This window comes from Teleopsis dalmanni, chromosome 2 (assembly GCF_002237135.1).
Source record: "Teleopsis dalmanni isolate 2A chromosome 2, ASM223713v2, whole genome shotgun sequence".
NCBI classification, from domain to species: Eukaryota; Metazoa; Arthropoda; class Insecta; order Diptera; family Diopsidae; genus Teleopsis; species Teleopsis dalmanni.
Genome location: NC_051847.1, coordinates 79,500,479 through 79,788,836, shown reverse-complemented (window position 1 = coordinate 79,788,836; position 288,358 = coordinate 79,500,479). Strand labels below are relative to the sequence as shown.

At 28.4% G+C, this 288,358-nt stretch overlaps 15 protein-coding genes across 26 annotated transcripts in view; 9 read left to right on the top strand and 6 right to left on the bottom strand.

Moving 5' to 3' along the window:
• Nucleotides 1-1,514, top strand: part of LOC119674910 — a 319,348-nt gene extending 317,834 nt beyond the window's left edge. The window contains exon 3 of the mRNA XM_038086067.1: nt 1,062-1,514. Within this exon, the coding sequence (XP_037941995.1) occupies nt 1,062-1,312 (251 nt within the window). The 3' untranslated portion in view covers nt 1,313-1,514. The remainder of the gene's footprint in view (nt 1-1,061) is intronic.
• Nucleotides 1,515-7,793: 6,279 nt separating this feature from the next.
• Nucleotides 7,794-8,108, top strand: LOC119674909. The gene has a single exon (XM_038086066.1). The coding sequence runs from the start codon at nt 7,794-7,796 to the stop codon at nt 8,088-8,090; it is 297 nt and encodes a 98-aa protein (XP_037941994.1). The 3' UTR covers nt 8,091-8,108.
• LOC119677976 (ribonuclease 3) lies at nt 8,047-22,351 on the bottom strand. 3 transcript variants are annotated; one of them, XM_038089577.1, is made up of 7 exons: nt 22,236-22,351; nt 17,931-18,469; nt 16,967-17,865; nt 16,137-16,878; nt 15,462-16,072; nt 14,448-15,395; nt 13,729-14,367 (listed from the first exon to the last, which is right to left on the bottom strand). In XM_038089577.1, exons 2-7 carry the CDS (start codon nt 18,290-18,292, stop codon nt 13,919-13,921), a joined length of 4,011 nt encoding a protein of 1,336 aa, XP_037945505.1. In that variant the 5' UTR covers nt 18,293-18,469; nt 22,236-22,351; the 3' UTR covers nt 13,729-13,918. The 3 variants fall into 3 exon arrangements, with proteins under 3 accessions (XP_037945503.1, XP_037945505.1, XP_037945502.1); XM_038089575.1 differs by lacking the exons at nt 13,729-14,367; nt 22,236-22,351 and adding an exon at nt 8,047-8,134 and having other exon boundaries at nt 17,931-18,543; XM_038089574.1 differs by lacking the exon at nt 22,236-22,351 and having other exon boundaries at nt 13,730-14,367; nt 17,931-18,543.
• On the top strand, nt 9,907-12,291 carry LOC119677978 (mitochondrial-processing peptidase subunit alpha). The gene is made up of 6 exons (XM_038089579.1): nt 9,907-10,293; nt 10,356-10,758; nt 10,818-11,234; nt 11,301-11,441; nt 11,498-12,002; nt 12,069-12,291. Exons 1-6 carry the CDS (start codon nt 10,250-10,252, stop codon nt 12,236-12,238), a joined length of 1,680 nt encoding a protein of 559 aa, XP_037945507.1. The 5' UTR covers nt 9,907-10,249; the 3' UTR covers nt 12,239-12,291.
• Nucleotides 20,190-21,889, top strand: LOC119677979 (ribonuclease H1). Of its 2 annotated transcripts, none has more exons than XM_038089580.1 (5): nt 20,190-20,374; nt 20,426-20,684; nt 20,745-21,037; nt 21,098-21,368; nt 21,428-21,889. In XM_038089580.1, exons 1-5 carry the CDS (start codon nt 20,268-20,270, stop codon nt 21,527-21,529), a joined length of 1,032 nt encoding a protein of 343 aa, XP_037945508.1. In that variant the 5' UTR covers nt 20,190-20,267; the 3' UTR covers nt 21,530-21,889. The 2 variants fall into 2 exon arrangements, with proteins under 2 accessions (XP_037945508.1, XP_037945509.1); XM_038089581.1 differs by having other exon boundaries at nt 20,191-20,374; nt 20,440-20,684.
• Nucleotides 22,352-22,633: 282 nt separating the features above from the next.
• LOC119680367 (phosphatidylinositol-glycan biosynthesis class X protein) lies at nt 22,634-23,996 on the top strand. Its single transcript, XM_038093146.1, has 4 exons — nt 22,634-22,840; nt 22,896-23,028; nt 23,090-23,238; nt 23,297-23,996. The coding sequence occupies exons 1-4, from the start codon at nt 22,725-22,727 to the stop codon at nt 23,691-23,693; spliced, it is 795 nt and encodes a 264-aa protein (XP_037949074.1). The 5' UTR covers nt 22,634-22,724; the 3' UTR covers nt 23,694-23,996.
• Nucleotides 23,997-26,968: 2,972 nt separating this feature from the next.
• On the bottom strand, nt 26,969-39,026 carry LOC119685894 (putative inorganic phosphate cotransporter). The gene is made up of 4 exons (XM_038100295.1): nt 38,706-39,026; nt 27,901-28,571; nt 27,307-27,834; nt 26,969-27,234 (listed from the first exon to the last, which is right to left on the bottom strand). The coding sequence occupies exons 1-4, from the start codon at nt 38,758-38,760 to the stop codon at nt 27,019-27,021; spliced, it is 1,470 nt and encodes a 489-aa protein (XP_037956223.1). The 5' UTR covers nt 38,761-39,026; the 3' UTR covers nt 26,969-27,018.
• Nucleotides 39,027-47,238: 8,212 nt separating this feature from the next.
• Nucleotides 47,239-55,428, top strand: LOC119679193 (probable lysine-specific demethylase 4A). 2 transcript variants are annotated; one of them, XM_038091403.1, is made up of 4 exons: nt 47,239-47,562; nt 50,311-51,169; nt 51,225-51,366; nt 55,196-55,428. In XM_038091403.1, exons 1-4 carry the CDS (start codon nt 47,328-47,330, stop codon nt 55,289-55,291), a joined length of 1,332 nt encoding a protein of 443 aa, XP_037947331.1. In that variant the 5' UTR covers nt 47,239-47,327; the 3' UTR covers nt 55,292-55,428. The 2 variants fall into 2 exon arrangements, with proteins under 2 accessions (XP_037947331.1, XP_037947330.1); XM_038091402.1 differs by lacking the exon at nt 55,196-55,428 and having other exon boundaries at nt 51,225-51,708.
• LOC119679194 (ribosome biogenesis protein NSA2 homolog) lies at nt 47,790-48,858 on the bottom strand. Its single transcript, XM_038091404.1, has 2 exons — nt 48,715-48,858; nt 47,790-48,653 (listed from the first exon to the last, which is right to left on the bottom strand). Exon 2 carries the CDS (start codon nt 48,627-48,629, stop codon nt 47,850-47,852), a length of 780 nt encoding a protein of 259 aa, XP_037947332.1. The 5' UTR covers nt 48,630-48,653; nt 48,715-48,858; the 3' UTR covers nt 47,790-47,849.
• A 6,628-nt stretch (nt 55,429-62,056) lies between the features above and the next one.
• On the top strand, nt 62,057-64,548 carry LOC119684598 (probable cytochrome P450 28d1). Its single transcript, XM_038098670.1, has 8 exons — nt 62,057-62,359; nt 62,429-62,567; nt 62,636-62,743; nt 63,019-63,123; nt 63,187-63,600; nt 63,662-63,770; nt 63,847-64,116; nt 64,181-64,548. Exons 1-8 carry the CDS (start codon nt 62,166-62,168, stop codon nt 64,345-64,347), a joined length of 1,506 nt encoding a protein of 501 aa, XP_037954598.1. The 5' UTR covers nt 62,057-62,165; the 3' UTR covers nt 64,348-64,548.
• A 7,136-nt stretch (nt 64,549-71,684) lies between these two features.
• On the bottom strand, nt 71,685-79,095 carry LOC119677498 (cullin homolog 1). Of its 7 annotated transcripts, none has more exons than XM_038088861.1 (5): nt 77,859-77,961; nt 75,241-75,782; nt 73,340-74,360; nt 72,202-73,239; nt 71,685-72,120 (listed from the first exon to the last, which is right to left on the bottom strand). In XM_038088861.1, the coding sequence occupies exons 2-5, from the start codon at nt 75,288-75,290 to the stop codon at nt 71,719-71,721; spliced, it is 2,511 nt and encodes an 836-aa protein (XP_037944789.1). In that variant the 5' UTR covers nt 75,291-75,782; nt 77,859-77,961; the 3' UTR covers nt 71,685-71,718. The 7 variants fall into 7 exon arrangements, with proteins under 7 accessions (XP_037944789.1, XP_037944792.1, XP_037944791.1 ...); XM_038088864.1 differs by having other exon boundaries at nt 75,241-75,710; nt 77,859-77,949; XM_038088863.1 differs by having other exon boundaries at nt 77,880-77,947.
• Nucleotides 79,096-83,835: 4,740 nt separating this feature from the next.
• LOC119680452 lies at nt 83,836-84,959 on the bottom strand. Its single transcript, XM_038093271.1, has 2 exons — nt 84,375-84,959; nt 83,836-84,243 (listed from the first exon to the last, which is right to left on the bottom strand). Exons 1-2 carry the CDS (start codon nt 84,806-84,808, stop codon nt 84,093-84,095), a joined length of 585 nt encoding a protein of 194 aa, XP_037949199.1. The 5' UTR covers nt 84,809-84,959; the 3' UTR covers nt 83,836-84,092.
• Nucleotides 84,960-87,015: 2,056 nt separating this feature from the next.
• Nucleotides 87,016-173,959, top strand: LOC119679806 (cullin homolog 1-like). 2 transcript variants are annotated; one of them, XM_038092355.1, is made up of 4 exons: nt 87,016-87,083; nt 172,535-173,413; nt 173,473-173,533; nt 173,594-173,959. In XM_038092355.1, exons 2-4 carry the CDS (start codon nt 172,571-172,573, stop codon nt 173,932-173,934), a joined length of 1,245 nt encoding a protein of 414 aa, XP_037948283.1. In that variant the 5' UTR covers nt 87,016-87,083; nt 172,535-172,570; the 3' UTR covers nt 173,935-173,959. The 2 variants fall into 2 exon arrangements, with proteins under 2 accessions (XP_037948283.1, XP_037948282.1); XM_038092354.1 differs by having other exon boundaries at nt 87,017-87,083; nt 173,473-173,959.
• LOC119679805 lies at nt 91,624-228,603 on the bottom strand. The gene is made up of 5 exons (XM_038092353.1): nt 228,545-228,603; nt 176,151-176,173; nt 161,234-161,959; nt 145,264-147,511; nt 91,624-92,000 (listed from the first exon to the last, which is right to left on the bottom strand). The coding sequence occupies exons 3-5, from the start codon at nt 161,854-161,856 to the stop codon at nt 91,797-91,799; spliced, it is 3,075 nt and encodes a 1,024-aa protein (XP_037948281.1). The 5' UTR covers nt 161,857-161,959; nt 176,151-176,173; nt 228,545-228,603; the 3' UTR covers nt 91,624-91,796.
• LOC119679807 lies at nt 222,869-228,795 on the top strand. Its single transcript, XM_038092356.1, has 3 exons — nt 222,869-223,286; nt 223,355-223,484; nt 228,737-228,795. Exons 1-2 carry the CDS (start codon nt 223,006-223,008, stop codon nt 223,377-223,379), a joined length of 306 nt encoding a protein of 101 aa, XP_037948284.1. The 5' UTR covers nt 222,869-223,005; the 3' UTR covers nt 223,380-223,484; nt 228,737-228,795.
• The last annotated feature ends 59,563 nt before the right edge of the window (nt 228,796-288,358 follow it).

Genomic DNA, 288,358 nt, shown 5'->3' with positions numbered 1-288,358 from the left:
ATTCACAATTTGACCCACTGGATAATGTCTTTTTAATTAATTTTTTATTTTTTGGTATCCATATACATTTATATTAGAAATTTAAAATTTCTTCATGCTTACTTTGATTTGTTTAAAAAGTTTAAAATCTCTAAAATGAATCGTAAAACTGCCATTGCATAGCTTAAGTGCATTTAAGATTAATGGAATAAGATTAGTAATTAAAAGAATTATGGGGAACTTAATTGAATCAACAATATTAAGTGGAAAATTCAGAGGAGAAAATATATTGCTTCCATGCATACCAATTATACCAACCGATGTTCCAATTCATTTCAAACGATTGCAATTTTCAATTCGTTTACCATTTGCGATCAGGTCAAACATTAAAAGTATGTGGACTGAATTTGGAAAATCTGTTTTTCGCATGGGCAACTATATGTTGCATGTTACCGTGTTGGAAACCTTCTGATCTATATGTATACGCTTAAAATGGCCTAACAAAAAATATTGTTCATGAATTAGCTTTAAGTTAACATTTTAGCCCATAATAAAACTGTTAATATAATATTAAAAAAACCTTTTTTAATTTAAAATGTAGTGCTTATAAGGATTTGAAGTAACATGAAAATATTTGTAACATAAGTAATGCATGTGGACTTTTTGTAGATCAAAAGAAAAAATCAATTTAAAATAATTTTCGCATTAAAATGCTAAAGGTTAAGTTGAATAACAACAAATATTATAACTCAGCTGAGCCAGGAAAATTAATTGCAAGGGGAAACAAAGTTCGCCGGGTCAGCTAGTATAGATATATATATATATAAGGTATATATTTATTTATATATATATATATATAAGGTATATATATATTTATATCTATATATAATGTTTTATATGCCGTTTGCCTTACATGTGTTCTACAAAAATTTGGAAAGATTTTCTATAGGATATAGAAAAGCCACAGAACTATTTTTTAAATTCAAAAAATTTTTTTAAATATTTTTAATTTATGCCATGTGCAATTTAAATAATTATGAAGATATATGTTTCTAACTATATTATTATTTTTATATTTTTAGGTGCGCAATCAAATGGCTGCAAATACAATAAAAAGCCACAATATCGTTATTCTGGTTGTCACGGTTATGACACATCAGCCTTTAATATAGTTCTGGGCTTAACATGGCATCTGGACGACACAAAATACTCTATGCCAAGTGATATGTATGATATATTTTATAAAGAAACTCTCGAACAAGCTACGAAAATATTGGAAAATCGTCGACGTAATAGCAGCGAAACTTCAGAGCATCCATTTACGGAACCATAAAATCAAAACGCATACTACATATGGACTCGAAACCACTATAGAAGTGCAAAATCGAAAATATATCATTATTACACATATTATTACAATACATGCCTACTACGTACATAACGATCACATTAATTAGTAACAAATTTTAGTATAGATTCGTTAGTGCAGATTCGTTAATATTAGAAATAAAGCTTATATATCATATATGTATATTTAAATTAATATATATACAATATATAGACAGAACAAAGCGTTTAAGTTTAATAATTAAACAATTAAATGCGACAAATAGTGAAAAGTTGAAAAAAATTAAATAAATTTTTTAGAATATCTCAAAACGTTGCGTATAAGACTAAAATAGTATTAAATAATTGATTTTTGTGACTTTAAGTTTTGTTTAATTTAAATAAATTTCTTTATAAGTAACTAATTATTTATGTATTTTCTAAACCCTTACTTTAATGTACATTTTTGTGTATATGTATGTATATTTTTATAGTTTAATTTAGTTGAAATTCATTGCTATAAGAATATGTTTAAGACAATTTTGTGATTAATATTAAAAATTAAATTACTTAAAAATTCAAAGCCAAACTAATAAGCTTAATAAATAAAACTGAAACGTAAAGTATAATTAAAAAATAATTTTTTTCAATTAAATTTATTTAAATTAAAGAATGACGAAAGATTATTTTAAGACAAAAACGGGTAAAAGTATTAATGAAATCCAATAATAAAAATTTTACTTATTTTATTTAATTTTTGAGTTTAATGTATTCTTTTGCTATTATTAGTGATCTCTGAAAATAATTTGGGAATTGAATTGTTCGAATAACAATCTTAGACTGGAAAAAACAAAGGTTAAACTTGAATCCTGCCAAACATGAAACACTGATTCGCGTTTCAGACACCAGAGATAATGCTGTACTCAACTTCTGTTATTGAAATCTATTTTTTGGTTTAAAAAATTAGTTAAATAAAGACGTATATTATTTTAATAGTCTCTAGATATCCATAGGAGTATGGCAATACCTTGAAAACAGTAATATAGAAAGAATTGATTAATTGAATGAGCGAACTAATTAGTTGAAAGTAATGAAATAACCAAACTGAGTAACACGGCACTAAACAAAGTATTAACAAATTTATTTTCAACTTCAGAAAAAAGAAATAAATATATAAAAAACAATTGAGAGAGAAAGAGAAAGAGATACAAAAGTAAACATCAAAAATAAGAACATGCATAAAATGACAAACTACGAATGTATTTTCAAATTAAATAGTGAAGTCTAATAAATTCCGATTTTAAAATATTTACAGGATACTAATTCAACAATATTAGGTTGGGTTATACCAGCTTTTCCAAGAGATCCACTTAGGCCTATAGGCTCATTGTGTTACCGTATAATTAAAAACTCAGAGGTTATAACCATTTAGTACGTTTAACAAAACCTATAATACTTTTTAAAGAGAGGTCTTGCAGTTCGCCAAGATCCTCAAAAAAGAAGGTCCCCAAAGTGGTAAATGACGCCACGCATATGTTGGACAGAAACACAGCAGATGGGAAGCACTATAGTCTATTGTGTTACTGTATTTTAAAAAACTCATACGTTAGGACCACTTAGAATCTTTGACACAGCTTATAATGCTATTTAAGGATAGGTCTTGCAGTTCGCCAAGATCCTCAAAAAAGAAGGTCCCCAAAGTGGTAAGTGGCGCCACGCATATGCTGGACAGAAACACAGCAGATGGAAAGCACTTTCATCGTCCTCTCCACAATTGCAGATATGATTAAAATGAAGATTTAATCTTCTAGCATCGTTACCTAAAATGCAGTGACCTGTAAGCAAGGCTAATAAACAAGTGAAAAAGTGTATTTGGTCCCAGGTAGTAATTACTACTGTTTTATTAAATATAGAAAATCGAATCAACATTAACGGTATATTTTACGATCAAATAAGTAAAAAAGCTGTTAATGTAAATATAAATTATTCGATTTTCATGAAGAAGATGTATTGATAAAACAGCAGTGCCAACAATTTCGTTCCAGCGAACTTGAGATACTCAGAACCTATTAGTTGAAGCTTATAAATACAAAATAACTCGTCATATCGCCGAGGGATTGAATTTATAAGATTACATTGTTCCGCATATTCTTACAGAAAAAAAAATTGCCTCGTAGGGCAAGAAAATATTTACTTTAGAAGCGACACAATATAACGGAATGTGAGAATAATGGAATGAAAAATAAAATCATGGGAAAAAATATAATTTATCATAAAAAGGTTTTTGTTAAGACGGATTTTAAAGAAATCGTGTTTTTAAATACAATATAGTAATACCACGATCAGTTCTGAAATATACTGTCATCTACTGGGAATATTGAATTATTCATTTCAATGAAAAAAAGAGGAAAATATATCAAATGAAAAGATATAGTGTTGCAACAAAAACACTATATTCATATGATACTTCATCAAAAGAGTTGGTAACATGTAATGAATGTTCCCTTATATATATATGGTGGGACGTTGGGACAGCGCACTGTCCAACAAGTGGGCCCACTGAAGTGAAGGATTAGTCGAAGTAGACCACGAAACGACTTGGGTCCTTTTCGTCCTTCGATTCTCGGATATTGTTATTCAGTTAAAGCTGGAGTGGCTTCCGTTCGCATAACTACATCTTTTGTTAATGCAAGCATCTCATTTAGCTTGAGGTTTCCTGCCAAGTCGTCACCAACCCAATGGTGTCCCAAGACAGTCTTCCTCCTACTTGCCAGTGCTGGTCATTGGCACAATATATGCACCGCTGTCTCCTTTTCTTCTAGACATAGTCTGCAAGTGTCTTCCTCAGCAAGAGTTATCTTTTTGAGGTGATACTTGAAGTGAGGTCAGCCAGCTTAGAGTGCTCCGCGAATAGCTAAGCACTTTTATCGCTTCTCTGGCCCACGGTTTAGGTAACATGAGTTTGGTCTGTCTACAAGTGCTCAACTCTCTCCATCTATTAAGATGAAGTGAGATTATCCGTATTCTGGGCTTCGGCCCACAGAAATTATGGCTTGATCCTTGCTTTGCAAGTTCATCTGCCTTCTCGTTTTGCTCAATACCGATGTGTCCTTTAACCCACATGATCGTCATCTCATTTCCATGAGCACATTCCATGAGCTTCGTTACACATTCTTGTACCAAGCTGTTACTTATGTATGTCTTTTGCATGCTTTTGATAACTGCTTGGTTGTCCAGCGCTATCAGAATCTTTTTCTGATATACCTGACAATCCAATAGGTGATCCAGAGCATGTGAGACCGCCATAAGTTCCGCTTGATAGACGGAAACATATATTCCTAGATGTAGAATGCACGTTAGATTTAGCTCTTTCGAGTAAACCCCAGCACCAGCTCTGCCATCCATTAAGGAGCCATCGGTAAAAATGCAAATGTCATTCCTTCCACATTCATTATGTAGAAGGCCGTCTACTATCAGTGTTCTGTAGGACACTTCTGTCCCATAAACCCTCCTCATAGTCTCCAATGGCATCTGCGTTTCCTTGACCGCGGCCTGGACGAGATCAAGAATCTTACGATGGCCCACTAATTTTCCGAAGTTGTTCCACGTGGAGCTCCGGTTCATGCGAATTGCTGCCAGTGCCGCCGTTTTCTTTATATGTAAATCCAACGGAAGCAAGCCTAGCATCGCCTCTAATGCCGGTGTTGGTGTAGTTCGCATAGCGCCTGTTATTCCAACACAGGCTAGTCGCTGGACTCTATCTAACTTCGTCTTTATTGTCTTTTGGGTGACTTTACACCACCAGACAACTGACGCATATGTTATAATAGGTCTGACCATCATAGTATAGATCCAGTGCATCGATTTTGGGGATATCCCCCATCGTCTTCCGCACACTCTCTTACATTGAAATAGAGCTCTCTTCGCTTTCCTGATCTTTTTATCCACATGTTCATTCCAAGTCAATTTATTATCTAGGACAACACCTAGATACTTCACCGACTTTGATATGCGAATGTTATTATCAAAAAGTTGTAAAGGCTCCATTGACAGACTTCTCTTCCTCGTGAAGAGGATAGTATCTGATTTCGTGACATTGATGGCCAGGCCTTGTTCCCTACACCATTTTTCGACGCATTTGAGAGCACCTCTCATCACGTTTCTAATGGTGTCTGGGAACTTGCCATTCACCATCAGTGCTATATCGTCCGAATGTTCCCTTAAGACAATAGACTATACAAAATTTTATCAAAATAAACCATTTATTGAGTTCTATCAGGATAATGCTGAACTTCATACAAATTAAGAAACTTAAGAAAAAATTTTACAGTAAGATAGGATATACTACCACATCCACCATAATTCTTCAGCTCTGGTACCTACGTATTTGCGCTTGTTCTTGTCTATTCAAAATTCTTAGACCGCAAAAACATGACTTCAAATGAGAAATGATTAAACCAGCTTTTTGCCAACACAGTAGAAGATCATGAAAACTATTTATAAGAAAATCAGACATGGATATACGAAGTGAAATTGATATACGAAAAATTAGCAAGAATAAATTGGGTGAGATTTCAAAAAAAAAAATAAGGATTCCCACGAAAATAATCGTATAGGCTTCTACTTTAAACCATTATAATTTCCGAACTTATTGAACGTATTAAGGACTTAGTAAGCATCAAATTATAAGAATAATGATTTATTCCGTGGAAATGTTCAACATTCTTAAGAAAAATTAAGTTTTAACCACCATAATTTTCGAACGATTAAGACATAAGTCATAAAATTAATGGACTACTTGATATACAACTATATGAATAAACTTTTTTGAGATATTGAGAGTCTTTTTATGAAATGTTTTTAATGAAATGATTATTTTTCACATACCAAACATTTAAAACATCACACTATAAAACGGAACGCCTGTTAAATAAATGTTTTTAGTAAGATACGTTTTCTTGAGATATATGTAAAGATGTAAAGAGATAAAGAGACTTTAACGACACTAGTTATATATAGTAATAATAGAGCAAATAGTGATTTCAGGAGCGAACGGACTATTACCTAGTACCTGATTACCTAGTACTACTCGCAACTCAGATCAATGATTTTTTTTTAACAAGGAAGTTAAGTCTTTTAAAATATTTATAAAAAAATAAATATACCTTAACGACAATGTAGTAATATATAATAAAAATGGGACAAATGGTGAGATATTGGTAAAGAGACTTTAACGTCACTGTAGTTATATATAGTAATAATAGAACAAATAGTGATTTCAGGAGCAACCGAGTCGTCACCTGATTACTTAGTACTATTCACAACTCAGATCAAAGATCCATTTTAACAAGAAAGTTAAGTCTTTTAAAATATTTGTAAAAAAATAAATACATCTTAACGACAATATAGTAATATATAATAAAAATAGTGATTTTAGGAGCGACCGGGACTATATCCCGAAATCAGTCGTCACCTGATTAGCTAATATGGCTCGCAACTCCGTTCAAAGATTCATTTTAGCAAGAAAGTTAAGTCTTTTAAAATATTTGTAAAGAGATGAAGAGACTTTAACGACAATGTAGTAATATATAATAAAAATGGGACAAATAGTGATTTTAGGAGCGACTCAGACTATATCCCGAAATCAATTGGTACCTGATTACCTAATATTACTCGCAACTCAGATCAAAGATTCATTTTAACAAGAAAAGCGAATACTATAGTCTACAAAAATAAAAGAACACTATGTGAACTTTGAAAGCAACAGCCGATGCAGTTACAAATATATTCATTTATCAGTTTATACTTTTTTGCCTATTACTAGACAAATTAGTCTGCAAATTCTTGAGCTGATCTAATACGACAGGAAGTTTTGTATGTCCAGGCGTATCATGTTTACCACATGTAAACATATGGCATATGTAGTAATGGAGCACAATATGTCACGCACTTCCTTTTATGTATATAAACATATATTCAAATAAATTCATAAACAGAGAGTACAATAAATAATTGATTTAGAATCTACAGAACCTTCGAAAACACAAAAGCCATGTTTTGATAGCCGCGGATAAGGCTTGCCAGTTATGTATATTTAGCAAGCTTGTGTCTCAAGTCTTTTTTATGTTTTCATTTTCAAAGCAAAGTGACAACAAACACCAACCACAACAACAACCAAATCAAGGTAAAAAAGTATAGCTCAACCAGCAAAGTTAGGTTTACTATGAGCCAATGGAAGGTGAGCAGTGAGCCAACTTGCAAACAGAAAAAAATTGTCTGTAAGCCGTCTGAGTCGAAGTGGAGCTGTCGTGCGCGCTGCATTACGTAAAAGGCGAACTTTCGGAATTGTAACAGAAAGTATACATTAAAATTAATAATAATTAATTCAGTTCAAAAATAGTATATAAAAATAATTGTTAATTAAAAAAATTATAAAAACGTAAATCAAATATAAATTTATAAATAAAAATTAATAAAAATATATAAAAATGTTAACTTCATGCAAATTACCTCTGTGCATTGCTTTTCTCATTTTTGTGCTCTCCGTGCGTTTCTCTTACTGTTACGATCCAAATGACACGAAAATCTTGTCAGTCCTTCCGCCGGAAGGTATGTTCGAAGCCTTTTATCCACGCGAAATGGATGGTGTGCCCAACAGTGCTTCTCGCCCACCGCATGGTCACGGCAGCTTCTTCAAGCATCGAAATCCAGCTTTGGTGGATACAAAGAATGCAGCAGCTTATGGCTTTCGCTTTGACGGGAAAAGGCGCTTCAATTTTGATTAGATTTTAAACCTTTTTTTTTTGTTGATTTGTTGACAAAATGATTTCTTAGAGAATAGAAAAAAATTGATTATAAATATGGATTTGGATAAATAAAAAGAAAATGAATTTTGGATCAAAATTAATTAATTGTTTTCCTAAAAGCTTCTTTAATGTTACGAAATGTAACTCAAGATATCGAGGTTATTGACTAAAATGTTGAGGTTAAAGTATATCTTGGATCTAAAGTAAGGATTTTTGAGTACACATCGAAAATGTAACTGATACCGGTAATATTATTTATACTATTTTCTTCGAGCATGAAAAAAACAGAATCTATAAGACAATTCAGAGATCATATATAAGTCTATATTTGTAAGGGCTAATAAGTAATAGATCCGAAATAAGTGTCACTGATATTTTTTATATAGTTTATTACTATAATATGTAAGAGAAATAAAATACAATTTTGTATAACTAATTTACGTGAATACGTGAATAACTATAAAAATACTTTCATTCATCCAGCGATGGATAACAAGTCTTTTTATTTTCAACTCTTCGATCATGAGTAAGTAAAGATCCCTTTATTATTTTTACTTGATTATACAAAAAAATGTTTAGAAGACATAGCTAAGAAACTATGAATTTAAAACTTAACTTTTAATTAAATTAAAAGATTATATTATATTTTTATTATTATTAATAAACTAGACAATTGATATTGGCGGGAATTACATTATTTAGGATGTATAAGGGTATTTATAGTAATTTATAGTAATTATCGCTGTTGGTTAGTATATTTAAACGTAAATTCAAAATTGATGCCATGATTGATTTCATGATCTTGGTTTGGTTGCGAGAACAGAATAGTTCTCCAAACATTATATGTTTAGTTAAAGTGTGCTATTTTATAATCACTTAGCAACCGTGAAATATGTTAAAATTATGAGAACTTACTACAAAAATGATGATTCTTTTATTAAAACATTTTGCAATGCATTTTCTTCAACAACCAACAATTAAGACACAGTTGAAAAAAGATAAAAAGTCGTCTTCAACAATTACATTTGGGTTTTTTTTCGTCCAGTGCCTCTTTCACAACTATATAATCTTTATACTATCAAATTTTTCTTTAAATATTTTCAGTTAACTATTAAAAGTTAATGAGGATTGAATATTTGTAAAACATTACATCCACAAAAAGTTACTGTATAGTGTAGGATGTGTGAGAAGTGATAGACCCGTTCTTTTTTTGAAAAAGAGGAAGATGTGACACAAACCATTTTTAACACTACCGCTGTATGATTACGAATATTTTTTAGAATGAAATTGATGATTTTTTAGAGTGAAATTGACGTTACGTATATGAAGCATAGGCATATGAAGGGTACGTAGTTTCAACAGGACGGTTCTACAAGCGAAACAATTATCCTTTTTAGAGTTTGCTGCGCAACAACTTTTCCGCATTTCTAATTTCAGATTTTAATGATGTGAATTAGTCAACAAAACCATGCGATTTGTTGTCACTGGATTTTTTTTGTGGTGTTATGCAAATACGGTTTAACTTCGAACTCTTAAACTCTTTGAAAACTAGAGTCCCTCACGTTATATCCAAAATATTGCCAACTATGCCCGGCAAGTTACCGAAAACGACATTAAAAGAAAACAGTATTGATGTTTTATAAGACGACATTTAAATAGGCATATTCATATATAAACTATGATCGAAATCTATACAGTTTCTTATTTTTTTAGGCATACTTTTTTTCATTGCACAAATACTCAAATTACAATTAAAAAGTATTGTTCATATGTGGAATAATTTTCAAATCCTACAGTTTATTATTTAAATTGTCAAACTCATAGAATTGTCAAAATGAAATGTAACACAAATTTTGGTATCCTTACATTTTGACGACTTTACCCTGAAAGTGCAAAATTTTTTACAGTGTATACGTGTCTGACAGCAGCTGTCATTCTGCACATGTAGCAAATGTCAAAATCAAAATAGAAACGAAATTTTTTACCCAACATTGACAACCAAAATCAACTGTTCGCCAAAGGCTCATTTTTCGTAATAATACCAAGCAATGTTTAAGTAAATATATATTTCGGTCAAAAAATTAAAATTAAGCAAGTAAAACACAAATTGCAGTGCATTTGAACTCACATAAAATAAAATGAGTCAAAGAATACTAAGCCAAATACGAAATTCTTACAAGAGGTGAATTGTGAAATATTTATTGTTATGTGTTAATAACCTATACCAATAATAAAAAATTTTAGTTTTCTACGATATTCAAGTTACTGGCAACATTTTCAAAGATTTGCTACAAAAGTTTCAGTACCAGAAAATGAAATTGGCAGCGGGACCGGCATTGGCAAAATAACCGGAAGATCACGTAATGACCATGGAATTTTTCAAGTAAATAAACCTTCCACAAAAGTTGTAACGTTTTTACCACCACTAACGGATGAAGTCCAAGAGTTACCAGACGTAGAGTATGCAAAACCATTAGCAGACAGCAGTACTACACAAGTAACTAAACTGGAAAATGGTTTAAGAATAGCATCAGAACCACGTTTCGGACAATTTTGCACTGTTGGCTTAGTTATCGATTCAGGCCCACGTTATGAGGTTACATATCCAAGTGGAGTTTCACATTTTCTTGAAAAACTAGCATTTAATGTAAGTTTATTAAAATTATTTGAAAAACAAAAAATTATAGAATATAAATATATCGCTAGTCCAGCAAAAACTTTCCCAATAAAGATGCAATACTACAAGAATTGGAAAAAAATGGTGGTATATGTGATTGTCAAAGTTCGCGAGATACACTTATTTACGCAGCCAGTATTGATAATCGCGCGGTACAATCGGTCACACGCTTATTGGCTGATGTAACGCTTAGGCCAACATTGCTTGACGAAGAAGTAAGTTTGGCACGCAAAGCCGTACAGTTTGAACTCGAAAACTTAGGCATGCGACCGGAACAGGAACCTATTCTAATGGATATGATACATGCTGCTGCATTTCGGGAAAATACGCTAGGGTTACCAAAACTGTGTCCACCTCAAAATCTAGATCTTATAAATAGAAATGTATTAATGAATTACTTGAAATTCCACCATTCCCCAGAGCGCATGGTAATAGCTGGCGTTGGTGTAAGTATTCAGACGAGTTTCTGCATTAGAAAATACATTAACGAAAAATATAATATACAATCTCAGGTTAATCACGGCGAACTGGTAGAATATGTTCAGAAATACTTTGTTGATACTCCCGCTATATGGGAAACAGAGAAAATAGCTGCCACAGGTGCTACTGCAGTTGATACATCAATAGCACAATACACAGGTGGCTTACGAAAGGTAACTTTTTTGAAGCAAATATCAAATAACTTTTATAAGAAAATTTAATTATTAAGGAACAATGTGAAATACCAATTTATGCAGCAGCCGGTTTACCTGAATTGGCGCATATTGTTATCGGTCTAGAAGGTTGTTCTCATCAAGATAATGACTTTGTAGCGCTTTGTGTGTTAAACATAATGATGGGTGGCGGTGGGTCATTCTCAGCTGGTGGCCCAGGCAAAGGCATGTATTCCCGACTTTATACCAATGTGCTAAATCGTTATCATTGGATGTACAGCGCTACTGCATACAATCACGCTTATGCTGACACTGGTCTGTTTTGTATACACGCAAGTGCGCCACCAAGTAATGTGCGTGATATGGTAGAAGTAGTGGTAAAAGAATTGGTTAATATGGCAACTGAACCAACTGCAGATGAATTGAATCGTTCTAAAATACAATTGCAATCGATGTTATTGATGAACTTGGAATCACGACCTGTGGTTTTCGAAGATGTAGGACGTCAAGTTTTAGCCACTGGCGGAAGAAAAAGACCCGAGCATTTTATAAATGAAATTGGTAATAATAAATTATAAATTTTCTAAAATCAAATTTCATATCTTCACAATTTCACATTTCTTTTAGACAAAATCAATTCCGACGATATACAACGTGTAGCAAGAAGAATTCTTGAAAGTCCAGCAGCAGTAGCAGCACGCGGAGATATTGGAAACTTACCAGAAATGAAAGATATACAATCCGCTCTAAACAATGGCGGTCGTTTAAGTACTCGAAGACTCTCATTTTTTAAGTAAACCACTAAAATGTGTTCCGATTGCTTAATAAATTGTCAAACAATACACAAAAATCGAACCCAGTTTTTATTGCAGTAAATATTTAAATTTTTAGTTATAAAGTATGTTTATTATTTAAGATTGGAAATAAGAAAAAATACCAAATAAAAAATATATTTGTGAAATGATGGAAAAAATAAAAATATTAAAGAAAATAAAAACAAATGGAAGGTATTTTTAGGATTTATGCATTCATCTGGATGTAAGCAGAAATTAAAAAAGAAAATTGGCAAAACAAATAAAAAAACTCATTACTTTTAAATATTTTAATTCCTTAGCTACCTAATTGCTTCAAGGAGCGAGAACTTTTGAATAATTTTATATAAATAATGCATAATATTAATATTGAAAACGATTGAATATCGATCTTTAAATCTTTTCGTGTGCTATATGTTATTTCCTGACTTTGTTTGAAGGGGCCAGCGGTAGTTTATCTTCTGTAAGAGAGAGGACAGGTAGTTCCAGAATAGAGACTCAATCGTTTTTGGAGGCCGGAGGGGCTTTAGCTCATCAGTTTCCCACTGACTTTGTCAAATTGTAAGATAGGAAGTGAGAAGTAAGGACTTAGTAAAAACAAAAAGTGCAGCACCCTTTACTATCGATCTACAAGACACAATCAATATATGTATATATGTTAAAACGTTTTTAATAGCAGTAATTTAGGAGACATGAGTAAGGATTAGACGTTTGAGTTATTGTCCAAAATGTATTGTTTTAGACAACAACAAAATAATATATATCCGGCAACAAATCAGTCTTTTTTTGATTAGCTTATACTATCAACTTATCAACTTCCCCCAACGTTTGGTAGCAACTAAAAATGCAAATATAGCGATCAGTGTTGGTACAACAAAACTTAAAGAGATAAATATCGAACTAGTTAGGTAAAATAACCAACACTTTTCCACCTGAAAGTATGAGTTGTTCGAAGACGTAAACCCAACTGGTCCTGGAATACATAATATACAATGAAATTTGCGTCTTCACAGTGTTAAACAGTTTAGCGGTAGGCCATATACTGCTTTACAATCATGAAATCATAAATGTTTAATATCATATCAAATGGTTCCAAGAACAGCCGGGTCTGCGTCCCAGAGACACTCGCCAATCCAGACGATTAAGTGCCATTAAACATCCCCAAAGGGATCACACAAGCAGATCCCGACGAGTTACAACATCATATCAAATAAAAATCAAAAAAATTTTATATAACGAATTTAGTACTACCAATAAGGACTTTAGATAATATATTTGAAATGTGTAAAAATATCTTATAATTGGTATATGGAATTAACACATACAAAACTCTATTCGTTATTTTACATTAACGACTGAAAGTCTTTTAGGGAACACTATTTTTCAAGCGTAGAGTCAAATAATTTTTTAAATAAATTAAATATATAACTCTAATTATAGTAAAAATAGTCTAGATTCCTGATATTTTCCTTTAAATTTTTAAAAATAAAAAAGATTACAACAGTCAATGCTTGAAGTGAAGTTAGTTTAAAAAAAAAATACACAGAAAGGAAGACAGTCCTGAGCCTCAAATTTATATCTAAGTCAAATATTAATTAAAAAATGAAAATTAAATATTAAGAAAAATGCTACTATGATAGCTACAAATTTAATGTTTAATGTTTATTAATTACTTAGTTCTCCAGGCTCTAAATCTGAATCGGACGAGACATCCTCAACCAAATCTTTTAGATCAGTTAAAATATCTTGCGCTCCACAAGATAAAACATTTTTATTTTTTATTTCTTGGTTACTCTTGGTTATTTCTTGGTTATGCTTCGTTATTTCTTGGTTAGCCTTAGTTATTTCTTGGCTAAACGGACATGATTTTTTAGCATCGTTATTTAATACTTCATCGAAGCATTCGTCGCTACTAACATCTTCACAGATTTTATCTTGGCTCGTATTATATATATAAGTCGATTCTCTGACAGAAGTCATACTAACAGACGTAGTCAAATGACTGTTAAATGAATGACTTGACTTTTCATAATTAATTCTTGGACGTTTACTAACGTTTGAATATGTAAAAGAAGCAGAATTGTTATCAGAATTCGAGGCTGAAGATGAGGAATCTATATATTTAAATATAATATATATTATATTTGTTCATTGTTGATATTATGGTTATATGTAAAAGATTTAATGAACTTACCATCAGTTTCATTGTCTTCTTCGTCATCTTCTGGTAACTCATCACTTGAAATATCCTCACGCACACGATACTGTTTTGGTAAATGTGACTCATCCTCCATTAATGGCATTGGGGTTGATTTTTTCTGACATTTGAAAGAGTTTTCGAGTTCTAAATCAATTTCGCCGCCAGTTTGTTTTTTGATACTCTTAGCTATAACACGCTTTTGATGATCTAGTTGTGGGAACAGCCCACGTGAAACTTCTAAAGCTCTTTTAGCTGCATTCATTTCGGCTTGTTGTATAGACGAACCAGTCGCAGTAGCTAAACGTTTTGAACGAAAATACACAGCAACTGTGTAAATACGCGTGTTTGTCGGTCCAATTGATTCAATGACTTTATAAATTGGTATATCAGGTTCGCCACCATCCATTGTGCGTAAAGTCAAACAGCACTGCTGTAGTTTTGATTTTGGATCATTCCAATCTTGATTCATGATAAATACTTGCAAGCGTGGAAATAAGCAAACATGACAGAATTGTTCGCAGAACAATAAACCTTTATCGACGTACAAAGCACCTAGAAAAGCTTCCAACAAATCTGCGCGATCTTTTGTTTTAAGCTCAGCTTTGGGATTCGAGTAAACAGCATATTTTGTCATACCAAGATCATCGCATACAACAGCTTGTGTACGATTGTTTACCAATGAGGAACGTAAAAGTGATAAATGACCTTCGTGATGTTCAGGAAAATGGCGATAAAGATATTCAGAACAAATCAGCTGCAACACAGTATCACCTAGAAATTCCAGTCTTTGGTTAGAACCAAGCGTAAGATGTGTAAATCCAATCGAACGATCAGTAAAAGCGCGTGCTAATAGTCTTATGTGTTTAAATTCAATTCCAATGGATGCTTCAAATTTGGTCAGTTCTTGCAACACCGGATAAGTACTAATACGTGAGCGATCACCTATATTTTAACACAATAAGCAATAATTATTTAGTGAATTTGCATGTTGGTCACAATAATATTTACCTAAGGGTTCCTGTTCTTGCAAAGGATGCTCTGGTAAATTTTTCCAAACTTCTCTTAGTTGATCGTTTTCCATGAATAAAGCATTCATAAATACATTGTCAGCTACATGTATACCACCGTCTAATAGTAAAGCTCCCATTAATGCTTCAAAGCAATTTGCCATGGCATGTCTTAACTCCAACTCATGACACAGATCTGAACCATGAGCATATAACATATACTCCTCCAAATGAAATTTTTTTGCAAGTAAAGCTAAATGCTGATTTTGTACAATCGCAGCACGATATGTTGCCAAACCACCTTCCTCTAATTCAGGAAACATAAAGAATAAATGAATTGAACTAAGAAATTCTACCACAGCGTCACCAAGGAACTCCAAGCGCTCATTGTGGGCTATATTTGAATCTGTTTCGTATTCTTTACCAAAACGGGACATAATATTAATTAAAGTATTTATGCCACGTTTACGCGAGTTTAAGAAATGTATTTTACGATCACCATATTCTGGTTGCCGAATGCCGCAGTTAGTAAGTGAATTTCGTGCATGGTCAGGGTTTGTACCGTAATTCTCCTTGTAAGAAGGATGTGTCAACGCAAGTTGGAGTAAGTATCTGTCATCAATATAATTTTATTAAAGAAATAAATAAATAAAAATTATCTAAAAGGAATATTTACCTATTTTTAAATTTGTAGTCAATTGTCTCCTCTAAATAGTCAAGAGATTTGTGAAATCTCAGATGTACTGTTAGCACTGGTATTAACATAGCATGTTGTACGATATCACACATTATACCAGTACGATAATAACCTGCGGAGTTTACAGCTACAGTAACATTACGCTTCATGCGCCCTTGTATACGCATTTCCTGCAAACGTGCCTCCTTTTCTTCTAATTTACGTTTATCTTTGAAAGAAGGTTTAGACATATTTGCTATCAAATGCCGATATTTAACATATTCTCGCCATGCTTTTTGATATTCTGGGTTGCCAGCATAGCTCAACTGTGGCGGTCGTATACCAAAGTGTACAATAGCTGGATGAGTTACGCCCTTTTCCTTGTCGAGGCATTCGGGCAAATCAACTACATTACGATCAAGTTGATCGACACGTAACGAGCACGGTTTGTAACCAGGTTTAGTAACTAACATACCTTTTATAAAATCTATATAATCTTGCCAGTCGTATTGATTTATATCATCAAGACAACTTAAATGCTCTTCATCAACTAACGGTGCAGCACTGTCCAAGAGATATTTAAGTACTTCACACATTGCAAGCACTTCTTTGCCATTGTCAGGCAAATCACGCACAAAACGTGGTAAGAAGTGGAATGCAGGACAAGAATTTTCATTTGAAACGTCAAATGGCAGTAATGTAAAATCGACCAATTCCAATAGCTCGTGAAAGAGATATTTTGCTAAATAGAAAAAAATAAAACTTTAATTTTACCAACGAATTTCAAAAAAAAAATGATTCAAAAAAATGACTTAAGTTATAGCACTTACTAAACAAATCCACTTCTCTAATCGTAAAATTTTCCGGCATTTTTTCCTCGACATACAATATAGCATATTCTATATTAAATCGTATTACCTTGCAGGTTGGCAAATCTCCAAGTGGTGTATGTGTCAGCAAAGAAAATCCCTCGAATATAAATTCGTGTTTATCATGTTTAATAATAGTTGGAGTTTTAGTTAGAAAATTAGTTGGTGGCGAAATTGTAATACGATAATGATGCAACTTTGTTGCGTTGTTCGAATTAGGATTACATTTTGGGTAAACAATTTCGCCGGGATAAATACCATGACGTATACCAATACGCCGGGATTTAACCGAACAACGACAAAGTGGACCATCATTCATTTCGCCAGTGTCGTTATGCCATAAGTCGGAATGTATGCGGTAGGGATGTTGTAGTTTACGCGAAAACTCTTCCATGCAATTGTCTTGTTCGATCTTGAAGTCATCATCAGAATCATCGGACGAAGATGAGCAAGCATCTGATTTATGTTTACACATGTGCCGTCTAGGTTTTCGTGGTGGTGGAGTGTATGGTGGTAATGTATCACGTACACGTTCTGCACGTTGTATTAATTGTTCATCAAATAACATACACAGTGCTTCTAAACGAGGAGTGGATAATACTTCATTTACATTATTTGTACGACGATAGTAAAGATCAGCAGGCGAGGAACGTATCCATGTATGTGATTCCTCATCTAATTCAGATAATTCTGCTAATTTCTTTGAAATTTCTTCAGAAGTTTCACAATAATTCGAGCGCCAGCTTTTAAGTAAACGATCCCTCTCTGTTTCTGGTTTGGGCAGAGGACGTTCCTCATAACTTTTACGCTCTCTATCACGTTCACGATAAGAGCGAGTAAAATTCTTTGCTGGCAATGGTCTGAATACAAGTAAATATATTAATAAAATAACTTTAATATAATCATTTACTGCGCAAATAATTACCTTGCATCTTCTGCTGACTCTGCAGGATTACTATAAAATCGTGTACTTGCTTTTCTAGCAGATTCCGTGTATGAGTTACTTTCATAATATTCGTGATGGGTACGAGGTTGCCATTTCTGTGGTTCTGTTGAAGTATGGTAAGCTTCGGTGGTTTCACAACCATAGTAAGAACTGTACCCACTATATGAATGATAATTGTAACCGCTATAATTATATTGTGGTACAAAAGGTGCTGCTTGAGGATGTGGTAGCGGAGGAGGAGCATAAGTATAGTTGTAAGTTGGAACTGGCGCGTTAGTTCCAGTTTGTACCGGAATTTGAACGGGTGCATTATAATACTGAGGTGAAGTTGTTGGCAACATAGTTGGTGGCGGAAAAGGATAAAAAGTTGCAGCTGGTGTGTGAACACCGGCTGTTGGAATCACATTTGTTTGTAAGTAACTACCACATTCTGATTCAATTTTCTTTGGTATTTGCGGTGGTGGAACCAATATATTTGGTATTGAAGGAGGTGTTGAATAGTCAATAATTTTATTTGGCTGCGGAAAACTCATTTTCACAAACGCACTATAACTTTTTAATGAAACTATACAATATGTTTTAGTAAAGTAAATATTGTGCTAGGGCTTCCGTGTAGAAAAATTTAAAAAGTAGTATGGGTAGTATGAATTCGAGTAAATTGAAATTTCCTAGGGATTTTTTGTATTACACTTATGTAAATAATTCTTTATTTATTAATTGCACTTATTTATTATTTTTAGTCAAATTTTTCAAATTTATTTATATATTTATTAAAAACAACTTATAAAATTTTTTACAATGGTAACACCTTATTTACCTAATTTTTATATAATTTACTCTACTTGAAATCCTGGTATATACAGACTTATTTACTATTTCTCTCAATTTACCATCAATTTACTAGAACTCGCACAAAGCCTATATACGTGTACATGTAAAAATGTATTTCATTATTAAGAACATTTATTAAAATAAACAACAACTTTACCTAAGGACATCATATAAAGTACATATTATTTATTAGAAATAATTTTAACATTTAAAAAAATCGTATATGTACCAGAATTCAGCTAATAATAACAAAGCATCAAATTGTTGTTATTCCAAAATTTCGGTTTAATTTTTAGTAAATGATAATTTTTAATAAATAACTTTAAATAAGTTAACAAATTTTTTATATTTTGTTGATGTTTTAGTATATTCAATATAATACCAATATTATATGTCATATTTATTAATAAAGGACGTGTGCAAGTTAGGCTAAGTTGCGTTCTTAATGAGGGAAATTCTAAGTTGTGCCGATAAATGGCTAAATGTCTGCAGTGCAAAAAATACCAAAAAATCTCCGATTTGGTTTAGCATCAACTTAGCCTAACTCGCACACGTCCTAAGTGTATTCCTATTAACTCTACTTTTTAAATAAAATAATTTATTCGTATTACTTAATCCTTATACCAAACATAACAGCAAGTGCTAACCACTTGCATGAAATTGCCTGCTTTTATTACTAGTCTTGTATTTTTGTGTGAAAGAAATTTTAAGTGCAACATGATCTGAATCTGATATGTCTTATAATGAACGTTAAGAACACAATCAATACAAAACAAAAAAATTTAGGTAAGATTTTCTGAAACAGTCAATTGAAAACAAGAGTATTTATAGTTTTTTGTTTTCCACCCACTAATGCTAAAAACTATATATCTCACGTCTCGCCTAATAGCACATCTACACTGTCTCATTTAGCCATTTGGCGGCTCATTATAGAATGATTTACCATATAAAAATCGTTTATATAAATAAGTTAATTACTGACGAAGTTTGGCACTGACGAAATAAGTATTTAAAAAAATCTTAGTTTTTATTAATTTAATATGTAAATGATACATACAATGTATATAAATTATTTAATATATGAATTATATATTTAATTTATTTGTGTGATATATTATTAACAGCTACATAAATGAGTTCATTAAAATGTGAACGTTCACTCATTAATATAAATTAGCAAGTACCTAAATGAGACAGTGTGTGTACTATAAGCTATATCAGTTCGCCAAATGGCGATTTGATACTATGTATCTTAACGCATTCAAGTTAAGCTGCACGCATTCAAGTATAAAACTGTAATTATATATAAATATTCCATCTTATATATTATTAACAAGTTTTTATTATCATATATATGTTATCAAGTGTGTTTTGATTTTCACTTTAAATACTACATATGTTTTTATAATGTTTAAATGCAACTCTGAATAAAGTACTTTTTAAAATTCTTGTTATTCGCCGACTGTTTACAAATTGCAATCACAGATGTTGCTGCTGCAACATGTAATGCGAAATCAAACCATTAATATTTTCAGGAATATGGCGTATTATGCTGTAGCCAATGGACGTCAAATAGGTATATTTGACTCCTGGTAAGTTTGTTTAACAAATCGCATATTAATAATTACAGAAATTGTATGTAGGTCAAAATGTGAAGCTCAGGTAAAAGGATTTAAGGGAGCCAAATACAAAAAATTTCCGACGCGGACACAAGCTGAAAAATTTCTTAAAAATGCTATTGATGGTGTAGCACACAATAGCTATGATCCTATGAATGATGCTGTTCCTTTAAATAAAAATTCTATAGTACAAGTGTCACAAAGTGAATCTGAAGAAATCGAAAAAGATTTTTGGCCAGAGGGTGAGGAAGATGAAAACGTTGATGAGATAGAATTAGAATTGGTAGAGATAAAAAAGTTGTACATGAATTGTTAATTATTAATATCAAATACATTTCTTTAGACTGCTGCATTAGCGGAGGTAGAAGGAATACATAGAGAATTTGTGCCCCTTGCATCTAGCAGTGCAGGATTGAAACGAAAATATGTAGAAGAAACTAAAGGAACTTCAACAAAGATTCGTAAGCATGTGTCAAAAGTTTGGGAAGCAACAGCAATAAAACGTTTTGGTAGCTTCGATTTTGAGATCGATGAACAAGGATATGTTATTGTTTACACAGATGGTTCATGTTTTGGCAATGGCACAGATAAAGCATGTGCAGGTTTTGGAGTGTATTTCGGTGAAGATCATCCATTGTAAATAAATATAAATTTAATTTTCTATTGTATAGACATTTAATATGTAGTCCTTAATAGAAATACTGCTAAACCTGTGATTGGTCGGGTAACCAACAATGTTGGCGAAATTCAGGCTGCTATATATGCAATAAAAGTTGCTCATGATATAGCGATACCAAAGCTTTGTATAAGTACTGATTCACAATTTCTGATCAATGCTATAACATTATGGGTACGCGGCTGGAAACGTAATAATTGGCAGTTGAAAAGTGGTGGACCTGTAAAAAATGTGACTGATTTTAGGGAGCTAGATGAACTGATTCAGAAAGGTCTGACAACTGTAAAATGGGTGAGAAAATTAAAAGTTATGAAGTCACAAAAATGTTTAACCGATCATTTAATTTTTAGAACTATGTAAATGCACATAAGGGCATCAAAGGCAACGAAATGGCAGATAAATTAGCACGTGAGGGTTCGATATTATACAAAGAAAATCATTCCAAAAAATGATATCAAAATTGTGCTCTTTATATTTGTTTATATTATGTATATTTTTATATTCAGATTGTATTTATATAAGAGTTATCAAAGATTACTAAATAATAATAATGAATATTATAAGCAAATAGAATGAAATAAAATGAAGTATGCGTACTTAACTGAAAAGAAAATGTATTTCAGAATTGATAAAATTTTAAACGTTTTGCTGTTCTACACAGGAAAGTCACGCTTTGTTGTTGTTGTAGCCCAAACATATTGCTTATTAATTAACTCTACTTTATTTAAATTTTTTTATCATCTTACTGTAAATTCGATTATTTTTGAATATATTTTGAGTCTTACTGTTGACTTACAAATTTGTTATTAAATAACTTTCTCTTTTTTTTAGTTCTCATAATATTTATTTCTTAATTTCCATTCTTTATCCATTATATTTATTTTCCAAATTTCATCCTTTTTAATCATATGCTGAGCTATCACATTTATTGTTATTTTCAAGTTAATAAATAAATAAATAAAGAATAAATCATATTCTTTTGGGTTTAACTATCTATTTGCATTTTAAATGTTCCTTGTTTGCTTTTAGAACTATTCATTTTTTATAATAACTTTTTGTTGTGATTTAATATTCTTATTCACTTCGTCGTTAAACTCAAATTATGTTGAATTTTTACTTCTAATTTTATCGGTGTACTACTTTATTCGTTATATTTACATTTATTGTAGAAGCAACAAAATGCTTTCTTCTATTTCTCCTTAAACGTTTCAAACGAGTGTCTTTCACTTTGGATTCACAGTTGGCGTCTTTTTGGTTCAATTCTTCTGTTTCCCGCTATTTTAAAATTGTTACCTACTTCAGCATCAATATATGCTGTAGTCCACATGTTTTTCTAAATATTTTTTTTTGTGCAATAATAAATAGTCTCACTTATATTAATAAATATTGCAACTTAAAATTAAATAAACAGTTACGTTAAGCGTTATATATAGCCATCTTAGTTTACGTTATATTAAACGTAGTAACAACAGCTGATCAAAACGTAGTACATCAAATAAAATACTTGCTGCAAAAGCAACCCTGTGTTGTAGAGATAAGAAAACAGCTGGCAGCAGTTGTGCGTTTGTTTTCATATTTTCGAATACATAAATCAGAAATATATGTGAAATAATAATAAGATTTATTTTTTGAAATTGTTATTTAAAAATGACGGTATATTTAGTAATAAGTACATTGCTTCTTTTATATGCTGGATGGCATCAATGTGTTGCAGAAATAACACCAACAATCTCCATCAACATGAATGAAGCTGGCTTCCATCGGTATTATTTACTAATAAAATTTATATGTTATTTATTTGAATTGTACCACATTTAGCAATCTGAAATATAATATACAATTCGAGCAACCACTAGCTGATGAAGCGTGTGAGTATATGCTCCAACAATTTTTGCCCGCTGCAGTTTATGTTAGCAAAGATCAATTGGATGATTTACAGCGTTTAAACAAAGTAAATATTTTTATACAATTAATTTTTAATCATTATATATATATTTTTTTTATAATTTCAGTTAAGTGCTGTATACCCCAATTTTGTTGATATTGAATTGTCAACTGAAAAGGCAGAACCATTTACAGTACTACTGAAGGGCGTCACCAAAACAACTGGCGCAATTAATTTACCCATACATTTTCGATATCATGCTCCTAGTGATAAGCGGTAAAATCATAACAATATTTGTATAATACATTTAAAAAACTATATTTATTATTTACAGTTTTGTGTCTGTTGATATTGAACCACCAAAAATGTTTATAAGATGTGTTAATAACATGGAAAATTTAATTGATCATGAAGTTCAATTAACACCAGGTGTTTTATATTGTCAAAACGAAACAACTTTTATGACGGCAAGAAATAATACAGATCTGTCAACAAATGTTAACAATTGTAATTGGTTACTCATAAAAGTTAATTATAAAATTAAACATGTGCTAAGAGCTAAAATCCCCGTTGGTAATGAAAAGTCCTTTCCACCTATACTGTATGCAACAATTATTCTTAGCTGGGTAGTTTCAATATGGACAGTAATGCGTACACAACATGTACCACGTTATATAAATTCGAAGTTGGAACAACAGAGGAGTTTTGAAAATAAAACTAAAACAAAATAAATTTTCAAATTAACGTTTTTTAGCGAAGAAAAAGAAGTATTTAATACAAAGTAATTAGAGCCAAATGTAAAGCGGGTAGTGACTTATAAAGTGTACTCAATTTAAATTAGTTCAAACCTATAGTGTAGCTGATAATTTTGATTTGCTGTGCGAACAAATTTCAAACACAAACTATATGTATTTATATTAAAATTATTATAAAACTATAACAAGATAATTTCTCCACATAGCGTTATCTTACTATTGTTACTTAAGATAACATTTATTGTAAAAATAGTTGATTAAGTTTATATATAAAATCAGAAATTGTAAACACAGATAAATAAAACTTTTTAAAATATTTAAGAACTTAAAATATAATTTGTGCACTTCTTAAATAATTGTTATTGTCACTTGTTTATTACATTTCTATAAAAACTTTAATTTTTAATTATTCGCGTATTTTTATGTTGTTTAAATTGCTGTTTTCTAAATTTAAAGTATTTTACATGACGCTTGTGAATGTTTTACACATGTACAGATTTTGTTGACAAAAGTTTTATTATCCAAGACACATACTAAATATCATAATGATTAGATATGCAAATAATTATTGTTTAACAATTGTCTGTCAAAATGAATATTATAAAAAAATATATCATATTTTAAAAGATAATTTTATAATAGTTTAATAGCTTTCAAGTAGTTTTCAAACAAATGAAATTCCATTTTATTTTAATTTCTTTGCTTATACGTAAATTTGTACCTTTTTCTATTTATTTATAAATTAAGGTTAATATAATAAATATATTCATTACATATATAAATTATTATAACTTAAATAAAAGCACTTTATCTTAAGTAAAAAACACCGAAGTTTAACCGAGTATATATAAAGTATTAGCAGGTCCAAAGAAATTAATATACCATAAGTAGAGGATATTTTCTAATCATACTGATGATTATTATCTCTATCAACATTTGAAAGTATCAAGTAGTATTAATAAGATTATGTGCTATTACAATATTCAACACATTTAATAAATGACAAGTATATAAAATATTATATGAAAATAAACTTTAACTTTTAATAGTATATATTAGAGTAGAGTTGAGTAAGAGCAGAAAGGTCCCAAAAAATTTAAATGACCTAAATTAATTGTTATTTATAGTTTCATTTGTAAGTATTGGAAGTAATCATTTATATATATGATATTTAAAGACTGATTCTAATTTATATGTAGTTCTTCTGAAATATGATTATTAATGATAATAATATTGTTACTTCCAAAGAGCAATCTTTCAAAGATTTTTGTGTGGGGCAGGATAAGCCCCCCCAGCCTCAAAAGAGTAAAAGTGCGCAATATCACTAACTCAAACCTCAACAACAACAACAACAACAACATATTGAATTTCTCATAATCCCATTTTTAGATAGAGTTATGTCAATTTCCTTAGCGATTAGAGGCAGATGTCGGTGAATAACAAACCGCAACGAGAATAGATGTAAGCCATTTTCATTGACAGCCAAGCGACATTTAAAATCTTTAAGTATTTTACAATTAAATTAAAGTAAGTGAACATCAAAACAAACATGTAACTACTGGTATAGGGAATTCTATGACTAACAGTTACACTTATCCTAACCCCTGCATTCGTATTTGTAATTCTTTTATTTAAATATATATTATTTACCATATAGATATCCACTGATTATCGCAACAAATAGCAAATAGCATATAGTTTAACCGGCTTTGGCGGTTTAATAGTTGTATCTAGTGGACTGTTAGAAAAGACATTTTGCTTCACTTTTGCGAGTAGCTAATAAAAGGCGAAAGTCTCTCAGAATATGTGGTTATCTCTAGAAGAGCGTTAAGAAAGGCATCTAGCTTCACTTTGGCGGCTTGCTAATAAAAGGTTGAAGTCACTCAGAACATGTGAAACATTTCGGTCGACATATAGAAAAACCACGTCCTTGAACTTTCTTTTAGGCTGCTGGTGTATGGTAATTCACACAGAGAAACTGCGGTTTCTGTTCGACACTTATTCTAAAAGTTGGATAACAAAAGATAAAGTCATACTTTCTCAGAAGGTACAGAGATTTTTTGGGAAGTACTTTCTTAATAATCTGTCAATTCATCAGTAAGAATAAAAGATTTCTTTATAAACTCAACTGAGTGGACCTACTTTATTTAAAGGGATTTCAAACAAAGATTAAAACAACGAAAAATTTGAATTTAAGAAACGGAATGATATCTGTCAACCAACCGTCCATATATTTAACTATTTTAATTTTTTTGGACAACGAACATCCAAAATCATTACATACATACATCATCTATTGCACTTTTTGGACAAAAACCAAACTTAAATTTATTCTAAAGCTTTTAGTATTGATATATGTGACTATTTCTAATTTGTTCTCGAGGAAAGTGCCAAGTCGATCAGTTAATATTTGCATAAACTCTAATAGATATAGTGTTATAAACTTTTCTGTTCTGTTTCCAAATTTTGAAGTAGTAAAAGTCACACATCTTTACTTTTTGGGAATGATAAACCTTCTGGAAAATATAAACATTTTTGACTTTTGTTCATTTTGTTCTTATTTCTTTAGAAGTGTTAGATTGGTTTCCAGTCTATATATACGTTTACATTTAATACAATATATAAATGATTTGACAGGAACTTTTTATTTTAGATAACATAAATTTATTCATAGTCCAGTTTTATTACTAGAAGTTCCTTAGAAGTTTTTAACCGAACCATTCAACTTGAGCGTATTGTCATATCTTCTAGGTAAGAATTTCCTGCTGGGTAATATTCATGCACCATTGCATTATATTGTAAAATTCATTTTTTAAATCAATAAAATAAAATTTTCTCATATAGATTAAGAAATCAACTGTCATTAAATAAAACTTAGGCAGACATCGTCTTATCAGTTTTGAAGTTCAAACACTATGGAAAAAAATTCCGCTACTTCTTAACATGCTCTGTCACTTTGAAGGATGATTTGGAACAATTGAGTGAATGTCAATTAACTGTGAAAATAATAAACATTTAAGTTTAACTAAAAAAATAATAAACATTTAAATTTAACTCAATAAAACCAAATAGAAATGTTTTTAAAATATTCAAATTTAATATGAAAATCAAAACGTCATAGTTTGTTAGTCTTACAGCTTATGGGGCATGGGTCTTTATTAAAATATTAATTTCCATACTTAATTAGTAGCTTATAAAATTTTGCTTAGCTTAACTATAGCACTAATAACTAATATATTAATTTTTTTCTTAAAATTATCTTATTCTACATATCACACATTAAACATCGTTAGTAAAACTCTCAAGCAACCTTTGAATCAATTGTCCAAGCTGAAGATGTAGGGGTATTATCTAACTCTTCATCTGATTTTTTTTGTAATGACCTTGTGCTACTTGTCACAGTTTGATCATTCCAGGGCTGTACTGTTGCCTTACCAAATATAAGGAAGAGAGAATTACATAGTAAATATACACCTGCTGTGATAAAGAACACAATACGCCATTCATTAGGATCCTCCTGTAAAGATAGTATAAGTTAATTATTTACACATATTCCATTTTATTTGAATTGTTTTTTTGATAAACAAACCTCATTTTCAACAATAGCACCCACAACTAAAGGTGCACAAATCGACATTAAATTTGAAAATCCATTTGTCACGCCCATCATAGGACCAGCAAAATTTGGTGAAAGATCCATGTGATTAACTAAATAGCCACAAAATGAAGCAGCATTAAAGCCGACACCTATTGTTAGTAAAGCAATGGCAAGAGTTTTTTCTTCTTCCGTCATGTAAGCTACACCTATTAGACACAACATAGGCACCCATTGGCCGATAGTGTTAAACAATTTTCGTGCTACAGTAATATTTAATATATTCCGATTTATTAACCAATCTGATGTGGGGCTGACAATCAAACATAACACCCACATAACAAAATATGGTAACGCTGAAAGTAGCGCATTGGCTTTAACATCCAAATGTAGCACACTGCTCATATAGGTAGGCATTTCAGTGAGCAATGTATAGAATCCCCAAGTGAAACCACAATGTGCGGCTATTAGACCATAGAACGGCAGAGAAGTAAATAAGGATTTCCATGGCACAGCTAAGACCTGAAAAAATTTTATATTTTACTTAAAAAAGACCTTTTGTTTTTATTTGGGCATAATTGGACTTACTTGACTATCTGTACCACTGCCAGTAAGACTCTCAATATATTCTCTTTCCGCTATACTGATAGATTTGGATGCTGCCGGTGTATCAGCACCAAAATATAAAAACAACACTGACCAGGCTAAAGCTATGCCACCGGATATATAAAAGATACCTGGCCAACCTAATGCTTCCGAATCAAATATAACACCACTGGTCGCTAATATAATAGCTGTACCGAATTGTGCACCCGAATATACTGATGTAGTTAGAAAACCACGCTCTGTACGTGGCGCCCATTTTGCAAGCAAAGTATGTAGACAAGGATAGACGACGCCCTGTGTCAGACCTACAAACACACGCAAAGTACACAAAAGCTGCCAATCACCATTGTTGACTGCTAAAGGATGAAATATTGTGATAATAGCTGCAATACCAGTAGCAATGGCTAGCACTATTTTAGCACCGAAACGTTTTGCTAATAGTCCTGATGGTAATTGCGCGACAACATAGCCCCAGAAGAAACTACTCAGAATGAGCGATTTTGTTGAAGGGTCCCAGTCGTAGTATGGTGCACCAGCCGTCGGCTGTGTCATTGGCACAATCGCAGCAGACATATTAACGCGCAGAAAATAACCGAAAACTATACCCAGGAACATCAGCAACGCCTGTAGGTGACGGACACCAATTGCATTTGCTGAAAGTAAACAAAATAGAAATATAAATTGAAGAAGTCACTAGAAATTAAATAATTTTTAACTTTATTATTTACAATTAAAGTTATACTTTAGATATCCTGTTAAGAGTGGCACTCTTTCAGGATTCAAGACATAAACCATTTTCGAATACTTTGTAGTTAATTAAATTTATTAAAAATGCGACTCCCTTAACGCCATGCAACTGAGCTGCTTGGAAGTGTATTGCTAGCTGATAGAGTTAAACATATTCTGATTGCACTTTCAGTCCGACTGGACAGTCAAGGTTTAATTTGTTTGTAGATCGATTGATCAATCGGTGGGATTTGCGAAATAGTTTTCGTATTGAAGAAAAGTTTTGCATGAGTAACACATTTTGTGATATTGAAAAGATTATTCTGATTTATTGTTGTGAATGTGTGACTTATGTTTATTATCATGTAATATATTTAATAATAATAAAATATAACAATTAATTTTAATTATTTTTAATAGAAAAAAAATTTTCATTTTTGACCTTTCCTCACATGACTTGGAAACAGATTACAAAAAAAAAACAATATAGTTATTAAGTATAAAAAAAGTTATATGATTGCTTATATCTGATCTTTATCAGGCGTTAATTATTGCCTTTAGGAAAAAAGTACCCTATTCTCTTTCAAAATTTAATTAAATTTTATGTGGTGACCTATTTAAGTATAATAATCTGAAACCAGTAAATATGAAATTTATTTTGAAAATAGAGCTTTAAGGTGATGTTCATAGGATTTGTTAACGATAAGTAATAATAAAAAAAAATTATTTAATTCTTTATATTAAAATAAACATTACTAAATTACAAAAAATAAGATTCTATTACTAATTAATTACAAAGTTAATTAGTTACAAAGTAATTAATTAGTTTTATGGATTAATATAGAACTGTGACTAGAAGAAGCAAACCGTAGACCCAGGCAAACGTCTACGGTTCGATCTTAAACTATGAGTAATAACAAACTACATAAAGAAGAAGAGTATAAAATGCTAAGTAATATATATAAAAACTAGTTAATGACTTCAAATGTAAAGCAATAATCTATGAGTTATTAATTTTAAACAAAAAAACTGTAAAGCTTAACAAGTTCTACGCAAAATTTTATTCTTAAGAACAGATTTTTCGAATATTACTTATAAATAACTAAATTATAAATTTATATTAATACATATTAGATATATAGAAGCTGCATCACAGCTTCGCCGTATTATTTGTGCTAGAAACGTGTTGAAGAGGTTAGATTTTCTTCCATAAAGGCTAAGCTGATTTAAAATCTCATGGGAATATATGAACCGAAGGTAATATATTATAAATTCTTGTCAATGCATATTAGATATATGTAGATACATTACAGGTTCTCAGCTTTACTTCACTCAGAGAGCGAGTTGATAACGTAAGATTCATTCTGAGCGGTAGAAATTGTTTAAAAACTGTTACGAATATATAGACCCAAAGACCCACAAACTTTAAATTTAATGACGAGACAAGATCTAAAATAGAACTGGGACTTAAATTACAGTACATAACCTACTGGCTACTCAAGGTAGAAAGTTGAGAACTTTTTAACAGTTTATTATCATGTCATACTTTGTTATAAGAGATTAGAATTTTTTATATTATTATAATTACTAGAAGTTTAAAATGATTTCAAATCTTGGAAAATACCAGGTATAAGTAACACTTCAATTGGATGTTTGAAAGCAGAAGCTGATTCCTCATACATAAAAATGATGTATCTTAACATGGATTCCCTTTTTAAAAGAATGGATCAATTATTGTTTAATTTATTTTAAAAGCAAGTAAATAATATTATTATTGTGGTGCGTTTTATTTTTTCTCTCTCAAAGTACAAACTGTAAATAGTTTATAAAATAATTATTCATTAAATAATTATTAAAATTATTCATTTCACGTTTAAAAGTATGTGGTAAATTTTTTTAAAAATCACAAAAATTTTATTTTACAATTTAAAGTCATACATGTAATCGGAAGATATTCGTGCTGATTATCATGTCTGATAGTTTAAATATGGAAATTATAATTATTAAATTATTTTTAATAAATAACTTTTCTAAATAATTATTATTTTCAGCTTGACAATATTGGTATGCAGAGGCGTTTCGACGAACTTAATTGTATGAAATAAAACATAGTTTATATCTCTTGTATTATTTTCTCTATAAAGAAGGGAGTTAAGTTCCATATACCATATATAGCGAACCCATTTTTCACAAATATTAAATGTAAATAAAATTATGAAATTATAAAAATAAAATTATAAAAATAAAATTATAAAAGATCAAACACTTTAATGATCTATTTTGTTATATATTATATTATATTTTTAAAAGGAGTACATTTGTATTTCATTTAAAAGTAAAACTAATTATAAACCAAACTGAAGACATTTTTAATGTTCTATATATTCTATATCTCCAATGTGTTATTAAAATATTTTAAATAATATGTGAAATTTTTTATTTGTTTATCCATAATTATAAATTTTAATTTTATTGGGCATTTTTAATAATTCAATACCAATACTATATATTTTGATTCTATTGGTAGTTCCAATACAATTACCAATATTTCTATTATTATATTATTTTTATTCTATTTTTATTTTTGTAGGTCTATTTTTATTTCTATTTTTTAATATACTTTTGTAAGCATACGAATAATAAATCATATATTTTTTATATTTTTTCTTCCATAGCTTCTAATAATTTTCTTGAAAATAAATTGAGATTTAATTATGAATAGAAATTTTATGAACGCCGCTGTTTATAAGTGAAAAATTTTATTTTATAATTAAATGCAAAATAAAACAATGTTTAACTAAAATGACTGGAAATTTTGTCAATTATAAGTATAGGGTTGTGAGTGGTTTTTTAAATTATGCAGTAACTATCTGTAAACGCTATTACCATTGTATTTCTAATATAAAGACAATACTTAATTCTATGCGCTATATATATTTATTTCAAAATAAGAAAATAAGCTCTTCTAATTAAAATAATATGTACCATAGTTAATAAAAGCCACTCATAAAAATAAAGAAGAATCAGAATAAAAAGAATTACTGGGATAATATACCAGAATTAACGCAATCCGAATCACTTATTGGTACCTATAATAATAAAAGATACTGGGATTGCATAAACCTATTAAAAGAAGAATTTAGAATCATCGCAGGAATCCTAACAGGGTACTGTAAAGTTACTCTAAACCCAAAAGGGGACACAATAGATTCGACAGTCGTAGTGACCCCTCACAATAATAATAATAATAATAGTTAATAAAAATCCTGCTGTATAATGAATTTTTTCTTGTATAAATAAGTCCCAATTAAGTTAATGCATCTCCTAATATTTATGGAAAAACTTTTACAAAATTAAGCCTCAAATATAACGCTAAATCGTTTTTATTTATTAATGTTACAGAAGTCAACGAAAAACCTGGATTTAACGTAACAATTGAAGTCTCACCTATCTTGGTCTCAACGCTTCCAAAACCTCAACTCTAATGTTCAATTAGATTTCTATCTGTGATCAAGGAATCATAATTTGTATTAATGCTATTAAAAAAATATTAGAAACTATTTTTTATATGAATGATTATTTCTACAAAATGAAATACTTTCAGGATGTAATTCCTTTGTCAAAGAACCTCAACTCTAAAATTCAATTAGAATCGTGTCTGGGACCAACAAATCATAATCTGTGTTTATGCTATTAAAAGAATTCTCTTTATGAATGATTATTTCTGCATAATGAAATACATTCAAGATGTAATTTTTTGATCCAAGAACCTCAACTCTTAAGTTCAATTAGATTCGTGTCTGGGACCTAGAAATCATAATCTGTATTTATGCTATTAAAAGATATTCTCTATATGAATAATTATGAAAAAAAGAAATGAAAAAATCTTAAGTTGATGCAATTCCATTTTCAATATTATTTTAACTAAAATATAGAATTATGACACTTTTTATATATCAATAAATGTTCAATAACTCAGTAACCTCAATAACTGAACAACGATTTTGTTACTCATATGCACTTGTGTTTCCTTTAAACTATCAGATGTATGTAAAAGTCAATTTAAAGAGATATATATTGAGAATAGTAACTTTAAGAGGTATATAGAAAAAAAAATGACACATTGCTAATACAAAATTTTTGAACTGGTGAACGGGTCTCAAATAATTATTTACGAATAATTAAATACAAGAATTATTTCCAAGACCACCGTTGATGGGTATTTGGCAATACTCGAAACAGCCAAAAATTCAATTAATTAAAATAATATAAAATAAATTTTTGTTGTTATAGTTCACCACTGTTCCAAAAATCTCTTAATAATTATTAAGTAAAAATTTTTTAATGGATCAAAAACTGTTACTAACCGATTTTACAGATAATGATTTTGTGTGATCGATTTTGTGAATAGAGATTTTTGGTGCACCCTGTATAATAATTAATATTGTTGGTAGATCCTTGCTGTATAAATTTTTGTTTCGTTGGAAAATAGAATTTCTCGCAGAGTTTATATATTTAGAGTAAAAACACCCTGTTTACATATATAGGTCATTTATTTATTATTTTGTTTTTTAGCTCAACATACAAATACTCATAATACTGAATTACTTTCCATTCTATGAACATTTCAATTTTATTGTTGCACTTAAAACGATTTAAATTTACGATTAAATAAATATTTTTAAACAAAATTGTTTTTAAATTTTTATCTTCTATCAACAATTACATGAAATATTGCGATAGCAACGGAGTGCATATTCAGGACCTGGGTTAACTCTTATCAGAGAGACAAAAGACAAAAGTGAATTCGGAAAGAGGAGCTGTAAATCACTTATGACACTGCCATATAAATTACAAACAATATAAACGTGATATAAGTCAGACAGCACTTTTAAATATTAATAATTAAATATATTTATATATTGATATATGTGTGTGTAATTTTTGAATTAATTAATACGAAATTACTCAAAATTTACTCGATAATTATCACTATGATTCACGATTATAATTAATAAATTGCATTAGCGTACTTCATTGTACGAGTAATGTCATGTGAAGTAAAGTAATGCGTATTGTTAACGAAAATATCAGTTTGACGATTATTCCATATATTCAATTTCTTAATAGATTATACAATAGTCTATGAATCACTTTTATTTAGAAAGAAATAATATTTATATATTTTTAATTTTATTTGCATTTTTAATAGAATTCAATAAACTATTTGCCTTACTAAAATCTAATTTATCATCATAGTTTTATTTTTTAATTTCAAATTTCTTCACACATAAAAGATAATATATAATTATAATGTTTAACTGTATATCCCTAAAATGATATAAGAATACGATAAAATATGAAATATAATTATATAAATATAATTATATAAATTATAATTATAAACGTTTAAATACGACATTTTTAAATGAATATTAACGAAAATAAGTCTGTCCTACTATAAGCTTTATTAGATATACTCCATATTTAAAATTAAACAAAACAGGCTGAACTATTTCCTTTAAATAAATAAGAATAAAATAAAATAAAATATTACACATAAATTATAATTTTCATTTACTTTCAAGTGCTTTAGATAATACGCGAATAACACAAAAACAGAAGTTCAAATTTTACATTATAATAATAATACACTAAAATGAATGAAATGCATATATAAATTATAATTCTCATCTAGTTTGTTGCATCATATTTATAAAATGATCTAAATTTCTTATACTAACATGTTATGATTTTGATATAATATTTGAGCTGATTATTAAATTCATTATTCTATCCGGTGTTAAGCATTTGTGAACTAATTTTTTTTTATTAAAAGTTAATTATTTATATGAATAACTCCAATCTTACAAAATTAAATGATTTCAGAGCCAGGCAAAGATCGGGAAAGGACACTTGCCTGGCTTATGTTCTAGATTCTATTTCTAACTACAACCTTAAGGTTTTTTTTTAAGACAAATAATAAATGTTGTCATAAAACACAAATCACAAGTGTCTCCTTCTTTTATTATATTAATTTTTTATAACGAACCCTGGTATACTCACTAAGTTATACCCCAGCTATAGAGAAAACCGGAAAGGTCGTTACAAGTGGCGCCCGAGTATAAAAAGATTTAATTTTAAAGTTTGATAGGAATTATTAACAAAAGAATGGTTGTGTGTGCATATAAGGATTTTATAAAATGTACTTCACATATAAAATGTAAAAAAAATCAGACTTAATAGTTTCCTTTAATGAAATAAGAATAAGAAGATAAACTTAGCTATGTATTGACATTCTGTCGCCTAAAAACATAGGTATAATAAATAGTTAGATATATGGCAGAGTAATGTGAATAAAAGAGAAGTAGAAGTAAAATGATGTTTTTCATCTAATAGATTGTTAATATCTAATAATATACATAGAAAGTAGTAAATGAAGTTAAAGATTTTTTAATTAATTTTAGATTAAATTTTATTTATAATATTTTTTAAATAATATTAGTTTTCGAACTCTTATTTATTGCTAATGAAATCAATAATGAAAATCTCTTAGTTCATCACTTTTGTTAATTTTAATATATTATAATTTGTTTATTAATAATTTATTGTTAATTTCCGCATTTTTTAAATTATTAAATATTTAAATTAATAATTAAAATTATTCTTTAAATTATATTAAGGATTTAGTTTTTTTTTAATCATAACCGATTAAAAATTCTCTAATTGTCGAATATTGATTAAAAGATATTTATTTAAAAAAAAAGAATAATTATACAATTAATTATTAATACGAATAATTTCCTTTTTTTGTTTTTAGTTTAAAAACAATAAAAGCATTTTGATTTTTTTTAATATTTATGAACGGATTTTTTTTAATGTGTCAACACGAAGTCAATCAAATATTCCACAAATAATATATATTAGTTTTAATTTTGGTTAAAAAACAATATATTATTATAACAATTTTATATAGTAATATATATTATAAGATTATAATTTGAAAATATTTTAATTATTATTTAAAATTGGTTCTAGATCAGTTTTATTTTTATTACTTTAGTCAGTATCAATTCCACTATTCTGTACCACATCTGATATTTATAGATAATTTATATTTATAATCTATACTTAATTATTAAAGAATATATATAAATATATATAAATAATATTATATATTATTTTAATATCTTAAAATAGTTATATTTTTTTAACATTCATATATTAATGTTGTTGTTGTGATTTGAGTTAGTGCTATTTCTCACTTTTACTCTTTTCTGGCTGGGGGCTTATCCCTGCCCCACACTAAGCTTTAACTATACTAGAATTATTATCATTTATTTATCGTTTAACTGATGACGAACCGTAGATCAGCATATGTAATATTTTTGATATGTCAAATAAAACTCAACCTCTTAACGTCAGAATAAATTTAAAATTTAATTTAAAAAGTAAAAAATAAACAAATTTAATTTATATTTAAAATTTAATATATGTTATAATATATATTTTATGAAACTAGCATTAATAAAAAATGAAAAACTAACTAATTATACACAAAATATTATAGTAAGGTGAACTCATTTATAATAATAAAAACTAAATTAATTTTTTTAAATTAATTTTATTAGAATAATTATATATAAATATTATGAAATTTTATTGAGATTAGTTTTTAGATTAACTTATATATTCGGTATCGCCACCTTACTCTTATAAAATTTTTTATACATTATTTATTAGTTAAATAGCATAGCTGATTAAACCAAAATCATTTTAAATCAATAATTGTTAACAATTCCTTTAATAAATTTTTTTAATGTTATAATTAATTTTAAATTAAAGACTTACTAACTTTCATGTAAAATATTTGTAATGCTTTATTTTTTTAATCATTTACATAAATGATTTAATTTAATTAAATTACGTACATTTAGTTTTATTGATTACTTATAAAATTTATTTTCACCAATTTTTCTTTAATTAATATAAAATATGTTTTATTTAAATAATTTTTAATTAAAATGCTTATTGAAAACCTGACACTTTTAATTGAAAAATATTAAAATATGAACGTTTCGTTAAAAAAGAAAATATTTTTAAATTCACTTTATTTAAATGATATACCAATTTTAATTATTGATACAAAATAATTTTATTTTTATTTATTATTATTAAAATTATTTCAATTTAAAAATTAATAACTTTTAAAATATGCTAATAGAAATAGAAGTTAATGATAGATACAGAACTACTATTATTATTTATTATTAATAAAATTATTTTAATTTTAAAATTAATTATTACAATATATGCTAATAGAAATTTCAAAAATTTGAATTCAGTTTATAAATTAAATATTGCAATTTTTGTGTAACATATTGAAAAAATTTATTAAAATTTTTTAACAAGGTAATTTTATTGAAATAAAATAAAATAAATAATGGAAGTAAATAACATTTATTTGTATCAAATAGTAATTGTAGTATTTAAATTATAATTGATTTCCCAGAGTAATTATATTTATTTTTTTTTTTAATTAATTAAACAGTTTATATATTTTTTTTATAAAATTATATATGTTTGATAAATCACTTCAAATAATACTTTATTATAAAACAAATTTTAAAAATTATTTATATAAAGAGGTTTTCGAACAGAAGTGAAACAACAACAAAAATTTATTTTTTAAATAATTTTAATTAATTGAATTTTTGGCTGACTATACAGCTGTTTCGAGTATTGCCAAATACCCTTCATCAGTGGTTTTGGAAATAATTCTTATATTTAATTATTCGTAAATAATTATTTTTGAGACTGCAAGTACCAGGAATCAAACTCGGGTCCTGCCAAATATGAATCTCAGAATCAGCGCACCTTAACCAACTGATCCAAAGCCGTACTTGTGACTTTTTTTTTTTTATGTTCGCATATTTTGCTGGAGTATTGTTACTTTTGCTATGAAAGTTTTTTATTATAACATATTTTACTTGCTGTATTTATATATTAGAACGAAATCATAAACCAGCTGTAGAATAATTGAATTAATTAATTAATTATATTTTTTATTTTTAATTGTTAAATTTCAAAACTATTCTATTCATAAAAATTATTTATTTTTTTAAATATTTTAAAGAGCACATTATATTAAAATTTATTGCTAATTTCACAATTTTATAATTGGTTATTATTTTGAATATTATAAAGTTATAATAATAATATTTTTTATAATAATTTTCTCTTTAAAACGGGTTAATTGGTCTATAGTTAAATAACACACTTTATAAAAAATTCAAAATTAATTAAAAAATTTAAAATTAATTCGGTCCTTTTAAAAACCAAATTATTATTAACAAATTATTATAACATTAAAACAATAAATTATAATTTTTATTTAATTATTATTTTTTATAATTAATTGTTATAATTATAATTAAGAAATAATAATTAATTTTTAATATACATATTTGTCGATCTCTTTCTTTGTTTTTTAGTCCACTATTTTTAATACTTTATTTATTATGTGTATGAACTTATATAACTTATAAAAAAGTTGAATATAACTATTTATTATTTTTTATTGTATATATATTACCGATGTTTTAAGGTTTTTGACACTTTCTCAAGGTAATATAAATCCATTAAAAGATAACAAAAAGGTACAAGTTCATGTTTTAATTTCTTATTTTGTGAATTATTTACATAAATAATTATTATTTCTACTGTATTATTTTTTATTTATTTATATCCTTATTATTTAAGTTAAATTGTAATTATTAAATAGTAGTTACATAAATTTTTTTTATTTAATTAATTTATAATTTACATTATAATAATATTAAATTTTTATAAATTATTTAAAATTTAATTTTAATTAGTAACAAATATATATTATTTTTATTTTTTATATATTGAGGATGGAAAGGTAAGTGGATTAATGTCCTCAGAGTTTCTTGTTAAGCAAGTATAAGTAACACCAAAATGTATTTATATATTTTTAATATTGTTTTAATATTTTTTTTTTATTGTAATATAATAATTTTACATTAAAAAATACTAACGTTTATTTAATTCCGCCATTGTCGTTTGCATTTCCACAGATTTCTTAAAACCCATTTTGTAATGACCGTATTTTGAATTTTATTTAAAAGGTGTTAATATTTTAGTTCAAGTTCATCAGTATTTTTTATCACTAAAATTGCTAATATATAACTTAGACTATAAATACTTCTGTTAAGTATTTAGCACATTCCACTTATATTGTCTCCGTTAACTTTTTTTGATGACTGAAGACGTTTTCAACGTCAAGAACAAATGCCAACTGAACTTAAGTTGGGTTGCGGAAAGCACTTATAACGTGTTTCTCTGGTTTGAGCTGATACTTTCAGCTGATTCGTTAACTTTTCTTATAAAATAAATTATAAACAAAATCGAAAAGCTCCACAGAAAACCGTTCGCTTGACTGGCGAGAGTTGGGGCTTATCGGCGTTCATACCTGGAACTAAAACCACTATCAACACAATGCTTTATCTATCAAAATTTTTAGCATTTGTTGTTAATAATCTGTTGAAATTTTTTTATTGGTCAATCGCCAGATCGTAAAATAATAATTCAACAATTAAGCAATAAATGTTAAGTTTTCATTTACTTTTAATGAAATTTATTTATTGTATTAAACAATTTTTGATTTATGAGCAAGCATTGTATGTACACATTAACGACAGTTTAAAGTATCTCACAGTAATTAATTAAGTGGCATATATGCATAATTACAATCTAAACAAACTTAATAAATATATTTAATCTTTTAAAACCACTGCTGATATTAAATTTAATTCTTTTAAATTCATAAAAATATTTAATTGTTTGCAAAACAAAAAATCTGTGCAATTTCATGAGAAAATTTTTTCAACTCTTGAAAAATATTTGCACTTGCTACTTAAATAAACAAATGATTAATTAAAAAACGGTAAAAACCGTTTAATACATACACTACTCATTTAGTTAATAATAAGGTTTAATTGATAATAATATTACAATGCATTTCCACTACATTTGAATTTTTCAAAACAATAAGAACATTATTTTTTATTTGAAGATCTATATCATCATCATTATTCGTGACTATACAGTCTATGTAGGACCTAAGCCTATTTAACAACATCCTTCTATTCTTCACTGTTTTTTGCTTTGTTTTACAAATTCTAATGTTTATTTCTTCTAAATTTCATCGTTTTCTTGGTCACCCTTCCAATAATATCATTAACATTACGTTAAACGTAAATAACTCATCTACCAGTACTCATTATCATAATATGCGTTCAGAGTTCTTAAGTGATTATGAATCAAGTTTATATATAATTCATATTTTTTATTTATGTTGAAACTATTTGAGCCAGTACACTTGATCACTTTTACTCTTTCTTAACTCGAGGTATTTTCAAAACCCGTCTTTACGCCTTGACTGGATTATTGTTTATCACTTCATCAGACTAAGCAACTATTGACCTCACATTTGTATACCTCCCCGAGGAGCTGTAACCATTCTGAGATTTGATTATTTATATATGATTTTAAATCTATAAAATTGTGTAATAAATATATATATTCAAATATATCAAATATTGAAAAAGTCTTTCTTAAAAAAGTTTTAAACGTACTTTTACCAAGATATACTTAAAACATTTTATTTTAGTAAATATTATATATAGAATCTCAAGTGACAATTTTGAAATATGAATTATTAAAAATTTATACGCTATGTCGATTTAGGTCCAAAATTTAGAGTTCTCATTTAAACAAAAAAAGTATATAACTAAATTTTTAATAAAAAAAATCCATAACTGAAACCTATGTTGTAATTGTTTTATTATTTATTTAAGTCATTAAATCAAAATTTTTATTAAAAATATAAAAAATTAAAAAACTGAAAAATTTTAGTTTGTCGATTATAATATTACAAATGAATTGTTGCTATACGTTTAAATATTTTTTTACTACCATCACAATTATTAGCGATACAATTCTGTATACGTCTATGTCTACTATAGTTATTATCTTCATTCATCACAAGCTCTCCAGCTGAAACATCTAAATAACTGTAGGCTAAGCTAAGATTAATAGATGAATGGCTATTAAAATGAAAATAATCTGCAATCTCTTCCGCCCAAAAGGAAGTAATTTGTCTTTTCGAGAGCAAACTCCTTCACGATTGCATCAATTACAAGCGCATGCCTGATGACAAGCAGTTTTCCAACACCGTTCTTTATGGCTCAGCCAAAATTTCTCATATCGGCGAATACTTTTTTCTCACTCGCTCGAAGGCATCTCACCCGGCTACAAAAGTTTGCGCTAGACATCTCCAACCTCGCGGGCGTCACGCAAGCCTTGTGCCATAAACCTTCTCAGTATCTCTCCCTTTATCTCGATGAATGTGGCTTTGATCTCTCCATCATCCCTCTCTTTAACCGCGGCTTTCGTAGCCCTAGTCACAAAGTCTTACCCTCACATTTCCGCTCTAAGTCGAACAGCTTCACGAATTTCAAGTCTACCTTATTCATGCCTTATTCATGCTTTCTGACTTAGATTAATCTAGAACAGTAGGTATTAAGCTTCTTGCTCTCATCTTTCTCCCTTGATTACTGGAATGAAGTTTCCACATTGCTGTAAAAATCTTCTCCATTCATTCTTAAGAGATGATTTTAGTAGGTTCAAGTCTCACAAAAAAACATAAATTAACAAAATATTAGTCATATTATTAATTTACTTAATTTAATTTAATTTTATTTTTTTTTTTTGACATGTTTAAATTGTGAGAAATTGTTGATATTATTTTGGAGACAATATTATTGTATAAAATTTTTTTATTAAATTTATTTTTCGACCTGATAGAACAAAGAGGATGGCTTATCGTAATTCTGATAGTGACTCTCAAGAAGAGTCGAAATATAGAGTATAATAAAAATACATTAAACCTTTCATTATTTAACAAGAAGGGACCTATAGCCAGATTAAAAATATATAAAAAACCATGATAATAAAATTGTATAAACTAATCTGAAATCCCCTTTAAAAAATAAGTACTAATAAAGATTAAATTAATTAATAAAATATTTATAAAAATCTTTAAATAAAAGTATTTTTACATACATAATTTCAGTCTGAAAACCGATATATAAAAATAGACATTTAACTCATATTACCGAAATCGCAATTATTTTATAATTATAAGCGGCTATTATTTTGGTGATTTATTTATTAAGTGTTTATATTGTTTAAACTATTTACTGAGGAAGAAATATACAGTGCACCAACCACCAATAAAATTTTATTTTTGTGCAGTAATTGGTTATTGTTTAAAGTAGAAGAAATTTTGATAAGTGGTGCAAAATACATATTTCTAGATACGGTTAACTCTGTTATCATATTAACTATATGTATATGCATACAATTATATGATTATTTTATAAATGCTCTACTATAAAAATAATAAATTGTGTATTTATTACAAAATTTTATCTTAAATATTTACCAATATATGTTGTTAAATATATATTTATACGTATACTTCAAATACGTTATTATGTTTTTAAAAAATTGCCAATTATGTACATATATTTTTTAGAATTAATAATAAATTATTTTTATAATATTTTTTACAAAATATATTCTTTAAATTATGACATTAATCCATCATCTATATATCATAATTTTTTAGTAATAATAATATAATTATTTTTAAATGTATTCTAGACTATTGCTGCTTCAAAATTAGTTCTTAAATAGAATAATATCTATATATGTATTAAAATTGTTTAGTACTAATAATATAATTAAAAAAAAAATATAATTAAGTCATTGTTATTTTAAATAAGCAGACTCATTTATCTATCATCCGCATTGAAAATAATTGTCCTCAACTCCAAGCAATTAGAGATAGCTCGGTAAAAACTTCCTCTTTACTTCTTACCGCAACCATACAAAAACCATTCATAAAATTTATAAATATATTTCTGTAATTATTATTATTTACATTTATAGTAGTTTAGAATATAATTTTTAATTGAAATACATTTAATGAGTTAAGGTTTTTATTGTTATTACTTCTTATTAATAATCGTAGTAAAATTCTAAGCCTTTCACTTATATCCTATACGGAATTATAAGTTCAAGAAATATTTCCACAAGGAGCACTGGTGATAAGTATTTGTTAATACCCAAAACAGCTGTGTGCTATTTAAAAATCCTTCTAAATGCAAATTACCCTTTATTAAAAAAACTATATTAATAAAAATATGAGACAACTACTGGTTTACGGGTTCAGTCTTCGTCTAATAAAGAGAAAACCCCAGACGAGTAATTAGAAAGTAATAATTTTTTGTTATAAAAAGTTTTTTTTTAAAAAAGTAAAAAAAATTGTACGGTAGATTCTCGGAGTAACAAAAATATTTTCATTATTTTGGATATATTTCCTTTGGAGCGTTAGTTAGAGAGAACATTTTTGGTATGATTCCTTTTTGCAAGCATTTGATCGGTTGTTATAGGAGGTTTTTTATGCATTTTTAATCTATAGAATAATAGACTTTCTAAACAATTTAATTTAAATAATCATTATCATAGTAAAAATAATAATAATAATACACATATTGTATAACAATAATATTAATTACAATATACCGGCCTACCTAACCTACCGGCCTTAGAAAAAAGTTAAATAAACTTAAAAATGTTATTAAAATTTTAATAAAAATGAATAGTTTTTAAATTTATTGAAAAAAAAAAACTTATAAAACAAATATTAAAATAATAACACAACGAAATATCTTAAATAAGTCAACAAAGAAGATGATGGAGGGGTGTATTGCAAACCTGTAGCAGTACTAGAGAGGTGGTATAAATTCATAAAACGAAGTAGCGTTTGTTAAAGTCGGAATTATATAAAATAAAAAAACCCATTTGTGCTATATGGGTGCTGAATACTGTTTCAATAAACATGTATACGTCTTATTTAATATCTTTTAAGTACAATAATATAAGTAGAATAGTAATAAGTTAACACAAAGTTAAGATAGTACTATTCATATCCAATAAAGGATGTTTTAAAAAAAAAATTGTACTATGGTGTTGTTGAAAATCCCTTTTTTATAAACTAAACTTAGTGGCATTGAGTAGGATTTTTCATATATATCTATCCTAAATTCTACACAACACTTATAAAGTGGGGGTATTTATTTTTTTTATATCTCTATTGCATATACAATTTTTGAATAGTCTTAACATAGATTAATATTTAATATAATATTATGCAGTATATACATATACTTTTCTTCACAATCTACTTGTGTTACCTTAAGAATCTATTAAGTAATAAACTTTAACGAACTGAAGTGTTCCACTTCAAATAAAAAAAATATTGTAATGATTTTACATTTTCATACATAAATATTTCTTAAATACTTTACTTTATAATCTAATACTACAATGTGTCTGGAAAACAAAGAGGCATTTATAATGATAATGATATAAATAAACTTTCATATATTATATATACATGTATGCATATAGTATGTATATAAATTAATTTTATACGCTCATTTTTTGTTTGAATATATTTTTTTTTATATATAACTATTGATATATTCAATAAATCTTTCAACTTAAATATTGTTTGTATTTTGTAAAATAATTTATATTTTCTAAGTATGGTGGAACTCTTTTATCTAACAACGTGTCACAATATTAGAGAACGCTGTATAAAAAGAGAAGAATTATTAGAGAATTAAAAACAATTATTAGAAAGAACTACTTATTTTATATAAATAGTAATAGAACTTGTAATAAAAGTTAACACCATACTTCACGTAATTATTATATTACATTAACGTTTAAATGGGGGAAGTCAGGAACCATGATAATTTCCAGAGGCCCAACTAACAACAAGGTTTTCATCAAAACTTACCAGATAAATAAATTAACAGAGCAAGTTTTGTCTTATGCAAAAAAAATTTATAATCAAAAATAATATTAATAATTTTTAATCAATCTAGTAATTTAGTTACACTAATTGCACATGATTTTTGGTAAATACACTTGCCCAAACCCGCGTCAACGATTAATCACATTTAGTGGAGGGCGTTTCTCCATGGGTGATCTGTTCAATATTATTTCAGACAAAGTTTAATGTTAACTTTTTCTATAAATTATCTAACTTTCTATGTTATTTAGAGTATAAAACTTCCAGTATGTTTAACGTTAATGAATAAAAACTTTCTAATATTGCATTCTCATCTCATTGTTCATTGCTAAAAAAGAGAGATATATATTTATATTAATTTTTTCTTATTTTGCTTTTAACCTATTAGATGGGAGTTTATTTTTTAACTTCCTAAATCTGCGCTAAGATATGTATTCTATAGCAATTTGAGTTGTGCTGCATAGTTTTAATTATTATATTAATTATTATAGCTTATATAGATGATATGTGTTTAATATTTTACAGCTTCTCTCAGACTCTGAAATTAAATTAAATTTTAAATTCAAGTAAAGACTAAAGAACTGTTAATCAAAACGGTAGCAATCAAAGCAGTATTCAAAACAGACAAAAAAGCTAATTCTCTAAAATCTTTACTTAAATGTGGAAATCTTCAAAGTATTCTAACCAAAAACCTTACCAAACACAGAGTAATGGTTCAAGACTAGACAAACGACAATTTCCAAGGAAATAATGTTTTTAAAATATAAGTTGCTTCAACACATTATACTTAGACGTACAGAAGGCATCACTAAAATAATTCTTAATTATAACTTCCAAGACAACAGACCACAGTAGAGACTGCTTAAACAACACAATGAGAGAGCTGGAGTGTAAGCATCACTAAAATAATTCTTAATTATAACTTCCAAGAGAGCATACTGCAGTAAGAGACTATTTATTTTTGTTATTTATTTTTTATTTAGTAACCGAAAAATTTTTCGGTATTAAATCCCAAAGGATTTTCTTTTAGTAAAAATATGTGTTTTGCATGGCATACGTGTATTAAAATGAAGGCCGAGGGATTTTGCAATGTTTGATTGCGGAATTATTATATTATTAAGTTTAATTTCGGGGCAGGTATATCCTCTCGTTGTTGACATAAAAGAGTCTTTTCAATAGATACGATTTTATGAACGTAAATTGGTTTAGTGGCAGAACATTTTTTGATCAAATGTATGGCCCTTGGTGCCATACAAGATCAAATGCTTGAGATATGTCCACAAATGCCGCTGAGCAGTATTCTTTTCGCTCGAAAGTGGTCTGTACTTTTTCAACAATTCTATGAATATACTCAATCGTTGAATGTTTTCTTTTGAATCCACACTGGTGATTCGGAATTATTCGTTTTGACTCAATTATCGGCATTAGACATTTTAAGAATAGTATCTCAAGTACTTTCAAGATGTAACGTTTTTAGCTATTTTTCCTGGTTTTAGTATCATTTTTACTTCGGAAACTTTCATCGAGCTGGGATGCAGTTTTTTATCAAGGATGCATTTAAAAGATGTGTAATCAATATTAAATTGATATCTGGAAGTTTTTAAAGGATTTCAGTGGTTATTTTAGAAAATTTTGTTATTAAATAAATACATTAACTATGCTTTCTAAAAGAATGAATAAGGGTCATGTTATGTTGTAGAATGTTTTGGGCACGGCAGGAGTAAAATTGTTTTTGTTTTCAATGCAAATTATGAAATAGAGATTGAGAGAAAAAGCAAGATGTCGGTTCAAATTCCGGCATATTTGTGCCTCAGCACAAAGTAGTGTTGTTTAGTAATAAATTTCGCATTTTAGGAGCAAATTACTCCAATTTTAGTGCATTTTGAAGAAAAAATGGCAGTAACCAACACAGCCTATTTTATAAATCGCTAATAATCCAATTATTACACTTTCTGATTTTTAAGGAATTTTAAGGAAAGGAGTATAGTTTTTTAAGTACAGTTAACAATTATTATAGGATAATATAACAATATTATTATGAGTTTTTTCTTGCTGGTTATTTTTCGTGGCAAATTGAAAGTGAGCATATTTACATTTCCTTTTAAATTTAGGCACAACCATAAAGTACCAAAAAGGACTAAAAATACGAAATTGGCAATACTGATGTGACAGTCTACATAACATGCTTTTACGGCATAGCCCGAAAGAGCCAATTTTGTCGTGCCCGAGACGCTCTACATACTATGGCCTTAACTTGCATTTTCGTCATTAGTATTTTAATTATTCCCCATTCCCCAGTGCATACAAAAAAAAAATGCATGCAAAATATTGATATGAAAAAATATTAAAATATCGGTTCTGTTCCGAACCGAAAAAACCTATATTATTGCCGGAGCGAAGACCGGAACCGAACCGATATATATTTTTTTTCTAGAACCGGATCGAAAACCGAAACGGAATAAATTACGGTTCGAAGCCCTAATAAAATGAATTGATTAAAAGAAAAACCATTTAAAATTTAATTTTAGTGAATGTTTACTTGTATTTGTTTCGTTTGGTTTTGCCATAAAATTGTTTTTCATGTGTCAACGCCACCCTGCGTTTTGACATTTGACGAGAAAAACAGTTTGTTTTAGCGCTGCCGTTTAGTAAAAAGTATTTAGTTTCTATATAAATGTTTTGCAATATTTAAAGTGAATGCAAGGACGAAATGGAGGACATATTTGAGAATTCGAAAAGTAATCCGAGAATTATGACTTTCTATCCTACTTATGAGCAGTTCAAAAACTTTTCAAAATTCATCACTTACATAGAATCTAAGGGGGCTCATTTGGCAGGACTCGCCAAAGTTGTGCCTCCTCGCGAATGGGTACCACGTAAATCTGGTTACGACATTGATCATATTAATATGTTAATACCAAATCCGATACTGCAATTAGTTTCAGGTAACTTTAAAGATATTTTATAATTTATAATAAACGGGCTAATTGATCGATCAGTAGTTAAATACTATTAAAAAAAAATTTTTTTTAAACCAGTCGAGGCTTACAGAAGGTTTATGAAGAAACCTCGCAGTTAGTAGAGAGTAAAAGAGCTCAAGTGCACTGACTCAACTAGCCTCAAAATAATTAAAAATATTTGATGATTAAAACAATTAATTATTAAAATGAATTTTATTTATAAATTCTGAGTTAAATAAACACAAAAAAAGTCTTAGTCTATCCCATATGATTTACACAAGTAAAATTGCATTAATAACACCGTCGTTCTCCGGATTATTTGTTACTTGCGCATACTTGCCCCAAACAACCTTGCCAGTCTGTGTAACTAAACCAAGTTCAGAAATGTTAACTTCTATGACGGTACCTTTTGTTATTACGCCTAACGATGTGAACATTGGCGAACTAGGATTCTTCTTTACTCCAATAATGGGCAAGTAAAAAGTTGCTTTTAGTTCTGGATGTGTAACATGTGCCTTTTTCATGCGTAACGCCATGGGACGTATGAAGCGTTCAAATTTCGGTGGTTTACGTGTGAAATTATCTCCAACAAACGTCACCTTTGTAACCATACGTTTCCAAGCTTTACGTTTTGTTTTACCAGTTTTCAATACTTTGAAAACTTCTGCGTCGGATTGTGCACGCACTTTTGGGATTGGCACGTCCCATTTACCAGCTTTCTCTTTACGCTTCTGTTTAATCATATTTGATAGTACTTTAGCGCTAGACTGAGCACCTCGGTCCAACAAATAATGTGGTATAGCTCCATCTTCCACTTGTTGCTCCTGCTTCTTGACTTTCTTCTCTTCGTGCGCTTGGATTTTCTTTTTCATTTGTATTTTCTCATTCCGGCGCTCCTTATTGAAAAGTTTAGCCTTAATACCACGTAATTTGCGCGCTTTGCGTGCTCTTTCCTTTGGTAAACGCGCTTCCTTCTTACGTTTGCGTTCCTCATAATCAAGACGGCGACCGTAGAGTTTACGGTGCCTTTCCATATATTCATTTTGCGGCATTGTGGTTGTGTTATATTAAGATCACTGAAAAATATATTTTTATTTAAATTATAAAAGAATTAACTTAATATTTTTATTTACTAACAAATTTCACAACGCAATACAATCCCACACGTGAAGAAAAGGTTTTGTTTCAGCTATTTTGACGTTAAATACCTTGTAGAAAATTTATGAACTGCCGCAGTCAATAATAATGTGTACAACTCAAATTTTATGTTGCCTTGTTTTTCTGAATATTAATTGTTATAATATTTAAAGACCATATGTTGACTTATAATAGTTTTATTAAATTTAATAAATTTTTATAAACGTTTTCTTGTCAATATATGCCATTAAATTTTAATAACATTAAATTTAAACGCAGATGGTACCATTAACTATTAGGTACAAAATGTGTTTTTACTTTGTGCAGTAGTGTTGCCAACATATGAAAATAAAATTTATAATTTAACATTATGAAATATATACTGTATTTAATTTGCATTTAGTTCATCAAATATTTTACGTAAAAAAAACAATAATGTTAAGATAAGGTATCTTACATTCCTTTTTATATAATAAATTATATAATGTATACATATCTCTTTAAACATCGAATATATTTTAAGTGCAAAATTGTAATATATGGCATTTTTAATAGAGCAAACGAAAGTAGAGATTTACATGACGTTTATACCTCAAATGACTGATTTGGGTTAAAAATCAGAAATGAAAAGTAAATGGCTTCCGTTTTTGATATATTTACAAAAAAAAAAGGTAAACAAATATTTATTGGTTGTATTTCGTTGAAAACGATGGACCTCTTTTTGAAACTTCTACTTTTCAGAAAGTACTTAATCGTAGCTAAAAATAAATTTTATATATTTGAAGGTACATTTTACCTTCGTCGAAAAAGGTAAAATTTTGGCACAGGACTAAAATTAAGTCAACAGGCACGATGACAAATCAGCTGTTTGAAATGAGAACAAATAAATAACAATTAAAGTAAACTCTTTCAAATAACTGATTTGATATGAATCATTTACGACCAATGTAAATGCTGTATTATTATAGATTTACTGCATTATTGCTATTGATTACCAATTCTAAGTAATTTACATGTCCTTTTCTTGGTGATTTGAAAAGGAAAATTTTTATGGCCAAAAAATATATTTGTTTAAAAATCTTGTCTTGAATTTAAATGAAAATAATAATTAATAATAAGTTTAAGATTAATAAATAATCTGGTAAAAATAGAAATCTTTTTAAAATGTTTTTATTATTATTATTGTATATAACTGACACAATGTTACACGTGTGGGAAACAGTAAATACAGCCTGTTAAAATATGTATTATAGATACAAACTTATGGATCGAGAGTAAATCTAGAGTTTATATTTACCAATGAATAGCGCGTTAGGCTCCTATAATATTCGTTTTTTATAATGTTTAATATTTTTTGAAATATGTTAGATTTTGTATTAAATTGATAACAAATGTAAAATACTTGATTAATTAATTAAAATACTCATTTGAAGTGAATTTAAAAAGACGAAAAACATATGTGATTATTGTAATGTACAAGAATTAAAAATACGATGTATTTACAAAAATACAGTAACATAAATCAAATTTGCATTTTATTTGTGTTTTTAATGTATTAATAATTGTATGTATAATAATTTATTTTTATTGAAATAGGTAAACAAGGACAGTATCAAGTCATAAATATGCAAAAGCGATCGATGACCCTAAAGGACTTTAAAGCAGAAGCAGAATCACAGAAATACAGAACACCGGTTCATTTTGATCATGACGAATTAGAGCGTAAATATTGGAAAAACATAGCTTATGTTTCTCCACTCTATGCCGCTGATGTGAAGGGGTCATTAAGTGATAGCGATCTTGACGTATGGAATATTAGCCGTTTAGGAACAATATTAGATTTTGTCAATACCGATTATGGTATCGAAATCGAAGGTGTTAATACGGCTTATTTATATTTTGGTATGTGGAAGAGCTCTTTTGCTTGGCATACTGAAGATATGGATTTATATTCAATAAATTATTTACATTTTGGTGAACCAAAAACATGGTATGCCATTCCACCGGCATATGGTAAACGTTTTGAAAAAGTAGCCGCTCAAATGTTTAAAGAGCATTACGATGATTGTAATGCACATTTACGTCATAAGATGACAATGATTAGTCCAAAAGTTTTGTCTCATTACAATATACCAGTCAACAAAATTACACAAATGGCAGGAGAAATAATGATTACGTTCCCATTTGGATATCATGCGGGTTTCAATCATGGTTACAATGGTGCAGAGTCCACTAATTTCGCTTCGCCGCGCTGGATTGAATATGGTAAACGTGCAAGAATTTGCCATTGTAATCGAGATACTGTCAAAATTTCAATGGAGACTTTTGTTAGACGTTTTCAAGCAGAACGATACGAAAACTGGTTAAACGGTGTTGATTATGGTTACCATCCTGAAGATCCCGGCAATATATGTCGAGCCCCACCACCAACACTAAATGTTTATGAATATAAAAGGTATATTAAATAAATTTCATAAAAAGTAAATTATTATTTTTATATTCCATCGTAGTTCCGAATCTTCAGGTGATTATAAGCAAAGCAGAAAAAGAAAGGCTTTCCAAAAAGTTAATCTGCAAAATAACACAAATGTCAGTCTTGCTGAATTTTCAAAGGAAGCAATTGTACGCGTACGAAAACTGTCATATAACCCGGTAAATACAGTAGATTATAATGCAATTTTTAATGATCAAATTGAAAGGTTATGGAACCAGTTGCCTAGTGAAACTGTTGGTAGAAATTTATTAACAAATGGCATTATTAAAAACACAAATCGTATGCGTTTTCATACAAAAACTATTATATTGAGCGATGATGAGTGAAATCCCAAAATTTCATTTAACATTGTATCTCCCGTTAAAAAGGGACTATGTAGTGTTTAGCACAGAATAGTTTTGCTTTTGTTTTAAAATTTATTACAAATAATTACAGGCTATTTAGCCTAAGTAAACTTCTTTCGCTATACCAAAGATCTCTGTTTTAAACGTATATTTATGACCACGAACAAATTTGTTTAAGTAAATAAAAATGTTTATATCAATTAAAGCATAAGAATACATTTACATATAAAAATTAAAAAACAATACAATTTTTAAATAATAAAAAAAAATATTTATTAAGCTTAACTCACATCAAATCTAATTATAAGAAAATTATAATTATCTAAATTATACTCTTTCCTAAGAAAGCATTTCGATATTACGATAAGTAGTGTTTCTCTGGAATTTCTTATTAAAGTTCATAAACTTAATGAATTTGCTAAAGATAAATATTTAAATTAAATAATTATGAAATAATAATTTTATATTACGATATATTGTAATAACCAAAGAAATAAAAAATAAGTTTCGAAGTTTATATTTTTTGTTGTGTTATGAATTTTTGTTTATTAAAATTTGTTTTACGGTTCATTTTTAGACTATAAGCAGAAAAGTATTAAACAAACATTTGTGTATAGCCTTATATAAATAAGTTACATTTTACAACTATAGTAACAAATTATTTTTCAAATCTATTATTTATAGCTTATTTTTTTCCATTCTTTCATATAGCAAAACACAAATATTTAAGAATATTTTACTATTTTTTCAAGCCGACTTACTGCCTTTACAAATCCTTATACTTCAACAATGGACCCCTGAATTCTTCTTTTATGAACTTTTGTTTTGTTAAACCTTCAAAGGGGTATCCATTCACGAGTCTGATTTTTACATTTTTTATTTGCTATTATAGAGACAGTTCTAATAGCATATTAAGATATCATTGCCACCTAATAATAGTTTGATATTTGTGTAATAGTTTGTCCTCAGAAACCTACCAAACTATTATTATTAAAATATAATCCCTAGATTTACAATTTGGCATTGGAGAGATAATTACTAAGTTGTATATGCAACTGTTAGATTCTATTAAGCAGCAATGACATAAATATTAGTAATGAACTCGTTAAGTTCTATTAAATAAAAAAAGTAATAACTACCACAGAAATTAGAACTTTTCAGTTTACTTACTTATCAATGATATCTGTAATGATATAAAAGCATAGATTATTGCTTTTGATAAATCCTAGAATACAGTTTGGTTCTTTAGTCAATGACAAGACAAAAGATTTCTAGTTCTTTACAATATTTGAGACATTTATATATTATTAAAAAATATTTGATCCTTTAAATTTTTTGAGAATACATATCGGTGTCTTTAATGTCATTATATTATTTCTTATTTTTAATCTTTTAGTATGGCAATATACTTCTTAATTATACTTAATTTATCATTATAATTATAATGAATATTATATATAATTATAGTTATTTTTCTTTCAAACTGTTATTTAATCTACATTTCAGTAAGTAACTTAAGTGTTGTTTTCATCTCCTAACTCCAATTAATATCTTATTTAACTATCATCTATTAGTTTCTACCATCTATATTATAACAAGATTATAAAGTCGATTGATTATCATTTTAAAAGTTTTTAAACCATTATAACTGTTATAGTCAGTTTTTTTTTATTTTATTATAATCATCATCATTAATAAGTGTTACAGTTCTGGATCATCTTTAACCCTGGGAACTATATTTTTCTATCTGTTTACGCACTGCGCTCTATGCTTAATCTTATGACAACTTTTTTTTTTAAATCAGTGATGACGCGATCAATACACTGCATTATTACAAGACTTTTTCTTGTATTTACCTCATTATGATCCGAAATAACCTGTAAAGTATGATTCGGCTGTAATAAGTAATAAGTTATTGTCATGTTAATAGAAGTTTCCATCATTATCTTTAATTACTATCAAATATTTTTCGTAAGATTTTTGTTTCATAAAGTATAAGGCATTGTTTATCTACATTTGTTAGTGTTCATTCCTTTGCTTTTCCAATATGTTCTAATGTGTGTAATAGAGTTACCGATAGTGTTTCGCTCATTTCGCCTCATTATTATGTTACAATCTATTTGAGCCCTTTACCTTCACTGAATACTTTTATTTGGCTAGCTGCCCTTCACTTCTAAACTTTGTTCTTTAAGAACACTTTTTTTAAAATTAATTTTTATATTTTATATATGTGAATTATAAGGACGTCCACCTAATACAACATCAACGATAGTGAGAACAGATTCGACAAATAAATATGTTTTAAAACTTATTGATACTTTGATTATTCTAAATTATCTTCAATGTATGTATCATATACATTCTGTTGAGTTGAGTCTGTTCCCCATACCGGAGCTACTTCTTATTAATGACAGTTAGTCAATTTTTCAAAATAGAATCATCTGCCATTTTTAAGGCTGTTGAAAAGGGGATTACAAATACATGCTTGTATTATTTCTTCATTCTTTTATTTAAACGTATACTTCATTAATACCATTCATAGCCATGAAAAGTTCAAACAAGTTTTCAACATGTGTTCAATTCATCTAGTGTGGCCGCAAGAAAACATTAATTCAGCAAGTTTAATTCTTAAAAAGCAATCAAGTGTATTGTTAGCGAATACTTTTATTGTTTTATACTTTTATGATACAATAATATTATATATTATTATTATAATTATATATAAAATAAATATTATTGAAGAAAAACTCAATTTCAAATTTGAAAGATACGTCGATATTCTGTATATTCTGTATTGCAATAACCTGTCTTCTTCTGCTGTCCTTATAAAAATTAAAACCTCAATGAGCGAACCGCTTCGAATGTCGGCAGTACAGCTTCTGGAACGTAGTTTTTACCTCATTTCATAATTCGTTACTAACCACAGACTTTCAAAACTTTTTGTACTGCTATTATACAAGTCGCAGTAATTATAATATTTAGTAACTTAAATATTTTTATATATATATAATTTTAATAGATTTAAGTAAATTTAATAAATTGCATGTATATTTTTTATTAGGTACATTATTTACATTATTATTTAAATTATTATTTTAGGTACATTATTTTTAAATTGTTGTTTTTTGTTTTGAAATAAATTTAAATTTGATGTGGGTTAAAATATAATATCAATATATATTTAATACTCTTAACAAATGCATTGCTACCGAAATTATAAAATTAAAATGCATAATAACTTTATTTTCTATGTAAAAGACTTAAAAAGTTTTGATTAATATATGAGCAGTTCACTGAACAAATCGACTAATTTAATTAAGTAAAACGAAAAGAAATGCGATGAAATAATGTGTTTGCCTTCTATCGATTAAAATTATAAATCTTTATTCGATTTAAATGCTTTGATTCTTAATTTTAAGATAAATTAGAAAAGTGGAGTTAGTCGGTTTGCGCACTGAACGGTTCATATATTGATCAATAATTTCAAGAGATAAAATCGAAGGCACTCCTCATCGCTATTTTTTTCAAAGTAGAAAAAGTTAAAAAAGTCCATAATACCATACCTTCTTCTTATCTTTATTTAAATAAAAAAATAAAATCAAAATATACCAATTTACTTGATAGATATATCTATATTTTGCAGGGGCGTTCAAGAAAGGAACAAGTAAAGAACTTGAGTGTAAAAGTCAAAAGATTAACTGATCAAGAAATTAATTCTTATATACACAAATTGTTATAGTAAGACTTTTTTATTATTTAAAATTGTCTTTTACTTAAATCAATAATTGCGAAAATCTTTTGGCAAATGACTGATAAAAACTGTATTATAAAACTGTATGGACAGCTTAAGAAACTAATCAATTACATTATAAGATTATAATTAAAATGAAATATTTGTTGAAAATATCTATAAGTCATTCTATATCTATAAATCATTAATTTAATTCTTATCATATTAATGCAATCCATTGTATATAATATGAAAATTTATCGCATATTTTATGTATGGTAAAAACTAGTACAGAAATTATGTTTATAATTAAAACAAAAATAATATTAATAAGTAAAATTTTACTACTGTTAATTAATACCCATCTCTATGTGTAAGAATATATTCTACAAATACCAGATATTAAGTTATGTTAAACGATTCGTGGTTGTTATTTAATTTAATTTAAAAAACAGTTCAAAATGTATTGTATATGTCATTCTGTGAAAAAAAAAATATTTATATTTATAATATATTTATATAATTAATTTCATTTTATTCATATAAATACTTGATGATAAATTATGTCCATCAAAGTTTCTACTTAATGTATACATTTCTAAATAAATTAAATAATAGTCCCAACAATATGTGTTATACCTTATATTCTTAAAATATTATGTTCACATATCGATATAATTTCTAACTTAATAGTACTTTAAGAATATTAAGATTTGCAAAAATGAAACTTAATAATTAGTCCTTTCATAGTTAAAATTTTTGAAGTAATAGAATTTTTAGTTTCCATGACAAATCGCAAAAATAACCACCAAATGAATTACGAAGTTATTTTTGTATAAATTTTCAAATCATTCTGAATTGTCTTCTATAAACCATCTTAATTTTAATGAATATACATCCAGCTCAAAAAGTACCCGGATTTTGTAAATAAAACACACAAATTTAAATTTTATTCCAAATTTATTTTCTCTCCTTCAAAATATGCTCTTTCTGAAGCGATACACATATCGTTAAGCCAACGCTTAACCCAATCTTCCACACACTTTTCGTAGGCCCTTGAAGGTATGCCTTTTAGTTCCTTCAGCGAATTCTCTTTTACCGATTCAATCGTCTCAAAACGCTTACCACGAAGGGGCAATTTGAGTTTCGGGAACAGGAAAAAGTCGCACGGATCCAGATCTAGCGAGCGATGACAGTGCTGCCGTGTTTGATCAAAAAAATCGCGTACAACAAGAATTTAAGGCACTTGAGGTAGTCTCACATTAACAGCTGCTGTAAACAAACTAATTGACAGATGGCGCTTAAATTTGTATCATATGTCCAGAAAGGGTGTACCAACATAAGATTTTGAAAAAGGTCTATTACTTAAGGAGTAGTTAACAAACAACAAAATCCGGATACTTTTTGAGCATAAGGTAGTCATACATTCTTCAGTAAACTATTCTTAACCATATTATATATAAGAATAATATAAGAATAAGTTAAGAATAGTTTTGAACTTTAACAATTAGAAATAAATAGATTTAATTAATTCAATTATTCTACAACTGGCTTATAACTTCGTTCTAATATAACACAGTAAGTGAATTTGTTAATGAACTTTTACATCAAATTAACAAAACTCTAAAGAGTGAAAATACAAGTCAAGTACGGCTTTGGGTCAGTTGGCTAATGAACACTGACTGTGAGCTTCAAATTTGGCAGAGTACGAGTTCAACCCTTAGTACTTGCAGTCCTTAGTATTTAGTATTAGTCGTTAGTACTTAAATTAATATAAAAAGATATTGTAGTTCATTACTTTTCGAAACCTCTCTACCATATTATATTATATAATATATTATATTTTATAACCTTATATTATATATAATAACTATATGATATAATTATATGATTAAAGTAATCATTATTATTATTATTAGAAGTAATGTATTATACTGTTGAAGAAACCTAATCGGTTCTAAAAAACCGGAACCATACAAACGTACAGAACGCGATGTGGCTCTTTAAAAATAATCACAACGCGAAACTGGTGTTATGTCACGAATCTTGTTATTGCATTTGTGGAAACTTCCTGGACGCTTTATGGTAATTGAGAAATGTCACAGCATATTTTTGATAGTATCGAATGTAATAATAAAGCATTTAACATATTGTTATCATAGTTACCTCAAGGAAAAGATTTATATTAATAGAATAGTGCCATTTATGAATTTATGAATGAAGCATGTACTACGTAATGTTACAATAAATAAATAAATTGAAATAAATACACATTAAATATGAAAATAATTAATTTATTGAATTCTACTAGGTTCAAAGTATGTCTTTAACACCACACTATTTTTGTAAGATCTTAATATAAATTTTTTAATATCAGAGAAAGACTAATTATCGTCTAAATTCTGCGTCCCTTATGGTTACATTAGATACTACACGCAATGCGTTGGGACCTTTCTCAATTAACACAGAGCGTTCTGCTGTTTTTTTTTTCTCAGTGAGCTTTTTCGTTTTTTGAGTCTGAACATTTATATTGTAAAGTAATAATTATCAGTATTAGAGGGGACAATAAATAATTATAGATATTATACTTACTTACTTACTTATGTGGCCATAACAACCCGTTACCGAGTTTCGGCCTGACGCAGCATGTCTCCTCAGGCGCCTCTGCTGCGTGCGCGCCTTCTCCAGTCTCGTATATCAAGTCCAGTTAGTGCTCCCTCAACTTGATCATTCCACCGGAGACACGGTCTACCTCTACGTCTTCTTCCGCCAACTACTGCTTCAAACACCTTTTTCGCCGGAGCGTCTTCATCCATTCTCACGACATGACCAAGCCAGCGAAGCCGCTGGATGTTGATGCGCTGAATTACGTCAATGTCGTGATAAAGCTCGTACAGCTCGTGGTTCATTCTAATGCGGTAGTCGTCGCCAACTCGTAGAGGACCAAAGATCTTACGAATAACTTTTCTCTCGAACACTCCCAGTGCTGCTTCATCATTCTGTGATAACGTCCATGCTTCTGCGCCATACAGAAGCACAGGGCGGATGAGCGACCTATAGAGCATAAGTTTAGTTTGTCGAGAGAGAGCTCTACATCCCAATTGCCTACTGAGCCCATAGTAGCACCTATTAGCAATGATGATTCTTCGTCTGATCTCCAGACTGACATCATTTGTATTCGTTCATCATTTGTATTATAGATATTATATTATAAAATAATAATTATAAGAAGAGACAATAATAGAGCGCAAAGTAAACCGATTACCAATTTAAATAATTTTATATGGTAAAATATATCATATATAAATACATATTATATATCAATATATTTTAATTACATATATTATAAATTAATATCATATATAAATATTGTAAGATAAGGTAATATTTATTATTATCTAAAGAGACAATGAAACATTCCCACCTGAAAGATCTATTGTGTTATCTCCGAAGTAAATATAGCACGGACACAGTTATTGATAAACTTTACAATAGCCATATGGACATATATTATTGTTACTAGACTACTCAAATGTTTAGTAAAGCTGGAGTTTTAAAACTAACTTCTTGATACATTTTTAAGCTTAAAAAAAAAATTTGAACTCTAAAAAGAAGTCCAGAACCGATCAACCAAACATATACAATGCGTGCTGTAGAAAATCCTGTTTTTTTATTCACTTATCTTCATAAAGTTTTGTGAAAGATAGAATTATCCCAGGCTGCTGTTTTTAAATTCTAGAGATGTCCCCTTAGTTCGGCTTGTAGAAAAGGATGTTTGAAAGTTGAAGGAAAGTATTCCTCATTATTACAGACATGTTGATAGCAGAAGTACTTTTATGGTAATTCTTGAACATATTTGCTTAAACTAAAATATGAACCAACCATTTAGATAAATAAGTCAATTAAGAAAAGCATTTTCAATGTCAAAAATGAGTCATATTCATACGTAAACGTTCTATAAATTTCAGATATGACAATTTTTCATCTGAAGATGTTTGGTTCGAATATAGAAAATAATTAGGTGTCTGATAGCATAGAGAAAGTGTGTGGTACTAAAAGAGAGGGCTGATGCAAGTAGTGGTATATCTATATACAAGAGATTTAAATTGTGATGTTTAAATTTAAGGATATTGGTGATTTTTTTTGCAAACTTAAAAATACAAAATATTGACTGGTTAAAATTTGCGGTCAGTGTTCAGAATGTTTGATTTTACGTATAGAAAGCATGGAGAAAGTGTGTAGTACTAAGAAAGAATGGGTGTGAAAGAGTAAAACTGGTGCGATCTGTACACCGCAGATGGACCGTTAAAACAATGCCGTTTAAACTGGATATCGAAAAAAGTATATAACTTATAATCATACATTTTAAGTTAATAAGTATAGAAAAAAGTATAATTAATAGAAAATGTTTTGTATAAATTAATCAAATAAAATAAATGAAATTTTAAATTGTGAAAATAATCATCTTCTAAGTTATCTAACATACCTTAATAACTAAAATTTTTAAATTCTCATACATTTCATTCTAAATAATTTATTTTAAATTAATTAATTAATAATTTTATTAAATTGATTTATACCATGTTTCCACTATCTTATTTAGACAGTTTTACTCATAAAGTTTGCTAATGAGGATAATTTACAATACAGAGCTTTTATCCAAATGAACTTATTATAAATAACTGATTCAAAGCAAATAATTTCAATAGCAACCATTAAAAATAAATTTTAATAAGAACAATTACTAAAATTTTAAATATTTGTTATATATTTTATATGAAAAATATAAATAAACGAGCTATTTCACATGCATAAATTAGCTTATGTCAATGGAAACGACTAAATCTGAATTTTATAAACATAAGTAGTTTTAGCTGCAGTGGAAACATGATATTAGTATGACTACATATTTTCTTTTTTTAAAACTCAATATAACACGAGTTTAATGATGAGTTAATGTTTAGTAAAATAAAAACCTACAAGAAAGGTTTCATAAGAATTATCAAATAAAAATATTACGATTCTTAAAAAAAACAAATTTATAGATTTTTGTACGGACCCAGAAAAATATTTTTAAGTACGACCTAGCGTTTATCAGACATATCATATCAGATGAAAAAAAATCTTATTGTATAGATATATCTCTTGCTGTTTCTCCTACCTACAGAAACTACAAAGCCACAAACAGAATGGATTGCTACAATATTGTAGAGGATGTCAAAATCTATTCCGCATTCTGAGAAAAATGAGAGAAAAAATGTTAGGAAAAGGATTTTACGGTTTTGTATATGATCTTAGGAAAATATTTTTGTGCAAAGCTTTGCACATTCCAGACACAAAAGTTGATCAAAACTTGACGTCTTTTTGATTACTTCGGTGAAGACATGAAACCGCTTAGTAAGAGAAACTGGTAAGATGAAGATATCTGTGCAACATGATGTGCATTCAACTCACAGATGATAACAATGATAACCAAGTCTTATTGATTGTTTTGATGAAGACATGGAAGCACTTAGTAAGAGAAACTGATAATACGTAGATATCAGTATAAGATGATCGAGCTTATTCAACACACAGATGATTACCAAAAACACGTCTTATTGATTGTTTCGTTAGAGAAATGAAAGGTCTTAGTAAGATAAATTAATAAGCACAAGGATATTGGCACAAAATGAAGTAGACAAATCGCATTTTTGTTTTCAATCAATAATAATCATGATGTTGATTATCAATGATGATAAACATGAAGTTTTGTCAATTTAAGACCAGTTCAGAATGTTAAGTTATTCCCTCCCGCTTCTGACTTAGTTAATTCTTGAATATTAGTTCTGGTTTCCATAAGAGGTGAGTATATTATTTTGTGTAATCCAATCTTCAAGATATTTTCTTTTGATCACGTTTCAATATTGCTGTCAATCTCTGATTCTTAATCTTTCTTTCAATCGCTTTTTCGTAATCATTAACTGTAATGATTTAAGAGGCGTGGAAAGTGTTTAGGTTTAGGAAATCGATAAAAGTCATACATGTCTGGATTATAAGATACTATTCACATAGCATTTAATCACATGATTGTAGAGAGTTTGGTCCACCAGATATGACATCATAAAAATCACAAAACGCAGATTTGTGAGATTTGCGCAGAAAGATCTAGATTATTTTCAAGTTTCCGGCAAACTAACTTACAAAACGGATTACTTTAAGAATTTGCGTATAAACAGTTAATAGAGCTATCAGTATGGAAAAGTTTTGCATAGGTACATCTCAAGTAGTTGTTATTCAATGTGCAAATTACGGTTACTTTTTGAACATAAACAATGTGTACTTAGTACGATATTCTAGAACTCTTTCTTTTCGCTCCAAATAAAATTTAATATACTATTTTCACAAAAGTGTGTAGGGTGTAATAGAGCAATCAAAACTGAAAAATAACTACGACAAACTGAAAATTATACTGATATTCGAGTTAAGAGACGCACTGTGTACTGAGTACTTCAGTGATGTACTGCAAAATGATAAGTTTAGAAGAGGGGTTTGTCGATAAGAGTGATCGAAAATATTTTTTTAAATTTTTCTTTTTTAATTATAAATATTTTGTTATCTAACCTTGAGCACCCATATGCCACTTAAGAACCGGCAAAAAAAAACAATAATAAATGATCAAAGCACAATTTATTTAAATGTCTGCTCTATGGTTTTAGACAGTGCGGGACTTCGGCTGCTCAATTAATAAATAATAAAGCGAATGGAAATGTTTATGTTGCATTGATTTCAATTAGTCTAGATAGAGCCTACAAGTAGCAAAAGTGCTCTCGAATTCGAAACTTTTGTGTTTAGTTGAGTTTAGTATCGGACAAAGAAAGGAGGACGCAAGTCATATATAGAAATGTGTCCGTTTTTTACTACTTTTGTGCTTCTAGCACTGGTCGCTGGTTTATTTTATAAGTTTCTAGTATGGAACTTTGGTTATTGGAAAAAATTGGGTGTCAAAGAGGGAAAGTCATACCCATTTGTAGGTAGTTTTCCCAGTCAATTTACGCAGAAACGTCATGTTGTATACGATGTGAATGATTTATATCAGTACGTTCGTAATAATGTTATATTAAATAATTGTTTAATTATTTTCAATACTAATTTTATCAATAATAGAAAATACAAACAAGATGAGAATTTTGTTGGAGTATACAATGCTCGCACACCTCAGTTACTAATAGTGAACCCCGAATACGCACATAAGATATTCGTCAACGATTTCAGAAATTTTCACGACAATGAGTTTGCTAATTTTGTAAGTTAATTTTGTAATTAATTAATTATATTAGCATATTTATATATTTGCTTTATTTTTATTGTAAGGTGGATAAAAATAACGATGTTATACTCGCCAATAATATTTTCTTCCTCACTGGCGAGGAATGGAAGGAAAGACGTGCTGAAATAACACCGGGTCTGACAGCGAATCGTGTAAGTAAAAAAACTAGAATAAAATTCAAATATATTTAAGTTTCAAATTTAATACTTACAATAATTAATTGCCTATTTCTTTATTTAATTGATAATTAAAAATGACCCAGAATTAAAATTCCTTTATATGATACAGAAAAGGTTATCAAACAAATATTGTACTCATGCTCTCATGTATAGAGAGCAGCGAGCACTTTGGCTTTTCAATAAAACTAATTTAATTTTTTATTATTTCTTTAATTTATGCGATTATCATTTAAATAACTGCAAAATAGGTGAGTGCTGTTTACCCAGTTACATTAAAAGTTTGCAACACGTTGTCAGATTATATCAGAAATCAAATAAAAATGGCATCAAGAGATGGATTGGAAACCAAACAGGTATGACGCAGAGTGATTATTTAAAATTATTTAAATTCAATTTAAAAATCTATTATCATACAGTTATGTTTACGCTATACTACTGAGGTCGTTTCGGACTGTGTACTTGGAATAAAAGCCAACAGCTTCTCAAACAATCCTACTCCGATTTTCGATATGACATTGAAAGTCTTTAAACAATCCACCTTTTTTATTTTGTATACTGTAATTGCGAATCTAATACCGCAAATACGTAAAATCTACACAGCAAGATTTTTCACCAAGGATGTTGAAAACTTCTTCTTCGATTTAATGAGTACCTCCATCGACATTAAACGCAAAGCTAGAGATACTACACGCTTGGATTATCTGAACTATGTGCTTCAATTGCAAGAGAAGAAAAATTTAACGAACATAGAACTTATATCTCACACGATGACGTTTTTGACTGATGGATTCGAGACCACCTCTGCAGTGTTGGCACATACTTTACTTTTGGTATTTTCATATATAATATTTCATATTTAAAAAATTAATTGAATTGCTTTAATTATTTAAGCTTGCACGTGAACCAAGAACTCAAGAGAAGCTACGGACTGAGATCGGTAATGAAGAACTCAGTTTTGAAAAATTAAGTGAATTACCTTATCTGGATGCCTGCGTACATGGTTCGTAATTATGAAGTTATCGTACTAAAGAAGTATTCGAAATTTTATTTAATTTGTTAATATTTTTTATCCATAGAGGCTTTACGCTTATTCCCACCACAATTAGTTGCACGTAAACTGTGCACAGAAACATATGAATTCGTCAATAAAAATGGCAACACCGTCAAGGTTCATCCAGGTGAAGTCATTCTAGTGCCTATACACGCTATACATCATGATGCTGAATACTATGAGGATCCAGAAGAAATTAAACCAGAACGATTTTTAGAGGAAAATGGTGGTGTAAAGAAATATCGTGAAATGGGTGTTTATCTCGGATTTGGAGATGGTCCCAGAGTATGCCCCGGTAACTATAACTATTTTATTTTAATTTATGATATTACTTATATATTTATTTACAAATTATGTAGGCATGCGTTTTGCACTCACTCAAATGAAAGCTGCAATTGTTGAAATTGTACGTAATTTCAATATAAAGCTTAATCCGAAGACACGCAAAGATAATTATTTGGATGAAATATATTTCATGGCATATCTAAACGGTGGCATATGGCTAGATTTTGAAGAGCGGAAATGATTTTTATGCACTTCTTATTAAAGCTTTAGTTTGAAATTAAATGAATTATAAAATAATTACTTACCATTATTTTAATGGTTATCAATAAACTCACAAATATTTCCAATCTTTTAGCAGTTAGTAGTAAATACAACAACAGCAAAAGTTCGACCTCCTGACCCTCAGAGAGGCAAGCAGATAAATAAATGTGCAGATAAATAACATGTCACACTTAATTCTATTTCTCGAGTTCTTTTTAGTTCATTTAAGGCTACTGAGCTCAAATTTGCTATCCGCCTTTCTTTGACAATGACCGGTAAAAGTTTAAATACTGAAGCTCCAAAGGATTAATAACAATTTTTTTTTCAAAAGAGTTTCATGTGTTCAGGAAAATTTCCATAAATAAATAATAAACTGATTTAATACCCAGTTTTTCAAATTATTGACATCTTCAAAGCTATTTCAAGACAGCGTCTGCTTCACTAAACATTTACACAAACAAAGTATACTATGGATATAGTTCACTGAGACTAAAAATAATACAACAAAGAGCAATACTACTACGCCACCCCATTTATACATGAGCACCAACCCTGTGGAGGACATGACAACATCTAGATTTCAAGATACGTACATAAAATGTAATTAAAGACATATACTCCTTTATCCAAAAATATCTTTAGCGATCTTCGATCGATACGTTTTCAGGTATGTCTTCACGTCTTTAAGATTTCTTTGATTAGGAATCCTTTCATTGTCAACCGGATACATAAAAAAAATAAATGTTACTACATTTAGTTATGCTATATATCTTCAGAAATTTAGTTATACTTACATCAAATAGCTTCTTGTGTACTATATCTACTATAATTTGGAATGGTATTTCAAGCATTATATTTTCTTAACGGGAACTTATATAATATTTAAACTGATTATACAAATTAGCTTGTGATAGCTATCTCTTAAAAGCAATACAGAATATCGATGAGTAGATGTAATATCATGTAGATTGTGCCTATAAATGCTTTTCTTCCATAAGTGTGAGATTGATTCTTAAAGGATACAACTATTTGGTTAATAGCAAAATGAATCCTAAGTAAACCGGAGATATGGGCAATTTTTTTGGAAGTATGACTTTTAATAGAATCCAACTGTCTTGGATTTAAGATGACTTAAAGAGTGTTTTTTCAAGAAAAGTAGAACTGAAATTAAAATATAACAAATTAAAGAAATGAGATAATTTTTTATATTAATATTATTACATTCTTAATGAAAAGGTCATTGCGGGACTGTTTAACAAAGTATATCATGCAGATTCAGTTTTTAACTACTTTTTCAATGATTTGAAGTGGTATCAAACGGATAGGGCACTTTCATCGTCCTCTCCATAACTGCGGCAGGTATTGTTAAAATGGAAATTTACCTAAAATATAATGATCTGTAAGTAAACTTACTATAAGACTGATTTCTTTACGAGGCATCTCAATTAGAGAGTTTAATTTTCATTTATTGGAGCGTGGCCAAATTGTATACAGATGCTTGTATATCATCGCATTTTTTGTCCAGATGTGTTCTAAGTTCTAAGTAGTTCTAACCTTTGAGTTTCTCATTATATGGTAACAGTCGATCCCTTAGGATATAACAAGTGATATGATTGTATTGGAAACAAAGACCTTCTAAGTTCTAAGTAGTTCTAACCTTTGAGTTTCTTATTATATGATAACTCAATAGGCTTAAGTCGATCTCTTGGGATATAACAAGTGATATGATTGTTTTGGAAACAAAGACCTTCCAGATTAAGTTCATAAACTTTAGGAAATTAAAAATAGCTTAATCTAATGTCAATCTTTAACATCACTAAGTCGATTTATATTTTGAAGCAAATAAAGTGTGTAGTGTGATGGTATATAACCTCAATTATACTTGATTAGCGTCAAATATGCAGTAAAGTATCTACGTTTCAATGTCTATAATAAAACGTTAGAAATAAAATCTAATTTATAATAGTTTTTTATTACCTCTATTAGCAGATGAAAAGAAAATAACATATCTTATATGTAAATTTATAAAAAGTAAAAAATTGTTCTTAAATAGATTAACTACACAATATAGCAGTATGAACTTAAAATAGAAGAATACCCTATATACTAAATACCCTATATATAGAATAAACTATATATTATTTATAAATATTAAATTTTACTTATCAACATTTGATTTTAAATTAAGTTAATTAATAAAGTTAATTTATATTTTATTATCTTAAATTAAATATTTGTTTAAAGTAAATGTTAGAAATATTACTTTTATTACTACTTGGTGATTGCAGATAAAAATGTCTGAACTCATTCTGCTATCTGTGTTTACCCACATATTAATAAGTAACCGCACCAAAATATTATCTTTAATAAACAATATTTACAAACCTTACAGATAAACATAATCTTTACACCTGTGCTCACACAAATCCGGCTAACCATAATCGTTCTTATGGATTTTTATAATTTAATAGATACTTAAAATACGCTCTGTTGTTCTCTTTGCCAATAATCAGATGATGCATTCTGTTACTATATTTTTTGGTAATCAGTGGCGGAGGTAGACCAATTCTAGACGTCGACGACATCAGAATTACGAGGAACCTTTAAGAAGACAAACCATATATGAAAGTTTTATTCTTAATCAAATTCCTAAATTCCAAAAATCCTATTTTTACACCCACTGAGTTTTCTTAAAATTATGCTATAATTCACACCAGCTGTTATTTCAACTGATATAATTCCTAATACAGATTGTCTCGCTCACTTTTAATCAATTTTAACTTTAAGAAGCTTATTTCAGCAGGAGCTTTAGTGACTGAAACTGTGAGTATGATTCTGGATACTATATAGACATTCAAATACACTTCCTCTAAATTATATACTTTAATATACCGGATAAGTTACTTTATACCGTCGATTAGATACCATTTATCGATAAGAGACACACAAAATCATTTTTTTTAAGTATCTGGTAAGTGTAGTTAAGGCTTTAAGATATATGTTCCTAAAGTTCCTAACACCTAACACCGCAACTGTCGGTAATAAATGATTTTTTTTTATCAATAATTATAGTACAATAAAAAAGATTTAAAGTATTTTTAAAATATATAAGTAATTAAAAATATACTACGGTCAACACACAGTAATAACAATTTTTGCGAAAAGTTTATCCAAGAAGATGACAATAGATTTTATTAATTTGATTTATCATCGCCGATTTCAGAGATAGTTTGTAGTAACATTATTTATAAATTTAGCTGGTTTGTTTAAAAATGAGTCAAAGTTATATCACTTTATATAATTCAAGCTCTTAAACACAGTGTTTAAGTATTCCAAAGTACCAATAAATTATGTATGTAAAAGATGAGTATACATTAAAACACGATTTCTCTCTCTGGGGTGCCCCGATTTGTCTAGGAATTAAAATAAAATCGCTTCTTTCAAGTAATTTTTTTACTACTCCATATGACAATATAGCTTAGTTCTTCAAATAGACACGCCAAATAGTTCGTTTATGTTATCAATATAAAAATTGTATATATACAATTGGTATATATACCAATTTGCGTTAAGTTCTTCAGATATCAAGGTTTATTTGTGGGAATGAACACATAAAAACCATCAACATTCCATATAGTTTGTATTTTGATGTAAAAATTGCATATACCAATTTAAGACATCGACTTAGTTGAAAAAATTGCTAACATTAGGTGTCTATATTAGAATTTCGTGATAAATCAGGGTGTCCCAGAAATATAATAATTATTGTGCTTTAAGCAACGTTAATAACTCATGAGGGTAGTAAGACAAGTAATAAGTAATATCTATAGTTATAGATAGCTTGAGTTCGTTCTTCGCACAGAACACTGTTTCTTGCAATGGACTGAAAATGTGTACCAGCGCGCTGAAAAAGTTTGCATACTGCTCCTGGAACACATCAATTAATGACGGTTTAAATCACTTCGGTATGGACACCACAGTTCTACAAGATGTACTGAAATAAACTGCAGTCTTGACAAAACATATTTACACACAGCAGATGGCGTAGCAAGTAATAACTTTACCAGCCTAATGCGGAGTCCAAAAAGTATAAGAAAGTATTTCCAAAAGATTTTGTTTTCTCGTGTAACACAAATGGACATTCGAATGCCATTATAGTTACTTCTAATATTGTCGAGGACTTTTTTTACTTCATACCAAGGAAATATATTCCAAACGTTCACTACAGTATTTTCTACAGGTCTTTGTCTAAAATCTTTTCGGACAGTTACCTGTCACGCATATATATGGCGGTGCACACTATGTGCTTTAACCGAAGATCTTCTACGCATGACTTCGCTCATCTGTTTTGATACCAACATGTCATACAAATTATATTATTGCTTAGTCTGATGAAGTGATAAACAATAATCTAGTCAAGGCGCAAAGAGGGATTTTGAAGAAACCTCGCAGAGAAACCTAACAGAGACTAAAAGTGCTTAGGTGCACTGACTCAACTAGCCTCAACATAATAATACTGATATAATCTTATAACACTATATTCAAATATATTGAAAACATGTTTATAAATTTTTTTTGGAACAAGTTTTTTATAATTAAACTGAATAATGCATTGAATGTAGATATGCACTTTTTGTCTTTAGTTTGTAAACCCTGACTAAAGTTTTAATAGATTTTATAAACATTACATAAAACCATATTTAAATCAGATTTTAATGGGTTCAATGGTTATAAACAGAATATATAAATAGAAATATATTTATAATGAATCATATATGTATGTAGTATAATTTAAATGTTTAATGAAGATATTGTTTATATATTAAAAGTCATTCCCGACTACCATTTTCGTTTAGATGAAATTCAGAATAGACCAAATAATTAGGAAGTATATAAGAGTTGTAGATACTTGATAAACTCTAGAAACTCTAATCGGTGAAGCTATGTTCTTCTTTCATAGTGAAATAAATGGCATTGAGTAGTGAAGAGTAATATTTTTAAAATATCATTATATCTGCACTAATAAACATTTCTAAAGCTATTGACATCTATAGTTCTCAACCGGAGAAACGCAGGAAAAGTGTTTAGGTAAATTACATGCCTCAATTAATAGCTTTATTTATTGGTTATATTACACAGATTTTCTGGCTTCTATGCTGAGAAGATAGAATCTTTGTATTCCATAGATTTATGTAACTATGGAATCGGGCATGCAAATGATTCGGTCCATTTGTATATTTAAAAATTTTTTTCAGAGTTCGAAACCAAAAAAAAAGTAAACAATATGTCTAGCAATAAATTCAGCTTATTAGTACTCAGATTATATATTACGTCCATTTGTTAGTATCACACACAAAAATTAATTGAAAGAATATATTCATTATAAATGTATCATGACTTGTAAATAAGATAAAAAATATACTGAAATTTTCTAAAAACCTATCACGAAGTGAATTCTGAGTCATAGTCCCAACTAGTATCCTATACGATGATTGAAAAAGATGTATCGCTTCTTAAGTCTTCAAATATCCTTTGTTTCAGTTTGTCCAGTATACAAAGGACATCCAGATATTTATGCATACATTGTTTAGTGGCACTTTAGCGGATTTGCGTGTTAGATTGAAATCGTTGCAGAATTTCTACATCAGTGAGGGCCTGATCCACGAAATACGACAGATACTCCGACAAAACTCACATGCAGTACTTGAATCGTACTTGGTATACAGATCTTTCGGAGTAAGATACAGGTGAGGGCCTGATCCACGAAATACGACAGATACTCCAGCAAAACTCACATGCAGTACTTGAATCGTACTTGGTATACAGATCTTTCAGAGTAAGATACAGGTCGCACACAACTAAAGCCGTCCCAATAAGTGCAGGTGTTCCTCAAGGCAGCGTTCTTGTTCCATTCTTGTACCTCATCTTTACGTCGGATTTCTTCACTAATATCAATTTAGTAACATCAACATTTGTTGACGATACAGTTATTTTGTGAGGATATAAAAATATCATAATTGCTTCTAGTCAACTGCAAAATCATTTGTGATTCGTAAAAAGATGGTTTTTTATGGCGAATTAAAATCGTATCTTGGTATTCACCTTGACAAACGCTTAACTTCATGAAACCATATCGAAACAAACAGGATTCAAATAAAGCTGAAGGCTATAAGCCTTCGCTGACTAAACGGGCATCAGTCTCATGTTTAGAGTATAAAATATTGTTATACAACCAAATCATTAATGCAATCTGGATGTATGACTTACACCTAGATGGTAATGTCTGTTCGCCAAGCGTAGAAATTCTGCAAAGAGTTCAAGCTAAGATTCTAAGAATGATAGCTGATGCACCCTGGTATATCTGAAATGAAAACATACATTTCGATTTGGAACTTCCGATTGTTAGAGTCGAGTTCGAGAGTAAGGCAGATATATGTTTCAAGCCTCGAAAACCGTGTGAATCCACTGGCTACAATTCTTGCTAATTTGATAAATTCCTTTAGTCTGAAACGGAATAATAGACCTGCCGTCCTGCTCTCCTGAAGATTATCCTATTTAAAATAATTTACAAATAATAATAAATAATTAATTTGTAATGTTCCTTTTTAAGATTCTGAAACTTATTGTTAGGCTTTAATGAAAATGATCTAATTAAAAAACAAAAGTGACTAGTTGTGCCTCACAACTGTGTTCCATATGTCTAGATTGGTGCAATAATTACTTAGTATAAGAAAACATTATTGTGAACGTTCAGTTTATATCTTGGGCTTTTATCAACAAGTCAACACTTAAGCTTTTGGAAAAAAATATTTTTTTTTGTTGTTTTTAACACATAAACTATATTCAATTTTAATTTTGTAAACAATTTCCATTAAATTTTATTTTGATTTTAATGCATGCTTAACACAAAAACTATTCAATTTATTTTTCTATTTTACCTTTTTATTTGTTTTTTCGTTTTTTGTTTTAATTATTTGGATGCATTGGGAAAAAACATAGTAAAATAAAGTTTTTAATCAAACAATTTTTTGTAAATAATATTCATGTAGTATACTAAATGTTCAATTAAATTACAAAGAGCCTAAAAATATATGTAGGTGAAGCTTAGAACAATCATGTATGTGTTTATGAAGTTGTTTGCATCAATAAATTATTATGAAATATGTTTAACATTGCGCTGGAAATTTGTCGTATATAATGTATATATATAGGTATATATATATATATATGTTTTATTTAAGGTTAATAATAAATATATTTTTCTTTTAATTTTACATACATACTGCAAACACTTCTAAACTTATTCTTGAATTTTATGCTAAATATCTATTCACAGTCTCGTTCATATATTTTACGCCAAATAACTGTATGTGTCCTTTTGACCCTCCATTCTCTCCAAGTATTCCTTTTCAATAAGAATATCAATGCACTTTTTAATAACTGGCACTTTAGGCTTAAAACGTGATGACAGTTGGTTTAGTACTTCAGTGATGAGCTGCGTGTGATTGAGTTTTTTACGCATTTTCATTATTCGAACAATAGCAGCTTGAATGAGAAGCTTGCGATCCTCTTCGATGTGCTTATGTACGGCCTCCTGTTCGACCTTAAGCTCAGTCTTTAGCGGTTGATTAATATTTATACGCAGTTTTTTGTTTTTATAATCTAAGAACAGCTCCATCATTGAATTTGGTGTGAGGGAATTTTCATCATCTGGAGAGGTTAGCAGTTTTACTTTAAGCAATATTTGTAGAACCTACCGCAGTAAAAGCAAAAGCAAAACAAAAAGTTTTTAATAAAAAAAAATTACTATAATAATTGTTTACTAGGTACGCACCTGCACTAAATTATCCATTTGAATTTGAGTATTTTCGGCTAATTGCTGTACAGAAAACTTTGTCTGATCATTGAATTGTAATAAAACTGCCATCTGAAATGTGCTTGCTTGCAGAGTGTATTTATTGCGAAAACAATTCGTTACTAATTCTCCCTTGCACATATGATACAACCAGTTTAATTTACGTCCAGAATGCCTTGTTGCGTAAAACTCGTTAAAATGTTTAACCGAACTCTCCAATTCGGTGGGTAATGAAAAGCTGCTCCCTTGATTAAATGGCCATGATCCAGATGACAGCACTTCAATACTAAAGTCTATTTCTTGCAAAATCTGTGTCTTACGTAGTTGCTCCTTAAAATTATTGTTTAAGTCTTTAGATAGACCAATATCTTGGAACATACGCTGCAATTTTATGGTATATTCATAACCACAAGCTTGTTTCAATTTGGAGATCATAATTGCCTCTGCATCATCTGATGCAGATGTATGATTAACAAGACGTTTGGCAAGCATTTTTGAGTAAAACTTCTGGAAAACATCCTTGTCTTCAATATATTTGAAAATAACCATAACCTGATTAAGATTATCTTCTAATTCTTTTTCTTCAGGATTTTTCGATGACTTTTTAAGTAACAAGTCACAATATCTGGCAAGCAGTTCTGGCGATTTACTGGCACTGTTAGCTTGAGTTACCACATTTGAATTTATGAATTTACCGCAAGCTTTGTCCAGTGCTGCTACAAATCCATTGTCATTATTGAAAGCAGTTAAAACGAGTGCATTAAACTTTTTGTGCACCTCAAGTATTGCTTGTACATACACTTTTGGATCGTTTGCAGCTTCATTATTGCCACATTTTTCAATGGCTTGAATACCCTGCTGTAAAATGTGCTCTTCTAATATTGACTTAAGTTCGGTTAGGTTTTTGGGAGTTCTTGCTACTAATGAATACATGCGTTTTAAATCATCGTTTTTATCAGTGTTTAGCAAATTTTGAAACTCAGAGCGGAATATATCCAAATGCTTTACAATAAGCACCTAAAATAAAAAAATTAATACAATATTTTAGAATATATTTGGAAAGAAATAAATAGCTGTATGTGCTGTACACAATTAATACTTAGCAATTAATACTGACCTGTTCGCAAGCAATTACAAGATCATCATGGGTACTTTCATGCAAATATGAAGTTAGCAAGCAATTGAAATCATCCCGATTAACTCTGCGACGCTCCTCAGCTAAACGTTGTTCGACATGCTTCATATATTCCGTCACTGAATTAGTGCTAAGGTACACATCTGATTCCTGTTCGTAATAAGCTGTAGTTTCGAGTATAAATTTTTTTTCGAAATTGTCTTTATATACTGAGAGTTTATTGTCTCTTTGTTCTTTAAGGGGTAATCCCCCATCGTCTTCATTAAATCCAAGCTCTACATAACAATTAATAATACTTCTTATAAGACCGCGATTAATAGTTTTGCCGTTACGTTCCTCTTCAATGGACTTAAGAACAGCATTAGTGACTGGCTCATTAAGCACTTTAAACAAATGTTCTTTCCACGTAACTAATGCTAAACGATATACTTCATAAATGCCTTTCTGCCCCTCCTCACACTCACGTTTTACCCAATGTCTATTTAGATAGGAACAAATACCATTCAGTACAGTACTCGAAAATTGATACGCTACCCATTGCTTTGTATAGTGTGATAGAAGCACCTCTTCACCTTTTATAGATACAAAATTTTGTAGAAGGCCATTTAAGTAATTCTTCAAAAAGTCCTTAAGACGATCGTATAGCTTTTTACCAACCAATTGAGCCCCACCCGACTTGTGTGTATTACGATTATTCAATGATGAATTAACGCTTGTACAATAATTATAGACATAAGTATACAGTTGCATATAACGATTTTTTGTCAACGATTTCTCTGGCTGGAATACCTGTATAATACCTTGCTCAAGATCAATCCATATGTCATCGAGATTGGCGTGCTTTTGCCCTGTCGTCCCATTGGAACTTGGTCGTTGCATTTTACTCTGTCGAGATGTGGTTGGCGGTTCAGTCGCGGCTTTTTTAGTTGCTCTTATTTTCTTAATTTTTGTAGGAATGATGACTGTTATAAATTCAAAAATAAGTTCCAAAATCCGGTTATACCTAAAAAGAATATAATATTTAAAGTTTATACATTTTAAGACATCAGACAAAAATGATATAAAATTATACATATTTTATAATATAGGATGAGTTATAGTTTGTTTATGGCAGTTCATTACAGACACATAAGTTTTATAGCCTGTAAACACCCCCGTGGACGATCAATTTTTTAGTTGTTAAACTCCCCTAGATGTACCAAAATTTTTCAACAGCAACAACAACAATGTATTAGAAAAAGAGAAAGAAAAGTTCACTTTATAAAATGCTATAATAAAAATTTATAAATCAAGACCCGATGCTAAAAATTAGGCTGACTGTTATATCATTACGAATAATAGCTCTTATATTTTTTCCATATTATTTACAAAATTTGATACTGTCGTCGATTAGATGGTCAAACATTTTTTCAAATTTGGTACTGGTCGCTGGAACTGATGAATATGCTGGTGTCAAAGTAATTTGTAGCGAAATTCATGGAATTTCTCTATAACGGATATGCACGTGAGGCTTTCGTGCGTTGTCTTTATAAAAGTGTATTTTTGTCTTGATGATATATGACACCTAACGTTGAAATGGTCGATATACCACGTTTATACCAACAGAAAAACTATGACGTCCATATTTCTGGTTGATATAATGCTCTCCACGTGTTTTCGACCCCGGTTCTCTGGCTACGTCAATGGTTTTGATTGTTATTTGATTTAGAACGTTTAGTAATGAATTTAAGTTCCATCCATAGTATAGAATAAATGTAAAAATTTCATTGAAACATCTCTAAACTCTGGAAGTTTTTATGGACCACAGTGAATAAAAGTGGTATTTATTTTGCTCATAGTTTTTTTTAATAACTAATTATTTATGTAAATAAAAAATATTTTACCATATACTATCCTCGTGACCATAAAAAGTTTCATCACATTGATCATCCATTGTTTAGTTGATATTATAATGTAGATTTTATTTGTAATTTTATGCGTACAGCCTTATTAAATAAATGTCCGGAGAGAGATGTTTCACAAATGGCGGTATGATCACGTTTAAATGCATTTAGCACAATGTACTAAGTTATTACCTTTCTCCTTGTATATATTATTTTAAAATCTATTTAACAAAAGCAGGTCTCAAAAACTGTTTTTTGCTATTCTTCCTTGTAGTTCTTCGTATTTAGGTAGCATTTTCAGAATTTTGACACAGGCTGTATGTATACCGTCTATACCGTTTTAATCCTATGAAATTACAGGTAGAATTTCTTGGAACAGATGTTTGTTTATTATAATAAACAAATTTTAGTAAACGCCAATTTTGAATCTGTAACCGCTTTCAACACTCTTATCGTGTGAATAGACTATTCTGAGAATATAAAAACTGATTTGCTTAATTCGTTTACAGAAATAAAGCACGCAATGAATTTCGTTCTAAAGTCTAAAACAAAACGAAAATTTTCGAAGATAAAAGATGTTCGAATTCAAGTTACTCGAACTGTTTAGTATCATAATGTATATAATATAATTTTATAATATAAATTACACTATATAAATACATAACTTAAAATTAATAAACTTAGAATTATTTGTTAGAAAGTAATATATAACACTGCAAAAGTCGCCTCGGGGTTTTTTAAACAACTTACAGACTTATAGTATGTTTTCACTGACTTCGTTAGACCAGTCAACTTACTTAAAATTTTTTGAATCTCAAGTAAGTTAACTGGTCTAACGAAGCCAGTAGAAACTTACTATTACTAACTATTTCTTTTTAACTTACTATTTATTTCTTATTATAAACTAACAAATATTTATTTTAAATACTTTAGAATTAGTGTAAAATCCACATCAAGCCGTCAATTTACGTGTTTAACGACTGATTGCTGTTTTTCGAAGAGTAACGCAAAAAGTAATAAAGTGTTGACCATGTTGTTTTTAACGTCACTACTAGAAAATTAATATTAAACTAAATAAAAGAAAAATTATAATTCTAATGACAGCCCGTCTGTGATAAGGTCATTACTTCCATTGGTTACATGAACGATGCGATCTACATGGTTTAACGAGCCGTAGAGTATACGTCCCGCAGTCACTTGCTAATTTCGATGACCAAGAACCGTTCACCATTCACAAAAGGTATTATACCACCAAGTGCTGTTCAACATTTCTCAACGCTTTTACATATCGTAGTGACTCATCAATTTCGACGACAAAGTGTCATTCACCATTTCCAAAAGGTACTATACCATCAATCACAAGCTCAACGTCCTGTAGCCACTTGTTAATTTCGATGACCAAGTGCCGTCAACCATTCCTTAAAGGGGAATATAGTGCTAATCACCGTTTGGCTCAAAGTCCCGTAGCCATTAATCAATTTCGATGATTGAGTGTCAATTTCCAAAAGGAACTATACCATCACTTGCTCTATGTCCCGTAGCCACTTGTTAATTTCGACAACAGAGTGTCATTCACTATTCCCAAAAGGAACTATACCATCACTTGTTCTACGTCTCGTAGCCACTTGTTAATTTCGACAACTAAATGTTATAAACTATTCCAAAAAGGAATTGTACCACCTTTTGCTCTACATCCCGTAGTAACTATAACTTTCGATGACTAAGTGCCGTTCCTAAAAGGGTGTATACCACCGGGTGTACTCTTCATTTTCTGTGATCGTCAATTTCGATGACAAAGTGACCTTCACCATTCCCAAAAGAGTCTATACTACCAGGTGTACTCTTCATTTTCAGTGACCAACTGCCGTTCACTATTTCCAAAAGAAATTATGCCATTAAACGATGGATCTACATTTCAAAACCACTTATCTATCGCATGGCTCCCAATATAGACAATACCAGCAAGTAAGCATTTCGCTTAGCTACTACAACTACACTCCCGTTAAAGTAAGACTGGTTACAACATAAAACCTCTTGAAACCTGTTGCATGGATATGTAGTGGAAGATTGGCGCAGATCATTGAAGCAATGCATACAAAATGACATTTAATAGTTAGAAAAAGTGAATACATATGCATGTATGTATGTATGTATGGCAATCAAAATAGTATACCTTGAATATTTTACTAAGAAATGTTATCATTGCCATGAAGTAAGAGTTTAATATACCTTGAAAAATCATGGGTGACTAACCATTTGTATCTGCTATACTATTTTGTATCTGCTCTTCAATTGTTCCCAATTGCGTTAGCCAACACCTCTAGAGAAATATATATATATGTATATAATGTTGAAATTTATTTATTTATTATAACAGAAATGCACAAAAACCATACCAGAATGTAATGCTGTAAGGTCGACTTACGTTTGCGAGCGACTGAAGTACGAGACAAGCAAAAAAACAGTAAAGTTTATTGACTTAAACGCAATTAAAAACAATTGAAGGCTATTTTTAAATTTTGCGTGAATCGAAACAGAAACTAAAAAAAAATGTTTTAAATACATAAATAAACAATAAATAAATAAAAAAAACATTAAAATGCAAAATATTATATCACAATTTTAAATCGAATGGATACATGAATGTATCGGTTTCACGTTTCAACTGATTTTTGATTGTTTTTCGTTTCAACGAAATTTAATTTTTTACACTTGGAATTTAATTCTGCGAACAATAAAACTTTTTATACAAATCTACAAGACCTTTTTGTAAAAAATAAAACTTAAGAATGAAATATTTTTGTTTTATTATTTTAATATTTTTTTTTTAATCAGATATTCTACATACACTAAAAGCGTTGCATACTGTGTTTCAAATAACTGGCAAAAAATTAAATTAACACATTAAATGTATGTATTATGTATGTGAGATAATTAAAATATAATTCAACCTAAATATGAGATATGATAATAAAAAGTTAACTGAGACATTAAATGCGTAGCTTGGCAGTGATTGTGGAAAATGCCCAATTCTGTGCTTTTCACCTGCTAAAAAAATGGTACACAGTTAACTTTAATGCCAAGCAATGACTGGCATTTTTTTTATAAATTAATTAATATATGTACGTGTATTGCATTAAATATTTTAATTAAAGCTTTAACACGTTTAGCATTGAGATTTATATATTTTGCAATGAATTTTTCATAATTGCCTGAGCAGTATTATTTTTGTTTTGCACTAAGACAAAATAAAATAATTAAAAGCAAATCATGTGTACCCATATCTTTCCCAACTTCACTTTTTGGTGTGAGAGTACCTGCCTAAACACAAAATTACAACTATTACAAAGTATATTAATTTTCAATAATGCATATAGTATAATAATTTTTATTGAATATATATTGCAATTACCTTTCACTGTGCCTTTCCTATTATAAAATATTGTTTGTTTTCCTCCAAATGTTTGGCTGTCATTCAACTTTTTTTTTCAATATAAATTGAATTAACTACTCGCACTCTTGCACACAAATACAGCCAGCGTATATCTTTCCCACTCTGACTTATGTTAAAATTTGCTAATTCTATATTTCCTGGTCATTGGCGAATTTTCACTTATTTTACATAAAATAAGATTGTTGTTTTACGTATACCTGAATCCAAATGAATTTTGTTTTTTTCTTTATTTTAAGTAGCACTGTTCATATATACAAAGTTTAAAAACAATGTATTAATAAAAACGGAGTTTATTTATTACTGGAACACATAAAGGAATTAATTTAAAGTTTGCAATAACTAAATTTATTTTCTATATTAATAATACACGAAGACATGCACGACCAACAAACACGAGCAATTGCTGCCGACCACCAACAACGAAAATGTGCTTATATTTCCAAAAAGTATTGCCAGTCTCAAAAAATCACTTTGCACAAAATTTCAATAACATATGCACATATATGCGTTAGCGTGAAGATTTTATAGTAGCGCTTGCGATAAAACTTTTCATAACGCACAATAGTGTAATAATATATTTATTTATATTTAAAAAATGTGCTTATATCTTTACTTTTTTATAATTTGTATAATAGTAAATATAATATTTGCAATTTGAATGATATTATGTTAAAATATATGTATTTATGTATACAGTTAATGTTTTCAGCTTACCATAGGTGCTTTAGGCAGCTTTTAAGTGTGTCAAAAAACAAGTTGCTCGCTTAAAGTTGCAAAAATGTACGCAAAACAACAGCACTACTTTCTCTATCCAAGCACCTAAATGTAAGTGGACAAATAATTTTCAGCTACTACAGAAAAAATGTTTCACTAATTTCAGAATTGTAAGAACAAAATATTTTAAAAATATGCAAAATATATATGTATATATATACACAAAAATGTTTAGAAATACGTGAAGAAAATATAACTGAATATTTTGAAAATTTAAAATTTTTAACTTATTTGTTGCTAAAAAGTTAATACTGATTAAGCATAAATATTTTAAACTAGTAAATCTTCAGTCAATCTTCAGACTCAAATTTAGGCTGTGAAATCGTCTCTTAAATTTGATTTGAGGCTAGTACAAATACCCGTATAATAGTTATTTAAAAATATTTTTAGCAATTTCGAAAGAATTTTCCTCAAATTTAGTAACAAATATTGTTTTATGTAAACACTTTTAAGTTGCTTTTAAGTTTTAGCTAATAGCTGACAGCAATTTTAAAAGTATGCTTACTTTTTATGCGTTAATACCTTAAAATTATTTTTAAGGTATAAGGCTAAAGTTAATTGTGTCAATTATCAGCTGATAGCAACATTAAAGTGCTTTTAATTTTTATATGTAAATGCTTTTAAAATTTATTTCAAAACTTGTTAAAACATATATCATAACTCACACATATATAGCAATTAGCAAATATTTTAACAGTTTTTGCAATTATGTTTTGAAATTTAATTCGAGAATATGATTTAGTATATGTTTGTTCCAGGTTTCTATGAATTTAACTTAATTTATTTTAGTGTTTTGTGTATATAATTTGTTTACATTGTAATTTTATAATTATTTTAAATTTTGTTTGTTTTTATTTAATTTTGTTTTTATAATTAATAAGTAAAAATGCTCAATTTGTATTCGCACATTTTTCACATGAGTTTTGAATTTGAATTAAGTAAAAAAAAATCAAGAATCATATGATATCTTAGAAAAAAAATTAAGATTCTAACAAATTATTGGTTAGCTAGCGAAAATCGGCTGATTGAAATTAATAAGAATCCGGTTAACTACTAGCTTAACTTTTGATTTGAATTAAATAGGGGTGAAAAGATCAGCCCATATAATATATAGGTATAAAAATATATATATCGCATTATTCATGTTAAAGGATTTTTATTTTTTAAAGTAAAAAAAAAGTATTTAAATAATTTCTACAAAAACAGTTTTAAAAAAACAGCATAAAAAATAATGTAAAATTTAACATATAATATATATAAATTCAACTTACCACAACATAATCCTTTTCACACGATTCTTAAAAATTATTTTTAAGTGCATAAAACCAATATTAAGCTCGCGTAAAGTCCCTTAGTAGAATTTTGTCTAAAAGCGTTATTAATTTACTAAAAGCAATTTAAGTTTAATCTTTGATATCGCTAGTTTGCATGAATGACGTGTAACTCGTAGCTCTTGTTTTATTTTGTAATATTATTGTAATGCTGCTATTTCGTATTTTTATTTGTTTTTGCATATGCAAAAATAAAACAAAAAAACAACAGGAGTAAAATGCACCAAACACTACTCTACTTTATATAAGCGAGTAAAAATATCCCAGCAAAATTTTTAGTAAAAAAATTTAAGAAATGAAACATTAAAATTGTAGCCTTAAAAAGAGTATAATTAATATTTAATCTCTTTTTATTAATTTTAGTTAACAAATTAGTTTAAACTAATTTACTTGATAAAATTAACAATGTTTTTGTATTATGTGAACATTGTATTCGTTAATTAATTGAAAAAATACTTTAATATTTAGGTTTGAAATTCTGTTTAAAATGCTACTGGGTAGCCATGTACATACCAATGCAACTTATCAATATTTTTATCAGTGTATGACTTACACACATGATTTTTGTTTACATTTTTTGTTACTGTTTTTTGTTTTTGCTGTCATAATAGGCGGTGTATATCAATATTTACTTTATCTGCGTAAATAGATAGATACACTTGCCACTAGAGTTACCACAAGCTTTTGCTATATATAAATATGTGTACATATTCATAGACACTTGTATTATAAGTTCTAATAGTTTTTATTTGAGTTTTGTTGTGTGAAATGTCTTACAACAAATCCTATTTAATCCTATAATTATTAAGGCATAAAATAAAAGTAAAGTTTTTCTGATTGATATTATAGATAACATTTTATATGTATGAAACTTTAAAAACTGATAAAGTGCTTCAAAAAAATTGCAATACTTGCTGAAGAGAATAGTATTAATTATTAATATAGGTGTGATATTTAAGAAAAAATGAAATTTTTATTTCTATGTTTAATTCATTATACATTTTTTATGTACATATGTAACTAGATAGAAAAGAAATTTTATCTATTACAATGGTATATTAACGCCACCATCAATCTTCACTTCTGAGTCTTCGGCAGTGGCAAACTTACTTCTAAATATACGCATTACAATAATTAATTACACAAACTAATAAAAACTTTACAAATAAAAGTATTACATGCTGAGGAACACATGCTGAGGTTCAGGCTTCGTTACAAGATTTGGCTTTGGCTCTCTATTGTATGTCAAAAATCCTAATCAGTGAAATGTAAGTAGAGTGGAAAATGAATAGTCGAACGTCCGAATTCACATTGGTTTGATGACATAAAAATTGTTTTAAGACGACTTGAAGCCAATGACTGGGACGCAGGCAGACTATTAAAATTTGGAAACAACTGAAAAGAAAATCATTTGAACTAAAGCTGCAAAAACTACAAAAACAGGCTATAGTTATGGTATAGAATTCTATATGGAATTCTATGAGTCTTTTTATATACTTAACCATTTCTTTGCTATAATATTAAACATCGAGAATTTTTAGAAAATGCAATAAAATTGTTTTATATTCTTAGTTATTATTATTGAAATCTGGTATAAATCAATTCATTTGTTTTGAAAGATGGTTTTATGAAAAAATATTGAAATGCAATCTTTCTTATCATTTAAAAAGCTGGTACCACAATGAGTGATTGATTGTTTTAGTATAATTTTTATTTGTTTAGGTCAACAAGCGTCACCTTTTCAATTAAAGATTGATGGTACAGATAAAATATATTATAGTATTACTAATTTATACACATAATATTCATCACTCATTCATTATATTCTTTAATTATTTAAAATTTACGCATATATTTTATTTATGCAAATATTATTAATATGAAACAATTCTATAAACAGATTGTATGAAGTGGAATAATATAATTTTTTCCCAAGTGTAATAGAGGATTGATTATTAGGAGCCCTTTTGTTTTCATTGGATAGATTGCATTTGCATTGGATAGAGACTGACCTAAATATCATACAGAAGTAAGTATAAATCACTCTTCTAAATGTTACAATCGTAAAGTTGATGACTTAAGCATGTTTTAAGTCTGTATTGTGACTTAAATTATGATTGTGAAATAGAATTTTAGTTTATTTGAGTGTAAGCAGATGCCTAAGTATATATATAATATCACTCAGCAACAGTATTAAATCTGTCTTTATGAAAAATGATTTTTAACATTGCCATTAGCATCAATTACAGCACATGAAGGTTGAGAATCTATAAAGAATCTTGAGATTCAAATTCTTAATTATTAATTTATCTATCACTCATATTAAGAACATGAGGTTTCCTTGGAATAGCATTTAGTCTGTTCTCCCATTGGTCACAACCTGCATTACGATGATAAATGAGAAGCTGAAACTACACGCCAGAACCATCCAAAACAATTAGGTACTTTGATAACTTCGATTGAAATAATTTTATGCATGATGAAATAACACATACTACTATAATATTTCTAAAGAAAATACTTAAAGGGTTATGATAAAGATAATATAAAAAATATGTTCACTATTAGATAGAAAAATGGACACTATGAAGAGTAATAAGCTCTGAAACTGAGTCCCGTGATAAAAATCGATTCAGTTAGAACAAACTCTTTATGTTTTTGGTACTTTACAGTCTCGATGTTGTCTCATGTTACTCGATTACAGACCTCCTCATTGCTCGAGATCGTAAATACCTCTATAGTACAATAAATAAATATATATTTTAATTTAATGTTATAATAAAAATTAATTACGAAAACTTCATAAATATTTTAGAATTAAATAAATACTTTATTTGAAATTTTAGACACATTTATAGAAATCATCATTTTCTATTCACTTATACATAAAAGTTTAACTTACTCAAGTTATTTATATTCATTTAATTATTACGCTTTAGATTTTTCATTAGTATCACAAACATTTTTACAATATAACAAAATAAATATATATACTGCATTATATATAAATAGAATTTTTTAATGTTTAATAATAAATTAGGTTTTTTATAATATAGACGAGTTTGTTTTTTTTTACGTTATTTTTAAAAATAAAATATCAATAAAAATGTGAACGGCAGCTATGCATGCCATTGGTTTAATTCTTACTTACATCAAAATTAGCTATGAGGCAAGACTGAGAACCATTTTCATTTGAAGAAAATGCAAATAACTGCGGCAACATTTATAAATTGTAAAAAATTATCTTATTGGAGACAAACGTAGATTGGCATACATAGGAATCAAAAAAACTTTCATAATATTCGTATCTGTTGGCGATCGAAGAGTGTTTGATCCTCATCGTCGCTGTTACCATCCTCGATTTCAATTGGTAAAGGCGTAAGTTCCTGTGTTGAACGATCGCCTTGCACACCATATTTCCGTTCAGCACGTGACAATCGCATTCTAAATAAATAATGATGACATTTATTAATTTTTTACTTTTTATTAACAGATTCTACTCTTATGTTTCCCAAAATGGAAATACTTTCCGGCTAAACATAAGAAAGCGTGTAGTAATCACAATGTAAACATACCTGTAGACTTTAAAAACTATAAACATAACAGCTCCACAACTTAGTGCAAGAAATACATAAAATCCTGCTTTAAATGAATCCGGCATGTCAGAGTCAACTTGGAAAATTGTTTGCTTGAAGTTTCTTTCTTCGACTTTTACGTTATTGTCGGCCACTGACGATGGTAATGCAGGTACATTATTTGCATTTTTGTCATTATTTTCGTCAGCAACTTTTTGCTTGACCGCTTGAAGCTCTGCAGGAGTCTTCTCACTGATAATAACCACTTTGGTATCTTGCGGTGCTGCTGCAGGATCTGCTACATGACGGGTTGCATTTAAATTTAAATCCTTTTTCACTACGCTGCCAGCTGATGTGTCATGTTGCCCAGCTTGTGCAATTGTAAAGCACAACACGAGCCACACACACACAAATGAATTTAGTGGACCACGCATGTATACTTCAATTTAAATTTGTTTAAAAGTATGTAATTCTTATCATTTAGTCGTAATGTTTAAATCAAAACAATTTTATTTATTGACTAAAGCAAATTCACTTTCTCTGCTCTTTGCCTGTGCGGTGTCGTTATTTGTGTTTTATTTTTATTTGTTATCTCTCTCCTATGAAATAATCTACTTGCGGAATGGTGGTTAATGAAACATTTGCAGGAAACGCTGTTTATTTAAAAATGTTGAAAGTTATTTCTTAAGAATTAAATTAGTAATAGACGATTAAGGCCGTGTGCGAGTTCGAGTTAATTGAGGTAAAGTAAATTGAAAATTCCTAGGGATTTTTTGCATTGCACTTATGTAAATAATTTTTTATTTATTTATTACACTTATTTATTATTTTTGGTTACAAGTTTTTAAATTAGTTTATTTATTAAACATTTTATAAAATTTTATTATTTATTATTTTTATCTAATTTACCCTACTCGAAACTGTGTTAAATACCAACATCGCTGCCATACCGACATAATTCATTATTTTCCTCAATTTGTCATTAATTTACTCGAACTCGAACACGGCCTAAACATATGGCCGTTCTTGAGGTTCGAATTGCTATATACGTTTGTACCAAGCAAGCGTGATTACATTAAATCTAGTTGTTAAATTTTAGATTTACAAAAAAAATTTTTTTCTGGAGGAGATTAAAAATTAAAAATTTTTGTTTCAATCTCTCAATGTCGTATATTAAAAAATATATAAACTGGAGCAAAATATGGAAGAATAAGAGCACGAAATTTTGAGATCCTGCACACAAATTTAATACTTTAATGGTAGCTATTGAGCACGAGTTTAGCATACCGTATAAAAATTGTAAGCTGGTTGGTCTACTGTTGTATTTCCATACATTATTAGTTTTTGTCTTTAGCTATTGATATATAATAGGTCTGTTCCACGAGCTACTCATAGTAACTTTGAGTAAACACTGTGTATACACAAGCGCGTTCCACCAGCAAATTTTCAAGTATTTTTGTGTAAATTTTACTTCTGTTTTACTCATGTTTTACTATGAGTAGCTCGTAGAACAGACCTAATATATTTTGCTGTTTTAGAAAAGGTTTACGTAAATAAGATAAAAGTAAAAAATAAAATAAAAGCTGATAAATTAGTTTTTATTTTCTTTTTACTATTTTAAAGCAGTCTATATAAACATCTCCAACGTATCGAAATTTATTTACTTCTTCCTTAGGGCGGAGCATCCTTACAATAGGTCTTAAAAACATATAAACATATATAAACAATAAATTACTGCGTATTGTATTTAATTTAATGTTTATTATTTTTACTATGTTCTGATATACCTATAATTTTGTATCATTGCACAATATTTAATTTTATAATAAATTGGTTTAATTAAGATGTCTAAAGTGTTTACATAATTAATATCAAAGTTAAGTGCTCTTTAAACTAAATTAATTGTGTGTCATAATACATTTTGTGAGTTTTATTACTTTAGGTATAGTATGATTGATATTGAAATTGCAATAATTTATTTGATTAGGAACTGCATTTAAGTATTTGCTTTTTCTGATATGTGATTACAAATTCCGCGATATTATTTCAAAATTTTCACATTGGTATACACATGCAATTATATTTACAGAAAATGTCGAAATATTTAATTATACTAATATTTAATTATTAATTATACATAACTTGTATTTATTTTCATTCTGTGTATAAAAAATCTGTATTAATCCAAAAAAAATCTCTAAAAACTTTAAAAACAAGTTCAACTAACGTTTTTATATATTAAAATAAATATTACTTTTAGTTGTAGTTTATAGTGAGTGTGTTATTAACACAAGTTTTATATTGGATTCAACAATTCACACCTAAAATTACAAACATGACAGCTAAAATTATATATAAGACTCTCAATTGAATCCAGTATTAGTGTATGAAGCAATTGTAACAAATATTAATTTTAGATGCAATATGGCAGCCCTATAATAAAGCTTATATTTAAAATTTTTAGTTTTCACACTTCACAACACTTTATAACTGTAGTTCTCAATAAACATCATCATCAACGAAAATTGCGTGAAATTTTGAATAAATTGTTATTGATTGAACATTTTAATTAAAATTGTTTATAGTACAAAAATCAATCAATTAAAATTATTTATTTCTTCAACAGTAGTAATATTATTTTGTTATTATATCACGTTTATTGCTGAATTTCAAATTTTTTGGCGAGCCGATTCTTGAGCGCAAGAAAATGTAAGTGGAAATTTTCAATTTTATACATAATTTCATAAAAATTGATAGATATAGAAAGTATTTGGTTATAAGAAAAAATCTGTTTTTAAATAATTTTAATACTGTGAAAAATAAAATTGTTAAGTTTAGATTATTGGCTTAAAGTTTTTTATGTGAATTAAGCCACTGTTCTTTTTTTTTGTCACTAAGGGTCCACTATGGCGGCAGTGCTTCGCTTGGAACCCACAACCTTTTTTTTATATGCCACCCTTCGTTTTCCATATTTTTTGTTTTAGCAAAGGATTAGTGAAAATTAATTGTTTTATTAAATAATTAATTAGGCTTACAGTTTTCTTATATGACTAAACAAGATTTATTATCGAGAGTTTGGAATAGCGCATGCTCTCTTATTTTCAGACTTTTTTTATTATAATTTTTTTTGTTGCAATTTGAATATTTGTGGTAATTTTTTATTGTTGTATTAAATATTATTTATTGCATTCAAAATCTTTACAAAGAGCTTTTAAACTCTGATTTGTATATCTTTAAATATATAATAAAAAAATAAATTAAAAATAATTTAATTTTATAAGTGTTTATTTTGATTTGGCCGTATTTAACAATATTAATATATTTATTAAAAATCTTTTCAAGTTTTTAAATATTTAACAGTGTTTTGTACTAAAACAACTCCTAAGTTTCTAAGAACGGCCGTTCAACACCTCCTTCACAAGCAGGTCCAAGCGGATTACAACAACAACAAAACAATCCCCCGACACAATAACTGTGAACTTATTTTTGTTTTGATCTATATTATTACTTCTTTACGTACTATCACCGGACAATAAGATATTTGGTTCTCATTCTTCTCATGCTGTTGTTGTAGCTCAAATGGACCTGAAAAGGAAACATACAAAGATAATAAATTTTGCACAATGTGAAAGTTTCTGAAAAATAAACAGTTATAGGATAGAAGTAAAAAAAGAATGGGTGTGGGTTCATTTTCCCATTTTACTAGTACTAGCCACAGCACTAATTAGATATAGTATCGATTTATTAAAACTAAAATTGAGATAGTTTAGATAAATAAATAGATCTATTCATCAGTCTATTTTGACTGAGTCGTATTTAACTTTACCCTGTACATTCGATACAAATGTGAATATGTGATTTAAAGTAATAGAGGTTTTGTAGAAAGCTCCTCTTTTGTTAAAAATAGTATATCATATTCTCAAAAAAAGATCGTGTAATTTTGTACACTCAGTAAATTATGATTGACTCTGTAGATGAATCTCACATATATATGAAGTCATTGATTTTTGATTTTTGGTAAATCAGTCAAATATTCTATATCGGGGCTATCCAAATCAAGGTGTACAAGTCTTATGCTGCCCGCGGCTATTCTTTATGGGGTCCGCGAGATATTTCTGATTTACCACAATTCAGCTAATTTTTATTTGTTATATTTTGGTAACATTACATTATATTATTTTTGTAGTATCTTAAATAAATAAATTAAAACGTTTTAAATAATTTATTACACTTAACGTTCATTTACTAAATTTTCAAAGACGTTGGTATATATTTCTTTGTACAACTGGTTCCAAAAACTCGTACCCAGTGCCATAAGGTATAAAAATAAGAAATTTTTTGTATGACAACTACTAATATTAATAATGTTGATATTGATAGAGTTGTAAAAGATATTTTAATGAAGAAACAATAAAACTAAATTTTTTTCTTCGGTAAAATTATGAACGTATAGTGATTTGTATTAGCCCGCGATCGTAAATGTTCTGGACAACCCTGCTCTATAGCACTGACCTTATACTTCTCTGGGAGAAAGTGCAGATAATATTGTGTTCTGTAATTGTATTTGAAGCTACTCGGTGTATATCATAGTCGTTATTTTATTAAAACAATTGTTATATATTTCTTTTATTAATTTCTTTTATTAAGCAGAATCTTCTGTGCATCATTCCATCGCAATTATACTCTAAGTTATATTTAAGTAGTAAAGATGTAGGAAATATCTATTAGTTTGTACAAATTTTGAATTTTTAATATGTAGTTTTGTGAAATATAAAACTTTCAATATATATGCAATGTATTTCATATAATAATCTTAGTTATCTCTTTTTTAATTTAATTAATGAAAATGTTTTCATCCGTAATGTACAATAAGAGATCGAAGTTATAAAGATATTTCATGTATCTTCTTAGCTTTAGAATTTAATTACAGGGAGTTTGTATCACTATATACCATATATATCAAATAACTTATAGGCTTCTATATCTAGAAACTTAATTACTATTAAAAGTTTCTTACTTTAAAATAACGCAGTAAGTCAGCTAATCCACAGAATTTTAACTATTCCAAAAGCCCAAACTTATATTCGAAAGATCGGAGATGTATGAGAACTTATGCAGTTTCAGTTTCTCAAAAAAACTTGTCTATTCTTATATTCGAAAAGAGGACTTATGTAGTTTTAGTTTCTCAAAAAAATTTATCTATTCTTATATTAGAAATGTACATTACTAAATAAAAACTAAATAAAAATTATTTTGTATAAAAAAACACATTAGTAGGGTTTATAGTATAGGCGTTGCCAGCGAGTTCTTGAAAAATATCTTCCAAATGTGTGCCCATTTTTATAACAAACTAATATATAAAACATATGTTTAAATTGGATTTATGTTTCCATTAGTGTGTTAAGGCTGCGATCAAGGCATAAATTAGCATATAAATCCACATTTCTTAAGTCTAGTTTTCCTGAAACTTTAAGTGTTAGATATTTTATCTTTCCTTTTAAAAAATGTATTCTGCAATGAAATTTTGTCTTTATATCTAAAAATGTCTTTATAATATGTGCTTAATTGTTTCTTACTTATTGTTTCTTTAAAGACTTCATAAATTTGGATTAAGCTTGATAAGGTTTATGTTAGCATAAAATCTAAATACTTTTATAGTAATCGAGACAGATCTTGACAAAATATACGACGTATGTTTGTTATAACCTAGGGTGTACTAGAGTGTAACTAATCACTGCGTTCAAGATATACATAAAGGTCTCTAAATATTTAATTTTCGAATTTTTGTTTTTCCATCTGGTTTTTAATAATGCTTTTTTTATATATCTTATACCCAGCTACAGGTCATCTTTTTGTTAAAATTAAAATTAAAATATTCTATATTTTGAACTCTCCTTGAGAGTTATCATCTCTCTGCAATATAGACAACCGAATCAAGAACATGATGTTTGGATATACCTTCTGCTCAAAAAGTACTCGGATTTTGTAAATAAAACACACAAATTTAAATATTATTCCAAATTTATTTTATTTCCTTCAAAATATGCTCTTTCTGAAGCGATACACATATCGTTAAGCCAACGCTTAACCCAATCTTCCATATACTTTTCGTAGGTCCGTGAAGGTATGGCTTTTAGTTCCTTCAGCGAATTCTCTTTTACTGATTCAATCGACTCAAAACGCTTACCACAGAGGGGCAATTTGAGTTTTGGGAACAGGAAAAAATCGTACTGATCCAGATCTGGAGAATATGGTGCCTGAGCGATGACAGTGGTGCCATGTTTGGTCAAAAAATCGCGTACAACAAGAATTTTGCATAGTAAAAATCGCTAAATGCACTTGAGGTAGTTTCACATTAACAGCTGCTGTAAACAAACTAATTGACAGATGGCGCTCAAATTTGTACCATATGTCAAGAAAGGGTGTACCAACATAATAAATAAAAATTTTTTGAAAAAGGTCTATTACTTAAGGAGTAGGTAACAAACAACAAAATCCGGATACTTTTTGAGCAGAAGGTGGATTTTATTAATATTAATTTATGTTTAATAATTTTAGATCCTGATCCTAATGATGATTCTCAAGGAGAGTCAAAATATGAAATATATTTAAAAATATTAAACATTCGTTTAATAATTATTTTAATTATTTAAATTTCTAAAAAACTTAAGGTATTGATTTTTCGGTATGAAAATATAGGAAGTTAACTGTAGGTCCTTAGACCGTAAGGGCTTCTAAGAAGTTATTTGTATTATAAAAAAATGAAGTTCTGTCTTATTTTGTTTTTTATTTAAAAATAGTTATAAAAAAACTAAATTTTAATTTGTTTTTTAACAATATATTTTATTAATTATTAATATTCTAAATTATTTTTTTTCCGTATTAAATTAAGACTATCATTTGTTTAATGCATTATTATTATTATTATTTTTTTTTAATTAACATATCTTGAACATTTATTAACATACGAGTAACAATTATATATTTTATATTTATAAGAACTATTTAAAAGAAACTAAAAATGAAGAGAGAGTTTTAACTTAAAAACTAGCATCACAAAAAATAAAAATGAGAAAATAATTTATTAAACAATACTGCTTCCATGCAAACATACATACATACATTATATACTCATATAGTTTAAATTTTTAACAAATTATTTACTTTTACTTAGAAAGGATTCGAGACTTCGTTGTGTGAACGATATTTAGATTTTTTTTGTTTTTTTTTTGTTTTAAATAAAATAAAATAAAAGTACGGCACTGCGTTGTATATCTTGTTCAAAAGAAATTTCGTTGTACTATTTGTTAAATATGTTTACTTTAGTTTCAAACTTTACAATAAGTAATATTAATTAATTACAACTAAATATACAATAATTTTACACTTAATTGCTTATATATATTTATATGTTATATGTAATCAGATCATGCTGCCGAACATGCGTTTCCCACGCGTTAGTACCAGACTAACCACCATTACGGTCAGTAAGAAGAACACTAGACTTAGAAATGTGGTTATGTAGCGACATCTTTGACGGAATTTCTTTTCCTTCTCCATTTTTATTCGTAATTGTTCGGCACGGGGTAGGTCTAATGTAAAATCAGACTCGGGACGTGATGACGGCTGAAAGCAATAAAAAAAAATAAAGTTATTAAATTGAAAACTGAAGAAATTAAAGTAAGGTATATATATAGACAGTATTAACTATTGTAGAGGGGGTAAGATAGATAATACTTTTTTTAAAACTATAAGATTAAAATATAAAATTAAAGTAAGATATGTAATAATATAGACAGAATTAACTATTGAAGTAACGTAGATAAGGGGTAAGGTAGATAATACTTTTTTAAAACTACAAGTTTAAAATATAAAATTAAAGTAAGATATGTAATATATAGAGAGAATTAACTATTAAAGAGGGGCTAAGGTAAATAATACTTTTTTAAAACTATAAGTTTAAAATATAAAATTAAAGGAAGATATAGAATATATAGACAGAATAAACTATTGTAGAGGGGCTAAGGTAGATAATACTTTTTTAAAACTATTAGTTTAAAATATAAAATTAAAGTAAGATATGTAATATATAGAGAGAACTAACTATTGAAGAAGGGCTAAGGTAGATAATACTTTTTTAAAACTACAAGTTTAAAATATAAAATTAAAGTAAGATATATAATACATAGACAGAATTAACTATTGAAGAGGGGCTAAGGTAGATAATACTTTTTTAAAACTATAAGTGGTGTGAGAAACACTGGTTTAAGACTATGTCACTATTTAACTTAACAGTTAAGAAGCTGTGTTATTTGCATACCTATATATAGGTCTGTCCATTCGATCACATTAAATATAAATGATATATACTAAACAAAAACTTGCTATTGTGTTAGCTTTTGGCGACCAAAAATGTGAACATGAGTTCAAATATGGTTAGGTAAAAGAAGTCTATTGTAGTCTCTGTTGGAAACGATGTTTGATGGTCCTAGTTAATGAGTGGCTCTAAAGCGTATTCCGGGTCGCTCTTGGTATTACCCACCTCTCATTCATTTCTTATTGCAAAAAACCAATCTTCTTCTCTAATTCATATCCTTACACATGTGATGTTGTTGTTGTGACCCGCTGGGACTTGCTTGTGAAATCCCTTCGCTGGCGACGAGTGGATCCGGGATGTAGACCCGACCGTTGTTGAAACCAACATATACATTCGTATTTTGTAATTCCTTCCATGTTTTTTGCAAAATACTCGGGTTACAATAATAACAATAAGACAAATATGTTTTGTGATAACGACTATCGACAAAAGTCCACATATTGAAATAAAAAATAAATTATTATAAATATTAATATAAATGTAAATAAAAACTATTTATCAATATAAACAAAATTTCTGTTTCAACAAATTGACAAAACAAAACATATATGTTAACACTCGTATTATAAGACAATATAAAATTATTATAAATAAGTTTATATGAAATATTAAGAGCAGATATGATAAACATTTATAATGGAGAGCTTAAAAATTATAAGCGAATATACTGCATAATCCATTTAAAATTGGCATTGATGGTTATGCTCCATAAAATTTGCCATTCAGTATTTGTTTACTGGTTGAACTAAAAAATTTTTGTATTTACAAATAAAATAAATAATAATATATTCTTTTATATTTTGTCTTGAAGAGCTTATAAGGTTGGCATACCATATTCAAGCCATCACATGAGACTTCATGTGACCCTGTAGTAAAATAAGGCGTGTCTGCAGATTGTTCACAAATGCAGCTGCCGCCTCTTCGATTTGTTTATTAAAAAAAAAACAAAAATTGATTTTAAATTCCATTATAAACATATAGTCCATTCCATAACAAGTGTAGACCTGTTGACCCCTAATGCCGGTCAAATAATCTACCGGTTAATTTAATCAAAACTAGGAATCCCAACCGTTTCCAAATGTTTGCCAAAAATATGCAAAACAAACCCAAAACAAAAGACCAATTATATATCTTCAAGATTTATGACCATTAAAATGATGTTAAACAAATTTTGTTCAATTATTCAAAACACTCAATTGTGTGGCCAGGGGCGTGGCATGCATGCGATTCACTGAATTTCGCAGTTATTTAGGTTAACAGAAATAAGCAGGTGAATCACATACGTACTTGCCAATAGCTTGACCCATTGAGACGCGTGCGTGCGCTTCCATAATAATTATTCCATAATTTTTTTTTTAAATTTCGAGCAGTCGTAACCTTGAAAAGTACAACATAAAAAAGTTGTTATCGCCAAAAACGCATCGCTATTGTTTTTTTTTTATTGAAAATTAAAATTTTTTATTTATTACTCGTTTCACTTTCTATTTCAAGTTTTTTATTTAAGTCACCGGTTTCGACTTCTCAATGGTGTCTCGTAGTTGTGAGGAAGCTTACTGTTTGCTCGATCACACCAAGATTGACAAGCCGATCATTGATTTTAAACAATGTCCGGTAAAAGAGTAATTAATCAAATCAATAATGTCTTGATATGTACATATGAATATTTTTTTAAGAGTAAGTTAAAGTAATTAATGTAATTAATCTCTAGATAACAGATATATAGCCTGACATTTAAATGAACTACAATATTTGGGCTAAAACCCACACTTCGTGCAAAGATCAAAGACTCACTAACATAGTCGAGTAGCTATAATTGAATTTAAAATCCCTTCTGGACGATTTGGTCTCATAAATATAGACCCAATAGAATCTGTATCCATTTACAAACGTTTTCTGTATCGCTTAACAATGGCAAATCGTATGTACGATAGATGGATGTATGCCGAAATTTTGAGATTGGCATCATTCGCTCAGGTATTTTATAGTAATTGGGTCTATAAGGTTTATTAAATGAACTGATTAAAATCTTAGGCATCTGACGTAAACGTACCACATATGTGTTACCTAGTTACTACTACACTACTCGTTATTCTTGCAATACGCATTTTGATTTTAGAGGGAGTAATATGCCAAAGCCGATATATCATTAAGAAGATTTTTAAGAATTAAAATTAATAAAACATATTATTATTATAATTATTAAAAGAAGGGATTAGGCAGTGTGACCTAAAAGGTCTATTGTGCCCCTTACTCGGGTTAAAGTGTTTCTCCAAGTCCGATTTCTTTAATGAAATACAGTATAGAGTCTACCTTTCCTAGTCTTGAATCTTTATGTTATATCAAATACCCTCCTAGATATTACTTCCGCTTGTGCATCAATGCCGGACATTCCCGAAGCACATGGTATGCAGTTTCTTAAAACATATTAAATGTTTTGATTTTTACCGATCGTTTTCAATGATCAAATCCCGGTGAAAATCAAAAAACTTGTTGATAAAATTGGTAGTATTAACAATTAATTATTAAAACATAATTTTAAGAGTTAAAACCAATCTAAATTATTTAATAAACATTTAATTCTTTAACTAAAACTGTGTTTACTAATATAAAACTTTTAAACGTCTTAATAAAATATACGGAGGGATCGGGAGGGATGGTATGTAAATAGGTTATGTTTCAATTAGGTTATGTTAAGAAACTATCTGAAATATTTCGTACTCAGTATGAGTAGTTTGTCTGAGACTGTGTTAGATAATTTCCTTTACTATTGACATTTACAGTTTACTTGGTGATTTTTAAATGGGGATTTCTATTACTACTTTTTTCAGTTTTGTCATAAAGTGGTCTTATGTTAGAATACAACAATAGGCACGAATATGAATAAAACTGACGCAAAGGACTAATCTTTTTTTTGAAGAGGAACTAAGTAAAAGAGTCTCTCATAAAAAGGTAAATTAACATGTTTCACCTATATATTTTATTCTGACTTCGGTTTTTTTATTGTGTAGAAGTCGAATTCAAGTAACACTGATTGTATTGACTTTAAACCAGAGTTTCTTAAAGAATACTCCGTAGTGTACTTGGTACTTCTAAATACAATTGGATGCACTCCGCAAAAAGTTATGATTATCATTATTAACTAAATCTTTTATATTATTATTATTATTGTTAAGGGATATGAAACTGCGATCGTAGGGTCTATTGAAGCTCCCTTCGTGGTTTAGAGATATACATCTAAGCCCCGTTGCGTCAATAAATAGTAGTATAGAACCTACTTTATTGCCTTTCCCGTAAGAATATACATTCTTAGGAGTCAATTCCATATGTGGATTAGCGCAGGGCATTCTAACAGCACATGTATGGCTGTCTCCTCATTCTCTTCGCAGAATCTACAGTTTGCATATATATATATCCCCAGTCTCGTAAGGTGGTATTTTAGTTTACAATGCTTTGTTAGGACACCTTTCATAACTATGGGACAAAATTTCTATTTTGAAAGGTGCTCTATATTTGTAACAGTTTGTGAAATTCTGTTCTAAATATTGTAAGTTGTTAATTAATTTTGATCTATGATTTGTGATCAATAGTTTTTACCAAAAGTTTATTAGTATTTTGTCCGCAAACGATTTATATTAATTACAGTCAAACTTCCATAACTTGAAGTCCAATTTTGCAAAGAAAAGGTTTGACTTATGGAGACTTCGAGTTAGAGAATATTTTTTTTTTTTTATTTTTTAAAGAAAATAGAATGACACTTTAAGATATTTTTTTATTTGCAATCAAATAAAGTACAGAAGTTATAGTGAAGTAAAATATTCAGAAATTAGTATTTGGGACTTTAATTTTTTTGTTATTTTCAGTAAAAAGAGATTTCACTTTATTCAAACTCTTATTGTGATCATCAGTTGTAACAGAGTATCATTCGATTGCAAATATAAATTTAGAATTTTGAATGAGTATTCTACTTCATTCTTGGAAGGCTGATGCACACTTACACCCACCGAACCCTCATCATCACTTTTCGTTGCACTTAGAATTGGATCCAGTAATTTAGAGCTATAGTGCTCAACCATATCGTCTTCTGTAGGAAAGCGTGATGTACAGATTTCATTGTCAAACTCAATATAATCGTTAAGAGTAGCATTGGAAGTTATTTTATTTACTTAAAACCACGCTACCAGAGACTGGCATTTGCACAAAGAAACAACATAAAAAAGAAAAAATTAAACATTTGGTTTGGAAAAAGGGACTTCCCCTAACAGCAAAATGCATTTATACTTAAAACAAAAATTCGACTTATAGAATGCACTTTCCCATAATCCTATCGGCACGGAACAAACTTTGAGTTTGAGTTATAGACAAATTCGAGTTATAGAAGTTCGAGTTATGGAAGTAGAATTGTATGTAATTTGTTCTCTAAAACCTTGGTGCACTGTTTTTGGTTCGAGTTATGGAAGTTTGACTGTATATATGAAAGTTATTTTATATAAGTTTTTTATACCACCAGAACACATATGTATGTAATATTTTCTATTAAATGAATTTATTCTGTAATTTTCTTTCCTTTCTTTGTATTATTTGAATATTTTTATTTGCATTTCAATGACTCTACAACATTAACTAAACGAACGTCCTTACAGTAATGTAATCACGATGTCTGACCACATATTAGAATGGTTATAAAAAACGTTTATTACAAATGTCAAACATTTTGTAACATCAGATAAAAAAGCTATGAAGGTATCTGGTTTTGCAATGCAGACAGAGTTGACAGTTCACGTAGCAGCTGCTTTTTATGCCACTTAGTTTGTATTTAATTGACGGATTCATTGAGTCTAGACTAAGAAAGGTTTTAAATATATATATTTTACATAAGACATGTTATTTTTAGACATCTTCATTATGGAAGTAAAACACTTAAAAGGTGACAAATTGTAAATTGTTTTCCTTGCAATTCCGCATTGTTAACAATTATTGCATATCTCCAAATCGGCCTCTTGAGCAGATTTCAATACGGAACAGGAGAAAGTTTCAATGCTGAAGATTTTCAATGGAATGAAAACACAAAAAATAAAGAAAAAATAAACAAAAATATGCCAAAATAATAATGGAATTTTTGAAAAAGTGTCGATTTAAATGTGCACTCTTATCGAGCTTTACTAACAACTCTCATTAATCCTACAAACTTATTTTCTTTACTATTTGTGCGCTACATTTCACGTGGGTAGACTTTGTTTGGTAGAGTTGCATAAAGTATTATTTTATATTTTGTGATCTTACTGTCAGTTGTGTTTAAGGAAATCAGAATTTATTTATATTATACAATCTTTGTACTCATAAGGAGAAAAAAATTATCAACAGTATTTGTTAAAGTGTTTAGACAAGATAATGAAGAGATTCTCATTAGAAATCAGGCTTTTATAGATATTTTTATATTTCAATGTTAAAAGACTACACCCCTGTTATGACAACAAAAACCAACAAGTGCTTGTGTTTCATTAAAGCAAAAATACTGCTTTTATGAATTGATGTACGTATTAAATTAAATTCATATTACAAAATAAATCCCTTCACTTCACTCATGCATGCATACTGTACTCAAATTACTTCAAATGTGTTGTATACAATATAGGTATGCCTTATATGTTAAGAGTTTCGATTAACAGCACTAAAAAACGAAAAAATAATTTTTACACAATACTTTTGCTTATAATAAACATTTCAAATATTAAAAAATTAGAGTTGCCTACAATTCCAATTCCTGTCACATAGATGATTTGTTAGTTTAAGGGGTTGCTAAGCATTGGTGCCATGAAATATTAAGTTTTGATTATTTTTGGAAAATCTTTATTTATAATGACCGCCTGGCTCAATAGTTCATAGGTGTTTTATAGTGCAGTGCCTAAATTTTGCCAGCCGGTACATTTGCAATGAAGTATATATTTATTGTTTTTTCTTTTACGCAGTCAGTTGATACTACTCAAATGCTTACTAATTATACAAAACTCTTCCCTGGATATATTCCTATTTATATATATTTACTGATGGGCCTTTTATCATAGAGTCAATTCATTTTGTTTAAATGTCGAAGTTGTCTCAGCTCCGAGACTAGTCTACTTACTAATACCCAAACTGATAAACAGACAGGCCGTCGGCAGTGTTTGATTTATCCAGGACATATACAATTTGCTATATAGTTTTTGATATTTTCTGAGTAGTAATATACAATTTATTTACAATAGTACGATGAAAGAAAAAAATTAGAGATAGAAAGGGATATGCCAAACAAATAGACTACACATACATCACACCAAAACTCGCCGAAAGTATTCTTAAAATTAAATTTAAATGATTTGAATAATATAAATTATATAAAATTAGTAAATATTACTACAAGTGTGGAATAACGAAAAAAGATTTTTCAATTTATAAATACTCGTATTATCTCTCAATAAATTTAAATTTTACTAACATTTTTATTTACGCATACACGTAAATATTTATTACAATAACAAAAATAATAATTGTATAAGTAACAAAAGAAATAGGATAAAATTAAAATATAGAAAATAGGAATTTAATTGGTACTAAATACGACCAATTATATTCTTAAGAAGGAATTTAAGAAGGTAAGAAGATCGAATACATAATAATCCCGACCCGGTGGCGTTGAACTTGTTGCCACATTTGAATTCCCTAACTGGATTAAGAATAAAAAGTCTCAGAAATCTTCTCTAAATATATGCTTAGTTTACAATGTTACACATAGTCCTTTACAAGGTTAAGAATTATAATTCTCAGGAATCTTCCCCTAATATATGCTTAGTTGACACCGCTACACATAAATGTATATTCATGTGAGACTGGACATAGCTTCATACAAGGCCTTGAAAAGCTATCCAAAACACATATGTCAATTGAACGGAACAGATTGTAATAAACATGATTTAAACCAAAAAAAAATTCGGTGGTATTATTAACATACAGATTATAGAGCTCTCTATGGGGTATTTGGACTGAGACTAAGGGAATGGTCTCATTTATCTTCTATGTAAATTTCTCAACATCATCAATGGATAGTGTTTATACCATTCACAGTGAGTGTTTAATGAGTGATTTATGCTTTAATAAAAAGAAGCAATAATATGTGTATTCTCTAGATTATATATATTATTTTATATATGTATATTTTTATTACAACATATTTATTTTCAGTTTAATTTTATATGTATGTTAAACCAGAAGAAAATGTTTTTTATTCCACAACAAAATCCTACTAACCCGATTTTTATAAAAACATAAATATATTTCCTACTATTGAAATATACGAACTTTAATGTTTTAATCCTAAAAATAACTTGAAAAGTGCTAGAAGCATTAATAGGAAGTTATTCAATCTGTTACTAAGTAACTTATTTTAGTATCTGATGTATCTGAACCTCATTAGTTTTACTTTCTACCACACTTAATAGTCGCTCATTCCTACATTTTATTTTTTTTATTTTCATTATTGCCATATTGTAAAAATGTGAATAAAAGTTTATAAAAGGAAAAAAAACTATCTTACCTTCCGGCTTTTAGTTTACACTTTCCTATTATTATATTTTTATGTGTTGAAGATGATGTTCGCTGGCTGCAAATGCCAATACCAGGGAACACGTAACTGAGCTAAGAAATTACCTCATGTGTATCTTATACCTACGTGTATTACACACAATCAATAATAAGTAACAATGCCGAAGTAAGTAAAAGCAGAAGATGCAGAAACGTGTTTACACTGTACATACTTTGTCCGGTGGTATATTCAGTTAAGTTGGACATGAATGACTTATATAGAGTTGGGTTGTAATAAATAAATCATCTATAATAGTTTTATTAGAGTTGTGTTAATTATCTGGTAGCAATTTTAAGAGACACGGGGTGAGAATTGACACTTGGAAGTAGATACAGATATAGATCTGTATAGTAAGAATTAATAGTTATTGCTTGAATTAATCTACTTTTTTGATCACAGTATTAATATCATTACTTGCTATATTTTAACTATTTTTTGTACTTTTATTACTAAAAGAGTTCTTAAAGTGCTGATATGTTATTTTATTATATAGTGTAAACTCTCATCATTATTTTTTTTTCCTGTTAATGGGAAGACTTTAAAGTGGATATGTTTCAAACGTATTGCAAATGACAGTGGTGCACTGCGATCTATAAGACCTATTGCGCCATTGAGGACTGAACATATCTATTTGAATCGAACCGTTGTTTTTGCAAAGAGCAGTGCTACACTATGACTAATAACATATATAGAGATATGCGTTTATATTGTATTGTTATTATTGCAAGAGATAGTGATCTTCCATGGCCTTTAAGACTAGTTGTGTAGTAGAGAAATATTCCTAACTTCACTGAGTGCATAATAAATTTTGTTTCTTTAAGTGTCATAGAGCCTAAGATCCTGTTTATATCTCTATGCCAGAAATAGTGGTAAGATTAATTAACGGCTAAGCAGACTGATAGGTCATCAATTGAGCATATTAAAAAAACATCTGCAAAGGGCTGAGAGTAGCAGATACTATGTTAATACTTTCATATGTATTAAAAAGATCTTAGTGATCTCAAATTAAAAGTTAACTTCAAATGCTTATAAAAACAAGTTTTGGACAATAAACAAGAATAAAAGACGCAGATTAAGAGACCTCTGTAGCAAAGTACACTAACAAATAATGATTGACATTTATAGCTCACTTACAGTGACAGAAAATAGCTTTTTTTAATGGGTATAATTAAGGGTAATGGGTGTTTCGCTGTCTGTCTTTACTGTCAAATACTTTAATATTTATTTTGAATTTTCGTCATAAAACTTAAAAATTGTGTGTCATGTAAGTTATATTAAAATATATGCAGTGTGAATTATTATCCTTCATTCCTCTTCAACATAGTTTATTTTAAGAAATGCATAAAGTTGAAGATAAAAAATATATTAATGGTTCAATACACAGATTTAAAAACTGTTGAGTTAAACTTAAAATATTATTAATGAAGATTTATATTTTCGAAATAATGATGAACCATATGATGGAACATATGGTGAAGACTGAATAGAGTTTTAGTAGACTAAAAAAAATTGTATGTTGTAAACTTGAATGAGTTGCAAAATCTACAAGACTAGAAAAAATGAAGTCTTTATTGAGTATATATATTATAAATCTTTATTTTGATTGCAAATGCATTAGGCCAGAGCTCTCTAATATGTGGAATATGTCGGTTTATCAGGAGAGCAATTCAAAATTGTAAAAAATTTATCTGCGTTTCTTTCATCAAAGTTTGTTCCACAAATTCTTTATTAAAAGACACAAACAGATTATGCTAACTTGGAAAATTATTGTAAAAATTAAATATTAGCTATAAATAGTAATACCATTAGTTCCTAACTGCATTGAAAAAATAAAAAATATATATAATAAGCAGTGCAAACATATTCTATAAGAAACTAACTTTTAATGTTGTGATTTCGCTAATATGCCAGGATGAGCGGAATCTTACAAATACTCTTATGGTAGATGGGACATAGTACGAAACAGAATTTATCGAAGAGTGTTTAGAATACTAAAGGATATTGCACGAAAAAGTTTTTATTGAAGAGGTTTAAAAAATTTTATGGACTGTTCACTCTACCAACATCTTTGTATTAAATGTAAAGACCGTAGTTATGAGAATAATTTCCAATACACACCTGACTTACTTCAGTACATGACTGACTTATCTGATTTACTTCAGTAATTGACTGACAACTGATTGTAGAGAACTGAGTAAACAGAAATAGAAATCTCGTCTTCGCTTGAGATAAAGATTAACAAAGCGATACACACAGCGTAAGATTAAAATGACCCATTGCAACTATCGATTTTTTTCAGCGTCATTTTACATACCTATATAGAACACACTATATATAGAACAAGCATTAGTAAACACTGGAAGAAATCACATTTAAGTGATATCATAAAATAAGTGTTGAGATATAGAAAGATACTCTTGAGAGCAACCCAGCAGGATTATTTTTGAAGTAACTCTACTTGTTATTGCTTAAATGAAAATTTGGTTCATTTAGAATAACTTTTTATTGTTATATATAACGCTTTAACAATATCTTTTTAATTAGACATACATAATGCTTATTGTGCTCATTATAGAAGTTAATTTTTTTATAACGAAATTTTACAAATTTATTATATCACCAATATAATGAGTCTACGGAACATATTTATTTGGGATAGTTGGTAACTCTAATATCGAAATACTGTAATATCGATGAAATAGTTTTCGATTATTTACACAGCTCCCCTAAATTGCTAGTAAAAACGTGTAATACCTTCTTCTATTTTCCTATCCTGTACTTCCATTGGAACACAGGGCCTCCACTATCCTTTTGTATTGGATTCTGTTACTTGATTCTAGGCAGATATTATTCCAGGAATAATTGACTTCTCTTATGTCTTCCTTAATTGTTCTCTTCCAAGTTCTATCCATGTTCCCGTTGTGCAATACTCGGCTTTTACATAGCTTTTATAAGATTTATTATTTTGGATGGAATTTGTCGTTTCTTTAAAAATATTTCAAAGAAATCCTCACTATTAAACACCTTTTTGAAGTCTATAAAAGCTGCTTATTCCGATGTCTGGAACTATATTGCTCGAACACAATGCCGATTGTGTTGATAAGGTCGACGCATAAGCGGTTTTCTCGAAATCCGAACTGATTTCCGCACAACATTTTGTTCACTGCTTCTGAAATGCTTGAGAGAATAATACGACTTAGTAATTTATTGGAATAGGTGGCAATGTTATGTCCTGATAGCTGTTGCAATCTTTGGGGTCTCCTTTTGGGAATTTTTACAAGAGTACCTTCATTCCACAAGTTGGGGAAAGATTCCTCATTCCAGCGTTTTTGAATGAGTGGAAGCCATATTTTTTTTCTCCGTTCTATAACGCACTGCAGGTGTGTTATGTTTTGATAAAGATCTAGAGGTTCCTTATATAAAAGATTTCATTATAAAATCTAGTTCTAAATATCCCGGAAGATTAAGCAGTCTCATGAATTCACTAATTATATTAGATTATAACTCTAGACTTTATTCACAAAGCTTTAAGGGGCTTTGTTTAATCAATAGTGAAACTGGTCTATAAACAATAAGTCTCTTCTGGCCGCAGTACCGGCTGTTGGGCAATTTTCACGTCTACTCATTTAATATAATATAATATAATAGATTATAACTCATATAAATAATCAGAAATTTGGTTTTTATTTCTATAGATATAATTGATTGTTATTAAAATATTACATTCAAAAATATATACCTTATAAAGCCAAGTTCTTATAAAGATTTTATAATTTTTTTAAAATTTATTTTATTAAATATTTTTTTGATTTGAACATTAAGTATATTGCAAAGTATTATTTTTAAATTGAAGTATGCATAAAAAGTACATAAAATCCGCATTATGATAATCCGGCCTTATATAACTTGTATGGGAAAACTGAAAGTTATGCAAAAAAAATTTCCTTGATTGTGAAATTTTAAAAAAAACTGAACGCATAAAATAAGTAGGCTGTTGGGTCAGCTGTTGGGTTGATTACAGACTTAATTACAAAAGCAATAAATGCACAAATTATATAAATGCAAAAAAGGTTGACAAGATGAATGATTTATTACCACAATATAAAAAGTTTTAGTTATTAAAGCATTTAAACTATAAATAAAAGTTAAAAGGTTTTACTATTGAATAATTATTATTCTATCGCAGAAACTTACATAATAAACGATTCAATATGAGTATAATTGAGTCGGTATAGATATATATGAGTAATAGTGTGAATACTTTGCAAATAAAAATAATAACTACATGTTAACTCCTCTAAGTATTCTCATTTGACCTTCACATTCCATCGCGACAAAAGTCTCTAACTGAAAATATCAAAGTATCTATCAATAGCAAAGTGTCTACCAATAGCAAAGTATCTACCAATAGCAAATTATCTATCAATAGCAAAGAATCTATCAATATCAAACAGAATGGTACTTTAATTAGGCAATGTATTGATTAATTAGTTGGTAATGAAAACATATTTTAATTGTTTTAAATTAATCTCATACACTTAATGTAATGTACAATAATTATAATTTCAGTATAAGAATATACATTACAGAAAAATGATTCCGACATTTTAGGCATTTGACGCTAATTTGATGATGGATGTTGGTAAAGGCAGTTCTTTTGAGCGAATTTTACACAACACTTTATACTAATATAGTCTAGTTATCAAGATATCGGGCTTTAAAGTTGAACATTTTATATAAAAACCACTAAGTATTATATTGTTAAATATTTTTATATACTGATACTTTGTCTTGGCTTGTTTTGATTTTTCATTCTGTAGTGTTTAATCCACCTTTGCTTTTTTATCTATGATCTGTGATCATTTCTAATGTAATGCACTAACAATTATAGATATAATTTTGGTTATTTTGATTAGTGTAAATGGCTTTTTTATGATTCCAGATTTTGAAGTCCGGCATATCTGCCACAGTATATTATTATATATATCCACAACATCTATATTTTTATTTTATCTTACTATTGTGTATGACCAAATTTCTAACATACATTAAGACCGAAAAGTTTTCGGAAATTCTCATTTAAAATTCGCGCGCTGTATATTTTTCGATATTTTAAGTTTATGTAGTTTGGCAGCAATTAAGGACAATTACTATGCCAAAAATGAGCGCGATCTGTCAGACAGTTCGTTTACGGCAGCTGTTGAAACCAGTTCACCTCAGTAGTGCGTTGCGAAAAAAACAATGGAAAAAAATATTGAACAAAGAGTTTGCATCAAATTTTGTGTTTCGAACGAAATTTCGTGTGCAGAATCGTTGCGAATGCTACAAAAGGCTTATGGGGAATCAGTTTTATCGAAAACTCAAGTTTATGAGTGGTACAAAGCCTTTCAGGACGGTCGTACGACCGTCGAATACATTTCGCAACGCACTACTGAGGTGAACTGGTTTCAACAGCTGCCGTAAACGAACTGTCTGACAGATCGCGCTCATTTTTGGCATAGTAATTAAGGACAGGGCTGCCAAACTACATAAACTTAAAATATCGAAAAATATACAGCGCGCGAATTTTAAATGAGAATTTCCGAAAACTTTTCAGTCTTAATGTATCACCGAGCTTTCAGTAGTCGTCTTTAAAAGTATTTTGATATGCTTTTAGTTAATTGAAAGTAGTCTGAACTGCTTTGCTAAATGCTGCACAGCCATAAAGTAAGCTTGGCTTAATTAATTGTTTTTAAATTAGATTTAGTCTTTGATACTTATTTTTGTGTTCCAAAGTGGTTTTAGAGTTCGGACTAATAAATTGCATCGTCCTTTCCCTTTAATGCTCGTTTTATAAAAATTTTTCCTTGAAAGTTAGTCCATATAATTTTAGTTTGTGCTCCCACTTGATAAAGAAGTTCTAAACTAACAGTTTTTTTAAGCATTGATTTCTTTTTCTCATGATATATGTGGCTTTCGTTTTTTGTGTATTGACTTTAGTTTGTTAATTTATGACTTTACTTCAATTAAAGGTGTTTGATTATTGTTTCTGAACATTTCTGTGTTCTTGATGCACGATACATATATTATCAGGAAACAAAGATAATGCATTTCTGTCTTCAATTAAAAAGCCAGATTTATAAGTGGAGATTAGGGAGAGCCTTATGGTATTTCAATTTTAAGTTTCTTTATGCTAGAACAGTGGCTTTCGATTTTAAGTTTAAAGTCTCTGTTATTCAAGACACTGCTGAATTGATTAGGTATCCAGAATTACTAACAGTTGTGTTCTTAATAATTGTCTATATGTATTACAATAACGTGAAGTTCCTGATGTCAAATTTTGATAGTTGTTTTGTTTTAGAAGAAAGACAAGACACATGAAAGACAAGACACAAGAAAGACATATGCGCAAGAAATAACACCTTTATAATTCTTCCTATTCTTAACATAGGTTGTTAATATGGTTCATTAGAACTCCTGGTCTCAGCGCGTATTTGTCAATTAGGGAATATCTAATTAGAAAGGAGGTAACGTTTCCGATTTTGGCCCTAACTAAGTTACCTGCATCGCAAGCTAATTTATAAACAAAGAAATTATAACCTTACAAAATTGTTATAAAATTCTTATTTCTTTAGAATCCTTATCCTTATAGAATTTTGTAAGGTTCCCACATTAAGAAACTGTATCATGATTGCTTGATATAGTTGGGCGTCTTCATTTTTTCCATTTTGATTAAAAGTCTTAGCCTCTGTGTATACTTTCCTATTAGAAAATGCTTAGTTACAAGGTATATAATGTTAAAAATTTTAATCTTACTTAAGTTAAATTTTTAAGTTTAGACATATGTTTTCTTTTTCTTTGCGTGTAAGAGAGTATATAATCAAGTATTGTGGTCAGCCGCAAAGAAAAACGATACAGTTCGAGATACCGTACATCTAGAGTTCATGCTCAAGATATCTAACCTAATAGTCTCAGCCTAGTTCTTACAAATGCTGATGACTGACAAAGCCTCTATATTGTCTAGGTACATCTTCGAGAAATTATAGATATTTGTTGTATTCTTTACTTAAGCCGCTTTCGATTGCTTAAAATTAAGTAATTTTTTCAATCAATATGCAGTTTTAGTGCAATTTTTATTTTCGATTGATAAATCTGGGGCTAAATGTATAAGACATGGAATTAATTTATAATACTCTAGATAGCAAGTGTATCCTGAAATTAAAAGCTGTGATTAACAGCTACAAATTCGACTAAAAAAAGTTAAACTACTCTACAAATATTCGATTGGGCAACAATATTTGGTAAATCGAGAGTAAATCTAAATTAAATCCAGATTTACCAATCGAAAACGCCATTATTACATTACTGATTGTATTTGTAAATGCAACTATGGACTGACACCCAAGATTAAAGAACAGTTAAGGGACGCTATAGATGTAGTGAGTTAACTAATAAGCATTTTAAAAATGTGATAATTAAAACAATAAAGTATTAGATATAATTATATTTGTTAAGTTTTGTTACAAATTTTACTATCCAAGATGTGTTGAGTACCTCGTCGGCACATCATATATATTTGGTTAGTCTAAGTATAAGTGGTACAAGTATTATCACTTAAAATGTGAAATGCTGTTCACATTCTCAACTCATGATAAATACTTTATTTTTAATTTAGTTGAATTTTAAAACACCAGTAGTGCTTCCTTGAAAAAAAACACTATATTTTAGATTACTATTAAATCTAGGGATAGGTAGATCTTAGGTAGTTAATGCAATAGGTTTTCTTTGTCGTAGTAGTAGATTGAGAGCTTTTTTTGATCATTTAAATTATTTTATTTATTTTTTATTTTGATTTATATTATTTTATTTTTATATTTTATTTATTTTTTTGTTGTTTAAAATTATTTGTTTTAGTAACTAAATTTTTTTTTGAATTTAATACACAATTGAGAGTTTAAGATTATTTGATTTAGTAACTAATTTTTTTTTTGAATTTAATACACAATTGAAAGTTTGAAATGATTTGTTTTTAGTAATTAACATTTTTTTTTGAATTTAATACACAATTAAAAGTTTAAAATTATTTGTTTTAGTAACTAAATTTTTTTTGAATTTAATATACAATTGAAAGTTTAAAATGATTTGTTTTTAGTAACTAATCTTTTTTTAATTTAATACGCAATTGTAAGTTTAAAATTATTTGTTTTTAGTAACTAATTTTTTATTTGAATTTAATACACAATTGAAAGTTTAAAATTATTCATTTTAGTAACTAAATATATTGGAAGTTTAAAATTATTCATTTTAGTAACTAAATATATTGGAAGTTTAAAATTATTTGTTTTAATTATTAATTTTTTTTTTTTGAATTTAATATACAATTGAAAGTTTAAAATTATTTTAGTAATTTAATATAGTTTTTTAAATTTAATACACAATTGAAAGTTTAAAATTATTTTGTTTTACTAACTAAGTTCTTTTTTAGAATTTAATACACAATTAAAGGTTTAAAATTATTTATTTTAGTAACTAATTTTTTTTTTTGCATTTAATACACAATTGAAAGTTTGAAATTATTAGTTTTAGTAACTAAATTTTTTTTTTTTGAATTTAATACACAATTGAAAGTTTAAAATTATTTGGTTTAGTAACTAAATTATTTTTTTTTTTTTGAATTTAATACACAATTGAAAGTTTGAAATTATTTGTTTTAGTAACTAAATTTTTTTTTTTGAACTTAATACACTGTCAAAAGTTTAAAAGTATTTGTTTTAGTAACTTTATATTTTTTTGTATTTAATACACAATTAAAAGTTTAAAATTATTTGTTTTAGTAACTGAATTTTTTTTTTAAATTTAATAAGTTATTTGTTTTAAGCAACAAAATTTTTTATTTTTGGAATTTGATACACAATTGAAATAAAAAATTTATATGCATTTTATGTATAGTAGCAATAGTTTAGTTCATTAACGAATTCTGGTCACATCAGTTACATTATTCGCTAGTGTTAACCTTGATTGAAGTGCGATTTTATGCAAAACAAACTGTCGGTGTCAATACCCGAATTAGCAAAACAACAAAATCTTAATTTGAATAAAAATAAATAAACTAAATAAACTAAATATTGCTTAACAAAAAGCTCATATTTGTATTTCATGTTAATTTATATTAATTTCTGTGAAAATTGCTTTCAGCTGAAAGAAATGCCGAAGTCTGTCTGCTTTTGTTGTTAACACACAAAGAAGGGCTAAAAATGTACTAAAAATGTACTAAAAACGCTGCTGCAACGCATACTTTACAGACTTTTCGGTAACACATTTCACGTTGTATAATTGCTTTAACACGCTTGTCTGTTGACATTGAAATACTTTTTGTTATTGTTATTTTCTCCAAACATTTCGAAGTTGAGATACTCGTCAAAGATACTCGCTCGTAAGCGAGCAGTTTAAGAAATTCCAACACGTAATTTTATGTAATTTAAAAAAAAAAAATAAATTACAAAAAAAAAATAAATTAAAAAAAAAATAAAAAAAAAATAAATTAAAAAAAAAATTAAATGCTAAAAATAAATTGGGTGTACAAACAAAAGTGAGAGTTTTTACCGTAATGACGATTAAGTAAGGATTAAATTGATTTAAGCGCGGATTACTAAATTTAAGAAAAAATTAAGAAATTAAAACAAATTTCGGCACGTTCGCGCCTTTGGCTACGTTAAAGGCGCACTAATTTCGTACTTAATTGATTGGTGATGCTTGTTTGTTGGCTTATAGCAGTTGATTAATTTCAACGAATCCAATTAATTATAATCACGTTAAAGTGCCAAAAAAATTAATTAGTTTTTCGTTTTTTTTTTTGTGCAATTTAAACAATTTTAATTATGCAGATGCACATTCCTAAAAATAAAAAACCGTTCCGTTCGCTCACCATTTGTGTTGTTAGTCGTAGTCTTAAATAAAATATTGATTCCTTTCACAACTGAAGTAAAGCAGTAACTAAAATTAAAATCGATCTCTTCCATTCACAAAAATTTTGATTTAAAGTTAGCAAAAGTATGCGAATTAGCAAGAGGAGCAGTTATAAAATATTGTTTTTTTTCCTCAAATGTTGACAGTAGGTAATTTTCGTAATTGTTGAGTTTTAGTTTTGTTTTTGTAATATATATATATATATATATATATACATATATATAGAAATATAAACACGGATTAAACTAAAATCATGTTTTAACGAAAGTCAGATGATATTTTTTGCCATAATATCAAACGAGTTTCAGAGATATCTGATACTTTTATTGTTATGGGCTTTCAATTTACACATTGCTTTTATGGACTAATCGATTTTGAGCAATCTCCATCAATAGGTGTATAGGTATAAACTTCAGCCGGCAGAATGAGAATTCATCGTTAGACTAATAAATTTAAATTGCATTTACATAGATTGGCTCAAATAATGCTTACTAATATGCTCGGCTCAATCAATTTTATGATCTGGTGGTTGGTTATTTGGTCAATTTTGATTTATTTTTAATATAAATTTTTATGATATATTTGCGGTTGAGTGAGTTTATTTTAAATCTTTAAATCCTTTCAATTCTTCATTAATAATTGGTTATTATTATAAATACATCCCATTCAAATACATATTACTCAAAATATTATTATGTAAAGTATTGATTGCTGTTAAATTTTTATCGCTATTCTTTATTTACAATGACCTCACATATTTTATCAATAAATTTTAAATTAATAAATATAAAATATAAAAATACATAATTTTAAATATTAAAAGCTTTATTAAAAAAATGTTAATATTTATGCAATCTAGTGAGTAATATTATAAATAAAAATTTTAATTTTAAATATTATATAAATAAATTAATAAATTAAATTAAATAAATATTTAATAATATATAATAAATATAAGGAAAAATGTTCAAAAATAATGCCTCTACAAAAATGTAGTACTGAAATACGAATATTGCCTCTGCAAAACTTTTACAGAGGCAAATAATAAGAGTTTGCTTAGTTGGCAAGGCGGAAAATATTGACAAATCGAAATATGTCACTCTCTCGTGCACTAATAGGGCACGCCGCATGTAATAAACACTTACACAAAATATTTGCCACTACGCTACACTAATATTTGCAGATTCTGTTGTGATGAGGAAGAGTCTATGGAACATCTTATCACCAACTGTGATGCACTAGCCCACTGAAGAAACAAAATTTTAGGTGTATACCAATTAGAAGATGAAGATCATCGAAAACTCCCTCCGAAGGGGGTGGTTCGATTCCTTGAGATTCTCAATATCTAAATACAAAAGGGTGCACAATAGATCAAACTGGTCGCAGTGCATAGGGACCTTAACCTAACCCAAAATCTCCAAATACCATTGACCATCATTGAACATGTCAGCTGAGAATAAATTTTTGATGATACAAAGTAAAAAATACTAGCTAACTAGGCATATTATTACAATAGGTTATTTGAATTATCACAACAAGTGTCAAAATGGAAACCAGATAACGCGTAGTTATCATCACAGTGAGATATTTTTCTTGGTATTCTTTGGAAATATTTAAGGAGTAACGAATAGCTTTTGAAAAGAATATAGAGTACATTCTCCAACTGGTGACCATATTGAACTGGTAACAATATCCAGCTGTTTTAGACGAATAGTTTTTGAAATGAATGTAGGGTACATTCTCGAACTGGTAAACAACTCGAACTAATAACTATCTGGAACTGTTTTCGAAGATTTCAGATTAGACGAATAGTTTTTGAAAAGTACATTTTCGAACTGGTAACCATCTGGAACTAATAACTACATCGAACTGTTTCATATCTTCATACGAGTATCGAAGATTTCAGATTGAAGGAGGATTTCAGATTTTAGTGGAGGATAAAACTCGCAAAAATAACCCAAAATCTTCGACTGGTAATGTAAATGTCATTCTGGTGAAGTCTAAAATTGATAATGATCCAAGATTCAGATTGACTCAGAAAATAATTGCTGTTAATCTAATGTTGAATGCCATTGCAGTATTTTAAATGTTAAGCATTCATAGTGAATTTACAGATTAGACAGACGATAACTAGTAAATTATATGCTAAAACCTGCTTATTGCAAGCTTTTAAAAACTTGTAGGAATTGTTAAACCCACAATTTTTAAAAAAAATTAAGAACTTTAGTAATGAAATTCCTATAGCGCCATATATTCCGATCCTGGCGGTGTGATTTTTATTTATTTCTGAAAAAAAAAATATAAGGGGAAGCATTTTCTGCAATTATGAGGAGGTAACTAGTGCAAATAATCTAAAAGTAATAGTAGATCTAAAAACATCGATTTTGAGGTTTTGCTTTAAAAAGTATTTCGCGGTTGCAAAAGTGTATAGAAATTAATTAAATAGGTTCGAATAGAAATGAAAGGTCAATAACAAAAATTTAGTTAATTTACTGAAATATGGGTAATGATACAACATTGTTTCGAGTATTGTCAGTCAAATTTTGTATGAATTAAATAAATTTTTGTTATCTATTCATTTCTATTCGAACCGTTCTAACTTTTAAATAGTTTCTTTTCGTCATAAGATGCGTCATTCTCAACAAGAAAGAATTAACATTAATTGAATTTATATTGAATTTATATGAAAAATAATGGAGATTAACATTTTCTGGAATAAGAAATGAAACCTTAATTTCAGAGATATAGTTATATTATCCTATAACAAGCCGATTTTTAGCGATATCCATAAACTAATATTTTTGAGTGTATATAAATAAGATCTACGTCACTGTTGCTAATTTAGCACTATCTAATCTTAGAGTAATCCCTAACCTCACAGAGCGGTACGTAGATCTTAGATCAGTCATTGAATAATTACGATGCTTATTAGGAATACATAAATTATTTACTGAGACGAGTGGGACTTAGCAGAAACTTCCTTGTTATCAAAGAGTAAAAGTGTCCAGTTGCACTAACTCGGAAAAGGCTCAAGATTAGACAATATTAGACTCATTTTATTTGAAGGCTAATACGCAGTCAAGAAATACTTCAGTTGAGAAAAATAAAATTATTATGTAATTTACTGTTAGATAATACAACTAACGCATAACTAAATTTTAATATTTAGTATATAGTATATCAAATTATATGCATTGATGTCTTATCGCATATTTGCATAACAATTGTTGTTTTTATTTTTTTATCTACACAACAAGTCTTAACCGCAGTTGCCTTCACAAGTAAAATTAAATAAATTTGATTGAAATCTTTGCGGCTTCTTTGCAAAGGTGGACAAATGTTGACCAATTTATTATAAAATTTTATTTATAAAAAACAAAAAAAATACTTAATATCTTCACTATTCACATGTGGTAAAATTAATATTTAAATCGTTTTTACACAGAAACCTTGCGAACACCCGCAGCTAAAAAAGTGTGCTTTGAATTTCGGATAGTCGCTGCCGATTGCAATTGAATAATTACTTTTTGCGGTAATGCGGTAAGAATGTGAAAAATTTCATTTCAAAAACTTCTGCATTTTCCACGTCAGAGCAGATACAACTCGGAAAAACTTGAAACGGCTGTAAACAAGAGGAAAAATAAATTGGAAAAGCGTTAAATTGTTAACCTTTTTTTTTTGCTGTTTTCTGTTTTTATTATCGCATTCGGCTTTGGTTGTGGTTTTGGCTTTTTATTTTGCTGGCCGTAATGGTGCGGCACATTATTATGCAATTAAAGTCAAAACCGATTGAAAAAAGAGTAAAGACTGCAGTAAAATTTTCAATATTGAAACTAAAGCACACCAAAGATACTCGCAAATTTGCAGCAAGCGAAACTGCAGCAAATGCATTCGGGCATCCAATTTGTTCCTTTAGTGAGAAATTGATTTTTGTCTGCTTTAATTTTGTGTAAATTGTTTGTTAAATTTTCGGCTTCAAAAAAGCGTTTCAGAATTATGTGAAAGAAATAAAGTCATTGTTACATTATAGCTACAAATTTTTATTAATATTGCCTTAGCTATGCCAATAGCTATGAACTATGCAGTATTTTTATTAGGTGAAAAACAGAAAAATGGATTAATTGGCTATCGTTAAATGTAATTGTAATCCGCAAATGACCCATATATTGATATTGGATACGAGCTGTATATGATTGGTTTATTTTGAAGTATTAGAAAACTTTAACAATATATAATTTGTAGTTGTTAGAAGGTTAGTCCAAATCATACTACTTTAAGAGCATACGCTACCAAACGATTAGAAATCAAAATCACTTCACATTTTCCACTGAGACATTCATAAATTCACCAACAAAACAGAGAAAGTACCTTATAAGTGCCTTAAAAAAATAGACATCCACAAATTCATCTACAAAATAGAGAAAGTACTTAAAAGTACCTTAAAAAAATACACTCTTAACGAATTAGAAGCATTATCCAAATAAGCTTAAAAATCACTTCACTTTCTCAGTGAGATAAGTAACATTTCCACCTACAAAACCTTAAAAGTTACTTTAAAAATACCTTAAGAAAAGTTACACTTACTAAGTTTGACACTTTTTTGAATAAAGGGTCCGGCTATATGCAAACGAGAAGAAGACTAACTGTTTGTTATAACTAGTCGAAAGCTTTAGCAGTGGAACTCACTTGTTTGATTTCCTAAAAGATTCCAAAAATATAGGCATTTTGTTCTCTTACACTGGTAATTTTATATGTGCAATAAAAGATTTTACGTGAAATTATTTCAATCGAAGTTTTTATCTGAAAATACAAAACAATATATATAAATAAAATATTTATCTGTCCCGTTCTAATTTACAGATACAAAATTTGGATTCTTCATGCTGTAGATTTCAAGTATTTAGTAAGATAAAATATATCGAGAACAATATATGTCACTGATAAGTTTTGTCAAATGATAAATTGATTTGCATATATTATACGAATAATAATGAGTTAAAGGATATATACTTATATTAAAACGGATCCCTGATGAGGGCATCAATAAGGTATAAATATTAGAAATAGCAGGAAGATTTAACCAGAATTTTATGGAGCAGGCGTTTAGGAGTGTTTCTTGATTACTTAGCTTAAAGTTCATTAGTTTAAGAATTTTTGCGAGTATATCGTATGGCGTTTTACATGTCTATTAATTGCGTAAATGATATATAGATTGATGTCTGGTTAGAGACAGTTAAAAATGAATTGAGGAGATGAATATCCCAAAACTATATACTCAAAATACTGGTTTCTTCGGTGTGGCTAGAAACTGTAAAGACAGTTTTGACAAACTGAGGATTGAGACACTATAAAAAGACAATAACAAACATGTTACATTATTCGTAAAGTTATTATTGGCAGTTATATTAGTAACGCTTCTCGGCCTTATGGTTAAGATCAAAGTGTGTATTAGTGTGTCATAGTTTGTTGGTAATCGCGTAAATAAATTTTATTGGTAACAATCAGACTAAGCTTAAGGGTGTTTAAAAATTAAACTTAATTGTATCTTTAATAAGTGTTGATTTTTTTGATTTTAAAACTTAATAGCATAAACTAAAGTTCGTGCATAAAATCAATTTCAAGGCAACTAAAATCATGTCTTGAAATATTTATGCGTTCCCTTCTATTTGCAAAAATTGATGTCATGCATTGCTTAATTAAATCATTACACAAGAGTAACTTTCAATTTTCAACACATACTTTATTTGACAATTTAAACTTTTTATCCTAAATTATTTAAAACATTAAAAAAAAAGCAACTAAATAATACAATAAAATTTGTCAGTATTGGAAATATTTTTCCAATTGTAGAATAACTTCATTGGTGCTCTGGTATTGATACAGATATCTAACAATATATTCACTTAGATACTATAAGTCTTCCATTGATTTTTTATATGTCAAATCTTTACGTTATAAATAATTATTTAAAACAATTGTTTAGTATTATTTTAATAATGGATTCATATTTATAATTTATTCTAATATTCATAAAAAGCTATAATGAAATAGTCTAAACATAATATATTATAATAGTAATATACTCCCAAACTCATGCATAAAGATGAAGACACTTTTAAATTAATTTTTTATGCAGTTTGTGTATAAATTATCTGGTATTTATAATTTGAAAAATTAGCTTGGGAGACCTTACTAAAAATTTTTTCTATATGTTGGCACCACTGTACTGGATTTCTATGTGATATTTAAGCACGTTCTGTTGTTACCTAATGTATATATTATAAGCTATTTCCATAATTATACTTTTGAGTGTTCTGCAATTAGACGAAGTAATCATTAAACCAAAGTTTTTGACAAAAAAACTTAACAAATGTGATTGACCAAGCTCACTACTCATATGTACGAAGTCACCTATATGATTTCATTTACCAAAGGTAACATTATTATTTGCAGAAAGGCAGTTCGAATCGTTTGTCGTATTGAAGGGATTGAAATCCATACTTCAATCTACTAAAAATAAATAGTTGTATACCAATTGATTGGGCGTATTTTAACGAATTGTGATCAAAACACTGGCCAAAGAGATTAGTAATAGAAATAAAGTAAACAAATTATATTGCCATTTATAATTACTCATAAAATTATTTAGAAATATTAAAAAATATTTAACAAACACTTTTAATTTAATTTTAAATAAACTAAAAATCTTCTACAGACATATTTCTACATATTAATTAATATATATTAGGTTTAGCTAAGAAATACAAATATTTTTAGAAATTCGACTTTATTCCTTAATATTCTCTCCTTTAAAAGTGATACATTCATTCCAGTGCTTTTCAAACTTTTTTGATGGAATGATATGATTTTGTTCTTAGCATAGGCCTTTATTTTAGCAATTATTTTGCAATTTTGCTTTAGGATCTTTAAAAATTTTTTTCACTTTTTTTTGGGTTCTCCATTATAATTGTTAATTTAGACGTTTGGCAAAATTGTCTTATGTGATTGCGTTTAAATCCTTACTATACCAGTTAATACCAGTTGCCATTATTTCACATCAACAGTTTTTTTTCCATTAAGAACAATGTTCCCCTGACACACGAATTTGTTTTCTGTCGATTGTTTTGAAAATTACAGAACAGCTTTTACGAAATTGAAAATTAATTATCAGAAAATCAATAAATTTTGACATGTGTAATGTTATCTAAAGGATGCTCTTTCCACAAATAAGCTGGGTTTGTGAACGATATTGTCTCAAATGTGTCAAAATGAAAACTTATTGAGTGATCCATCCAATTGATGTCATTTTCAATTCTATACAAAAATCTATTTTTTTGTATTTACTAATTTTGTTGTACTTTTATAAATTCTTAAAAATTACCTCAAGAGTTTTTACTATATATGTTAGATTTATTAATAAATTATAAGTTTTTCAGGATTGTTAGGTTTGTAGAATACTATTGTAAATCTTTTTTTACCTTATTATATACATATACAAACAATTGCTATTAACATAAGAAAGATATATAGAAACCAGTGGTCGTCTTCCTACAGACGGGATTGCTTAGGCACTTAACATTTACCACGGATGTTTTAAAGTCCTAACTTTAATTCTAAATTAGGAAATCACTATGGCGTTTTAATCAAGAACGCAATGCTTTTACTGTACACACTGGGGATATGCAATAATTATATCTGGCGAATCAGATGGCCAGTGCCTTCAAAGGCAGATCCATATGATCAAGATTATCCTAAATTCTTTTCTCACCCTCAGCGTTCACGGTAGTCGTTAAAGAGACTCTTCATCACTTAATTTCCTACTAAAAATTTTTACAAATTTACAAATTAAAATTGTTTGTTATTAATTAATTTTCAATGATATTAAATGTTAATTTATGAATTGAATTCGTATTTTTATATATCACAAATTATCTATCCACATTTAATTTACAATAACAAATTATATAATTCGTATAACATTATGAATTGCAGTCACAATATGCATAGTATAATAAATAATCATTTGTCTTAAGCAAAATGCGATAACATTTTCTTTATGTGTCTGCCATTAACCACCGCAAACTGTTAGCAACATTTGTTGCTAACATAAGAAAAGCTTCGAGCTTATAAACATAATTATGTATACACACATAAATGTATCGAAACATGCTGATCGATGTTGTTTACAACGCATAAATTTTTGTTAATTGTTATAGAAACTGAGGCAAAATGAAATAAAATAAAATATATAACAAAAACAAAAATAATAACAAATTAAGTTAATACGACAATAAAATTTTCAAGATAAATTTGTTGTTGCTGCTGGTGTTGCTGTTATTGCTGCCACTGTTACTGGTGTTGCACTTGAGAGCTGAGTAGAGTACAAAATATAAATTTAATAAAATTAAATAAAAGAGCTCGTATAAAATAAATTATGAAATAAATTTGTACCATAACCTAGTTTAAGTAAAGTTTGCTGTATATACACATATATACAGTAGTATAGACCACATTATCGAAACACTCTAATTGTATTAACTTAGCCGGGTATATACAGATATACTCAAACAAAAATTATTGTTGCAACTTAACAGTTACCTTGCGTCTTGCCCGGCATCCTTGCAGCCTAACGTTTTTTGAGTCTGTTGGCATTTGAAATTTTTTGTATTTTGGTTTTGTGACGGTGCTGCTGATTTGGCTAATATTTCGACATAACATGGAAAACTACTGCTTTTCGTATACGGCAAGAGTAAATGCAACGAAAAGTGCAATAAGTGCAGTCAAGCCACTAAAACGTGGCTTAAAGGTAAAATTAACTAAAATGACTGGCTTGAATTTAGTCAAATTGACTTTTATGTAGGCTGTAAATTTTGTTATTGGTTCGGTTGCTGCATGTATTAGACTTGGCACTTAATGTTGAAGTGTGCAACATGTTTTGGTAGGCAGTTGTGATGCATTTACATTTGCTTGCTGCAGTCAAGAGTATGACTTCAGTAGACTTCAGTAAAAGCCAAAAGAGATTCAGATAAAATTACTAAATTTATGGCTCTTATGATTCCTTAACAGTTACTTTATATCGTGCAGTTCATATTATGACTATGACCGCCATTTTTTACACTTTTTAGTATATTTTTTTAGTGTCGATTTTTAATTTCTTGCTTGGTAAAGTTGTTTTGGACTTAAACTTAAAAACTTGTCTATATCTCGATCCTGTTTACATTCTTAAAAAAGGCAACTTGTAAGTTTAGAGCCAGTTTTTTCCTTTTGGCAAAAGAAACAGTTTAAGAGTTATTGAACGTCCTTAAAGGTCGTCCGTCCATTATTGTTGTATTTATGTTCATAATAAGAATGTAATAAATTGTACCGGTTGAACTTTAAACACATCAGTACATTTAAGATACTTGTTGTTTTAAATATAAACTTGTAAGTACAACTGCAATAAAGTTTCAATGAAAATTGCAATTTAACAAAATTATACACTGGACGTGTGGCAAGTTGCTTCAGCAACACAGCGCCAACAACAATACAAACTAAATCTCATTTAATTTTTGCTATACAAATTACATTCGCTGATGAATTATAATTCCGGAATGTGCCTGTTTTCCTTTCCAAATTTTTATTTTTAAGATAGTTTTTTTCATTTAACGGAATTTTAAGGTCGTCATGTTCTATGTTAAAATTTTAAATGTAATTTAAATGAGAATCGAACAATTTTCTGATTCATGAGGAGATTTTCTGACACAAATTTATATGGAATTTTCTTAGTAAATTTCAGAATTAAGAATTTAGAGATATTATGTTTTTGGAAATAATTTATGTTAAATTTGAAATTTTAATAAATTTTTAACATTTCTGTCAAGTTCAAAATATATGCTTAAAATAAAATTAACAATTAAAAATTATTAATTAAATTTAATTTTATTTAAAATGATGTATTAGTATTAGTTATCATATATAATTATCATATATAATTAGAGGTTACATATAAAATAATTTTAAAACGGATGTCATAGGTCAATGTTAAACATTAAATTTTTTAATGTTATGATTATAAAAAAAATTAATTTAAAAATAAATTATCTATTTCATCTTTTCATTTTATTTCACTTTATTTTATCATATTTAATTTTACTTTATTTAATTAATTTATGTTATTTTAATTTTATTTTATATTACTTTATTTTATATCATTATAGTTAACTTTATTTTATTTTATTTTAATTTTATTTTATTTTATATTTTTTGTTTTTTTTTATTTTACTTTATTTAATTAATTTATGTTATTTTAATTTTATTTTATATTACTTTATTTTATATCATTATAGTTTACTTTATTTTATTATATATTATTTAATTTTATTTTATTTTATATTTTTTGTTTTTTTTTTATTTTACTTTATATTACCTTTTTTTATTTTATGCTATTTTATTTTACTTAATTTTATATTATTTGATTTTTTTATATAAATTTTTTTTATTTTATTCCATTTTATTTAACTTTATTTAAAGTTATTTCATATTTTTTTAGTTTTATATTATTTTAGATTTTTATGTTATTTTATTTCATTTAATATAATCATATTTTAATTGATGTTATGTTATTTTTTATTTATTTCATTTCATTTAATTTTATTTGTTATTTTATTGCATTTTATTTCATCTTATTATATTTTATGTTATTTTATTTTACTTTATTTTAAGTTATTTTATTTTACGTTATTTTATTTTATGTTATTTTATTTTACTTTATATTATTATACGTTACGTTACTGTATATTATTACATTTTATTTTATTTTATTCTATATATTTGATGTTATTTTACATGTTTAATGTACATTATTTTATTTTATTTTATATTATTTTACTTTATGTTACTTTATTTTATTTTATATTATTTTATTTCATATTATTTTATTTTGTGTTATTTTATTTTATTTTATGCTACTTAATTTTTGTTTTAATTTTATATTGTTTTTTAATGTTTTTTTAATTTGTTTTTAATTTAATTTTTTTTTTTTATTTTTTATTTTTTTATTTTATTTTTATTTTTTTATTTTATTTTATTATTTATTATTATTATTAATAATTGATATTAAGGATTTTTGCAACGTGTGTGGAATGATTTGTGTAGTTACAAGAGGCAATCATTTTATTTTTACAAACTTTTTACTTACTAAGCAATTGTTTTAAATTAAGAAGAAATATTAATGATTTTTTTTGTGTGCAAGACCAATAAATGTCAGGTTTTCAGTATTGTAGTAACCGAGCTCTGTTCTATACTTAAGTAATTGTAATTTAATTCAAATATAAACTGTGTGTTATTTTTGCTTGTTTTTTTGTGTATTTATAATCTTATTTATGAAAAGTATACATTTTTGGGGGTGTTATCAGTATCTAGTTGATTTTATAATTTTAAACAAAAAATTATAATTTATCGTAGCTGAGATCGGAACTTTATGCATTATCCATACGGGTAAACACACCCGTTTTTTATTTTAAACAATGACCGAGACTAAAGTGCAATAGTAAATTATTACAAAATCCCAAAAATTTGTTATAAATGCATTTCAGTTTTTTGTTATTTAATTATTAATCTATAAAAATAAAATGTAAATAAAATATTTATTGAAAACTTAATTTTTATCGAATTAAACCATGAATACAAACCAACGCCCAACCCTTTAAAGATTGAACAAAATTACCAACTGCAATGAGTAAATTTGGCACAGAAAATTTTCGCAGATAATAGTTTCATTTATTTGAATTAATAGTATTTGTTGCTAGTTAGACATAAAAAAAAAACAACAAAAAAAAATAATAGATATAAAATCTGTTGAGGCACGAGTTGATCATAAAAACATTTAAGGTTCCAAATACTTTGGCTTGGGTTTTCTGCGGTCAGTTTACGAAACTATATTTGTGAGCATGAGCTCATGCTCACGTTCCTTAAATTAATTTGATCGTTGAATATGGACAACATTTGAATGAATTTCAATTGTAATTGAATAAATTTTAGGTTTTGGTATGGCAGTCAACGTAAGACAGTAGCTATTGATTTATCAGTTATATTCATTTAATTAAAATTTGAATATGATTGTCTGATCATTATTCATTTTGTTTCTAATCAATCGATTTTATTGCTAATATGTAAATATGTGATGTCATACTGTCCAACACCAATTTATTTTTAAAAAAAATTTAAATACCTTATATAACTTAAACAATTTAAACTTAAGAACTTAAACAAAATCTACTACAGTGTAATAAGTTAAATTTTTAAGAAAAGGTCGAACAAATTTAGAGGAGGTTCTAACCATATATGTCACTCACCAGAAGGTGTTTTTACACTGTAGTTTCTCACTATTTACAAAAAGAAGTGATATTTCCAATATGTGCATCAAAAACATTAACAGTTTCATCAAAGTGATGAAACGCATGTTCGGTCTATAATATTCAGAATTCCTACAGTCTGCTAGGGAGTTCTATTCTCTTCCTAAAGTTCCACAACGGAACAAGTATTTGATGCTTAAGTTTACCTGTTTATCATCTATACCAATCTATATGAAGAATTTTAGATACTAAAAGTAATATAATATGTTGTAAAATATTTTAAAATGTATTGTTACCTATTTGACGGACACTGTAGGTTAAACCATAAAATTTGTAGATTTGTAGGGAGTGAGAATGAGATCTTAAAACAATTGGTGTGGAAGTTTATCCGGCACTGAAGCATAATCGAAAGAAGTATCTAGGTAGGCATCTCATATCGCTATGATATTTAACATTAATTCTCGGCTATGTAGGTTCAATACTAAAATTTGCTACAACGGAACCTTATTTTTAATTCAATAAAGAGTATGAAATAAAAATATATAAAGTGGATTTAACTAGAAATATCATTTAAATTTTGTTTCGGAAGTAAAAAATGTGTTACTCTGTATTGTACATAGTTTAATATTTATATCTTCTAGATAAGCTCCAAATCTTACATTATTTATTAGACTGAATAAAGTACTGAAAAAGTTTTCATTTATTTATCATCGTTAGAAGTGAATTTTATGTGTTTTTATCAATATAATGGTATTCCGGCCATAAGGATATTTTCGGAAATTCCAGAACTGAGGAGCTAACCAGAAGGTGTGCTTCAGGATCATACTCGGAACACCTAAACAATCTGGGCATATTGCTAATATCATATAAATTGTTACTGAGTTCTTTCTGTACTAAAATTTGTAACAAAAGATGGGAAGACTCAATGGTATGTAGGCATCTGTATGCAATCTGACTATTTTCCGATAAAAGGAAAACCCTAATTCTCATTGTGATACCCCGTAGAGATATCGGTCTTTTGGAAGATCAGGTCTTTATTTCAATCAAATCTGTCGCAGCTGTGTGGAAGACGATGAGAGTGCCTCTCATCAACTATGTTTTTGCCCAGCTCATGCATGACGGCGACTTAACACTTTAGGAGCCCCCTTACTTGAGGACCTGGACCAGTTACAGAACTAAATATCGTTTTATACTTCGCTAAAGGTTCTAGGTGGTTTTAAACTCTGAGTTTTTCTTATATATACATAGTAATACAATGAGCCAATTGACCTATGTGGATCCACTAGAGATCGCCGGTATGACTTAATCTATCATTATAATTATTTGTAAGTAATTATATCATAGAACTAATCGTGTAATATATTTCATTGATTATTTTATCTCCATATGATTGTCAATTGATTAATTTAATATTTCATTAATTGATGAAATAAATATTTCATCAATTGATGAAATAAATATTTCATTAATTGGTTAATTAAGTACTTTATTAATTGATTAATTAAGTACTTTATTAATTGATTAATTAAATATTTTATTAATTAATAATTTAAAGGTTTTTTACCATTCCTATGAATAAATTATTATATCAAATAATTATAGTTTATATCCCTTTGTAAATATTATCATATTTAGATTTCAGTATTTATTCAATAATTTTTAATAAGTCTGCTGTTAATATATTTAGATAAAAATTATGTAAAAAATTTATATATCACAATAAAATTATGTAAGAAGAGGTAAGTAGGTATAATGTAAATCTTAAACTTAATTTTTGTTTGTATTTTTCATTCAGTATTAATTTTCAGTACATATTTTTAGATCTGAACGTGCTCATAATATATTTTTTTAAGATTTCCGCTGATGATGTTTAAACTTTCGCTTTTAAAAGCATTGACTTAGCTGACTTAAGCATTGACTTCGAATAACAAACAAAACACTTTTGCTTTTTATAACCTCAACTGCCATAACAGTAGCATCAAATATCCGGCGTTCTGGCTTGATTAGAATTTGTAATAAATTAAAATAAAATAATATCAATTCATTGTGAATTTACACTCGATTTAAAATTCAATTTGTATTACGATATCTTCATTAATAACACGACGTTGTAGCTGTCAAATAAGCGCGCTGAATACTCATACACTCCTCCTCCTTCTACTTCTCCACCATCTCATTATCGTAATAATAAATAAATTTGCTTACTGCAATTTAATTGAGCGTTTGTATCTAAATAAAATGTTATGTGAACAATGCGAAATCATAATCACTTTATTCACACTACTTAAAAATAGTTTAACATCTGTGCTAAAATTGCTGACTAATTGTTGTAATATTCATGCTAATTTATAATGAACACAAAATACATATTTTCAATTAAATTTACTTTGCCTGCCTTTTATTGCATCATTAAATATTTTGCGCTTCAGATACTTGGATTCTTATCAAATCTGTGCCATCGGCCGGAGTTCATGTTTGACGTGAGTATCTACTCTCTGGTATCTGCTATTTGGTATCTGGTATCTACATAATCTCGGCTTATTGTTTTGATAACTTCATTTACATAATTTGATGGAAGTGTTAATAGTTGTAATAAAAAAAGCAATTTCCCCTGAACATTATAAGTCTATTTGATGTATTGTATCTCATAATTAATAAGGTTATTATTTTTAAATTTATCTTTTTTACAACAACTATCTTGGGTTTATTGTAAAATTTGTATTTGAAGTGTAAACCTTGACCTTAGGAAGTTTTCATGGTTATTTGTATTTGTTTTGTTGTTTATTTGTTGTAATAAAAGAACTTTGTTAATTGTTTTGTAGATTACTTTAGTTATGATTAAGCAATAAATTACTAGCAATAAAATAATACATTACGTTGTAAGGTTTCAGTAAAGCAATATATATATGTATAACTTTGTTATATATTAACAAAAGTTTTTAGTTAAGAGAGGTATTGATATACCTCTCTCATATATAATATTCTATATAATATAATATATATATAATATTGTTGTGAATATTCAATTTAAGTAACCTTTGATAATTTCTTATTACATAAGTTTATTTAGAAAATAAGTTTTTGATAGAGATATGATTTTGGAGAAAATATTGTGTGTATGTTTGATAAAAACACAGAGATATTAAACGGTTACACTAAGTTTAAGTTACGATTTGTATTACTTATCAGAATCCAGTGATTGCATACGACCACGTAAATAAGGCGAAACGCAACAATATACCATATATAATATTCTATTATATATTTATTGTATATATAAATTGCATTTAGGCGGTAGACTTATCTAGAAAGAGTATATAAATAAAAATCTTTACAAATTGAACATTACAACCAAATAAAGTTGCTGACTACGAAAATAATGTTAGACCTTTTAAGTATATATTGACACCAGCATGGACGTATAACATTCAGCTATAATATCTTAAATATAGTATTGAATATTCGGGATTTTATCGGTTGAAAGAAAGCTTCGCAATACTAATTCGTTTGTGTCAAATTAAATTATACACAATTAAGAAATACATTTGCAGAAATGTTTTTGAACTTATTCTTATATTGATCACTCAACCTGATCACAGTTACGCGACCACTTAAGATGTCAGCAATTAATTGATTATAATTTATAGTGATCATCCACTTTTTTAGCTATTACAATGTGGTATTGATTAGGGCTTCCTTAACAGTGTTGTTCCAATGAACTATACTGTACACTGTAATATGTTTTACAACTTCATCGTATGCAGGTTTTTTTTGCCGGTCGTAAGGAAGCCAAATATATTCCAAATATAAATTTTGAAGATATCGTGCACCTTGTCTTGACTGTGAATATATTGTAAAACCTATATCACACATATTTATAATATATATAAATAATATATGAACCATAATATAAATATTATAGTTCAGAAGTCTTTGTTAGTGATATGAATTAAAGGTGTTGTGACCTTATGACCAAAATTTTTTGTAAGGTTTCATTTTGGTTTTACTGGTGGGAATTACTACATTGGTCGCATGTTGTACGGAGAATCTATCGAATCCTCTTTAATCAGCTAACAGATAGATGACATTCTTAGTCATCTTGGGAGGAAGCTTGAACGTTTTAGAAGCAATCGGTATATAGCAGGTATTTGATCAATTTCAATGATGACCAATGGTTTATTAAAGAATGAGGCTCCAATACGTGTATATTCGAATCTAAACACAAGCATGAAAGGTGACACAATAGTTTTCTTGTGTTTTCCTCCAGGTACGCAGACACTATCTACAAAAGTTTCGACATAGCAGCTAGAAACTGCTATGTTATTTCAATTTTCAATTATAATTTCCTGTTGTAAAAAATAATCATATATAAAGCCAGATATAATTGATCAGATTTGGAGCCAGAACTAGCATTTTATATATGAATACTTGTTGAATTTATTCTTAAACTTAAGGCTTCTATTGTTTTCAATTTTTACAAATATAAAATAAACACACTTAAAAGCTTAAAGTTTATAAGCTTAAAAAATTTATTGAAATATATATGTGAAAATTTACTTAAGAATAACCATAGCTAAATAAAAAGAAGAGCAGCTTAAATCTATATGTATATATAACAATATGCAGATTATATGATGATTCTGGCATATTTGCGGTAAACTGTTTATATATAGAATAATTGCCAAATGTCTTATTTGATTTTCTTTAAAGATATTGATTTAGTTATTTATTTTAAGTTAACACTAAAATTAATTTTAATGTTAACTAAGAATAAGGAACTGGAATACTAGGCCCTTCACCCTCTTAAAAATAGTTTGAGCTTGGTATAAAGAAGTTTTTGTTATTTGTCTTTATGATGAACTCTGAAGAGTTTATTGTTCCGTATATTAATCTAATTTCTTAATCTAATAACTATTGCGCGATCATCGATACAGTCCAGACTTTGCCACTAGTATCATCTAGTCTCTAAATATTTAATCATTTTAAGAATAAAGGGCAACAGAAGATCTTAAGAGTATTCAAAGTTAATATTTACGAAGTTCCTCACAAATTCTCTAATTCGGGTTAAGTTTATTTAATCTATTTTTTTTATATAAAATTGGTTCTTCAATGACTATTTTTAACTCAAATATGTTTTGTGATTATTGGTTATAAATTATAGATGTATTTACATATCTGTTATATTTTTACACATCGGGTATAAGAGCGATTTCGAAAGAAATATGATTTTAATTATTTACACACAATTTGTTTATAACGTATTGCACTTAAAATGAATTCATTATGCGTACATATTTATATTTTTAAATTTATTATTACTTATTGCCTATATAAAAGTGCATTATAAGTATTTGTATTGCAATATAGTGTACAAGAGCTTCTCGGATTATCTATTAAAAAAATCTGTAATGGTTAAATTATAATTCAAAGTCAATTGAGATAAAATCTATGAAGCCACTTTGGAACGTGAATATTTTTTTCACACCTGCAGTAACAAATCCATAAACAATCTATAAACTATAAAAACCCTTCAGCATGACGTTACAGAAAATTATTTTTTATTTTTTATTAAAAAAAAAATTCAATAAATTTGTTATCGTACCAACAACAGCAACCTTCGTAGTATTTTTCGAGTACGTATCTAAATTGATGAACGTAGGTCAGTGGTCACAACTGGAGCACATGCACAAATATTGAATCCACAACAAAAATATGTCATAGGCGCTCTTGCAACACCGAAGTACCAATGTAAGTAACTAAATTAAAATTTGTTCAAGTTTGTTAAAATAATTTGAACATCCATTCAACAATTTTACTGATTTTTGAGTTTATTTATGCTTTCGAAACCAGAAATACACATTGAATTCAATTAAAAAGCAAACTCAATAGCATGAAGAATTTATGAGACTTGACCAGGGACAAAGCATGGGTAATATGTGTTGCAATTGATGAAAACGTAATCTGACATGAACTTACTCAGGGCAGATAAGCCACAGCCACAGTGTGCCCAGAGCAGTCACAGTTTTGTCTGTCTTAATCACTCTGTATAATTACAGAAATGCCATCCATGGAAGAGTAACATTAATTCTTACCTTTGCCTGAAAATTATTCGAATTAATGATTGAATTAAATGCAGATCATGGATTCTACAACAATATGTAAACTATCAAGTCATTTGCTCTTCGGAATTAATTGCCAATTGGTATTTATATTGTTATCTTATGCATATATTTATTTATTTACCTATTGAATATTAAATCGTTTTATATTACTTAAAATTGATTGCTTCACTTAAAGGTTATACAATATAGATTTCAAGAGAATGAATAGAATTGTTTATGCCGAGTATAATTAGACAAGCAATAAAAGTTTTAATTATTTATATACTAATTGCTCATATCCTAACAATTTGATTGAATCAAAATTAATTGCATGTGAAAACTAATTTTGTGTAAATAATTGATATATAATTTCCAAATTAACTATTAAAATTTCAATAATTATTATATGATGATTTAATAAAACATTATAAATTTCATTTAACTTTACAAGTTCCGAATAATTATTTTTTAATACAAAGGATGTTAATTGATTAGCACATAATAAAAAAATTAATATAATTAATTGAAGAAAATTAGCATTTCCTAAAGCAAATTTAGTAATTTAATTAATTAAATTATAATAATAAATAATAAATTAAATAATAAATTATTTAATTATAAATTTAATAACAAAATTGGTTAATTGACGAATACAAGAAAATAAAAAAAATTACTAATTTTCATGCATTTAAATGTTTAAGCCAGTTTATTATTTATTTATACTATAAATGGTATAAATAGTATTCACAATCTCAAGCATCCATGATTTCATTAAGTTAATAACGTCAATACTGGTATTCACGATCTGGGGTAGGAATTTAAAATAGCAATATATATATGCAAAATGTATTTTGTGCTTGCCGCTTTGCAGTTTTATTATATTACTCGACTAACGAGGTTATTACTCGAAATCGTCAGTCCTTCAATAGATTTGGTCAATTAAGTAAAGACACAGATATCTGCATTTTTTGTAGTAATTCTAGTAACGACATGGATTCAACGTGGTCCGGGTCATTGCAATAAATTTCTTTATTAATAAGGAAAGAAAAAATGATTGTTTCAACACCAAAAATAATATCCTTGTAATTAAAAAGTAGTTATTTATAAAGATTATAAGCTTGGATAATTACAAAAGTAATTACAAAGGTTTATAGTCTATAATTGTGAAGCAGTTAGAATATTGCTGAGATAAAGCATGCCTGTCGTAAGAAGCAAGTAAAATTTTGGCACCATTTTGATACTCTTTGGAGTGCAAATGGTAGTGAATGAGATTCATTTACGACACCTGAACGGTGGTGTGTATCGTAACGGGGATCACTTTCCGCAGCTTCGGCTGGCTTAACTAAGTGAGGTAGGCAGTGTCATGCTGGCTGTGGTTTACGTGGGGAGAATGATTGTATTTTACTTTTTTATTCGGCATGGAGCTTCTTATTTAAACCGGGTGCTGTGACCCAAACATCACTATCAGAAGGCCTCGCTTCTTACCAAGGTGTGAGTTATGCTAAACACATAACTTAAGTTGGTGACGGCGGAAATTTCTTGGAATTTCCAATGTAGCATTATTGCCGCATTTTCTTAATACGTGTGTTTTTAAAACACCATAGTGTTGAGCCTTCATGGCATGTAACTATGTTAAACAACTCTGGATTTGGTACAATCTATTGATGAGACTACGGGATATTGGTTAGAAAATTTCAAAGCTAAAGCATGCGTATCGCTTTGAAGTATAAATGGTAGTGAGTAAGCTCGATTTGCTGCACCCGACCGGTGTTGTAAATCTTGTACCATGGGGGTTAGGGCTCACTGCTTTGTCTATTCTGACTAACGGAGGTTGGTCTCTTTAATTGTAGTATCAGGCTCTGTTTGAAACCAACATTTATGCAGATAGAATGACTATTCGTTTACTCTTAATCGATGTGGAGTTCCATTTTTCAATTGGGTGTTATGTTCAAAGAACAATATAGATGTGTTAGATAGGCTTCACTCTCCCCCAAGGAAAGAATTATATCCAATTCATTATATCCTGTAGCTTCAATTGGTATCGGCGATATTCCTCGAAATTTTAATGGGGCATTTATTGGTGTATTATATCGATACCTGTGTCGAGTTGGGTGCTTCCGAATTTTCAAAATAAACATATCAAATGATTTAAGGACTTGTATTTAAATCTTGCAAATGAATCTCTAATTATTTACTTATTTATTTATTTATTTAGAGATTTGTTTTTTTTTAAAGAACAAAACCAAAAAGATCGAAAAAATAGTAAATCGAAAAAATAATAATAAAATAATAAATAATAAACTCGAAAAAAAAATAAAAACCATAAACAGAAAAAAAATAACGAGCGGGAAAAGTTATCCTCTTAATACGTCCACTATCCGCCCACAATAAAACAAATTGATCATATTATAGTTGATTTCAATTTATTTCTAAATGATCTCTCAACGAAGGGTGTTTCATAACAGCGATCACTTTGTTTTAAATTTTATTTTATTTTATTTTTTTGTTTTTTTTTTCCCAAGTGTCTGTTTAGTTATTGTTTAACTTTATGACCAATTAATAAGGATTGTTTGTCGTTTGGAGTCTTTTCGCTGCGTCCAAAATAATCACTAAAAATCATTATTACTTGAGGTGATAATAATTTGCGTGTTCAATTGTTCCAATATTAATGAACCTCTTCACAGTGATATACTTATATTATTTGTACATTATATAAAATTACATAAATTAAATTTAAATTATTAACTACCTTAATCGTGTATCAATAAACATAACTTCAAACAGTGGTAGGCATACAAATATGTTCATTCACGATTATACAATCCAAAATTCGCACTTAATTCAATGTTAATTGTATTTTAAAGGAAATAAAGCAAAATTATTGAATCATCAAATATTCATGTGAACAAGCCAATGCAAAATAAACGTGATGCAAATAATAAACTAACGCAAATGTCAAAAAACAACAACAAATAACAAAACAAGTGGCAATAAAACCAAACAAGCAATAAAAAAATTTAATTTTTAACTGCATAATAAAAAAAGAAAAAAAAACTGCATTGATTCATGCACATACGAACACAAGCAACAAAATCAAAATTAAACTCAAAATCAAAATCACAGTCAATGTCCGTTTTATGCAAATACAATGAAAAACAAAAGTGAAAAATATATAAACAAAAACAAATACAAAATTATTAAATAAAAGAATGTATAAAGATGCAAACAAATAAACTTTTAAAGCAAAAAAGAAAAAAAAATTTGAATTCAGTGTCATTAATGAAAAATAAATTAAAAGCAAATTTTGTTTGGGAGATCCACACATACATACACCTACGCTTTGCACAAAAACTTAGTGGCGACAACAACAACAACAACAACAAATAAAACAAATCAATATTCACAGGTATATTTTTTGTTGCAACCTCATTGACCAACAAAAAAGCTCAATAAAATTGGTGCATCCAAGAGAATATTGTTGCCATCAAACGTAAATGTACATTAGCCATAAAATATTTGAGTTTGCATCTATGTATGTGTGAATGTGTGTTACAAAGGCGTCGTAGCGGGTGGAAGTCAATATGGAGTTAAATTTATGCACTCACACTCGAACACACACACACACATAACCAAAAAAAAAAATATATTGTGCATTATTGATGTGCACATGCAGTTTTACTTATTTCGTGACTGCAAAGCTTCCAAAAACGGTTTCAATTGCGGCCAAGGATAAAATTATTTTTATTTATTAAAAATATTGCATCAAAATCCAAGCGTATAAATGCTAACTGCATTTATCGCATACGAAAAAAAAAACAAAATTAATCAACTGTAATACAAAAGCTCGAATGCACGCCTCAATATTCAATTGTGAACGAATTGAAGTAGTTTTATTTGATAATAATTGATGGACTCTTCAGTGGGTTGGTTGGCATCGTTGGTTGTACGTTACAAACGTTTTTGGTTAACCAAGTTCGCATGCCTTTGGAAAAACCAATTATAAGTGGATATGCAATTATTTTATTTCATAAAAATCATTTTAAATATTTTAATGCTTGATTAATATTGAATTGATTAGAGTAAGTTTCGTGTGACAATAATTATGTTAATGGGCAAAGCATGAATGCAGTAGCAACTATTGTATCTCTTCAAAGTGAATCCATACTGCGCAAAAGTTTAAAACCAGCTTATTATTTTCGAATACCACAATTTCAAAGGGCAATATCACAAAGTATGGGAATGTTTTAATGAAATAAATTAGAAAATATTATGCAAAATTAAAATAATATAACTAAAATTCTGTACTTCATATCAATTATATGTCATTTCAAAATTTATTTAAATAAAAATGAGTATAAATTTAAGGTCACTTCATCCTCAAATCAATATTGACAATGAAGTGGTGATCGCAGAACACTTCATCCAACACGTTGATATGCAAAAAACAATTGCATATCTGTAAAATATGCCTTCAGCATATTATTAAAATCATAATGAAATGACTGAAATAATAAAATAAGCTCCTTTGTCGAAATGTATCAAAGTAGTAGATAACATAAAGCTACAAAGAAAGTCAAACGTATATTGCATAGACTTGTTAATCGGCAGTGAGTGAGGCTAGGAACTGACTCACAAGATAAAACCCGCAATGAATACATGGGTATCCCCTGCATATGTTCTCAGGCTGCTATGCCAGGTGGGTTTAAGAAGCAGAAGTGTCATCAAAAAATTTCTATTATTAGTATAACTGTTCGACGTTTTTCATCTAGATAAGAGCTGACCAAAGAACGGCCCGCGGCAAATATTTGTGCGGTCCCCAACATGTTTCTAATTTACCACATTACGTTAATTTTGTTTTGTTACATTTTAGTAACATCACATTATTTTATTTATATGGTATCCCAAATAAATTAATTAATAGGTTTTAAATAAGTCAATACACTTCACAACTAATCAGTGGCGTCGCTAGGCGTCAGCGATGTCGGCGACCGCCGTCGGCCTCGCGCCCACAGGGGCCTCGCAAAAAGTTACCGACTGTGGAACAATTTTGAACAATTTGGTTTGATAATGGCATTAACCATATTCGAAGTATTTCTGAAAGTTTTTATAGTAACCAGATTCATGTTCACGGTTCCAGTCAGTATAGCATCGACGGAAAGAATCTTCTCAAAGTTAAATTTGATTAAGACGTACTAGAAAAGTATTATGATCCAAGAGAGACTATCTCCATTGGAAATTCTATAAACTGAAGCAAAAATAGCAGCTGGCACAAATTATGATACAATTTAAAAAGAGTGAGGCTAGAAGTAGGAAAATTCAAATATTTTAGTTTGTGTTTATTTTAATTTGATTAACAATAAAACTGGGTTATAAAGGGGGCTTCGCAATTCTGATGACGCTGTCGTGCAGAGGTGGGCTAGCTTCGCCTCTGCAACTAATACCAAAAATGCTGATATTGATACAATCGTAAAAGATAAATTAATGAAGAAATATTAAAACTAAATTTAACATTATCACCGTATGTATTAATTTCTGCGGCTCTCCAACCTATTCAAGTATTTGTATTGGCCCGCGATCTTATCTGATCTGGACAGCTGTGATCTAGACAATATATGTTAATATGGACTGAGTACATACGCAATTAGAAAGTGTTGGTGGTGATATGAAAGTTTTGGAAGGCATGACTTGAAATGTTATCCTGGATAGAATTACATATTGTACTTCCCGCAATTTACTCTAATGAATATCTTGGCAACCTTTTAACTGGTTTTGATCATATTGTCTTGGTTTTAATAACATGATATTGAAATTTTACCATGGCTTGCCTGCAATACTGATTTATATATTATAAAAAATTTGTGGAAAATACTGGGCCAAAGTGTTGCAAAAAAAGAAATTCCGCAGAACAGTGACTGAGTTAAAAGAAAATTTTTTGAAACAATGGAGAAATATTTTCATTGATATCATCCATTATTACTTTTCACGCAGAATTCAAAGCTGCATTAAAGCTAACGGATATTATTTTAAAGAATGAAGAAGTCATCTTAAATTTATGCGCAGATGTTTTTTACTTTAAAGGGATTTCGAAATAAATAATTGATATAAAGAACAGACTAACTATAATTATAACTATAATTAAATAATTCAATTATTAATGAACTTATTAATGAATTTATTAATGAACTTTTGTCATAAATTAACAAAATTCCAAGGTAGAATATACACGTCAAGTACAGCTTTTGGTGAATTAGCTAATGAACCCTGACTCTAAGCTTTAAATTTGATGGGCACAAGTTTCACCCTTGGTACTTGTAGTCGCTAAAACTGTTTATGAATAATTATTTAAAAAATAATTTCAAAATCACTGATGATAGATATTTGGCAAATCTCAAAACAGCTGTATGGTTTACCTAAAATTCAATTAATAATAAATAAATAATAATAATAATAATAAATAATAAAATTTTGTTGTGATTCACTATTGGTTAAAAAACCTTTCTATTAAAACAATAGTTTCTATTAAGAAGTATGGTTTCTTTCGTCATAATTGATTTCAAAAGTCAAATTTAATGAAAAAAAAATTAATAAGTCAAAACATTCTGTACTTTGTAATATTGCAACATAACGTTTGTGATTACTCTCTATTGTTTTCTCTGATAAAAAAAATTGCCAATTGGGCAATTCTTAACCAAACATAGATTTAGATATTCAAATGAACATAGACAATTTAGTCAATTTAGATATTCAAATGGCTAAAAGAAGTCAAGACCCTTTTGTGATAATTCAGGTTGTAGTTCATTGTACTTCCTGAATTAAGGCGTTATAGTTGTTGCGAATGTCTGCAATTAAAAAGTTTTAGAATATATACTGGTTATGGGTAATTTAATATTAAAAAAATGTAGAGCAGATATTGTAACCAATACCGCATCCTGAGGTACTTTCCAAGGTACTTTCCAAGCTAGATGAAGATACTAAATTCGTTCGAATATAAAGTCGTTACCTGATAATCATAGCATACTGCATAGTAAGACGAGAACCAGAGAAGTTCGAAGAGTAAATACACGCTAATAAGACTAGGGTGCGCAATATGATTCAAGTCTGCGTGATTTATTGCATGTATGAGACTGTAATTATTATTACTAAAGAGCCATCAACTGATATGATACAAACATTTTGCTTAATAGCATTAAAATTAAAATATTATTGGTTAGCTACATATAAAAGACTTATTGCTTTTTATATGTTTTCTGAGAACAGTGCTAGTGCTATTAAAAAGTATATTAAAAATTCAAAAGTTTAGTATGTACCTTCTGCACAAGTATCCGGATTTGGTTGTTTGTTAATTACTCCTTAAGTTATAGACGTTTTTCAAAAATTTTTTGTTATGTTGGTACACCCTTTCTTGACATACAGTACAAATTTGAGCGCCATCTGTCAATTAGTTTGTTTACAGCAGCTGTTAATGTGAGATTACCTCAAGTGTATTTACTATGGAAAATTTTTATTGTACGCAATTTTTTGACCAAACATGGCACCACTGTCATCGCTCTGGCACCATATTCGCCAGATTTGGATCCGTGCGACTTCTTCCTGTTCCCGAAACTCAAATTGTCCCTTCGTGGTAAGCGTTTTGAGTCGATTGAATCGGTAAAAGAGAATTCGCCGAAGGAACTAAAAGATTCGGTTAAGCGTTGGCATATTGTATCTCTTCAGAAGGAGCATATTTTGAAGGAGATAAAATAAATATGGAATAAAATTTAAACTTGTGCGTTTTATTTTCAAAATCCTAGTACTTTTTGAGCAGAAGGGAGTTAAAGTAGTAGTCTAGTATGATATTAAGGCCCTTTGCCTTCTACTTAGTTATTTTTTTTAGCAAAATGCAATAACAATCAATTATTACAAAAAGATCGGTTTGTTCACATGATAAATAATATTAAGTGAACATCACATTAATTTTAAAAATTTTTTGATCTTTACATAATATATACTTTAATCTCTAAATATTTTAAAGTTTCATTGCCTAATAAAAGTATTAACATCTATAAACCCACCGAACTTAAAGTTGCAAACAAACTAAATTGCGTAAAAAAATTTTCTAGTAAAATCAAAGTTCAATTTTTAATTAAATGCAAGTGAAACCCATATTTACCGGAAAATTTGTTTCAAAATCACAACTACACACATTCCCTCGATGGCACTTTTCATAATTTGACCAAATTTGAAGACGTATTACTTCCTTGAACATATACGACAACTAGTAATATGCAAAAAATTGTATTTCAAATCCGTGATTATCGCAAGCAACCTATTCAGGCCCAAACATGGTGTGGCGAGATTACCTAATCATACATTTAAATAGTCTTTATGACGTACGTGCACATTTGTTAATGTCCAATTTTCTATTTTTTTCTCCTTTTTGAAATGACAGACAAGGCGCTACAAAGATAATATTCAAATTACATACAAACGTACTTTAAATTAGACGTACTCATATATACTTCATGGCTGTATCTTTTCGATACTGCAATTAGATGTGAATTAAGTTTAACAACCACTGGGAGAGTTACGATGATTTTTTTTTTCGTTGCTGTTTTGTTTTATTTTTGTTATTAGTTTTTAGTTAAGTTTATGTAAATTGCTTTTATTATGAAAAAATTAAAAATATTAAAATACGAGTAATACTTGGTGTGTGTAATATTAGCGCTAATTATAAGCGCATTAAAGCTTGGTTAGAGCACCGACTTCATAACCTCAAGACGTTAATTAAATGCTGCTGATGAGGTTGCTGAAGAAGCAAAACGATTTCGATAGATACTTTGAAGTAATAACTTATGTATATCTTAACAGTGTTTGGTTTCATTTTTAAAATCAATACAAAAATTATTCAATGATTAAAGAGTTATTGACTTAAAATTACATTGTCACGATTATTTGAAGTCGCAATTTTGTATTTAAAAATGTGTTTATCTTTGATTGGCAATAATTTTAAAGTGATTTAACAAATATAGAAGCTTATTTGGTTATAATTGCAATTATAATCAGTATTATGGGGTTAAAAATTATATAACAATAAACAAGTGTTAATAAAAAGTATCATATCTATATATTGTGATATGACAAAATTATTTAATATACTTTTTTGTAATTAAAAGTAAAAAAAATAAGGATTGAGTTTTTAAAATTTTATTTTTTAAGACACATTATTATCTTTTTTAATAATAGTAGTGAAAATCTACTGTAATAGTTTATTTTAAATATTTTAACATTGAATATGATTATTCAGTAATTTTCTTCAGAAACTTTGAAATCTAACGGTACTATTATTTGCTAACTATTGGGTGTATAATTCAGTTGATTGGATTTTTCAAGATATAGCCTAACATTTGCATCAATTTAAATAATATTTAATCGGTTTAAAATTTTTTTTTTTTATTGAACAATATATCTTTATTGGACCGCTTTAAATTAAAGCCTTTCAATTAGTTTTAAAATCTAAAAGACTAATAACATTGAATTACAAATCATTTTATATAAATATACTATAATGATATATATAATTATTTAAAAGTTATTTTACCCCTTAAAATAACTCGAAATAAGTAGCCAGGGCTTATTTACTACATATTATGGATGATAAGGTCTTAAAATAAACACAAAAATTAAGTATTTATTAAAGAATGTTTAGTATAACAGTTACGCCATCTCTTGGAAAATCCGAAAAGCTAAATTTTGCACACAAAACTATTTGTCTATTGATAGTATTCTCATTCAAAGCAAATGGAATATCTATGAACAAAAAGAAATTTGCAACAACAAAGATATTCTGTAATAATGCATTCACATTGTCTTATTTAGGCATTTGCTCATTTATATTAATGACTGAACGTTCACATTATAATGAACTTATTTATGTAGCTGATAAAACTTTAACATTTTATATATTTTTCTTATCATATTCACATATGAATTACTTGAATTAAAACCAAAAATAGATATTAATTCGAAGTGATTTTAATAAAAAATGAATTCAATTCACACCCACGCTTTCTTTAATTAATATCACTTATTGTAATTATATGTAATATGTAATATAATTAAGTAATTTAGCTGTGTCTAAGTAATTTTAAAATTTAAAACAAAATGCCACTAATAACGCAAAACTTATACACAATTGGTAGAGTTTATTTTATGATTTGAAATATTTGTACTAGAGAGTTATTAATCTTAAATTAATTATATGTGTTAAAAGACTATTTACTCAGTTTTAACAAATCGCTTTTCTGAAGCATAAAATATTTGGATATTTTAATATGTATTTAAATAAATAAGCTAATAATATCATGACTATTTAAATAGTTTTTACCAGTAAGTTGTTAACTTATTTTGGTATTTTGTAAATGTTTTTCTCCGACATGAATTTTACACGGTTAGTTATTTTTAAATAATATAGTTTTATTAGCAAATTTGTGTTCAAAAAATAATATTTATGGTACTATAATTGTTTATAATTCATATTTTTTACCTTTCACATATAGCGAAAAAGAGATATATTAAGTTTGCCAGTCTATATGTTGATTATAATAAATACACAATATTAGAATATTTTTGTTTTAAGATCGATATAGATAATAGTTAAGACAAAAACTTTGATACGGATATAATATACATATTATATCCAAATAATATATTACATGTATGTATATTATTTTTAAAGAGTTTTAGAAATTTTTCTTTCGCTTAGAATTCAAAACTAAGAGCATTCAACAAAATATATACACTTTATCTAAAAAATAATCGGAATTAAAAAAAAATATACAAAAAAATTATTAGTCAATTAAATTTCCTTCAAGCAGGACCCCATGAGTGTCGCCTAACAATGTGGTTGTTAGACCTAATACTCTATTATTTTTTTGTCTCATCAAATACATTTTTACTAAATCTTCTTTGGGAACAAAAAAGTAGCATAATACCATATGAGATTGTGGGACCAAGTCCACTACACTTTTTTTTGTCATATCGAAGGTATCTTTACTAAATCTGCTTTGGGAACAAAAATAGTAGTGTTATGCCGAAAAACTCAAATAATGCAATATTCTATACGTTTTTGTAGCCTTATCTGTACCGCAGTTACGTTGGAAACTGGAAAAGTGACAATAAATAATGTGAAGTCAGTATGGTGCTTGATCGATCACAATAGTTGAGTTTGGTTCATGCCACTATAGAGCACATAAAAACTTTATTACAAAAACCAGTAATTACAAATTATAGATATGTTATGTTAATACACTGGATAATAAGTCGTCAATTCTTCAGAATTTTAAACATTAGCGCTTCTTATTTAATTTGTACAATTTGTCTTTTCTTCCTTTAGATTATTATTTAATTGGTCTATTGTATGTAATTGCTATTAGTGTCAAAGTGGAATAGATGATTCACCTTGTTGTGATAAACCCTAGTACTAAACTAATTATTTGTTAATCTAGAGTTCGTGTAAAGCGAATCTGAATATAGAGCGCTTAGAGGTCACGTCTTTGTTTCAATGCAGTTGGACAATATCAAGCGATATAGTTGACCTAACTTTCGTGAAAGTAATACTTAAGGGCTGTACCCCTTTGGAATGGTGATTATATTATAAGTATTATTTCTATTCGGTTTGTGGAATATAATGTTCATGACTGTTAGATTTTTTATTGGCTTGACGCAATAAATGTTCTGAGATCAGTTCATGAATTTAGTAACCCATTCATACGGGAAAAGTGAATTGGAATCCCTGAAGTAAGACAGTTTTATTCACTTAACATTTCTGCATTCAACAGTAGTCAACAGGTTTATCGAAATATGTAATGAAGGAAATATGTAAACTTTTTTATTGGCTAGATGCAAAAGCTTTTTTGATATTAGATAACGGGTATAATAGCTTATTCATATGGCACAAGTTTACTTTGGTCCCAGTATTAAAGCAAATCAGCAATTTGAGAGAAACATATCAATAAAGATATTTAAAAAAGATATACTTTTAATCTAAAAGTAGTCTGTTGGATCACGATTGTATTAATTTATTTATACAACAAAAATTGGGATTGGAGGATTAAGACTAAATTTGAATTCACTTGCTATAGCTAATTTAATCGGCAGGTCGATAAACAAGAAAATGTGTTATTTCATAAGTATAAAATCGTATTCGCAGTATAATGGTTCTTCATGGTTTTAGTACCGTACAGCTTTTTTTGTAATCAGTCTTTAAAGGTGGTTTTAGTGTGTTGAAGTCTCACATAGTGGGTTTCGAGGCTTGGTATTTTGAAATAAAAGATGTGGTATTGAAACTCGGACTTAGCAAAAATAAAAATTTTTTACTGAAAATAGCAAATACATGAACAACAATAATTTCAATTAAATTATTTACATGACAATTAAGTCTTGTCATGTGAATAAGGATAAGGATAATAAGAAATAAGGATTGGTAAGAATTTTCTTTTAATAAAAAACTTTCCATAAATTTTTTTATCTGCTTTAAATTTATTAGTTTATCCATTTAACATACATATGGTATATCAAAGATCCTCACGAATTATTTTATTGCTCTTTTCAAATTTAATTATAGTGCAGGATAGATGTTGTCAATTTGTTGTATAATAGTAAAGTTCCAATCGAAAAACCTTAATGAGTTCTTGGTAAACCTTAGTGAGTTCAGTTAAATTCATGAAGAAAATAAAATTTTAGTGTTAATTTTTTCTTGCTGATAATGACGCGTCTTATGTCGAAAAGAAACTACTTAAAAGTTATAACAGTTCGAATAGAAATGAAAAGACAACAACATAAATTTCGTTAATTTATTGAGATTTGGTTGATCATACAACCAGTAGTCATCACCAGTAGTCTTAGCAGGTATTGGAATTTTTTAATTAGTTTATAGTCCGTATATAATTTGTTTGGACTGCAAGTGCCAGGCTTAGAGCTCGTGCGTGTTAATAAAATTTTAATTTTTATATAATATTATATATTGTCCCAGTAAATATTCTAATGTCAAATACTGTTGATATTTAGAAGTTAATAATAAATCTAAAGACCTAAAAATTTTTTCTACTTAGTTGTTCGAAGGGCATATAAGGTATATTAAAGGTAAATGCTTGACCCATAAGTATTACAAATGTCTATAATTTTAATTTTTTATATTCTTTTTGAGTAAATTATTTTAAAAGTTATTTAAAACCCATTATGAATTTTTTGAGTATTTTAAAAACAAATTATTTTTTACAAGTCCAAATATATAATAAAATCTATAATAAGTTATAAAATCTATCTTTAAGTGAAAAATAAGTTGAAATATTTCTGCATCGCACTGAACGCAATACATAAATATGATTAAATTTAAGATTATTTATTATTTGTTAAGGATCACAATTTTAAATTAAATTAAATAATGCAATAAATGCATGATGCAATAAAAATTATTGTGCAAGTAAACAAATATTTTAATTAAGAGATCAATCAATATTAAAAAAAGTATTCGTTAGATTGACAATACTTCTAATGCGGCGCTAAAATGCGACTGGTTTAAGCTCATACCGAATAAATCTGAAAAATTTGACAAGAGAATATCTCGAATAACTTAGCATCATCGAACCTAACATAATCAAGTATTTGTGGAAAATTAATTATTTTCGCTTTAGAATCAACACCAACTATAAAGATATAAATTTAATTGCGAAAAATTTTATTTTGTAGTTAATAAAAATCGTGTTAGAGCGATGTTAAATTAGTTAACCTTGTCATTTTTCACTGTGCTGTCTTGTACCAAGAACTCAACTTATCCGAATTTGCATACCTAGCCGGAGAGGAGTGCTGTTGTGCGGAGCCGAAGGTGGGAGTTAGCAACAAGTATCTAAGTTGTTCAAAATTGTTGTGCAATAAATTCTTAATTTTAGTAGCTGCATTTAATTTTGCAGTTGCTTAATACCGAAACTGGCGTTCTTATTAAAAAAATTTTTTCTTTTTAAATTACGGAAAATTGTTAACACGTATACGTACTTGTGGTGCAAAAAAACTTGTTAGCAATAATTGAAAATTACTCTCGAAGTGGCCATGAAACAAATTGGTATTTCATAACATTTTTGTGAAGGATTTTTATTTTTGTTTTTTCTTTTTTTTGGTGGAAAATTATTAAAATTTTAAGTAAAGAAATAATCGTATTTATACCGAAAAATAAACAAACTGTTTCATACATAAAGTATTTAATAATTTTATGTTAAATTGACTTAAATGACTTATTTTAATAACTAGGAAGGAAATAATTGCTACGTTCGATTGGGTAAAAATATTGCCTAGACCAGAGTTTCTTAACCCAAAAAGTATGGCGGGCAATAAAATACTCAATGTGTTTTATAATGATTAGTGTTAATATATTTCCAAATATTAATATTATTATTATAAGAGTTATACATTTAAATATACTATATATAGTATACTATATAATATATACATTAAGACCGAAAAGCTTTCGGAAATTCTCATTTAAAATTCGCGCGCTGTATATTTTCCGATATTTTAAGTTTATGTAGTTTGGCAGCACTGTCCTTAATTACTATGCCAAAAATGAGCGCGATCTGTCAGACAGTTCGTTTACGGCAGCTGTTGAAACCAGTTCACCTCAGTAGGGCGTTGCGAAAAAAACAATGGAAAAAAATATTGAACAAAGAGTTTGCATCAAATTTTGTGTTTCGAACGAAATTTCGTGTGCAGAATCGTTGCGAATGCTACAAAAGGCTTATGGGGAATCAGTTTTATCGAAAACTCAAGTTTATGAGTGGTACAAAGCCTTCCAGGACGGTCGTACGACCGTCGAAGACATTTCGCAACGCACTACTGAGGTGAACTGGTTTCAACAGCTGCCGTAAACGAACTGTCTGACAGATCGAGCTCATTTTTGGCATAGTAATTAAGGACAGTGCTGCCAAACTACATAAACTTAAAATATCGAAAAATATACAGCGCGCGAATTTTAAATGAGAATTTCCGAAAACTTTTCAGTCTTAATGTATACAATATGTACGATATATACTATATATATGTACATTTGCACTACCTTTCCTTTATGTATTTTTCTAAGGTTATTTTCAAATAACTATTAGTTAAGTATGAATTTTAAATAACATAATATATATAGGTATATATACAATACAATTTTTTTAAATTCCTACTTAACCAATAGTTATTTAAAATTAATCTTAGAAAAATATATAAAGGAAAGGTAGTGCAAATGTAGAGATTGAGAAACGCTGGTTTTCATCAACATGGTTAAATGATAAAATTCGATATTATATTGGCTTAACTCTATAGTTGAGTCACGTTGTTAAGCGACTATTAAAATTATTATTATTTTTTTTAATTTTAAATGTAGTGTAAAAGTATTTATGCCTGTAAAATACACCTCGTTTTAATTAAAAAAAAAAAATTATATTAACACACTTCTACAGTAAATGGCAATAATGCTGCTTTATTAGCAAGTCTGCATGGGCACATAAAATAAAGATTCAGTAGTTGGAGACAAATATGTACGTAGTCAGGAGTAAGGGGCTGAAGTCGCTCTCCAAAATTAATCACAGGACTATATATTCATGTTTATTTGTATTTAATGCTTTATGTCTAGTTGATTAGTTTCTTTAATTATCTGAAATTATCTGAAAGTCTCTTTCGAAGTAAATTTCTGGTTTCTAGTAAAAATATAGCCGAGGTAGTGTAATGGAGAGGTTGTGGGATAGTGTATATGTACATTTTTTCATATTTCTTTTAAAAATTTTATTAACCTTATCAATATCATATTTTATCCTTTGGGAGATGTAGCTATAAAACCAGATATGGTCATTGTAGTTCAAAATCTAATTCAACATAATGTTTAATGCACTTATAAATACAGTAAGATAGACTCAACTGTCACTATAGATACATACATCATTATACTTGAGTATTCATTAACATATGTTCAACTGTTATTAGATATATATACATATATAATTTTATAAATAAGCTTTAAGTATAATCGACTTCAAGTAAGAGCACGATTTCGATTTCTCAGGCACGTCCATTCAATAATGATTTTTAGTTCGGTCAGTTATTTATTTCACTATTCAATGCAAATGAGTTTTTGAGATATCGGGATCTAAAGATTGAAATTTATTTGTGTAAACCACAAGTGGATGCGCCAGATGGCCTGTTATAAATTTGTTATTGTATAATTAATGTAAAAATTGCATATACTGGTTAGATGGTATATGTACTTTTTGTTAGTTCAAACATTATTAAAATTTTCCAATTTTAAATCTCAATATCTTGAGAAGTTATCTATATCGGTATATAGTGTAGTGGAAAAAGTTGCTAAAAAGTACCTAAATATACTAAAATCCGTTGTAGAATATACGTGACTAGGAAGTCAGATGTGTGCCTATGTCAGTTATGCATATTTAAGATCCATTGCATTGCATATATTAATTTAATATCATAGAAAATAGTAAAGTGTACTTACATAGGACATAGTAGTTTGAGCAGTATTTGTCACCATACCGCTGCGTTTTCCTAACAGTGACTGATTAATACGATTCGTGCCATAATACATTTCCCAAATGCTTGGTTTTTTTCGATGCCATTCCAATATGGAATTCTTATCACCTGATCCTGTACTAGCACTATTTGAGCCTGCATTTGATAAACCAACACCACCACTTGGTCCCAATTTGGAATCTAATTGATTTAGTACTGGATTTTGATAAGCTAAATTGCGTTGCATTTGTGTAGGTTTTAATGAGGTTTCGGATGTTGCAGGTACTTGATTATCGCGTATCGTTTCAATATAACAATCGGCTCTCGGAAATATTTCAGCAATAGATTTACGTTTCATTTTAAAATTTGGATCACTTGCACATTTTATAGATGCAATCTGCTGTTGCTGTTGATTTACAACAGCACTTGCAAAAGTGTTGGATGCATTATTTCGATTGACTTCGTATGTACTAAGTCCAATGCATTCATAACTATTATTGTGAGGTTGTCGATGTTCGAATGCTTTCATCATTTTCGCAATTTTTTGATTTTTTAGAAGACCACTACAAAGCTGTCGTATTTCCATTTCACTTTGTTGATTCATACGTGCCAAATATGTTTCTAATTCATCCTTTAATGCCTTAATCATTCCCTCCAATTCTTTTGGTATTTCATCTACTTTAGTTACCAACTTTTTGTCCTCAGTACGTGCACGTAAATCATTGTTTGATGCAGAAAGTTTCAATATTTTCTCGCGTACATCCTCTAAAAGTTCTCGTGTGTTTTGGAAATGTAACTGATCGACGTAGGGTTTGGGTAGATGATCGACTGCTGCAGACTTTATAGAGCCATTATCAGTTCCTAAAACTATATCACTTTCAACACGATATGCATCTTCAGGGCAGGAGTTTATATATTTGGCACATTTATAGTGATTTTCAGCTTGCTCATCATTAAGAAATGTAGGATTATCAATACCACTTGCTTCATATTGCGTTTTATGTGTCTTGCTGCGTTTAATACCTTTGGTTTCGTTTGCAAGTAGAAAAGCATCCATGTCGATATCTAATAGTGAATCATCTACTAAATGACTTTGCCAAGGACGTGTTGTATGCGCTAAATCATAATCTTCAATTATGGTAGGAAGTTGGTTGTGTTGGCGTAATTTTTCACTAAATACATGCTGATGCGGGTACTGGTGATGTTGGTTTTGCATTTGCGTTTGCGTTGAGGACGCTAAACATTCCTGAGAACTCAGACTTGAAAAAGTTCTTAAATGACGATCCAGGTTTTCGATGCTCGCTTCGAGCACACGTAAACTTTCACTGAATTGTGGTTGTACATTTGTTTGTTCTGATGTAAGTCGTAATGTACTACTGTTTTCCACCGTAAGACTTTCATCATCGGTATCACCATCGCACTTATTGTAACTACTCTTCAGACCTACAACACCGATCATGTCTTTAGTGTTACTACTATTCAAAATTTTACTCTGTGTTAAAACATTAGTTGCCGCAGCTGGTATTTGTTTTTGGAGTTGATTGTGCAAAATTGCAGTGTTGTGCACTTTTGCTGCAATATCACTTTTACTCTTACTATTTACATCTAAGATATCGACAACTGGTTCGCAATATATGTGATCTTCTATCGAATATGTTGAACACACATTGGAACTGTAATAGCCGGATGAACCACTTTTGTCTGTGGAATAGTGAGATTGGTGTGAGCTGGTTCTACCATGTTGTTCATTGCCAACATTTTTGGTAGGCGCTGCGGTGATGATTTTATTATTGACTAAAAGTTTATTTCGATTGTAAATGCCACCGCTAATTGCTTGTTTATTACGCAGGTCTACTTCTTCTTCTATGCTCGCCATTGAAGTTGCGGTCGAAGCTGTTGTTGATGTAGAGCTAATGGATTGTTTTTTGTGCCGTGCCATCTTCAATGTCCCTGTATTTGTGGTTTTTATGGCAATATATTTTTCTGTTGGTAAAGGAAAACTGGCATTACTAGCATCATTCACCATTGATTTACTAATTGGCTGAGGACGAAACGTGTTGCTGCTGTTGTTGTTCATGTTGTTGTTAGTCAGCAACATCGTTTCACTGTTGCTCTTGGCAATACTTAGAGAAGTGCTGTTGCTTTTGCTGCTACTGCTGCAATTATCATTTTGTAACAGTTTGGCATTCGTTGCTGAGATAACTGGCAATGGCATTGAATTTGGAACAGTAACACTGCAAGGAAAAGAAAACAAATAGAGAAAAATGTTAAAATGGAAAATTTTATTTCATATCAAAATTGAAAGTGGTCATATCTGTGCATGGATTGAGCAAAAGTGGGTTAATGTAAATTATGGCTTACAAATGTAATAAAATTTGCAAATTTAATGAGCGAAAGCGTTTGACTAGATTTCTAACACCGTATCTACAGTAGACAAGAAATGAGTTTCTTTTGGCAAATTTTTGATAATTTTTTAATTAAATATTGTGAATTTGCAATTAAAACTGCAAATTGATTTTAACTGTAGAAAGTTGAACCTATGAAGATATCACTTAGATTGTCACATACTGAAAATATAATGATGTATCAATATAATATTTGCAACATTCAAATTATAATCACTCATTGACAATTAACTGTTAATAGAAAAAAAGTAATATTTTATTAAATTTAAAACCAGTTTGTTTGCAATAGAGGTAGGTGAAGTGGATGGAAGATCAAATTTTCCCCAATTAGCTAAGGCAGCCCAATTGATTTCACATTTCTTGTAAAAATGTGTAGAAAGTTGGGTACATTAGAACCAACTGTACAGATACATTGGTAAATGCAAGTATCTGGCCCATACCAATATATCGTCGAGTTTGAAAAGGAATAGGGTGCCAAACTGAAGTCTATACTACTCGAGCGCTGGTAGGCATGTACTACAAGAGATTTGATAGGGCACCCCAAATCTAGCTTCATATTGCCCTATAACACAGTGTTCCGTTAGGGCCGAAATTATCTTAGATACCTCTTATTTACTTCTGTGAACTAAGTTAGAGGTTCTACTTTTGGAATATAAAGGCCATGTGTCTCTACCTGGTTACTAAAGAAATGTTAGTTTGTCGTGAAAAATGCTCGTCTACGGCAGGTAGGAACACAAATTAATATGGAAAGTTCAATAAAAGAGGCACCAAATCTGGCTACCTCATTCGCGCGCTAGTTCCCTGCCATACTAGCAGGTTCAGGAACCCATACTAGAGTTAGCTTGCAGTAACTACCTTGCGATTGAATTAAAAACAGAAATTGAAAAAATTCGATAAAACGTTAAAGACCCTTTCTCATTTTGTAAGAAATTTCAGCTTTATATGTACTTTATGTTTGAATAATTCTTTAATTTTGGAATAGAATAATTACAGTAGCTTGTTATGCATGTTGTTGATTAAATATTTCGCTTGCTTTAGTAAACCTACTTCTCTTACTGACCAATAAAAAATCTAGTTTCTTATATTCAACGTATTATACGTAAATAAAGCAGAGATTATAGTTCTACTGAACTGCATACGTTACGACCTTAATTTATATAGTACCTTACAATTCCTACATAAAACCAGACATAAAACCACAAGCGTAAAAAGAAAAGAAGAAACGCCATACCAATAATTTATACTTTAAGGAATTTTTTCAATACCTGAGAGCATGTCTTCATCCAAGCTATACTTCGCCAAAACGACATTTATATCCTCAGTCGATTGTCCACTGAGAAGTGTCCTGTCTGATATTTCCGAAACTACTTCGAGACGGTTGAAAGTGATATTGCATTCTATTTATAAACTATTTAGGTAGGCAGGTTATACCAGCGATCCCTAGGGATTCACTTAGGTCTATAGAGCCATTGTATTACCGTATATTTAATAACTCAGAGGTTAGAACCATTTAGAACTTTTGGAAAAGCTATTCAAGAGGAGGTCTGGCATTTCGCTAAGATCCTTAAAAAAGAAAGCCTCTAAAGTGATAAGGTTTCGCTACGAATGTGCTGGACAGAAACAAAGCAGATAAACGGCACTTTCTCATCTTAGTTACTTACTGTAGTAAGTAAACCTACTATTAGACTGATATATACGGGGCATCCTAATAAGAGAGTTGGATTTCCTTTTATTGGAGCGTGGTCAGATTGCATACAGCTGTCTGCATATCATTAAGTTTTCTCATTTTTTATAAAAAAAAGCTATTTATTAAATTTTTCCACAGGCAGAAAGGATGTCACAATCCATGAAGGATGGCAAAGAATCGCTACGACAGCGGTGTAATTTTCCCCGACTCTTTGTCTATAAATTTTTCTTATTTTCAATTAGACTTCTTGAAGTGAAACATTAAATAAACTATCGGAATACATACATCATCTATTATTTTTTTTAATTAAAAATTTATTCCATGTTGACAGCTTAACGCGTCTTCCTTAATCCCTCCGTATGAAAACTATTAGTTATTATTTACTAAAGCTTGCGGAGTCTAACAAATATATCAAAAATCACATAAAATAAACCACTTGAATAAAATTATTGGCTCTGATAATTAAATATAATCGTATCTATTTAAAGCAGATCTTTTAAAAATTTTATTTTTTTCAATTAATTTTTTTATCACAATTTTTCTTGTCGGCCCTTTTTTTCTGTGGATAAAATCGACGTTAGTTCTTGCCTTGAAAAACGAGCAGTTAAAAATAAAGTTTATAGCAAATTAATTAATTAATTAGAATTAATTGCCCCCAATAAACATTTTATTAACACTTTTATTTTATATACTCAACAAAAGGTTTGTGTATCTATATATAATGTTTTCATGTTCAAACGCTCTAATCTTTTGTTAACAAGATAATCCACGTTTTATCGTTTATGAGCACTTATTTTGTTTATATAAAAAAACTTTTGTATTGAACGTGTTATAAAAAAACATTATAAGATATAAAATATATCTAGTTTTTTTCAATAAATAATAAAAATAAATGACAGAAGGTTAGGAAATTGATAAAGTTATTATTGCTTACTTCAAGCAGAACCCTCGATTAAATATGGCTTGGTACGTACGTGTGTAAAGATACATAAATAATTACAATAATCAATATAAATTGTAATGATAAAAAATCTTTTTTTGCTAATTAAAAAATTTAGAGAAATATGAAGTGAATATAAATAAAATACTTGAAAACTTGTATGTATTTTTTATATGAAAATACAAATTTTATTATTTTATAATGATCATCTTTCCAAATAATTTTTCTTACAAAACACTTTCAATGATTTGGCAACATAACACTGTTATCTAAAACTTCAAAATAAATTTAAACTAGTTCTAAACAGGATTTTTATATATTATAAAACTTTGTTTGGTGGCTATTGTATATACAATATATTGGTTAATTTTTTTTCAATTTTTAATAATCAATAAACCACAAGTTACATGTTATAACAAGGAAAGTTGCTTTATTTACTTTCAAACTAAAATGAATACTTAATTTCAAATATTTGTGATATTTTACTTTTTAAATAGCAGCTGGAGTATTCAGTTTTATATAACTGTGAATAGTTATAACTGTGATTAATAAAATTTAAATAAAATCAGAAATCTTTTAATTTTTTGATTAACCCATATCCGCCCAAGGATTTTTTTTTTGGAATTATTGGTCAAAATGTTTTTTTTTAAAGCTTAAAGTAAGGAGTGGGAGGGGGGTGTGGAGTGAAGTCAAAAATATTTTTGTAAAGCTAAAGCTTCATACATTCAAAGTAATGATATATATAAACTCTAAAGTTTTGCTACTATAAACAAAAAATCCATGAAAAGTGATAAAATTTGCTGTTCGATTAATCGAACGTTGGGCGGATATTGGTTAAAGTAAAAATTGTTACATTTTAGTTTACTATCAATATTTACTTCACTTTTTACTTTGGCGATAACAATCCATTATCGAGTTTCGGACTGACGCAGCATATCTCTCTAGGTGCCTTTGCTGCGTGCGCGCTCTCTTCAGTCTCTTACATCAAGTCCGGTTAGTGCTGCCTCGAATTGATCACTCCACTGGAGACACGATCTATCTCTACACTTTTTTCCTCCAACTACTGATTCAAGTGCCCTTTCCGCTGGAGCATCTTTAGCCATTCTCACGACATGACCAAGTCAGCGAAGCCACTGGATGTTAATTTTCTGAATTATATGAATATCAAGATAACGCTTGAACAGTTATGGATGGAGCGATCAGAACTGACGGTTAAAGCTTGCTGACATTCTTTTATCGTTTTCAAAAAGTACAGATATATTATTCCTCTAAACCAAATGTCACAATATATTATAAAGTGAATTTTTGTAATCTTTCGAAATGTACTGTTCGTCTTTTAGTCTCTTAATTGTTACAAGTTTGCTTGTTGAGAATCTTTTAAGAAAAGTAAAGTCGCATCTGAGAATTAAATTTGATACAAAAAATCGGGAGTCATATTTACTTATAACGTGAGAGAATAATTAGAGAAATTTAGACAGAGCACTATTAATTAAACTATCAATTTACATGACTGGACACTGACTCTAAAGAAACTTGTAGATTTTGTTTGGAAGATAATAAGATTTCAAAACACATGCAAAAAGTTTGCCCGGCTTTGATGTATACACAAAGAAAACCTAGGTGGGCATCTAATAACGGATAAAGAAATACTGTAATTCTATAACGTGGGTTCAATAATATAATTTATAGAGGAAATTGGACTGGAAGAAATACTCTAAGTCTATTAAGAAAGTATAGTAAATAGTTCTGAGATAAAGGTATGAATTTTCCGAACATTATTACAGTAATGTATTTATTAGAGAGGTTTCGAACAGTACTGAATAGTAACAACACAATTTTTATATATTTTTAATTAATTACATTTTTGGCTGACCCGAAATGTTATGTTTTGGAATTATTTCTTATATTTAATTATTCATAAATAATTATTTGTGAAATTGGGGTCTCAGTGTCTGTATTCATTAGCCAACTGACCCAAAGTCGTACTTGACTTGTATGTTCAAAATTGGAGTTTTTTTGATTTGTTGTGAAACTCCAACAACAATTTCATTTGCTTTGTGTTATTAAAAGGAAATCATAAAACAATTGTAGAATAATTAAATTAATTAATTATAGTTATTTTTAATTGTTAAATTAAAAAGAATAATGATTCTTTTGTAGAATCATTATTTGTTGCATGCTTTTATATTATTACTTCGTATAGAAGTTGTTATAGAACTTGATCTAGGAACGTAATATAGAGCAAGTTATGCTAATGTTAATCTACGATTTGTAGAAGAGAGACTAGAAATTGAATATTTTTTTATTCATATTTCTATCTAATATAATACTTTATTAAATTGGATTTTAACGTCAGTCTATTTTACTTAATAGAAACTATTGCATATAATAAACAGTAATGTATTTATCCACTTTTGTCCTTGGTGAAGCATAAAACCTCTGTTATCAATTAAAATCGAACTCTATTATGCAAATAGGTGTACTATAGTTCCATAAATAACTTGCGTACTTTAATTTGCATTTTTCTATGCTTATACATCCTTCATGGCCAGTGTACTAGGTCGCCCAGAACCTTGTGAGTTCCACGTCAGTGCCTCATTTTAAATGTTTAATTTAATTAAATTATATAAAAGTTAAGAATATTTTATTATATTTTTGGTATTAATTGAACACGATATCAGTATAAAATTAAGTATTAGAATAAAATTATACATACTAATTTTATCGTGATTCTTTCTGTCGAAGAGTGGGTGTATCAAATCTCTTTTCAATAGTCTACGACAACACAGTTATGAAGGTATTGTGGTAATTTATTTTAATTTAGTTATTAATTTTTTAATTTTTATGACTATTAAAATTGATCATTCAATGAATAAAAACAATCGTTTCGTATTTTAAATTTGCTGAATACTACCCTGAAGTATATTTATGCTGTTAGGTGAAAACCAATCTTACTGGCAAAATTATCCATGGTTATGAAACCTTGTATTTGTGGGTGTTTTGTCAAGCAATTTTGCAATTAAATGCCAGCATTGAGGCGTAGCATTTGATGCGTATGAAGGCACGAAGCCACGAAGGCACGAAGGCAACATAATAAAGGCTGAGGCTGCACGCAACCGCAAATAACGCTTTAAGTCCTAATTAGTAACGCCCAGCAACGTTGACGTTCTAAACCTTAAAATTAGACATAATTAAACCAATTAGTAATGTGGTCAGTGAGTGAAGGTTGCATTTGGTGTTGGCGTTGCATACTTAAGGCAAAGGCTAACGTTTGCGTATGTTTCCAAAATAAACTTCTGTGAAAAACCACATTTTCCACTCACATTGGCGCCTCAGCACTCCATATTGCCACATACAACCTGACTAGGTCAGCATCATCATATCGCTTGCCCAAGCTGAGTGCACACATATTGTTGCCAAGTGAGTTACATTATTTCAGGTTAATTTTTGTCATGTGCTCGCCATATACCCGTTCCAGGCGGCTTATGCGTATTTTGGCAGCGAAATATTGTTGGCCAAAGCAGCTTTTGGTGTTTACCGATGCGTTTAGCATGCTTATGTACTCGCAGTTTGTAATGCGATCTATCTGCAAGGTTATCATGAGTTTTGCAATATTTTTTAGCTAACTGCACACTTTTTTCTTCTGCACAAATTAATTAAAATATTTTACGTTTTTAACCGTTAGCATACGTATACGAGTATAGTATAGAAAATAATAAAACAATAACAAGCCACAATAATTGATATTAATTGTTTCTGACTAGAAGTTATTAAGTGCTAAAAATGTTAAGTATGCTGCAGTTAATTATGCTAAAATTGTATAAAATTAGCCTTCAGTTTCGGTTGGTATCAATTATAAATTTGATAGTACGTGAATTTAGCATGAGAAACATAAACTGTTAATATATAATTACATGTCATGTGAAACCGTTTATGAGGGGCGGAAAAATTGCTTTAATTGCCTTCGAATAGATACACGTGTCAATGTTGTCAAAAAACTATGAAAAATATTGCTTGGTTAAACTGGCACGTTTAATTGGTGTGCTATTACATTCAAAATATATACATTTGTTTTTGTCTTAAGTATTACGAATGCTTCTGATATATACTCAAGGTATCAAGGCATCGATTCTAATTGTCTTCCAAGAAAAAATGTTTCTTGACTAACAGAAATAATATTTAATGCTCACTGCGAATACACAGTCATTATTTCGAATAACATTAATATTACAATATATGATGCAACACTTAACTTATCGATAAAACTGTAGCTAAAGCATCTAAATATCTATAGTAGAAATATAAAAAATAAAGTTGAATATCTATAGTAGAAATATAAATAATAAAGTTGAACGTGCAAAAATCTGTGCTAGTTAGACTAAAGCCAAACAGTAGAAGAGGAAGTTACCCATAGGCTTACAATAACAATACTCATTTTTCAGCATGTCAGACTGTAAAATACCTTAACATATATATAGACCAGGGCTGTGCTTTGGACAGGCTACAGGCCACATACGACCCGCGGCTAATGTATGTGCGGTTCGCAACATGTTTTTAAACTACTACAAATTTTCCCTTGATATATTTTGATAAAACCACATTATTTTATTTTTATAGTATGCCAAAAAAAAAAATATATATTTATTTTTACGTATTTTTATTTTTCTCCAAAAAAAAACCATGGGCGTAAGTACTTGTTTCAGTGGCCCTTCAATCTGTATTAACTCGCGATCGTATCTGGTGTGAACAGCCATGATCTAAACTATGGGCTCAACTATAAAACAGTTTGTTTTACAACTCACTCTAATAAGACCCTAATAAAATAAGAACAATTTACTAAGCCCGAATTTCCTGTTGATTTATCTAAGAATAAGTACGAGCTGATACAATTAATCATGTAAGTTAAAATCGAAATAAAACGGGAAATCAGTCGAAAAAAAATGTTCATGTTTAAGAAATATTAGGCAATGGATTGGAATAAAAAATGTTAGTAACCTTATAGATGCGTCCAGAAATGGGGACGAATACTCAGAAGTAGTTTAAATTTATTTCTTTGTGTATATAAAAACTTGTATTTATGTTGACATATATTCTGTGTCTGATCACCTATATTCGAAATCGAATTGGCAAATAAAGAAAAAGTACATCTAACATAAAAATACTGCATAAATATCAATTTATAACACTTAGAGTTATTGTTAGAGTTATTGATGTAACAGATTTTATAGAGTGTTTTGCAACTATGTGCTTTAATTATAGCAAATAATCCGAGAAACAAAAAAATTAATCAAAAATCTAGCTATCTTTCGATTATATTAATTGATACTGATATTCAGATGTCTGAGTTGGTGAATCAGCACCTTTACTCTATTTTATCTGTGGACAGTTTTAAGTCACACTAAATACGGGGCTTTACGGGGCTTTATAATATGATGGATCTGATGGCTTTGTATCTGCCTGTGTTTATCAAATTTCGCTGTATTTTTAGGATACTGAGAGTTGGATTATTGTGACTGTCAATTGTATTGAACAGTTTCAGAGCATGATCTTTAATGTATTTTTCAATTGAATCCACTCTCATATCTCTGTGTATATCAGCTCGTCTTACATACCATGGGGCGTTAACCAGTTTTCTTAAGGCAATATTTTGCCCTCTTTGAAGAATTTTTAAAGTTGAGCTTGGCGATTGGCAAAACGCTATACTGCCATAGAGTAGTCCTGGTTTAATAATTTGCTTAAATATGCTAACTCTATTCTTTATGTTGAGCTTTTTGCTGCTGATGAGCGGGTGAAGGGAGTGTAATATTCGGGCAGCTTGAGCTCGTTTGGATTTGAAATGTGCTTTCCAGGAGTGCTAGTTATCAAAGGTTATACCCAGGTATTTGAGAGTATCGGCCCATTCTATTTCTTGTTCTTCTACCTTTAATTGACAACATGCATACTGAATGCTGAATATCATAGTGTCAATTAGTATGACAAGAAGATACTTGTCATATAATAATTATTAAAATCGAAGTATGCTACAGATATAATAGGATATTTCATTCAAACGTGCTTTGATGCCACAGATATAACAGGATATTTCATACAAACGTGCTTTTACCACCGAAGTTGATTCCTTTATCCGAGAAACAAAAAAACGCTCGACAACTAAGCTATATTGACATAGATATGCGAAGGTTTTAGAATAATTTGAATTACCTGCCTTCACTATAATCAGTTCTCAAAAAGCGTACACATAAAAATAGAATCGTGTATATTTGAGTATGTCCTTTTTCGGAGTGAGTTTTCTTGAAGATTTTTTATCCCCGTAAATATTTGCGATCCTACGCTTGCCCTAACAGTTAAAGGTATTTATATATATATATCCCGGTACTTACTTCCAACTTACGCTATCTTATTAAACCGTCTTTAAAACATCAAAATTTTTTAACTGCACATAGTGTTTAGACAGAATTTTCTTTAAGATCTTGTATCTTGGCTGAGATTGTAAATGGAACCCATCATCTTATCTTCGCTACCACATAATTTTTTTCGTTTCTCCGATTAAAATTCATATATTTTCCACATTGATATTTTAAATTTCATTTTAAAAAAATATTGGTAATGGGTGTAGCAAAGTTTATATCCTGGTTAAGATTATAAATCTCGCCACCGCATTCATGCAGTTTTTTTCGTTTCTCGGATCAAGATTTTACTTATTGTCCACATTAGAATTTATCATTCAATTTTACTGTTAATAAATCTTCTAATTATATAGATATAACGAAGTTTTTGTTAAAATTGTAAATGGATTCTTTCATCTCATCCCCGCTGCTATGTAATTTTTTTCGTTTCTAAGATTAAGAACTCAAGGAGACACGTTGCTACAACAATCTAACTATTTATATTATATAAAAACCAATTACTGATTTTTTTATTTTCGAAAGGTTTAAACGTTTTTCCATACAAATGAATAGTTCTTAAACATTTATAAAGTTAATTTATAAATAATCCAAACAGACATATTGAAGAGGCCAAAGCATGACTTATTCAACTGTTAGTATTTATTTGCAAAAATATTTCATAATGGCCTAAGAAGCTTGGTTAGGTTGAAGATATTTATTTGCTAGTCATTAGTGGTTTGTCATTTGAAGATGTTTGCTATTAAATAATAAACAAAACATAATTTCATACTATATAAATAATAATAAAAAAAACAAACACGAACATAAATTAAATTTTTATTTATAACCTTTATTTGCTTTATTCATTTCTTAAATTAAGAATACGCAAATCACGTAGTGCATTGACAATGGCACAAGGAAAATACCATAAAAATGGCAACTAACCAAAGTCAATTAGCAAATAAAAAAATTTAAATGTATATAATTTGCATATAATATTACAATTAAGAGTATTTCAACTGAAGTGAGATATAAATTACTAATTGATTATCGAAACATATTGACGCTTACTATTCGGACGCATCACATTTATGCATTTTTCTAAGCTTCACGCACTCAGCACTCAGCACTCAGCTTGCAAACACAGATACAGATACCTCATTCACGTTATTTGTTATTATTTTTTGTTGGTTTGGATGTAGTGCACCTATGAAGTTGGCAGTTTTTGTTATTGATATGCATTTTTATGGTTCTTCTGGTTGGCGGTTACTGAGGTAGCGTTTTGAATTGCATATCTGCGTGTTGAATCGAAGTTCAAGTTGCATCTTGAAAAGCGGTACAAGCGCATGCCACTCTGGCGCCCATACGCAACCTTCACCTTATTTGCAACTTTGCGTTCGAGCATGAATACCGGTTGCAGGCAGTGTTAGTGTTGCCACACACAAAAAAAAGTATCTGTTCATCATACACTACACCTGCAGCACAATTAGCAATTATGTTTTTTTAATTGAAGAAGCTGTGAGTTTGGCAGCTAAGATTCTTTATCGCGGCCAATAAATTTCTAAAGAGGAAAAAATTCCGTTGCTTGACGTATCATTATTTGCTGTTGAGTTTGGATTTTATGGCATTCAGCATATGGGATGCTGAATTGCTTTGTTGGTTGGAGGCATATGTATTAATGACTAGTAGCTAGTGGTTAGTGGAGAGTTGCTAGTGGCTAGTGGCTAGTGACTAGTGGCTAGCATAAAACGGTAGAATAATTAAGCTTTGTATTTTCAATGATTTCGGCTGCTGGAAATATGTTAAGATGAGCAAGTCATGATGCGCAATAACTCTTATGGTCAGAAAATATATACATCATACACTTGCATTGAAGCTTGGCTTCAATTATTGTCTTACTATTAAGTATGAATTCATTTGGTTTAATTTGCACTTTGCTCAACTGTAATTTATTTTATTGTTTTTTGGACATTGGCTCTTAACTTTATTTTTTTGGCAAAACGCAAGTTCACATGCTCGATGGTTTTTGCATACAATTTGTTCACAACATGACATTCAAAATCCTCAGAATGGAATGCAAGGCCAACTAAAAAATTGTTTTGGTTGTTTTGTTTCCAGTATTGGGCACCTTTTCTGTACTATGGATTATTGAGTATGGTCATGGTTTATTTATAAGAGCATATTTAATGACCTAGGTATGTGCTGGCATGCATGGAATTTAATGAATGTATTTTATGCTTTAATGTGATAAAGTTATGCAATTGCTGCAGATATGGAAAATTTAAATTCTTAAATAATGAAAAAAAAAAAATACATTAACGTAATAATTTAGGTATATGCTAAAGTTTTTCATTTTTATTTTATTATGTTTTAAGTATTACAAGGTATCTATCAGAATGCGCAATGAAAAAGTAAAAATTAAGTTAGGAAATCGCATACTTAATAAAGTATCATAAGAAGCTAAAAGGTCAAAGCTGAAGAAGTATTATAGTAAATTATAATAGTATTAAACAAATTCAAATAAATTAAAAATAAAGAGGTTTTTTCGAACAGTAGTGAACTACAGCAACAAAAATTTTATTATTTTATATTATTTTAATTAATTGAATTTTTGGCTGACTATACAGCTGTTTCGAGTATTAGGTACTGTTTCGAGTACCCAACATCAGTGGTCTTGGAAATAATTCTTGCATTTAATTATTCGTAAATAATTATTTTTGAGACTGCAAGTACCAGAATTCGAACTTGGGTCCTGCCTAATGTGAAGCTCAGAATCAGCGCACCTTAATCAACTGATCCAAAGCCGTACTTGACTTTTTTGTTGGTATATTTTTCTGGAGTTTTGTTACTTTTTGCTATGAAAGTTTTTATTAACAATTTTACTTGGTGTGTTTATATTAGAACGAAATCATAATCCAGCTGTAGAATAATTGAATTAATTAATTAATTATATTTTTAATTGTTAAATTTCAATACTATTCTTTTCGTAGAGGCATTATTTTTTGCATGATTTTAATGCTTAGAAAGTCATGCTAATATTACTCCACTAGTCGCACGGGCGACTATTAAAAAAATTAATAGAAATTTAATTACAAAATCATATACTAAATATAATCCTATAAGAACTTAGAAGATTCCAGTTGAGAAAGTTTTACATATATTTCTCATAGTTTTAAACAAATTAAAACACTTAATTGACTTTATTTATGCTGAAATCATGAACAAAGATAACATTTATTGTTTTATTACAGGCATTATTTATTATAATCAGTTCTTGTTCTTGTATATAAACATATAAACAACTTCAACTAAACATATTGTATTTTATTTATCAAAAGAGCTTGATTATGTTAACAGAACTGGAATCAATAACATTAAAATCCATGTTAGTTCATTAGCTACAATATTGATTACGTCAATACATAACCTATAAACAAACCTAATTAATTTAGAATTTTATGACATCAGTAAAATAGACTCGTGTGGATTATATTTGATTTTAGAAATAATAAAAATAGCACATGCCAAACACATCCCAATGCAGCATTGTTCTTTAGTATATAAAAATATTACAATACATATTTTTTATTAAATCAATTTATAATTCATAACCTATAAAAGGAAAGGCTAAAATGAAGGCTAGGTTAAAGACACCTATCGTGTTAAAACAATTATTGAGTTTTTTACTTAGTTGGAAAACTTGTATTGCGCATTGTGACGCACTTTTAGTAGAGGGATATTTGCTAGGTTAGCCATTATTTTTATTATAACTTCGTGTATTATCCTAATTAAACCCCTTGATATGCCAGAAGTTAAGGAGTTTCGATAAGTCTCCTTCTTTATAACTGTCAGGAAAAATAAGAAATAATCTTCTAAACATAGAAATCACTTCGTCTATATTAATGAATGAATATACTGAAAGGTTTTTATAAATTCTACCTCTTCTGCTTCGATAAGTCTATATCTGCCATATAAAGAAGAAGTAATCTCCTAAATATAGAAATTGATTCATGTATATTTTTGGATAAACACACTAAAAATGTGTTGAATAAATTCTATCTCTATGACGTTTTGGTAACTTTTGTTAAGTCCATTTGTTAGAGTCCACCAATGTTAAAGCATCGCTATAGTAGCAGAGTGGCTCATTAGTATTCTAATACGCATAAGAACGGCATTTTTGCTGGAATTCAAAAAACTTTTGTTCGTATCTACAATAGGACCTCAAAATCTTCGCGATTACTGCATAAGTCAATCGTCAATGTAATGGATAATGTATATATAAGAAATTAAAATTAAATTAAAATTATAAGTTATCCATAGAAAGTCCTGAGCTTTAATTTAGTTAGTGTAATAATAAAACTAAATAAGGCTTGATTGTCAATTGATAATTCCTGTGATATATATATGATAACGGAATTGAATAAAGAAGTGCCGAGAAAAGGATAGTTTATGTCTGATTGTTCTACTTTAGTTAATTAAAAAATATTTAAAAATTTCTTTTTCATAGCAAACAAATTAATATATATAGTTTAACTTACTTCTGATATTTCAGCATTGCTCTTGGTAGTAAAAAATTTCCATTATCAGCTGTTTTATTGTTTTCCACATCACTTTGAACCACTTCATGGTCTTGAGTTGCGTGACTATTGACATCAGCATCAGTTACCGCAACAATATTACAGTTACTAGCTACATTAGCTTTCTTTTCAGTAGAATTATCCAATTTAATTGTACTGTGTGAGGTACCAAAGAATGCACCAAGTCGCTGCAAGTATACCTGATGTGCATCGGAATAAAAACTATCCCCACTATTACTGCTGGAATGACTGCTGTTCTCACTACTACCACTGGCAGCATAGTGTGATACGTTTTGGAAGAAGCGTTTATTTTTAGTATTGAACTTAAGTGGCTGAGTAGGTTGATGTTTTGCTGGGGCTTGACTATATCTTGGAAGCGATTTTTTAGACTGTTCCTGATTACCTCTTACATTAGACTGAGCTGCTCCACTATCATCATCATATGGTAGCACTTCAATCGCATCAAAGTTATATGAATTGAAATAGGCTTGCTCGCGGGTGCGTTTTACTTTAGCCGCTTCAGAAGTGTAATCAATTTTATCTGCGGTGCTTGCCAATACCGGTGGCTTGTTTTTTACCGACATTACGTGCCTTACTCAATGGTTTGTAGGTTTCGCGGTATCGTTGGATTGCATTTAAAATGTGGCTATTATTTAATTGATTGAAGTAGTAATGAGGAGCAAGTTACTGTAAGAAAAAATCATTGTTAAGTTACTTATACTATTAAATTTGAACTTTTATTTCTAATATAACATTAATATTAATTGAATGTTCAAAAATAATTATATATGTAATATATACTAATTTGTCTGAAAATTAATTAATTATTGAGAACGTTTTTAATTAGTTAATTTTTAGTGTAGAATAATAACAGTAATGTTCCTATACAAAAATGTGAAGAGATAGTCAAAGCTAAAATTTTTTTAATAATAAAAAAAAAAAATAAATAGCGTATTAGTAATTATATTGCTTGAACTATAATATTATATCATATAGATTTAAAAAAAATTTAATTTTTAGCTGAAACGCTTTTTTTAACTAATCTTAAAAACGAATTTTAACATCCTAATGGGTTAGGGTTAATGGGTTAACATAAGCTAATGGGTTAGGATGATTGATTTTTTATTTTTATTTTATTTCATGTGGTACTACTGGACTGATGATATCCTGCTTTAAGATTTCACTGGTGGTGTAGAATGCTACTATTACGTTCGTGTTTTACGAACTATTAAGAAACTAGTAAGTTTCTACCTGTGGAGCTCTAAATTTAAATATTTTAAGTTTATATAAGTTTAACAATAATTATGCATTTTGTGGGTGATGCATATTTCCTTAAATTTGTGAAGTTCTATTAAAATTATCTATAAGGTTAGATTGGAGTGGCGACCTTGTGTACAAAGCTGACTTGAGTTTAAATAATGACCTATTGTAGGACTACAGATTATCGTTGTTCATACGAGCAAAGTCGAAAGGTATGACCTTCCCTATGCACTACTCTAACAATTCTATAAACTTAAGCAAGTTCCCAATTTTTTTAATGACAGCTTAGTGAGGTTGGTAAGAAAAGAGACCTCGAAAATTTTAGATCTTCTATTAGAAGATATAAACACTGATACAAGAGGTAGCGTATAGTGTCCTCCTCATCCTCATATTTAGAGCCACAACCATGACAAAAGTTATAGTGTAGACCCAGTTGCATAGCACGTCTTCCTGGTATGCAGCCACCCGTCAGTACCGATAACGTTGTGCTTAACAGCATATGTCTTAGTTAAAGCAACGGATTATTACCTTTTTTGGCCAATTTGGGTCAGGTTAATCTGGAGATGTGATTGCAGGGTTCATCTGTTCAATTTTGTTCAGCTATGCTTAGATATTTATGTTTGATTGTCAGTTTAGCCATTGCAGGTAGAACACCAATATCTGAAAAAATGAATTTTAGGAAACAAAGTGTTTTCCTTGGCACGCTCTTCAGCCCTACAGTTGCCTGATATGGTCTTGTGTCCAGATTCCTATGTGAGCTGAAAAATGACACACCTAGCTAGCTGGTTAAGAGAAGCCCGGTATTGTCTAATTGTTATGGAAATTTAATGTTAGCTTGGCTATTCGAAAAGTTTACGATATGTACTATTATTAGGATAAGTATATTACTTATTTGCCCTATTAGTATTACCACCCTATTCTCACTCTCTCTCTCTTTTGCTCATTTACGTCATTAAACATTTTATTGGTATTAAGTGTATTTAAAACATTTAAATTGTTATTAATACTATTTGTGGTGTTTGCAGTGTTAATTATGGGATTGAAATAGAAGTCATAAAAAAATCCGGCTATTTCTTCAAATGTTTGTTTTTAGGACACTGTTTCTGTTACTCTTTTTTTTTGATTTTAGTTTAAGTAATTATATTTCATTGTGATTAATATAATTATGACATTTTGTCTATGTTGTGGTATGGAGCAAAAAGATAGAGTTGAAAAGCATGAGTTTTATCGTAATGGATTTCATGTCCAAAGAAAAGTTAAAACGTGAAAAAAGACTATTAAATTATCCATTTTTAATATATCTTTGGGGGATGTATTAAGTTTCAATGTGAGCACATCTAATCTTTTACGTGTTGTATTTGTTATTTGTGAAGCCAATGTTCTTATTGAATATTATTGTAATAATATAGTATATATAAATGCTATATTTGCGTTCAGTGTTTTTCATTATTATTTTTAATTTCAAACTTTTTGTGTACAAACAAGAGATTTTTCATAACTTTCAGCATTTTATTTTTTTTTTATTTCCGTTTAGATTTGAAATTTATATTAATTACAAATTAATTTCAACTGAATTAATATAATTTGCAACCGCTTTTGTGGCATTAAATATTAAAATTTTATGCAATAATAATTAATGGCTTTTAGATACTTAAGTACAAATTGTTTCATTATTGAAACGCCTTTTCGATACTTAAGTATCGCTTAGGTACTTTAAGTACCTTTAAGATTTGGAGGCAAGAGCTTAAGGTATATTGATCGACTCCAAACTCTAGCATGACCTTGACTGTTTGCTGAACATACTTAGCCTTTAGCAAATAGCTAGAAATCTCAATTCATATATACCTTTTAGTTACATTTTACAAAACTATTTGAAGTGCTGCCTTTCAGTAATCTACAAAATGAACCCAAATCAAAACAAAACAGAGCAGAAAGATGGTAGCTGCATACAAACTGTGATTAATGATTGTCATTATGCCAACGTTACAACCAACAAAAAGTCAAGAGTGCTGATGCATGGCCACTTAGTAATCTTAAAATTTTAACTAAATGCTAATTGTGTATTCCATAAAACAACATAAAACCAAAAAAAAATGCTTAAAACTAACAAAAACAGTCGTGCCGAATTGCAGATGCAATTCCCATTATGCATGCAACATTTGCTGCAACACAAACGGGCAAGTGGTCTAAACGGATTTTGCCAACGTTTGACAAATTAAGATAATGTATCTTCAACTGCTCTTTGAGGAGAGTGCAATTGTAGTGAATTGTGTGTTGATAATGAGATGCAGTTTTTGTATGTTTTTTGTCAAATATTTTTTATTTGTTTTTTTATTTTTGTGTCTGAATCATTGCAATACTTGGCACACATGCAATGGACATTCATGTTGGAAGCACATGCAACTGCATGTAAATCTACTTGCATTCACTCGTATGCAAAATTCTTACATTCAAATTCTTGTTGTTTGCATTTAGAATCTTTGCATGTCAAATTATTGCATTGTCACCAGAAGAAAACCGATATTTTTGCTTAGTTAGTGTTGGAGTTTGACACCGTTTTGACACTTTGCTTACTGTATCTTCACACAGTAAAGTGGCGTGTATCTCTTAGCGATGCTATTTGTAAATGTCATACACTTTTTAGGTTGTGCATTTTTTTCTACTGTTTGTTTTTACAGTCAGTCACGCTAAAGTTGGCAACATTTTTTTTGTTTTTGTTTTTGTAAAAAAGAAAACCAAAACGGAAACCAAATGGTTTCGTTGCACTTTGCTATTTCTGCAATTGTTGCAATTGTTGCACTTTTCAAATTTTCAGTTGGTTTAGTTGTTGAACGAAGCAGCCACCTTTGCAGTAGCAATTGCAGCATTTAAAATAGCTAATAATCAACATGACCCTGGCATACATGCGATAAATTATTGTGAAACTGTTTTGTAAAGTATTTCATTTCATTTTCATTTTTTTATTTTTTTTCCTTTTTCTTTTTTTTTATTTTTTTTTTTTTTGAATTTGGGAGAGGAGAATTTGTACTAAGTTTTTGTGTTATTATTGCAAACATTTTTATATTGTTTATATTGTTTTCGGGCCAAACAAAAAGCATGAGGCAGTACTGACTTGTATTAACTAAAGTTTTAGTGCTTTAACTAATTTAGCAGTTCGACTAAACTGCTTTACGATATTCAGACTTCAGCTTACTTTCAAAATATTACGCAACATATATAAATGAATATAAGGGACTGGCCAAGACCGACCAAAGCCATTAGAATGTCGCTTCGAACGTTTATTATTAATGGAGTAGAGGTTTTTAACAAAAATCATATAACAATATGATTTTTATAGATTCAAATCTTACTACTAACAAATTTGAGATTTATATTCAAATTTAATACAATTAACTTTACAGCAAATGATTTTACCAGTATGACTTTAGCCAGAAATTCGTTGTTTTTGAAAGGAAGTTAGTTATACGAGAGCGGTTTGATAAGTCAGTGACTTTTTGAATAAAACAAATTTTTTTAGGCAAATAAACATTTTATTTTTCTACATAATCATCTTTTTGCTCGATACATTTAGTCCAGCGTTTTTCTAATTTTCTTATTCCCTTCAAGTAATAGGTTTTCTCAAAGCTCTCAAAATACGCGTTTGTTTCGATAATGACTTCTTCATTCGACTCAAATCTCTTGCCGACCATCCATTTCTTTACGTTTGGAAACAGAAAATAATCGCAGAGGGCTAAATCTGGAGAATATGCTGGATGGAGTAGCAGTTTTTATCACAATTCGTGGATTTGGAATTGTAATACTTAATCATCACACGACATCACTTTCTTCCATTTTCGTAAAAATTCACGAGGTTGTCTGGTTTGAACGGCTATCAAACACCAACTGAACGACGTAGCTCACTCAAAATTATAAAGTTGCCAACTGGTAGATTACAGCACTGTTGCATTTGGAGTAACTGCGCCGGAAATTCAAAAAGTCACTGACTTATCAAACCGCCCTCGTAGCTTAAACATTAATGTGACTGCAAGTATGGCTATTGATTGATAATAAATGCCGCTTTTTCATTTTTCTGTGTTTTAAAATAATTCCTCAATGTGATATAGCCAGATCTCATAGTTAAAAAGAAATATTAAGTACAGTCAAACTTCCATAACTCGAATTTCTATAACTCGAATTTTCTATAACTAAAACTAAATACAATGCAACAGGATTTAGAGAGAAAATTACATATAATCACAAAAAATTCTTTTACTCGAAGTCTCCATAAGTTGAGACTTTTTCTTTCCAAAATGTTACTTCAAATTATGGAAGTTTGACTGTTTTCATTACAATGAAAACAATAGTTAACCAGTGGAAATGGTTTTATTATTTTACGAAGTATTCTCCATGATGATCAATGCATTTTTGTATTTATCTAAATCAATTTTTGAAACAATTTTGCACTATAAAGTTTGTATCTACAAATATCTCAATGGTCTGTTTGCTTAATAATAATTATTCGTCGAAATAATCAACGTTTTCAGAAGAAGGTTCTACGAACAATTTTAAAAACACTATAGGAATAGCCATATAAATTGTAATCTAAAATTATCCACAGTTTATGATGTAAATAGTCGTAGTAATAAAAAAAAAATAATTATTTTAATGTTTGGGAACAAGAAAAAGGCATTGGGTGCCAAGTCAGGACTGTAAGGTAGATGATCCATTACGTTGATGTTTTGAGTGCTCAAAAACTCTTTTGTGTGAGCTGATGTTTGGGAACTCGCATTGTCGTGGTGGAGGATGATATTCTTTCTAAGATTGGTTTTTCTTCATTCTCTGAAGATCTCCGGTAAACAAATGGTTGTCTACTACTCAGAAGTGACTGTTCTACGTTATTCAAGTGTTACAGTTACTAGATAATCAGTTTTTCTGAAAAAAGATGCGCTCATTTGCTTGGATCTGCTCCGTCTGTGAATAACTTTTATCGGTTTTGCTCATTTTAGATGACACAAACAATGGATTGCTATTGGTTTCGGGCTCATAGGCATAGATCCATGTTTCGTCATCTGTCAATATGGTGTAGACGTGTTTTGAGTATTTTTTTGCACCAATCAACACTCGACGTCTTTCAAAAAGCAAATGATTATTAAATATACGGTATCATTGTTGAGAAACTCCGCGTTTGTTTTTGAAACCAAAACGGGGAGCAGGAATAATTCGTTGTTTAATGATAAGTAGTAATATTTTTACTCAGATGCTTAAGAATCTTAGAGAATGTAATAATTTGTTTACGAAAATGATGTTTGTAAGTTTTATGTACTTATTGGTTCAGGGGCTTGCTGATTTAACTTACTGTACTGAAATATTCAGTACAGGATCAGAATTTTTTATGACATTTCTATTTTATACTATATGAACATATCAAATTTGAATGTTGAAAATAGATAAACAGTAATTTTATAGTCAATGCTACTATATTTCAATTTTAATTAACGTATCCATAAAATATGTAAACACATTATTTACTTATTACATCAAATGATCATAAAGTGCATTATGCAGTTAATAACAATTTCCTTTATGTAGGTAAATAAAATTAAAAATTTTCATATTTCTGAATTACATCAGAGACTTATTGGTTATAAAATTTACTACTAAAACCACTTGGGTAAATAAAAATATTTCAAATACAATTATTTTAATATTTTATGGCATTTTCTTAAACAATCTGTCCAAAAATATGTTCAACACATATGAGGGAAATGTTTGAAATTTTTGTATAAAACCATATAGAAATTTAAAGGTTAAAGTTAAAGCGTGAAATGCTCGTAAATTAATAAAAAAATCTGAAAAACATCAACCAAGTATTTATGATGTCGTTTGACGATAATGGTACATAAACAGTACAAGTAGGAAATATCCTACGTGCATCGATCGAGGTGGTATGCAATACAACTCAGGGTATCTGTCTCCAACATAAAAAGTAGTAGTCTGTGTAAATAAAATGCTATCGTAAGACATGTCTTTGAATTTTTTTTTTTCATTTATGAATATTTCTATATAATCACTACTTTATAGAGGTTTCACTTTCGAAACCAAAGTCACATAGGTAAATTATTTTCCCAGCAATATTTAACAAAATCAATTTTTTTGATAAAACTATTTCTTCAAAACTGTTTACTACTTTCTACTATTTTTTTTGTAAATAAAGTCTCCTTAACTGGTTTTTTTAGGAATTGCAAGTGTAAATCTTTTGCACGTTTGATATGTTCAAATACAGCATCTTCGTCGTGCTCTAAAAATTTTTCAAAATATTTTAAATTGCATTTCACGTTGTATCGTTTTCTATTTAAACTTTACATTTGTTTAAGCTTAATTATAATTTAATAGCATGAAATAATTATTAAATAAGAATTGTTTGCACAATAAAATTTTAATTAATTTTTATTTTTTTATATATACTATTAGTGCATTCTTAAAAAGTTCTATTATTTAAAGTTTGTTGTTTAAGTCTTTTGTTTAATGTCAAAAGTAAGTTATTGTAAAAATTAACTTCTTATTTAATCAACTAATATTAAATTTATATTAAAATATTATATGTAATTAATATTATTAATTTTGTTACCAAAAAGCCTACTTAAGCTCAAATAATGACCCATTGTGGTATCACAGGAATAGTATTGCTATGTACATAAATTGAAAGATCAGTATACAACCAACGCCGAAAAAGGTAATGACTCCGTCATTAGGTAAAGAAAACCTAACCTGAGAGTTCTATAAACTTGGTTAAGTCTCTAATGTTGCAGGATGACAGCTTGGTCAAGTCAGTGCAAGAAGAGGCCCCAAAGATTTTTGATCTTCTTCTAGCTAAAGAAGCTGCGACAAAAGTCATTGAAATTAGAACAAATTTTGAATATGAAGTATATTGTACTGCATTATTTATTAATCTTCCACATGTGAACATTTCAAACGCTGTCAGAGATGTTGATATTTTTTTTAAAATAAAGAAATGACTACTGTACCATATCATATCATATACTAATTAAGTCATGAAGAAATAGTACGTTACGTGCAGCAAAAAAAAAATGGAACATATTCTATGTAACCATTAAATGCAGATATTTCCGGCTGCGTTTTCTGCCACTGTTTTCTCTGATATACGTGAATAAAGTAACAAAATGTAATGTTAAAATGGTGATGACTCAACTACTACAGTATCTACCTTATTAAGTTTCGAAGTTTCTTAGCATTTATAGTCTGAGCTAAAGCTGTATTAAAACGCACAAGGATTAGCGTAAGTCGAATAATGCTCGTGAGGTTTCATACGCTTATTCTGCTTTTTCTCAAAGTAATTCGATAGAGTATCTCGGTATTCATATAGATGGTAGACTGACATGGAAAGTTTTACATAATGTCAAAATAACAACAAAATTAAAAATGAAACAAATAAAGCCTATGTGGGGCATTTCAAGCAATTGTAATATCAATTTGTTCCATGTTGCCAGTCAACAGTTTTTGCGAAATCGCACTAATATCACACTTCAAAATAAAGTATTTAGATTCGACATCAAGCGTAGATCGTTTTGTTATAAGGTTTAATTTGTCAAAAATACTATTGTGTATTTTTATAATACTATATAATAATAATACGTAATATAGTAATGTATGCCCACATTACCATATTACATACACCAAATAATTAATTTTTTAGAACTACAAATATTGTACTGCATTTACTATACTTTCGACTTCAAAAGTCAATATAGTATCAATAATATTTATTGATATAAAGAAAAAAAACTTTGTTTCGATCAATAAATACATCTTTAAACAATAATGATTTGCTACAACCCCACCTTGATAGGAATATGTACTGACATATTTTATATCAATTTTCAAGTACGCGTTTTTTTTTGTTTTGGACACAATTTCTACCTTAACCTCAGCTATAGTATTTTTGTAATGCTTTAGAAAAGAATAATGTATTTGGTAAATGTACTTCAAGTCATGTTCAATCCTTGACAATAGAACAATACATGCCTTAACTTTATTTTAACTTTAAATGTCGTACATTTCAATCCTCTATTTTTTCAGAGTCTAACACCTTCTCATTTATCTATAAAGGTTTTTTAATACAAGTTGTTTCAAGAAGTAAAAAATCTTAATTCTGTTTGATAAATAGTTTTAAAACATTACTTTACATTACATTACATTACTTTTACATTACTCTTTCCTGCTGATTTCGTTATTTAGTTATATATTATTTATTTTCATATTAATAAGATCTGATATCATTTTAGTTAAATTCATCGTATGACTTAATTTTATAATTGCAAAACCAATATAATTTAAAAATTTAATAATAACTTACGGATTTTAAATACGTAATAATAATAATTTATTTTTTTAATGGGCTAGTTGGTCAGTAGTTAAATAATACATTTTTTAAAAAAATTTTTAATAATGAAATAAATAGTGATAGTAATTAAATCTACTTCATTATATTAAAAGCTTAAGAAAACAACAATTTAAAATATTATTTATATTTTAATAATATTATATAATATTACAGTAAAAAAATATTATTTATTGTTGTATTAAAACAACAATTAAATATTTATTATGTATAATGAGCCTTCATTAAAATTTATTAAACAAAAATTATAAATATAATAAAACCAATATTTCTCATTTTTATTGAACGGAATATTTTCATTTATTTCCATTACTATAGATAGAATATTCTTCTATTCTAATAATAAAATTAATAAATAAAAAATACATATATACATATATAAAAAAAACAATAAATAAAAAATACATATATACATACATACATATATAAAAATCAGTTTTTATTTTCATGGTTTGGTTTAAAACTTAATTTTATTAAATATAATAAATTAAATATTATATAAATTTAAATAAATATAAATATAATAAAATATAATATATAATATATATAATATAATATAATTAAATATAATAAATTTATAATCTTTACATGTTATATATTTTAAGTGCTGAATAGAATAAATTAGATCTTTATTTTTTTTATGACCAAAAGGAAGAAGTTTTTCAAAAACAACAATAAAAATGATAACAATTTTTGTATTTGTCAATTGAATTAACAATTAAATTAATTATTTAAATAGTTTCTATATATTGATTTTTGAATTTATATATCATATTACACAATGCATCATTAAGCGATATAACAAAAATGAGAAATACAAATTAAATGAAGCTTATAATTCTCATTTTATTTACTTCCTGGCTACATTATAAGATGAGACATTATTACTATAGTTATCGGTATTTTAATGTAAACGACTACAATCCAATCGGTTCTTACAACAACACAACACATGTTGGTCTTTTAAATATAGCTATTTTGTTTTCAAAGTTAAATGGACTTATAAAATTTAAGTGTCATACGTTTCATATTTATAATTCTCATTTCATTTATTTTTGAATAATTTCTCATTTCGGAAACTTGGCTGAAACTGGTTCCAAAGACTTCTCTCAGCAGTCCCTATTATTACAATCATCGTCCGGTACTTTTAAAATGAAACTGTCAAAGTGATTAAAAATGAGTAAACTAAAAACTTCGAATTTCTTTTTGATTTTACATTTTTTGGGAAATATTTTGATAATTTTAGTCGGTGGGTCCTGTTAGAACGCATGAACATAGATTTTGGGCTCTAAAAAGAGCTTCTATATGAATAAAGTGATAAAAAATATAAAAAAAATTACTGTCATAATCGCGTGTTTTTGTTCCTTACGTACTTATATATGTTTGATGTTATATTAGATAGTGACATTCTATTGGACTTGGTCATTAAAGTTAGATTTTTTGGAATGATAAACTTTATCTAAGCCTATGCTGTATTCTAACAATCAATTTTATTGTTTATTTTGGAAAAAAATAAAATCAGTTAACATTTTATATAGAATTAAATTATAGTAACTAAATAAAGTACAGTTTTTATTTTTTTAATTTATTGTAAATTTTTTCAGTCTTCAACTTTATCATTTAATTTTTCATATCTTTGGATGCAAATTAACTGTAAAATGGCACTTACACCAAAAGTACACCAAACCGTAGATGAGTTAGTCGCTGGTATCAAAATCATTTATGAATCGGAGGATGTAAATGTGGACTTGTATATGTCATTGCAGAACAAAGTGTATACCATGTTCAAGGAAAACATTACTTGGGAGGTAGATGATGTCAATGCCAGCAGTAAATTCGCTGCGTTTTGTCGTGAAATTTTTTTAGCAGTCATCACATTTTTACATAATTATGTACGTGATATATATGATATCAACTACGTTATTAAGACTGATGAAGAGTACCTTGTACAATATACTAAGGAAGCGAACAAATACAAACAAAGTAGTAAGGTACTGGGAGCTATTTGCACCCCTGTGCATTTCTATTGGATAAACAATGTCGAAAAGCTGGTTAAAAAGAAACCATTGGATTTTTATAAATCAGCAATGGAAATTTGGGAACTCCGCATTTTAAAAAGTTCTCTTCCCATTCTTAATAGATCGGTTTTCAATTTATTGGCAATGGACCGTTCTGGTAACAAAATAGATAAAAGCTTTTTACGAAACGCAATTCTTAATTTTACTGAACAAAGTATGGGAGAGAAAAATCCATTGAACTTACCTTGTACAAACCGGTATGAGAAACAATTCATTAATGATTTGTTAGACAAAACAATGGATTTCTATACAAAAGACTCCGATGAAAACTATGAGAAGCTTGGTTTGCTGGAGTATACAAAGTATGTTGCAAATCGCATCAAAGAGGAAATTACTCGTATGCTCGAACTAAAATTACCAACAACTTGGAACATTATTGAGTCAATTAATGAAGTCTGTGAAAACGTAAGTCGAATGATTTAAGAAAATTTAATCATTTTCTAAAAAATGTTTTCTTTTTTCAGGCATTAATTGAAAGTAAAATTGCGCTTATTTCGAAAACATTTATAGAGTTGCTACAAAGTGGTAATGCTGAACATGCTACAGAGATATATAAGTTTCTGAAGAAGTTCAGTTTCCATTTAGATGCAGTTAATATCTGGAAGCAACACATTATATCCGAAGGCTATAGTGCTATAATAAATTGCAATTTTGAGAAGAAACCTGTACCTAATTATGCAGATGCCATCGCTGAAGTTGTGAAGAAGTATAAGAATTTGGTTACAAAACATTTTCCTACAAATCGAAGGTTGCTACTTGCTATTACCATTGCTAGTAAGAAATTCTTTAGTCCAAACATTTTCAAGATAACAGAATGTGAAAATCCAGAATTGATTTCTTTTAACGAATACCGCAAATGCTTGGTAGAGATACACAAGTTAAATGATCCATTAAAAACTGAAAACCAAGTTGAAACTAAGTATTGAATTTACTACTTTATTTTATAATTTGAATATTTGTAAAAGTTTATAATTATTGTCGTAAAATGTCGTAAGTTTAAATTGTTCTTTATAAAGTATTGGTAGTAAAAAGTGTATTGTTATTTAAATAAATTATATTTAGAAAAACATTTTAATATATTTATTAAATAGTTAGCTAAATTTGAATACTATATTTACAAAGGAACTCGATTATATCTAACAACTATGTTTGCAATCTCAGGTTATGAGCTTGAGGTAGTTCAACCTCTCAGAATAATTTAAAAACTATCTTTAGTAGTTAGGACTGAAAATGTTTAAGACTAAAGACAAATATACGTACATTTTCCGAAAAAGTATCTGGAACTATCATATACAATATAAAAAAAAACCATTAATTGAAATTGGAGTAACAAAAAATTTGAAGTTTAAAAATTGAAGCTTTGAAATTTTAGGAATCTCAACTTCAATAATTTTACAGACTCAAAGTTCTAAATCTGGTTCAAACTTCCATCGCGAAGTGAATGTTCCCATTTGATATAATCAATTGGGATTACCATAATTTCACGCATGATTCTAAAACAAAATGTTGTCTAGGTGTAGTTTTTTAGCTTAAAAAGGAAATCCTTTTACTTTGTGAGCTCATCTAGTGTTTTTCGATTCAAAATCTTTGCTATTAAAGAGGTATGTTAACTAATTTAGAAAATAATCCATTAAATCAGTGGGTTGCTATTTTCTCAGATAGAGTAGTAATTCCTCCGCTGTACGGTCGTAGTATTAAATCAATGCTAGTAAAGTAATATAAAACTCAACTGAGGGCAGTAAGTAACCAGAGCACAATATTAATGTTCTGGATTCTAATAATCCTAGAAATGCAAGGAAAGTAAATTGCGGATGAACTAGTTGATAAGGATCAGATGTAGCTTCAGCAAACAAAAATATATACTGATTTCATTAAAGGTACTTGAAAACATTCGATAATTATTTTCTAAGAGCAAAGGAATGCAAATGGAAAACTAGCAAGAACGAGTTTCTTCGAGAAACCAGTCGAGAACGTAAATCCTATTAGTCAGAGACAAAATAGAAGTGACAAAATTCATAACATTGTTAACAGGTCATGATCAGGGTCAGTTGTCGAAAAATTATGTGTCTTTTCAACCCAAAATGCAGAAGAACACATGCTTTGCAAATACGTAGTACTAGGAAGTATAAGGCACTCCCTCTGGAAGTTTTCGAACTAATGTGTCTGGCGGAATTCCCAAATGTAGACTTTCAAATAATAAACTTCATTTATTAACAGTGTAGACTAGTTTTAAAAATAAGATTTTTATGAGTGAGTTTGTGGTAACATGGTCCTTGCACAGAAGAAAAAGCATTGTCGCCACAAAATCCAACCAATCATATCTAGTACTTGGAGTTCATAAAAATATAAACCAGAAAGAATTATTTATATTATTATAAAGAAAGCGCTGATGATGGGTATTAGACAAAAGTATATCATTGCTTAGCCAAATTTTCCTAACATATTTCGACGGCTGATTTAGACATAACGTAAAATTTTGGTAGTTGGTAGTTTTTTTTAACTTCGGGAACAGAAAAAATTCACATATTAAAATATTTATGTAAATATTTAATAGGAGGCCTTTTATAGAAAGTATCTCCTTTTAGTTCTTACCATTTTCGTAGTATGTACTTTTTTGTTTCTGGTTTTACCTTTTATTCAATTCCAATGCTTTCGCCAGCATTTTTATAACTGCAGTAGCTATAATGGGTGTTAATATTGTGGGTAAGTCTGTATGTATGAATGCAAATAATAAAATTGATGGAAATCCCTGCTAAAAATCATTATAATATTGCCATACTATTGTTATAGCTTCATGATTATATGCGCATAAATGAAGGTAAGTAAATTTCCTTCATTGGAGAGGGAAGTCTGCTATAAAGGCAATTCATTATATATTATTTTATTTTATTTGCTAATAAACTATGAAGACATCAGTTAAATTCGTTAAAAACACTTTCTAAATTATTAATTATTTATAATTGTTTAGTTGAGTTTAATTTATGAAGCTGTTAATAGATGAAGCCATATTCTATGATTTTGATGAATTTCGACTTATAATAGGATATATGGAAGAAACTTATTTGCCTAGTTTTTATAAGAGTTTATGGTTCAAATAGTTTAGTTATGATTTAATAAAAATGTTTGTTATTAAAAAACTTACTTAATTTTGCATTGATTGTGCACCTGAAAATAAGAAAACCATTACGTTAAAAATGTTGCGTAAAATGCTTAACATAAATTTGTTTTAAAAATACTTAACTGAATGGTTTTAATAATTTGTTCTAATTTTTAATTTAAGTTTTTTAAAAAATATAACATTAATATAACTAACAACTGATCAAATAATATTTACTGATATGCTATAAATTTTAAAATTTTTAAAAATGGTATTAGTAGTAAAATCAATATTTACTCTAAATTGTTTAATGATTAATAAGATAAACTTAGATTTCTATGATACTGTTATACTATATAATCAAAATATATTTTAAATGATTGAATAATTTATTGAATGTACAGGGTTAGAAATGTCACCTATATAAGCAACTATATCTTTGTTGTGTGAAAATTTGAAGAAATAATCAAAATTTCAAAATCCATTCACTCTAGTTCGATGTGGCCAACTTTTGCCTTGACTATGGACTTCAAACGGTTAAAAAATAATGTGTTCTTCTAGTATTTTGATCCATTTCTGAACAATAGCTTTCGTCAGTGCATCCTTACTGGTATATTTTTTAGTCCCTAGTCTTCACTTTGCTTTCGAATATGGTCCAGATGGAATAGACCATCGGATTTGCATGTGGCGAATTCGAAAATCATTGTGTGGACGATATGAAGTGTGGAACATGATTTTGTAACCATTCTTGGTTTACACGAGCTGTATGAGACCGAGATCGATGTTAGGTCTTGTTGAAACGTCCATGGTCTACGACCGGAATGTTTGTGTGTCCATGGCTCTAAAGTAACTTTCAAAACATTTTCACGATTGACTGTCCCGATCGCATTGACTTTGATACCAGGTTCGATGAAAACGATTAGAAAGCGTCCATCGGCGGTCACAGCTGCCCATGTTATCACTATATTTCGGGTGGTCATTCATTGACTCATTCGCAGTGTTTTTGGCAGTGCATTAAGTTGAGTAAACATAATCATTTTGAGCAGTTAGACTCTATGAACTGCTCAAGGGAAAACTGTCTTTTGAAACTTGTGAGGTTTTACCTTGAGCACATTTTGGAATATACGTCACATGCTTGACTGGGATATTTTTAGTTCTTTGACCATTTGATCATCACTAAGGCGTGGATGTCGTTCAAGTCGAGCCTACACGTTCCGCATCATTTCAGGAGATATTATTTTTTTTTTGGCGATTCTAAGTAGATCATAGGCTACTTGGATAGAAATTTAAGTTTTAAGTTTTAAAATAAAATTGCTTGATGATAAAGAAGATTTTTTTAAAAGACTATATTTGTGATGTTCATTAGTATTATGATACCCTTCGAAGATATCATTCACATTCAGTAACTGAATGAAGGTTGCATGTAAAAACATACAACATTTTTTAGGCAGCCGCTGTGTTTAAGCTGATTTAACTAATGCAGCTGCCTGATAATTTTTCATTTTACCTGCATCCTACCTGTTATCTTATCGCAGATATCAACCGGTAGCAGACAGAAATGCTAATACCTGTATCGAACAAAATTAAGACATTCTATTAGTTAAATCCACAAACCAATTTGCCGCACGGCTGCAGTAACTTATCTGTAACCACTGCCTAAAAGTTGTTGTACTATGTTCCTTTACATATAAACCACATTTAATTCCTTTATGTATGTAGTAGTAGTATGCATGATGCATTAGTTTGAGGATTCTTCCTTAGTAGAATGTCTTAATTTTGCTGGCCTGAGCAAAAGACAGTACAGGAAGTATTGTTATTTCTCTGTCTTCATCTTAAGGATAATTTTTCTAATTAAGAGAACAAAGGATTAGCAAAGTGTCATATTTTGTGCATAAGCCTAAACAAACGATGATTTTTGTAATTTCTTTTTCGAGAACCCTATAAGGAATATAAGAAACTTATATTGGATAAATATAATATTGGATTACATCTCATAAACTATCTTGTTTTTGAATAAATATTACCCGATAGGGAGTAGCCAAAAAGTGCATATTGCTCCTCCCTTAAAAATTTTCCAAGACTGATAGATCAGAATCAAAATAGTTAAACGATAATAACTTCCGTGTTTGTAAATTAAAGTAACAATTAAATAAAATACTTGAATAGTTTCTATATATTGATTTCTACTGTATGTATTATATCATGCAATGAGCATTTCAGTGATATATGAATGATAAATGAAAAATATAAATTAAATGAAATTTATAATTCTCATATTATTTATTTTGTAATAGCATCTGCTTTACCTTATGGTATTCTTAATATAAACTTTATGGAATAATTTTTGTTAACAAAAATGGGTCCAATTAATTTAGCAATATTACAGCAATATTAGATACGTGCTGTTTTAAATACGACTAACTTACTTTCTTATGAATGTACTTTAAACTTATGATTCTCATTTCATTTACTTTCTAGTTACATTATAAGATAAGAAGTAATTGTTGGACTTATTGGCATTTTCATATAAATTATAATACATAATGTTAATTTAACATTTTCCTGCATTTTGCTACTGTTTTCTTGCATATTTTATATTCAATATTTAAAATCTTATTAATGGTTCCTATTCTTTATTGGGAAAAAGAATATAATTGAAATTATCTATCATTACTAAGTACTCTAGAGAGGAGTGTTAAAAAATGCTGCGTATTGGTATAAGATATTGATTAGAGTAGAAGTGAAAAATACATCTGTTAGCCTTAGAAAGGCTTAGCATCTGTTATGAGAAAGAAAGATCAATGCGGTTTTATTTTTTGTGCATTTGTATTGTACGGAGAAGCGCTTGATTAAAGAATACTTTAAATGGACTAGGGATGAAGCGCATATGATGCCATTACTCTTCCCTAAAGACTGAAAGGGCCGAATGAAAAGCGTGAAAACAAGAATATAATAAATTGGTTTAAGAAAACTTTTAAATAAAAATAAAAGATAATATTGTTTTAACATTCAATATGTCTAAGCAATGATTTTTGAAAATCATTGTATGATAGTATTATTATGATAGCATTATTTTATGACAGTATTATTCAAATTTTCAAAAAAAAAAAAATCAAAAATTGCAAAGTGAAGTCTAAAACAAAAATGACTTCTTAAAAATAGGTATATCTTGTGAGTTTTTTTTTTTTAATTATTGAGCTATATCAGTAATTAGTTATATTATACTCGTATTATCAATATTTCACGGCATTTGGATGATTGGAAACAAAGTTATTGCATCTAAAGTGACAGTAAACATATGATATGGTTAAGTGTCGATATGGTTAAGTGTCGAAAAAAATTATACACGGACTATAAACTAATTAAAAAAAAAAAATTTGAATACATTCTAAAACCACTGATGATGAGTATTTGGCAATACTCGAAACAACGTTGTATGGTCCACCAAATTTCAACAAATTATTTAAATTTTTGTTGTTGTCTTTTCATTTCTATTTGAACTCTTCTAACTTTTAAAATAGTTTCTTTTCGTCATAAGACGCGTCTTTCTCGTCAAGAAAAAATCAACATTAAAAAAATTTCAATTTAAACTTATTAAAACTTTTACTAAAAAATCGTAACAGATCTATCAACTCTATAGTGAAACTTGCTTCTAAACTAGAAGTAGCTTTAAAACGGTTGTAAGAATATAAATGTTCTAAAAGAGTAACTGCTTGGAGTTTTTCAGAAGCTCGCCCGCTTTTAAGCTTAACTTAACCAAATAATATAATAATTTTTTAAACTAATATTAATAATAATATTAGATTAACATAATTAAATATTAAATTTGAAATATTTTAAATAAATAATTTTATGTTTTAATTAAATAATATTTAATACTTGTAATATCAAAATTTTAATATCAAATATTCTTCAAAATATGTAATAATATAATATAAATAAGATTGTCTTTAAATTATTTAATAAATTTATATTTTAATTAAATAATATTTATTACATTATTAAATACATTAATTATAAATGCAAAATTGTTTGCTGCATGTTTAAAATCATTTAAATAAATTAAATAATAACGCTAGAATAAATTATATAAAGCAGTTATGAAGTCAATGAATTACAAATTATGTAAATAATCACAGCTACCGATATTTGAGTAAAAAATTTTTTTTCTTATTAAGAAAAAAAAAACAAAACTAAATTACATATGTTGGTAACAAAGTCAAGCCTCTGTCGGAACAAGTCGGTGAACGTAGCAAAAGTGGGTAAACTGGTATTTAAATAATGCAAAGACAAACCTTGCCCTTGAGAGCAGATTGACATTTAATTGTAGACAATGACGTTTACAGAAACTCGCAGAGCCCGTATAGCACACGGAGTGCTGAATTAAAGAAGTTTAATTGTAATTTAATAATCTTAAGTGAAACCAAATATTTGTTTATAAAATATTATTGATAATGTCTGGTCTGGTAGACAGCTCAGAATAAGCGCCAGTTGGAGGCCCATCTGTTTGAGTCAAAGGTCAGACACTTAACGTTGTTGAAGAGTCACAGAAGAGTCCGAAGTGATCGATTATTGAAATGATACTGAGAATGTTGCTGCTGCTGCTGCTGCTGCTGTTGCTGCTGCTGTTGCTGCTGCTGAGGTAGTCATATATATAGAATGAAGAGGAAAAGTCTTAATGGAATCGTTCCATCTTTCGTTCCGGTATATAATTAAATTTTAATTTAATAAATGAATTCAAAATATTTGTATTATCATTATTAAGTTCTTTATACGCTTCTAGTGTGTGTGTGTGTGTGTGTTATTGTGTTTTGCATTTGTTGATAATTGGAATTGGAAAAAAGTTTTAATTAACCTTGCATTAGGAAGAGTCAACAATAGCTTCAAATGCCTATAATAATCCATAAATCGTTACGATATTGAAATGCGTTCATGAGACAATTCATAAACCAGAAAAGCAAATAAACAACCAAATAAAAGCTTCAGACATTCAAAAGACATTAAAGATGATTAAAGCGTTCACAAGCGTTCAGAGATTGATTAGAGAAGCAATTAACATAAAGTCTTTGTGCACAGCTGGAGGTCTCCTTATGCTTGGGCTATGTCTCATCTGATCGATTTTGTGTTTTATTTATTTATTTTTTAATGCAATAGTTGAAGTATTTAACGCTTTTGTTTGTTTTTTAATATTTCGTTTAATTCTGCATGTGTGCATTGAATAAGGAAAGAATAATAAGAATTTGTTACTTTTAATATAAAAATTTAAATTTTATACAAAGAAGATTATGAAAATGTTTCATTAATTTAACTTCCTCAATTGCTTACGACTATTGTTATGCATTCGACTTATGTTTTCATAAAATTTCAACTCCTTTGTTAATGGGGAACTTTCCATTATTTGGGATTTAAAATATTAAACAATAAATAATAGTTAAACAACAAGAATAATAGCAGTAACTTAATTATTTCCTTAACATAACTTAATTAAACTTATTTATGCAGAGTAGAGAAGTGGAGGTTTAATGTATTAAACAGTATCAACACAAAATTAACATTAAATAGAGAATTATTTACGTTATCGGGTGTTACTTTTTAATATGTTATAAGACATCCACGTATATATTTCTTTCGTTTGTTCAGCGGAACCGGGCAGGCTCCTAACACGTATTTTGTGGGCGCAAAATTTACAAGTTCTACTCAAGTATGAAGTGACAGTATCACCTATAGCGCTTTGTCAGAATTCCACAAATTTTTGTTATTTTTATTAAGTTTTATGAAATCATTAATGTAATTTAAGTTGAAAGTCCCTTTAAGCGATTTTTGATAGGAATAGCCCACTGTTACATTGCCCCAGCACAACGCTATTTGTGTTGCTTCTGTTTTACAGAATGACTTAGAAGAAATTACCTCTTTTTAAGTCGTAGACTAATTCCGGATCTATAGAATCTATAGTTTTTATGGTTTCCTGTCATTAAGGCGCAACAACGTGGTATTCTTAACAGACATATCAGTAAATTGCTTCTATAAACGAACGCTAGCACCAATAGTACCCATACGTTTGAATATAATTTCCTTTGGGAGAGAACGAGGTACATCTAACACTTCTACTGTTTTTTTGGGTACTGCATTCGGTTGCAAAATACAACTTCAATCCAATATTGTGTTGCCTGACCAGAATTGTGTGCATTGATTGCTGTCTGACTTTTAGTTGAGTAATCAAGTCAATGGTTCCAGTAGTTATCTTCAAAGTTGAAAAGAAGATAAATGTTTTTCATATGTTATAAAGCAATAAGTTCTATGTATAGTATATTTAAGTTTCCTTAGCATTAATTTTGTTGCTAGTTTAAAACAGTACGAGGTATTCAGTGAAGTACGGAAAATAAAGAGCGCCGTCGCATCATGTTCCATCTCCATCAAGACAATGAGAGTGCTCACAAAATCGAATTGATGGATTATTCGCGGTTAAATTCTGATTCGGCATCCAATGACTTCTTCTTGTTCCCGAACGTCAAGAATAAATTGCGTGGATAATAATTTTTGTCGGCGGAAGCAACAACGCTTTGACAAGTAGGTCAAACGTATGTAAAAGTGTATGAATCATAAAGGAAAATACTTCGAGAAACAATAAAGCAAATTTCAACAACAAGTTAGTATTTCTTCATTATTATCTATTAGATTACATAAATCAAGTGCAACCTGTATGAAATATACCACAATATTCAGTTTCTGATCTTTCACAATCATAAATATAAACTACTGAACTCTATTTATTTGTAGCTTTACAAGCATAGGATTTCATAAGATGTTATTATTTAGATTGTACATATTAAAATATCTATAAAATAAAAAATATTTTATGGGCTAATATCATGTATGTATGAAATTCATAAATAATTTGGTTTATAGTCTCAACTATTTCCTAATTAATGGTGTACTCGTCGCAATAATATGGTCTGCATTATGTTATCAAATGTTAACTTTAGATTATAGGTCATAAGATGAACCAGTAATACAAAAGTAAATAAAGTGCTCATTAAAATTGTTAGTAAAATGATTAATGATGAGGAAATAATTATTTGTTAAATAAAAACTATTAATTATTAACAATTAATGATATAAGCAAGAGCAAATGGATTTTTTAAAAAATAAATATAATAAATATTATCCCATTGGGCGTTTACGTTTTTAATATACTTTTGCTAACGTAGATTGTAATAAATATTAACAGGATTTAACCAAGTTAATTACTTCGTACAGTGGTTAACAAATTTAATAGCTCAACTAATAATATGTTCAACATATTGTTGACTTTTACTAAGTTGAATAAATTATTATTTGTTAAACTGTTGAAAAGATATGAATTTGTTAAAATAAACGAAATTCATAAATAACATCTATTATAATAAATAACATTTAGTGTAATAAAAAGCATCTGTTGAAATAAACGAGATTCATAAATAGCATTTATTATAATAAATAAAATTTATTGTAATAAATAGCATTTATCACAATAAATAGCATTTATCACAATAAATAGCATTTATCACAATAAACAGATTTTATTAAAATAAATAGCATTTATTACAATAAATAGCATTTGTTACAATAAACAATTAAGTATTTTTTTCAAATTTTTCTTAGTGCAGTTATTAATTACTTTATCTGTTAATTATTATAGCTTCTTATTTTCGCATATAATTGTTTTTTACCAACACTGTGTCTAACCAAAGGAAAGATCGCTGTATAGATCTCCTTGCCTCACTTATTAAAAATAAAGTATTTACAATCACTTGTTGCCAAGTTTAAGTATCTTGATATCGTACTTTTTACAACTATATTCCGCATACAAATTAAACCATTCAAAATGCATCTTAACTACAAAGTTAACTAAGCAACTAATTCGTGCTCTACTTCCATACGCCTTTCCTATAAGGTCAATCAATTTTGCTGAAAGGGAACAAACTGTCTTTCCGAAAAATCCGAAAGCTCAGATTACTTGCATCGACGACCACTAATGCTCGTCTGACGTTACCTCTCTTGGTTGAATAATCTACCTCTGAGCTTTAAATCTATAGCACACTTTGCTTTAACTTCAAATGTTTCTATCAAGCCCTCTATTACAGTGGATTCGTAACTCCGGTCACACAGTCTACTACGTTTCTTCCTCCTATACTACGTCCATGCTTTCTGGTTTAGATAAATTTAGACTTCCAAGTAGTAACCCTTTAACTTTAACCCTTTAACTTAACTGTTTTTCTTATTTACTGAAATAAAATTTCGACCGCTAGGTCAGTGATCAAAATTTTCTCCATTTATTCGCAATAGGTGGTTTTAGTGGGTTAAAATTTCTTACAGAGACTGCTGATGCCGTGCCTAGGTAGTAATTTTCTTAATTTGTATTTCATTAAAATATAAAAATATCTAAATGGTCTCTTTATAATATGAACATTTTCATCTCTTTCATGTCTGGCTTTATTTCTATATTAAATAATGTCAGGATGTTTCCCTTTTTCATCAGAAAATCTTAAGCATAAGGGACGAGCTGAGTTACGGCAAATAGTATTTCCTGCATGACCAAAATTTAACAAAAAAATAAAAGCAAATGGTATTTACAATTTATTTGGTTATTAATTTTACTGCTTTTTTTTACTACACTTGGTTTAATTTTAACTAACCGAATTAATTCTTTGTATTTCTAAAGATTGAGTAATTGTTAAAATAGTAATTCGATGAAGAATTTTAACGGTTCACACGGTAATATTGTAAATCACTCGTCAGTAAGGAGTACTCAAGATACTCAAGATACATTACATTAATTTCTGATTTATGTGGTTCAAAATATATTGACTCGGGTTGCACATTTATTTATGATTTCTGAAATGCCATTAAATACATTAAATATTAATAGCTTAACAAAGTTGGTTTCATACTTATTTTATTTTTAATCCATAAAATTACCATGTGAAATTGTAAAATCTTTGAACAAAACATTTTGTATACAAAAAGTTATAAATATTGTGTCAACATGAGACGAATTGTTAATTTTTATTTATTCTGCTATTTATTTATGTACAAACATGGAAAAAATATTACAAAATATTTCAATGATGCAAAATGCAATATCTTGACTGCACCTTGCATTTTTCCTTTGAAATTAAAATAGCTTCGTGCTCTAAATATGTACGAACTATTTTATTATTTCACAGCAGATATATGAATATTCTATATTTAACCAACGGACTATTTAGTTTTTATTATATTATTTATATGCATATCACATAGTATTTATATATAATTTGTTGTTTTTTACCTGTTAATTAACTGGTATTTGCAATCTGGGCGTGCGTCTAATTTCTCAGCCACGCCAATTTGATGACGGATTTTAGTAGAGGCAGCTATTTTAACATAGCTTACTTCTCCAACTTTTAGATTTAAACTTCTGTTTTTAAATTGATTATAGTAAAAAGAAACTACATACGCCATCTAGTGGCAAGTAATACATATAATTTTTACATTGATTACACAAACAACGGGTAACAACTTTCATATAAAAAACTACTAATAATTTCCAATTTGAAATATTGATAACCCAAACACTAAACAATATTACTATACAGCATAGTTGAAAAAGTTGCTCAAAATCGCATTCTTTCTTCAATCCGCTCTCAAATGATCAAGCTGGGGATATAGCAATTGTAGGAGAATCGATTTATAACAAAAAGAGCAAACTTATTAATAAAAAATATCAATATATGGATATTGATAATCACTGGTGTATCTAACATATGATAGAGAACAATTCGCAGTGATATCATCTTTTAAAGCATACACAATTAATAACAATACTTCTACTTTATATCATGTTTCCACTGCAGTTAAAATTACTTATGTTAATGAAATTAAGTTTCAGTCGTTCCCATTTGCAAATGCTGATTTATGCATGTAAAACAGCTGGTTTGTTTACATTTTCCATATAAAACACATGATACATATATCAAATTTAGCTAATTTGTGGGAAATTTTTAAGGGTTGCATTTGACATTTTTTACCTAGCAACAAGACCTTAAGCTACTAAATTTACATTATATATTGATTGTAATTATAATAATAACATTATAAATATGATACAGAATTGTTATATAGAATATTACGGAAATTATTGTGTCTATAATAGGTGAAGTGGGGACAAGTTTAAAGTATGTGGATAAATGATGTAGTAGGCTTTGTGTTAGAAAACGGATATCGGTATGAAAGAGAATTGTCAAAAAAATGTTTGTGCGCAAGGTAACTATGCCCGAGACGTAGGTGAATATATTTTAAGAGCTGCTTACATGTAAGAGGCATACCACCGTTTGTAATAGCATAATCATAACTGTTGTTTTTATGTGGTTTGATAGTGTTATAGAGGGGATTAGAGGGGTCCTAGATTGATTCACATTTCTCTATAAAGAAACTTTTGATGCACTTAAGAGCGTCAGATATGTTGTACTTTGGGTGGTAAATAAGGAAGTATTTTACTGCATCTTTGGCTGGACTGTCTGCTTTTTTGTTTTCGGTTATTAAGCAATGACTGGCAACCCATGCAATAAGTAATTTGGGAAATTTCACACAGATTATATTTCTTATGTTTGTTCCGTAGAAGTTTGTATTAAGACGTTTATTGAAGCAAGGGCATCTGAACAGATAGCTTAGTTTGCATCTTTATATTTTACTTAACATAGTTTACGGAATTTAATATTGCTATAATTTCAGTAGAAAAAATAGAACCTGATTAATGACGGTGTTGGAAGTAGTAATTTTATTTTATATTCTGCAGTATACTTTATATAGTTTGCTATATAGCTATCTTTTGAGTAATCTCATATTAATTCATGTCATATATGTCATATCATATTTCAATGTAAATGGACGCTTAAGAATGCTTTCGAATAATTTAAGCTAATATGACGTATTCTTTTTAGTATGGCTAAGTTCAATGCGGTAAACAGCTCTGATATTCCAAATAGGAAATACGACGGAAGAACGTAGTTCTAGTTCTATTAAATCAGAACTAGAGAAGGTGTAAAAAAGAAGTAGAAATTGACACGACGGACATTACAAATACAGATTTTAATGAAATTATTTCTATTACTAATCATAGAAATTGACAAAACCTAACGCAAATCTTATCCCTGGCTGTTTGGTAACAAAATGGAACTTATGCGTTACTTGGGTAGAATAGGAAGCTCTATTAGCATTAAAACCATTTATTTAGAATGATAATAGGTTATATATTACAACTAATCTAGTAATTTCATATAAGTAAACTCATATATCTCATATAAATCGTGCGAGCATTTTTTTGAATAAATTTGGAGAACATATAAACTCTCTAGAATTGCTATTTCGAAGTCCTCTCCCTCATATTTTGTTTTTACTTTTTTAGTTCATGGAAATATATTAAAGTATTGCATATACTATATACAATTTATGTTAATATGCATTTGTAATTATATATTCGTACGTACTTTTTATGTACGACATAAAAATAGAAATTTATTACAACTTTTATTGTGGTTTTTTATGAATTTTAAGTAGGACACGCCGAACTAATGCTCATTTGTTGCTGTTTAAATAATAATTTTTTATTTTAATTTATTTCCGAAATTATGCAATTTTTTTATTTTTTGAATTTTAATATTGTTATGTGCAAAAAAAAAATAAATATTTAACTTAAAAGGTTAATTCTTCAATTTATAAGATAAAATAAGGAATTCAAGTTAATTGAAAATAAATATTATTTTTATAACTTTTTAAAAGAGAAAAGAAAATGACTGGCATAGGTGATCCAAGAAGGCGCTATAAATTTTGAATTTTTTATTATTATATATAATATTATTTTGTATTATAAATTATATTTTAACTGCACTAAAGAGGATTTATTAAAATAAAAATTCTACCTTGTGAGATATAAGAGATTATATGTAAAGTATACTATGCTTTGTATTTAAAAGAACTGGTTTGCATATAAATCTCATGTTTGATTAAATGTTAGCGTTGGTTCCATCTTGTGATGTATCCTTAGAATACACTTTCTCGAATTGTCTTTAATGTATCTTCAATGACTTTAATGTTTATTTTTTTACATTTTTGATGACAGGTTAATGCCAGTTTTTTATCTCTTTAATTTGTAAAGATTGGCTCACTATATAGTCGTCCGATTTTTTATGGTACTAGGAAGACAATTTTTCGTAACATTTGCTTTTTTTCTGATAACTGATAAAAGTGAAAATTAATTTAATATAAGACGAAGTATGCATATGTGCACGATTACGCATTTAAGATAACGTTAGTAATATAATTATTAGTATGGGTTTTTGATATTGTTCACAGTTTTTGTTAAAGGCGGTTCTTCAAGATTCATTTTTACAATCGATTTTATTTTTAATTGAATTAAAAAGATAATCGGTTGAGCAGCCATTGTAAATACCTAAGTACAGAAAGATTTTTGGGACATCGTATTTTCAAATGGTTGGAGTCCTTTTAGAAAACCCTAGTTAAACGTTCAACCTAAATAAAATGTTTAAGTGTAAAACAAAATAATAATTTTTAATACTTATTTTTAATTGCAGTTTAAATTGGACTGTTTCTAATACGATTCTCATAAAGTTGTGTTCAGAGAGGTTGTTGAGTGAGTTCATAGTTTCCAAAAGAATAGCAGTTGGTATATATACAATATTTAAGTGCTAAGCCCATTGGTTTTTTTGAGTCCAAATATTACTTCGAAATCTAATTGGAGTGTTTTCATCTAAAAGAATTGGAAACAGTATAAATTTTGTAAAATGATAATTTGATGCCTATACTAGTAGTAATTTAGTAGTCGTATTTTTCTTTATTATATACAAATTTTTTAAGTTTACAAATTTGACTTTATACATTAATTGTAAAAAGTTTAATCTAACTAAATGGATGTGAATAATTTTTAATTATTCCTTACATGATTATGGATTTCGCTGTCTAATCGGACGTTTAGAGTCGTCTTGATTTTTCTTTATTGCAGTAAATATCACAAAAGTGGAACATTTAGAAGTTCAACCTATTGATGTTAAAACGTTTCTGATATAATAGTTTCGCTAAATCAAATTGCCGTTTCGATAAGATATGCCAGTTCTCACCATTCAACAGTCTCATTGACTCGTACAAGTCCAACGTTGTTTTTTGAAATATTGTATCCCTAACGCGATTTAAATTGGACAATTGCTAAGGAAATATATTACATCTTCGTTTACTCCAGTATTGCATAGTGTGCATCTCGGGATTAACGAGTTCATATAAGTAGCTTAGTTGAGCATTAACAGTTCCATTTTATTTCCTATATACAGATTATATATTGTTTTGGGCAATATTTAAAGTTTTACTAATATTTAATTTTTTTAAACTATTTAAAAAGTAGCATAATAAATAAAATTAAAATTAATCTTATAATTTGAACAATAGATCGTTAGTAAGGACGATTATTTTTATATTGTTTTTAATAAAAAAAACAAAAACAAAAAATTTATAATAAGATACCCTTAACAATTTCATAAATATTATAAAAAACTTAGTGAACTTATTTGAAATGTAGCGCACACTACAAATAAATTGTGAAAAAATAAATAAATAAAATTTCTTATTACAGTTTTCGTTGTGATTTTTTGTTACTAATATTTAATTTGAGTGTGAGCATTTCAAAAGTAACGTTGGCAAAAAGTTTGTACAAGTGAGTAAGTAAATAAGTATCTATAAGATGCGTTTACTTCACACTTGAGATACACACTGTTTGCATACGACGGGTGTGCGCAAGTTAAAAAGTAGTGGATGTTGTACTCAGTCTCAGCTCGTAAACGAAAGGGAAAGTTGTGAAATTGCAAAAGCAAAACACATAAAAAGAATTAACAATAAATCAACACTTCACAAATGGCAACGTAATATTAAGCAACGAGTTTGATAAAATTGATAACCGCGCCGCACTTTGTACAAAAAGCTCGGATCATAGGGCCTCGGAAAAGGTGAGTAGGTGAGGAGCAGCCAAATACTAACAAATACCAGAGTTAGTACTCCGTTCAATGGCATGAAATTGTAAACCAGTTGATGATGCTGTTCCCAGCACACAGTGTGCTCTGTTGTCACCAGATTGTGTGGTTTGTTGGTGGCGCATTGACTCATTCGTGAGATTATCTTTGATTATGGTTAACACGGAATTACAAGCATTTCAATTTATTTTATTAACAACGTTTATTATGCCAATTTATCTAACACTTATAGTATTTGGTAATGAAATACTTGACATTTCATACAAAGACTTAAGTTATGTAGCGCAATAAATAGTAATGAAGTCAGCGGCTTATGCAGAATTTTGAAAATGGGGTAGAGATAATTCACCACTCATACCATGTACATCATAAGGAATCAAGAAACGGATGATAAATTAAATAAAACAGATTTTTGGAATTTAATTAAAATATTTTTTAACATTTGAAAATGTTCATATAGTCGACTTCTTTAGAAATTTTGGTGTCTAATGACGTTTCTATTCTTCAAATATTATTTCACTGCTATTAGTAAAAACCCTGTACTTGTCACATTGGTTGAAGGGGTTCTCTTATATCGGTACTTAATAAAGACATTTAAGTTGAGCTGAGGGCTGTCTGAGTTAAATAGCACAAATACATTGTTAAAGCATGCAAATTCAAAAGTCATATGTGCAAAAGAAAAAAAAAACAAATTTGCAACAATAATGATGTCTTTATATAAATTTATTTATATATACAAAATTTATTTAAATAGAACTGTGGAATAGTAAACTATATGTTTGTAGCATAACTATTTAAATGAAGGTGTAACAATAAGAATGTCACGTCTACTAATGAGCAACAATATGTACCATATCTGATTAGATTTCCTTATTAAACAAAGAGCAGTTATTAGCAAAACAATCATTAGTTTAATTAATTAATTATCATACCTTTTCGTTGAAATGCTACAAAACAAAAAAAGGAAGAATTATCAAATTATTATATTATTACTTTATATTACCACTAATTTTTAAAGAAAACTTCAATTTTCAAAAATGGCTTAAAAGGAGAATATAGTTTCTATGATGAGTTTTCGTCATCTTTAAATTCATTGAAGTGTACCATTTTTTGCAATATAAGGCAGAAATTTATTTTTTAAAACAACTATCTTGTCAAAAACTTGATTTTACAAACAGAACTATCAGTCTTGCAAAAGACCGCTGCTAGAATATGAAAGATCTTTGAAATGATATTTTACAAGATTTTTGAGTGTGGTGTGCTGAAAGATCGTTGTTGGCCACCTATTTTTCAGAGCATTGTTGTCAGTTAAGGGACTTTAAGGACTTCGAAAAGCATACTCAGTTTAATTGAAAAGATGTGATTTTAAAAGGTTCTTATAATATTTTTCATCTAAAGCATTTTTATTTACAAGCACAAGAAACAGGAAGTCCTTGGATAACAAATAACAATTCAATAATATATAATAATATTGGTTTATTGGTATCTGGACTACTATTATTGCTCTCCTGTAATTCACCGAAAATTTTTGGGAAAAAATCTTACCACACAATACAAAAAATAATTGGGCGAGGGTCTTTCCATACAAACATTTTGTGTCTCAATATAGTGATTCTTGCAAGCTAAATGTTGCTTCAAAACAACTCTTATTTGATTTTGTTTTAAATATGCATCTATATAAGTATAGAATATAAAGGTGTCGTTGTCGACTGTTTCTACAAGTAATTTATAAACTGATTGAGTGTTTTTGTTGTCTGCATTCCTACTTTTCTTCTGTGCCTTTTGTGAAAAATGAAATAAAATGAATATGCAGATATCGTTAAAAGTTAAATCAAAGAAATGAACTACGTATATCTGTTTAACATAATTGCAGTATTTCGAAATGATTACTTTCACTAATAAATTATGTATAGAACAACACTACGTTATGGATAAATAAAATTATTAAACACATTCTCAGTGAACCATATCAACCATATCATACTTACAAATGGGTTTTGAAAATAAGCAGTAATTTGTAAAAATAGGCACTTGCACTTGTGAGGTCATCTGTTGTCAATTATTATAAAAGTGTCGATAAGGTTAACTATTTTTCGTATTTCCCTGATTTAGTGATTTTGATCTTTAAGAAGCAATATAGGTAATTGCTAACTAAACCTAAAAGATTCTGTCTTTTTTTTATTCTTTTTCTGTCTAATCTAGACTATATGGTCCTACAAACTTAGTCCACGCGATTCATCCAGAATTTATTCTGCACAGCAATTATGAGTTTATCTATTTTTCTGAACAGTTTATCTATCGTATTTTGTTTTGAAGAAGCATTGGCCCTACAGTGTTCATTTTCAAGCATCTCCTGGCTGCGTCGTACCTAACATATATATTTTATCAGCATAAAACATTATTGCTTTGAATGATGTTTATCTGTCTTAAAATCGAGAAGGTTATTATAATTTACTTAAAGAGACGGATATTAAAAGCTTAAAGAAATCTTACGAAGATATTTTTATTTATTACTATCATTTTATCTTTTTTATTAAAATTTTATTAAAAATAATTATTTTATTCTCATATAATATTTTTATTTTTTCAATAATTTTCGGGAGGATCATTTTTTTGACACATAATAAATAATATTTTATAGATATTTTATAATATTTTATAAATAGACTTTAAGTAAAATTAAAATTAAAAGTGCTGTACGAATATCCTTGAATCAAGAATGAATAATAATAATTATAATTTTTATTTTTTAGAAAGGTTTCTAACTGTTTCTATTAAGTAACTGTCAAACTGACGTTAAAATCAAATTTAATTTTTATTTTTTGTTATATATATTATTTATTTTTATTTATTATTTAGTAGGTGTTCAAAAATATTTTTCGCACATAAAAAACACTTTTTTTCTTAAAGAGAAATTTATTTCTCCAATATTTATTATATATTGTATATTTATTTTTATTTAGTTATTTTTATTTATTTATTACTTTCTAATTATTTATTTATTTTTAGTTACTATTTTTTATTTAATTATATTTTAACCATATTTTTTATCAACAATAAAATTTATTTATTAATTATATATATTTATTTTACATATTATTTATTTATTACATATTTATTTTATCAACAATCAAATTTATTTATTTATTATATATATTCATTTCACATACTATTTATTTATTAATATTATTTTATTTATTTACATTTATTTTACATATTATTTATTATCTAGTAGGTGTACAGAAATATTTTTAGAACATTTTAATATTTTTTAATACCAACAACTAAATGAATTTTATTTATTATATATTGTATAATTATTTTTATTTATATAGTATAGTAGGTGTTTGAAGTTATTTTTAGAACATTCAAACCATTTTTTTTTAACAATGAAATTTATTTTAAAATACTTTAAGAAAGCAGTTAGAGAGCACTTAAGAGTGGGCTCTGTGTTTACAAATTCAAAATAATTAAAATTTTTTGAATATATATTTAAAAATATAATTATAGAAAAATATTTATAGAATATATGGAATTTAATTTCATTTCCTATGTAAGCAAATTTGCAACTCATCATAGCATTAAAAAAAAACGAATTTGATTAATAACGATTACAATATTAACAGCCACAAAAGCAAAAAAAAATTTAATAACTAAAAATAAATATACGAAATTTGTAACAAAATTATATCTACAAAACTCTATGAAAAAAAAAAACATTTAATAATCCATAAAAAAATGGAACGAAAATAGATATAAAATTAACATTTTATAAATTCATCAATCATGCTTTAAGTGCTGAACAAATAAACAATACAAATTTGAAGTGCAATTTAAAATCAATTATGGAACCCTACGAGTCTATTAGTAAGTCTCTTGTAGAAGCTAAGACAAGTGCTAAAGAAGCAACAGAAGCTCTAACGACAAAAATTTGTCCTTAACCCCAACCCGCCTGACCATGCACGATGAACCTGTAACGCATAGTAAATAAGTATATCCGAAAATACAATATTGGAAATAAAAAAAAATATTATTAATAACAAAACTGAAAAGATACTCAAAAGATATTGAAAAAAGTAGACGGTGAGGTGAGACATGAAACAAATAAATTAAATAACAAAGAGAAAACCAATTTGTAACATAATTGAAGCACCCAAAAACCTTTTCAGGGTCAACACCGACCGAATTATGTGCGTTTAACAAACTCCAACACAATAACAGAAGCAAAGCCCCTGCCTGCCTAGTAAGGCATTTGACATTTCGCAGACAAATGTGAGCCAGAAATAAAATATGCGAATGACTGACGACTACTCGTATAGGAAAACTAATTATTCAGATATATATTTGCATTTATAACCGTTTACGGGTAGATTCAAGACATAAATAATTCAAAGACTTAAGGAGAAAAATGGCAACAAGTCATAATTAATATACAACAAAGGAACAACAAAAACAATGACCGTTCGCATTGTCATTATAATCATAATGCAAAAGTGATGGCAGTGGCGGCGGTGACGGTATGACTGTAGTGGCGGCAGTGGTGGCAGTGGCGGCACCAACATCAACGGACGCCATGAGTATTTAAAACAATTATGCAAATGTCAAGATATGACAACGTCAAGTGACATGCTTTGACACATATTCGAACTGTTAATGTATGGGCAGCGATGTTAACATACACCTTTACATATGTAAACAACAGCTACAGCCATAGCCACAGTACCAGCCACAGCAACAGTAACAGCCTGTGTATAATTGCTGCAGAGCAGACGATTTGCAAGTTTTTGTTTAAGTTAACCAATTTCCTTTGTAGTTAAATCATTTAAATATTTATCTTTTTTATTCTTTGAAATATATTTTTCTTTTATTTTACGGTAACGTAACAATTTGTCCAATTAAACAAAAGGTTTTGGGCGTATTTTTGTAGTTTTTCATTTACAAAGAAACCAATTAAGGTTTACAGTTATATTTGGCAAAGGCCCTGTAACGCAGTTTAATTACTTGTATTTACGTAACTTAAAAAGATTATTTGTTTGAGTTTCAGATTTTTTATAATATTACGCAATTATGTTTTATTTAAATATTTAATAATTATATTAAGCACTTATATACTGTGAACAATGTATACTAACAATTTGTAGAAGTTTATGCTACAGTGAAGGAGACATCAATCGATTAAGCAACCTGAAAGATACAGCCTGAAAGAGCTGTTATAGAGCTTTTGGCCGCCAGTGTTGCCAGATAGAACTAAATCTTTATTTACATTTTATTTTGCTTAAAGCTCTTTTCCAGAGACACAGCCTGAAGAAGCTGTTATAGAGCTAGTGGATGCCAGCGATACCAGATAGAGTTAAATCTGCATTTAGATTTTGTAATACTTGAAGCTTTTTTCCAGAGACACAGCCTGAAGGAGCTGTTATAGAGCTAGTTGATGCCAGCGATACCAGATAGAGTTATATCTTAATGATGATTTTGTAAAGCTTGAAGCTCTTTTCCAGAGATACAGCCTAAAGGAGCTGTTTACCGTCAGCGATATCAGATAGATTTATATCTTAATGATGATTTTGTAATACTTGAAGCTCTTTTCCAGACACACAGCCGGAAGGAGCTGTTATAGAGCTATAGGCCGCTAACGACACCAGATAGAGTTATATCTACATTTAGATTTTGTAATGCTTGAAGCAATTTTTTTGGGATACAGCCACCAAGAATTTTTAAAATTTGTTTTTTAACTACAGTCTCAGATTAGATCTTAGCATTATATGTTAAGTGGAATGATTTTCATGTAGGGATTTCTTTTTCATATCTACCAATATTCGGTCACGCCAAAAGTTCAACAACCACATAACTCAAATATTTGGTACATGTTTATACTATACTAAATTAAAAGAATAACTTCGAATTTGTTAATTTTTGTTAAAAAGTAGTAGCAAGCTTCCTTCCAAACAAGATAACAAGAAAACAGTGTATTATAGAAAGGAAATTCTTTACCAAATGATGGGGAATTTTTTTATTAGATGAGTAATCTTCTTGTGATCCTAATTCAAAAGTTAGTAGAAGCAATTTAACAGATTGTAGTCATAATACTAACAATAGCTTAGTCGGTGCTGTTGTCGGATCTCCTTTTCTCTGAAAAATATGACCACGGTGTAGTCATACTTTTATATCGAAAAAAGTACCTCTGGAAAAAAGCACCCTTAAGATGTTGCTCAATATCTTAAATGATCATTTTTTTAGAAAATTATATAATATTATAGAATTGTGGTGACTGTAATTATATCGAAGCGTTTAAATAAATTATATTACTTTTAATTGTAGTCTTACAGATCTGAAATTATATGAACACATTTCTATGGGCTCTTATTGATTATATTCGTTGTTAGGGTACATCTGTCCCATAGATGTTTTTCAATATTTATTGGACTTTAATCACATAAATGAGTTGAATGAATGTTTAAACAATTATAACTGATTGAATTGTTTCTTTTATTTAAATTATAATTTTTATATGTATGTGGCTATTCTAAAAGTATCTGATTTTGTTTTAAAATGTTTAAATTTGATACTATTGAATGGTTATAAATTTATTAAAAAATATGTAACTACAATTTTTACAATATTACATCATTTACATAATAAAGTGACATTTTATTTTACAATAAAAATAAATTTTTCAAAATTTATTATAATATTAAAATTGTTATATTGTTTAAAATAGAAAAATTGCTTCGCTCTTTAATTTATTGTAGTCTTTAACAATACGATGTAATAACATACGATTAATAGTAAATTCAGCAAATATCACAACAAGATCGCAACAATATCACAGCACGACACATCAAACATGGCATTATTAATGGGCCCATTCGATTCCTAACCATAAACTGAAAGTCACGAAATTGTTTTCCCAAAACTCAGTGAAGAAAAAAAAATACAATACATTTTTGGAAATATAAATTTATAGATTTTGTTTTCAAAATTAATTTTCAATTAATTACTTCATTTTTACTTTAAGTCATTTAATTTGGAATTATCATTCCAATAAATTGATTTCATTCGAATTATGAAATCATTATTTAATATTATAAATTGATTTTGTAAAAAAGTAATTCCATTAAATTCATTTTTAATCAAAACTTGAGGCTTAATCGGTTGGGATTTTAACACATAATGAATGGAAAATTATTAAAATCCAAGAATTATGCGAGATGAATTGCAAATTAGATAAAATGGTGCGCTTAATTACTCATTATAATTTTTAATGCTATAAGATAAAATCTTTGAATTCTTAAAATGTAAATTCTTTGAAAAACATGTAGGTGACTTTAAGACAGTAAAATATTTTATTAACTTTTGTAAATGATTGTGTTTAATTTTTTTTTTATTGTATATAATTCTGATTAATTTAATTTTTTTAATAAAAATTTTTTAATGTTAATTATTTTATATGAATAATACTGTTTCTAGAACTAAATCTAATTTCTTCGAACTAACATATTTCCTTATGTTAAAAAAAATATTCACTTTCATCTACATCTACATAATATAGTCGGTGAGGGAGAAGTTCCTCCTTAAAAACTTTTGCAAAGTATCTAAATGCGTATGGACTCAGATGGCATTTTGTGAATTTAACTGGTAGAACTAAAATCTCTTTTTAAGAAATAATTATTAATTTTGTATTAATCATTTCTTCTTCTTCTTTGTTCCGTTACCTCCCAGTGGAGCATAGGGTCTCAACAATTCCTCTGAACCGTATTCTATTTGAAGTAGCCATGCATTTGTCGTTCCATGAGTAGCGCGCAGATGTTAATTCGGCATCAATTGTTCTTCGCCATGTTCTTTAAGGAGTGCCAGGCTGGCGACTACCCTGCGGGTTCCATTTTAAGGCTTGCTTAGTGATATAAGAATTCGACTTTCATAGTGTATGTCCGATCCATTGCCATTTTCGTTTTTTGATTTCGCTCTCGTATTAATCATTCAAAAAGGTATAACTATTGCCATCTTAGCTAATTTGAAGATGTTTATTTTCTATGAAGTTGGAAGGTATTATACTAATTATATAGTTATCCGATGTTTAGTAATGGACTTAAGGTAATAAATTTCAGCAGAATTTCAAGTGGGATATAGATTCATATCCCATTTTCTAATAAAAATTAAAACAAAATTTAATTAAATCACATCTCCAAAGATGTGATTGTTCTTAAGTAAAATAATTTTTTTTTAATTTAGGTTATATATATTTTATTACATTTTTATATTAACAGCAAAAAGAATTTATATAGGACGATAGTACAATGTCCATAAAAGGAAACTAACGTATTATTATTATTTGTAAAAGGGATAGCACACTGTTTCCTAAGAGATCTAACCCTTAGTTGGATTAGAGTCTGATTTCTTTAATGAAAGACAGTAAGAGTCTATCTTTCCTACCCTTGAAAACCCAACGTAAAGTAACGTTATAGTTTTATTAACATAACATAACTATTATGTTTTATTAACATAAAACTATAATGGAATGAAAGCACGAGTATCAAAAATATATACCAGAAATATGAGAAATTATAATGATATCTTTAGTACTAGAAAAAGAAAACAATCTCGAATATAAAAATTACCTAAAGATAATGTAAAATTCATTGTTGGAGAATATCAAACAGGAGTTAACAAATATAAATTCACTGTAGACCAATTTTTAATGTTGAGAGATGTTTGATTTTTGACATGATACTACAACAACTATTTATAGATTTTAAGATGGTATATGGCAATGTGAAACAGTGCAGAAATTTTATATCTCGACCAATTGAATAAATCAGTGTACGTACGGAAAGTAACCTATTTGCAGAATTTGAAGCAAAAGAAAAGTACTTCAAAAGATAATACCTAAAATGTGTCGGTTTGGTTACTGGTATATGTAACCGACAACTAATTTAATTAAATTTTATCAAATTTAATTAATTTCTACATATATTATTACATTTTATAATTTATTTTATTTAATTAAAGTAATTAATGTATAATATGCGTAATATAATTTATTATATATGTATATTAATATATGTTACATTAATAATGCTAAATTGCAGTTCAATATATACTGATAAATTTATAAATAAATTAAAAAAAACGTACAAAAAAAATTAAAAATTAATTTCTTTAAAAATTAATTATCTCGTTTAAATAATTTAATTTATATTGTATATAAAATTTCTTTCATATGTAATTTAATTCATCTTATTTAAGCTATTTATTTATTATTTATATAATGCCTTGCATTAAATTAATTAACTAAAATTTAATTGTTCAAACCAGCACTGGTATTTAATATTGTAGTGAACATATATCTATAAATTAATTAAATATCATTATTGAAAAAATTTATGGAAACTATTATTAAAACAAGAATTTCATGTATTTTTTTATGAATAAAAATAATATAATGTAAAATAATAAACTCAGGTTTAAAATCAATCAATATCATTTAATTAATTCATTTGCCATCTGGGCAAATATTTCATATTTATAGTATTGTAAAGAAATACTCCCTTCTACTTCCTTTAAAATATTTTAGGTCCACTGTATTAATGTTTTAAAATATATATTCTATTAATTGATTTTTCTATCTGACAGTGTCGCAGTTATTAATGTAAGGCGATTGCTTCATTAAGGTATCTTAATTAAAAAGAATTAATATTGAAATACATGTTTTTTATGTTAATTATAAGCATAAATTGAAAACTATAAATTACAGCTTCTCTTAAATGTTGTTGAAAATATTAAATTTTTTAATTTAAAAATTCCTATCAACATTTTTTTTAAGTGTTAATTTAATAGCAGTTTTTTCTTAATTACACAGTTTCACATTTTTTTCTTAGTTAATAGCAAAAGAATACAGGCTTACTTAAAAAATAGCTTGAGAAAAATGGCAAACGTAGCTTATTGTATTTTGTTCAATCACAGTTGAACTACGATATTAGATAATTTCATTAGTAACGAAGTATATCTATATAAACCGAAACTTAGTCCACTGTTATTTAAACTTTAATAAAAAAACCTTTCTCCATAGACACAATTTACATGTCAGGAATCAAAACTGCTTGTATTCCGGCTTGTAGGTCTGTAGAGACGAAAGTAGTATAGCGGGCTAGCTTCAGGCCTATTGTAATTATGAGTTTATAAAGATTAGCAAATGTTTCTATCTCCTATATTGTAGAAATAGTTGAGAAAGCAATTTGTACTTTTATGCCTAGGTAGCAGATCTTAAAACCAGCACCATTAAATCTAAAGAGTTGGATGTGAACTTGACAGTTTATATAAAGTATATAATTAATTCGTAAAATGAGTAAATAGTAGGCAAAATTAATACTTAGTATTATGAGTAGGTTAAGCATGAAAGAAAAGTAACGATTGTAGTTGAGAATAATTTGTAAGTAAGCTCTAGATTTAATTGAGTTAATAACATTTAGTCAATAGCTGTAGTGAAATCAATATAATTCATAGCTAAATGCATTGCAATGAAATTCACGACTCACTAATAAACATTAAGCATCACAAGGCCTTTCTTTGTGGAATGTGAACAAGCATATAAGTTGGGCAGAATAGGCTCCGAAATGAGCATAATTGAGGTCAACACGTCAATATAAACTCCAAAATATGACTAATACTTAAAATCTGTGGCTAGTGGCCCTTTCTAACCAAAACAGATAGAAATAGAATGAAACACTTACTGCAGTACTAACGAGACATCGTGGCATTGCACTAATGTTTCATGAGTGGCTCAATTTAGAAGCTGTGTAGAAGCTGTTATAATGAAGAGAAAGTGTTATCAATAAATTAATTTCTGTATATTTGTCCATAATTGGAGACGACGCGGTTTCAAAGTCAGACGCGAATTTTTACAAATCTGGCAGAAATAAAGTAAGTATGTTTAACGGATCTCCTTTATCTTTTCTAGAATATAGTATGATTTAACAAGAATTTTATAAGAGTCTATATTGTATATTGAAATCAATTCTAAAGAGCTCTTCCACAGGCGTTTGCAATACTCGTTGCCATTGTAGCAAGCAGGACTAGTTTAGAGCCTATTAGATTGAATGAAGAGTATTATAGATGGTTCGACCCTAGAACAAGGTTGTATAAAAGCTATAGGTTAGTCGCTTTTCTCTAAAAACTTATTAGTGTATTATAAATGAAGATAAGTATTAGAGGAGATTTTATGATACATTCATATTATAGTACAGTGAAGTCAGATCTTCTTTGGTATTTATATTCTAAAAAACATATGGCTTTTTCGTTAGAGGAGTCCTCTGTCAACCTTTCGACTTTGCAGCTGATGTAATATATCATAAATTTATCTCAATCTTATAGTCCAAAATTTTGAAGTTCTGCCGATTTCATGTAGTGCTTGAAAGGGTCAATATGAATTAAATCTGTTGGTTTTTATTTATATATGTCGTCCAAATGTTTCAAAAGGTAAAATAATTGAAAAATTATTAGATGTATTATTAGACGAAATTGCTCGACTGAATAATGAATAATGATTTTACTACAAGACAAGGAAGACTTTATAACAAATTAAAGCTAAGGAGGGGATCGAAAAATTAAAATTTTAACGGAACACTAAATAAAATAAATTCGTGATACAAAGCAGTCAGTGCAATATTTCTATTAATATATTTTTATTTTTGTTTTGGATTCAATATAAACAGTGTGTTTTTTTAATAGTTTTCATGTTATTATTAAATATATTAAGCAGTAAAAATATTTTTTTTTTCAATTTCTGTTTGTTATGCCGCTTTAACTGCATATCTGAAATAATTTTCCATCTAAATAGCGGAACATATGATTAAATAACTATAAAAAATATAAACAAAACCAAATAAAATTTAATTAATTAATTAATTAATATTCGTTTGAAGAAAACAGGTTCAATTAACTTAAAATAAATTCAAATATTTCAAAAATTAGTAAAAATCTAAAACGCGTTTCCAACCATATATATCATTCATTATACTATACATGAACAAACGAAATATATTATCAAATTTATGTACAAAAACCAAAAAAAAAAAAAAACAAAAAATATAGCAACAAATTGTACTAATCTATATATTTTATTTAATAATATTATTTGTCCAAGTATTATATTAATCTTTCGAGAATTTGAAGTTTATTTCTTAGAAGAATTTTAGTGGAACAAGTTTATTACATTTGGCAATTTTTAGAGCTGATTCCGGTTCGACGACCCTTTCACTTCAGAGTTTCACAGAACGTAATAAGTAACTGCCTCATACATAGGCCAATCGTCTAAAAACAGAAATCTGGATTCTAAGTGGTCACTTGATCGTAAATTTGTTGCATGAAATATGTTTGAGAGCAACTTTATAAAAAGCGAAACCTATAAGTCATTAAATGAAACAAGATTCTGAACAGTTAGTGTTTTTTCTTCTTAATTTTATTGAAACAAATGGATTATTTAATTATTTACTTAAATTGAAAAGAGTTCTAAAAAATGCTTAATGCTTTGGCGAAGAGTTAATTTATGTTAATTTAATTAAAACTCAAACGAATTTGTCGTGTCGATTACAAACCCAAGTGGGCGTATTTCATTGTTTTTATGCAGTCATTAAAGCTAAATAGCATTAATTTAACATTTTAAATTTTGATATTATTTATTTTATTTAGTTTGAATTATAATATTAAAAATGAATGATTCAAATTAAATATTCATGTAAAAGTTCATGACAATTTATAACTTGTGACATTTTAAACCGAAGCCGCGGTCAGGCTGATATGTGCAGCTCATGGCAATATCAGCATTTACATAAAAGCATAATTTTTGCAAAATTTGCTTAAACAAATTATGGCATAAAATTAACTTATGTGGCAACAGTTCCTCGTAACATTTAATTATCAACGTACGTATTTCTAACACATTTTTACTGTCCAAATTCGGTTTGTTTGCAGATAATTTTAAACCATAATTTGCATAAGCGCACGTTTGTTTTTCACACTGAGCACAGCTAAACTGCGTGGTTAATGGAGATCTATGTGACTGTGATAACATCTGTACGAGACACTTCAATACTGAGCCGCTTAACGATGGTTGGAAATTAGATGCTATGTTAGCATAACAAGTTAGAAAAGGTTAAACAAGGGTACATTAGTAATTGAAAATGGCTTGAAAAATAAATATATATTTTAAACTTTCCACCAAAGAGATATCAATTGTAATTCATATACCAAGATTTTTATGTGACTCTAATTTTCCTGAAAAACCCGGGTACGGTTTTAATAAAACCAACTTTTTTAAGTAACTTTTTCCACTACGTTATAGGCCGATACAGCTTACTATCTCTTACTATATGTAATACCCTCCTATAACGCGGGGATTAGTACAGTTCATAATTAGCTTTGCGTACGGGAATAACCCTACAACGCGTTTTCCTATAACGCGGGACCAATCGACCGCGTTATAGGGGGGTGTACTGTATTAAGGTTTCAATCCCCCGTAAAACACGGGCATTCCCCCATATAACGCGGGGATTAGTACAGTTCATAATTAGCTTTGCGTACGGGAATACGGGAATAACCCTACAACGCGTTTTCCTATAACGCGGAACCAATCGACCGCGTTATAGGGGGGTTTACTGTATTGAGGTTTAAAGTTCAAAGCAACTTAAGTGATTGACACTTACAAAAGCTATAACCATCATCTAAAGCCAGCTAAAACATATAGGAGTGGAAACAATTAACATATTAAAAAAAGGACTGTTACAACAAATGGAGATCTTCTCGTGGTTGTTTGTTGCCATGAGATAGACAAAGACAAATATTGGGCCAATCACTATTGATCAAGATAGTTAAAGCTGTGGGTCCTGACTTCCGTGGTATCAGATTTACATTTCTGGTCGAGTGTTACAAAAAAAAACTGATTCACTACAGTTTGTACTTTAAAAAGTAATGGGTGATACCTACTGGATTTTAGTTGACTCTTACAATAGTCATGCTTTACATCGGAAATATTCTAACCCATGTCTCGGGGTGGGAGCTAGTATTGGTCATAAATTCAGTTTAAACTGTTAAAAATTGCATTGCAATCAAATTTTTGCTTAACAGACAGAAAATCAAGTAGATCTCGTAAGGAGCTAGTGCATGACCTTCGGCTCCTTGCGTGGGCTATATAAAAAATGTGTAGAGTATTTCATTAGTTTTTTAGAAACACGAATGTTGGATTTAGAAATTAAAACAGTTTTACATGACGTAGTTTGTTTCAAAATATATACAATATCGTATATTATATTGTAGATGAAATCAATTCAACAGAATCTACGATAATATACTTGCAATGTGAAGTATACTTGGGTTGGTAAATTGGTTTGCAGAGCGTAGTAGAATATATATTTCTACACTATTTTAAATTTATTTTTTTTTATAAATATATAGTTTGAGTTTTATTTCAATCTATTTATTAATTCTTTGTTAAATTTCGTATTGTATATTCTTTGAAGTTGACGTGTCACTTTAGTTCTTAATACTGGCAAATGAAATTCTTTATAAACAACTACTCAAAGACAAAGAAGACTTTGTTTGCCATTTTATTTGGTCTGTTACTATAAGCCAAAATCAAGATAACAGGTTTAGGAATTATGTGAACCTTGGCATTCGACTTTAGAGCGAGTCCATGAAGGTATTTGCATTATTTTTTCAGAAATATAGTATGCACACCTAGATATTATTTAAGCAAATATAAATTTTTAAAAGCCCTGGTTTCTGGTTAGTGGACAGGTTAGTTTAAAAGTGTTTGCACCAGCCTTGGAGAAGAAAAAAACTGCATAAATATCGTACATCGTTACAGAAATGTAGGATATGGTCGATTAATTTTCCGAAAAAGATTTAGTGAAAGCATTAAGTATTTCATTAGTTTCATTAGACATAAAGCTGTCTGCACAATGGATATAATAATAAAATTGTTTTTTTATAATTGTTTGATAAAGCAATAAAAACAAATTCGACTCCATTAGCAATATCTGGGATGTTTGAGAAAGAATAAAATGGATTTTCTGTGTTTTATTATTGAATCTACCATTAAAAATTTCTATGATAACAAAAGTCTCAGGATTAGTGTGGTCCATGTTATACGGAGAAAAATGAAGTCCATAAAAATGTTAACATTGTCTTTTTGGTGATTAAGCAGATTTGAACTGTCATTAAACTTGTAAAGGAAATGAACTTCGTTAACTCCAACTGGTTGGTTGGTTATTATTCCAACATTTTGCATCAATTGGATGGAAAAATTAATGAATTAAGAAAATAATTCTGGTAACATGATTTCATGAAATTTAGCTCCACCTGACGTCTGATTCTTTCGACACCTCTGAGAGTTCTTTCATAGAAACCAATTTTTTATCAAATGTGAAGGTAACAGCTGTTCCATAAATATATCTTGTAGAGCTACTGAATAGGATCACATAGTTGGGATACATAAATTGAAGAAGTGAGTAAGTGTACTTTAATCCAGAGAGATTATACAAAAGTAAAAGAAAATTTATTTTTGTGACTAAAAGTCCAAATTTTCGTATGAAATTTTGAAAAATATTGTAACTTAAAGTAAATCGAAGTATTGCAAATATTTTAAAAATCATGCAATAAGTAATAACTAACTTGTTTTACATGACCTTATCTCACTTTATTTTTAAACTTATCAATTTTCTGTAAAAGAAGTCTTCATGCAGTATTTCCATTAACTCCTGCCCACAAAATTTCAATAAAATTCCATAGTTAATTTTCGGAATATTTTGAAATTGAGTTATAAACTTGTGGGCTGGCTTTTGTGCAAAATTTCAATAGAAAACTGACGTTTCAGTAATAATTTTTACAATGGTTTCGAGTCAAAAGGTCAAATTTGTCAACGCACAGAGTCCATTCTTCGATAGGTCAACTTATGTTTCTGATGGTCGATCGCATTTGAATTTGCATAACATAAATTCACAGACCATCCGACGGAGTGAAGATTAATAATTTATGTTCATAAAACCATAAAGCAAATATGAGTCCAGCGTTTAGGAATGATCAATGATCTTTCTATTACAACCACAGAAAGGTTGTAAAATTATGTTACTCCATAATTAAGTTTCCGCGAGTGGTTTGCATTTCTAAAGTTAATGCAAGTCAAGATTTGTTATTGATAATTGCGATTTAAAATATGCAAATTGAACATGGAAAATGAGAAAAAAATTATTAGTTGAACACGTAAATGAAAATCATTAGCCGTGTGAAGGAGGTGGTAGATACTACGAGGTATTTGAACTTGTTACCGGAAAACTGTTTATGTTTACATGCATAAATCTTCACATCGAAATAGTGGGAGATTCATATGTTGTAGGAATAAAAAGGCGATTATTAATATGAGATTTAATATTGATAAGAAATGTTACTTGTGCAATAAAAGTGCTTTTAAGAAAATGTCAAGGAAAAGTGTTTTCAGGAAATTCATACATAAAAAACAAATGTAATAGATATACTCATTAATTGATAATTTGAAACTATTAATAGCAATTAAAAACAAATTTATTTTGATACTAACAAAGATTATAATGATGCTTAACAGTTTTAACCCAACTCTTACTGAATAAACATGAGAAAACGAGTATTCACAACTTCAGCTTATTAAAGCAGGTGTACCCCAAGGTGATATACTCGAACCAATCCTGTATTTACTTTACACGTTTGATACACCAACGGCAGCACACTTACTTTTGAAGATGACACAGCAATTCTTCGGTTATTGATACTAAAGTGGAATCGATTGAAATAGGAGTATTTCAAAACGCCGTGGATTAAATAGCATTATGGGCAATCAAATGAATAATAGCGTGAATGCTATAAAATGAATTCATATAGACTCTTAGACAAGACCACATTTAATCTGCTCCCTGTCAGAACACTTTAATATAAATTCCATACTCAAAGAGTGTGTAGTAAAGTACCTAGGAATAAAGCTTGTCACTAATTAAGCTGAAGTGGAATAAACATATAAAAATCAAAATAGATTGAAATTGAATTTAAATTTGGAAAACTTTAATGGTTTAAAATTTATTTCTTTCTACTCATAAGAAATTGGTTAGACACACATATTACAAATGCTCAAGCCTCTCCGGACATATTGTGAATAACTTTAGACCTGTGCTAAAAAAAGCAATATAGCAAGTTATTCAACATTGCTCCCTTGATACTTTCATATACACAACAAATACTGATCTTAATTATCTAAATATACTTAATTAATAATTAAGTAAATTTGAACAGAAAATAATAAACTGGGAAGTCTCTTACAATTCCGATGGTTGGGTTCTTCTTAACTCAGTCCTAAGGTATTGTTTTAGTGGATTCAAGTATCAAATTGTGGTTTTTGAAGCTTTATACCAACAGTAAAAAAAATGTATAAACTAACCTAAGCAAATCAGAATCAGTCCTATTCAGCACATGAATTATCAATCTTTTTAACGCTTTAAGATGGAAAATGAAGAAGAGTTATGAAGACGAAATGCTCTCTGATACCCAACAAAGACTAATGTAAATTACTCTCAAACTTTGCGTCCGTGATTTTTCTATTTTTGGCGGAAAAGGAAAGATATGTAGCAAATGTTATGGCTATCAGTGTCATAAACAAATGCACCATCTTTTCTCAATTCTTTTGTAAGTTTATAGTCTGATTGACTACTATCAGTTTGCTAATTATCAAGTTGTCATGGATCTTCTAGAAAGTCCTGATATATGACGATCAATCTAACATGCTGCAATTGCTGGGTACAATATTCTCAATCTGGCTACAATCTCACAAGTGTTTCTCAAAGACAACATTCAAAAATTCTTTACTTAGAGAATATAGGTTATAATTGAAAGAGTACGGAAAAATAATATATTTAAAATCAAAATATATAAACATATGTATTTACATAACCTAATAAAACCAACTTAATGATTTTTAATACTATACAAAATATGTTGAGTTTATATAGAAAGTTCTATGAATTATTTTATATAGTTTTAGTATTTTTTGTGAACTAAAGACTTATAAATAATTAAAACAATAATTTTCGTCTTTCATTAATTTAATTTTGTATGATATAACTATTATACAGGTAAACTCTATACATATATATAAACTATGTTTATAGTATACAATGGTTTTTAAATATTTTTTATCCGGCTATAGGGCAGTTTTTGTTAAAATTAAAATTCCACGTTTGCTTAATATTTTTTAATATATTCTATATTTCGACTCTCCTTCAAAGTCATCATCAGGATCGGGATCTAACATAAATTAATATTAATGAAATCTATATCTACACGTAATACTCTTGTTCCTATTGTCTATATTGCAAATTCAATATAGAGTACCTACACGTTATGCTCTTGATTCTATGTCTATAAAAATTTAAAATTTATATAGTATACATATATATTATATACTATATATAGAGTATAGTTTAAAAAAAAAGTTTAATTCTATATAAATTCATTTTAAAATAAGTTCATTCCCTCCCTCCCTTCCAAAATATTGTATATATCATTTTAAAAAGATGTTTCTTATTATCAGGTACAATACTACCCCGGAACTTTTGAAATCTATTACGCTATGCTTAGAAAAACTCCTCTATATTAATTTAGACAATATAAGCTATTGATATAGTACTTAATAATATTGCAGTATTTAAGTTCAAGATCACAGATTTTTTTCGGTTTGATGAAATTCTTATTGAGGTTCTAGATCCGTTGCGTGGTGCATGAATAATGGATGGATGAATGGAGTTATGAAATATGAATTACACTGTAGATTTCATAAAATCTATGAATCTCAGTGTTTTATATACTCATTTTGGAAAACTGGTAGAATTTAGTAGGTAGGACTGCTTAGTTAAGATTAATAGTGATTCATCTTAGTTCAGATCTATTAAATCTAAGAAACTAGTCCACATTTTTATTTGTTTTTTTAATCGTTCTTTTATCTAGTTATCTATTTGCAACATAATTTAAATTGAGTAATGTATAACATTTCAATATGTATTCAATAACTCAAATTTAGATTCCAAAGGTAATGTGAGTAGGATAACACATACTTGTGAGCTTCCACACCCTTCAATTACATATTTTGTTCCATTTAAGTTATTAAATTATTTAACTATTTAAATTGTTTCATTAAAAATAAAATAAATTTTTGCATTCCAATAAAATTACATAAATCATTTAAGCTACGTTACAATTGATAATCAATTGGCGAAAGTTCAATTATATTTCATTCAATTATTTACCTTTTTTAACTTTGCTCGCTGACGGTTTCAATCTGACAGACAGTAAAAATATTTCAATTTGAAATCCATTTGAAGCACAGAAAAGCATGCAAAATTAAATTAATTTAACGATTGATTGATTATTTGTCAAAAATAAAAAAATTAAAAATTAAAATAAAAATAACAGAATTAATTAAAAATGAAAATTTTAAAATATAAAATTGCTATATTTTATTTTTACTTAAGTAGCAATTTTTAATAAGATTTATAAGATGATTAAGGAATTTTTATTAAATTAATTAATCACTTAACATTTAAATTAAATGCATTAAAGTTTTAAATATTTTTATAATGAGAAACTTTTTATATTTTTTTAAAATTTTGTTGTGAAAACAGGTGTGAAAAAAATGTGAATTTTTGTGAAAGATTAATATATGGCTTTTATGTATATTATTACATCACAATACTTACTTAAGAATAGAATTGAAATTGGCAATAATATATCACTTGTAACCGGTCGTTGCTCACTAAGTGGGCATGAAAAATAGAACAGGTCAATTTGTTGAAGCGATAAAGTTAAACGAAAATGTATAGGAAGCCCTGATTCTTTAGACCATTGTGAAAAAAAATTACTAAGAAACCATTGTGAAACCCAATCTATAGATGATCATGAAAACAAATTATTAAGAAACCATTGTGAAACTGATCCAATAGACGACTATGAGAAAAAATTACTAACAAACTATATGTCTAAAATGAATTTTAAGTTCGCTCATATTTAAAAATATATTATTTTTTGCTGATCATATAAAATCGATTAATTATTTTATAATAATTTTAATCACAAGTTTATATAAATCCAATATTATTTGCCAGAGATATAGGAAACAGAATATCGCGCAAATCACTCTTGAATTAGACTCTCTGCGATTTTTTTTTTGGCATGAGGTTTAGCTACCAAAACCAAAATACAAACTCTGTTTTCTGTTATTGATTCTTTCTTCCCTTGAATACCTCTAATTTGTACTTGTATTTACACATAACTTAAATTAGAGATGCGATAAAGTAAATTTACTTTAGACATATCTTTTCTTGGCAATTCACAATGGTCTATAGCAGACTTGTCCAAAGCACGACCTACGGGCCAGATGCGGCCGACAGCTAATAATAGAACAGCCCGCGATATGTTTCTAATCTAAAACTATTTCACAAATTTTCCATTGATATATTTTGGTTACTTCACATTTTTTTATTTTTATGGTATCCCTTAAAAATGAATTAAAATGAAAATGAAAATGGTCTATAGTATCATGTTTTGATATATATCTAAAAAAAAATCGACCCTCTCTAATAACCTTCTCACAGATTGTGAGTTTTAATTGACGATTGTTATAGACTTTTGTTTCTTTCGCTTCTAAGAGAAAGAAAAAAAATTGATTAAGCTGTCATCGACTATGCAGAAGTTTAGTTTTGAAAAGGAGCTCAGATATAAAAATTCTGGAAAACACCATTCTTAAGGATCTCAAAAAAATATCAGAAACTGGTATCAGTAATCTTTAAAAACTCCAAAAAATAACTTAATTGGTTAAAATGTAAGAGCAACTCTTGAATTAGAAATATATGTACAATAAGAATCCACTAGAAAATCATATTACTAGAAAAGGAAAATTTCAAAAACCAGAGACCTGAGGTATGGCAACAAATTAGAAGGCAGTCTATGTGAAGTTTGCTGCATACCGAACATTAAACCTAAGTCTAATATAAAAAATTTCCCAAAATTTTAAAAACAAATAAATCAGTTATAATTTTAAAAGAAAGCTCTTGATTCAGAAATGCATATATTATAAGAAACCTCTAGAAAACGAAACCACTAGAAGACTGGATATTGCAAAAACAAGAGACATGGGGTAACGCAACAATCTACCTGATGTTTGCAACACACTAAACTAAAAATTTACCACTAATATGGAAAATCTCCCAAAATTCTGAAAATAAAAACAGTTAAAATTTTAAAAGATAGGTCTTGAATCAGAAATGCATGTATTATAAGAAACCCGTAGAAAAAAAGCCACTAGAAGAGTATAAGAGATTTGGGGTAACGCAACAAACTAATAGGCAGTCTACGTGATGTTTGCAGCATACTTATCTATATATATGTTATATATGATATATTTGAAATCTCGCAAAATTCTAAAAAAAAATAAATCAGTTAAAATTTTAAAAGATAGCTCTTGAATCAGAAATGTATGTATCTTAAGAAACCTCTAGAAAAAAAAGCCACTAGAAGAGTGAGTATAAGAGACTAGTGGTCTACGTGATGTTTGTAGTATACTTATCTATATATATATATGATATATGAGAAATCTCTCAAAATAATAAAAAAATTAAATCAGTTAAAAATTTAAAAGATAGCTCTTGAATCAGGAATGCATGTATCATAAGGAACCTCTAGAAAAAAGCCACTAGAAGCGTGAGCATCTCCCAAAATTCTAAAAACAATTAAATTAATAAAAAATTTTAAAGGTAACTCTTGAATCAGATATGTGTGCACCATAAGAATCCTCTGGAATACCAAACCACTAGAAGATGGGCGATTCTAAGAATAAGAGACAAAATAAAGCAATAAACTTATAAGCGGGGTACTTCGAGTTGGCCGCACACTCTCCTTTAAGCCTAAACTGTTTTTGGAAATCCTGCGATTTTAATCAATATTAAAGTAATAACATTTTTGGTATAAAACAAAATATAATAAAATAAAACAAAATAAATAATTTTATATGAAGGTGAAGTTGTGTTAAACAATAATTAAAATATTTAAGTTGATTTCTGCTGATTTTCTGCACTATTTGTATAAATATATATATGGAAATAGTATTATTAACGGAAAGAAAATTGTCGTAGGTTTTGTAACCTACGCTTGTAATCTACAGTTAAGCAAAAAAATGTTTAAACTCATTAAGTAAAAGATGATTCATATATATCCGCATAGTAAATTATCACATCATCATCACACATGTGCGGGTATAAATTTTTATCTTCTAAACACTTCGTTTAAATATTTATGCAAGTATAACGAATAAATCACAATTTTAATATAAAAAAAAATATATTCTTAAAAAAAATTACTATTAGTTAAATCAAGTGAACTTATGAAGTAAATATACGAGAACTTTCGCTTTCTGCAAAGATTCATTAACATATCGGCATCAACATAATGGCAGAATATCTTTGCAATCGCTCACAAACTCGTATGTTGGTCTCCTTCAATACATAATTTAGACTGGTACCAATAAAACACATAAAAATATATTATTTATTATATGTATTAATAAAATTAGTTAATAAAATATTGGTGCTTACCAAGTGTGAGGGAATTCCCTTTACCAGAGTCTTCAAAATGATTAAACTAAATATTTGTGTTCATTGGCCTCAGTCTTTTGTTTAATTTTATAATCAAATAAAAACATTAGAATGTCGTTTCAATACTTAAAGCTAAAAGTTGTTTTCCAAACATTCCAAAATGCTTTTAACATTTTTATTAAGATTTTTTTTTGTATTTATGATCTAATCATTTTATGCATAATTTTGCCAACATACGAGTTGGAGTCAATAGAAATTAACACCTTCTTAAGATTTGCCACTACTAATCAAATGCTTACACGCTAATATCTTCAGTGATTTTTCTATAAAAATTACCCAAAAATGGCAAATGCTAATGCAAGCGATGCGATACTAGAGCCAGATGAGATCTTATTTAGTCAAGATACTAAGGTGAGTCGATTAATATTCTCAGCTACATTCTTCTCTTTGGTGTATAAATAAAATATGATTATCTTAATAATATGTAGGAGTATTTATTAATTTTAAATAAGTGTTGTATTTGTATTAAAATTAAATTAATTTTTTTTGACGAATATAAATATTTATTGATAAACATGATGAGTGAATTGGAGTGGTTTTAGATGATCTTTTAGATACCGACACTGATTTGTCAATATTTGAACATTTTAAATTGAGTGATTATAGTTTTGATTCATGAATGATTGCTTCAAGCAAATATTTATCTATTTACATATTCTATGTTTATCAATAGAACATAAGATATCATTTTTTATTTATTTAAGACAGAATGACGAAATTATAGAGAAGTTTCAAACAGTAGTGAGCTACAACAACAAAAATTATTTTTATATTATTTTTTTGTGAATATAAGTTGTAATTTAACGTCAAATTTTCCAGACGAATGGGACTATTATATTTTAATAGAAACTTATTATATTTCATAAAGAGGTTTTTGTTTTTTCTCATTTTAATTAATTGAATATTTGGTTAACCATACAGCTGTTTCGAGTATTGCCAAATACCTATCAACAGTGGTCTTGGAAATAATTCTTGTATTTAATTATTCGTAAATAATTATTTTTGAGACTGCAAGTACCAGGAATCGGACACGTGTCCTGCCAAATTTGAAGCTCAGAGTTAGCGCAACTTAACTAACTTAAGATTAAGATATATTACTAGGAAAGACAGGAAATCTAGAATCTAATGAGACCGGCAAATTATTTTTCCAAAATATATGTTATTACCATAAAAGAATATACGACAGCGGATACCCATGTCAAAAAATTAGTTGTCTCCTCCAACTAAAAATGAAGAAGGTATAAGAAAAAAGAGAAACAACAGAATACTTTTTATAAATGGTTAGATCTGGCAAAATTAAAACATTTTATTATGAAGTCTAAAAACTTTTGGAACTAATTTCTTTTAATTAAAAAATATTGAAGATGTAATGAAAAAGAGCAAAAAGAAACAACAGAATACTTTCTTTGTAAATGCCTAAAGCTGACAAGATTCAGATGTTTTATTATGATATCTAGAAGTCTGGGAATTAATAGATAGTCAAATTAATTTTTCAAAATATATGTAAATATCGTAATCAAGTTATTATCAATAAAGTTATCATCATAATAAAATCTTTATCCAACTAAAAATGGGGAAGAAGCAAGGAAGAGTAAAGACAAAGTGTAGAACACTTTCGCTTACAATTGTCAAGATTATGTTGTTTTACTATAAAGTCTGGGAGCTAATGGTGCCAAACTTATGGTGTAATTTAATAAAGAAATGGCTAGGGGATTCCCATGGTTTTTGCCTAAACATTTGTTAAAATTTAATAAAGAAATGGCTAGCGGACACTCATGCGAAAAAATTAGTCATTCTCTCCAATTAAAAATGGAGAAGGCATAAGAAAGAAGAGGGAAAAGAAATAATAGAATACTTTTTTGTAAATGCTTAGTTCTCACAAAATTAACTCATTTTGTTATGAAATCTAGGAAGTTTAGGAACTAATCCCTTCTAATTAAAAATAGAGAAGGCGTAATGAAGAAGAAAAAAGATAAATAACGGAATACTTTCTTTGTAAATGCTTAAACCTGGCAAGATTAATTTCTTTTACCATGAAATCTCGGAAGTCTAGAAAAAATGGAGTTCTTGGACATATTAAAAATAGTTGTTGCTAAAATATTCTTCTTTATTGACTTTTTAGCAGACTATTTTTAAATCTCAATATTTAACACAATCGGGTGTTTGGAAGCAAGACAGTACCTATGTGCTACTTTGCGAGAAAATAAAGAAGACTTAAATTAAACAAAACAACCATCACGCAATTATGATAATCAAGATTATCATATGTAAACAGTATTTTAAGCAGCAATTAATGTTAGATCATCGATAAAAAAATATTTAAAATATTATTTGAATATGATATCTGATGTGTAGAGATTGAAAAAGTAGCTTAAACTGTGAAATAATTTAATGACTACATAATACCATACAGAATAAGATATATATAAGCACATTTAATTAATATTTATTGTTTGGTTTAATGCAAATTAGATAATGAGCTGAGTATCCCATACAAATTTTATTTCTTGAAGAAAGAATAAAAATTTAAGTAAATTGTGTTAAATAATTTACTGATTAATGGAGTAAATAATATTATTAAGCAGGCGTATGATAGTACTTATACATTACTTTTTTTTTAAATAATTAATTTATTTATTCATACATAACCTTTAACTTTTAAGTGTATCTTATGTAACAAGTATTATTATCAATTAAACATGTCTGTAATTTAATTTAGGACTGTGTCAATACTAAAGTATTAGGAGGTCAACTGACTATGACATATGATTTTAAGAGCTGTTTTAATTTCACGTTCGTTTAAAAATTATAAAGAAAGGTTGAGTACTTATATTACATTCATAATTGCGATTACCTGACTAATTTTCGAAATTAAAGTTAGATTCAGTAAAGCAATAATATTTACCGTCATTACTTGAAGTGATCAAGTCGTACATAGAAAACTTAAGTATAATATTTATGAACTGCCATATTAAATTAGATTTGCAAAATATCCATCATTAGTGGTTTTGGAATTATTTCTTGTATTTAAATATTTGTAAATAATTTTTTGAGATTGCAAGTACCAGGGATTGACAATACCGGAATTGCAATAACAGATCCAGGATGGCTATTTGGTAGTACTTGAAACAGTTGTATGGTCAGGCAAAAATTAAATTAATTAAGTAAAATAATATAAGAATAATTTTTGTTGTTGCAGTTCAGTACTGTACGAAATCTCTCTATTAAATGCCACAGTTTCTGTTAACGTGAAAATAGTCAGTACTGTTGTATTAACGAGAAAATCACATTTCATATTATATATATATAAATAATAGCATGTGATGAATTACAATAATAAAATTATTTTCACAATAAATTGTTGACCTCTCTTCTATTTCAAAGCATTGTCTGCATCAAATTTGACTTTAAATAAATTCAAAATATATTAGCGAATTTCAAAAGTTCAAACATTTCTAATATGATATATTGCCAAAATGTATTTTATTATTTAAATAATTTAAAGACAGAAAACCTTTTACTTTCACCGATAAAACTGATTTAATCATCATATAAATTTGATTTAAATTCCTAAAATAAGATTAATTATCCATTACACTCTCAAATAAATTAATTGGTTTTTAATCATAAGCAATATCAAAGGCAGCCAATGCATACATTATCAATAATTAATTAAATTATAACAGATTTGGAGTAATGAAATTAATCAACCCAATTTAAAGCATTTACCTTTGCACTTGAGCGTGCACTAATTCAATTAATTAGTCGAAACTCGTGAGATAAAAAATGTTCGTGAAAAGTCTTTGGCCTGAATAATTTAATTCGCGTAACAGAAATCAGCTGTGGCACATATTATATATCTTTTGACCGTCAGTGACCGCAAATACTCCCACAAAATAATCGTACAATTACACTTAGTTTTATAATTTTTTGCGGCTTTTGAGAGTTGCCCATATTGAAAATGAGCCTCATTCACAGCAGTTATTCACACTCTGAATGAAATCAAAAGTAGTGAAAATACTTTAATAATTATTACAATCAAAGCCCAAAAAAAAAAAGAAAACAAACAAAAAAAAAACCAATGTATTATCTAATATCTTGCATACTTAACAGGTTTCCCCTGACATAACACCACCCACATACTACCAGTACAGTTCAAGAAATGATACTTTTTTTTTCATTTTTTAATCAAAATAAAATATAAATTTTTACATTTTTTTGCAAATAAGTAAAAAATAGAGAAAACAATCACAAAAAAAGTTTAAATAAACACAATATTAATCATTTATTATTTAATAAATTTTTTATTTATTTCGAATTTATTGTGTGTAGTGAAGCTCAGCAATTTAAGGCATTAAGATGACTATCAAAATATTTATTTTATTATCCAGAAATAAATCAAAAATTATCTCATCACACATATTTCATGTGTCGGATATGCACGCATATTTAAAAGTGTTTTTGCAACTTTGTATGAAACATTGGGGCATGAAAAAAATTAAAGGCTTAAATCAATTTGGCGAATATTTCATGAAGATTATTACATGAATTATTTCGCAATACATTTCAGTGATGCTTCACTGTTGCAACAGTGATGGAATTCCTAAAAGAGAAACATATGACATTGCTCGAAAAAAACAATAAATGGTGTGGATTATGCCATTTAATTAAATTGCAACTTAATTTTAAATATTTTTTCATTGACATTTAAGATTATCATTTTATATATATACTAGATAACCCGACAAACGTTGTTTTGCCTTATAAATTATTTCTAGTTTCTAGATAAATTCTAATGTAGACAAAAAGTAACTTACTTATTATAAGTGTGTAAGTATGTGGTATATGCATGAAATAGGCATGGAGTGCTATGAACGAAAAGGATAATAAAAATAACAAACGCCAAACAATATTATTTTTAAGTTATTATAGTTTATTTATTAAATTATTAATTTAAAATCAATAGATTTTATGATACCAAGTTCCCTGGCAACAACTGTTGTATCTTCAAATTTAAATTGTCTTGGATTGACTGTAAATAATAATAATGATAATGGGCCAGTAACATTAACCAACAACAGTCGAAGATAAAAGTACTCAGTGTGTCTTGGATTAACTATAAATAAGCGTTTGATTTAAATAAATTGAGACATGCATCAACTGGTGAAACTTGCTTGCGGGGCATCCATTTTTTTGTTTAAGGCCATGTGAAATAGCGTGGTACTTGTGAATAGAGTAATGTTTTTGCAAAGGCACCAAAATCATCCGTACTATTAAACAATTCAAAAAATGCAGTGAGTGCAGATTTAGGTGGATTTGTACCACGATCAATCACTGTCTCGTTCGTGAAAAATACACGCTGACCATTTTCAAGATGGACGGCTACCTGAACAGCTGCTGGATCCCGTTCATGAATTAGAAAGCCGAAGATACGCCAAGCAGCTTCATTGGAGGTGATGTACCGACCAATTTGGTAGAGCGTAATTTCACCGTTTTTGTTCATTGGAGGAGCATTTACATTAGTATTTTCTACTCTAAACACAGCCATACCACCGCCTTTATGGACATACTTATATATTTGATGCTCTTCACAGAACTGCAAAACTCAACATTAATATAAGCATTGTATGTCTTGCTTAGCAGAGGCGAATACGTTACCACCCGCCATTGTCCCCCATTATCGGGATTTCTTCGACGATATATTGGATATCCGTCGGTATTTGTTATAGTATCATTAGTGAAATCTTTAGAAAAATTTTTAGTACATTTTCCATCTGCCATGCAAGCCGAAGACGAAGAACGAAGTCGATGTAAATGCTCGATGTACTTGTTGGCGTAGTTACATAAAATATTAAGAAAAAATTTTTCTTTTTCAAAAATATAAACAAAATTTATGTCAAAAAAATAAAAAATTTTTTGTTAAGCACTAAGGATATTTTTACTGGGTAGGGACTCCCTAATCACTTTAGCGGTATGAAAAATAGATAGTAGCCGATTCTCAGACCTACTGAATACGCATATAAAATTTGGTAAAAATCGGTAAAGCCGTTTCGGAGGAGTACGGTAACTAACATTGTGACATGGAAATTTTATTTATAAGACCGCAAACAGACATCGTTTGGCCTTGCGACTTATTGATGGTCTTTGCAAATGCCAATCTAATAGGAAATTGAACGCGTTTGAATTAAATTGGCATGTCTGTGAGAATCATTGGAATTCGTGGCAATAAAAGTTTTTCGTTTCGGACCTTGCCATTCAAAATGGTGGCTTCGATAATGTTTTTCATCAATTTTTTAATTACCAATCGCGTACTATTGCATAGCCGTGGCGGGTTCAAATTCCGAAGTAAAATAATCGGTGATCCAACTTTCAGTCGTAAAATGTGTGGTGGGATGCCTGGCAAATTCAGTGAGTTTAAAAACTCTGCTGGATAGTTTACAACTTCGTTGGTATCACAAACTGTATCGATCGATTTGTATGATATTAAGTCGCTTGGCAATGTCTGTTTTATCTTGAAGTTTAATTCATCAACGTCCACGTTTTTTTTGCTGCTAATGGCTCTTTCTGCCAGCCAGATTTATGTATTGTATGTGTACATCTGGAAATACGCGGTCAATGAGAGCATTTTGGGAATCAACGATAGTACAGAAATTAGGGGCAGTTTTATGAATTCAGTATTTTCATAGACAACAACTTTTCATATCATAGCAAGTTTTCTTTTTCAAAAATATAAAAAAATGTATGTCAAAAAAATAAAAAAATTTTTGTTAAAGCATTAAAGATATTTTTGCTGGATAGGGATACCCTAATCACTTTAGCGGTATGAAAAATAGATAGTAGCCGATTCCCAGACCTACTGAATACGCATATAAAATTTGATAAAAATCGGTAAAGCCGTTTCGGAGGAGTACGGTAACTAACATTTTGACAATGTTAATTTTATATATAAGATATTAAAATAATTATAATTTGAACTATAATATATACATAAAATAGGTTAGTTAACCACGAAATGGCAGACTACATATGCCAAGTTGAATTTTTAAAACATAACAGTTGTATGTACACTGTAACGCAGTAGATTACAGTAAACTGTTAAGCGCATGTTAATTGATAACATTTTCTTTTACCAATTACAGACTGATGAAATAAGTTTTGCATTTTAACGCTTATTTCCAGAATTGGTTTAGTAAATCTTTTGGTTGAATATTTTTAATCAGTAGTTGTATATAATCACTGATATAATAATTAAATTATATCATTATAATTATATAAATAATGCCTGAACAAACAGAATAGTATTGAAATTTAACACTTAAAAATAAAAATATATAACTAATTAATTCAATTATTCTGCATCTGGTTTATGATTTTGTTCTAATATAAACACAGCAAGTGATTTTGTTAATAAAACTTTCAGAGCAAAGTAACAAAACTCCAGAAAAAAGTACGAACATAAAAGTTAAGTACGGCTTTGGGTCAGTTGGTTAAAGAGCGCTGACTCTGAGCTTCAAATTTGGCAGAACACGAATTCGATTCCTGGTACTTGCAGTCTTAAAAAATTTTTTACGAATAAATCAATACAAGAATTATTTCTAAGACCACTGATAATGGGTATTTGGCAATACTCGAAACAGTTGTATGGCCAGCCAAAATTTCAATTTATTAAAATAACACAAAAATTATTTTGTATAATGTTTTTCAAAACTACTTTTTGTAACTAATATCTCATTATTATGAGATGTTATGGATGTATCTATTTCTACGTCTATTTTTATCTGAAAACGCTTCTAAAGGATATACACATATGTATATTTTTATTTTTTGTGTGTTGAGAAGGTGGAATGCTTAATGCACTATAAGACCAACCGTCGTCGGAATGGTAGTATTCAACGAGATTTACTCCCCCTCGGAACCGCTTTTGCAATACTTCGAGAGGGTCTTTTTTATGTTGGCATTACAGGCTTCTATTTTTTCACCGCATTTTTTTGGTGTCTGCACTATTTATTAGCATAGTTTCTGGTTCTCCAGTTTATGTTTAATTTTTTCGATTTGAGGAATTGAATCACATATGACTCTATCGTTCACCAGCTTTTTGCGTTCCCTCTCATCGTCACCACTATATTTTCAGAAGGGTTTGCTCCACATTTCGATGGTTTGCTCATGATCTTCTCTTGTCATTTGTTGAGTATAGTAGGCGGACATATATATATAGTAGGACATACATATATGCAAAAATTCGTTATGCGTATATGGTTTTTGAACCAACAATTTTATCTAAAATTGTATTTAAACCGCATATACTATACGCTATAATGCGTATAGATATCTCTATTTCCATCTAAGAACCTTTTTTTAAAGGTTATAATAAGGGTATAAGGCTTTTTTTGGGGGTATATGTGCGATAATGCGTTGTTATGAATATTCTTTTTTCAAATTAACATTTTTTATGTAAAATTCTATCTAAAGCGTATATATACTATAATGGATATTGGTATATAAATTTGAAACCCCTTTTTAAATGGCATATATACGATAATGTCCTTATACTGATTTCAAATCCGAATTTTTATTAGAAATCTCTGTTTGAAGCACAAATATGTGATATTGAACATAAGAAACTATTTTCTAAAGGATATTTATAAGAAAGTATGTTGTGATTATTCTTTTTTCCATATTATTATCTATTTAAAGAGCAAATATACGATTATACAGTAATCGTATTTAGTTTCTTGGATCCCTTTTCTTCAATTCTTAATATTTGTTAAGATCAGTTTATTGTGATAGTTCCCTTTACCTGAATTTTACATATACCATACTATGTTATATATGTGTGCAGATATGTGTAGGAATTTAAATTTAAATGTACAAATTTACATATATATCTTTTTAGAAATTATGCGAGATTTCGAGTCCCACTCCTGATACTATGAGAGGTGGCATCTTCTCAGCTGATAGAAAAAACGTTTAGTCATCTGTACCCTGGAACTTGCATAGTGTCTAAAACATTATATTGTAAATTTGTGTATAAATTTTATTGAGGGATAGCAACTCGAGTCTCTAATTTTTGTTTGGACTTCAAATAGATCACTGTAGCAAAACATTAGGTACATATAACAATCCCATTACTATACTAAGGTAGATAGGTTGAAAATTTACTTACTTGAAACTCATCGTGCTTAAAAACTGTTATCATACCTATATCATATGTTTTTAATAGCAGTTAAAAAATCAGATATATATGTTATATATACGTGTATATATTTAATGAAGAAAATCACATATTGCTTTACACTTATTGCCAAGTTATATATATGGAGAAATTTTATTACTAAATGATATTTAATTTTTTCCATTTTGTAAAAAATCACTAAAGTGCACTATTTCAATTATTTGCAAAAAGCTAATCAACTTCTAATGAAGTCGAAATTTTTACAGTTGTCGTTTAAGACTTGCCAGATATGCAAAATATAATTGATTCGGTTCTGGTCTACCTAGTATAAAGCAAAATGACCTACGTAACTTTGGAGTATAACTTAACACTAATAATAAAATAAAGACCTATAAATCTATTTTTTAAATGAACTATGAACTGAAGTATTTTTATAGATACTTTAAAGTAGTTTTTGCAATAAAAAATTGCAGTTCATTTTTTAAATAGTATTTTACTTCCTTTTATTTTTAGTGTAAATTTAGAGGCTATTATTTTATATCATTTAGGCCACTAAAAACGGCCCATTAAATCCTTTTTAATTTTTTCCTTTCGATTTTATTGTATGGCTCAAAAAGTAATAAATTGAAAAAGACTGCGATAAAGACGGCTTTGGTAATAAAGGCACTCAGTTAATTTAATGCATTGTGCAGAGCAATAAATTTGAACCCCAATTTGAAGTATTAATAATACTTTTTAAGATACTTTGCATCATATGTCAAAAGTGAATTTGTTTTTACATAAGATGTGTGCAACTGAAATTTTTTCATTTAATTTATATTTTGAAATAAATGTTGTACATTAAAGTTACCGTTTGTATCAGTAAAAATATATAATATATTTTTTACTGGTACAAAATATTCGAATCCATCAAAATTATCAATTTCGCATTACTCGTATAAATTTTGGTAGATATTAGCAAAATGAATCATCAGCTTTGGTCGCGCGCTATTTTGGTCAAGCCTAAAGATCACTTAGAATCTCACGCTAGGGCGAATATCAAGCCCTTTGTCGCCTCTTTCGAAACTAGCCAGTGTCCGCCATCAATGAGTTGCCTTTTGGGCTGGGAATATGGTCGGATGTGGGTAAAGGAGCGTGACAAGTTCGTGGCCGAACGCAAAAGGAAGACTGCAATGCGTCATAAACTTCCTGATTACAGCAAGTGGCTTGAAATGCATAAACCCAAGAAGAAGGAATCTAAGGAGTAAATATTATTATATATTTCTTTCATACTTAAAGAAATGGTATTTATTAAGATTTGTGGCTTTTTAGGAATATCTTCTTAGGCAGTAAGTGAGGACTGAGTGATATCTAAATCGAAAATTCTATTGGTTGGACAGAGATTGGATTGATCAAATGTTAAGAACTCATAGAGGAAAAATAAAATGTTTTGCGGTGCAAGGTAAGTAATTTTAACATATATAAAGAGAGTATTTAATAATGAAATTTATTTTTGTTTGTTTGACTTGACTTACATGGCTTGACTTACATGGCTTCTTGAAAATATTTATTTATCAATTGCAGAACAATTTCTATATATTCAATATAACCACATAGTGATTATAATATATAATAATATAATAATACATATATAATTATAATTATATTTAATAAATTGTTATTACGATCAATATTCAATATGTTTCGTCGTATTTCACACAATTTTATTTAATCACGAATTTTTATTTTAAAAATAACAGCCTACCGAATTCAAAAACGTGGACATTAATATTTAATTTAATAATAAAATCTATGTGGCAACTCCTTCAACAGTGGTATTTTATATATTACATATATATTACAATATAATATATATATTATGTTATTATGTGTATTATATGCATTTTGTGATATATCTGGCTTACTGTTTTAATAATCAAATTCTTAAATAAAAAATATAAGGTCAATGTTTTCAAAAATGGTTAACTGTTGATCTACGAATTGTCTATAATTTAATACTCACCAATTAGACCATATAAAACATATAAAATTAAGATATTCTAAAAAATGCTCTACTGAACTGCGGCAAATGAGCCTATTAAAAACCTAAATATCATTAATTTAATATATTGAAGGCATGGTTATAATATATATTATATAATAACAGAGTTATAATATGATTCAAAACGTGTATAATTATTGATTCCAAGATCCTAGATTTAATTTGGTCCAAAATGTATATCATTAAGAAGTGTTGTTATAAACTCGGATAAATAAAACCTAATGACAAACCGAACAATATCTCTGAATGTAAGATCCAAGACTTCATTCGATTCCATATGCGTCGTACTGTACTTGTTTTTGGCGATCGCATGACACAGCTAGGTAAGAGATAGAAATGCTTCACTATTTCAAAGTTCCATCTCTAAAAAATGGTTGCTAACAAGATAATGTGCAATTAAATTAGCAGAGATTGATTTGATTTCATATATATTTAGATTATTAAGTCTGTGAATATTGCCACAGACTTCTGAAATTGATTTTAGACTTCCAGGTATATAGGTTATAAAAGAAATTAAATTTTGGATAGAGATGCGTTATCCGCGAGAAACTTTAACATAGTTAACATGTACACTGCAAAAAAATGTGCAACCGAAACTCAATCATTTTTGAGAACTTGTGCTTAAAACAGCTCTGATTAAGATTTTCCTTAAAATAGGGACGAACCGGTTCCTTTTTCCCAAATATTTAGATAACTTAGGGTTTCTCTTCGTCTTAATTGGAATATATTTTTTCTGATAGTATTCAAAGCAATAATAGCTTCAAATAGTTTTTAAAGATATTATTATCTATTAAATGATGATTAAAACTTTTTTTATGACGATTTCATATATCTGTATAAATTTATTTCACAAAAGCGATAATATTACTATAATAGCCCTATAGCATACGATAGTAATTTGATCATTTTAGTGACTTTTTGAACTTCGCGCGTAATGAGTTTCAATGCAACACTGCTCATGTCAACAACTATCTACCATGTCGTACTATAGTATTTCAGTATACTTTTGTCAAGGCAAAACAATTCATAGTATTTATTGTATATGTTAATTGATCATTGCACAATAATTATTAAATTGGATAAATTATAAAATTAAATCTTTTTGCATAATTTCCTTAACAACACGTACGTTAATTCACTGACTTTATAAAATGCAATTAAACTGTAATATATTAGAAAGACATTGTTTATATATTATTTATAGTGATTTTAAAGAAATTTTCATAGCCCTGCGAAAGTGATTAATGATTTTGAAATAAGTAATTTTTACTAAAAAATTTATATATAAAAATTTTATATATAAAAATTGTCTCTTAAACGAAAAAAAAGCTCAACGCAAGTCTTAAAAACCATATTATCTATATATTGCATAAATACCAATAATGTTATAATAAAATGATTTAATAGTAAATGAGATATAATAGAATAAGTTAACTATTTTAAGAAAAAAGTGATACACATATATGTGACATATACTGTTATATTGGTATATGATATAATATGTGTAATATAAAAGACAATATTAATAAAAAATTGATAAGTCAGTTTTAAAAATTAATTTTAATAAATTTAAAATAACGACAAATCATAAAACAACAAATTTTATAAAAATAGATTAAACTAATAATTTAATAAATTTCTTCCTTTTTTTAAATATAATATTGTATTAATAATATAAAATTGCTATTAAACTAAAGAAGCTGCTTTACAAAATTTAAGAAAAAAAATTAAAATATGAAATATTTAATAATATATCAAAAATATATATATTTCAATAATCAACACGTAAAGTATTATACATTGTAGTACTTACTTATAAGCTATAATAAATAAATTTAAAAAAAAATATATAATTACTTAATAGAACTGATATAATAATATCTATATTGCAATTAAATATTATTTTAGCAGAATGTTAAATAAATTTTTAAATAATAATGTATTGCTATATATTTATATATTAGGCGCCCAAGTTAACATATAAAATCAAAATGTTAAGCTGTAATAAATACAAAAAAAAAAAAATTAAGTAAAATAAATTGTAGAATAATTCCAAAACTAATTATTAAAATGTTTGAAACGAAAAGTATATATAGGTAGTTAAAAAATAAAATCATTTCAAAAATCTATATCAAATTGTTGTCAAATACAAATTGATTGATGAACAATGATTCAAAATTTTAAAAATATGTAAATAATTTTTTTATATAAAAAATGTAAATAAAATAAACAAGAAGAAGAATATAATTTTAAAAAAAATTGAAAAATTAATTCTTATATTTATATAAACAAAACTAATTATATGTATTATTATTTTGTATGAAATATTAATTCGAGTATCTAAGTAAAAATGCAAGCTAAAAAGTAATTTCTTATAAAATTATACAGGAGTAAATTAAATTAATTGTTAATATTATTAACATTTCAATTAACATCATAAAAATAATTAATGATAATTATAATTAAGATTAGTAATGAATTTATATATTAAGATTATTAACCAAATAGCAACGATTATTTAATAAGAAAATAAAATAGTTGCAATATAATAAAAATCATATATTATAGGTGAGTAATATTTAATAAAAACTGATTAATTAAAAATTAAATTAAATCATACATACGCAAACAGAAATTTTTAACCAATATTAAAAATTAAATATAAATAAATAAATAAATATATTAAAAGTTTCAAAAAAATAAAAAAAAACATTTATTTCCCTATATAAAAATAATGTTTGCAACACGATATGTACTTAAAAAACTTAAAAATTGATTAACTAAAAATTAAAGAAATAATTTAAATATAATCTGGTTTCGGGTCTCTAAGTCTTAACAAATAAATATTAATAATAAAAAACAATACGTTATTAGGTGTTCTTAAGGTTTAAATACGATTATAATATTTATTATTTCAGACTATCTATCTGTAAATTTTTAATTTATTTATTTGTCAACAAAACAAAAATATTTAACAAAAAAATTAATTTTAAAGTTTTAAAGTATAAGGAAATGAACTGTTATATCCCGAAAATGCATATTCATATTCACATAAATATTTCTTACCGCAAAGTTGATTTATATACGTATATACCATATAAATAAATTTTTTTTTTACATACAAATATATGTAAGTTTGTTCAATAAATTAATTTTAACTGGAGTTCGGTTAGTTTTAAATTCATAATAATTTTATTTTAGAATAATATAGAATAAAATTAATAATAATGATTAATAATGATTATTTAGTTGAATTATTTATAAAACTATACATAAACAATTTACAAAATATTATTAATACTTTTTAATTATCAATATTTGAACTACCTCGCAGATCTTTTTCAATATAAATAATGGAAATTATTAAATTTTATTAATAATGATTAGACTATTTTTAATCGTCATTATTTATGCAAATAAATTTAATTAAAGTCCAATAAAAAAATGTTCTATTATTAAAAATTGAATTTAATTGAATAAAAATATATATATAGAAATTCCATAACATATGAGAAAAATAAATTAAATTAAATTGAAATGTATAAAAAATCTTTTCCTAAAACATTTCTAATAAAAAATATTTGTTATCAAAAATTTAATATGAGATGTACCATATAAATTTATGCCACTAAGTATAAATTATTAATAAAAATAAATTTAAATATTTTTTGTTATAAAATACTACAATAATTTGGTTAATTATTTTTTATTATTTTTTTATTTTAAGACAATATTTATATAAGGTAGCGACTTTTGTATTATTTTGCGGTCAAAATTTATTTAAAAAATAAATGTTTAAATTAATATAAATATGTTTCAGTTTTATGATTTTAAAAATATATATAAACATTTTGCATAACAATAATAATACTTTAAATAAAAAAAAAGTATGAAAAAAATTAATATTTCCTATTTGAAGGATTATATATTTTAGATATATAAAAAACATTAAAATTTAAGATTATTTTTATATACTCTTTGTAAGTACCCTAAAGATAACTATAAACTATAAATCAAAATAATATAAATAAATTATTAATATATTGTTATTACGACCAATAATCAAACAGTTTTTTTATTGTCTTATTATTATGTTTTTAAAAAAAATTTATAATTTTCTATGTTAAATAAACCAACTAAGCCCATTAATAATAAAAAAACTAATAAATGAATTATAATAAAAATTAAAATAAAAAATAATATAAAGAAATAAGTAAATAAAATGTATTTATTAAAAATAATTGAAAAGTATAATAGACAATAAATAATTAACAATAAAGTAAACTATTAAATATGTTTTTTTAAAAATAATTTAAAAAGTTACATATTATTCTATTAATTTAATATATATCGTGTCCAAAATATATGCATATGTATATACGAAATGTTTAAACTTAAATTATAATTTTTATTTTATTTATTTAAAATCAATTATAACAAAATCGTATAGAATGACTTACCTTCGCTTCGTTCAAGTTCTTTTTAATTAAAACTTTTTTTATTTTAGTTATTTATTTATTAATCACTAAAAGTTTATATTTATTAAATGTAATTTATTTTAAATTTTAATATTTTAAGCACTTTAATTTAATAATTATTTTTATTATTTATTAATTATTAATTGACTTTTCAATACGGTTTTCTCGTCGCAGGGCGCTCGATTGCAAGGTGAAGAGGTTTTCGATAAACAGGCTGTACAGCGCAACACAAGGCAAAAACAAAAACAAAAGAAAATGTTAAGCAAACATCAAAACAAATGAAACAAAACAAAAATTTTTTTAAAATATATATTTTTTTTGTAATAAATTTTTTTGACATTTATTCAAATAGAATCAAAATTTGCAAATACAAAATTAAAATAGCAACAACAAGACTTTTTTTAATTTTATTTTTAAAACTCGAAAAAGAAAACACAGCTATTTAAAAAAAAAAATTTTTTCTGAACAATTATTAAAAATCTTAAAAATTTTTTTTAAATTATTTTTTTTTTTTAATTTTTATTTTTTTTTAAATAAAAATTCTTTTTTTAATTTTTAAAAATTTGCAATAAAAATTCAATGCTTGAGTTTTTAAATAAACAAAAAAATTGTATAAAATATGCAACGCCAAGCAGCGGAATTATGCAAAAATAAACAAGAAGTGCAAATATGGAAACTGGCAGCAGCAAATACAAACAAAATCAAAATAAAAATAAAAACAAAAAGAGAAAAAAATTTAAAATTTTCAAGAAAAAAACTGGTAGCAGCTGAAGACGTTCCGATCATTGGCAAAAATAAAATAAAACATGAAAAAATAAATAAAAAACAAAATTAAAAAAAAAAATTAAGATAAAAAAATAAAAATAAAAACAAAAAAAATCTCTTATGCAATTTTTAGTTTCAGTTTATTTTTTTTCTTGGTGGTTTTGTTAAGATTTTGAAAAATTTAGTAAAATTTAATGACAGCAATAAATTGAGAACGTAATGGACCACCGGATAGGAGTAAGAAATGGTCCGTTGGCGTCGCACGGATGTAATTAAAAATGCAAAAGAAATTAACTCTTTTTAATGAGTTTTTTTTTGTATCCTGCGTGCTATTTTGTTCAGTCAATTGTTGCACATTTTTTTCAACATTTTTCTTCAACACAGTTTTTTTTTTTTTGCTTTAATCACTTTTTTTGTATTAATTTTTTTTGCTCCGTTGACCAAGATTTTTTCTTGTTGTAATTTTACGTACGAAATTTCAATGAAAGCGACAATGTAATGGAATTTTGATTTTTCTTTCAAGTTCATTTTGCGTGTTTAATTATTTCAGTTTCACTTTTTATGCATTTCTTTAACTGAACATACAACAAAAAAACAAAAACAAAAAAACAACACAAAAAAAAATATAACTGCATCATGCACTTTTTTTTTTGTCTTGTCCGAACACCTACAAAAGTTGCTTAACCAGCGAGAAGAGTTGCAAACATGTGTCTGGTTTGCAAATATGTCAACAAAATATACAAGAAATTATAATTGTTTCAATCTTTTACAACACATACACACGCACAATGCAAAACTATCCAACTAAATTGTGTAAATTTTTGTTTATTTCAAAAAGCAAAAAAAAAAACACTAAAATTGTACTGTTATTTGCACAAACCACAACTCGCCGCGTAAGACACACACACGTCCACCTGATTTGCCGCTTTAAATTGCACTGAAAGCTTTCATTAGCTCATGCTGTTAAGCCGAGCTGAACAAGAATTAATTGAAGCCACAATTAATTGTGGCAACATGCTGCTGAGCTGGTGTGAGTAGCAGCATGTTGCAGAACTTGAACTAGCAACAATGTGTTGTCAAGTTAGCTTTAGCAACAAAAATAATAAATGCTAAATTGTTGCTAATTGTTTTTTAATTAAGGAGATCACTTTTTATAAAAGATTATGAATGGAAGAAAATATTTGCTTATGTATTTGAATTATTTGAAAAAAAATTAAAAAAAAGTTAAGGTAAAATGTACATATGCATATATTCATTATATATTGATGATAATTTATGCATTTGAAATATTAAATCAATTAAAGTGCCTTGAATAAAATTACGTACACTATTCTTATGGTTAGGAGGTTCTCGACGGCTGACATTCTGGCTTTCATTCCGATGGCATTCAAACATGATCGCAGTGCTGTGCTCCGTTGGGAGCTGGTACCCTGTTTATTGTTATTCCTATTCGTATTCTTATGGTTTGTTTTAATTTAAAATATGTAATAGCAATATTGTACTTTATTTATATATTTTGTTTATGTCAAAATAACTATATCCAATATATATATTTAATCCTTTTATTCCTCAGTGGAACATAGGGTAGTAACAAATAGTTTCCATTGAACTCTATTTAATGCAAAACGTTTTGTTTCACTTCAGCCCTTTCGAGAGTTTCTTAATTCGGTTTCAGTTTGTCTCTTTCAAGTATTACGAGGTCTTCTACTGCCTTTAGGGTTGAAATCTAAGACCTTTCTTACAATATCATCAGCGGGTTTTCTTAGAGTTCGTTCAAGCCATCTGTATTTGCACGTCATTATTTCTTCAGTTATAAAAGGCTATAAACCGGAGCTCATTATTAGTTATTGTTGCTAGTCAGAATACATGAAGGATGTGTCGTAGACAGCGAATGGCAAAGGTACAGGCGTATCTTAGTGCTTTGTGAAATTTTGAATAAACGTCAGATTTTACTTAGGGTTGCTTCACTTTCGATAGCCTGTGTTGAATGTCTTGTCGACTGCCACCATTGTTCGAGAAGTAGCTCTTTAGAAATCTTCAATGCAGACGCCATCTAGTTGGAAATTCGTTGAGCAGTTTGAATTCAAACGCATAGATTGGTTTGCTGTTATTGATTGAGAGACCAGTTGCCAGTGCATGCTTTTCGATATTGTTCAGCGATATTTGCATTTGGGTAAAATTATGTGTTAGCAAACAGATGTCATTCGCGTAGTCAAGGTCAGTAAGTTTGTTTTGAAGGCTAAATGATATGCGGTGATCTGCGGTCAAAGCTTCCGACATAACCACATCTAAGACTCTATTGAATAATAAAGGTAAAACGATGCAGCCTTGTCGAACGCCAGACTTAATTTGAATCAAAGTCCACTGAGACACCCTTCGTGAAGTACTGAGCAATGCGTGTCAAAGTACCAGCCTTTCACTAAATGTATCAACTTCCCCGGTATGCCTTTAGACTCTAGTGCAAACTAAAAGGCGATATGGAGCAGGATATTGAATGCACGTTTAGAGTCGATAAATATCAATTATAAAAGTTATGTTACAAGATACCTATATACTATAATATGCTTACAATTAATAAGTAATAATTTAAATAGTTATTATAAGCAAATATTTTTTTCTATTCATGCATGTTTATAAAAAGTGATCTGTTTAAAACAGAAAAAATTTGCAACAATTTCCTTTGTCTAATCAAGTCGCCATATAAACATCAATTCCAAATGCATGATCTGTTCTTAGTTGCTTTTGCAGAATTGGATTAATTTCTGTTAAAATCATAATAACAAAATATATGGCATCAAGAAAATATGGATTGTGATGATTGACTAAAACAAATTGCTGTTGCGAACTTCTTGATGGTCCACTTGGGCAAAAGCTCTTAAATGTTGAAGAGCAAGCTACGACATCTTATAGCATTTATTATTTTTGCTTGCAGTAACAATTATTTATACCAACATGCTGCTGAGCTAGTATTAACAGCAGCATGTTGCAGCGTAATTCAGCAACAATATGTTGATAAGCAAAAATAATATATGTATTTATTTTTTTTGTGATAAGTAAGCATTAGCAATAATATGTTGTTGAATTTGTAGTAGTAACAATATGTTGATGAGTTCGTACTACCAATAATGTGTTCCTGAGCTTATACTAGCAGCAACAGTATGTTGCGAAGTTGATGTTAGCAACTTGATAACAAACAAATGTTGCACGTGGCTTAATAAAAATTGTTGATCACGTATTCAATGAGACTACGATTGTCATCAATATTTTAGTTTCATATATTAAACGTTGCCTAATAAAATTAATAACACTTTTAATTAAAAATTTTTATTCTCTATTAAAGATATTTAACAAAAATAATAAATAAAATAAAAAATAATATTAAATAAACAATAATATTAAATAAAAAATAATAAACAAAAACAATAAAAAATATTAAAAGTTGTTTTTAATATAAAGGTATTAAAAAAAAAATTTTAAAGAAAAGTATTAACAACAAATTTATAATATAATCAAGAAAAACGTTACAAATTTTTTAAATATTGTTGTTTTTGAATGATTCAAATTTAAAAAAATAAATTGAGATACGTATCCTTAATATTACATTAAGTTAGATAAAATAATGAAATTTCCAAAATATAAGGAAATAAAAAGTAATAATTTTGTAATTAGTGAGTTAGCAAGTTTAACTGAATTATAAAAATGATTCATATAAATATATATAAGTTGCATCTTGATAGTTATATAAATCAAAATAAAAATTTAGAAATTGCGACTCGTAGAGTAACATTAGCATGACTTACCTAAATTATGTTCCTAGATTAGGTTGTATATATAAGAAAGAACAAATAATGCAACAAATAATGCCTCTATAAACAGAAATGTATTAAAATTCAGGAATTAAAAATAAAAATATAATTAATTAATTAAAACTTCAGAAAAAAATGTGCGAACAATAAGAAGCAATTGCGGCTTTTGGTCAGTTAAAGTGCGCTGACTCTGAGCTTCAAATTTGGCAGGGCACTAATTCGATTCCTAGTACTTGCAGTTTCAAAAAATTATTAACCAATAATTAAATACAAGAATTATTTCTAAGATCACTGATGATGGGTATTTGCCAAATATTTAATTAATTAAAATAATATAAAATGAATTTTTGTTGTTGTAGTTTACTGCTGTTCGAAAAACCTCTTTAAAAAATAATTTTTTAATTAGTAATTTAGACTAAATGAAGTTATAATTTCAAAAAAGAAAATTGTATCTTGATAGTTATGCAAATCATAAATAATCCATTATTGTTGCTTTCTATTTCTATAGTAGCTTTGCATTCAACTTTAGCGTAGTTGAGTAGGAGCAAAGTGATGAATTGTCCTTGTCCTTGAAAAGAAGTATCTTGAAATCAGATATCATAGACTCAGAGGTATGAAGAAACATATGAAGGCAAAAGTTCTTAATATCACTAATAAAATACACTTTTTAGTGATCGTTTTTCAATATGTCTAAAAATATGCAACAACAACATAGGTACAGTGCTATTACGAAGCTTTTAAGATGATTTTGGGTGTTCGTTTATAAAAAAATACAGTACAAACTTATTTAAGTCATTTTATTTTTTCTTTTTTTGTGTTAAGTGGAAAGCTTAAACAGCCACATAAGCGATGCATTCATTTACTAAAATCTGAAAAAACTGTAACATATCTGTTTATCCTTATTTAAATCGAGTTCCATCTCCCGCTATGATCTGAACAGCAAGCAATATATTTGACTACTTACCACTTATTATTTCTTAAGTGAAAACAAGCTTCCGTAAAGAATCTACTTAATTCGTCGTTATATTAGCATCTCTAAATTCTATTTTCATTTACTGGAATAAACGTATTTCTATCGAGGTCACTTAGTTTTCAAAATCTCTATTTCATGTTGCGATCAGGGCGATAAGTCTTTAGTAAAGTTTAACTTTTATTTATCTGTCCAGACACTTTCGTCTATGATCCAGACACTTTTGGCTTTCCAGTCCACATTAACAAGGATCAAGTGCGAAGTGTATTATAAGATCGCATTTTTCCATTTTCTTTTGTAGAAACCGGAGTACATCAATATCCTAATATGAATAAATGTATTAATACAAGTACATAAAGTATTGAGAATAACTCGTTTTGATCAGAAGTTGATGCTAAACAGATGATTGTTCTCAAACACAATTCAAACTAACATATATATGTAAAGAAACCAAAATAAATTGGTTACATACTTCTTGGTATTTCCGTATTTTACTTTGTATTCTCAGTTGAAAGTACCTACATGCGGCTTAGTGGAAATGTTGGCTTAAAAAAAGGACTTAAAAAAAGGATTTTAAGGAAAATATCCACCAAAAATTTCAGGAAAAAAGGATATCCTGGATATGCACTGATTTTCCATGATGATGCGAAGGAATTTGAAGTGCGTTGTTGTATTATCAGCATACCGTGAACTTAGTTTTGCTCAATATTTGTACTGTACTTTAGTCGACACATTGCAAGAAAAGTAGCATACTTTTAGGCATTTTTGGACTTTAATGAATTAATAAAATTAGAGCTGTTTTCGATTGGTAAATCTGGGGTAACTGTTTTAATCAAGAATCAGTTTTAGTCAAATTTTTATTTCCAGTTGGTAAATCTTTAGCGAAATATATATAACTTGAGATTTATTTTTAACACTATATATATTTTGCCAGAGTTTATTTTCCTAAAATTAACAGCTATTTTATATGACCTGACAATATGTATGTTTATATTTATGCAAACTGTGAATGTTTACTCTTTCTCTGACAGCATTCGATGAATTAGAAAATTCAACAGATCGGAAGTAAATCGGGACTGAAATCAAATTTATCAATCGAAAACACTATAAGTTCACTTCTATGTACTTCTATTTATTTGAAAAAAGTTTAAAAATTTCTCCATTCCGATATTGAAGCAGTAAAATGGTCGAAAATGTTGCTTTTGATGTTCTATGTATATTTGAAAGCACTCCAACCAAAAGTATCAGCAGCATCAATCGAATTTTTTTATAGACAAGCCTTGCTATAATTGGTGTTAAAGATTTTGTGATTTAAGTCTAAAGTTTTCTAGGCATAGTTAAATTTGCCAATTCAAATACTAAGCCTGTTATGTGTCACCTCTTATGTGATTTCATTCGAAAATCTTTGATAAACTTATAGCTGAGATTCTTATAGGAACTCATTCTGTGGTGGATTTAGTGGGTTCAAGTTTTACAATGTGACTTTAGTTCCTTTCGAGCTACCCTAAAAAATACAATTCACCTTTATATTAGGAAAAAACGAAAATAATTCCAGAACGAATCAATACAATAAATGAATGGTTATTATATGCTTATATCGGGAATATAAGAACACACCTACCAGCTTCATTTAACGACTTCAAAGTATACTTCAATTATCTAATCTCCTTCTTTCATTGAGCGTTGCCATCTGTTACATATTTTAAATTTCTTGTGATGGTAGGTTATTTTAGTGATTGTAAAATTTTATATTTTGTTTTTTTTTTAAGCTTGAAATAAATATTTATTTCTTTATTTCTTGTTAAGAGTTTGTACAAATCTTCATACGTAACTAAGTAGTATTAAAACCTAAAACTATAAATTGCTACTAAATAAACATAAACCAGAAGTTTATTCAGAAAGTGCTCTGTTTTAGTGCTTTCCTCACTTTATACAAGAGTATCCCTCCGTTCTAATTACGGAGGATATTAAATGTATATTTACTTTTATGAACCATTCAAACCTTTTATTAAAAACACGAAAAGTTCGAGGGTAGACGTGCTCTCGAATTTATTTGCCTGTCTTAATGGTCTCCGACTAAATTCTTGACCAGAAAAAAAAATTAAGCAATAAAATTAAGGAAATCCGCCACAGTTTAACTTTATGCCTGCGAGGAGGAAACTGAATAACCGAAAACAATCGTCAGAATTAAAAGGAAAAACGGAAAAGAAAGCAGAAATGGCATTAGAAAGTAAGGAAAACAAAGCCCGAACAGACAAAACCAAAGACGGAAGAAATCATTAAATTCAGTTAAGCGCTTGACTTTACGGGCGATTCTAACGCGAAGTAAATTTAATTATTTTTTTTTTTTGCTTTTCAATTTCAATTTGAACTTCTGCGTTTAATGCTGCACTTGACAAGGGTCGCCAATTTAAAATGTCCTTTGGAGGAGCGAAATTATAAAACGCCACAGTGGCGGAGTGCATGACAATAAAAATCTCTGCAACCGCAGGAACCACAGAGTCTCGGTCCAGCCCGAGCGAGGCAGGAGCAAAAGTGCGACTTAAAAGCCACATAGCACGACGTGAGTAATTGGCTTTAATACAGTAATTAGTGATTAAGGCCTTAAGTAATTAGTCTCTACTATATATTCAACACAGCTTAGTGTGATGTATAAGTAGATAAAGAATTGATTTTAATTAAATTAACTGAGAAATGAGTATATTTTTTTTTTGAGATACGCCACTGCTGTGCACATTAATGACTCTTCATTTTCGTTAAGCAAAGTTAATTTCGTGCTGCCTGCCATTTTTCAAAAGCATTTAAATATCCTTTTAAAGGACATAAACTCTAATTCAGGACATTAAGTTTATGGCTGCTTTGCAGAGAAGATTCACAGATTCACAGATTCGCAGATACGCAGATTACTTCATTCATTTAACTTAGCCGGTCAACTTAGCTGAAGTCAACTCTCAGTTGGATTGCAAGTCACCGCAGTGAACTTTAATTAAAAATATAACTTGCTTTTCTTTTTACTTAATATTTTCTATTAAATAATTTGTATTTTCTGCAGAAAAATTATATAAAAAATTCTCTTTATTTAAAGCGAAATGTCAATATATCCTGCGACCTTGGCGGCAAAGAAAAAATTAGTTTCTTTATCTTATTACAGTACATAAATGCGCTGCCCTTTTAATACATAAATCGCCTTAGTGTGTCATGAAGTCCTTTCTTCTGCTCCGCAGGTCCTTGCTTCCTTCCTTCCTTTTGTTTAATTATAAGTTGTAAGTCGCGTCGATTATGTCATCACTTAATAAAATGGCTTCCTTTTCTGTTGTGCATTTGGCACACTAAGTACTAAGGCCTTCAGAGAGTGAATAATGGGTAATATAACTGATACTTTAGGCATTTTTTAAGGAATTTATGGATTATAATGGGATATCGCATATGAGTAATGATCAAAATATAACGGAAATTTTGAGTTTGTTTATGGTGTCCGGTACTTTTTGTGTATTGGTTGCACTGCCAGTAATACAAGTAGTGTTGAAATCAGTTGAAATTTGTCAAAGAAGTCATAGATTAATCTGGGAAATAAAACCACATATGGGTTGTGATGAAAAAGTAACCAGATTTTAAAAATTTGTTCAGTATATTTTGTCCAGAGTTTTTCTTATGTATTGGTTGCACCGCAACCGGAAGTAATATAACCGATGCTGTCGAAATTTGTCAAAAACGTCATAGATTTGCATGGGAAGTTGTATATTATACGGATTATACGGATGATTAAAAAAAAACAAGAATTCTAAATTTGTTTATCGAGTCATATATTTTTTGGTGTATTGGTTGCACATTATTGAGCTGATATTTGTCAAAAATCTTATAGATACCATAATTATAAGAAATTATATGTCATACGAGTTGTGATAAAAGGGTAACGAGAATTTTGAGTTTGTTTCTCGAGCCGAGTTTTTTTGTATTGGTTGCACTCCCGGTACCATAATTGGTTAGTGGAGATTCTTTTAATGTATTGATTGCGCTGTCAATATAATTAGTGTGAGCTAAGCGGCAACTGCACTACTTAATTTGTGTGTTGTCGTGCAAATAAGCAAGACATATGTGCTACATTAGTGTATTTGGGTTTTTTGAATGCAGGATAAGTAGGTTTCTTTTAAATTTTAATTTAAAAGAAAATTAAGTACAGAAAGAATACAAAATGTTAAAGCAAAAGCTTTTGCTATGATAAAAACACATTAGCTTAAAAGTGCATAGGCTAAGTTATAAAAATATATTTCTGTGGTTAACAGTGAGTAAACGTGGCTAACATTTAGAAAAAAACTTCCTCAGAAACATACATCCATGTTGATGCGTGTAGAGTGTCAGTAATCTTTCGCAAATTCAATTAAGGTTGCTGATACACATTTTTATACTTTTTGAATGTTTTCCAATGTAACCGCCTCATATTGGCGAATAGAACGTTGCATGTTGTCAGTGTCTATGTTGTCACGTTTAAAGTTTGGAAACCAACTTTCTCACAAATTATAAAAAGATTTTTAGATAAAATTAATTATATTTGTTACTATTTGATCATTGATATACTACACCATAACTTGGATCAGTCTCAGCTTCCATCTTCCACAAAGAAGTTTCAAATCCAATGATGATAGTACGCGCCATCAAAGATATGGCATTGTCATGATGGAAGACAATTCTTTTGATATTAGCCAATTCTAGTCGTTTTCTTTGAATGAAAGTTCGAGTTGTGAGCAGTAGAGGACCGAATTACTAGACTAGAGCAGCTTATAATAAATCATTTCCGAGTACTATCGCATGAATGTACATGAACTTCACTACAGTCTTCATACTGTATCTCAAAAGACATAATTCACAATTCACTTGTGAGAGCGCTATACTAAACTTCATGACATTAATCCGGAAATTTAAAACACTACAATATTTTCAATGTGTAAAAAAATGTCTGCTTAATTATAATAATCCTTGATACTAAAATACTGCGCTGGAAAAAACTTGTGAGAGAACATCTTATTAATTACAATGGCATTCTAGCAGTCTTTTAAAACTCGTGGGAGAACTCGTAGTCGTTAGTGTTCTCGTGGCAGAGCACTTCCTTCATTAAAAAGAGCGCTAGGTGTCTAAAAGGCTACGCTGTACTAATTTCTGAAAAATAACCTTCAGAATAGATCACTGTTACTAACTCGTTAGAAAATATATGCTTCAGTACAATAGTCCCTGTAGTCTAAAGGCTTGTACTACTGTTATTTTGTGAGAGATATCCTCTTTTCTTACAGTGATGTAGGAGTGAGAAAGACTACACCATGGTAATTTGTGAGTTCACTTTATTTGAGTTCACTAGAGTCTGAAGGATTGCGCTGTTGGTGACTCTTGAGAGAACATCTACTTCATATGAGTCATTTGGGCTAATGATAGATTGCGATGGTGATACTTTGTGGGAAAACATATACTACTTTATATTATACGAATCTTGGAGTCAATAAGAATAACATTTCGGTTCTGTTGACAATTTTACGACATCGTTAATAGTTCTACCTCAGGTAATAAAAAAAATTTTCTTATAATTTAATGATACTACATATGATATGAGATAGTTTATTATACTAAATTTATGCAATTTTTATTAAAGAAAACTGTTATTTAACGTCAATATGATTATTCACATAAAGGATTTTTCACATCACTTTTTATTAGAAAATTTTATTGTTTAGTATAATTTCGAGTTGTGTGACCCTATAAAATCCAAAATTCTTCTGCTCATACTAATTCATACACTAGTGCACTAAGCATGAATCATGACGTCAGTCAAAAAAATTACTATTCAAAAAAATAATTACAATTTTTTTGTTGTGCTATTTGGGCAATTTTTTCTTCTCAAGAATTTATAAAATGAATGAATGAATGAATGAGTGTGTGTGTGTGTGTTGGTGTTTGTGTGTGTGTGTATGTGTGTTTAGGATTTGTACTTAATGCAAGTGATGTAATCTTTTGTAGGGGAATTGTGCCAACGCTCAAGCAAAAGAGCAAACGCATTTGCGCTGTGCTTTTCACGTTTCTCTTAAATTGTAGGTATGCGAATAAATCAATGACGTCACAAGTCTTAGGCAATACAACACGTTGTTGTTATTATGAGATTTCATTTATTTTATTATTTTGTGTTCTTGTGCTTGTGTTGGTAAATTCATTTTCCGCAATTTATTGTGGCAGCAACAAGTTTCAAAGAAAATTTCATTGTAAGCGAGGAGAGCAGTGGGTGGGAGACGCTGAATGAAAACAAATCGTATATCATCGTTCAGTGTTGTTTTTGTTTTTTAATGGGAGTTTACTTGGCTGTTGTTTTGAACTTCAAATGTGAAATGAAATATTCGTTGCCGCAGACTTTAAATCCAAAAAAAAAGAAAAAAAATAAAATATTTATGTGGAAAATTTTTTTATGCTAAATATTAAAAAAAAATTAAGGACCTTAATTTTTTTTTTGTGTTTTTTAATAAATTCTTTATTGCATTCATATATCTGAGTGACAACCCGTCTCACAAAAAGACTTAGTCTACTTAGGTTTTTAAAGTCGGCCCATTCTGAGAGCAGAGTAATAACTACAAGTCATATGTTTTAATGTATTAAGGTCAGGGTACCCTCACTTCAGACCAGGGAATTACTTAGTCCCTTTACTTACTTATTTATTCAGTTGGCCATTACAGACGTGAGTTGTTCTCGGTCGCGTCCAGAAGCCTCCGCCAGCTAACCTGATCAGTTGCTTACTGTCACCAATTAGTAGTACCGACCGCCCCCATGGTCCCCTGGTCCTTCCAACGAAGTTGCGGACATCCTCTACTGCATTTTCCATCTGTGGGTACCGAATAAAATACCTTTCTAGCTGGGATACTTTTTTCCATTCTCACGACATGATCAAGCCAGCGAAGCCGCTGAACTTTTATGCGCTTAACTATGTCAATGTCGCGGTATATATCATTTTTGTTAGTTACGCTGGTTCCCAAATAAACAAAATCTTTCACAACTTCAAACATATAATTGTCAACAGTGATATGGGTCCCAAGACGGTTTGGAGATTTGTGTGTTGACAGAAAATACTTTGTCGCTTTAATAAGACAATACAATGGCTTTGATATGTATACCGATGATAGCGGATTTGAAGATAGTAGATATCAAACGCAGCTCCTGAAGGATTATGGACAATTGATAGAGAAGATGAATAACACTTTTCCCTTCAATCTATAAAGTAAAATACTGCGACCCACAAGTCATTTGAGTGAGAGTACTATATAATTTTCATTAAATAGATGTTGAATGAAGTGCGAATATTAGAAACTATGAACAAAATAATTATAATACTATTCAGTATATGATTATGTGAACTTAGAAAAACTTAGAAAAATAAAACAACATATACCCTTTGATTTTTTTTTGTACAATAAGTGTGATCTCATCTATGATTCCATATATTTGTTTCAACAGTTCGCACTGTACGTAATCATTGCGCATTCGAATAGAACTTACTGTTTTTCTTAAAATTTCTTCTGTTTCTTCTAAGTGACTTTTTCGATTATGGCCTAACTTACTTGCTTTCTTACACAAATGGCCATAGCAAACTGTTACCTGTCTGGTAATAAATTAATAATACGTATAGCGAGCCCTACCTTCAGGATTTTTAAATCGTGCACGGGGCTTGGTACCCATTACGTAAAATCAGCCGTCAATGAAGGACGCCTAAATGCCTCAGAACTGGAAACCGATTAAGGTTGACGACCAATGCAAACACTTAAAGGACAATGATATACAGATATTCACCTGGAATGTCTCGACTCTCTATAGGGAAGGTATCTCTATCCAACTGGCGGAAGCCCTTAATAAATGTAAGGCTGACGTTACCACCAACTAGGCGTTTGGCAGGACAAGGCTGCTCTAAAAGAGCAAACTACCTACTACAGCTTTTCCTGCGGAGAGGGGATAAGAATACTCCCGTGGTTAGGATTGACAGTCGTAACAGGCGACTAAAATCACCCAGTGTCAGTCTGACCAGAGATGATCCGATTTCGTACTACGGGGGTAGTACGCAGCTTCCGCAGTTCCGCTGTACTGACTATTGGTGTTGGCCACGTAGTGGTTGTGATTAAAACCCAAACGTTCGCGGGAAGAATGATTTGATGATTGTCATTCATTCGCTGTGGAGTGCGGGTGCCACAGCCCAAATTGTAGCAGAGGTTTTAGCTAGGCCTCGCATCTCACCAAGATGGATGTTATGACTTACAAGAATTTCTTCATTGATACCGGCGGAATAAGGAAGGCTATTCCAATGGGGTGTTGATTGACGCTTATATTAATACGTGTGTTAAGATCATAGTGATGTTGAGCCATCAAGGCAGAAAATCACGTAAAACAATTTGAGACTTCTTCTACCTACTACAGCTGCCATGCAAAATTAATTTAAATGCGGTTTTGTGGTTAGTAAGAGAATGTCAAAAATTGTTTAGCGATTCACACTAGTGAACGAAAGGCTTGGTACAATCCGTATCGAGAATAAAAGAATATTTTTATTTTGACTGGGTCAGTTTTGGACTGTTTCAAATAGAGTTAAATATTCATCCATCACTAGTGAGTGTTATTTTTTTTATTCTTCTATTTGATTGTTAAAACTTAGTTTCAAAAATTTATTCAAAGATACTCGTATTAATGAGAATTCCAAAAATTTTATTAACAAAAACTTTTCTTGAACAATGGAAAATATTTCAAACAATTCAAATTTTCCTTATTAAATGCAAAACTGTTAATATTCAATCTAAGCATATTTTAGCTAAAAATCAAAATATTTTGACTACAGAATATTTCTTACATCCAATGAATAAATTTCGAAGCGGTGTAAATTTAGAGAGAAGAAGAAATTCCAGAATATTTTGGAATATTTTATGCAAAATAGGAAAAGATGAAAATGTATGCCAAAATATTGATTCAAAATATTCACTTCTCTTTAAAATGAAATGTATCTACACCGCATTGTTTTGTACTAAAATTCATATAATTTCGTTCCCTTAGTGAAAATTGGTTCTGCTTTCAGATTGCTTTAGAAGGAGCAGAACTTTCACTTCACCTCGTAAAGCAAAACTTTCCGAAACTTTTGATTTGATTCCCTGCGATTGAACGCCTTTCGCTTCAATATCGAAAGTCATTTATTTTTTGGCAAATTTTTAAAATTCTCGGAATAGAAGTTTCTTTTTGATACTCGTATTTAGAGAAAATAGGATTCCGCGTAAATTTGTGAGATTTTTTGTTTGCCTTCCAAGAACAAATAAAATTTCTGAATAACCACAAACAAAAATAATGAACTTTTCATAATATTTGTTGGGGGGAAACTTTTCCGAAAACAAACTTTTCAAATAAATGTGATTGACTTGCAACAAATCAAAAATATACGATCCTGTCAGAATGCGAGGGAAGCTCGGAAAGAATCCTTTGAGTTATTACAACTTGGAATGTGTTTTTCCATTGCCTCAAAACATTTCTGGTGAAACTGCCTCAGTAAATAAATTGGCAAGAAATTAAATAAAACGTATATATACGTGGAGGTAGGGATAGGACTGTGTGTAGAGGAAAGACAATAAAATAAAACGGAAATGATTTACGCAGAAATTTAATCAATAAAAATCATTTCCGTAGCTTAAAATAAACTCATGCATTTTTCTACATATATCTTTTTTACGCAACAGTACACACTTTGTATGACCCAGTGGGAAATAGTAGTGGGGAAGATATACTCTAAAATATTGGTACTTATATACTACCCTGTTCATATATAGAAATTATGATTTTCTATTCACTTTACAACTTATAGAAATATATATATCATACTTATATAAAGAAAGTGCATTTATATTAGTATAACTAGTATAAAGTTAGTACATAAGTAATATATAATTGGTATATAAATATATCCTACCAGAAATTGTGATTTTTTGTTTATTCTGTCATTTTTAGGAATCCGAATGTGCAATCATGCAACCATAAAACCATTAAAACCATTAAAAAATGCCATTATGTCCATTGCAGCAATGCTGCCTAACCGTTATAAGTGGATAGCCTGTTCATAAGTACCGAAGTCTGAGTCTCGGTAGACTATAACTGTGACACAGAATGAGTTCTGCTGTTCCCTTTTTTCCGCAATTATCTCTCTTGTAATACCTAGATTTGATAGATGCTTTTTTACTCCACAATGTCAAGTGAGAAATGCTGTGATAAGTCGGATCCATTTTTGTTCAGCATTAGAAACTCCCAAGTTTTGACTTTTGATCGATTCAGCATGAATTCTTTAGCTTATCTGCAGACAAATACGTGATTCCAATCAGTCTGAGCTGCGCTTTCCAGCCAATCGTTAATTTCATGATTGAAAAACCTCTATGTAGGACCTTGAAATAATTGTGGCTCAATATGATATGAGGCCGCTCGTTTTCTGGTCAGTTCATTTGCTTTCTCGTTTCCTTCAAACCCTCTGTGTCTTGGGATCCATATTAAGTAAACCCTGTTCCTTTCAGCAAGGTCTTTCAGAAATTGAAGGTATTTCCACACCAGTGAGAATGTTTTAACAATAGTTGAAACGTTTGTTGGTTTTACTGTGATATTAACTACCAATGCCATATGCTATTCATTAATATTCATATGGAATTGTATATAATAACTCTTCTGTTAAGAAGAGCTAGATCAAAATATCAAAATATTACACACACAGTACGCTTTAAGAGATCTATGTAGTAACATAATGATCTTAAGTCTTAGTCATCTTGTATAAAGAAAACAAAAAACTTTAGCGTATGCTATATACCATCTATGCTGTATAGTTTTATAGTTATAAAAATCAGTTTTCACTGGCCTGGCAGAGAAATGGAGTTACACTTGTTTGATTTCCACAACTTTATCTGGAGGAAGAAATGATTTACTACTGGGCCAATTGGAAGGATTTTCACACACATGTGCTAACTCTTTCTGGTGTTTTTTTTTTAGGGCCAAAGTAATAACAATATGGAGCGCGTGCGAAAATGAAGAGGCGTTCGTGCCCAGAAGTCAGTAATGAGTTTAATAAAATGTACCATCATCCGATACACATGTAAACTTGTAATCGCTTAAACACACTGGCGGATGTTCGAGTACATTTTCTTCCATTTTCCGATTGGAATTTGAGTATTTGTGTAGGTGAAGGATAAAATCAATGGCAGATGATAAGTGATAAAAAGTGTACTTATTGAGAAAATTTTATCATTAGTGGAAATTAATATTACATATATATGTATTAATCACATATATTTAAATTTAATTTAATTGCTTAAGATATTAAATTAAATATAAGTATAGAAGTCAATTATAGCGTTTTACAGATTAAGCACTTCGTGGTGTTAGTTATTTGTAACCGAGTACTTTATTTAAAAAATGCATAATTGAATACATTTTACTTGGAATAAGTACTGTAATTATTTAAGAACAATAACAGAGAGGTTTATGTCTATAGGTTGAAGTTTTTAAAAGTACCGTGTGATCAATTAAATTGTAGCTAAATAAAGCTGTAAGAACTCTAAAAAACGTCATATATATATATATATGTATATTGGAATGTAGACTTTCTCTGGAGAAAGCCTACATTTTTTGATTATATATTATAAGCAGAGTCTTAGAAATGCTTGAGCCACTTTTGGTTCAAGGTGAACAACCATAGGAACCATTTAGAGTAAAACTTTCTTATGTCCTATTCTATATGAAATACACATTATGAGTATAGTTAACTGAGTCTAATTCAATTTCGCAATAGGCAAGTACGTGATAGGCATTCGTACGTCGTGTGTCTAAACATAATGTGTGATAATTTGTTGGTTTTCAACTGATTTTCTTAAAATTTCAAATATAAATAAATTAAATATTTATAAAGAAGTTTCCAACAGTACTAAATAGCAAAAACAAAAATTTTACTTAGTTTTGATTAATTGAGTTTTTCGCTGACTATACGCTGTTTCGAGTATTGTCACATACCCCATCCCAATTTCCCATTCCAAACACCCATAACTGAGTACAATAAATCGAATATATTTTAATATATTAATATAATTCATATATTATTAATTGATTTTTTATTAATATTCATATTAATAAAAATTATATTATATTATATATTTTGAAATTATATACATTATTATAAAATTTTTTATATTATATTTTTATATAACAATGATATCAATATAAATATGTAATGAATTTATAGATATCTATTAATCTTAAATTCAAAAATGTTTTAAATCCAAAAGTTTTTATTATTTAATAATTATTGTTGTATTGGGCTTAATGGTTAATATTCTTGCTAAACAAATCCCAAAAACTTAAATGCCAACAAAAAGGATGGTTATAAAGTATAACTTTACAAAAGTGTTAAAACTAAGCTTGGTAAAAAAAAGAATTGGGAAGGCTTGCCTAAAACCCAAATAATAAAAGAAAACATGATGACATGGCTCCCTCCTCACCAGGGAGGAAGCTGGAGCTGGTGCATATGGACCAGGCAAAAAATACTCGCAAGTACTGGGAAGAAATGTAACTATCTTTCAAGCGGAAATATACGCGATAGATAGATGTGCTAGTTTCAACCTAAAACGTAACTACGGGAATTGCAGTTTTTCAATACTGACTGAGAGCCAGGCAGCTATAATAACACTCATACCTATATTACTAGGTAACATCCAAACTGATATGGGAGTGCATTCACAAGCTGAATACACATCAGGTACACTTAATACAGATTTGGGTGCGTGCTGGTATCCAAAGCTATAAAATGGCAGACCATTCAATAATGATAGGCGTAGAATCTTTCTGCTGACCAGGTAAAGGAACTGTACGCTCATGGTTTGAATAATCATCTAACAAAGTTATGAATCCAATCTAACTCAGACTGCAGATACTGTATAGAAGAGAGAGAAACCGCATGCCATGTGCTAAGGGAGTGTACTGTACTGATGCACAGGGGAACTTGTTCTATAATTGATAATCCACTTTGGACCTTACTTAAATTTATAATCAGTTTATATACCGCCGTTTTCAGAATATTTTAAAAGAATAATAATTTTCTTGAATTTAAAAATGATTTTATTTCAGATCAAGGTGTAGTTTATATTTAAATAGAAATGAGTTACATTAAGAAACATCTAGGAGGGTATTTCAAGGAATATAGGGATTCAAAACTAAGAAAAATATGCACATTACTTATTTTCATTAAAGTAACTGGAGTTGGAAAAACACTGCAATCCGACAAAAGGACACAATAGATCTTTTATATCGCAGGGTTCCATCCCTTTTTCATAATAATAACTATAAAAATAATCGGTTAATTATTCAAATCCTTCAAAGGATTTCTTCAGTCGCAATCACAAAGAAAAATAAAATACAGCTCGTAAAAAAAAATATATTCTTATAATATGCATATTTAAATAATTTATAAATAACATATGTAATAATCTTATAATCTTATATGAACAAAAATTTAAAATCCAAAAATCGATATGGATTTGTTTTAATAGTCAAAATGTTTATTTTGAATTAATTAAAACATTTGTTTATAAAAAAATTTTCTATTTACAACAAAATTTTGTCTATATTCTAGTCATCTTCAGTGCATTAGAGATAACTAAATGAAATATGCTTTTGTTTTCTTTTTTTTTCCAAAAGAAGGGTTGGGAAGTAGTCACCGCGTCACTGCATCCTCGAGGATTATTGTGACATACCCACTTCAGTTCCATACATGAAACATGCTTATATTCTTTGTAATTATTCGAGCCTTGTTTAAAATAATAAATAATAATAAAAAATAATAAAAAGTTTAATAAATTTATTAAAGGCAACATGTTGCGAGTGCAATAAAAAGTGAAAGGCGATAAAACTGTTTTGTACAAAAGAAACTAAAATATAAAGAATCACAAACTGCAAACATATCCAATACTTACCACTTTTTTTTTGTTGGTGGATTTATTATAAAACTCCCCAACGGCATTGAAAAATGCTCAAGCAAAGCATATTTCGTGAGCTATGATACATTCTACATTCTTTGTTGTTATCAACATATTATGACAAACATAACAGGATCAGAAAATGTATAAAAAAAGAAACAAAAAATAATAAAAACGAAACATACGAAAGCTGCTAAACTCAACTCACAATGTTTCATTATCAGTCGATTTCTTGCAGTAAAGTGGTGTGAAATGCGGGTGTAAGTGTTTATTTATAAAAATAGTTAATTGTTAATCGTTGTATTAAGTTATTAAATTTAAACTTTATTCAATTTAAATCGAACTTTTTATTTAAGTTGATTTTATTAATGCTTTCTATAAATATGCAATAATAATAAACAAATAATATTTATGATATATGTATAAAATTAATAAAAGCAGAAAAAAAATAAAAATAAAAATTGTGTATAATAAATTTAATATTAAAATCACTAACACAATTGGTCGCAATAAATTAATCCATCAAATAGTTTATGTGTTAATTTTTCCATAAAAAAACTGTTAACAGTCAATTAAGTCAATACGAGTTAATTAAATATTAATTTTCGCCAATAAATATGAGTTTTGCATACGAGTATGACATAAAATATGTATTAATAAAATGTGTACAGTGTACACGTGTTATGTGCAGAATAAAAATAATAATAAAAAAATAATGAAAGAAAGAAATCAAATAGAATCAATATTCAGAAATTATTTCCGTTATAAAATTTTAAAATTGCATTAAAAAATAACAAAAAGCAGTGAAGCCACGATCTCAGCAAACGACTCCGTTATGAACAGCGAGGTGAGTGACAATTGAGAACAGTTTTTGTTGTTATGTTATGAGTTATGGTATGTTATGGTGTAGAGAAAAAATTAAAGCTACCACAGTGGTAGACTGAAACATGAGCTAATTGTGCTGTCGTAATGTTGAAGCTGAAGAGAACTGTGTGAGAGAGGGCAGCCATAAAGTGTTTTGCTTTGTGGTTTTCCGTAATGCATGGGGCATAATTCTGTTCAATTTTTGTTTTGCACTTTTTGAGTAATTTTTTAAGGAATGCCAAATTTTTACATATAAAATTTCAAAATCTATAGAATAATATTGATTGGTGTAATATAAAACATAACTAAAATTTTATTATTTATGTTAATTTTTTCTTGCCGAGAGTGACGCTTCTTTATGACGAAAAGAAGCTATTTAAAGTTCGACGGATTCGAAAAGCAAAGACAAAAGACAAGGACAACGCACTAGTTCTAGGATTGCCACTTGCAGTCCAAATAAATTATATATGGACTATAAAATAATTAAAAGAAAAAAAATTCGATTATTTCTTAAGATTACTATTGATGACTACTTGGCAATACTCGAAAGAGCGTTGTCTAATCAGCCAAATTTCAATAAAATTAAAATAAAATTTTTGTCCTTGTCTTTTCTTTGCTTTTCGAATCCGGGAATTTAAACTATAGGTTAGGATAGCTAATACCGGAGATTTCAAGGATTCATTGATCCATTGTTTTACCAAATGGGAAATTTAGACGTTTAAAACCCACTTTAAACCTTCGATAAAACCTTTAATGTTCTTTAGAGGGAAGTTTTAGAATTGGTCAAAAGAAAGCCTCTAAAAAGAAAGCCTCTGAGATCCAAATTATAAATTGGAAACAATTTATTAAATATAAATTTCTTTTCTCTATTTATGGTATTTACAATCTGTGTATAGGTAGACAATAAGTAAATTTGATAATATATAAATTCATACAACGAAAAAAACAATAATTATTTTATCCTTACTAAATGTTATTTAAATTTTTTTTAATAACATCTACAATTTCTTTAAATTAAAATAATTAAAACAACATTAATTCTTGAAAGAAAAAGAGATATTGTATTCAAATACATTCGCCAAATTGTCTATATTAAGGCTAGACCAGTTCAACACTATTTTATATTTAATTTTGAAATACATGGATATTACTACTATTATGAAATGACAATAAAATATTAGATAAGGTTTGATTAGAGTGGCGGCATTGTACCCAAAGCTCACTTAAGTTCAAATAGCCTTCTTAATCCTGTGGTATATTAGCCTTTAATTAACGTATGAGCAACGCAGAAGACATGATTCCCCAATTAGATATAAATAAACCAACCAGATAATTCTATAAACGTGTTTAAGTCTCTAATTTTGCATGATGACAACTCGATTTGATTGGTAAAAAAAGGGGCTTCGAAGCTTTTAGACCTTCTCCTAGCCAAAAAGAAATACTGGCACATGAGGTGGAGTATAGTTTCCTCCTCATCTCTGCTGAGCGACAACCTTAACAAAAGTCATTATAAGGTAGCACAGTTTTATAGGATGTCTTCCTATTATGCAGTCAACTGTCAGCATCGATAAAGTAGTACTGAGCAGGTTACACCTTAGTTGAAGTAGTTGACTGGTTCGTTTTTTGTACAGTTTTTGCCGAACTCTTCGGAGCTCTATCTTCGAGTAACATGATCGATTAAGAATAATTTTCAATTTTAACTTCTTAATATATCAAAAAGTTCCAAAGTATTTTTACTAGTTTGGGTGGAAAATGTTGGTTATAGTAATTAGTCTCGCATTTCACGTTTTCCTGAATTATTTCTCGATTTCAAACATTATTTGACCTGTTGAATTTCTTTAGTATGGAACTGTATTTTAAATTTGCGTCACACTAATAAGTTACAGGTCAGTAGCATGATTTGCTCCTTAATCGAATTGTTGATTTAAAAGAATATTCATCTTCTCATCCACTTCATTCAATTTAACAAGAATAACAGTTTTCGCAATTTTCCTAAGAAATGACAGCAAGCTGATTGCGTGCCAATTTTTGGGAAACGTAGAATTTTTCTCTGACTACTGAAGTACTATTATCGAGACTGTTTTACAGGTAACTACACCTTGAAAATGTTTGATATGATTTTTTTGTCTTCAACACGAAATCCAAAAATTTATAGTTTGTTTCTGGGTGTAGATCTAAGTCTTCTTCGTAGTTGCCATGCAATTCGTTTTTCAGAAAGCATTGTGTGTTAAGATTTTTTTATCAGTTTGAGAGAGTGACTTTATAAATAAGCTTCTACGATAGTCAGTCTCACAAATTTCTTTAACACATACGTTGGCTTATTATGCTTCCAGAATATTAATTATTCCTATTTCGAATATTTAAAGTGTTCGATGGATATATTCAAATTCAAGTATTCTCAATCCGTTCAGACATCGTAGTGCTGCAATAATTTGAAGCAATAATCACTATACGAGTATATCTTTAAGTAAATGAAAAATAATGACTGTTCTTATAGGTTAAAAAGGAATGACTTCATAATGGTTGACAATTTTATTTCCTTAATTACTTAATGATAGGGATTTCGCTTTCCAGTTGCCGTACTACGATCTCAATTAATTTTTTCTTCTGTAGAAACAGTTTACATATAGAAAAGTTAAAATTTTTTAAATAAAAATTGCTCCTTACTGTTTGTTCCTTACCACTTTTTATACTTCAGTATAATAAATTCTATCAACAGGTTTTTAATAAAAAGAGTTTTTACTTTTTACCGTCGAGTTTATTTGCGATGTAAATACTCGTAGGAAGATTATATCTTCTGTCTGCCACAACAAAACTTATGAAAATGTTTTTGTGAAAATAAAATATTTTATTTTATTCATTTTGTCACTTAATTTACTATCCAAAGTAAAACATTAAATTTTATTATTACATATATAGACTGAGTAAAATAAACAGAAAAATTAAATAAAATAAAATAAACACGAGGATAGCTTCCCTGCTTTTAATTTTATTCATCAGTCTTTTTCATCAAACACAGAAATGTTTTCTTTTGATGGAAATGCAAACAGAGGGATTAAACTTAAATAATTTAAAATAAATAAATAATATCAAAATGAAATTCATTAAATAGTTTTACGAGATTATAAATATATTGCACTTTAATTTATTTAATTTTTTGTTTATATAAGTGTAATTTATATTAACAAAAGTACATAAAAGCCGGTATCGGTGCCATACATCAGCTCGCCTTATGCTTAAGTTCCCATAGTTTGTTACTTTTGTATTTCTTGTGTGATTTTGTAGCTGATACTCGCATTATTTGTGCGAAGTCCTTGAGGACTGGAAGCAGACTTCTACCAGAAGAAAAATAATTATGACTTTAGGCAACAAAACCTAAATAAAGTTTGTTTAACAAGAATATTTGATTTCATTAATGCAAAAGTGTCTCTCATACAGTATGTGTTGGCATGCATGGAATGGAATTTACGTAAATTCGCCCTGCCCATTCACCAAAGGCAAATCGTGCAGATTCTCAACGCACAATTTCGTCTATTGAGCCCTTCAGTGGTTGGCAGCGTTGATGTGCGTAATTCCAAGCCGGAAACAAACTTCTTAGCATGTGTGTGGATGTTATTAGATTCGGATTTTGGGTTCATTTGTCAGTGGATGCCTGTGAGGTCTCATAGTAAAGGAGCACAGTACAATCAAAAAAAAAAAACATTAATAAAAAATAATAATAATAAAATACAACAATCAACATAATCATGCTGAAGTATCAACAATTTCCTTAATTTTTATTATTTGCTTTTATGTTTCCTTCTTCCTGTTTGCATTGCCAATATAACAACTGCGGCTCTTTAAAAAGCTGTGTTATTGTTTTGATATGGCGCCACACTGAGTTCCATCGAAGTTGGTGCTTCAAATGGCTGGGGTGTGTGTGCATTCCTAATGGTCTCGTTGAAATGTTTCATCATTAAAATAGTTTTATATACGAATAATTTGTCGTCTAAATCCTATCAACATTTTTGACACTTCATTCTGTTTACAAATATTAATGCATATTTGCGGAAGCATGTCCTTCAAATGTGATGGACTCCTACGAAATTTGTCCTCTGAAATTTTAGCATTTGACATGGGTTTAATAATCTACCAGTACTTTGATATAAATAGCAACATTGCTTTTTGATTCAAATTAAATTCAAATGTGTTGATAACATAAATCTTATCTAGCTTAGAAGGATTTTTAATGAATATATCGAAACTAGTTTAAAAATAAACAAGATTCAATACGAATAGTGCGTTGGTTGTAAGTTTCCAGTCAGCAGTTATCCTTTCACTTCCCATTATAAGCAATTTTTGCTGTTTTATAACCAAATTTCTAGCAAAGAACCTGAGAAAAAAATGTAATCCACTAGAAAACTATGGGTTGGTTAGTTGGTTGCAGTGACAAGTCAGCAGTTATCATTTCAATCTTTGAAGGTTTTTTAATGAATATATCTAAACTCGTTTAAAAATAAACAAGATTTAATATGTAGTGGGTTGGTTAGTTGGTTGCAGTAGCAAGTCAGCAGTTACCATTTTGCTTGCTATTATAAATAATTGTTGCTGCTTTATAACCAAATTTCGCGTTAGAAACCTATAACGAAAGATCCATTCCACTAGATAACTGTGGTTTGGTTGGACGGTTGCAGTGGCAAGTCAGCAGTTATCATTCCACTTCCCATTATAAGCAATTATAGCTGTTTTATTACCAAATTTTTCGTAGGAAACTTATAGAGAAAGATTCATTCCACTAGATAACTGTGATATGGTTATAGAGAAAGATTTATTCCACTAGACAACTGTGGGTTGATTGGTTGGTTGCAACAGCAGAACAGCAGATGCCTTATCAATTCCTATAATTCATGATTTAACAATAAACTCAGCATCTTTCTGTTGAATTTAGCTATAGGAGGATAGGTGGTCATAGGAATCTATTTAAGTCTACGTTTGTCACTGTGGATGAAGATTTAGGCTCACTTTTTAGCTTTGCTTAGTTTGATGACATGCAGTTCTTTCATTATTTTAGCTACTGATAAGTCCATCGTTTTCATGCATCTGGATTTATTTTTGTAGTTAGATTGTCAGCAAACAGTGGTTTTCACTCCAGCTGTGCCAGAATCACTGCTGTGTACAGAATCACGGAGCTTGTAACTCTTGTCAGCAATTTGTTTTTACTTGTCTAAATTTCTGACTTATGTTACAATATTTTCGATTGGACTTTAAAAATTCCGTCTGCTTGTTGTTTATCTTTTTTAAATGTTCTTGAATTTGCACTGGGTAACCCAATTGAACTGCAAGTCTATAGAGTTTTTATTTGAAATAAGAATTTTTTGAATCGGCAGCAGAAAATGTTGGTATCGAAAAATGGTTTCCTTGAAAACATCTACCCATCATACTTTTTATTGCTGACCATAGCCTGAAAAATACTTTACGCTGAAAACTCGAATGAATTGCATCCGATAATGTGAGATCCACGTGCAATAAAAGTGAAGATTGTAAGGTAGTCTCTTGGATATTGTAGGTTAGTGCGTGTTTGGTGTAGCGGTACTGTAACTTATTGAAATGTTTACTTTTTAATGGTCATCACTTTCTTAGATCACTTTCTTAAATATTTTTGTCAATACGCTGCAATTCACATTACAACAAAGTAGTCCTCATAATATTTCATACGCCTTATGGCGTTCAGTTGTTATTATTTATTACATACTATCACTAGTATATATTAATTCCACAATTAATATAACCCAAATTGAATATTACAAAGTGTTTTAGTAGAGATTAAGTCATAGTTATATTTATTTTACTGCGATATTTTTATTTCACTATGTTTTTATGACAATTTATTACTCTTATTCTATCTATTGATATCGGCACATATTTACATTGTACTGAGATTTTGCTATAAACAGAGCTTTTACGACAATTTTATCACTCATACGCAGTGGTGAACGCATTTAGAAAACCTAAAGAGAATTCATTTTTATTTTTATGATATAACTTTTAAGGTCATTATTTATTAGTTATTTCTTATTTCTTCATTAGTTTATTTCTTATAGCTTTTAGGTTTGTTTGTTTTGTTAAGGCATCATTTATGAATTTTGCTCTGATGTAGTAGCCTCATGAATTATTTCTTTATATTGAAGTAATATATTCATAATATGTTATTCATTATATAGTAAAAATAAATAAAAATGAAAAATGTGTTGATTTTAAAATAAGTTGACATTCTGTTATTAAATGCGATGCAATTTAAAATGCTATTCACACACAATTTTAAATTCAGTTAACTATCATTAATTAAGAGATATTTCGAACAGTAATAAATTACAGCAATAACGATTTTTATTAATCATTTATTAATTGAATTTTCGATAATATTTTTTTCATATGATTATTTGTAAATAATTTTTTTTTGCGACTACAAGTACCAAGGGTTGAACTCGTGCTCTGAGTCAGTGTTCATTATTCAACTGACCTAAAGCTATACTTAAAGCTGTACTTGACCTGTATGTTCTAACTTGCAATTTTGTTAATTTACTGGAAAAGTTCATTAGCAAATTCACTTGCTGTGTTCTGTGCTGTGAACAAAATCATAAACAAACTATAGAGTAATTGAATTATTTAATTATAGTTATTTTTAGTTGTCATATTTCCATATAATTATTTTTGTAGAGGCATTATTTATCATATTATTTCTTATTGTGCTCCCCTATAAATAAAGCCCTTATTTGGAAACTTAGTTAATAAATTAATAATTAATTTATTAACAAAGTACCTATTATACATAAATAAGAAAATTTTGTTGTTTTAATTCAATACTGTTGAACTCACCTCTCCACTAAAAAATTGTTTCTATTAAGAAACATATTGTATTGTTGTTTTAATATTTGCTTTATTGGTATAATATCATCTCTAAAGCCTTCGTTAAAGCTAGGAATTACATCGTATTTTTACAACTGGTTCTTAACATACTTTTTATAGTATTTTTCTAAGATCATTCAGTATCATTTGTTATCATATTATTAAGAAACATAGTTTAATTCGTCTTGACTTTAAAAATCAAATTTGTTATTAAATATGTTTTAATACAAAAATTGATTGAATTCTTCATACTATCGATATATACACTATTATTGTAGAAAGAGTATTAATTTCACTTTTGGTAGACTAAACGTACTTTTCAACATAGACATCGAATGTTTCTTTTAATATTAGAACATTGATTAATGTTCAATAGGCTAAGAACTAACAATTCAACATTGTCGGTAGATAATCGAAGAATCAATAATTCTTCAATATCATTTTTATTAAGCTCCTTGAAAAGATAATGTTGTTAGTAAATTTTACAAAAAATCAAGAAATCATCATTATCGGGTTGTTTAGTTTTATGAGATCAGTGTGCCGCGGTACAGTTTTAGGCTAATCTCTTCATTGTGCTGTAAGACCATTCGCTTTCATACTACATTACTGAACCATATATCTATTTTCTTGTGTTTTCCACTAAAGTGCCTGTTTCGAGCTTTTTTCATTACAGAACATCCAATTTATTCTCATTTGCGATAAAGAGTATGTGGGTGTAGTTTTAATATTGTTTAATATTGCATCTCTATAAGAAATCTATAGTTGCACCAGGTTTATTGCACCTTATTAATGCTAAAATAGTTATATAGTAATATATATAGTAATAGATATATGATACCAGATTTGTGTTTTTTTAATCTCACAAGTTTTGTAGTCAATGTGTGCCTTTTTAATATATAATATTTTAGTTCGGATTATTTGACGTCGGATTGATTAATAAACCTTAAAACTTGCTTGAGAGTATGAAGTTGTGTATTATGACAATTTTTTATTAAATAAATATTTAGATAGAAATAACTAATAGCAATTAATATAGAGTTAAATAAATAGTTCTACATGTTTTTGTTAGTTCAAGAACGATAGATAGATTTCACTGTATCTATCATATATAAAGACTGCACAATTTTATGACGGATGTGTGTAATTCTGAAAACTGATTTTTAGTAAATACTCGAATTATGTTATAATAAAAGCCAAATTCTATTCTTTTACAAAACATATTTATTTCATATATATAAAAGTTGCATATATGTTAGTTAAATTGAATGGGATAAGATTTTGTGATAAATTTTCAAATTTCTTATAAACATTTCCCCCTTAATTATAATTGAACGTTTTATGATAAAATGAAAAACATTCTACGTCATTCATTAAATTGATGTGGCATTTATCATCGTCAATCAATTTCAATTTGTGCAACTTTTGTTTGGTTTTCAAAATGTTGATAGACTTGACAGCACACAAATAGGAAAGAGCATAAATGGACAGAAATACGAAACAAAACAAATACGGCTAGACAAACTATACTCTTATAGGTGTTTATATATAGAATAATCTATATAATCTGAGATGTGCATTTAACAATACTTGAAATATATTCAAGTACATACATTATCTATAGTTAAACTATTTTTTCAAAATGGGTAGTTTATTTTGAAGACATGCATTTTGTTCAATATTTCCATTCTTCTTTCACTTCATATACTTTTCATGTACAGAGGATAATCTATAGTCAAATTATTTTTTCAAAATGGGTGGTTTATTTTGAAGACATGCATTTTGTTCATATTCAAAATGGTACGTCTTTTTCACTTTATATACTTTTCATATAAACAAGGTATTACCTTATATACATATTTAATGCAAGGTATTACTTTATTATATTAAAGCTGTTTTGAGCTAGTGGCCTTAACCACTTATACTCTTTTTTAACTCGAGGTATTTTCAAAATCCCTCTTTACACCTTGACTAGATTATTGTTTATCACTTCATCAGACTAAGCAATAATTGACCTCAGATCTGCATACCTCCCCGAGGAGTCTGTAACTATTTTGAGATTTGATAACGCGGTGTTGGTAAGTCTGTCAATTTTCGCAAATAATTTCAGGGCTCTATCCTTTATGTATTTTTTGATGGAATTAATGGAGATGATAAAGAATTTTGCCACTGCTAATTCTTTTCAGATGAACATATTTGAGCCATGTGAATCGTTTGTCCAACGTGATGCCGAGATATTTAACGCTATCCTATACATATATACAAGATATTACCTAACTATGTGTCACAAATACTGGAGATGATTCCTTTTTCGGACAGAGAAATCCAAACATTTAGTTTTCTGACACTAAATTATGAATTGATCTTTAAGTATGAGAAGTACATTATTAAGAGCTTCAAGTATCGACATGTTATCTGCAGACTGTCTGTAGAAATATCTTTTTCTTTCTATTGCCCCTTTTGAAATACTTAAAATTTTTTACCTACATTGAACTATATAAGTTTATGATAAAAATTATTTATATTTAAAAATTAATTATACAATTAATTTAAGTAACACTTTTTATACTACTTGAATGTCTTCAATATGCTTTTTTCATTACATTACGAAATCTTTTATATAACTAAAGGTCAGGTCATTTCATATGTAGTAAGGATTCACATGTTCCCTTAATTTAATTTGAAATACATTTTGAACTTTTTAATGTTCGCATACTTGAGTAAAACTTTATGGTCAAATAATAATTCTCAATTTACTAAATAAATAATATTGTTTTTTTTTTCTTGTAATTACTGAAGTAAAATCACGAATAAATTCCAAAATCAATAAAGTTTTATGTGTGCAACAAGCCGGGTACGTCATTATATCACACCAATAATTCAGTCTTGCCTTCGGCCATTGATTTTATTTTATTTATTATTTATGAAGAAACTTATACGCACACTTCAAAGTTTTCAAATCACCAACGACCTTTAGATTTGCTGGTGAACACGTTTGTCCATTTTTGTGGTTGTTATAGGTCAATTTTTGCTGATGTCCTTAGTACATGAAATGCTTCCCGAACTTTGTCAAATAAATTGTGTTTTGTTGCCTTACAAGAAATTTTAACACGTGTACCACTATTAAGAGAATATTTTAACGTATATGTATATGTATTATCACCGATATGTATTCTCTTTAAATCTTGTGACGTCACAATTTGCTCTAATATTAGTCATCCATTTAAGAGAAAGAGAAGACTTTTCCTTTTTATAAGCAAAATATTTATTCATATATTGAATTTTTTCTATTATTTTGAGCACTCTATGCACTTGACTTTTCAGTAACTTGAAATCATTTAAAAAGGAAGATCTTTTTAAATTTTAGTTTATCAACATGGGAATGACAAACGTAAAGAGCATTTTTAGAAAAGCTGCGCATAAAACCAGGTTGAACAATATGCCGTGCAAAATTGCGAGTCGACATAGAACGGTGTTTTAAGTATTTTGGTGTCGGTCATATACAAGCAAATTGCACCGGTCCACACAAAAAAGGACAAGGACTATGCATTAGCTGTGATGAGAATGGGCACAAGTTAAAAGAAAACTTTTGGAGAAAACCGCTCAAATGCTGTCTATGTCAATATGAAGGATTTAAAGTAACAAATCATATTCCTGGTTCAACTAAATACCCGGCGCACAATAAAACGGGCTCTTGTGTTAATATGCGAGCAGAATAAATAAAAGAAAAACGGTACTTGGATAGAAGACAACACAACAACTTCAGGAATCTGGGTATCAACAGACAGTAAAACATAAGTCACAGGGCAGTGGAATGGGGTATGGGAATAAGAAACTCAAAGAAAAGACATGCTTTACAAATGGTTGCCTGGTTAGGTCTTATAGTCGCAAATACATGCCTGACGTCAACTTTTATCAGGGAAAGATGTCAAGACACTATTTTAGATATCACACTTATATTGGTAAGAATAGCTAGTTAGATAAACCAATGGAGAGTCTTAGAGGACTACACAGAGAGTGACCATCAATACCTATCGTATTGTACACAGTCCGAGACAATGATCACAAAACAAGACAACGCCGAAGAGGTGGTCAGATATTTAATAATAAGTATTACGCAAGCATGTGCCATATCAATGCCGAAAATCATCCCAAAGAAAATCAGCTTACTAGTGGACAGAAAAAATAACTCAACTGCAAAGAGTATGCTTATGAATGTTCGCTACACGACAGCTAGATGAAATGGAATAGGTGAGGCAAAAGGTCGAGAATATACCCAAGCCAACAAGAACTTAAAAAAAAGCGATTAGATTAAGTTAGATTTAGTTAAATGGGAGGAATTCGAAATGCCATAAATCATAATCCATGGAGTCTTTGATCTAAAATAGTCATGAAGTACAATCAGCACTAACTGATTTAGAAGAAGGGAAAATGAACGAGATTGTAAATACCCTTTTCCAAGTCACGATATCAGCAGTGATGAAAACGTAGCACAAGTTTACCCGGAGAATATTGAAATTTTCATAGAAGAGAGCTTACGATCTCAGCTAAATAACTCCGAAATAATTAAGTACCTGAATCAGATAAGGTTCCAATCGAAGTTTTAAAAATAATTGAGGAACCTTCAATTATTATTGACAATAAACAGTGTATGTCTCAGAGAGGGAATATTCCCAGATATATGGAAAGATCAGCGATTAGTGTTTATCGATGAAGGCACAGGAAACCAAAATAGAGATGCTAGTAAATAAGGATGTGCTTAGGACCCAAAAAACGATTAATCGGAAACTTTGGGCGCAAGTAAATCATGCAGTAGACAAAGCAGCAACGGCATTGCATTTGATCATACACTAATCCATTGCAGAAAATACTTCTATAAAAACCTATTAAGAATACTTCAATTTACAATCACAACCATTGAAAGTATATAAGAAATATGCTTTCAAATGGTGAAAAAAACTAAAATATAGTGATTATTTAAGGCTATAATCTATATTTTTATCTGCTAGTACTCAGATTTTGTGAAATGTAGCTTAAAAGTTTCCATCATTTTTTTTGCTTCTGTCCTGGATATGTCAAGCAGCAATCTCAGTTCACTTCGGTTTTGTGAATTGTAAGAGATTTCCAGTACTTTCCTTTCAATTATATTAAATTATAAAAGGTCTACCAATTTTCATTGTTCATTGCGTACGTTAAGGTTAAACATCAGACTTCCTTCATGAAGCGTACAATAGCGCTCATACGCCATGGTGTACGATAGAGTTTTCTTATCGTTATATTATAATTAATCCAATACACTGTGTTTTATGCTGCTAAATCTAGTTTTAGTAATGGTTCATTAGGATTTTAATGAACTTGAGCGGTTTGGAGACATTTTGTAACGAGTCTCTCTTCCAAATGAATAAGTTTGATACCACTGTTCAGTTTAGTAGTTTTATTAATAATAATTAATATTAACTAATTATCATTTGCGTCACTTAATCATATCACCTATAATTTTTATTATAAGATAATATAAAAAATATCTACCGTTTTTAATATGTTTTTGAACATATCTTGTGAGATCCAGCCTATACTGTGGATGTCTCCAAACAAACTAATCAAATTCTGTTAATTTTCTCTGAGTCATCAAGGATGTATTATGAGCTTGAACTCCTCCTCTGTTGACCAATACTTGTCGCTTTGCCTTGATTATTTCCTTTAAGGAGTCGAGTTGTGAGTAATATAGAACTTAATTAGTCACTATACTAGGCTTTATTAGAGCTCATAATAGACAATTCCTTTTACAATTCCACCAAATGCTTAATATAACTTTATTGTTCATCAATCTAGGCTTTGAATTTAGCTTTTAAATGTATATTCCTTTTATATAATCGAATTAGTACTGCTAGATATATGGCTTCCAACATCATTTAGTGACGAGAAGTGGCGGAAATTTTTTAAATTGCCCATTATTATTATATTGTATATAAAAGTATGTACATAGGCCTAGGCCTGCAAAATATTGAGGACTTAATATTGTAAGAATTTTTACTATAAATTTTTGTTTGATTTAACTGTTTTTGTGTTCTGTGAATAATTACATAATTCATAGGTTAGGTTAACTTGGATTGACGGTGTATACTAAAATTTACTTGAGCATAAATTATGTCAGGTTAAAGACATTTTTTATATACCAGACCAAGAAACATACCAAAAACCTATATAGACACTTATACGATTCCACCATTTAAGTAAAAGGAAACCAATCCGACAATTTATACATGTAACAATATATATATACTTGATATTTCTGTCAGATCAGTAAAAAAGGTAAGAACCTACTGGTTAATTACAGAAACGTGGTTATATTTCTAATTTTGTGAGAAATTTAAGAAAGCAGACCTCAAAGATATTAAGTCTTCTATTGATCAATTAAAACAGTCCCTTATACTTCTGCAATCCTACAGATAAAAAAGTCGTTATGAGGAAGATCATATCTGATTGCATGTCTCCTTAGTATGTAATGACTCGTCAGCATCATTACCGCTGTGCTGAGTAGATTCTACTATAGTTGAAGCAGGTTACTGTTATGTTTCTTGTCTAAATTGGACCAAGTGAGTTTTGAAGACTGAAGAAAATGTTTATCTACTTAGATTAATTATATTAAATATATAGAATAGTTGTGAGTTCACATTTTTGGATTATATTAAATATTTTATTAGAATAAAAATTGATTTTCTCTTAAATAAATAATTTAAACACAATTTTGTGTTTGACTTTGCAATTTTCTCTTGCAAAAGAAAATTTGCTTTGGGAAAATTTCATCTCTTAAATTAATTTTTCGAACAAGAATTTTCGTCTGTTTCGAACTTCGAATTGTTTAACAACAGAAGGCAGCGAATAAAAGCAAATCACACTTTACACGAATCTTTAGTTTCAGTGGAACTGCCGGCGATAACGCGTGGAAAATTGCAAAAAGAAAATGTATTTTGATTTCAAGATAAAATTTAGAGATAATAATGTTTTGGTTTGATAAAAAAGTTTAGTTTTTGCTTTCAATGTGAAGTTCCAAGAAACTCAAACATATTGTTTGAACTCTTAAAAAAGTAATAAAATAATATAATTAAAAAAAAATTTATTAAACTATTGTATATAAAAATGCAAATCCATAAAAAAATCAAGAAATTTAATTAAAAAATATCTTATAGATATTTAATGTGAAACTTAGAGCGGCATATGGTGTTTTCAAAGTTTTGTGCTTATATGTTGTAAATAAATCAAAATTAAAATCAAAATAAAAATTAAAATCAAAATAAAAATAAAAATAAAAATCTCAATAAAAATAATATAATTTTTTACGTGCTCGGAGTATTTTTTTTGTTTTTGTTTTGGAAAATTTTTTCTAATTTATCAAAATTGTATACTTTTATGCAGCAAAAGTGTTATAGATAGAACACATTAATATGGTAATAAAGCAACTTTATCTGAATGTAAATAAAGTCGGGCGCACATGGCGAACCTTAACTAATCAAAACATTTACCTTGCAACGAAAACAAAAAGGCGCGCAAGTGTTTTGCTTTAAATTAGAAAATTGCAAATGAACATTCCCACTCCTCGGTTGTGTGCTGAGTTTTCCAGTGAAAATGGACTCATGCCACCATATGTTGTGCAGATAAATTTGCTAATTATAGGAAATATTTAAGTTTATTGTGCATATTTTCGACTTTTCATTTATTTTATAAATGACTTTTCTTTGAGAAATATCTGAAGTTCTATTTTTCTGCGAGAAAAATATTTTAAAACGCTACAATAACATAAATAAAACTCATATATGACTCAATTAAACTTTATAATAAAATTAGTATTTCATAATTAATTGGAAAATTAATTTAATTTAATAAGAAGATAAAAAAAACATTATAAATAATATTATCAACATTGAAAGTAAAATAATGCATGTACGGGTATAACACAATAAGGCATTAATATTAAATAATATCAAAAAATTATATATACATACTTATATGTATATATATAAAGAATAATATTTAAATGTACTCAAAATAAATAAGCTAACATATTTAAAGAATGTGTTTAGAAAAATGATAAGAAGAATAATGCTTTAATTAAATAAATTATGAAATAATGAACACACGTATGTATAAATATATCTCAGCACTTCATATATCCTTCAAGAGTACATAACTACAAGTAAAATAATTAAATATGTTAATATATTAATATTAAGAGAAAAAACTTTTAATATGACAGCATAATAATAATTTAATTAAGTTAGTTTCATCAAATTTAGATTAACATAAATCAAAGCAGCTTAATTATATACATATATAATTTTACAGTTATACATATATTATTATATTATATATGAATTAAATATTGTATATGAATTTATTATTTATGTATAAATTATACATTATATATTAATATATTATTTTAATATTAATATTAAGAAGAGAACTCTTAATATGGAAGCATAAAACTAATTTAATTAAGATAGTTTGAATAAATTAGACTAAATTAAAGCATCTAAATTATATATATATAATTTTACGGTATGTATTATATATATATAATTTATAAGTAAACATAAATTATATATTATATATAAATTTATATGTGAATTACATATTCTACAAATATAATATATATTGTAAAACTAGTCTATATATAATTTAGTTGCTGTGGTTTAATATAAATTTAATCAAACTTTTCTTAATTAAATTATTATTATGCTTTCATTTTATAAATGATCTTCATAATATTAATGCATTCACATTTTTTTTATTATACTAATAAATATATATTCTTATTTTATATAATACATTGTTTTACGGGCTAATTGGACAAGGCTAAATAAGACACAACATTTTAAATAAGTTTTAAGCGATATTTTATTGTGACCGATATTTTTACTATAGCCTATATTCATCTTTAGAATACTGATGTCATAAAAATGCTTATAATATTATATATAATAACAAATAAAAAATTTATGTCAAAGAAATAATACTACAACAGAATAATAATCAAGTGGCAATTACATATGTACAAACCGGTGTTAGGTATTTATTAATTCTCTTCGCGATTTATTAAGTTTAAGTGTTTTTATATACTTAAGAGCAATTTAGTATATTTATTATATTATTTATATTTATTATATAGTTAAATAAATGTTATTTATGTATATATAAACTCCTAGGAGAAGCATAGGGCCGCTTTACCTGTTTTATAGTTTTATAGCCCTATAGTTCTAAAATTATCAACAAAAACGTATACTTATTCTAGAACTATACTTTTATTCTATGTATTTAAATTGTTGTTATATTATGAGAGGTGTTATTATATCAGTTCCCAGAAAGTGATTACACACTATAGCTGTAGTATCAGAGGCAATAAAATATTTTTAAAACTAATTTAAAATGTTCTATATTATTTAAGATAATTAATTAATTCTTCTGGTTATTCTTCTGGATGTATGATTAGTGATTAAGTAAAAATAAATTCGAAATAGAATATATTTAGAAAATAATGGAAAGTATAGTAGAGATACTTATTATTTATTTTGATATATTTAATATATATTAAAACAGAAAATAATTTTTAAATTATAATTAATCAGATTTGTTTAAATTTTATATTTATTTAGTATATTAAAAGGATGTATTCGCGATATAGATATGTTAATTGGTCTTATTGGAATACGATAGCTTATATTATAATTAAAATTGTTAGTTAAAAATCATAAGTGGAATATATATGCACTTTAACAAAATTAACTAATATTTTTATTTGTTAAAGCATTTTTTTTCCTTTTAATTAAGAAGTATGAGTACATAGATGACAACTATTTATAATAACAATTTCGGATTTTCTTTTTGCAATTTTTGTTATAAAGTCTGCTACGAAATATTTGTTTTAAAATTTTGCAATATAAGGAATGTGTTTACAAATAATATAAAATTTTTTATTATATTAAATATAATTAAATATAAATACGAGTGTGTTAAAGTTCGTTAAAAAAGTGGTAATATCTGCTTTTAACTGCTTTGAACTTAAGACTTCTTTATATATATTTTTTTTTGTTATCCATCTTCTTATTCAAATATTTTATAATGACATGAGATATATCATAGAAGATATGTTTATTTAAGATATGTATAGACTTTATTATAAAATAAAACGTTGCAAATATTGCTTTTTAATATTATTGTATTAAATAATAAGTAATTAATAATAAATTAGTAAAAATGTCAGTAATTTGTTTTATTTTTAGTCATAAGACTTACGCATATTCATATATAATTATTTAAAAATAAAAATAGTTGTAGAAGTTATAGTCTAGTTTTTACTAATAACATTTTGTCTGAAATATAAATTTTTGAGGAATAAGGTAGTACGATAGATAAATCAGGATGAAATGTTGCGAAGATTTATGTTTATGCAATAAAGGAAAAAGGCAACCCGTTGACGATAAATTGCGCCATTAAGCCGTTTAAAGATTAACCCTTTGTGACTCATTAAAAAACAAAACCTACAACCATTCGTGTTTGTTCTTACATTCACAATAATTACTACTAAGTTTATTATTTATAAAATAACAATTAAATGGTACATTTGCAGACATGGTCCCCATGGGCCTTTGAATATTTATTTACATTACTTGCTGGAATAAAGCCATAAAGTCACGGCCTTTCAATTCACAAAAGGCATTGGAATTAGAGTATTTCATATAGATTAGCATTTTTCTTAACACATTATTATAGTATTTGTACTCTGTACATTTATACAGAGTAAAATGATTGTTTAGATGAATCAATAAATCCATAAACACATCATCTTATTATCTATGTGATTTGTTCCAAATCCTGGATCACTACCACTAAGAAACCTAGTGATTCTGTGTCTTCCTGTTGTAATCTCTGCTTATATTTTATTAAATTAGTCTCGCTATTGATTCCCGACATGAAAATGAAATTTGTGGAGTTTAATTGGATTTCGTATATAGTATCGTTTATTGACGATCTGTATTCTCTACAGAGCCCGTTTGGGACTTCTTGAGGAGATTCTAAATTTCTCCTAATGTTCTCGCCACTGTGGATTATCTTGGCTTCCATTCTAGTTGATAGAGAGAAGTTTAGATAATATCACTGTATGGTATTTTTGGCGGATAGTGAGTACTTATGCTACCGTTGATTATAGTTTATCTTATATTATAATAATATAATATTATTTAATACAAAACAGTAGTAGATGTTACCTATTATATATAACCGAATTAATTAATAAACAAATTTAACCTGCCTGAAACGATGAAAATTCAATTCAAATCTAAGCCCATTGCTTTTTGAGTAGATATAATATTCAAAGTGCTTTATTTTCCCAACATCTTCTTCTCATAAGAGTAAAAAGAAAGAAAAAGTTCTTGTGGATTAATCTTCAAAATGACAATGCCATTAATAGGGGTAAAAGATTAGTTATGTACTTTAAGGAAATGGACCGAATCGTTTTTGATCATCTCATTAAAGAAATGAATGAATTAAAAGAAGTGAATAACGAGTTTGATTCCCTTTCCCTAAATCCTTAAAAGGGGATTCCTTTTAATTTTTATTTGGCATTCATTTGTGCACAAAATGAAGTTATATTTCCTAAAAGTTTAATTTATGTGTTCGTTCATAAATAGTAGCTTGTAAATAACTTTAAACTGTTCCATGAAGAATTTGTGTATAATTTTTAATGATATTTTCCATTGGTGAATGTGGATCCAATCTAAATTTATTCTCGATCTGTAAACTTTTGTTGCCCGACCGAATATTTTTAGAGTAATCTAATATTAGTAGTAGTATTAGTATTAGTGTTAGTAGTTCACATTTTTTAAAATACATGTATTGAATCAAATCACACTTTATTTGTCAAGTCATATAAAACAGCTGAAAATTTCAGGGTAATCTTGCTACTCTGGTAAAATATCTAGTGTTATATATTAATCTCAACTGTTATTCATTTTACTCGAGATTTACTAATCGAAAATGTAAATTGCTCTAAAAGTGAATCTCGATTGAAAAGTTACCACAGCTTTACCATTCCAAAGTGGCAGAAAAGTTCTATTCTGTGAGCGTTCACTGTATTTTGTAAAATAGTTTAAATAGCTGAATCTTTTATGAAAAACTTTAAATTGCTTAATTAAAAATATCAATATCTAAGAGTTATAATATAAAACAGTATTTATTGTTTTTTGTAAAAAAATTTAAATTTCTTGAATAAAAAAAAATTTAAGAGTTCTATTTTGTGAGCGTTCACTGTAGTTCGTAGGAACTTTGAACTGTTCAATGAAGAATTTTAATTTCTAAAAGTTCTGATTTGTGAGCGTTCACTGTATTTTGTAAAAAACTTTGGCCTGTTAAATGAAGAATTTTTATTTCTATGAGTTCTAATTTGTGAGCGTTCACTGTATTTTGTAATAAATTTTAAACTGCTAAATTAAGAATATTAATATCTAAGAGTTATAATAGACGAATATCCACTATTTTTTGTAAAAAACTTACAATTGTTTAATAAACAATTTTAATTTTTAAAAGTTCCAATTTTCGAGAGTATACTGTAGTTTTTAAAAAACTTTAAATTGTTGAATAAAAAAATCATGTTTTTTTTTTTTGGTTATAAATTTTTAGCCTTTCACTTTGATAGCAAACAATTGTTTTTATTATTTTAAATCAAATATGAACAAAGCAATAGAATTTCGTTAACCACAGAAACCAATTTAATTCAGTGGAATTACTTCGCATAGAAGTCGGCAACAGTTGAGCTAACCCCACTTCCTAACCATGGTTTATGTGTTCCTTTATTTATACACACAACGCGCCATTGCGAAAGCGCCCTAGTATGCGCCTGGCAAACCAAACTGCAACACTGTAACCACGTAATCCGAAAAGTAACTTTATGAATAGTAAAATTTATTGGAACGTTTTCAAGCAAAACTACACTAAATACAAATACGGAATACTGAATACTGAAAATAAATCTAAACGTTTTAAATGTTTGCTATTCAGTTTTTATTTGCTCCCGAAAGAATGCTAGTTTGAAACGCCACTGTTTTTTTAATTTTTCGTGCTTTATTTGCGCTTCCTCCAATGTTTGAGGTTGTCAACAGATTCATGCAGCAATTTAAATTAAATTTTTTTCAAGATAACAACAACAAACTCAAGAAAAAAATTAAAAAAAAAAATTAAATCATCAAAAACAAAAAAAAAGTTAAGTTAAAAGTGAAGAAAGTAGAGGGATAGTAGCAGATACATTCGTTCATTAAAGCTCAGTGCGAGCACCTTATCTATGCGCTGAATTTGCGAGACATTGCTTCAAGATTACGAGTGATGATGCTGCTGCTGCTTACTTCGTGGCTGCCACTTACCTAAAATTAACAGAATAGATAAGCTGGAAGCAGTGGTGCTACGGTGCTACGGTGGTATGGTGCTACTGCCATTCTTACATATCAATGATTGCGCTGAGCGTAAGCCAAGATAAGAATTACAAGCACAAGTACCTAGTATCTAGTATCTACCTACGGTCTTCATCTATCGAGCATCTCAGATTTTTTGCCATCTTAAGGTTTTAGGCGATACTCATTCATTTGAGCACTTGAGTAATTTTGCGTTGCATAGAAAGATATACAAAATTGAAAGAAAAAAGAAAAGAGATATAAGTAATGAAAGTACCAAAGTAAAAAGGAATAAATATTTTATAAAAGTAAAAATGCTTATAAAGAAGCCGAAAAAATAAAAATAACAACAACAACAACAGCAGCGAGATATATAGAAAGTAGCTTAGTAAGACGGCAGCGCTTAATGAGATTTTAATGAAAGCAATTTATGCAGGGGAAGTGACAGTTTAATTCCAGAGTGTAAAATTAACATAAACAACAAAATATTAGCATAGATGGTTCAGCTTAAATTTACTTACAAAGTTCAAGAAATTTTCTAGCTTAAATATTAAGTATAGAAAAAACACATAAAATGGAAGAAAATTGCAATGCTCTATACCCACATAGGTTTGACTGACGATTTTACAAGTATGACGAAAAAATTTCAAAAAGTACTTACTTATCTCAAATTTTATGAAGCTCTAAAGTGTTCAGTATCTATTTAATTTACGACAGCAGATTGCATCACTATTAGTGGTGGTTCATTGCATTTTATATCGATTTGATTTTATATCTTTTGCAATGTTAATAGCAACTTGAGGTAGTAAAGTTAGTAAGGAGCAAATAACTGCATTTTGACATTTAAGCAATTTATCGTAAATTGTATGATGCATTTTAGAACTGATAATCTTTTATGTTATCTGATTTAAGATCATTTTAAGTTATAGCTTATTTTACAATGTCTTGAATATTTGCAAGGAAACTAATATTTTATTTCTCACTTTAAATCAGAAAGTCGTCAAAAGACTTGGTAAATGAAAACTACGTATAAGAGTTTTATACTCTTCTAACTTTTGGGTTAGTGAAATAAAAACATACAATATTGGTAGAAGTAATTATTTCATTATTTTCGAACAATATATATACATATATAGAGAGTCCATTTCATGGTGTTCTTAATACACATATTAGTACAATCCAAGGATAAAGGCTCTCACTGAAATTTTAACGAAATTTAAGCATAAATGTATCAGTACAGTCCAAGGATAAACGCTCTTTTTGGAAATCGAAGGGATTCTGCCGGTACCAATTGACGCTATACGTATAGATATTGTAACATCTTCCCAACTAACACGCAGTTGTTTTTTAGGTCATAACATCCGGTTGGAAAATGCAACTCCACATCGAGAAAAGGTAATGAATACAATGAATCTGTTTTCGTAATGTTGAGCTTTATCTATAGCTAACACGATACTCCCATTAAAGGGGTCAAAATCATTGTTATGGACAGTGAAGATGTAGGCCCTGAAACCCTGGTACCAAAGTTACACCTCCAGTTGCGTTACACCAATTACTTACATTCCAAGCAGAATCGGGTAGTACTTATAGCATTATATTCGTCTCTTAAGACATGCATATCAGGAATATTCCAATCCCTTACTAGCGGTGGTAAATTAATATACAGTAAACACCTATTTTTCCTATTTCTATATATATATATATATATTTCAGGCATTATATTCGTCTCTTAAGACATGCATATCAGGAATATTCCAATCCCTTACTAGCGGTGGTAAATTAATATACAGTAAACACCTATTTTTCCTATTTCTATACTTCTTCTTGACTGAATGTAGTGATGTATTTATATGTATTTTGCTCAACATTGAGATAGGCGTACTTCTTTTTTATAGTTTTTACGATAAAAAGTTATGATTGATCTATCCATTAAGTAGGCGATTTTCTGCGTTCACTTCTTTTCTACATTATGCGTTCTCGAAACACATTGATTGTCTCGAAACATGACGGAAATTAGTCAGATTGAAGTTTATTTTCATAGATCTGACTTTAATAAGTTACTCAAACACGGAAATGTGGATTCTGTGAACAGTGCATAGAACTCTCAACACATGTCCATATATTTGCAATTTAAAAGTTTCTATTCTCTGATTGTATATCTTGTAGTAGTTCATGGCTTGGCGTTGCATAGGACTTGTTCACTAGAGTATGAGGACAAAACAGGTCTGTTCCTTGGATTTTTGGGTAGCCGGAAATATTTAAACTATTATGAACTATAGAAAGGATTAATACTTCTATAGAAAGGATTATATACTTATAGAAAGGAAACGAGTGTAGTAACTTTATTCGACTTTTAAATGAACGGAGCTTGGAATCTAAAACTAAGAGACACTATTAGGTTTGTCAACCTTAAGTCTTAAGGGTTTTTGTGATTCTAAGAACAATTAAACGTTTCTATATAGTATGATATGGATTGTCTGCCATAGAAGTGTCTGAAGGTATATATTTTTGAATGTATAAAATTTTTTCACTTTAAACTATTTTTTTTAATACTGAAAATGTGTTCTTAAATTTTTCATTTTGCAGCACTGGCACTTTTATTTTTCTTCTTCTTTTCTTTTACTTTTGTTGACAGTGTACTTTCATACTGATTTACTGATGCTGCCACTGGTGTTGTTGTTGTTTCTATTGTATTATATTGTATACGTGTATGATTAATTATAAATGTAAGTAAATATAAGGTTCGTTGAAAACAATTTTATTTTTTTAAATTAAATTTTGTTGGATCCCTCTCAACAACTTCTTGTTTACTTTATTGCTATTGGAGGATAAAATACATTATTTTTCCACATCCATTTCAAATTTCTAAGAAGCGTACATTCACTAGTAGTGCTGTTATATGAAACAAACTTAAAGTTGCAACTAGTGGCAGATTAAGGAAGGCAAGGTTGAAGAACTCACGGATGTAAAATATTTCATATGCATATGTTATGTTATTTATTCATGTTTTTATTACTGTTTATGGATACACCTTTCTTCTAAGAAAATACCTGAATTCATGATTGGTTTTTGAGATATTGTTCCAAGCAGAGAATTTACTTTTCTTTTATTTTAAATAATAATTCCTTCTCTGGCGTTGAAGGAATTGTTGAAATATTTTAAATTGAAAAAGGGTCAGGCATATTTTTATATAAAAATTGAGAATCTCCATTTTATTTATTCGTACTGTATAAGTATTTAATTATTTCCTTTTATGCCATTAAATTTAAAAAAAAATTTGCTAGAGTATTGTAATTTTCAATATTTTAATTAATAAATTTTAATAGAATTCTTTATTAATTTTGATTTTTACGTCAGTGATGACAGCAGTGACTTATTTAACTAAATAAAAACTATTAGAAACGTTTAATAGAGAGGTTTCGAATTATAGTGAATTGCAACAACAAAAACTTTTATTTATTTTCTTCATAATTTAATGTTTCTGTAAAAGAACAGTGTTCATATTTTACAATTAAAAATAAAAATTATTTAGTTCAATTATTCTACAGCTGGTGTATAATTTCATTCTAATATAACACATACAGTGAATTTGTTAATGACAAAACTAACAACACATCAAGTTGCAACATGTAATGTGATGGTTTATGGGTTAGGCTAAGACCTTTATGTACTACGTCCAGCTTTGTCTATTGTGCACCCCTTTTTATTTAGAGATTTAGTATCTCGAGAAAACGAATCTGGAGCTTTTGCAGGTTTTCATCCTCGAGTGGGTATGTACCTAAAATTTTGTGTCTTCTGTGGCCTAGTTTATCACAGTTGGTGACCATATGTTCCATAGATATATTCTGAACACAGCAGAATCTGCAAATATTTGTGTCGAATATATCTATTTTTATGTAGGTATTTATTGCAGGCGGTGTGTCCTTGTTTAGTTTGAGGACCATGTTCAATCTTTTGGTATCAAAATTTAAGAATCTTTTGGAACCATTTAGGCTGTCTGTGCCATTTCGTTAAGTTCCAACTTACAATTTAAGCACCACTTTGAGTCAGCTAATGAACACTGACTCTGAACTTCAATTTTAGAAGAGTACGATTTTAACCACTGATGCTAGCAAGTTCAAAAAATTTATTTAAGAGTAATTAAAATTTTGAAACTTGGTTCCAAGATCACTTCAATTATGGTGGGTATTTGGCAATATTCAAAACAGCTATCAGCCAAATATGTAATTAATTAAAATTAATAAAAGTTTTTGTTGTTGCAACTACCTACTATGCATTAGAAACCACTCCTTTAAAATTCTATAGCTCATTGTTTATCTAAAATTTTAATAATTTTGGTCTTATAGTGAAATGAGGTAAATATTCTATATAACACAGATCTTTAGTTTGCTCACTAGCCAGTTCATCAGACTTGTCATGTGGGTTTCTATTCAAAAGGATCAAATTATCAAATTTTTGGTCAACGTTGAAAGTTATCAATCATTCTACAAAAAATGAGTAACCGATTAACTCATGCATTAGCATATCTGTAATGCTCTCGATAAAACTTATATAAAAAGTGATGGTATGAATTTTAATTATTTGATTATTTTTATTTTTTGCTTTGGGTGGAAAACTTAAATATCCATAGTTTGAGACTTGAACCCACAAAAACCAACTTTTTGGAATGAGTTGAGAAGACCTCAGCCATTGGAGTGTGAAAGCCATCTGGCTGCGAGCGCATCCCAATAATTATGAGGTAAAAATGTTAGAAGCGTAGTATTGGATTTGATTATTTGATGATTTTCATGTATTTAAAACAAGTGGCCGAATTACTTTTTGAATTAAATGTATGAAATCCATTAAAATGTGCAAGATAATTGTTTGGAAGGAACGAACTGCTTTATAAAAGTTAACTCATTCCATTTTCAATTTAACAGTTCAGCAGTTTTTCCATTAGTTCTATTAAATATTGCCAAAAAATATAAAGCAGTTGATTGAAAGCAATTATTGCTAATTTCTACTATCTAGATTGTTTTTTCGTATTGATTTGATTCAATACAAAAACACATGCTAACATAATTTAAAAAATTTTTCTCATTTACTATTAAATTTTGTTTCTGTAATCACCTAATGCAATCTGCACCGAAGTACTCACAGCATTTTTTTTTTTCGGCAGATGTAAATAACAGAATTCATGGCATTGCACTGGATCCTGGTGCACTGCTGAACTGCTGCACTTAACTTGTTAAACAATTCCATTTCAATTTTTAAATTGAATTTCAACAAAAAAAAAAATGTACCAAAATATTTGTGTAAACTTTTAACGAATTCTAAAATTGCTGATACATAAAAAGGATTATGCATTGGACCCATCTAACTGAATGGGTTAGAATGTTGGCATATTAAATATTTAAAGTGTTTATTTTTATACCGGAATTGTTGATTCTCTCACTCTCAAAATGGAATAAATTCTTTATTAATCTTTGTAAATTAGTGGATGTCGGTGGGTGAATATAAAATTTTATAAAATTCAGTATTTTTCGAGTCCCCCTCTATTGCATTTGATGAATTTCCATTCCTACGGTCTATGGTTTATTAAGAGAAAGAATGCTAAATATGTTCCACAACTTTGTTGCAATGTTACCGCTTGAGTAAACCGCTTCCCCTTGTTGTGTAATATGATTTTAATATTTATTGATTTAATGCTTTAATGCGAGATATTTTTATCTCAATAATTTAGTAAGCAAAGTAACTCAGCTGTAACCTTCGAAAATTTGGCAAAAATTTTTATAAATAAATTTATGGTTTTTTTAACTCGTGAAAGTAAAATTCTCAGCTTTCGCGTATATTTCATTCATGAAAGCTTGAAATGAGATATATAATATATGATTTATTTATGTACACCTACGATGTTATATTGATTTTCTTTTTTCCTAAACTTATGTATAGGATTGTGATACAGCCATCAGTTGCTGACATCACAGATGCTTTTGCCAAAAGTTGATAAAAATACCAAAATGCCTCACTTAAACTTACTTATATGGCACTTTCTATAAGTGGTTGACTTATTTTTAGCAAATCTCTGTCATTCATTAAAATCAGTAAATGCCAATAAGAGTCAAGTTAAAAGTTTCCTTAAATGTTTTACAGTTTCGTTTCCAGAGCAAAGCGTTCCGAGGCATCGCTTCAGAAGTTTTGTTGTAACTAATTTATAATGTTAGAGTTCAAAAGTTATATCGGAAAAAAAGATATATTTCCGTCCTTAGTTTTGCCTTGTAATTTACGAAAGTTTTAGTAAGTTTTGGTATTTTTTCATTACATTTCACTGTTGACATTTCATGTGCAATTAATTTTAAAACTTTTAACTTTTTAAATAATTAGAAATTTTTTTTTTCAATCAATAATAGTACTCTTAACAGTTTATCTTTTGCATATAAAAATAACCAAAAACTTTTTTTGAGTTAATATGAATTTTTATTAGCGAAGAAGTCTAGGAATGCATTGACTTGCATTTAATAAAAAAAAATGTTTGTTTAAGTCCTATCAACCAAGGGAGAGTTGGAAAAATATCAATAAAATGGTTCGAGAGAGCTTTAAGTATGATGCTGAAGTCTTATCAACCAAGGGAGTGTTGGAAAAATATTAATAAAATGCTTTTAGGGAGATCTTGAAGTATGTAACTGAAGTTTGGAAAAATATCAATAAAATGCTATTAGGGAGGTCTTGAAGTATAATGCTGATGTCTTATGAACCAAGGGAATGTTGGAAAAATATTAATAAAATGCTTTTAGGGAGATCTTGAAGTATGATACTGAAGTTTTATCACCCAAGGGAGTGTTGGAAAAATATTAATAAAATATTTATTAGGGGGGTTTTGAACTATGACGCTGAAATCTTATCAGGCCATGGAATGTTGAAGAAATATTGATGAAATGTTGATTAGAGAGTTGAAATTAGGTATAATGGGTGTTAGGACGACAAGGAAAGCTATATTATAGCTTTCAGGTAAAGCGCTTTTCTTTAAGGTTTTTACAATAGTGGTCTTATTATAAGATGTTCCTCCTTTGATTGATTTAGTATATAAACTATGTCAGAGGTCGGCAAAAATGTACTGAGATATTTTTGATTATAGAACTTTTGAACTTTAACATTCAATAACTGAAATAATTTAAATAAGATAAGTAAGTAAAATTAACTAATTAATTTTTTTTAATTTCTTCTTCATTATATTACAATAACTCAATATTAGTCTTAAAAATGTGTTAGAAGTCATAAATATTTAAAAATATAAATATAACTGATTAAAGTTAAATAAGATTAAATATGGACAAGTCACTGGGCATGGTCCATGCGCGTCTTTCTTTTTCGATTTTTATTAATATATATTATTTATTGTCATTCATACCTGACAGAATGTAGTAAAATAATCGGATTTAACAAAAAAAACCATAAATGAAAATTTGAAAAATATACTTCGAACCTCTGCATTCTTGATTTATTTATATAACGATTTTAAATATATAAGAACTCTGATCATTCAGGATAACCTAATGTGTATGCAAGTCGAATGTCCCAGTTACAGTGAGGAATTTGACCAGTTATCCTACAATTAACTTATTATTTATTTAAAGGTGTTGACAGGGACTGTATAAATGAAGGAATTTTAAAGGATTTAGCCAGATAGATGTCGTTTAATATATATTTAACTAATGTTATTTAAGCTCAATGTTATAAAAGCTCAAATAGCTGTTTTATTAATTTATATAAAAATTAACTAAATTTCTGTTAATTTGACTGTAATTATTGTTAATGATTTATGATTGAATTAGCTCACATAAGAAGCTTATCATGATTGTAGCACTTTGCTGCCGTAAAAACCCATAACTCTCTTATTTTATAATAGAAGTTATCGCTGTATTATAGTAAATGTATAAACTAAACAAAAATATTTCCAATGTTGATTTTTTTTACAGATACTCTATTTCAAATTAAATAACGAAAATATATTAAAAACTATTACTATTTCTATTATATTAACGATATGTTAATTGGCTTTTAATAAAACTGAAATATAAATCAATAATTGTGTCATTAAATTTAATCACAATTCCATTTTTATGGCTTATGAAATCATTTTGACTTAACGAATATATCCTTCAATCTGCGATTTTTATTAACAAATAAAGGAAAAGCTTCATAAAAAGCGGGAAGTTAATGACTTTCACTATAATTTTAATAGGTCTAATTAATGGATTGAATATATATATTTCCATTAATATAAAATGGATATAAAATTTATTGTTACCAGTCTTTTTAAGATAAACTTAAGGAAAAATAATTTACAAAATTAAAATAACTTTTAGTTTTAGATTATCATACGGAAATTGACATAATAAGATAATAATAAGATTGTATAATTAGATAATAAGATTGTAATAAGAATTGTTTTTATAAGATGTCAGTTGTATATTTACACTATATCGTCCGTAAGTTCCTGAGCTGATTCTTTGGTACAAGATACCCAACTATTCGAAAGGTTGATTAAGATCATAGCATTTTTAAGATATCAAAAATAGTTGCTATAAATAATAATTTAAAATTGCATCTAAATACATAATCATACTATATATCATATGAAGATATATTAAATGAGCTAAAAATGTGACAAGTGTGGAAAGTGTGACTTATTTTTATACATATTATATAGTTTTGAAATTTTAATAAAGTTAGTATTTTTATTCAAAATAGTCTCCCGCAAATTCAAAACTTTTAATCCAACGATCCTTCAATAATTTTTTACCATCTCTGTAATGGTTTTCCGAAAGCTCTGCATAATACTGTTCTATGGCAGCAATGGTTTCTTAATTTGACGGAAAACGTCTGCCATAAATAAATTTTTTTAAATTTCTAAAGAGGTAAAATTTAGTAAGAGCCAGATCTGGAGAATATGGTGAGTGTTGAATCAATTCGTACTTTATGTTGCATTGTCTTGATGAAAAATAACCCTTTTCTTCCACATGCCTTTTTCTTATGCGTCCTTTTTCAATTATTTTATAAGGTTGCAATAATATTCCGAATTAATTGTTTTGTCTTTTTGAAAATAATCAATCAATAAAACTCCTGTTAGACCCCAGGAAACTAATACTATAACCCTTCTTGCCGATTTTTCTGACTTAACCTATTTTGGAGCAAAACTGCAGCTTCAGTCCACTGTAAATGATCTTGTTTCAGTTTAGGATCATGATAATAGATCCAGGTCTCATTCACAGTTGTAAAGTGTTGAACAAAACCGGCTGCAGGTTACGCTGAGAAATTTTTCTTAGACTCAGTTTTGTTGAATTGAGAACAACAAATGCAACTCTAATTTTTCGAACACAATTTTCATACGTAATTCTTCTCTCGAAGTAAAGACTACTCGTTCGTTCGAAATACCTTTGATATCAACAATTTTGCGCTTAATTAAACTTGAATCTCTAGGAACAATATGGTAACACCAATATCTCACTGATTTTTGGTGTTGTTGCATTTTTTTGGACGACCATTACGTGGTTCATCTTCAACGTTCGTACGCCCACGTTTGAACTCTTAAAGCTATTGATGCACAGTTGGAAAGGAACAGATTGATGTAACATATTTACCATTTGTGTATGATTAGAATAATTTAATTTGCTGCTGATAGACTTTCTAGAAAGAACTTTTCATTGTGACAAAATCAAGTCACAAGTCAACTTTAAATGGTTTGTAGAAAATGACTACAAATCTGTGTCTATATCTGTTTTATCTGTATTCAGTTAAAAAATGGTATGTCAAAAGTATAAATTTTGATTCCTTTACTGATTAATAGGTGTCGCTTTTAAAACTCTTCAGTCAAGCTGTATGCACAAATATATACCTATATAAATTACCATCAGTATCATCAGTAAATCCAAAATAGTGATTTTATTTAACATATAAATTGTATATTAGAAATTTCCTTAATACAAAATCTTTAAAGTTGGAACTGAATTGAAAAGTAATAATATATAGGGTTTAGTTCATATACGTTGAATGAATTAACAAAATTTCTGTGGTAGACACTTTTAAATCAAACTAAACACTTGGCTCGTGCTACTTTTAGAAACGATATTATTTTATTATTTATTTAGTATTTTAAGATCACTTACTCGACGCCAGTACTATATTTAGACAAACTATTTTTGTTGATAATTTCTCAGTCTGTCAGTAATATCTTTATAGTTAAATTAAGTCCTGTAATTACATCCGGTTATACTCGTATTTGAAACATTTTTGGAGGATTTATAAACTTAAAACTATGAAAACAAAAGCACGACGAAGCTATTAAAATTTATCGCATTTTATCTGAAATCCAAATATTGGTTTGTTTGCGTACTACTTTCAGGTAATAAAAATATTTACTAAAATTAAAATAAAATAGAATATTTTTAACAGATGTGCTCTATATATAAACTTATTCTTAGACGGCAATGATTTAAATAAATGTCTTTATTTAATTAACTAATACAAATCACTTTAGGTATACGGGGTTTGTATATGAATAATTTTAGCTCACAGACGTATTTCGAGCAATTCTCATCTTTAGGCTAATAGAAAATAGATTAGCGGGAAAGCCATACGTGCGAAACAACAAGTGGCAACAAAAAATATTCTTGGCTGATTTGTGTTTTTTTTTCTAAATTTTGAATTGCCAAAAAATACATAATAAAAAAAATATATTAAAAAAATATATAAAATACGTAGTAAAAATATTTCTTTGTTATTCTTTGTAATTCAGTACTCAAATTATTTTCGTCTATTGATTTTATTATTACCAGTAAAATTTGAAATATTTCTCATTCAACAAGTGTAACGAGAATATTGGCGTCCGCTTGGCTGAAACTCATACCGAAGGCGTTGACAAATGATAAAATAATGAGATAACCGGCAGCCAATATGTTTGACTGATGATGATAAATATCTTATTAACTGAAAAAAATTAGTAAATATTTATAACGATTTATACAAAAATAGCATACAGTCGAATAGCGGATAACATAATTAAAATAATATAAAATTGTTAATAATAGAAACAACTTCAAATATTAGAATATGGTATCTTGTGGTTTAAGCATTTAAATAAAACTAAGAAATAAATGGAAACTATTTCAAAAATATTTAAATTAATTAATAAATTAAATTATGTTCAAGCTCTTTGAACTAGTGCACTTGAACACTTTTACTCTTTCTTAACTCGAAGTATTTTTAAAACCTCTCTTTACGCTTTGACTGAATTAATGTTTAGCACTTCATCAGACTAAGCAATAATTGATCTCAAATCTGCATACCTTTCCGAAGAACCTGTAACCATTCTGAGATTTGATAACGCGGTGTTGGTAATAAATTAATATAAATAACTTTGATTTTCAAAGTCAATTATAATATGTAAAGAAACCATGTTTGTTTGCAGAAACTATTATTTTAATTAGGAAGTGTTTCTGAACAGTAGTTAATCACAACAACAAAATTTTTTTTATTATTCTTTAATTAATTGAATTTTGACAAACCATATAGCTGTTGCGAGTATTGCCAAATACCCATCATCAGTGGTGTGTAATAGTTTTACTTGTATTCAAATTACATGTACTATTAGTTAGTATTCAAACAGTTTTAAGTAAAAAATTAAATCAAAATTTTTATTATTAAATTTTTATTATTAAATTTATTATTGTTGTCCTCATGGATCTTAAGTATACTACATATATGTTAGAGTTTTTAGGCAAATCATTGCCAATGAAACACAGCATTATGATAATAGTAGCCATTAATACCAGACAGGAATAATACCTTACGCTCTAGTTACTTACTTATTTATTTACTTACTTATTTACTTACTTACTTAGTTGGCCATTACAGACGCCATTACAGACATCAACCCGTCCGATTAGTTGCTTGCTGCCGCCAGTTGGAAATACCGCTCCCAAATCGTTAGTCACCTGGTCTTTCCACCGAAGATGCATACATCCTCTACCGCGCTTTTCACCTGCATGTACCAAATCAATCACCTTTCTAGCCGGAGCATTTTCTTCCATTCGCACGACATGACGAAGCCAACGAAGCCACTATGTTTTTATGCGCTTAATTATATCAACGTCGCCGTATAGCTCGTACAGCTCATCGTTCCATCCATAGGGATCATAGATCTTTTGAACAATTTTTCTCTTCTAATGCTCCTAACACCTTGTCATCACTGTTGGTAATTGTCCAGGCTTCTGCACCATACAACAGGACAGGCATGATAAGAGATTTGTAGAGCGTGTTTTTTGTTTGTCGAGAAAATGCTTTATATTTCAATTGCTTACTTAGCCAGAAGTAACATTTGTTGGCTAGAGTGATTCTTCGTTGAATCTCTACGCTGACGTCATTTTTGGTGTTTAAGCTGGTTCCTAAAGAAACAAAGTCTTTCACAACTACGAATTTATAATTGTAAACAGTGGCGTGGGTCCCAAGACGCTCAAGAGATTTGTCTGTTGACAGAAAGTACTTTATTTTGTCCTCATTTACCACAAGACTCATTTGCTTTGCTTGTTTTTCTATCCACTCTAGCTACATTCTCATATTAAGAAGCAAATCTACATGGTTAGCCCTAAAAGTCTTGTTCTTTTTCAAGCACAGACGGCGTTTAATCACTACAAATTGATATATGTTATATATATATTTCATATTAATATTACGTGCGTACTAATTTAATAAAAATAACATAAATTTGAAGTACTTCTATAACTTACTTACATTTCAGTGAGTATATAGCTCACTGAAATACTTCTATTTCCGTCAATATTCAAGCATCTGATTCACATTTGTATTAATAATAAAAAAACTTATTTGTAACAAAACTGTTTATCTATCAATCGAGTTGCTTTTTTTCTGCGTTTCTCATTGAATATAACAAAATTTTATATACCCTTACATTGCATTATAAACTTTTAGTGCAGACTTGCGAATTAAAATGCATTATATTTGCTCTGAAAAGAAAAATTCATTTCTAGTGCCACATGGCGTATGAGTAATTAAATTATTCATATCTTCGCTTCATTGCATGCACAATTACAATTTCATTGTTTCACTGAAATTGTTTAATGCAATTTTTATTTATTTTTTTTTTTTTTGTAACAAAACACTTTTTTATATTATTTACATTATGTACTATAACATATTACAACACATAAAAAAATTTTACTATAGTTGTTATCTATTTAATTACTTATATGTAAGGAGAGTCATAGTTTTTGTATCTTTTGATGTGTGTGGGGTTTTCATTGTTTCAATATAGAATACGCAACATGCATATTGTTTGAATGACAAATAATTTTTTTCTTTGGTTGTAATTTTAATTCAATTAATATAAGATAATTATAATAACTATAGAATGGGAGAGACAGTTTCAATTCCAATTAAAGTCGGTTAACATTTGATTTTGCTAAGTATTTTTAAATTATACGTTTGTAAGCTGAAAAAAAGATATTTTTGTTATGGTGATGAAAAGTTATTTGCAAAATAAAAATAAATTTATAAATAAAATAAAGTATTTTTATTAAATTGTTAACAATCAGATAAAGCAAAAAGGTCGTTAACTTGAAAGTGTCAAAGTTGTCGACCTTTGTTACTCGTGTTTGTTGCTCAGGAAATTTAATACCTGTAGGAGACTCTACAATCAAGTAAAAATTGTTAGATGTTATTTTTTATACTTGTATATTTTTGGCATCGGTTTCTTTATTCCTTTTATTACTAGTGAATGATTGTTAAATATCGTTAAACGTTCAATAACTCCCATCACTATTCTATTTTCAAATGTGCCATTTGAGAAACTGACTTAGGTAAGCATATATGGTGTAGATATGGTAATAAGAGTATTGAGATGTTGTAGCAATGTGGTTGCTAAAATTGCTTGGAAGTGTGTAGAAGCCATTGTAACTTTAACACTTAAGTTCTCATAATTTAATTTAATTCATTTTTTTAATTTAGTTATAAATTACATACGCTGTCATTTATATTTAGTTAAGGAATACAATTAAATAAGAAATTTATGACCTAAACGTCTGCCCAAGGAGTTAACGTATATTTATATATTTATAATCTTCTCTGACAAACTCATCCCCACTTCATTTGTGCCTTCTCACCCATCACATAACAAAATTAATATATCTAGTATTTAAAAATATTTGAAATAGTTATGTAAAAGTAGGTAAAAAACAGTAATCAAATCTATCCTCACTGTACGAACGTTTTTTTGATTCTACATTCTTCCTATCTTTGAAAAAGAATTGAACGTTTCACAACCAATCATTGATGAATACACATATTTTCCAGGTTTGTGAATTTTGAGGGCTGAATTGAAGATTTTTGCACTAATATACTTAAACCCAAATCTGGATAAGCCTTAATAATGACAACAGATATTCTAGTGCCTGTTCTTCATGTGGTGTTACAATTTGCTAGAGTTTTGGTGGAACAAGCTTGACATGATGAAGGAGAGATTGTTCTAACTTTTTTGAATGTTAAAACTAAACAATAGTACTTCACCTGTATTCCCATGACATGAATGCCACAAAAACTTATCGTTTATCGATATACTGTGATTGACATAAGGTTTAAAGTCTGTGATTAGCGAAAACAAGTATTAGTATTAAAAGTTTTTTAAAAAGCATGCAAACAATTCGTAAAAGTTTCTCAACTGAATTGAATATACCATACTCTCAAATATTAGGCTATGAATACACCCCGAACTAAAAGATCTATTGTGCGCGTAAAAGCCCAAATAAAACAATTCTAAACTATTCATAAGTCTCGTAACTGCTGTGGGCTTAATTTCACCTAGTTCGCTTCCAAAGTAGTTAAGTCTACGTCTTGCCGCCGCTGAGCAGTTGCATAGAATATGTTCCAATGTTTTCTTCTCCTCATGACAGAGTCGACAGATATCACTTTCTACCGCACCTAAATTCTTCATGTGGTGATTGAGTCTGCAGTGTCCTGTTAGAAGTTCAGTGTAGAGTTCAATATCGTTTCTGCTAAGGTTAAGGATAGTGTCAACTTTGATGTGTTCAGGATTAATGAATCTTTTTGACTGCAGCATGTGTGTTTGGGCCTTTCAGTGTTCAAATAGACTTTTCTTCTCTCGTTTAAATAATAAGTGAAACTATTTCTTACCCCACAGAAGGGCTCTGGACCAATGAAAGGAGTACATGCACCCTTCTTTGCTAGGGACTTTGCTTTTTTATTGCTCTTCATATCCCGGCACCCACATAAGAGTAACATAGCTCTGCGATGCTAGGGTATTGAGAAGTTGAAAGTAGTTTCTTTAAATATTATTAAAGTAAGGTATGATTATTTTCATTTTTAACCGGAGAGCACACATTTCTTCTTCGTTTAATATAGCTATTGAAATTAAGAAATTTTTTTTATTTTTTTTATGTTTACTTTGAACTTCATTTTAAATTTATACCTTTAAGAACAGATAAATTTTTCTTCTTTCGTTATAAATTTTCTAAAACTATTGAAACAAAAAAATAGAAAAATAAATTAATTTTTAATATAAGTTTTACATTTTCTGGTTGACGATGTATTAAAGAAATTTCGAATTAAAGAAATTTATTTTTGAATTTCAATCAATTTGTTTATAGATTTAGATTTAAAGCATATTTATTTTTATTTCTTTCAGTATTATTGTTTTAAACTTATTTAAGCAAAAAAGGAGGAAAAAAAACAATATTCAATATAACTCTCTTATTTTCCTACAGACGGTACATAATATATTAGTGCACCATAACGTATAGCTTACTTTGGTATTAAAATTTTTGCTTCCTTCTACTGTAGAAGTATCATTTCTGGACAAAAAGCGAAATAATTTATTGTTATTCGTTAATAATTTTGAAATTATGTTCCGCACATGCAGTAAATCTAATATAATATAAAAGTAATCTATTTTTAATATCATAACAACAATTCTGTAGTGCTTCGTTGTATTAATTTATTTTTAATATTTATTTTATTTACTTTAATTTTTGTTTTGAAAGTGGAAATCTTTGTTTTGATTATTTTTACAAATATTTTAATTTTCTGAGAAATTTTTTTATTATATCTTATTGTTGGAGATTTTTACTATAGTCATAGAAAAACCTGCAAATAATTTTAGTTATTTTTTATTATTATTTTTATTTATTTAGTTTATTTTATTTTGATTTTATTATTAGTCATGAATTACCTTAACGATATTGATTGAATGATTATTCATATAATTATACAATCGATGTTATAATATTTATTATGTATTTACAATTTTAAATTAATTTTCACTAATTATTATTGCGAAAAAATTATTTATTATTGCCTAAACAAATTATTTTTTTTTATAAAAAATTGTATAAAGAGGTTTTCGAACAGAAGTGAAACAACAACAAAAATTTATTTTTTAAATTATTTTAATTAATTGAATTTTCGGCTGACCATACAGCTGTTTCGAGTATTGCCAAACCCTTCATCAGTGGTCTTGAAAATAATTCTTATATTTAATTATTCGTAAATAATTATTTTTGAGACTGCAAGTACCAGGAATCGAACTCGGGTCCTGCCAAATATGAAGCTCAGAATCAGCGCACCTTTACCAACTGATCCAAAGCCGTACTTGACTTTTTATGTTCGCATATTTTGCTGGAGTTTTGTTACTTTTGCTATGAAAGTTTTTATTAACAATTTTACTTGCTGTATTTATATATTTATAACGAAATCATAAACCAGCTGTAGAATAATTGAATTAATTAATTAATTGTATTTTTTATTTTTAATTGCTAAATTTCAAAACTATTCTATTCGTAGAGGCATTATTTGTTGCATGATTTGTTCTTTCTTATGTATAGAACCTAATCTAGGAACGTAATGCTGAGAAAGTCATGCTAATGTTACTCCACTAGTCGCACGGGCGAGAACCAATATTTATTGGCGAGAACCATATTTTTGTGAATAAGTTGTAATTTAACGTCAAATTTTCCAATTGTATAAAAAAAGAGAAATTAAAATCTATTTTATTAATTTTTAAATCTTCATTTATAAGTTTATTTGACTATAAAATAATAATAATAAAATCTAATAATAAAATCATTAATTATTATTGCGAAAAAATTATTTTTTATTGCATAAAACAAATTATTTTTTTTATAAAAAATTGTATGAAAAAAGAGAAATTAAAATTTATTTTATTAATTTTTAAATATTCATTTATAAGTTTATTTGACTACAAAATAATAATAATAAAATCTATGGCAAAACTTTTATGGTACATCAAATATATAAAAATAATAAAATGGCTTTAAAACTATTCAATAAATGACTACATTAACACATCTTGATTTATATTATAAAATTTCATTTTTCAATTTAGTTTCATTATCCAATAATTGTTTTAATAAAATTAAAAGTTGTTATTAATTCACAAAAAGCCGGAAGCTGCAAGTTTTGAAAGGTGTAAAAAAACACTCATACGCAATGTGTTTAATTTAATGCATGTATGCACAATGTAAATGTAATTTTCATTTATTTAAAAATTAAAAGAAAATATTGCGTGAATAAAAACGTAAGCAATAAATAACTATTTTTAACTAGTTTAAAATTCTTAAGAATTACTTAAATAAATTATTTTTTCCTCGAAGGATATATGAAAATACTACAAAAGTCATCCAAGTGCTGAAATAAAAGTTGCACGTTTGCATATGAATTTCGTGTCATGAACTCAAGTGAATATTTTTATGAGATTATCTACAGCATGTAAGCACAGAAATATATCCATAAACTTTAATACTTTTACGTGTAACATTTATATATAGTATTTTCTTTTAAACTAAAGTGAAACTAAATATTATGTTTAGTTGAATGTGGAAAACCGCATAGGGAACGACAATTTTATTAAGCACCTATGTGAGTTCTAAGTGCATGTTTTGACAATAATATAAAGACTAAAAAATTATAGAAGAAAAAATTTTAATAAAATAATATACTTATATACATATAAAAATTAATTAATATTGCAAATATTTATTTTTTAATAGATAAACCACAATAACTAATTAAATTTTATTTTTTCGTTTCTTTAGTAAAATGTTATCTTTGGTGATTTTCAACAAAAGCTGGCAATTATCGCATAAATTATTTCATTTAAAAACGATTTGAAAATTTGTTTATGAAAAAAAAGCAGAAAATTTTATTTGAAAGTATACGTAGCATTAATATTATTAATATTAATATGATTTAATATGACACTAAAATTAAAAAAAAAAAACTATTTTAAAATTATTTCAAAATTAATTTAATGCTTCACTGATTGAATACCTCAACGCGGCTATTTATTTTTAAGGTAAGTGCACTTATTGATATATTTTGTTTTATAAATAATTATAGTACTTAAATTAATTTTACACTCAAAAATTAAACTTCAACAAATATGCATATAAAATACTATATAATTTTTTTTACTGGTTAAAAAAAATTACAAATTTTTAAGTGTTTACACACGAAATTATTATAAATGCGAAAATTCATTTATTTACATAGTTCGTATGCGTGTAGAATGTCATAACCAACTTAATCCTTATCATATACCAAGGACTCTAATGTAAATAGTTATAATTATAGTTAATAATGATTCAAAGTTTGAATTACAAATATCAAATAAAATTAATTATATAAACCACAAAAAGCATTTGTGATATAATTTGATCAAATTGTATAAAGAGATACCCAACATACTTCGGTATTTGTTTTTACAATATTTATAAATTTTTATATAAATAAAATAATTGAAAATAAATATAATTACACCAATCAAAAGAAATTTCAAACGGAAATGTTTCAGATAAAAAATTCTTTTATTTATTAATTAATTATAGGTAATTGTTTTTTTTCGCTGACAAAACGGCTGTTTTGGGTATTGACAAGTGTACATCATCAGTTTAAATAGTTACATATAAGCTTTGGAGTTCAAAACTCAATGTCTCAACACAAATCTGTTAAATTTGCTACATATACTCTCATTTTAGATGTTTGTGGAAATGCTGTAC

Bases quoted from the DNA above. Each gene is read 5' to 3' on its own strand.
- LOC119677498 (XM_038088861.1), bottom strand. From the start codon at position 75,290: ATGGATGATCAATGTGATGAAACTTTTTATGGTCACGAGGATAGTATA. The intron at 74,361-75,240 runs GTAAAATATTTT...TATTCTTTTTAG, and splicing joins GGTCACGAGGATAGTATATG to GTATAACCGGATTTTGGAAC. The intron at 72,121-72,201 runs GTGCGTACCTAG...TTACTGCGGTAG, and splicing joins AAATGGATAATTTAGTGCAG to GTTCTACAAATATTGCTTAA.
- LOC119679194 (XM_038091404.1), bottom strand. From the start codon at position 48,629: ATGCCGCAAAATGAATATATGGAAAGGCACCGTAAACTCTACGGTCGC.
- LOC119677979 (XM_038089580.1), top strand. From the start codon at position 20,268: ATGTTGCTGCTGCAACATGTAATGCGAAATCAAACCATTAATATTTTC. The intron at 20,375-20,425 runs GTAAGTTTGTTT...AATTGTATGTAG, and splicing joins ATAGGTATATTTGACTCCTG to GTCAAAATGTGAAGCTCAGG. The intron at 21,369-21,427 runs GTGAGAAAATTA...TTTAATTTTTAG, and splicing joins GTCTGACAACTGTAAAATGG to AACTATGTAAATGCACATAA.
- LOC119680367 (XM_038093146.1), top strand. From the start codon at position 22,725: ATGACGGTATATTTAGTAATAAGTACATTGCTTCTTTTATATGCTGGA. The intron at 22,841-22,895 runs GTATTATTTACT...TACCACATTTAG, and splicing joins AATGAAGCTGGCTTCCATCG to CAATCTGAAATATAATATAC. The intron at 23,029-23,089 runs GTAAATATTTTT...TTATAATTTCAG, and splicing joins ATTTACAGCGTTTAAACAAA to TTAAGTGCTGTATACCCCAA.
- LOC119679193 (XM_038091402.1), top strand. From the start codon at position 47,328: ATGGAGGACATATTTGAGAATTCGAAAAGTAATCCGAGAATTATGACT. The intron at 47,563-50,310 runs GTAACTTTAAAG...TTATTGAAATAG, and splicing joins GATACTGCAATTAGTTTCAG to GTAAACAAGGACAGTATCAA. The intron at 51,170-51,224 runs GTATATTAAATA...ATTCCATCGTAG, and splicing joins AATGTTTATGAATATAAAAG to TTCCGAATCTTCAGGTGATT.
- LOC119679807 (XM_038092356.1), top strand. From the start codon at position 223,006: ATGAATCATCAGCTTTGGTCGCGCGCTATTTTGGTCAAGCCTAAAGAT. The intron at 223,287-223,354 runs GTAAATATTATT...GTGGCTTTTTAG, and splicing joins AAGAAGAAGGAATCTAAGGA to GAATATCTTCTTAGGCAGTA.
- LOC119679805 (XM_038092353.1), bottom strand. From the start codon at position 161,856: ATGTCGGTAAAAAACAAGCCACCGGTATTGGCAAGCACCGCAGATAAA. The intron at 147,512-161,233 runs GTAAGTTAAACT...TTTTCCTTGCAG, and splicing joins GCAATGCTGAAATATCAGAA to TGTTACTGTTCCAAATTCAA. The intron at 92,001-145,263 runs GTAAGTACACTT...TATTGCTTTCAG, and splicing joins CTCAAACTACTATGTCCTAT to CCGTCATCACGTCCCGAGTC.
- LOC119679806 (XM_038092354.1), top strand. From the start codon at position 172,571: ATGCAAATTAACTGTAAAATGGCACTTACACCAAAAGTACACCAAACC. The intron at 173,414-173,472 runs GTAAGTCGAATG...TTCTTTTTTCAG, and splicing joins TTAATGAAGTCTGTGAAAAC to GCATTAATTGAAAGTAAAAT.
- LOC119684598 (XM_038098670.1), top strand. From the start codon at position 62,166: ATGTGTCCGTTTTTTACTACTTTTGTGCTTCTAGCACTGGTCGCTGGT. The intron at 62,568-62,635 runs GTAAGTTAATTT...TTTTATTGTAAG, and splicing joins ACAATGAGTTTGCTAATTTT to GTGGATAAAAATAACGATGT. The intron at 62,744-63,018 runs GTAAGTAAAAAA...ACTGCAAAATAG, and splicing joins CGGGTCTGACAGCGAATCGT to GTGAGTGCTGTTTACCCAGT.
- LOC119680452 (XM_038093271.1), bottom strand. From the start codon at position 84,808: ATGCGTGGTCCACTAAATTCATTTGTGTGTGTGTGGCTCGTGTTGTGC. The intron at 84,244-84,374 runs GTATGTTTACAT...TTATTTATTTAG, and splicing joins ATAGTTTTTAAAGTCTACAG to AATGCGATTGTCACGTGCTG.
- LOC119685894 (XM_038100295.1), bottom strand. From the start codon at position 38,760: ATGGGTTTTAAGAAATCTGTGGAAATGCAAACGACAATGGCGGAATTA. The intron at 28,572-38,705 runs GTTAGTATTTTT...GTTTACTTTCAG, and splicing joins AATGGCGGAATTAAATAAAC to CAAATGCAATTGGTGTCCGT. The intron at 27,835-27,900 runs GTAAGTCCAATT...AAATTTTTTCAG, and splicing joins GCAGTGGTACAGATAGTCAA to GTCTTAGCTGTGCCATGGAA.
- LOC119677976 (XM_038089574.1), bottom strand. From the start codon at position 18,484: ATGAGTTTTCCGCAGCCAAATAAAATTATTGACTATTCAACACCTCCT. The intron at 15,396-15,461 runs GTAAATATTATT...GTTAAAATATAG, and splicing joins GCAAGAACAGGAACCCTTAG to GTGATCGCTCACGTATTAGT. The intron at 14,368-14,447 runs GTAAGTTCATTA...TTAAATATATAG, and splicing joins AGAAGACAATGAAACTGATG to ATTCCTCATCTTCAGCCTCG.
- LOC119677978 (XM_038089579.1), top strand. From the start codon at position 10,250: ATGAGTCAAAGAATACTAAGCCAAATACGAAATTCTTACAAGAG. The intron at 10,294-10,355 runs GTGAATTGTGAA...AAAAAATTTTAG, and splicing joins ATACGAAATTCTTACAAGAG to TTTTCTACGATATTCAAGTT. The intron at 11,235-11,300 runs GTAAGTATTCAG...ATACAATCTCAG, and splicing joins TGGTAATAGCTGGCGTTGGT to GTTAATCACGGCGAACTGGT.
- LOC119674909 (XM_038086066.1), top strand. From the start codon at position 7,794: ATGTTAACTTCATGCAAATTACCTCTGTGCATTGCTTTTCTCATTTTT.